Here is a 286,574-nt window from a genome sequence, read left to right on the forward strand (position 1 = left end):
AATAATAATAATAATAAAAGTATATATATATATTTAAAGTGCTGTAGTGCATTGCACATAGCCCTAATGTGATTTGTCTCTAATTTTTTATTTATTTAAAGTGCTATAGTGTATTGCACACAGCCCTAAGGTGCTTCTTTCTCTATTTTTTTTTTATTTAAAGTGCTACAGTTTATTGCACATAGCCCTAAGGTGCTTCTTTCTCTAAGATTTTTATTTAAAGTGCAACAGTGCATTGCACATAGCCCTAAGATGCATCATAAAAACATCAGTTCAAATCACTTGTGGTCACAAGTATTTGTCGCCATTGTAGTGTGATTCTAGAGTCATTTGTGTATTTTTTGTATGAATATTTACTCACATCAGGCCCAATGAGTGAGACTTGAGAGCTTTGCTAAGATAACCAGAGGCAGATGTGGTCAGTTAGTTTAAAAGCTGAGTAAATGCAGGTGTCTTGGTAGCACATCTTGTTTCTTCTGTTCCAAATATCTCATAAATTTAAAGTGTGGCAAAGCAAGGCAAGGCAAATGTATTTGTATAGCGCATTTTATACACAAGGCATTTCACTGTGCATGATCAAAAAGTGCAACAGAAAACATTCAAATGCTTAAAAATCAATAGGAGCATTAAAATCAGCAATAAAAACAGTTAATCAACAATGAAATGATGATAAATCTCCCTCTCAATAATACGCAGCAGAGAAAAAGAAGAGCTTTTAACTTTAATTGAAAAAATGTTCACATGTGATGCTGACTTCAGCTCGATTGCAGTTTGTTCCACTTCTTTGCAGCATAACAACTAAAAGCAGCATCACCATGTTTACTGTGAACTCTGGTCTCCACTATCTGACCTGTGTCCATAGATCTGAGACACCTGCTGGTTTCAGACCTGAGTAACATCTCACTGATGTATTCTGGACCAAACCATTCACAGATTTATACACCAGCAGCAGAACTTTAAAGTCTATTCTGAGGCTGATGGGAGCCAGTGTAAAACCTTTAAAACTGGAATAATGTGTTCTGACCTCTTTGTTCTGGTTAAGACCTGAGTTGCAGCGTTCTGAACCAGCTGTAGCTGTTTGATGCTCTTTTGGGGGATTCCTGTCAGATGACCATTACAATAGTCCAGTCTGCTGGAGATAAAAACATGGACCAGTACGCACAGAGTTTGATTTAATCCTATTGCGTTCTTTGACACAATGCCAAACTAATGCAATTCCTATGGTGCTCCTACAATACAGATCTGGTTCAACTGATTCGGGATGGTTCATTAAATTCCCCCAAGGAGCATATCTCCTAAAATCTGATTGGTCCTCTCAGCTGTCAGTTACCTGTAGATCATGAATCTTTGCCAAGCACCAGCACATGACTGAATGCAGTAATGAAATATCTTAAAATACCTGCTTATCTTCACGGGAATGTTAGAGCTCACTGTGACAGGAGCAAACACAAGGACAGGAAGTGAAGTCTGCACTAAGGCATCGACCTGAAAGGGATCCTCCACTATTTTTACCAGTTTGGCCATAAATGTTTGAAATGTAATTGATAGAAGTTCTATGCCAACTAAAATACAGTATTATGCACTATATTCATTGTATTGCCTTTTAAAAATGGGACTATTTTACAGTTTTAGAGTCTGTGTTCCGCCATCTTGAAATCACGTGATGGATGATGTCACACGGCCCCACTGCCTGTAAACATCCCATTGTTTCTATTGAAGTAAAACATTCAGCCTCCTTTTTAGATCATTTAGCCAACTTATTCGGTCAAAATGACAACTTGTGCTGCTTTTGTTTGCTCTAAAAAATCAGGAACTGGTAAATATGTCAATCTAAATCTCTTTTGTTTACTGTACTAAATGGAAAAAATAAATGGAAAAATAGAAGTCATTTTGGGTGGGAGTCCATCAACAGTCCAGGATTTACACATTTTTGGGCCAAACTTATTTCATTTTCATTAGCCTTTATTTAGTTAGGAAAAAACAGTGGAGGATCCCTTTAACTGTTGCACTTCCAAAACAAGTTAGCCTTGGTAGCCTTTCTGTTATTATCTTAGGTTTGTTTTGTCTTTTTTTTTTTTATTTGAACCATCACTGTAACCCATTCATTGTTAAACTCAAGGCCTGCAAGCCACCATTTGATGTCTTAGTTTATGTACGTTATGTGGTAAGTTCAGATATAGATTTCTACTAAATATCTAGACACATTTTCATTTTGAAATCTAACAACAAAATCCAGGTACATTAGAGATATCTGCTTCACCTGTCTGTGCAACTGACATGAGCTTGTTGAGATATAAAACTTGTGAAGATGGCTTGTAAATGCTCGCAAAGTAACCTTTCACTATTACTTTAATTTAATGTGATGCCTGAAACTGTAAAGTTTGGAAGTAGTGGTGAATCTGCATCCTGACGGAAAGGAAGACCATAGGCTTTAAACAAAGGAAAAGCCATCCACACTCAAGAAAGGCTTAACTAATGGTGAACTATGGTTAAGTAATGCTTATGAGGAACTCCTCCTATACATTTATTAAGGTTTATGTATGGTTACTAATGTTATGCAATACCATACTTAAGGTTAAGTAAGGGATACCTGGTGATGACATTGGCATACGCACTCCAAATAAACTCTGTAAATAAATGATTATGAGGGACATTACATTTTACTACTATAATAAGTGATGCATCCATAAGGAAAACTAATTATATTATATAACATTTATTAATGCTTAAAAATGTTTGAATTACTAAGCATTAAATAACTGCTTATGAATACATTAACTGGCATGTTAGTTAATGTTAGCTAAAACATTATAATGATTATTATAACATTATTAAACTGTTAATTAATGTTACATAAGGATAGCTGTTTACATTAATGCAATGTTTGAGATAATAAGCATTAATTAACTTCTTTTTAATGCATTTACTGTTATGTTAGTTAATGTAAGGTAATACATTATAATTATTAATAAACTCTTTATTAATGTCTTAACTAATGTTAAATAAGGGATTATTATTACAAAGTGTTACCCTAGAGACTTACAATTTCATTTATTGTGTCCAAAATCAAGGATAACTCTGTGGATCTTTGCAAAGTTGTGATATATACCTTGCTCTCACTAATAAATATAGGCATGTGAAATGTCTGCAATTAAAGAGAAGCCACACAGTCGTATTCATGCTACAGCTGTCGTAAAGAACACCTAATAAACGTATCTGTGGGTTTATTGACTAAGGCACACGGAGAAACTTGCTTTAAGGATCCTGATCCTCTGGGGATTCTGTTCTGGCACCACCTAATCAGAATCAGAAATGTTTTTAATGGCCATGTACAGTTTTAAGGACAGTACAAGGAATTTGTCTTGGTAGTTGGTGCACAAAAAAAAAAAAACAAAGAACAACCCAGCAACAATAATAATAATAATAATAATAATAATAATAATAATAATAATAATGATAAATATAAAGGATGAGGGATAAATAAAGGATAGATAGAGAATAAAGGATAAATAGGATAAATATAAATATATATACAGTGCAGCAGATAATGTCATCATGGAGGTGGTGATCGGGTGGGGGGGGGGGGGTTCAGTGGGTGACTTGGGGTGTATGATGTAACATGAGCCATGAGGTAACTGTGAGAAGAGAAGCCCTGCACACAACAATGATTCTGACTTTGCAGAGCTGTAAACAGAGGCAACTTGGAACGTCCCTGAGGGCCCATTATACCCTATGAGGGGGTCAAAACAACACAAAATACAGGTACAGGTACTCTCATTCTAAAGACATCCCATAACTTTAGGGAGAGTGAAAAAAGAAGAGAGCCAGGAGTCAACAGTGGTGGGATAGGGATGACAACAGCTTAAATGATGCAGAGTTCATTAAAATTTGAATTGTTGTGTTGTTCAGAGTGTCTTCAACAGATCAGATACACATCGCATATGGGCAAAAACATCGGATTTGGGTCGCATTTGCCTACAGTGTGAACGTAGCCTCAAACCTCAAAGCGCTTAACAAAATATAAAGTCCATAGTAAGAAAGAAAGAACCCAAAAAGATCCACATGAACAAGCATTTAGCGACAGTGGGAAGAAAAATATCCCTCTTTTTTATAGGAAGAAATCTTCAGCGGAATCAGTTGTGGAACTGTTTTTATTAGCGGAACCAAAAAAGGAAAAAAAATAATCTCTTGTCACTTGTCAGTATGTTAACTAATAAAATGTGCTCGTAGAACTGTTGTATAAAAGCCATACCAAACTCGAGGTTATGCTGTTGCGTGAAATATCAGCACTGGTGTGATTATCTACAGCCAAATCACACCAGTGCTGATATTTCAGTACATCAGCACAACCTCGAGTGTCATATTGCTTAACTGGCACAAACTTGGACCAAAGTAAAACTTGAGAAAACTCGTTAATAAATGAGCCTATTGCTAAAAACCCTTAAACTAAGCTGTCCTTCACATGTAAACACAAACTTACTTCACCTTCCCATCTCCAACCAATGCTTACATTTATAGCCACTTGCATAACCAGAGAGACAGAAAAAGGCCTGAATCTAGATCATAAGATAGTGAGTGAAGCGGGGGGAAAAGGAAAAGATAACTTAAATCCTCTTTGACGTCAGCAGTGACTTAAGCGTGTGTCATTGTCTACGTATGTCCTTTAAAATCAAGTCAGACACCACATCTGTCTCTCCTTTGCCTACGCCCTTATTGTGGTGACAAGTCTGCTCCCACCTGCCCATCACACAATATCAGACCTGTAGGGTTCAAATATGTATTTAGACATCAAGTAGGCTGTAAGTAGCCAATGTGGAGAGGTAAAGACATTTAGTGTGCTCTGTCTGAATGTATCACGGATGACTGATGATGAAGTTCTTAGACTTTGATATCCAGATGTCATTCTCCCTAATGTGGCACACATCTTGTTGTAGGGCGCCCTCTGGTGGCTGTTCCATCCTTTCATTCATTTTTTTACCAAAAACCAACAAAATCACACAAACATGCACCTCTATCATGTGGGTCTACAGTAAGGACCACTGTGATTGATCCATAACTGAGATTTGTATGAGAAACTGTCCTTTGTTTAGACATATAATATTTCTGCAGTATAATTGCAGAAGTGAAAGTAATGGATTAAAAGTGACTCACGTTACTGTAATTGAGTTGGTTTTGTGGGTACTCATATTTTTTTTGAGTATATTTCTAAATCAGTAGATTTACTTGTGCCTAAGTACATTTTAAAAGAAGTAAAGTAATTTGTTACATTTCTACACCCAACTGTTACTGAGTAAATTATTGTTTTTGGTTTTAAAATAATTAATGGTCATAGTGAAACTACAAAAATTTAAATGAGCAGACAACAATCAAATACATCACATCATACATGGAATAGATCAGAATCCTTTTATTGTCATTGCAGAGTACAATAAATTGCACATGCCCCTCCCGACAACATTCAAGTCAAACAGACACAGTTATCATAAAAACAACATAAGGTACGGTAAAAGTCTGTTGGAATAAAAGGTTAATCAGTATGAAAGTTCTTCCGAATAAAAGTGCATGGTATACAACATTATAAAAGAAAAAAATTTGAAAAGAGACAGTATATCATCATAGCTGAGCAACCAGATTAAACGTAATGCACAGCGCCAAAACGGCATTGACTGAAGGTGATTTTCTCTGTTTTAGAGTTCATACATTTAGCTATACAGTACTTGAACTGAATTCATTGGTGTGATTTTATTAAAAAAGAATTCTACATTTTGACAAACCTTTTATTTTATTCAGATTTTAAAATTAAAGGTAGGGTAGGTATTTTTTTCCAGATAAATTTTTTAAGTTTTTGGTTGAAATGACCAATGAGAAAAGACGGTTCGGTTTTTTTAACCAATCACGTCTCCCCGTCTCCCTGCTCGTTCTCGACCCCTCGCGTGCACGAGCCCACACTAAAAGCGCATCACCGGTGACAGCGTTAAAACAGAGTTTTTAATCACGTTTTTTGAACATATATAATGATAAAGTTTAGTATTTACTTACCGCTGAATGAGACATGAGGTGACGTCGGAGCCCTCGGATTACCTACCCTGTCTTTAACTAAGTTCCAATTGTGCAAGATTTTGTTGCTTCCATTATACATGAGACATTCACTGTAAGCAATGGGAACCGTGGCAAGATTTATTACCAAAAATGAAAGTGGGGGTGAAAGTAACTAGTAACTTTTACTTTGAGTACTATTTAATTGAGCTACTTTTTACTTGTACTTGCGTGTTTTATGTATGACCTACGTGGACTTGTACTTGAGTAGAATTTCAATCAAGTAACAGTACTTCTACTTGAGTAGGATATATGAGTACTCTATACACCTCTGTATACAGTAATTGTAACTGGACTAGGTTAAAGTCCCTTTGGGAGCTCTAATCAAACTAAGTTGTAGAACATATGCATCCAACATTCAAATCAATATCACGATCTTTATCTGTTGCAATGGCAGGTAGGTTAAAACGAATTATAAAAAACCTATTATCATTCCATCCATCCAACCGTCTCATAGTAGCTTCCCCTCCCTGGACAGGTCACCTTCCCTACACAGGGCCAGATATTCACAGGAGCCGTCACAGAGTTCTGCATGCTTCAGAGGACTCTAAAATATTAAAGAATGCATCGTCATGCAGCTCAGTAGTAGATCTGCCAACAAGCCTCCATTTATCATTCAGGTGTGTTGGACCAGGATGCAGACACATAAAACAGGAAGGATTCTTAGCTTTCTAGAACTGTATTCATAATAGACTTTGATTAAACTATCAGAATCCTCAAAAGGATGGCAGTGTGGGACCTACCCAAATACATATAGGGTGGCTATGTCCATAACAGCCAGAAAAGAGGACAATTTTAAGGACTCCACAAAGCCAGGGCACTGACAGAAAAATAAAAGCAAACCCATAACATTATACAACTCTCTATACGGTTTTGTAAAACCGATGAAAGAAGCACTATTAAAGTGACAGACCTTCTCTGCTCCACTCCTTCTCCCATGCTTTTAACTTATGAAAGTAATGTATTTTTCTGTATTTACCTTTATTGTTGTTACTTTCTTTTTTTGACTTGTGTAGTTGATTTAACAACTGTAAAGTGTCTTTGAGTGTTTGAAAAGCGCTTATAATTAAAATGTATTAATATTATTATTATTGATGGGACAAGTGAGATTTCCTTGTGTGAAAAGGACAGTATGAGTTCTCACTTTGAAAAGGTAAATTTACGAGGTCCACCATTCATTTAACCAGGTCCATGATTATTTTTTATTAAGCTATCATTTTTAATTCAATTGAAGAATTTAAAGGAAGTGCACAAGATGGACACTAGACAGGCTGATAAGTGAAACTGCACTGATTGGTCACCGTTTGAAAAGGGAGGCTAACTCGGCCTTGCTGCCTTGGAGACCGAGACCGCAAGAAATCAGGGAATCAGCGCTCCAACGGGAAAAATAATCTAAATCTCTGTCAGACGCGCTGCCTGCCTTGTCAGCCATGGTGTGTTTATACCTCTTGACCTTTGACCTCGTGCAAGAACTGAAGGAGTGTGAAAAGGCTTAGAGTGTTTATCTGAACAAACGTTGACATCTTTTTATTGAGCTAATGATCTTGGATTTATGGACCTATGAGTCCTACACTATGTTTATCATGATGCTCCAACCACCGTGAATCAAAGTAAGCAATCACCTTTGAGGAAGACTGACAGTTGGCAGTCGAAACATGTCATATTATAACATAAATAATAACTTAAGCAGGTTCACAGTGAAGGCAGGTCAGGCTATACCTGCTGTAAGAAAATTGTTACTCATCTGCTCTACTAGAAAAAAGGACAAACCAGCCCTATTAATACAATTTGTTAATAGGAAGCATAAGATGGATCTATTGAGACAAGGGGAGGAAACTGACGGGAAAATACGTGTATTTAAATGAACACTTAATAGAAACAAAAAAAATAAAAATGCAGATATTGCCAAAAAAGCAAGATTCCTGAGGAAACAGAAGAAGTCAATCCACATGGACTGCCAAATGTAATGTATATTTAGAAAGTTGAACGGGACACCTGAAGAAGCCAGAGTGCCCACTGTGTCTGTTCATTAACTGTATTTTTCCAACTCTAACATGTGATAAACAACAAATCACATGTTTAACATTAAACAAGATTCTGGCACGAACTTTTTTAACAAAACTAATAATAATTGCAGATATTATACAGATGAACAGTTTAACTCTAATTTTACCACAAGTGGGTGTTTATCAGTTTTACACATAAATAGTAGGAGTTTATACACAAACCATCAAAATATCAAAGAATATATTAGTCAGTTTAAAAAACCATAATGTGATTGCCATGTCAGAAGCTTGGCTGGACTCTGAGAAAGGAATGGATTTTGAGTTAAAAGGGTGAAATGAACCAAAACAACAGGCGGAATAAATGAAAATTAACTATAAAGTATTGTAAAATATGACAAGAACTGTTGATGATCTGATGGAGTGTATTACTATTAAAATTATCATGGAAAGCAGTAAAAATATTTTGGTCAGTTGTGTATACAGAACACCTGGCTCTAGTGTTGACATATGTAAGAGTATCGTGGAAGAAATGATTGTGGGGTCGAGTCAGAAGGTCACATTCATCTGTGGGGTTATCAATATAGACCTGCTTAATGATAATAATATAAAAAAAAAACATATGAGCACAAGGGAATTTTTTGCATCTATGTCAAGTATGAGTCTGTATCCATTGGTTACCAAACCAACTAGAATAACATCTCACAGTAAAACATTATTAGATAATATATTTACCAACGATATAGAAAACAACTTAGTCAGTGGACTGTTGTTGAGTGATATAAGTGACACACAATGTATGGCCGAGACTGTAGACAGAAAAATAAAGAAAAGATCACTAGAGTCAAGAGGGTGAGAACAAAAAAACATAAATGCATTCAGAGATGAACTTCTATCAAAAATTGGAAGGATATGTATGAATATGATAACATCGACTGGATGGTAAAAGCACAATGTAGTGATTATTAAAAATCAGTACTAGGAGTTGGACATGAAAAGCCTTTGCTTCTTCTTACTCCTTTTCAGGGAGTTTAGGGATTATTTTTTGCACTATTGTATATTTTAGTTATTATGGTATTACATTGTTGTTTGTCTGAAATAAATAAATAACATTTAAAAAAAATAAAATAAAACAATATATATAATCAAAATCTGCTTCTATTTAGTTTTCTTATCTAGAGAGTGAAACTGAGCGCTCTATGATGTCCTTTTATAATTATATGTATTTATAATGCAATTCCACTTACTACCAGTAGAGGCCAAGATCGATCCAGTAAACGCAAAAACAAGCGCTCCAAATTATTAATTTATTTTAATCACAGATGTTCACAGTACTTTCCCATAAATTGTGCCAAAACGATAGTTTTACATGAAAAAAAAATAATTAAAAAAGCCAATTGAAGCCAATTTTTTTTAAAAAAGTTTAATTGGCTATTCAGAATTAAATGCATGCTAATTATTTTGTTTATGTCTTTACATGTAGTTTGATGTTTAAAAAATAAACCAAAAAAGTCATTATATTAAAACTCAGTAGTGATCTGCCTAACAGTTACATGTACTTGTCAAATAACTACTGGTATTATATGTTGTGGAAAAACAAATTTAACTCGTTAACAAATAATATTAGCAATTGACAAAATAATTCACTATTATTTATCGATTATTGAAATAATGATGTGATATTAATTCTTTATCATTCAATAAAAAAAATAAAAAACAAAGACATTTATTGAAGTCATATTTTGTTGCATCTGGGCCGTATTTGGGGTAGTACATTATTTAATTATTATTATTATTATTATTATTATTATTATTATTATTATTATTATTATTATTATTATTCAATTAAAAAACACAACATTTCAATCAAAGAACAAAAAATAAATCTAAAAAATAATTTCAATCAAATAAAAAAAGTCTTATTTGGGTCTCAAATATTTTTTTTCTTTGATTGAAAATATTTATTTTGGATTGAAGTAAACGTTTTTGATTGAAGTGATTTATTTATTCATTTTATTATTATTATTATAATATTTTTTTTCTTTTTTCATTGAAAAGTGTTTGAATAAAAAAGACACAAATCTACCTCCATGCATTGTGTGTCTGCATAAGTCCCACTGCCTTCAGGAAATACTGGTTTCATGAAAATGCGTACATGATGCGCAACAATGTGGGAAAGCAACAAAAGTGTTCATTCGGGTTGCCACCTTCTTCCTTTGGTTTGTGAGCCCAGTTTGTGCTTTTGTTTTGAAAAATGACAGGAAGCGTTTACGCCTCTTTTTCTACTCCTAGATTTAACGGAAGGGAAGCATGACTCAGAGGTGTCTCTGAAACACATCTGGTACGACCACTTGTTCCCACTTTTAGTTTCACCTTTAAAGTTATTGCCACCGTTTTAAAACTCTTTCGGTTTCCACTTGCAGTTATAGTTTAGTTTCAGTCCTGTCACCACCATGACTGAACGCTAGCAGCTGATGTTATGGAACAGCTGGTTCAGCGAACTAAACACTGACTTCAGCATCAGTGCTGCAGATGTGGAGAAAACTAGAAACAACCGCTGATTCAACAACAACACTAAACTCCAGTAACTTGCAATTTAATCTTGAATTATATTATGTAGTTTAGAGACAGACAACTTTTATCACAGCGGAGCCACAAAAATGCGATTGATCGGCATTGCAGCCAATCTGAGCATGAACTCATTGAAGAACAAAGTTTTATTTATTTATTTATTTATTTATTTATTTATTTTTTATTGTCGTCTAGTATATTTATCTCTAATTGTATGTGTGGTCAAAAGTTTGTATTACAGTTTTCCCAAATTTAATCTAAAAAATAAAACTTTTAATATATTGTACACAATAAACAAATATTTTTAGTGCCATAAAACACAGTGACTGTTCAAAATACATATGAATTAATTTGTTGTTCGTTTAAAAATACAAATTAGAGTATAAGATTTCAGTGAAATTTTAGAGACTTTAGGTTGGTTCTTCTTCTGTTGAGCAATTCTTCTTCATAATGTAAAAGGTGAAGTGTTATGGTACTGCAGTAAAAATGAAGCCGCCGGCCTAGTTTTATCATGAATTTACAACATTAAACAACGCGTCGACGCAAATTTTTTGTAGTCAGCATTATCAATTGTGTTAGTAATCATTTTTGCATTCTTGTAGTATTACACACAGGGGCGCAAGGTGGCTTAGTGGTTAGCAGAAAGAAGGTCTTGGGTTCAAGCCCTGGGGTGGTGGACACTTGGGTCCTTTCTGTGTGGAGTTTGCATGTTCTCCCTGTGCTCCAGCTTCCTCTCACAATCCAAAAACATGATTGTTAGGTTGATTGGAGTCTCTAAATAGCCCGTAGGACTGAATGTGAGTGGTGCCCTGTCCAGGGTGTACCCCCGCATAACGGCCTGTGTGAGTCGGAGATAGCCACCGGCAGACCCCCGTGACCCTAAAATAGGACAAAGCATTCTGAAAATGAATGAATGAATGTTACACACTTTGTGGTTGGCCCAAATATTGAGAATCTCAAATTCCACCTAATTACAAAGTGAATTATCTGAACTAAATTACAATTCAATTACAACAGCAAAAAAAAAAAAAAATCCAGTTACAGATAAAATTATGTAATAATTGTAGTTAATTATCAATTACGCAATTACAAATATAATTGACCTCAACCCGAATGACAGATGCTTTATTTTGAAAGGCGCTTGGTGGGGGCGGAAGGGCGGCTGCTGCTCGTTGTTTGTAGCTTGACTCTCTCCCGTTGGGAGGCTGCAGCGGATCATCGCTCAGACTCTCTTCTCCGTTGGGCTCGTGGGTTAACGGAGGTTAACGGTGTCCAGCACCGGTAACGGGGCTCAGAGACACGGTGTGTCCCAGGGCTGTGAGGCGGTCAGATGGAAGAAAGTGTCATAAATCAAGCTGCCTTTTCCTGTCGCTGCCTTCCGTTATTTTGCCTGGAAAATTAGCTGCTAGCTCGGTTTTTTTTTTTTTTTTTTTTTTTTTTCGCGTAAAGCGCAATTTTACTGAACCAGCGGCTGGAAAATGAGCAGAAGAAGAAAATAGAGGCAGCTGTGGCTTCCTGTGGGATTTTAGCCAGGCTTTCCTTCAGTGTGTGTGTTTTCCTGTGGACATGCTGAGAGCAGCTAGCTGACTGTGAGTCCAGCTAGCGCCACATTTCCAGGATTGTGGATGATTTTTCTGCTGCTGAGAAGCTGACCTATAGTGGGTGAAGTGTCAGCATGGGGGAATCCACCCAATCCAGCCTGGATGACTCTAATGTCAAGGTGGCGGTTCGAGTCCGACCCATGAACAGAAGAGGTGAGGCTCACTAACACACATAATACACACTGACTGACATCACAGCACTTTGATTTCCAGATCACAGTTTGCATTTTCTGAATTAGAATTATATTTCGTCAGTCTTTAGAAGAAGAAGAAAAAAAAAACCCAGAACAAACAACACTCAAAAGTAAGGTTGGGCGATATATCGTGGTTCAAGATGTATAGAGTTGGCAGTGGCTATCCGTACGGTTGCCGTATCAATATGCCGAATTTGGCCAGTTTAGGTCACGTGATAGGTCAGTCATTGGTCAGTTTAGGTCGCTTGACCAAGACTAAACCTAACCCTAACAATTGTTGTAATATTGGGTTATAACCTAAACCTAACGATAAAACGCTACGTACATGTATTTCGGTAACTGTACCAGTTGCACCGGGGGTTGTCCGTACGGACACCATATAAATAGACATTTTCTACAGAGTTTCCAATTTCTAAGTGTCTAGTGATTTGGGAACGTATCAGTAGCCTCTGGGACTATGGCTACGTTTTCCTCGTTTATGTGTATTAATGTGTTAATGTGCCTGTGTGTTCTCACCGTATCATGATGGCCAAGGGTCTAAGGCACTGTACTCAAGGATCCTTCCTTCCGCTGCCGTGGGTTCGAATCCCACTTTTGTCACATATATTTTTTTATTTTAACATATTTGACACGGCAAATTCCACTTTTGAAAATACATATATGGAAAAAATAAACATTTTAGGGTGTTTCCTGGGTTAGCGAGGTATTTAAAAATAAATGAGCTAAAATAAAATTGATGGAATTTTAAGTCACGTGGTGCACCTATCACGTCACCTAAACTGGCCAGTGAGGGGTGCTCCGTTTCCGTAGCCACGGCCTTCTATTTTTGGTGATATAGAAAATATATCTAATATATATTTTCTATAGTTTATTTTGATTTGTGCAAATCCCATCATCCAAATATTTAATATTATTCATTTAGTTCAATCAAACAGTGTTCTTTGAGACATATATTTTATAGCTAATTTTGTATTAAAATACTTGTTTTAGGAGTCGCTGCTTTATCTACGTCTTGGAACATGTAAAGCACAGTTAACTGATCACCTAGACCTTCATCTAAACACACTACAGAACTCACTCACACGTGCTGTCCCTTATAGGAGAAATGGCCTAAAGTGGTACATATTGTGCAGCAGTTTGATAATAAATGTGCCCGTGTGGCATTTTGCATCAGCAAATTTAACCCAGAATTGTCTCTTTGGTAAGACTTCATTGAGTTTAAAAATTTCAATATTTATTATCGGATATCACCATTTTGAGAAAAAATATTCAGATATGAGTTTTGGTCCATTTCGCCCAGCCCTACTCAAAAGTGTAACACTCAATTGACGAACTCAGTGTTTCTCAAATGGGTGTACGTGATGACACTACAGGGGCTACTTGAGCGAGAGAGTGGACCATTAAAAAATGAAAGCATTAAACGATTAGATATTTATAATGTATATTTTTAGTGAAAAATGAGTATTATAATAATGATGATGGAAATTGGCTTGATTAGAACATGAGCTTAAAAAACAAAGGTCAGTCACCCTACCATCAAAATAATCTCGACAATGGACATGCGCACCTGGCGAACTGCGCATGCGCATCTGTCATGTTGGATACCGCTTTAAAAAAAACAGGTGTCAGAGATGGATTCTGAATGTCCTGTCATTACTGATGGTACATTAGCTGAAGAAGGGTTAGGGTTGGAGTAGCAAAATATTGTACGTATACGTGTAAATATTTACTACGCTATATTTACTGCGCATGCAACCTTAGAAAAATTTCACTCGTAGGATTATTTTACACTACACCGGCAACACAAGTTTCATGTACCTTGATGAAGAAAACTGCCTTTGATGTTGTTTTGGACCATAATCCTATAGTAATCATTAGCTGGAACCCTTAAGTAGCCTACAGTAATATAATTACAGGAGTATAGTCATTTTACAGCATGTAGTGATATTAATGCAAACAGGTCATTGATGCATTAACATGTGGCTGACCCTCCACCCCAACAAAGCTCCAGTATCACTTATAACTAATCTGATCTAAAATATCCACTTCTCAACCACTGACTAAATACAGTTATGTGATTAGAGTCTGGTAGGTTTTCTCTAAATGGTGACACTGTATACAATATGAATTTTGATAATTTTATTTCAAATGAAATCTGACCGGAAAGACAATTCTGGGTTAAATGTGCTCATGCAAAATGCCACACAGGCACATTTATTAACAAACCGCTTCACAATAAGTGCCACTATTGGCTTTTTCTCCTCTAAGGGACAGCATGTGTGAGTGAGTTCTGTTGTGTGGCGAGTTATGGGGAAGGTCTGGGTTAGGACGCACTCATTAATCTATCTAACTGTGCTTTACATTCTGTTCTGAGAAATAAAAGCAGCCACTCCTGAAACTAGTATTTTTATACAAAATACGATATATGCGATATTGCAGTTTTAGATATCACCAAAATACAAAACTCGATGTATCTTGAATCTCGATATATCGCCCAGCCCTAATTACTAAATTATAAAACAGCCTAAATGAAAACATACTGTAAATGTGTATATGAAGCACGTGTTTATTTAATATACTTACAGTTCTTATACAAGTCAACATATTACATATTTACTGTTAATTTCACTATGCCTGTCTTTAAGTTAGAAATTAACATTTTTTTATTACATAATTTCTCATGCTCACTCATGTGGTTCTCTGGCATTCACTAATGACTTATTAGACACATTTGTTGCAGACTTTACATTCTTTAACACTTTTTTGAAAGCAGTGTATATTTGTGGCGCTTGTGATTGGCTGATTTTTCATGGTGACTTGCATCGTTCCTTCCCCCGTGGAGATGCTAAAATCTCAGTTACTAATTTTACAGAACGTGTAACTGTGTCCCATCCTGCTGCTCTTTAGGAAGGTAAACTCTCTGTCACATTTTACCATGTATTTACATGAGTTCTATGTTTTCTTCACCAGACGTCTTCATTCATCATCTCTCTTCTGAGTTGTTTACGGGTTTGTTGCCGCTGACGGCACTAATCTCACGAGAAATGCCACCCAGGCCATTTCAGGTGGCAGCTCTCGCAAGGCTAGTGATAGCGTTCAGTTTAGAGAGACAGAGAAATGTTTTTATTTATTTATCTTTTAGTTATTATTACATTAAAATACTGGTTATTTATGGGAAAAGAGGGGTAAAATACAAGAGTTTTCCGGCCAAAACGCGATACTTAACAGGTTAATTTATTCCACCTTTCCTTTTCTCTTTCTCATGGCCCGACCCAGAGGCCCACAGGTGTCCCTGGTGTCCCCGTACGCCAGTCCGCCCTTTGTGCTTGGTGTGGGTTGAAGCAAAGGCTTATACACACCTACCCCATTACAAAAACAAAACAGCCCTCTCTAGATAATATCACAAAAATAATTAGCATCTAGACAAAGTCTTTTAATATACAGATTTATACTATAAAAGCTAAAGACCAAGTCTCAAACCTTGGTTTTCTGATTGACTCAGATGTTACATTCAGCAGTCAGATCAAATCTATCACAAAAACAGCTTCTACCACCTAAAGAACATTTCCAGAGTGAAAGGTTTAATGACTCAGAAATATCAGGAGAAACTGGTCCATGCCTTTATCTCGAGCAGACTGGACTATTGTAATGGTCTTCTGACAGGAAAGAGCATCAAACAGCTACAGTTGGTTCAGAACGCTGCAGCTCAGGTCTTCACCAGAACAAAGAGGTCAGAACACATTACTTCAGTTTTAAAGTCTTTACACTGGCTCCCAGTCAGCCTCAGAATAGATTTTGAAGTTCTGCTGCTGGTGTATAAATCTGTGAATGGGTTTGGTCAATCAGTGAGATGTCACTCAGGTCTGAAACCAGCAGGTATCTCAGATCTATGGACACATGTCAGATAGTAGAGCCCAGAGCTTACAGCAAACATGGTGATGCTGCTTTTTGTTGCTATGCTGCAAAGAAGTAGAACAAGCAGAGCTGAAGTGAGCATCACGGTAGGGCTGCACAATTATGGCCAAAATTATTATCACGATTATTTGATCAATATTTAATCACAAATATTTTCATTTTCATTTTTATTTAACTAATTTTAAACAAACAATCTGTGAACAGTTTAGAGTGAAAAAGAAAAGCTTGAAACAAAAATATTGATGAATACTAAAATGTACCCAAAAATTTGCCAACATTTACAACTAGCTAACTATAAATACACTGTTAGTGTAACTCCTTGAAAACAATTACAGCATATAAAGAAAAGGTTACAACGTTAGGCTTAAACCTACAGGTTTTGAGCAAGAAACACCAGTCTGTCAACATTTTCTGGCTTGAATTAATACTAATTAATTAGGCACTTATGTCAATCAACTCATGGGGGCGTGTCGACACGTTCAACCTGAGGGCCCCACCTAAAAAAAACCTTAAAACTCCAGTTTTATATTCATCAGTGGCCGTATTGTAAATGTAAAAATGACCAACGATCAGGTTAATGTCATCGTGGAGGCCAAAATTGTAGTCACGATTAAAATTGGATTATTTGTGCAGCCAAGCTATATTTTTTTTTCTCTGCTTTGTAAATTTGAGAGGGAGATGGATTTATAATCATATTATTGTAGATTTTTAATGTTTATACTGTTGATGTGTGTAAAGCACATTGCATTGCCTATGCAATAAATTTGATTATTTTTTCAAGGGCCTCTTGCAATGAACACAAGCAATAAATCAATCTGTTACATAATAAACAATTTCAGATTTATTTAAACTTTAAATAAATATAAATTATCACATTTAAAGCACAGTATACAACAATAAAGCAAACAAACCTGTGGCTTTACCTCTTCAACATTAGGGATTGGTATCGTTAAGGATTTATCGATACTACTACTCTTATCGATACTCCTTATCGATCCGGTACTTCATCGATACCCTTATCATTACCTTCCTTTTTTCAATGGAAAAACACAAAATAACAACAAAAAAAAACAAATAATGTACATCAATCTGTTTATTTTTGAACATTCTGAACAATATGGCACACAAAATAAATAAAAAAATACAAAATAGATAGTTCTAAATAAAACACTATAAATGTATAAATAAAACAATAAAAAAATACCGTATAAATAACTTTTTAATATTAACAAAACACTAAAAACACTAAACCAACTATCTAAACAATGCAAATATTCAAATCAAGTATATCAAACATAACTTAACAATTAAACATTGTGCAGAAGGAGAATTAGTGAGCTGCGCCATTAATGGCTGCTGCTACACTGGCTCGTGACAACAAGGCTAACTATGTTGATTTAGTCCTGTTTTGCTATAGTAACTTGCAACGTTTTAGTTGTAAGATGTAAGATATAATCGCAAGTCAGTACTCGAACTAAACGTTGCTGGCAGCCGAGGCACGGTAGCGGCCGATGTGTGGAGAAACCTACGCAGCCTAGGACTGCTACGCTGAGACAACCCAGCGGCCCACGAAGCAGCAGGCTGAACGCTAAGCTGTGGAGAACCCCACACGGCGCACACACACAACTCATCTGCTTTTGCTGCTCTGGTTCTGCAGTGGCACACACTTTTCTGACTCAAAATCACAATAGCCGCTTTAATAGCCATGTGTTTTACTGTAGTGTGCAGTTTTTTGGCTGAAAACAATAACAAGTGTGTGTGGATAGCGTCTACAGACACGCATACTCGAGGCGAAGAGGCGAGCACTGTCTACAGTAGCCCCTCCCATCAGTCAGCTACGCTAGCGGGTTGTTAAGGAGGACTTACAGGCACGGCGTTATCAATGCTTGTCTGAGGCTTGAGGATTCACGCGACCTTTAAAACACCGTTAACAGGACCGATACAGATGTAATAAAAAATTTGCAGCCTTTGCAATTAGAAAATATTGTGATAATATTGCAAATGCAATTAATCGTTCAGCCTTAGTATTGAGTATTACTATACTTTATACCATTATATACAAATTACATATTGCCATTGCTGTCCTAAGTAAAATTGTTGCTCTTTATTTTAATTACTAACGATATCTGATTTAAAAAGCTTTTTAAACTGGTTTCTGTTGCTGCTTTGTTTTATTTCATCCTTAGGCATAGTTTAACCCCTGCTATTGTTGTACTCATCTTTTTCAGTCTTGTTCTGGTATAATATAGTTTTCCTCTTAAATTATATTCCCCTTTCTCTTTGTATGAGGTCTGGGAGTTTTAAATCTGGTGATTTTAAGAATAATCCTTTTGGCATTAGTGATAAATGTATAGACCTATAAGAGTTATTTCAGTAATCTACTTTACATTTACATTACAATCTAAATGTGTACCCCTTGAAATCAGTAGAGTGTAATACAGAGTTGGCTAATCCTTTGCACCCTGTACAGCCTAATTTACCTCAACAAAGCTTTCCACATGATCTGTTCATTAATTTTATTCACCTTTTTTCTATAAATATATTAAATCCAGTCTGAAACTGGTGTTGGATCACAATTTATTACACAGATGAACAGCAACTGATCATAGAAAGCATTAGGAGATCTTTTTCCAGCAGAATGCACAGTCAGGTAGATTTTATTCCACTTTGGTAATAATGGGGTAGATTAAAGGTTTAAAACATCTGAATTCAGTTATTTGCAGGTCTGTCCCAATACTTGTGGCATCATTGTGTACACCCTGTAATCACATTGTTCTGGAGAGGATGCTCTGTCAGGTGTCCTCGGTGTAATTTCCTCAGGAACGGGAAGGCGGTAAGAAATCACCATCTCATTAGTGAAATGAACAGATTGAAAGAGAAGCTGTTGCTGTTGCCTAGCTGCTTTGGATCCACATGTTTGTACAGTGCTATCATAGGGCTTCCCTGTTGGCAGCCTGCCATCCACCCACATTTAAAACCTAGCCGCTCTGTCAGACGCCACCTATGAAAGTCTTGAAGACCAAAGGTTGGAAACCTTTAGCATCATAAGAGCCACCTAAACTCTGCCCACCAAGCAAACATGAGGCTGATAGACACAGATAAATCACTATTCATATCCGATAATAAAACACACGTAAACACAAGGTGTTTTGATTAAACTGTGACCTTTCCTACTAATGACTGCTGTGGACAACTGTTAACCCTGAGGCTGCTTTCACATGTTCTGTTTCTGAGCTCAACCCCAATTTCCACTGGATGTGTATTTGCTGCTAACAGCAACGGAGCTGATTGTTTTAACTCTTTTTAATTTGAATAACCAAGAAACACATACATCACCCACACTTAACTATTTAATACAGGCGATTTGAGGACCCCTGCCACCCTTTAGCTGCCCCCAATGCTGCCTGTCTGCATTCTCCGCTTACATAACCGTAATCACCATCCACATTTGTAAGCTCCTCGGAGAGCCTCGGTGTGCTTCAGGTTTTTGTTGTGTGTTCCAAATGCCTCTTTGGAAACTATGAAGTATACTTACGTGAGAACGGTCATCATCCCTGTCATCCTAACCAGACTTAATAGTGTATAGTTGACAGTATATACTCATTGAGTTTGTAGTGTATAGCAGTTTTTCTCAAATAGGGGTACATGTTCCCCTAGGGGTACGCAATGGCACTACAGGGAGTACTTTAGAGAGGGAGAGAGTGGAAAATTAACAAATAAAATGTCAGTCTTAGTCCCACCCCAGGCAAGAGTTGACCGGAAATTATAAAAACTATAGAAATCTATTCAGAAGCCACTAAATCAGTGTTTTTCAACCTTGGGATCGCCTGAAATTTCTGAAAAATGAAAATAGATTTTTTTGAAATCATTATTTATTTTAGATTAAAACAACACACATTCTTAAACAACTGTATTTCTATACGTTCACTTTGTGAATCTAGTTCAACTAAAATGCAGTAAAATTTGGTCATGACCAAAAATAGGTTGGGAACCACTGCACTAAATTAATACTGTTTCAATCACTTATTTACAAAATGAGATTCTTTAAAATGTGTGCATCACTCATTCATCCCATCAATATGCTCTATTGTTGTTTTTAAATAGTTTGCTAAGCAAAATGTTGTAGTCGGACAAAGGGGGGGACTTGGATTCAGAAATAAGAGAAAGGGGTACTTGATCCAAAAAAGTTTGAGAACCACTGGTGTTTCAAAGACAGCTACTGTCTCATAATGAGTGAGTGTTACTCTGTGAACAACTTAAAAAAAAATGTCCCACTGTGCTCTCACTCTCTGTCACTGAGGGGGGCGGGGCTTCGCTCCAGCACTGCCAAAGATCTTATACTGAGTTAGGTGGAGCAAAGATGTCTACTCGTTAGGTGCTTTCAGTAAATGTGCATCATTTTTGCTGATTGACAAGAAATGAGCCTGATGATGTACCTGATAGTCAGAAGGTGGTGGTGATTGGTTACTGAGCCACAAATGGCTCCGAAGCCAGAGGTTGCTGACCCTGGTCTAGACGCTGGTCTCTTTTACTGGCTGATCGGCACGAGGAGTTCCAGTAAAGATATTGATGACTGACTCATCATAAAAGTATTTTTGGATGCTGAGGAATTTTTAGACCAGGAAAAGTAACACCATGATAATTTTGGAAATGCAAATTAGCTTTCAGAGTGCTGAGTTCTTTTCTTTCAACTGTCACCATGTCTGAAGAACAACTCTGGTCTATAGCTGCACATCCTTATCATCTAAATTTGGAAAAGCTTGGATAACAAAGGCACAGTGTCACACGAGTCTGCCTGCATGCTCCGATGCACCAGACAATTATAACGCAGAATCTCTCGAGCTGCACACAGAGAGGCACAGATGAGATTCTCTGGTCAATTGCCAAGTGTGTTTGTTTAATGGGATAGCATGTGTCCCATGAAAAGAGGAGGAGGAGGAGGAATCATGTCTGTCACTCTGTCCTTCCCCCTTCCAGCTTCTGAACTGTAGATGTTGGTCAAAAGACTGAGGCAGCGGCTGTTTGCAAAAAGCTTGGCTTAGTAGAAACTTTGCAGTCGGGAAAACTTTTCTGGAGAATACACAGATTTACACAGAATACACAGACTGTATGTTTTATCAGGACAGGTATGGGTCTTAAGACATAAGAACAATAATAATAATAATCATAATAGCAAATTATTGCTTTATCGATGTTGACACTAAAACCATTGCTAGTCATTGACTAACAATGACTGAACTAAAAAGGAAGTGCAGACTTCATACTACACTGACACTCAACTTGCTAATTGCTTTGGCCATGTTTGGTACTAAAGCAGTGGTTCCTAACCTTTTTAGGAGCGTGACAAGAATTTCTGGCGACTCTAATAACATTTTTTTTCGAGAATTAGTTTTTGATCATGTTTGTTATACTGTGTTAAAAATACAGAGTTGCCAGTATTAGTAACAAGTTGGCTTGCTCAGATATTTTTATACTGCATTTTATTATGAAATTCATTTATATTTGACGAAGTGAAAGTACAGAATACAGTTGTTTAAGATTGTGTTGTTTTATTTATTTTATTATTTTATTTATTAATAATTTAAACATTTCTAAAATAAATTTCAAACCAGAAATTTTATTTTTAATCAATTAATAGACATTTCGGGCGACCCCATTTAAACTCCAGGTGACCCGACATGGGTTCCCAACCCAAGGTTGGAAAACTCTGTACTAAAGAGAAAAGGTGACTTTTTTGAAGTCATGAAAAAAGAAGCATCGATCGATCACCGTTTTTTTCCATGTAATGATGATGACAGTTTGTGACGTAGTAGTGTCAGTGTCTGTGCAGGCCAGACGTATGGCTCCACTGGTCTGGGGGCTGCTAATTGGGGTTGACTGCTGTAACGCAACATAAAAACCAACAACAATAAAATACACATAAATTTAACATGATAGACACAGAATAACTAATTTTGTCACTTTGGGAACTTATCGAGTTTTGACCAATGTTCCCCCTAATTTTTTGTGAGTGTGAGCATACACACAAACCTCCTGAGAATTCCATAGACCACTGTGAGCAACTTTAGATGCGCAAAACCTGCGATCATAACATAAAAGAATCAAATTACAGTAGTATTTCCATTAGATTACTTTTAATAGAATAATATGAACCACTTACAATGAAAAAACAAAAAACGAAACTGTGTAAATTCCTGTAACTCAGTCATTATATATATATATATATATATATATATATATATATATACACACACACACTTCTTAATAAAGTCAATTGGGTGAGCTGCAGGATTTCCCAGCCGTCATCATCGACCAGAGGTGGGCCACATCCTGGATGGACTGTTAGTCCATCACAGTTGCTGTAACTCTGGAAAATACACAATTGCAGTTTTTATTAGAATTTCTACAACACAAACTAGTAACAGTATTAAATGAATAATATTAATGAAAATTCTTAATAAATGACCTAAAATAATTAGAAATCTGACCGGAACCTTGAGTTTACCTTATTCTTCCCATCTGTCCTCTCATTTCTCTAGTGGTTGTAGACTTAGGTTGATGGCTCCATCTGCTTTTTGCCTTGACTTTATGCGCTGAATGTGTTGATCATTTTAATGGCGCGTAGAATATTGTCAATGAGATTTTTAACTTGCTCGGGGTCAGATTTCTTTTTGTGTGACAGCTCGTTCCTCTTCTCTCGATCTTTTGTACTCTCTTGCAATAATGATTCTATCCCCATCCCCATCTTGCATCATTGTACGATTCCGACACCAATCAAATGACTTTTCTGTTGAATGTCACACTTAAGGTAGTCCAACTTCCATTCTTTCCACACTTTTCCCTGTGAAAACTCGCTCGCTACTTCACAGCCAGTTTTGCAGAGAAGCCCTTTCTCACTTGAAAAAGAAAAAATCTCACCCAGTTTCACCTCCTTTTCCTCTGTTCGCGTATACTCCAACCTTGAAAGAGCCGCATTTCTTTTTTTACTTTTTCTTGGTGAGTGGATGCAACACTGCCCGTTCTTTTCGCCATGGTAATCAGAGGTTAGCAACCTTTACCTTCCGTATTACATCCTGTTTTTAGCTATTCGCTAACTTGGAAGCAGAGCAGGTTAGCGTACACTTGAAGTGCAGTTGATAACATTGATTGGCTAGGTAACGAAACACGTTAAAATAGTGTAGTTTTCACCTGTCACTCACTGAGTTGCATCGTAAATTGATCGTACAGAATAAATTGTAATTTGTTTATGTCAATTGCAGTTACATTTATTTAAATTTTAATTTAAAAATAAAATAAAAATAAAAGTAAAATAAAAAATAATTTTGGGAGCTGCTTATTTTCCAACTGCTGTCATTCAAAGTCAATGGGAAACACAATCTGTTTGTCAAACTCTGGAGTCGGAAATCTCAGTTCAATAATCAGTGTATGCACAGATTGTAATTATTTTATGAAAAAGTCCATTGTAGGCAGAATTTAAAAAAAAAGTCCTCCATGTCACTAGGTGGCGGTAAGTAGCACAATAAGGATATAAATTGTTTAAGGGTGTGCCACAAATATTTTTTTTAGTGCATGAGGTGTGCCATGACTCACAAAAGGTAGATATTAGGAGAATGACTACTTTAGGGCTCATCAGCCTTAAATTATTTTTGGCTTATAAACAAAAGTGTGAATCATCCCAAAGGGCAGGGATGCATCTAATGTAGCAACGCTGGATTTCTCCCTTCTCTTATTGTTAAAGTTTGATTTTTAATCATCTTTATCTGCTGGTAACGAAAAGATTAACAAAGAAAGACAAAGAACAGATCATTTTGAGCAGGTCGAGTTCTGCAATCTAATCTGTTTGTCTTAAAGGCTCATGCAGAGTTTTATGATGACAATAATGTTTTATGGTTTTATATGGCACCTAAAACATACACCGCTTGATATTTCAGCCTGCTAAAATTAATCTTTTTGAGCAGCACAGCTTACAGTTTTCCCTTTATTTGCTTCAGGATGTGGTGATGGTGGTAGTTAGGATAGCATAGGAAAATTTTTACTGACTCAAACCTGGGACTTGGGATAATGGTCAGGGTTCTTTCCACTTGGCCAACATCTTGTAAGGAGGAGCGGTGGTATAGCTGGACAAAGGCAGGAAGGGAGTGAGTGAATGAGTATGTGCTAACATTGCATAATGCTCCATGTTCCCATGGCTGTGCAGCCATCGAAGAACAGAGCAACCTTAGGCGTAGGCAATGGCAACACTTTGGGCAAATCGGCTTCTCTGGATCATGTCAGAACTGCTTTGCCAAACCTCAGCCTTAGATGGTCTGCAAGGAAGGCAGTTGGAAAGTGGGAACTGGTTATGGTGTAAGGATAAACGAGTAAGAATGGGTACATTCATCCTGTCGTCCATAACGCATCACATTTTCCCTACTGCTCTGGAGAAAGCTGGGCAGGAGCACCAGGGCCACGTGGGTAATGTAGGCTGCAAAGCAGGAGGAACTCAAGGATTTCTCTGTAAAGTCTGCATCACTTTATTCACATTCCCTACTCTCACACTTACTGTCTTTTTGTCAAGACATCTGTCTCTTTTTGCTACTCTTACAGTTAAACATTCAGAGGCTGGTTCAGGTTTCCATGACTCTGTCCCCAGACTTCTAACAGAATAGCTAAAGCTCACAAAATGGGAAGTTTAACTTGATTATTAACAGTTTCTGTTTTGCACACACACCCTTTAATGGGTATAATTTACTCACCCTATCGCGACAAGAACACCCGTGATACCTTTGCTAAGGTATACGTTTCTCACTGTATGAAGGAGCTTTTGTGCCATTCTGACTCATTCTGACTGCCTTTCATTCCAAATCCAAAACTTTATTCGTCCCCCTGGGCAATTTTGTTTATCCCATTGTGTAGTTCTGATTAGCCTTGAGCTAAAAAAGCAACACAACCCCTCCTAAGAAAACACCAATGGTGGTGATGAGTTGAAGCAGCTCTTGCAGAAGAAAGGAACTGAAACCACCCTGTTTTCCTGCCCTGACACATTTGTTAATAATTGACATCCTTGCATGTCCGTGCAAGCTTAATACACAAAGGAGAAAATAATTAGCTAGTAATTGCTCACCTGCATGGTTTTTGTTGAGAAGCTTCTTATCCTCTATTAGTTGAGGATAGTACAGGATAAACCTTTCAGCCAGGTTTATTGAAGGAACCTGGCCACTGACAGCATAGTAAATTGAATTAATGTAATTACTTGCAAGTATTAAAAATATATACAAAACTTTTATTTCACTTGCAAACATTAAACAAATTCTTACTCATTCTGGACTTGCATCATGAATGTATTAATATAATAAAGAGTAGCAGCTGTTTCCATTTTCTATTTTTCCTTTTAGACAGTGGAGCCTTATCAGTCCTGGTTTTAATTCAACTTTTTTTGCCAGTGGGAATGACAACATAAGGCTCATGCTTCCCACGTTTTGGTGCAATTCTATTGAAAGGAACTTTATGGTGATTCTTCCAACAAACTGTCCTGCTGCCTCACGTTTTAACAGTCTTTGAACCACCGAGCTACACTTCACTTTAAAATTTGTTCAACGGAAATGTGCTTGGATTCATGCATTCTCACACCTCTGAATTCTTCGGTGTGTATAAAAACCTTCAAAGTCTTTGTACGCGAGGTCATATGCATTAAAAAAATTACCTGTGAACAGCCGTTCTGAAGGGTTTTAATTTTTATTTGAAGTAGCGTACACTTTGCTTGGTTAGAAAGTCCTGGTTCTTGAGAAGGATAGTTAACTCATTCACTGCTAGCCCTTTCCAGAGCAGCCAACCCCATATTGCCATATTGGGGTTATATTGTACAATATTTTGTACTATGACAATCTGAAATCTGAAACTCTCTAGTTTCATCAGAAAAAATTATTTTGTTTCTAGCTTGTTTTGTTCTTCCATAATCAACAGTTGAATAGAGGCAAGTTTCACACAAATCTCCAGTTTGACAAAAAGGTGAGAAAAATGTCCTTTTCTGTAAAAACCTGTTAGTGACTTTGAAGCAATTTTTTTGTTTTCGTTTTAGTGACACCTCAACATTAGTTTCCTGCTTTAAAACTCCAAAAACAATTTTTTTTATTATTTTGCTATCTAGGTCAGAATTGAATGGATTTCTTACTGTATTTTGGCTTTCTGTCCCCCCATCAGTCTCCCCACACACAACTTCCTCCTCATCCTGGCAATACCGAGTCTCACCACTTGCCCCGTTTTTTTGATCGTTTTCCCTCACCATCACGCACTCTCAATAGTCCACATAGTTTCACACATGCTCTGGTTGAGTGTGCGCTGCTGTGAACTGCTGGGAGCTTCAGCATCAACTCTCGTAGTACAATTTTCTGTCTTGCAAACTCCTTTCCTCTCCCTCTGAGCTCTGCCCATCATGGGTGATCTCTCATCCACCTTCAAGGCACCAGTTGGTCACTACATCATGGTACAAGCTCGATATTCACAGGAGAGCTTCGTCACACTGTCTCCTTCAGACGTCTTTGGCAGTCAACGTTACTAAACCAAAAAATGTCTTTAGACGTCTTTGGCAGTCAATGAGTTAAGTAGGATGGATCCTTATGCACACAGGGGGCCCTGAACACGGTTCCACAGCTGAAGGGCAGTACTCATTATCAGTGGCCTTGAGCAAATACTGATTTGTAGCTCAGGATCACTGTTGTGGCACTAACTGCTCACCTCCCTTTGGAGTAGTACTGAAGCGAAAGACTATGCTTCAAGAAGTTCCTCCATTACAAGGGGAACATGTGCAACAGACCCTGGTAATTTTTTTATTTTACCATCCAGGTAAAAAATAAGTGCGGCCTCTAACCGATGAGAACGTTACTTTCACTAAGACAAGGATGGCTCAGCTTGGAACAGCTTTTGTTTTTCAGCTCCAGGTTTTTAATGCTCATCTACGTCAGTTCTGACAACCATCCCTTTTCTCAGATGAGGTTTTTCTTACAGACAAGTGTAAGTGACGACCATTACACAGGGGTCCCTGAACACGGTTCCACAGTTGAAGGGCAGTACTCATCAGTGACAGAAATGTGTTAGAGCACAAAATAAAAATAGAAATTCAGAGGAGATTTAATCCTTTTTATTATATTATTTTATCAATTAGATCAAACATTCTTGGTGTTCTTCTAAGGCAGTTGTGCTAAGAAAAAAGTGACCATTGAAAGTTAATGTAGAACCCTGGAATAGAGGTTTAAGCATGTCATTGAGTAACAGGTAATGGTAAACGGGGATCTTTCCAGGAGGTTGTTAAAAGTTCAAATACATGTCAGTTCTGTGACCTTTACCGTCACATATGCTGTGTTCTAAAAAACTGCCGTTTTTAAAAAATCGAAGATTGCAATCTCACTTTTTTGTAGACCATCATCGTCAGGTCTCACCCCATAGATAGAGACAATTAATATAATGTGGTTTTCATTCTCATGGTGGTTGAATGACTTTCACTGCTGTATGTGATACATACTACTTCTAAAAATTGTAAAGCTGTGAGTCTATTTTTAGACTCTTCAATTTATTTTTGTTACTGTCTACTGAACCTGAAGATATGCTGACTGCTGCAGCCTCTCGTAACAAATACCCAAAAGAACAAAAGCCAAGGACATGGAACAGTTTGTGTTGCATCATGATGTAACCACGTCAGGGTCAGAATGGGCATTTATTTGCTTATTTGATTGATTAGGGATGGTAACCATCTGATTGAAATCACTTTTTCTTGTTTTCTCAAGTGTGGAAAAGTCTTTCCCAGAGTCAGTTTCCCAGTTTGTTCACATTTCTTTCCTTCTTAAAACTCCTTTGATTCCTTCCTGGAAAAATGCAACTGTCTGGTTTTTGCTGAACATTTAAATGGATTCTCATTATGTTTGTTTGGTCTCATCAACAGAAAAGGAATTAAACACTAAATGTGTGGTGGAAATGGTGAAGAACCAGACGATTCTCCATCCTTCGTGTGCAAACCTTGGAAAGGCAGACCCCAGGTAAATCTGAATGTTGTGGTTGCTGAAGCATTTCATATCTCCTTATTTATTAAATAAAATAATGCTACACAATATAAATCTCAACATTTATTCCTCTACAAAATATTACCAGAAAGATAAGTCTTGGTCAAATGTACTAATGCGTTGGGCATTTTGTGCAGAGCGGAGTTTGTGTGAGAGGCAGACAGAAGGAAAGTAGCAAAAGCAGCAACTCCTAAAAATATTATTTTTACACAAAATAAGCTTTAGAATAAGAATATATTATCATAGACGATATTGTTGTTTTCCGTATCACGTAAAATAGAAATCTCCATATATCGACTTTCTTTCCAGCTGTTCTGATGAGGTGCATCATAGGCCACAGAATTATCATAGTTGTTGCTAAAACGTATCTAATTATTCACCTTTTTTACACAAGGGCACAGATGGGATGAATTTCACCTGCACAGTTACATTTACCTCCATCAAACTCATATTGTTGGAACATGAGCTTTGCCAGTTTAAGAAAAAATGGATGGAAATATCAGATCCATAGAAGTACATTTTACAATGTTAGTCGGTGTTAAATTTCAGCCCAGTCATGCTCATCACTTTACCCTTAGCACTATGCATTTATGCATTCACTGCAGTGGTATCCTGTATACCTCCAAACATAGTCATTATCATTATTATTGGTTTATATTGCGTGTTTTTTGTTATTAACTAAAAAAAATCCATTTGATTATTGTGTTCAGTGCATTTTCCCCATAAAAATGTCTATATAAACTAAAAGGATATTTGCATTGCTAACTACATTTAGTTAAATAGATGATTGCCATAGGATGTTTCACATTACACAGCCAGAAAAATAATAATAAAGATTAAGGGCCTTATTTCTCTTTATAAATTAGTTGTTTTTTTTTGCCATAGACATTTTCAGATTTTTGATGTACGCTCAGTTTTAGTATGGATTCTACTTAATGTTTTATAAATGAAGTCCTAGAATATTAACTCATTCAGTGCCAGCCATTTTCAGAATTTCTACCCCCCTCAGTGCCAGCTGTTTTAGAGCATTTTGAATGATTTTTAAAGACCCACAGAATGTTTTGTACTATGACTATCTGGAATCTGACATCAGATTCTGAAATATTAAAGTCTCTTATTTTATCAGATAAAAATGTTTTTGTAGCTTGTTTAGTTATTCCGTAATCAGCAGTTGAATAGAACAAGTTTTACACAAATCGCCAGTTTCAGAGCAAAAAGCTGAGAAAACAGGCTTTTTCTAAATAAAAATCTGTCAGCCTTTGAAGCAATTTTTGCTTTATTGAAAACTGTAATATCTGTAAATTGGTTTCCTTGCTGTATTGCTTACCCCCCACCCCCCGTCAATCACACAGACGTAACTTCCTCTTCCTCCCGACACGCAGAGACGACCCGTTTGGCTCGGTTAGTTGATGGTTTTATCCCACGATTGCAGCATAATCAATAATCCACTCTGGTCCACACATGTTCTGTGTTATTATGTGGTGCTGTGAGCTGCTGGATACTTTACAATATCACTTTGTAGTGCCGTAATCTCCCTCGTCCCTGCTTCTACCTCCTTAGCTAATGGTAGCATCAGTGGCTAATCTCTCATCCAAAGGTGCTGCTGCCACCTTCAGGGCACCATTTGGTCACTACATCACATTACAGCTTAGATATTGATGAGGGACCTCCGCCAGGGTGTTTTCTAGTAAGTACCATTGACGAGTTTTCTCGTCAATGGTACTGAGCGTTTGGATTTGAAATGACGAATTATCTCGTCAATGGCACTGTGTGAGTTAAGAACAATGATTAGTACCTTGTCTTATTTTTGCTTCTCAACAGAGGGGAGGGGGACCTTAGGACTGTCTCCCTACCCTCTGCCTCATTGTTTTTACCCCAGGCTGGTGTGGTTAACTTGTGCTGTGTAAACCTGTCCAATATGATGCAAATCACTGTAATTATATTGCTGTTTCTACATAATGGCTCTCTACATTAATTATACAATGCTTCATGTTATTTGTAGCAGTATGTTGTGATAGTTCATGTTGTGCTGGAGAACTTTTTTTTAATATAGCTCACTGTGCAGTTTCTCTAAGAACTATTGCAGGCGAGAGCAGGGATGTCCACACCTGGTCCTCAAGGGCCACTTATCGATGTGTCCCTGCTCCAACCCAGTGAGAGGCTAATTAGTAATTATTGTACTACACAATTCACAAAACATTATTGGCCATTTCTTGTTAGCGTCTTTGATATTTTCTATACCTTTTCCTTTGCTATTCTTTTCCAGTAGGGATGAACCGAAACACAACCGTGGCCGAATTTTTGAGGCATCACTATTTTCCAGTTTTATGTATGAATACTGCCCAATATGGAATAATTGTCCACAGCCTTCACTGTGGGAGCTCTTATTCATTCCGCTGCCTTTATTCAGGCACACCATCTCTTGGTAGATTTATAGTTGTGCTGTATTTCCCTCTGCCTGCCTGTGCTCTCAGAGATTGACCTTACCCTGGGAATTCTCTCTCTGTAAGTCCTCTGCTAGCTGTTGACTCTCAAAACGTCATGTTTTAGATTTGTTTGGAATGTTCCTCTGACATCATGATGTCATATTTGGCAGGAGGCAGACCAACCACCTGTTGGCTCGCTTCAAGGAAGGTCGATTTAGGGTCGAATCCTTTGAGACTTGTTTGCCTCTTTTATGTCATTGGATTAAGCAGCAGCGCTGACTGAGCTGAGGGGTTTGAATGTACTCATGAGCCTCAAATGTTGAGTAATGCAGTGTCTGCATAAACAGATTGTGTTGCATTGGGCTGAGCAGGAATTTATTGGCTATAATGGAGGTCAACCTCAACATGAGAGTGAAGTTTTTTGTTTCATTGAGAATTCATTGGTTCCGAATCAGCTGTGACATAATGATTCAAATCCTCATCCGCCATCTTGGAGGAAGCCAGCTGCGTTTGGTGAAAGCTCTGTGTGTGTGTGTGTGAGCTGTAAAGCATGCTAAACTGCCTGATCAGAAGCAGTGAATACTGCTGCCCTAAGAGCAACAGCAGTGTCGGTTTCAGTAAGAAAGACAGCAGTAGCATCAAGACGGGGACAATCGCACATTAAAAGACGAACTCCTCTTTTCCTTCCCTCTGTCGGGTCATAACTCCCCACCGCCTGGCATCCTCCCCTTTTTTCACAACTCTTCTGTTTCTGTGGCAACACGGGGGGGAGGTTAACTCTAGTTCGCTGCAAGTGACCGGGAAGCCCCGTCTCCGGCTGAGGAAAAGATGGAAGAGGGGGAAGAAGGCAAATTTAGTTGAGCATCTGCCGGCCATAAACTTATCTTGGTGACTTTTATGGACGAGCAAACAAGAGTGTAGTAGCAGTTTCTCTCTCACTGTCTGTTCCTGACAAAAGAGCGAGGAAACGACAGGAGGACGGGCCGACTGACTGCTGCCCTCAGCGTGCAGATGCTGTCCTCATTTTGTTTGTTTGGGTCCAATTTACATTGACGTAGTGTTGACACTGAAGGGCCATCTTTTACTTAGTATTTTACTTCCTCATTAGCTTAATGCTTAGACTAGAGTCTGTGCATAGAGGTAGCGTGCAATTGTGAGTTTGTTGCAGGCACATGTTGTCAATTAAAACTCTATTAGAAAAGAGTAAGACATGATGGCCAGTATAGTGAAGCATCCTTTATGTAGCAAATAGTTTTCCATTGAGCAATTTTATTTTTAGATTTTCAAATCATTACTTTTTTTTTTTTAAAGATGAGCCTTCATAGTCAACCAGTGAGTCTGACAATATTATAGCCAGTACTCTACACCAGGGGTTCTCAACTGGTCTCACATTAAATCATGACCCACAGCATGCCTGTCAAAAGACAAGTTTTTTTCAAAATCAAAAGACGAGTCCAACATGAGAGACATTAGGTATTTGTTTTGACCAACTTTCCACGACCCACCTAATACAGATCAGCGACCCACTTTTGGGTCCTGACCCACCAAATCATTGCTCTACACTATTGTGAATAAAGGCTGGCCTCTAAATTGGGTAGGATTTCTACCTGTAGAGGTGTAATGATCCACCAATCTGGATCAATATATCGATTGGTTAGGAAATGATCCATTCAAATTGATGGAAGCTCAAACTATTGATCGCAGGTCTTTTTTTCTTTTTGATAAAAATAATGAATTTAGTTTAAATGTCTGAAACATTTAGCAATAAAGTTGTTTGCTTTAGGTGAAATTTAGTTGTTAAATGAGTATATATAATTTTGTCTGAAATTGATCGAAGGCCCCCGAATCGAATCAAGATTGAATTATGGCAGACTTTGTCATATCAACAAACATTGTATGTATTGTTGTCCAAATAATAAATATCATATTGTCATGAAACTGGTGATTTACGACCAAATCGACTTGTTTCAGGTTCATAGTTTTTTGTAACATCAGGGCTCTACACTAACTTTTCCAGTGGTGGCACAAGTTGATGGTCTTTAGATGTTGCAGGAGGTGAAGTAGGAAGGTGCTGAGTCATTGGACAACGTGATTTATTTTTAGGTTAACAAATTGTTATAGCTTGATTTTATTTGTCATTAATCATTAATAGCCTCTGTAAAAAAAAAAAAAACTATTTATTTCAATAGTTTTTTTTAAAGCTATAGGGAGCCATTGCAAAAGAGTCAAAGGGCCACATTAGGCCCCAGAACCACAGGTTGCAGACCCCTGGTCTGAGACAACCACAGCTTCAGTCCCAGTTCTGGTCCCTCCATGCTGGTTCTGATGAGCATGTACATTCTATCGCTGCGCTTGGCACGTTTTTCCTTTTTACTGCTGCATCAATGTGAGCGTACACTCACTGAAGGGCTCATTATGCCTGGCATCGTTCGCGGACCGCGCCCTCTCCAAAGGATCACATTGGTGTTTATATTCACCGTTGCATTACCCGCAGCAAAGTTGCGTAAGTGTGCACGTCTCCTCACCTGCTGGGGGATGAGGGGGTTGGGGGGAGGCACTCTGTGGGACGTTACGAGGCGCTCAGCTGCTCCGTCCAAAATAAGGTCATCTATGCACACTCGCGCGGATGCGACCAGTTCAAATTTTCACTCGCACACACTGAAAATATACTCGCATGTGCAACCATTTTGGTCGCAGTCTCGAGCCCTGAACATGTAACCCTAAGAAATGATCAAAGTGGGGAAAATGAAAAGTAGCAGTTGTTTATAACTTGGTGTTTGAAAAACATATTACAACTCAGATCATTGTTTTCAGTCAATTAAATTAAGAGAGCACAACTTTATTGGTAATGCTAAGTTTAGGCATCTATCATTCCAGTGCAGCTTCATACACCGCTTCTAGAATTTTAACTTGCTGTAGTTGCAGTAATTTCCTTATGGTGTTAAAGGTCCTGTAATCTGAGCTTTTGACATTTGCTTATCCATTAACAAGAATATTTTGTTGTTGTGGTTTAACACATTGTTTTATCTGTCTGTAATAGCACAATAAAACCTCTACCCATTATCTGTCTTGTGCCCTTCAGTTACACAAAACATTTCAACTGATGTGAGACATCGTTTCCCCAAAGATCTAAGCAAACTTGTCCTGGGTTGCTCTTTGCCCCAGATTAAGCCTGAGTACAAATAATCATAGCCTGTCCAAGAGGACATATTATTTATTTTTTAGGCAGTCCGTCAGGTACTGCGAGATCTTGCCTATTGTAACCAAAGTCTGCTTTAATACAAATTTGATGCCTTGGATATGTTTTTACTATCTAATTTGTTTCTACAGCAAATGAAACAAGAACACGACTAATCATAAAAACAACAGCCAAAAGAGTAGTAATGTCAGTAAGTGAAAACAGGACTCGAAAGACCATTAGACCATTAACATAAATGAGTCTGCATTTCTCCGTGGTTAGGAGACCGATTCCTGACAAAGCTCAGTCATGATGTGTGGGAAGAAGCTATGGCTGCGTTTTCCAAACACAACTGTCCATTGTGACACACTGAGCTGGCCTCCATTTTCCTCATATTCACTTAGTTGTTCAGCAAACATTTATCCATTATCTAGTCAAGTGATAAAGTAGGTTTTAGCCAGTCAGTTCAATCTGCCAAGAGATGATGCGCCTGAATAAAGGCAACGGAATGAATAAGAGCTCCCACAGTGAAGGCTGTGGAGCAGAGGTCCAGTGTCGTTTCAGAACACTTTAAATTATAATATGTTCAAAGCTTAATATAGATTTTTGACCAAATGACGCCAAAAAAAGTACATACTGCAGCTTTAATCTTAGTTTGTGATTTTTCTAGGTATTCACTATCTTAAAGACTTTTCAGCAAGCTTATTTACCTGACCACATGCATTAAGATGCAACTTATAGATAGAAAACGTTTTTATGACTACTATGGTAAAATGGACAATAAACAGTCAGATAAATACAGATTATATTAAAATGTCATTTTACCGAAGCTAATTTGTTATATTTAGCCCCTTCAATTGAAATTAAATGGCAAGCAAACGATGTTGTGTAACTGTTAATGATCTCAGCAGAGTCCTTGTAACCAGCACATTGGCACTGTGTAAGCACAGGTTTAAAGGAGATGCATTTCGTACAGTGTGTATTTTTGTGCCACAGTGTTTCATGTGAGTTGTGAGGCGCTGGAGCCAGCGGACTGTGAGGCAAAGCAGCATTCTCCATGAACAGTTCAAAGTTCACTGTGGGATTTACTTACACAAACACCTCCTCTTTATGGCAGTTTAGACTCTCCAATACACCTAATGTAAATGTCATGGGTATTCAATACCACTTTGAGTTTGGCTGAATTTTAAGACCAACAACTGCCGATGGACTCAATGTTTTCGAAGTTCTTTAAGCTATTAACACTAATGTATAAAGAGAAAAAAAAAAACAAGGCATAAGAATGATTTGATTTGTTTATTACATGTAACAACATTTCAACAGCTAGACATACAGGAAAGGAGATGAACAAAAAAAAAACTGTACCAAGCAAATATCACAGTCAAGGTTTTTTTAAAAGAAATTGGAAAAGGTATATAAACATGTAATAGGTTTAGAACGCTTGATGTGGGATTGTATTGAGTGTTGCCAGAATCAGCGGATAATTTAGACATAAGGCCTCAATCTTGATCTGGATTCCACCCAAGGTTACATTACTCTATGATAATTTTAGCACTGGGGAAAAACTAGTTAACACTGGAAATGAAGTGAAAATAAAATCCACCAGCTGTTAAATTCATGATTGATGCAGTTTTAGGTAAATGCAAAACCTTGAACAATCCCAACTCATTCAAAGGATTGGCGGCCTTTCTGTCCTTACCAGAGTTCTTCACGACCACTGTCTTGCATGTTTTAGAGCTTTACCTCTTCAACACTTCTAATGGAGATCTTCTAGTTTAAGGATGATAAAGCTTGCCCTACATGAAACTCTTTCTCCAAGAACCTTACAAAAGCTAAATTGTTTGTCAATTGAACATTCTTTGCTCTCTGTTAAAGATGAGGTATTTCCCTAAGACGACTAAATGTGATCAAACACGTTGGAATATTGACAAATTCTGTCAGAAAGGTAATCCCCCTAGTACTAGGAGTTTGACTTGGTTTTTCCACCAGCGACTCAAAGCAGACCAAACTTAAGCTGCTCACATTGCGACTTCTTTTTAGTACAGTGACTTTAATTATATGTTACTGTGCACCATTTCTCTCTTCTATATGTTTTTCTCTTAGAGATCTATCTAACACGACTAGTAACTTGTAATCGGGGCACTTTGTCCTTGTCTGCCTGATAACTATGCAGTTAATCTCCCTGCTGCTGTTCACACACTGCAGTTTGCATGATGGCCTTAAGCTGTTTGCATTGGAATGGAGAAGCTGGATGTTGACACACGTCTACAAAGATCTGTACTTCTGTGTCAGTAAAGCAAACACAAGCTGCTTAGATTTTAAGACACTAACTACAAACTGGGTTGTCTTGAATCAAAGTAGGCTTCTTTGTATGTTTCTATGTATTTGGGTTTGGTATTATGTGCGAAATGTTGATATACAAGTAGTAGGGATGCAAAGACCATTTGGGGGGCATTGGTCATGGTCTGGCTTTTTTAGCTAGTAAAAAAACCATATGGCATTGTTTGATTTTGAGTAATGTAATAAACCTAACAGCAGCATGAGTTTAAATATATGTAATTGCAATTTATATAATCTATTCTAGAAATTAAAAACACACCCACAACAGGAAGGTGTTTAAATGACCAATGTTTGGGAACTACTGCAGAATGAAATGCAGAGTGTAGCACCATCTGGAATAACTTTTTACTTGAAAAAGTCAGATATCTGGGAACTGCGCAACAAGAAACTAACTAACGCTAACTAAATGCTAAACTAGAGTTGACTGAGACAAGTCACGTGGTTTATTTCTCTTGGTAAGTCTAAGACCTTTTGATGCTTAATGTGAGACTTGTAAATGGTATTATTGAGAGCAGTGGTGTAACATCAAGGTCATAGGTTCCGGTGCAAACATCTTTTTTTTAAATACAAGTACTCGCTTGGACACACATAGGCACTGCGAGTGAAACTTCAAACAGACGCTGTACTCACTCATTAAAAGTTCATCTTATGGCTATTATATAGTTTTTTTTTCTTGGCATGAGGAGGCAGATTGAGGTACAGTCAAATTAGGGAGCCAAATAATCCCTGCAACAGGTCCACTGGTGCCGGGCGCCACCAAATCTGCCAAGTCCAACCTCTGAGGCTGCGGTGGCGGGTCAGTCTCTCCTTCTGGCCGCTTGGAGAAGCGGGACGCGGCTGTAGTGTTGATGATGCCCCTGGTGCGCTTCAGTGTAGCTAACTGGCAAGCTAGCGCCAGCTAGTAAAGAACCTGTCTAAGTTGTTTTTTTTTAGCTTCACTCTCATCCTGCTCCTTACTTTCCTCTTTTGCACGCCACTTTTTTTCTTGCTGAATGAGTCATCGTGACTCATTGTGACTGACAGGTGTCAAGGTGATAGGAAAAATTTTATTTCTTCCTCCCGTACCAGCCACTAAGCGTTACCTTACCGACCCGCCCTGAGCAGTTTCATTCACAAAAACAGGAGTATCTGGACAGCGCTGCTTTTTTATGGGCCCATTATGGTGCCTGGGCCCCGGTGCACTGTCGATAATTACGCCAATCTACTGATCAATGGTTCGCGGCTCAACTAGTCTGGGACATTCGGATGGTCTATCCTTCTGTTCACTAACTCCAACCAGTCAAAGCAGATGGCTGCCACCTCTGAACCTGGTTCCACTGGAGATTACTTCCTATAAAAAAAGAGGGAGTTTTTTGTTCCCACTGTCGCAAAATGCTTGTTCATGTGGATCTTGTTGGGTTCTTTCTTTCTTACTATGGAGTTTGTTTTTTTGTTAAGCGCTTTGAGATAACTTTGTTGTAATTTACGCTATATAAATAAAGTTGAATTGAACTGCATTGATTGAGAGCTAAATACATTTTTTTTTTAAACTGTGTGTATATATATATGTATGTATTTATATGCTTTTTTTAAAGAGAATGTTTTACTCCCGTAGATTATTGAATGAAAAAACCTTATGTAAACATACTCCCTTCTGGTAGGAGGTTTCGGTCCATCAGGACCAGAACCTCCAGACACAAAAACAGCTTCTTTCCCTCTGCCACCATCCACATGAACACACCCCAAGTCACCCACTGAACCCCCCCCCGATCACCACCTCCACCAGCTTGATACCTGCTGCACTGTATATATATATATTTATATTTATCCTATTTATCCTTCATTCTCTATCTATCCTTTATTTATCCCTCATCCTTTATATTTATCATTATTATTATTATTATTGTTGCTGGGTTGTTCTTTGTTGTTTTGTTTTTATTTCTTTTATTTCTTTTTGTTGCTTGTTTTGTGCACCAACCACCAAGTCAAATTCCTTGTACTGTCCTTAAAACTGTACATGGCAAATAAAACATTTCTGATTCTGATTCTGATAAGAAAATATTAGTGTTGTCAACAAGGAAAATCATCCCTGCTTTAAACACTTCCCTTTGACACATATATTTTTTCTGAGCAGGAATGAAGACACGAAGGCTAGAATTACTGTTTTCCTTCGTAGCCTGATAATAGAGAGCAGTTATCAAAATGTTTCTACCACATGATTATTCCTTCTTTATTATATTTGAATGCCACAGAATGCCTCAGATTCTCAAATTAGCTCAGTGTAAATCTAATCAGCACATATCAGAAATTATTTCATTAAAAAAGTAAAGTCATGTAGGTTACTACTTTTAAAATCAGATATATTTGCAACTTTTGCACCACCTGCAAAAATCAAAAATGGATTTTGTGAAAAGAAAAAAAACTGAATCTGAATCTGCTTGACGCTTTGTTTTATTGCCTTCCCATTAGATTATTGCATCAGACACCACACATCATGTTTTGTAGTTCCTGCTCACCTGCTGTTGAATGTTCCACACTGCTATCTTTAGCAGTTTTTGGCTCAAACCGCCTTCAAAAAGATTATTAATTTTCACTAAGAATTAACAGTGAGCATGCTGCTTCCTCGATTTGGACAGTTGATTTTTCATTTGTGTCTTTGTTCTTAGTTATGACACAACATTGCTTGTGTCCCTAAAGTATTTATAACTGTGGTTAACAGTCCTATTGGTTCTCTGTCAACCCATTTATTATTTAGTCATTGTGTATCAGGCTGCTTTAGCTCTGTCTTCAATCATATCATGTTGCAGACTTCAGTCCGCAAACTGGTGCGTCTTAGACTGCCAGCTTCCATGTGTAACTGGGTACTGGACCTACTGACACACAAACCACAGACTGTGAGGATACACGTCTCCTTCTCAACACTGGTTTCCACCAGGGCTGCATCCCCAGCCTTCTGTTCACATTAGATTGTTCCGCTAAACAGCCGGGCAATCTTAATGCAACGTTTGCAGACGACAAGGTGGTAGTGGGAGGGATGTCCCATAGCGATGAGTCAGCCTACAGACGGGAAGTGGAGGAGCTGGTGAACTGGTACAGGGACAACCAACTCTACCCCAATGTGTGGAAAACAAAGGAGATGGTTGTGGACTTCAGAAGGGGAGACCATCACGTCCCCCTCCCCCCTATACATCAGGGCAGAAGCTGTGGAGATGGTCCACAGCATGAAGTATCTGGGGGTTCAGACTAACAACGGTCAGTGCGGTCTAGTAAATAAGTAATTTATTCATAAAGCACTTTTCGCAGATAAAATCACAAAGTGCTGTACAGAGCTGTGGGGAAATTAATACAATTGATAACGTCCATGGGTCTATAAGGCCCATAGACTCCTCTTCACACTGATCTCCTCCATCACCTCGTGGTACGAGAACTACTCGGCTGTTGACGGGAATACTGATCACCCATTGGAGCCTGCCAAGCACAGACCTACACCATGGGTGACCCCACCTTCCCTGCACATGGACTGTTCACCCTTCTGCCCTTAGAAAAAAAGACTTTGCAGCTTCAAAGCCAAAACAACAAAGCTCCAGGCTTCTTCCTAGAAGCAGTGAGATTGACGAACACTAAGCCTGTGTCCCGATGCTGTTACACATCTTCATTGTCCTGTGTGTCTTCTACCCCATTTTGTATTATACTTATTTATACTTTCCTTTTATTATTTATTTATGTATTAATCAAAGCTGGCTCTGAATCACTTTTTGTTTTTCTTACGTTCTCACATAGAAAATGAGAATAAAAACCAGTAATGCACCGAAAATTCAACCACCGAAAATGTTTAGGTTGGAAATGGCCGTAAAGTCCATTTTCACCTTTGACTGAAACCCTTTTTTCACTGAAATAACACGGCAGAAACAGGATGTTGTGATGACGTGCTGTGAGCAGCACGTCTGTATATTAGCCATTGTGTCCGGAGCAGTCGTATTTATGTTTATTCATGTGTATTCATCCCTATGGGGAAATTAAGTTTTCCATACATGAACAAAAAGGAACAGAGGGAAGATAAATGTTGTATTATTTGTTCCTAATAACAACTTAAATAAATTAGATTCCCCAACATTCCACCCCAACGGCATAATTTGTCTTACAGTTCTGCAGTAATATTCAGGTGTTTTCCATTTTTTTTCGTCAACATATGATCACTAAAGCAAAGACGCTTTAGTGATCAGATGTTGACGAAAAAAAAGGTTGAGATGGACCACAGAGTGAAAACAACAAGTTCACTCTTAAGTGTGATTTATGTTTCTGTGTCATGTTGGCACTGTAGCTACGTGTAGCGCTCTGCTACTTCACCAAAGCCTGACGTGTGGCTCCAAAAAATCCAAACTACACCTCAGCAGCATAAATTCGGCTTTAGAGTCTGTCAGCAAACGTTTCACCGAGATCCTCTGCACTTTATTGCGACTGTACTTGATCCACGTTGTAAAGATCATTACTTGATGTGTACTGGACTGAATGTGAGAGTAAGCAGCTCGCACAATAAATAATCCACACCATGATGGATGAGGAAACATGCTTGGAGATAGAGTTGCACACAGCGCAGGAGATGGAGATCAGAGTTGAAAGTGAGACTGTCAGGAACAGACTGACTGTGATAAAGCAGGAACGCTGCTCTTCACCAAGAACTTAAATGCACTTTGAGCTTTAATTAGAGTAAATATTTAATTTGATTCTCTTATGCAGCCCAGTCACTTATAGGCTTGTACAATATTGTTCAATCTATACATAAGTGCGGTCAAGTTTACCTTACATTTTTTAAATTGTGCATTGTTGGAACATCTGAAAAATATATATTTTCAATTGATTTATTCTTTGAAGCATTGATATTAATTCATACAATTGCAATGCTTTAATTTTAGTGAGGTTAGACACATTCATAGCCATAAATGCAATGGGACTAATAACTGACATAATAATTTCTTTCGATTTTCGGCCTTGGTCTTCCAATTTTCCGTTTCCGCCAAGAATTTTCATTTTGATTGCATTCCTAATAAAAACCTTGAATCCTAATTCCTTCACTAAAACTTTCAGTTCTTAAAAATAACAAAACCACTCCATAGTAAAACCAGATAACATGAAAAGTGTCCTGAGATCACGGGTTAATAAAACTTAATAAAGTTAATAGCACTGGAAATGACTTCATGTGGGTGTAGAGGCTTTTGAAGGGAATGGTTTTATTTCCTTGTATTCTCAAGTATCTTCAACACGTGTTGGTTATTGCTTACTTCAGCACAAAATAAATACTATTGGCCAATGTTGATGCTGACATTAAGTGTCTTTTTAACAATCTCTGACCATGTGCGAGCCACATTATGTAGCGTGTTGAGAAGCACGGTATGAGCAGGCTTTCTTCCATAAATTTACTTTCACTGTATGTATGGGCCTAATGTCCTGCAGCATAACTGTCAGCGTGCTCCACTCATCCATTAGCTCTTTCCATATCCTGTTGTGTTGTGCCATCAGTATGTACTGTGTGACTCCCTTTGTGCCTCAGCTTAAAATTCCAGTCTCCGTCTCTTTCCTCCTTTAACCCCCTGGCTACCTTCAGCCTTCTTTCCATCCTTCGCTCCTTATTCCTCTTACACAGCTGTGGATGGTTCAATCATGGAGAGCAATTGAGAGAAGAGGGAGATAAAAAGAACACGGCAATGGTCAGACAGCCAGCCCAAAGGAGAGAGGCGGGGGAGGCACCCATGCATTAAGTTATTTTTTTAAATGACGGCAAATCGCGTCTGAGAAGCAGGCCGATGAGAGGAAGGACTAATAATCTTTTTGGACTAAGAGAGGTGGGTTCATAACTCTCCTGACCAGCTCATTCTACACTCTCATTGGCCGGCCCCTTGCTTGGTTAATGAGCATTTGAGTATTATACATGAAGCCTCTGACAGCTGTCATCGCTACGTATGTCAAAACCTGCCACACGGGTCAGACCCCTACAGTAAAAATGAGGCCTCAGGGAGACTGAGCGCATGGGAGATGCCCTGAAGCTGTCGGAACATAAGACCATCACATCTGGGTATTGGATAAACCTTTAAAATCTGTCTGCATTTGTTGATTAGAAACTCAATAGTAATCTTTTTACCTTTGCTTCATTTTCTGTATTTATGAATGGCGTGTACACTATTTAGTCAACCGTTAGCTGTGGAAAAACTCTGTTGGCTCTTCTAAAGTGCTAAACTGAACATCTAATGGTATGAATTAGATCTTGGATAGTACCACTGTATATCAGTGAAATGTCATTGGCATTTCGGGTATTACAAAATGTTGCCGCGGGTTAAAACTTTGTTTCTGGTGGTTTATGAAGACTATAGTGCTGTAAAAACAATCAGGTGTGGCTTCTTCTTGTAATATGGTCCTCACAGAACTTGTATGAGGGATTGTTTGGAAGTATTTCATGAAAAATGGCATGACAGGAGACAATTAAAAGTGCATCTGGTTTGTTACTGGTGTTTTTGGGGATTTAGGTAGAAGATAAACAAAAGATAAATGATAAATTATTAATAATAGACTCTAAGACTGTTTGTTGGTAATATATGGTAAAAGCACCAGCTGTGTTGACTTTATTGGCTTTGTTGTCTTTATTTTCAGACTTCACACGTTTGTTTGACTGACAGCTACCCTAACATACAGTGGCACCAGCGCTGTGTTGATAGAAAAAGGTCCCGGGGCCAAATCAGAAAGATTAGAAAATGACAGAGAAAAACTTTTGTTTGATTTGCAAGTCTTATTAGAATCTATAGAAAATGTTTGTCATTATGAGTTCAGGTTTTTTGAATCATCATTGTTTATATTTTCATCCAGTGGGCCTCAATTAGTTTAGTCTATGACTTTATCCAGCCATGCGTCCAATTAATTAAAACCCAATAAATCAGAAATAATGAAAAAACATGTGCCTAATAATGCGGGAATCAAACTTCTCCCTTCCCATAAAAAAGGGAACGGATTACTTCTGAACTTACAGTTGTCATCAGAATATTGTAAGAAAAAAAATCAAACAAGAACCTGAAACTTTAGGCCAGCAACAACATTTTTTAATTGTAGAATAATACACACGTCCTTTGATTGTTCCTATTCCTGAAGGCCTGTGGAAGGGTTTTGTAGTTGCCTGTTTATAACAACAGAATTTACCTAAACAAACACATGGAAAAGAATAACAATAAAATGTCTGGACATAATAATTTTGTAGAACTGATATTAATTTGCTGTAAAAATTAAAAAAAAAACTCTGGTGTCAAAATGTATAATGACACACCTAGAATTAGACTGAATACAGTATACTTGTTTGTTTTTGTACACTGATCTATTATTTTTTTTTCATATATTAAAATTTTTTATTACCGATATATAAAACAGAAAGTGTGTGGATTTCTTAAAGTTCACTGAAACATATAAATAAAATGGCTCCCTGAATTTTTATATAATATATAATTGGCTATCGTGGAAAAAACGAACAATACCGATTATTCCAAAAATGCTGAATTTTGGTCGATATTATTGGTCGTATCGATAATTGGTCGATTCTTAATTTTTTATTAGAATTATTTACTATTCAAAAGAGGATGTGTACATCTTTTTAAATGAAAATATTTTTTTCCTTTCTGAAATGGCTCCACTAGTCTGGAACACTCGGATGGTCTATCCTTCTATCCTGTTCTGTTTGTCCTTCTGTCCACTAACCCCAACCAGTCAAAGCAGATGGCTGCCACCTCTGAACCTGGTTCCGCTGGAAATTTCTTCCTATAAAAAAGAGGGAGTTTTTTTTTTCCCACTGTCGCTAAATGCTTGTTCATGTGGATCTTGTTGGGTTCTTTCTTTCTTACTATGGACTCTGTTTTTTTGTTAAGCGCTTTGAGATGACTTTGTTGTAATTTGCGCTATATAAATAAAGTTGAATTGAATTGAAATTGAAAGCACCCATTTATTCAATATTAAGGTAACTTGGATAATTTAAAACTTGCATGTTTTAACCAGTTAGCAACAAACTAAATAAAGTGTCAGCTTGTTTCGGATCAGCTGATCACAGATTTAGAGGAGAAGGAAAACTGTTTATCTAGATTACACAGTTTATTCCATTAAAGAGAATGAAAGAGGTAAACTATATTTTGGGAAACAAAAGTTTTAATTATCGCTCTCTGACTGGCTGAAGTCAAGTAATGTTTACCTTTTTTCCATTAATGTGTATACTTAATGTATTTTTTAGGCAGCCAGTGTGACCAAGCTTCTTTTCAACACCAGTTAGATTATATTACAGGGCATATAGCTAATTAGTATGATGGCATCCTCTCAATCACTGACCCTTTGGTGTGTCTACATGTGTGACAGGTTGCTGCTGTTGGAAAAAATATTAGTGGTCTATTAATAAACTGAAGTTTTTCTTTGGCAGTTCTTCCTGTTTTTATTGGTCATTTAGGGTGTGTCTGTGTGCATTTCTGAGTTGGGTGTGTTCTGGTGTTCATTTATTTCAGATCTTATTCACCATCTAATAGTTGATAATGTTGATAAATACAGTATTATGTTTGTCACAGTTATTATGTAAACAAAGTATCTCCAAGTATGATGATTTCATAAGCGGATCCGTTTGCATTCAGCAATGGATCAGAAGCAGATTGGAAAGCACCAATGCTTTATCATGATTTTGCAGGGAAAAAATTCTGCTCTACCGAGTGATAAAGGTATTGCCAGTGAAGGAGTAGATTGTAGGTCTTTACCATGTTGGATGTGTTGAGAGATCTGTTTTACAAAACTAATATTATCACAATGAATCTGTGGATGACGCATTACTTTTAGGTGTGATTTGTGTGTGGCTTGGATCACTTAAACATCACTTCCTAAGTACATTTAGTAGAACATTAGAAAATACCTTGTTTCTTTTTTTTTCTTCATTTTTTAACATCTGTTTGCAGATTGTATTTAAAAGGCAACGTTTTTGTTACAAGGCCAAGATTTAATGATGATTTCTTTTATCAGATGAAGACATAGGCTGTGTTCGAAATGTCATGCTAACGTATTACTCATACTACGTCTGACGTCAAAATGAGTATTTAGTGCTTTCACATTAGATAGTATGAAGAGATTTAGTATGTGAGAAATACCGGGATGTATTCTATATCGGGAGTCCGGACATTTCCTAAGTATGCACGGTGAGCACACTATTCTCAACCGCCCCATGATGTATTGTGAGCGGAATATAAAATCGTCCTGGAAATAGCTTCAGGCTAAAAATTAAACACCCCTTTATGGCTCCTGTTTTTTAAGTTAACTTGATGTTAACTTACGAAAATCTCCAGAATGTCAGAATGAAATGTGTTTTCCGCCAGTTTTATGAATCGAATGTGCACATGTTGATATTTTACTTGATCACTTTCTCACTTAAAATGCTTTCAGAACTGTCAAAGGTAGAGACTTAACTGAGATATTTATCCTCAGCGTGCTTCATGTTTTTTGTCGTTGGAGGTTCCAAATGCATCTTGGGAAACATCGAAGTATACTTCAGTGGGAAAGCTCATCTACTGCCATGATCCTAATCATACTAATGGTATATAGTACAGTATATACACATTGAGTTTGTAGTGTGTAGAGCAGAGTTTGCCATTTCGAACATAGCCATAGTTTGTAGGCCTCATAGATCAATAAGTTAAAAATAATTTGCTTAAAAAAGATGTAAATGGTTGAAATTGCTTTTCGAAAAGTTTGTTTTGATCTTTACTGTAAACACTCTTATTGAAACTTTTAGAAAACTTTCATGCATTGCATTGTGGGATGAGAAGTCCTGTAGACAGAAGTGTTTTTACTTTATTCTTACCATGATTTTTTTGTGTTTGCTACAAACACTCTGCTAAAGTGATTTCTAGTGTTGTAGTAGTCGAGACCAAATTTTAAAGGTCTCAGTCTCGTCTCGAACCCGGAAGCATTTTGACTCGGTCTTGTCTTGGACTCGGGATTTTCCCTCAAGACCTTTCAAGACCAGCACTAATTCCTGCTATTTTTAAACTTTTTTATAATGTGATAATAACAGGGAGAAGAACTGGATAAAACAATCCTTTATTCATTCGTGTGTGTGTGAAAAAAATAAATACCTATAGATATATGCCTAGATGCCACACAACAGATATTTTGTTTTATTTGGTCCATTCTCTGTAAACTCTAGTGTGTAAAACTCCAGAAAACACTCACCATGAATAAATATTATCTCCCTGGTAAAGATAGTAGCTCTAACAACTGGTAAAATAATAAACTGGTGATATTACAGCCTGTGATTACTCCGCCTCTGCGTCCTAGTGCTAGCCATCCGGTAAAGCCTGTTCCGATTACCGAGGTCCGTGTGTGTTTAATAAGTACGTGTGTGTCCGTGTGAAAGTCTGCATGTTTATGCCTTTGTCCATCCACTCTTTTCATTATATCCATGTCATTTAAGGCTCTTATTACATAGTGTCGGCTGTAGTCCGGGCCGCCGCCATCTTGGATTATGTCGTCACCAGCGCGTCATCGCCGCAAGTCGTGCAAGCGCAGAATGACTCAAATAACTGTAAAGAGGTCTTATATCAGTCTATTTTCTTTTTAAAGTGGTGTTTTTTGTGGCTTTAGACTCCAATTACACATTTGTATATAATATCTTCCCTTACAATATAAATAGGTTCACAATATAACTATTTTTTATAGTCTCTGTTTCCACTGTATCCAGAATAATAATAATCTTTCTCAACAAGAACTGTTGATTGATTTGTCACATGACTGTTCCAGGGTTTGAGTTTGTTTTATTTAGTTTCACCATGTTATTTCTTGGTAGAAATGCTTTTAAACACTTGCTGTACATTCAGCTGACATAAAAATCTTGTTTTCAAACATGTACAATAATTGTGAATTTATCAGTAGCAGTAGTAGTTTTAATATTTTAGTAAATTTTTTGCAGGCACCTTTTTTCTCCGTCAAATGTATTTAAAAGAAACTAAAATTAAAGAGAGAATGTTATTTAACTGTCGAACCTTGTCATAAATTTATTTATTTATATATTTTTTTAAATTTAAAAAAAATATATTTATGGTCTTGGTCTTGGTCTCGGCCTCGGCTTGTCTCGGTCTTGGTCTTGACTCGGTCTCAGGTTGTCTCGGTCTGGGTCTTGTCTTGATGCATTCTGGTCTCGGGCAAGTCTTGGTCTCGGATAGTGTGGTGTTGAACACAAAACTAGTGATTTCCCAACACATTTCTGGTGTTTTCACTGAAAGTTGGAGCAAGACGATGGCAGATGATGAGCATTTCAGCATCCTTCACGCAGTGCTATGTATGTATTTTTTACAGTCTATGTATATACCAGCAAATGCCCCGCCCCCACACACTGTCTCGTGTTTATAAAGCAGCATGAGCTCCGCTACGGAGTGGGTGGGTGGAGGACGGGCCGTCCTCTGACTCTATTTCACCGTGCGGGGAGGAGGAAGTCAGTGTCTTGTCTATAGACACGCCCACTCATGAATATGCATGAGTAGGCCGCTATCAGCCTGTTTGTGTCGAGTTGCTCAGAAAGTGACTTTTCAGAGGCTAAAACTCTGGAAAACAGGCGAGTTTGGGAAAATAAACCTCAAACACTATGTTTTAGGGGTTCTTAGAACAAATGGCGTTGGGTGAAAAATAGCATGATATGGACCTTTAATGCTCCATTCAGATATTTTTGTGTATGTGTTCATATTACACAATAGATTCTTCTATCTATCAGTATGAAAGGAATGCAACCCTGAAGTGACCCTCAAGCGCAAAAGAGGTGATGAGGTATTTTGTGGCACTGATAATATGTATAATATAAAGTATTTATTAACTTTAACAACTCACTCTCTCTACTTTTCTACTTTTTCACCACGATGGAGAATTGCGACACTATCACATTTTGAAGACGTATAAATTGCATACAATTACATCATATTAGGAAATATCAGATTTATATCCACATATGAAAATGGCCTCGGTCGGATTTGAAAAAATCTTAATTGTTCTGTTTACATAGTTAAATAGACATGAAAAAATCAGATACACATCACATATGGGGAAAAAATTCAGACTTGATCGGCAGTGTGAACCTTTGTCTTTATTTGATGAAACAAAATATCCCTAGCAACTCTAAATAGTCATTCCACCACAATACAGTGGCATTTATTTGCCATTCCTGTAGATTTAACGTTTGTAGCTTTTCCCCATGTCTTCTTGCTTTTTTGCGTCACCTTTTCAAAGCCATCATCGACCATCTGCCAGCTTCAGAACCAGACATGCACTGAGTAGGGCTGCTCGATTATAGAAAAAATGATAATCACGATTATTTTAGTCATAATTGAAATAACCATTATTTGTCAACCAAAAAGTTATTTATTTTTTGTACATCCTAAAATATTATCTTCAAACATAAATAAAATACTTCAAACACCAAAATCAAGTATGTTCACTTTTGCACAAAACACTTCTTGCACGTGATGTGTCTTTGCTCCAGGTCTTCATCATCAAAACCAAAGTGTTCCCATAGAAGAGAGTTTGACTTGCCATTTGTTTACCAAGTGTTTTTGGTGCATTTCTCCTGCCATGTTTCAACATCTTTCCTCGTGTTGGCTTACTGGCTAGCTTTAGCTTTGAGAGGGGCGGGGTGGAGGGGAGGAGCTTGCATGTGTATGGATTAAACAACTCAGTTAGTATTAATAACATGTGTGTGCCAAGCTTTATGATTTATAGATGTCCAAAAGTGTGGGTTTGTTTTATTTAGCAAATAAAACATATAAATTTTTTTTTTTTTTTTCTTTTTCCCCATTGTTATTTTTGTAATCGTTGGATGTAATAATCAAACTCGTAATCAAATTTTGATTAATTGAGCAGCCCTAGCATTAAGGCACATATTGAGTAGAGAGTGTGTGCAAACAGATGCAGGCACACTGTAAAACAAAGCAGATGCAAATACTGATGCAAAAAAAGACATAGACATGCCTAAATTGTACAAGCACACACACACTATTGACGCAAATATCAATTCATTCACACAGAGCCAATTGCATGTATGTGTACACGTGTGTACTGTTGCAAAAACAAACCCACACACACACACACACACACACAGTGATCATCGGTCAGTTAAGCCTTAAAGCAGCTGGTTAAAGCCAGGACGCGCCTGAAGCCATTGGCGTTATACGACTGAAATCCTCCCTTCATATTTGTGTTGGGTCTATTTGAGAACAAGTTCACTCCCAGCAACACTCACATGCTCTGATCTGTTCTTTATTTGTCTCTTTCCTCATGCTCCTGTGAACATTTTCCCTCGTACCGTCATCAGGAATCAATCCAAGGTAACACCACACACACACACACACACTTTCTCTCTCTCTCTCTCTCTCTCCCCCCCTCCCTTTCAGGACTGAAGTAAATCCAGAGTATGAATCACTTTTATTCAAACAAAGATGCTGTTGTCATTTGCACAAGCAACAATGTTGATTTTTAAGTTTTGTTTTTTGTTTTGTTTTTAACTATTGTAAGCAAAGGAGATTTGATTCTAGTGCTGAATGATATGATATGAAAACTCACATCTCAATATTTTTAATTCAAATAAGGTCTGACCACAAAGACAATTCTTGGTTAAATTTGCTCATACAAAATGCCACACTGGCACATTTATTAACAAATAGCTGCACAATATGTGCCACTTTTGGCTTTTTCTCCTATGAGGGACAGCATGTGTGAGTGAGTTTTTTTTTTTATTGTGGCCTGTTTTTGTCTGGGTTAGGACACACTCAGTAATCAATGTAACTGTGCTTTTCATGCTGTTATGAGTAGGGAAAGCATCGACTCCTGAAACAAGGATTTTTATACAAAATAAGCTATAAAATAAAAATATATTGATATAAGCAATATTGTAATTTTCTTTATCACCAAAATAGAAAACTCAGTATATCTTAAATCTTGATTTATTGCCCATCCCTACTTGATTAATTTGCTAATGTCTTTGCCTTCCAAACTCTACTGTGTTTATGAAATTTTTAATCTTTTAAAGCTATCGATATTGCCAGTGTTATCTTCTTATTAGCTATTAAATGCCATGTCATTTTAACTAGTGATACACTGTATGTTCCCTGCATTTATCATGTTTATGCTACATTTTCTATTTGAATAAGAAATAATAATGATCATAGGTTGTTGCTGATTAAAATCTTATTTTAGAAATGATCATTTTTGAAAAATGTAAAAGCTTTGTAGTGCATTGTGTGCAGTTGTTTCCCTCTGTGTTCTATCAGGTCTTTGCCTACGATTATTGTTTCTGGTCAATGGATGAAACGGATAAGGAAAACTTTGCAGGTTTGTGAACGATCATTTGTGGATTTTAATAAACATTTCACTCTACAAATAAGAGAGACACGTGACTTCCTTTCACTCCAGGTCAGGAGGTCGTGTTCCAGTGCCTTGGGGAAAGTCTTCTTCACAACGCCTTCCAGGGCTACAATGCCTGTATCTTTGCCTATGGACAAACTGGTAACATACTACAAAACGTCATAAATGTGCATGTCGGGTCCATACATATTAGAGAATGATGTGATTTTCGATTACGCAATTATTGCAGGAGAAACTGTTTATCAGGTTATTATTTGAACGATCAGAATTTTTCTGTCAGTGAGATTAAAAAAAAAAAAACGATCCCGATCCGATCATATGAGGAGGGAGGGGTGCCCAATTTAGTACTTGTACTTTTTTTTACTACCTGGTACCAATTTACGTCAAATCAAACGATTCCATGTTTCGGCATTTATAGACGCATCCTTGTGACTGTGAGGGAGTGGAGGAGTAGGTGATTTCCCTCTTGACAGGTGCATAGCGGAGGTGGCGGCCGCACGCGCACACACACATCTGTGTTCACCAACCTGCTGAAACGGACAGAAATGTCCGATATTAAAGAGAAAGTATATGAGAGCGTGTCGCTCTGCTGTCTTTAATCAGACTCTCCTTCACCCCACGGCTGCACTGGTTGAATAAACTAAACTAGCTCCGACACACACGGGCGCATATGTGCGTGCACTCAGAGACGCTAACAGCAGATGCTGACTGCTTTCAGAGCCGGTAGACCCAGACTGGACCCAGCGCTCCGCTCCGATCGACAGATGCAAGTGAAATACTAAAGAGCAGTGTCACGTAGAGCAAACATATTGGTGGTGTGGAATGTTTTTGGTGTAAATGAGACTTTAAAACAATGCAATGGGAGCATCTACAAAAAGTTTCATCACAACAATGACGTCATTGTTCGGATCAGCAAATTAAGACATTACAGCCAATCACAGTAATTGCATAAAATTCCACATCGGCGGATCCGATATAGCCAATCAGATTGGTGCAAAACCTACTTTTAATTGAGGATTTACCGATCCTCAACACAATAAATAACAACAACAGTCACCTGGAGCGCGGTCAACCTAGCATGTGGACAGTTAGACAGTGTTACACGAAAAAAGAGAGCAAAGAATCGCTATTTGTAATTTGTGTAACGAGGAAATAAGTTGTGGTGGAACTACGAACAAAGCTGTTCCTCATTCACCCTTTAAGATACCACCATATAGCTGAATATGTATCATTTAAAGCTAGCAATCAAGCTAATGCTAAAGCTAGCAAGAGAAAAGAGCCAAGTGACTGTAATAAGTCTGTGAGAACAACTTACCACTCTCCTAGTGGGTCTTCCAATAACTGAAGGGTTGGGGGTTCGAATCCTGCTCTATCCAAGTCATTGTGGTTGTGTCCTTGGGCATGGCACTTTACCCACATTGACTCGTATGAATGTTGGTGGTGGTCAGATGGGCCGTAGGCGCAAAAAGGCAGCCACACTTCTGTCAGTATTCCCCAGGGCAGCTGTGGCTACATTGTAGCTTACCACCACTAGTATGACTGATGTGAGTGACTGTTGTGAATGAATAATGGTTTATGTGAGAGCGCTTTGAGTCTCTTTGAAAAAAGTGCTGTATGAATCCAAGCCATTGTTATACCTGTGCCATGTTAAATCATTACCTGTTTATGATACACATGCTGCACTTCAGGCGCATTTATCCTGTAAACTGTTGCAAGTTATTTTTAGATTGGTATTTTTATACTTAATTATCCACAAAGCTGCTGCATTTGGACATTTTTTCTTTTTGCACAACAAGGAAACTTAAAACTCAGGACACTTTATTGGTGGTTTAAAATTTAGTTTGTCCTGTAGATTATGATTTTATCATCTACCTCAATCCTTGTGATTTTCTTTATTTGTAAAACCAAAATACTGCTATAAGCAAAGAGCTCCAAACAGGTCTGCAGTTTAACCTGTTTGCTTTTAAAAAGTGAAAAATGAAAGATTAAAGGAAATTATATAATTTAGTATTTTGGGCAGCAATGCTCTAATTTTATCAATTATATTAGAGATAACTACCTCATGTGCAGTTAAAACAACAGGTTTTTATTGTTTCATGGATAATGTTCAATGTTTTATAACAAAATAACAGTGGAACATTTAAGGTGTATAATGTCAGTTATTAAAAAAATGGGATTGGCCAAAATCAGAATCGGCAGGTCAGACTTTTTAAAGATTAGTGATCGGAATTTGCATATTCTCTTCTTTTCAAAGTTACAAAAGTAATGATAATACTAATAAATCTGCCACTTTTATTATTTGGCTGTCATTGCAATTAGTGACTGGCCGAAGTCTTACCCATAGTTATCTTTGCTACACTAAATTTTTTGCTTGGCGACTTTAACATAAGCTCAGATGGATTCAGGTCCACTAACTGATTTTCTTTTTTGTTGCTTTCGCAGTGTGGTTTTTTAGGTTCTAAAGCATTATGCTGCGTATGAGCAGGGCCTCCAGGGGACCGGTGTGGGGGGTGGGAGTGCTGGGGGGGGCGCTGGCGTCGGTGCTTGGGTCGTGGCGGAGCTGCGTGGCACTTTGGGACGATGCTGTTTGGGGGGGGGGGGCGCTAGTTGTTCCAGTGATTAAGGTTGCTGTCGATTGCCTGGCGGGTTTGTTCTGCTATCTGCGGTCCGGTCGTCTTTGGCTGGGGGCTGTTGTAGTGCAGCGGGTGCCGTTGGTGTGCCTCCCTCTCGCGGTGGCGGCGGCTGAATGGATTTCGCAACACAATAAGCAACTATAACATCACATCTCACTCTCACTTTAAAGCAGTCACTTTTCCCCACCCTTTACATTTTCTACCTACTCCCTCTTCCCTGTTCCTTTCCCCCTCACCCAGGTGTAACACTGCCCTCTCTTTTTATATCCTCCCAATAATAAAGTGTTTCTTACCCTTCCTTGGGGAGGGCTGATGATGGTCACAATTATGCAATCAAATAATTTCATTTATTTAATTGCAGTAACCAAACATGCATTGCTCTCTATAAAAGATTGCACTTCTTGCAGTGTTAACCTTTGCTAGCATGTGCAGACAAAGAAAAAGAAAAAAAAAGGGAGCTACATAGTCAAAGAATAAATGTGAATGAGTTCGAGTGGCAGCCACACATAAACACAGAGTTACACTTTACTCATGCTTTGGCTCTTGATTCCTACACTTGATTACACTTCTTCTTGCTTAAAAAGCCTAAAGTCACCTGAAGTCTATCCTGATTGGTCATTTTCAACTTTTGTGCTGAAAATTGTTTCACAGTCTGATTTATTGCACTACATCTGCTGATCACAGGCACAAAAAGCTACAGTTAAAAATGTTTCCAGCTTTTTATAGCCAATTGCCTCACAGCTGTGAAATAATTCTGGAAGGAGTGTCGTCATGGATTTGTTGTGACAGGATGCCTGGAAAAACTGGAAAGCTTCTCTGTCGCACATAATGTGTGATGTAAAAAAACATGTCAGGTCAGACTGAATGTGAAAGAACATGGCATGAACATGCTCTTGCCACTTTTTCTAGAGGCTGTTTTAAAGCAGAGCATCAGCAGGGGAGGTATTTTTTTTATAGTAGGGGTGAGCATTCCCATGAATCTGACAATACGATACAATTCCAGATTTGTATGTCACAATGTGATATATCCCAATACTACAGTATATACATTGTGATATATCACAATATGAATAATTACAAATTTCCCCTTTACATGTAAAAAATGGTATGAAATAGAATATATTTCATTTTTTTTTTCCACTTGCAAGAATGAGTAAATGGTAATCTGTGCTCCAAGAATGAATGGAGAGTAAAATGAACTGATCATACTTGGACTAGCATTGCCATGAATCTGACTATACGATTTGCATGTCACAATACGATACGATTTCACCTTTACAAGTACAAAATGGTATGAAATACAATGTATTTAATTTTTTTTAATCTTGTGAGAACAAGTAAATGATAACAAACTGTAATTCAATTATTCATATAAAAAACAAGTGGTATGTTTATCAAACTTTCAAATTACATTTTTCAAAAAAGTTAAACTTTTGCTTCTACAACAACAAAAAAAGAAGGAAAAACAAGTAAGTAATTTATAAAAGTGCCGAGTATGTTTTATGATAATAAAGTCCAATCACCGTCCAAGCTAAAATGCATTGAGGAGTGAGGTAGTTTAACAAGGTGATGTGGTTCACTGACACCTAGTGACTGCGAGTTTTTGTGCTATGCATATGTTAGTGCAATTCAATTTTTTTTGTTAAGAAAACATGATTAAAAAATGTATTTGAGTTTTTTTGGAAAGATCTGTTAATCACGCTGTGAAATAACCTGAGATATCGCCAGATAAATTTTAAATATACAGTACATTTTTAATACATTTTACTTACACCCGTATTTTAGAGTGAGCCCGTTTTCTAGATAAAATAGTGTGCGATTGATTGTGTCTCTGTGTGCCTTTGCAGGTTCGGGGAAGTCGTACACCATGATGGGTTCAGGAGACCAGCCTGGTCTGATTCCTCGCCTGTGCAGTGCACTGTTCAGTCGCACCCAGATAGAGCAGCGGGAACAGGAGAGCTTCACTGTTGAGGTCTCCTTCATGGAGATCTACAATGAGAAGGTCCGAGATCTGCTCGACCCCAAAGGGTACGACCTCAACATAAACCTTGCCGTCGTTGTGCTGTGGATTAGATGGTCATGCAAATTGGACGTTTTTCTATAGAAGCAGCTGAAAGGGTTGGGCCTTTAAACGTTTGGCTCATTTTCAATGCAAATCTAGTTTAATCTGATCTGGGCCGACCTTAAACTGACACACCAGCAAATCAGACATGGGTACTGGTTTTAGTGTTGGTGTTAGCATCTCAGACATTTTGTTATGGCAATTTCTTGTGTCAAGTTCTTCTAAGTGTAAACTGAAGTTTTTAGAAACAGCCAGAATACAATACAATACAAATCACTCTATATGTTTTTTGTTGTTTTTTTTTTCAGAAGTTTTTAGAAACAGCCAGAATACAATACAATACAAATCACTCTATATGTTTTTTGTTGTTGTTTTTTTCAATGAATGATTTATTGCAAATATGGGCAAATTCTAAATGCAAAAATGTGGTTGTCTGATCCAAGGGCCACATTATCAACATTCATGTCAGCATTTAGAATATTGATCAATCTGAGCATTAATACAAGCTTTGAAACACAAATTTTGTGTGTTTTTAATTTCATTTTGTAGATTTTTTTGTTAATATGGCAATTTTTTGTTTGTTTTTCATGTCATTGTGTGTTTTTGTTGTATTTTTTTCCTGTTCTTGTTGTCATTTTGTGTATGTTTTTTGTCATTTTGTGTAATTCCATGTGTCTTTGTAGTTCTTTTGTATATATTGTTGTTTTTATAAGTGGTTGGTTAATGTGTCTTTGTTGTCGTTTTATGTTTTTTATAAATTATTTTTGTATTGTTTTTTATCTTTTTGTTATTGCTTTTTGTAATTTTCTTGACTAATTGTGCATTTTGCTGTTGTTTTCTGGAGTTTTGTGTTTTATGTTTTTCTTCATATAACTTCCAACTTCATGAATTTCAATTTTGTTTTGGGGGCCACACAAAATCAGACCGAGAGCCGCATGTGGCCCCCGGGCCGCCAGTTGCCTGTGTCTGGTTTACTGGCAGTTTATTTTATGCAAAGTCATGTAGGCTCGTAAACGAAAGAAAGTGAGTCTGTGGCGTGGCGGTCTAGCTGTTGTGGTCAGTGGTGTTGAGCCTGCAGTGGTTTATAAAGGCCAGTTTATGTCCAGCAGGTCAGCAGTAAATCAGCCTCACCAGCCTGTGTCTGATGCCTCAGACTGTGTGACCTCTGACCTCAGTCACTGCACGACCTCTAACCACAGTAAAGGACAGAACATCTGACTGCCATATGGGCTTTGCTGCAGATCAGGGAATAATGAGGTTCTGTGGTCTACCGCAGGTTGGAGTCAGGGTCAGAGTGCCAGTCTGTTTAAATGGAAGCTGGACTGCCTGCCGAAACATGCTATGCACATTGTGACTCAGCAGAAATGATCATTATGATGGAGGAAACCTGAGCATACAGTAATGTTGTTCAGTGTTAAATTAGTAGAATTTTATTTCTGTTTAGGGGCCGACAAACTCTGAGGGTGAGGGAGCACAAAGTTTTGGGTCCTTACGTGGATGGCCTCTCTCGACTAGCAGTGGCCTGCTACAAGGTAAAAATACTATTTACTATCTACTCCTACTCCCTGACATGTATCTACAGTGTATTTACAGAGCAATAACCATCAGTAGTGTAATGCTTCATACTACAAGTCATTAGTTCCCCTTGGGGTAATTAAACACCTTTCAGGATGTACACAGATTCTTTATTTTTATTTTTTAACTTTATATATGTTTTTTACATGCACACAGACTTTTTCTTAAACATCAATAATAATTTGTGGCACAACTCTTTAAAATACACCAAAACGTGAAGTTCAAATTCTAAAACAAGCAAAACATCAAAAACTAGAAAAGCACTCTGAGAGCGCAGACCTCTGCCAAGCAGCTCATTTCCACCCTTTCTGTGATTTTTGCCCTATGTTGTAGTCCTCCATTGATTTTATATACACTGTTAGATTCATTGATCATCAAAACATACCTTAGCATTTGAATTATTAATTGTAAAATAGTTATTAAAATAATGCAACCTTGTTACAAATCATGATCTGAGGGCCACAACAAGAAGGGAAAATGAATGGGATATATATAGCTATATATTTTCTTTTAGTTGCCAGAACATCACCAAAATGTAATCACTTGTTCCTTGTCCCATTTATCATTTTTTCTGAAAATTTCATCCAAATCTGTTCATAACTTTTCAAGGTATCTTGCTAACTGACAGACAGATAAGCGGAAGCTAAAACATGATGTTGCTTCTCGCCACTTCGTGCTTGGCAGAGGTAATAAATGAATAAAAAGGCCTAAATTCAAGGTTTATGTTGGACGAGACACAGGAAGTAGTTTAGATAAGCCTACAGACACAAATAAATAATGTAAAACATGAGCTAAGTGTCACTTACGATAGGAAATAAAGGCTAAGGGGTACATGGAGCAATAAAGTTTGGGAAACAGTTCCATAAGTGACTCAACACATTTTGATAGAATATTGGGAGAATCTAAACTTAAACAGAGCAAAGAAAATAAAATCACAATCACTCAAATTATCTTACGGCGTATTAGGGCCACATTAGAAAAAATATATAATAATTTGTATCTTGATAATAATTTTGTCGTTTTTTCAGGAAATTTACTTTGATCTCTTTGATGAGTACACATCAAAGCGATCAGTCGAAACATGTCAGGAGATCAAAGTACATTTTCTGAATAAATGAAAACCCAAAATATTTTAATAAAATCGTAATTTTATGATATTAAGGTCATATTTAAAGATTAAACTTGTAATTATTCGAAATAAAGTTGTCATTTTATTTTTATTTTAACTTTATTCACGAAATATTACGACTTCAAGCTGATACATTTACGACTTTAAGCTGATAAATTTACGACATTAATCTGATAAATTTACAACTTTAATCTGATAAATTTACAACTTTAATCTGATAAATTTACAACTTAATTCTCATAAAATGAATATTAAGTTTTTTTTAATCTCGTATTGCTCAGATTTCTTTTTATTTTAATGTGGCCCTAATACGCTGTCACATAAACACTATTAATTCAATAGGATAATACACAATCCCTGCAGGAAGCTTTCTATCTCATGCAGGCACACAAGGAGTGTAATCTGCAAACTTAAGACAAAACAGTGTTCATTTGTATTTGAAGTAACATGCCTAACCACTTCCCTACCAAATAGCAAGAAAAAATATTTGGATTATGTTTAGTGTTGGCCACCATTAAAATGTTTGTGTCCAGTTCAAAGAAAAATGAGGTGAAGTATCCTTGGCAGGTTTTAGAAGTGATTTCTTTATGTTGTGCCATCAGGACATCGAGTCTCTGATGTCTGAAGGAAACAAATCTCGAACCGTTGCTGCTACAAACATGAATGAGGAGAGCAGTCGATCTCACGCCGTGTTTAACATCATCCTCACACACACACTGAAAGACTTGCAGTCTGGGGTAAGTCTACATGTGCAAACACAGTCACCGCAATGACTCTTAGTCAGTTGTTTTCATGTTATTTAAATGTCGCACAATAAAGAAAGGAAATATATTCACATGGAGCTTTGTTGAATATTCAGATTATTAGAAATGTCTCAGAGTTTATGCCTACACTTAATTCATCTTATTACTTGTACTACGTACAACGGAGATAAATGCCATAAATGGTTTCATTTGGTTGCAGGAGGAGCAAGTCCAGCCTGTCCTGTTGGGTTGATTTTTAACAAGGTCATTTAGAGTTAAGTAATAGTGAAAGAAAAAGCAATCCGACCCGTTTTACTTATATTTCTCTTTAAAAAAAACAAAAAAAAAATTGGGCCCCTAACATGCCTAACATGTATTTTTTTTGGACAATATCAGGCATTTACACATTTTTTTTTTTACAAGAAAACGAGTGACTGATTGTCTAGAAAGTGTGACAAACAAACCAATACGTCTAATACCTCTGATAATCTCGTTCAAAAGCTCGAGCTACGTGATAAGGTTTGTTATCCTGTGATTTAAAGTGACTGCAGAGCTTCATCTGCAGTGGGTTTATAAACATGTTGTGCTATGACTGCATTCAAATGTGGAAAGGCTCTGGTACAAAGACAGGTTTAGCTGTTGGTTTATTAATTGAACTGGTCATCATTTTACCTGATGACATGTAACAGCAAAGGTGTTAAAAGTACGGATATATCCTACTCAAGTAGAAGTACTGTTAATTGTTTGAAATTGTACTTGAGTATACAGTAAGTGAGTCGTAGATAAAATACTGAAATACAAGTAAAAAGTAGCTCAATTAAATGGTACTCAAAGTAAAAGTTACTAGTTACCTCCACCCCCTACATTTATTTTTGGTAATGAATCTTGCCACGGTTCCCTTGCATACAGTAAACAGCTCATGTATAAACTTAAAAAGGAAGAGACCAAATCTTGCAATATTTTTTGTTCCACAAAGGCATCTGTATAAAATAAAAGGTTTGTCAAAATGTACAATTCTTTTTTCAAGAAAATAACACCAATGAATTCAATTAGAAATAAAAATAAAAGATCTTTAAGTATAGCTACATTTATGAACTCTAAAACAGTGCCATGACAAAATATGCCATGTAGGTAACAACATAATTTTAGTGGTAAAATAACTGGCATTCAATGCGGTTTTGGCGCCGTGCATTACGTTTAATCTGATTGATTGACTATGATGTGATGCATTTGATTGTTGTCTGGTCATTTCATTTTTTGTAGTTTGACAATGTCCATTTATCATTTTAAAACAAAAAAATAATAATTTACTCAGTGACTGAATGAGTGAAATGTAATTAATTACTTCACTTATTTTAAAATGTACTTAAGTACAAATGAAATTACTGATTTAGAAGTACCCATAAAAACAGCGTTCACCTCTGTGTAATGGTAGGAGCAGCTAAAGTCTCACGGAGTTTTTTGCAAAACTTGACAGTGATTTTAATGTTAATAAAACAATTTTAGGACCATTAGCTTCATGGTGGCCTCGTGGTTAAGGACGCTAAGGGTTGCCGGTTCAAGCCTCACGTGGGCCGTCACTGTGGGATGTTGAGCAAGTCCCTTAACCCCGAACTGCTCCCCAGGCGCCGCAAAATGGCTGCCCACTGCTCCTCAGGGATGGGTTAAATGCAGAGGACGAATTCCATTAATGTACTAACATTACATGGCCAATTAAAGGCGAAAGCCCCGATTTAATCTTTAATTTTTCATATTAAACCTTTGGCTGAGGGTTAAAAGTGTCCCGAACGGACATTGTGAAGCTCTCACAACGTAATCTTGTATTCCAAAAGCCCATCTGAAGCATGTAAATGTAAAATTAATAACAGTTGTTGACTCAATTATTATTATTTGGCATGTTTGGTACAATTTCAGGAAGTTTTATAGCCAGTAAAGTCATCTTAAAGGTATTGTGGACAATGTTATTTTGGCTTCAACTTCCAGGTGGATCATCTTAACTATTGGCCCTCCTAATTGTCAATCATTCTGATGATATGTTTAAGTAAGGCCATCGATGCACACCGGGTCCTTTGAAAATGGATTTTCATTTACCGGTGGCGAGTCTGACACAGTGGGAAAAGTGCAAATCTTCTTTTGGAAGGTAAGCTTGTATGACCAATGTCAACTCCAACTTGTAAACAGAGCTGTGCACGAGGAAAACTGGGCTCGTACATGCTCTCTCGCACACGTAGGCGTTCCTTCTTGAGCAGGTAGAGCGTTGCGCATGTGCAGAGGGCGTTTCTTCTCTAAACTTTGGGAAAAGTCTACCTTTAATGGGGAAGACAAAAAAGAAACAAAACAGAAATGGGTGAAATGATGCAGCAATGGGTATACCCTCTTCACTATTTGTCTGGTTTCAAGCTTTGTGTGTGTTATTAAGGTGAGCTGCTACTGTGGTCATGTTAGTTTCTACCAGACAAAACATTTTATAGTGTGTATATATTTCCATTTGGTCAATGACACTGATTCTTCCCCCCAACCTAATGTAAATGGTAAATGGACTTGATTTATATAGGGCTTTATCCCCACACTGAAGCAGTCCCAAAGCGCTTTACATATCAGCTCATTCCTCCAATCACTCTCACATTCACACACCAATGGCACAGGACTGCCATGCAAGGCGCTAGTAGACCACTGGGAGCAACTTAGGGTTCAGTGTCTTGCCCAAGGACACTTCGACACATAGTCAGGTACTGGGATCGAACCCCCAACCTCCCGATCAGAAGACGACCCTCTACCACCTGAGCCGCGGTCGCCCTAATGTCTTGGTAACCTTTCCTGTATGTGTTGGTTTTATACTTTACCTATTTAGTCACTGTTTGTCTGTTGTAAGGATTTCATGATCAGGAATCAACAGTGCTGGTTGATTACTTATTGGTGTTCTATCGAAACCCACCGTCTACTGTTCTCTTATATTTTACACTGTCAGCTTTGCAATATTAACATGTTTTAAATTAAAATCCTGAGAAAAGACTGGCCAGTCATTTGATGTCACCTCTGCTTATCAGGAACTCGTTCCGTTCAGTTTATTATAGATTGGCTCCCAAATGCACTTTGACCAACTTTCTGTTCAGTCGCCCGGTAAAAGGTCACTGACTGAAGTGGATGGTGTCATCTCAGCACTGCGCTGTGAAAAAGGAGACAATCGTGCGTTTCCACTGAGACACGTCACCCCTCAGCTTCATGATCCTTTTTCCTGATGGACTGGCTACCAGTGAATGGTGTTAATAATTGACAGGCGTGACTCTGAGCTCGTCAGCTGATACTGCCTGCTCTGTTTTCAAGGCACACTCACAGTAGTTACTATGTCACAGACACAGTTGGTGTGTTCCTCAGTGTGCTAAACAAACACAAGAACATGACATTTGGTCATTTTGTGGGCCTCTGCCTTGTTGAGATGCTCTTTGAGGCAAATGTGTTGATGAATGGTGTACTTAGTGTTTTTTGTTCATAGGAGAGTGTTTTACTATAGGGAATAATAGGGATGTGTTTTCATCATATCTCAGACACGTCATTCTAAGGTCAATCTCTTTGCTCTTTGACCTCATTTTGCTAAACTTAAAGGCAATTTTTTGTTTTGCTTTGTTTTTATGAGTTTTTTCCTTAATTTTTATTTACAAAAAGCCACACACAAAGCACTACAGCTTAACATGTGCTTGTATCAGTTGAATTTCTGACATATCTGTGCTGTACCCTTGAAGACTAAATTAATGGCTTCATAGCTTTCTTGCTTATTTGGTTACTGAGCCAAGTATCAACACTCCAGGCTATGGAGAAACTGGAGTTTCCTCTTTCTTAAAGGCTCAATGTATTGAGGAGGCAAGAAGAAAACAAAAGAAGCATGTTACGACTACTGTAGATGAATGTAAATGAACAATGAAATGAAGCCTTAACTTTTGTTCACATCACAGTAAAAAAAAAAAATTAAAAAAATTCTCTATCAACTTTACAGGAAGCCAGCAAGTGTGTCATGTCTCTTTCTGCAGGTGGGGGAGAATCCTACATTATTAATGATTCCATATACATTAATTAGATCAGGCTTTTGTTTACACTTGTTAGCCAGTGTAGCCTGTACTATGAAGCTGGATAAGAATATTCGGGATATCTCCCAGTTAACGTCATCTTTCTTCGTCACAGACCATCTGTACTATGAAGTGGGATATAAATACGTTCACTTAACCCAGGTGATTTCAGCCAGTCTTCATGAGCGCTCCAGTAAAACGGGTGGAGATTGCAGCGTCGGACCAATCACAAACACGGAGAAACTGAGTAGAGCATTTTACGTCACAATTGAGGAATAATTCTTTTAAAATATGAAGAATTAAAAATCCATAATTCAGACCAAAAACTACACTGTTGCTGCAGAAAAAGCTGTAAAGAAAGAACGCAGACAGGAAGCTGCAGAGACTGTTAAAAGTAAAAGCGTGAGATTATACAATATTAACCCATGGGATGATAAACAGACAGTGCTTTGATCACTTTATTACAGCACAGACGTGTTTCTATTCAGGTAGTGCTGAACGATCACACACATTGGGATGAGAGCACATTATTTCACTGTAGTATGTTCCTGCTGATGCAGTGTTTCTCAAATGCAGGTACGTGTACCCCAGGGATAGGCGATAGCACTACAGGGTGTACTTCAGAGAGAAAGTGTGGAACATTAACAAAACAAAATCATTAAATATATGAAGCTTTATGATGTTTATTTTTAGTTAAAATTTTGAATCATAAAAATAATGATGGAAATTATCTTGATTAGAACATATAAAGGTCAGTCTTGGTCCCACACCAGGTGTGAAATGACCAGAGAATATAAAAACTATAGAAATAAATATATTCAGGAGGCACTAAATACTGTTTCATTCCACCTTTTTACAAAATGTATTGTGTTTATTTATTTATTTATTTATTGGAGGATTAGCCCCTTGAGATGGAACATCTCATATTCGAGGGGGTCCTCAACTTACATAAGATGACAGATACAGCAGAGCAGACAATACAGGAATTCAGTATTTCAAAAATAATAAATACAACAAAGTATAGATAGACACACACACATACACACCCACACACACACATCATCAGATGACTGTAGATCAGTCCATCAGATGTAAATCTATATCTCTCCTAAAGAATGTCATCGGTAAATTAAAGGATTACATTAATCCATTAATAATCTTTATTTCCTAAACTCAGCTATCAGATCTGCACCAATCAGGATCCTCTAACAATGGGCAGCTCATTTTAAAAGAGAACTGATTGGTCAGGAGGAGGGGCTTTAGTACTGTCTCAGATCTTATCCACTTTGTAATCTGGTCCAGACCAGGTTAGGGGTTCAGCCATGGTGATTTAGCGCGATAAGGGGAAATCCAGCTACGTAGTTCAGGCCCAAAATTATACATTGACAGCGTGTGCTAATCCTAGCTGCACCAACGTTATCCAGTGATGTGTGAGCGGTCAGTTTCCTCATTAAACAGCTATAGTGAGATTTGAACACACCGTTACCAGATCAGGGGCTTTAGCTCTTTAATTACATCTCTGTGGTGGCTGTTGTTAAAATAAGCACTCAGCGATTCCCTGGCCTGACTGATCCATTGCGTCTGCTGACATTCAGCTGATTCACTGCTTCAACCAGGACAGCAGATGGAGATCAGGTGTTACATTCACCCCTGTCAGCTGCTGACTGGTCGTTCTGGGCAGGTTGTGAACAGATAGTAATCTATTCCTTTCTCACACAGTAAAGGAAGTGACTGAATTTTTTTTAGATCTGATTAGCTTTGCATAATCACCAGGAAATGTGATGATTGGGATTCATTTTTAGTCAAAAAGTCTATTTTTGATTCTCTGCTACTTTGATGACTGGAAAGCTGATACAGGGTTTGATTGACAGCTCCTCTGTTGATGACTGTGTGGGACAGGTTTGGGGTCAGTTACAATCGCAATTGCGTGATTGATAATTAATTACAATCACAATGAAATTGTAATTGAAATATTTTGTTGCTGTTGTAATCATAATTTAATTGTAATTGAGTTCAGATAATTGCCTTTGTAATTGTAATTGGAAATGAAAATTCTGTAAAAACTACACTTGCAAATTAATTAAACACAAAACTGGGGAAACATGTTACAGTTCTATGGCTTACACATATGTAGTTAGCATTCAATAAAATAAGTTTCATAACAAGTTTACCTGTCAGTTCTCTTTAGGGTCATTTCACCATTTAAAAAAAAAAACAAAACATTAAATTGAAGGGTTTATTGACAGAAAAAATACTTAGAAACCCTCATCAAAAGTATAAATACAAATGTTTTCATGGGATAAGGAAGCCTAACAAGGTAACCAAGAGATGAAAAAGAAATGAGATTATATATAATTGTTTGTAGTGTATTTTATAGTCGATTTAAAACATTGGTCAAAACTGACCATTATCATAAGAGATGCTAACAGAAAGCTAACACAAGAGGAAGGTTAAGTTTAATGGGGTTATAAGTGATTGTAATCATTGAATCTGAACTTTAGTAATCGAGAACGTAATTCTAATTGTCTTTCAGAGGGGAAAATAAATAATAATACCTGTCACCGTAGTTGTAATTGAACATGGATAATTGAAGATGTAATTATAATTTAAAAATGTAATTGACCCCAACCCTGCTATATCTTTTGTGATATATTGAGTTTCAGGACTGATGTTGAAAAACACCAAGAAATGCTCCTAAATACTCATCATAAACACCTCATTTCTTTTAGAAATATTTTCACACATTTTGACATATTTATATATATATATATATATATTCTGCTTTTACCAAAATAAACTAAACTCCTGTAGGTGCTGCCGCACTCTACAGCACTTGTATGTTTACCTTCAGCTACATAAACCAACCAGCTGAGATATTATCAGGCTTATTGTCATCATGGTCATCAAAAACTGAATTCACTAATATAGTAAAGAATTGTTTTTCTTTTTTTTCTTTCCTCTGCAGACGAGCGGGGAGAAGGTGAGTCGTCTGAGCCTCGTAGACTTGGCAGGAAGTGAAAGAGCAGCAAAAACAGGAGCTGCTGGGGAACGACTCAAGGAAGGAAGCAACATTAACAAGTAAGGAAAAACCATTCCAGTTTCACACTGGAATCTCTTTTTGTAACAGGATGGCTGCTCCTCACACTCGCTCATTGTTATTTTTGCCAGATTTTTTTTTTGGGACTGCAGGGCATGGTGTCTGAAGGAATCTTTAGGTGACACATGTTGACAGTAATGTGCCAAATGCAGTGGTTTTTGTTCTGGCCGTCTCCTTTTTGTTGACAGGAACACCCAGATAGAATTTCTAAAAATGACCCCCTTTCACACTGAGAGTAGACATTTTTAATTTCATTTTCATTTCACATTGGTTTGAACCAAAGAATCTAATTTGTGCTTCAGAAAAGGAGCAAGAGAAAGGGCACAGCGCAGCTCCTGGAGCTCAGCGTAGTCGGAGATCTACCAAGTGCTGTATAAAAGTAGGAAGTAGTGCTACACGGGTTTTTTAATTATTCATTATACCTAAGGCCAGAACGGACACAGCGCACCATACCGGAGCATCCAAGCAGCACAATCGTGTCCATCTCCAACCATCAATCCATCAACCCGCTAAGCTGATATAGACATACCTCTGTTTTAATTATTTCTGATCAATTATTTTTGATGCTAAAAAAAGGCCAACAAACGTCCATTCTCTCTGTTTCTATTTGTTCCTCCTAAGGCTGTGCAATTAATCGAAATTTGATAACGATTTCGATTATTACACTCAACGATTACAAAAATAACAATCAACAGCAACAAAAAATGTTGAATTATAATTCTGTTTTATTTGCAAAATAAAACAAACTTTCATGATTTAGCATATCTACAAAAAATAAAGCTTGGCACACACGAGAAAAAAAATATTATTAATAGTAACTTTGAGTTGTTTAATGCGTGCACGCTCCTCTGCCCCGTCCCTCTCAAAGCTGAAGCTATTGTTGCAGACCAACACAAAGAAAGTTGTTATTAACGTCCTTGAAACAATGCAGGAAAAAAATTTAACTTTTTGGTTGGCAAATAATTGTTTGAATAATGATTTAAATTATGACTAAAATCATTGTGATTATTATTTTTGCTATAATCGAGCAGCCCTAGTTTCACTGCACATCACTGCTTACATCACTCTGTGTAACACTGTGAGAAACACCAGATTGCATGGGGTTTGCATTTTTTATCAGCAGACAAAAGAAGATACAATGCAGAGATGGGCAACTTTAATCACAGCGGCGCCACAAAAATGTGTTTGTCTAATCCGAGGGTCAACATTCATGTCAGCGTTTAGAACAATAACCAATCCAGAAAATATTTTTTGTGTGTGTTTTTGCTGTCATTTTTTATATTCTCCTGTAAATGTTTTCCTCATTTTAGGTTTTTGTTGTTTTTTTGCGTGCTTTGGAATCATTTTCTTTTTTGTTGTCATTTTGTGTTTTTGCAGTAATTTGGTATATTTTTGTTGTTGTTTTGTATATTTTTTAGTTTTTTTTGTGTATTTTTCTGTTTTTTGTGTGTTCTTGTGTGCTTTTGGTGTAATTAAGTGTATTTTTGTAGTCATTTAGTGTATTTTTTGTAAGTTTTTTGTCATCTTTTTTCTGTAATAGCGCTTTCCTCTCATACTAGAACTGCAGTAGTGACTGAAGCCTACTCTTGTTAGTCTACAGGAAAGGAAGACAAACTTTAGTTATAGGCTCATGACAGCATGAAAAGTATTACTTGTTTTGACTGTGTATTGTTTTTTTCCACAGGTCCCTCACTACGCTGGGTCTGGTCATTTCTGCGCTGGCAGAACAGGGAACAGCCAAGAACAAGACTAAGTTTGTTCCTTACAGAGATTCTGTTCTGACGTGGCTACTGAAGGTACACAAACTGTTTGACTGTTCACCGCCGATTGTTTAGTTTACTTCAATGTTGATATACTTCCTTGTATTGTGTCACTTATTTTCCATATTTCTCTGCCTTTAGGACTGTCTGGGAGGCAACAGCCGAACAGCAATGGTTGCCACTATAAGTCCAGCAGCAGATAACTATGAGGAGACGCTGTCCACGCTGCGCTATGCTGACCGAGCAAAGAACATCGTCAACCACGCCGTTGTTAACGAAGACCCGAATGCTCGCATCATCAGGGAGCTCCGGGAGGAAGTAGAGAAGCTGCGTGTGCAACTAACGCAGGCTGAGGTGACTGGTCCTGTCTAATTCGTGTGTCATTCGTTCATTTGTTTTTCATTATGTAACAAAAAAGTAATTCATGCACATTAGCTTTGATACAAAAATCGGGCACCTTTATGCAATGCTTCCATTCCCAACTGACCCAAGTAGGTGACCCGAAAGTGGAGTGGTACTCGTGTCCCGTACCTGCTCTACAGAAACCTCGTCATCAATGGATAACATTTTAAATAATTTAACATTCACATTAGCGCTAAAATTATTATTATTATTATTATTACAGACTTAGTGATATTGGGTCAAAAAGAATGTGTTTTAAGATTTGCCAATAGATAGCATCAAAATTATATTACATTTTAAGACTCCTGTAACATTTTATCTTTCAAATATATTTCAGTTCTATTTCATCCCTGCTGACCGCCAGAGGCGGTGCTATAAGCACTGAATATTCTCCTTCGCGCATGCGCAGTGCGAGTATGTATACCAACAATGTCACCCGTGACCCCTGGATGACCCGGAGGAAGTTTATATCTTCAGGTATCACTCCAGGGTACTTTCCTTTTTTTCGTCTCGCGTGCAGTTGCTGGAATACTGTGCATACAAGCTGCCGTCGCTAGTAGCTCCGTGACCGTGGTAGGTCGGAGCAGCGTGCATTCGCTCTCCAGGAGCTGCGACGATGAGTGTTTGGGAAGCGGTAGCTTTACCCATTAGCAACCTCTGTTGGCACAGGCCACGTTAGTGCCCCCTCGCACAGCATATGGTTTGTGTTTGGTCCCGACGACACACGCTGACAGGGTAAGTAGCCGCTTATTTGGCAGATCAACGGTTGTCTTTACAAAATAAGAATGAAAGAGATTGTCGGTGATGGCTGCATTTGAGCTGCCTACTCCTGAAATTTAAGTTAGCCGACTTTATTTGTTTGCCGGTGGGTCGTGTGCGCACGCCCAGAGCCTTGCGTAGATTTGTTTACATTAGTTTCACCGGCTGAGCTAGTGTCATCTTCTGTTAAAGAGCCCAGTTCGAGTGAGGACCACAGTACGGTGTCTTTTTTTTTTTTAAGTATATTTGGGCCTCTACTGTGCAGGCAGCGTGCGCGCTCCCTTCCCCAGTATACGGTCCCTATACTCGCCCAGTCTACGGCGTCCGCCCTCAGGCTAAGCCGAGGAGTGCACGGTGATACCGGACAGGCGGCATACACGCCCCCTCCCTTTGTTGACCTAGAATACCTGTGTTGAAATCAGTGCAGCTGCGATGGATGGCTCTCATATCGCACATCCTGTGGGGCTTCTTTACAGCCAGAGGATGGCCACGACCTATGCCCTGCGTGCCTTGGTTCTGAGCACCTGCGGGAGGCGCTGTCAGGCAATCCCTGCATGAACTGCAGCTACTTGCCTCGGGCGGCCAGGGTTGACAGGTTAGCGGGGGTGAAAGGCTCAGTAGCTGTAGTCGACCTCCCCCAGGCCAGCCACCTCCGACCCGTCAGACACGCTCCAAGAGGCGGGCAGAGGCTACTGCAGCTGCCCCTTCCAGGAAGAGAAAGAAGTCTGACCATAGTGGGTTATCATCTAAAGTCGAGCAGCTGTCTGCTGAATTGGTTCAGATGAGGTCCCTGCTGGCCGACAGCCAGCCGGTTATTCCCCTGGTGGCTGATGCAGCACTCTCTCCCACAATGCCAGCGCTGCAGCCCGAGGAGGATAAAGTTTGTTTGGCTGCTTCGGCTAGCCATTTCTGTGATTATGGGGAGAATTTGGATGTCGGATCCCAGGTGTCTGAGCAGGGCTCCCACTCCTCGGATCAGAGTTCAGGGGCCGAGGTGGAAGACAACTCCATTCGTGCTGTCATGCGCCTGGCTCTACAGCGGCTGCACACAGCTGTCCCACAGCAGGCGGAGGCAGCATCTGCAAGCGCCTTATTCAGGCGAAGGCCTGCCTACACAGCTTTCGCCATTCCACATTCTGTAAGGCTTGCACCCGTCTCTCTGCAGATGGGCGGACCCTGGCAGCCATGCATGATGCAGTGGGAGCTGGCCTGGATCGCACTCCGCCCATCGAGTCTAACATCACTTCTCTTATTGTGTCCCCAGATGAAGCACTTCGAAGGAATGCTAAGTGTCCTCGACCCCAGTGTCGAATAAACGATGACCTTCTCAGGAGGGGTTATGATGCTGGAGCACGTGCTGGTCGCATGGGAAACTCCCTATCACACCTCATGTTGGCCCTCTCAGCCTCACTGCAGGAGGGTGGTGCACATGCCGATGCGGTTACCTTTTGTGATGCCTCATTGGAGGCTTTTGGGCTTATGTCTAGAGAGCTTGGGCAAATAATGTTCATCTTAGTCCAAGCTCGTCGTCAGGTTTGGCTGTCCCAGTCGAACTTAACGGAGGCAGCCAGGAGAATGCTGCGCAGCCACCCGGTCGAACCGATTTGGTCCAGCAGCACAGGAAGCGCTGGAACGAACCATCCAGGTGGGGCAAACCAGGCAGCAGCTTGCTGAGCTTAGCCGGATGCCTCCTCCTGACAGACCCCCGGCCGGCAGGCTGAGGGGCCCCCCGGCTGTTTTTCGCACCCACGTGCCGCCGACAACTCACTCCACTGGTTGTCGTGATGCACACCGTCCCGCACGGAGACCAGTCCGGGATTTTCGGGGCTCTACTCGCCTGTCCCCCAGTTGATTTCGAGCTCCAGAGCCTTTCCGCCCTCCCACTAGGGCCCCGAGGGGCCGGGGGGGCAGAGATTGAGCCCTTGGGGCCGGCGGTTGGATATTTTCGCATCAGCAGCTCCAACAGTGGGCTATTCATGCTTCAGACCCGTGGGTGGTTGCCACCCTAACCTACGGGTACAAACTTCAATTCCACCGCCGGCCCCCCCACGTTAGGCCGGGTCAGAATGACATCCATCAGCGACCCGGAAAAGGCTCTCACATTAGACCAGGAGCTGTCCGCCCTCCTGGCCAAGGGCGCCATCGAGTCCGTAGACCCCTGGTCAAGTCACAGAGGATTCTACTCAACATACTTTTTAGTGGCAAAAAAGACAGGCGGATTCCGCCCAATCCTAGACCTCAGAGGGTTGAACAAATTTCTGAAGGTCATACCTTTTCACATGCTGACCACAGCACGGTGGCTCATGGGGACTGGTTCACATCGATAGACCTCAAGGATGCATACTTTCACGTCCCAATTGCTCAGCAGCAAAGGCAGTTTCTGCGCTTCGCATACCGCGGCCGCTGCTGGCAGTTCAGGGTGCTGCCCTTTGGCCTCTCTCTCTCCCCAAGGGTCTTCAGAAGGTGTGTGTCTGCGGCCCTAGCACCTCTACAGTCTCGGGGCTTGAAGGTTCTTCTATACCTGGACGACTGGCTGATCTGTGCTCCATCCCGGGTCCAGGCGTCACAAGACACAGAGCGTCTCCTGTCCCATGTGGCTCGACTTGGACTCAAGGTGAATGTGGAAAAAAGTTGCCTGGTGCCATCCCGGGTCACAGTTTTCATTGGGGTTTTACTGAACAGTTTAACTATGACACCGTGTGGACGTATTTTTCGCCAGCTTGCCTTATTCAGGGAGGGCCGCTGGCAGACCTATGTCTCTTTCCTTCATCTTTTGGGCAAGCTAATGTCTGTCTCGGGGGTAGTTCCTCTGTGCTTGCTGTCGCTGCGCCCGCTGCAGAGGTGGCTGAACAGCTTTCACATGGAGGCCAAGCAGCACAGCAGCAGGAAGCTCAAGGTCTCACAGCAGTGTCTTTGTGCCCTGGCTTCGTGGAGGGACAGGGCTTACTTGCTCAGAGGCGTCCCTATAGGCTCCGTTCCATCTCGCAGGGAGACCGTTACCACATACACATGCCTCTCAGGATGGGGTGCCGGGTGGCAGAGCAGGACGGCCCAGGGGTGTTGGCCTGTGGAAGACCAAGGTGCACACATCAATGTTTTGGAGCTGCGTGCGGTTCACCTAGCTCTCAAGCACTTCTTGCCACATCTGAGGGACAAGAATGTCCTTGTGTGGTCAGACAACACGATCTGCAGTGTATCACATAAACCATCAGGGCGGTACCAAGTCTGCAAGGCTGCTGGAAGTGGCAAGGGAGTTCCTCACATGGGCAGCCCCCCGCTTGATCAGTATACGAGCAATGCATATACCGGGAGAACAGAACCACCTCTGTCACGGCGCACCGTGGCGCCTTCCTGACAGGAGGGATCTCCTTTCCCAACTGGCCAGGCGGATACGGCACCCCAATCAGCAACTCCTTCAACTGTGCGTTTGGCCACTGGAGGGCCCGAGACGCTCTTGAGCGTCTGTACCGACCCAGTTAGATATACTATAATGAACGCAAGAGCGCCGTCTACTCGCCTCCAGTATGAGAACAGATGGAAACTGTTTTCCGACTGGTATACAATGCAGGAGGTGGACCCTGTGCACTGCCCTGTGCCAACTATCCTGGACTTCCTCCAGTCCCTTCTGGACAAAGGGCTTTCTCATTCAACGCTGAGAGTCTATGTCGCAGCAATATCTTGCCGACATGTAATGGTCGACAATGGCACGATTGGTCACCACAAGCTGGTGTCCCTTTTCTTGAGAAGAGCTTGGAGGTTGCATCCTCCTTCCACCATCTGAGCCCTTGGCACAAGCAGCGCTGAAGTGGGTTACCCTTAAGACTGCGTTCCTTCTGGCCATTTCCTCTGCAAAGCGTGTCAGTGAGCAACACGCCCTGTCAATCAGCGACACATGTCTGAGGTGGAATTCGGACGGCTCGGGAGTCACTCTGTGGCCGAACACAGCTTTTCTCCCTAAAGTGCTGTCCCGCGCTTACCTCAACCAGCCCATTCGGCTGGCACAGTTCAACCCTTCTTCCGTGGGGCCAGAGGTCCAGTCTGGCCTGTTGTGCCCAGTGTGCACCCTGGAAGCCTACATTGCAGCTACTGTAGGTTTTCGGGGGTCTGATCAGCTCTTTCTCTGTTATGGTGGCCCTAACAGTGATGGTGCTGTCTCCAAGCAGCGCCTGTCCAACTGGATTGTCGATGTGATTGCCCATGCATATCGGGCAAGTAACTGTCTCATCCCATCTGGTGTGCGGTGCCACTCTACCAGGAGTGTTGCTAAGTCATGGGCTGCCCTGAGCGGAGTGCCCCTGGAGGACATCTGTGCTGCGGCCTCATGGGAATCGCCGGGCACTTTCTCCAGATTCTACAGGGTGAATGTAGCCGCACCCCATCCAGTAGCCATGGTCCTTCAGCCAGAGTCCTCTGATCCTACTCACTGAAGGGTGGTAAGCAGGATTCTTCGTGACTTTCTGGTATAAGTCATTCAGTGCTTAAAGCACCGCTTCTGGCAGTCAGCAAGGATGAAATAGAACGAATAGTTACGAATGTAACTATGGTTCTATGAATCCCGAATGACCGTCAGAGCTCTTTGTCACTCAGAACCCTTGTGTGCTCGCGAGAAGATTCTGTAGGAAAGTACCCTGGAGTGATACCTGAAGATATATACTTCCTCCGGGTCATCCAGGGGTCACGGGTTACATTGTTGGTATACATACTCGCACTGCGCATGTGCGAAGGGCAATATTCAGTGCTTAAAGCACCCCCTCTGGCGGTCATTCGGGATTCATAGAACCATAGTTACATTCGTAACTCTTCGTTTCGAAGGGTTATTCACAAAATTAATGAAATCAGTGGCAGCGATCATTATAAGTTGCATTAATGATAAAAAAGTGAATAGTTTAATCTATAAAAGAATAATGGAAAGCATAAAAATCAAGTAATTGTTTTCCTCTAAAAGATGCAATTACTTTCTTATGCAATGTCTGACAAGAAATTCAGATTATTGATCTTAAGCACTAAAAAATGGGAACCGCTACTTCTGCTGTAGCCCCATTTTCAGGTCAAAAGCCCATGCATACTGTATATTTGTGTTATTATTTATTTAAACTGAATACAAAAACTGAGTGCTTGTGAGTACATAAATTCATTGATTTGGAAAATTATTTGTTTTTCGTTTTTTCATTTTGGTTTTTTTGAAACAGATATAAAAAACTAAGTAGTTTTCTTGTTTTTTTTTCATTTTTTGTTACATAATGAAAAATAAATGAACGAATGGTACACGGACTATGTCTAAATGACAATGTACTTGTGTGTTCACGGTATGTATCCATTTCTGAAATTTTGTCTGTGTGATTTTCTAAAGTCCCTGAAAGCCCCTGAACTGAAGGACCGCCTGGAGGAGTCTGAGAAGCTCATTCAAGAGATGACCATCACCTGGGAGGAAAAGCTTCGCAAAACGGAGGAGATCGCACAGGTGTGACACACGAGACGTAGAGAGATTTACATCAGCTACATCAGTTTGGCTGTCCAACACTCATTCCTCTTGTCTTTCTGGTCAACCAACACTTGTTTATGCTTGTGTGTTTTTCTGTAGGAGCGTCAGAAGCAGTTGGAGAGTTTGGGTATTTCTCTGCAGTCTTCAGGGATTAAAGTCGGAGATGATAAGAGTTTTCTCGTCAACCTCAATGCTGACCCTGCCCTTAATGAACTGCTTGTGTACTACTTGAAGGTATGCCATCACATGTAAACTCACGCAAGCACACACATAAACTGCTCTTATTACGCTTATCTAAAGGAAATATAATTTTTGCATTATAACTCACGCTGAGTCTCATTTTTCCCTGACTGGCCGGAATCATATCTTAGTCAGAATACACTGATTGTTTATAATATTAAAATGAAGCTGTCATTGTATTGCTTCTCGGCTTAGCCAGACATATTTGCATATTTGGGACTTTTTTCTTAAATGGCCTAAATTACTAATAAGTATCTCAAAGTTTTTTGTCGAATTTCCTATTTTGTTTTACAGCATTTTAACAAGAAAATACTATGGTGTGCAATCTTTTGTATGTTTTTTCAACATTTTTGGTAGGGTGACCATCATTTTATTTCCAAAAAAAGGGGACATGGGCCAACTTGGCATACTCGAAGGTACTCCACATTTTCTTGAATCTACCTTGTAACGACAAAATACAGTATAGTAGATAAATAATTTGTCGTTGTCCGTAAGGTTTAAAAAGCATAAAAATGAATATACACAAGTAAAGACTAGCTACTGAAAAGCAGAACAACATTCATTCATCCAGAAATGTAACTTATTTTACCCTTAATTTCCTATATTGTAAGTTTCATTTTCAAAACTCTTATCCTCCATGGAGGTTTTATCATTCAGGTAAAAATACCATAATTACATAATTCTCCGAATTTCTCCAATAGAGCAAATATTAGCGAACTTATGGTCTTTTAATTTAACTGTTCCCAAGATGAGTTCAAGGTCCCTGGGAAACCTGAACATTTTTACAAGTTTTATAATCCTGCTGGACGGTCTGGAAAAGACGTGAAAAGAGGACATGTCCGGGTAAATCCAGACATATGGTCACCCTATATCTGGCATGTTTTAAAGTTCTAAATGTGGCTCTATCAAATGTAACTCACGTGGTTCTAAAATGTTAAATGTTTTGACCAAGCTGTAACAAAAGGTCGTCACATTCTGCAGTTTGGAGAGTAAGATAACATCTGGAACCGTATGGGTTTGTAAAATAGATGATTGTAATTGCGTCTTGTCTAAGTATAAAGCAGTTGCATGGAAATAGTGAAACAGCTACTGTTTGTTGGGTTTGATCTGGACCAATAACATAGATTGAGGCCAGCTGCAGAATTGTGCGTGCTTTTTCCTGGAATGTCCTTTCCCAGGCTGCTGCTGCTGACTGACGACTGATGGGAGCATTGTGTTTCAGGATCACACTAAAGTGGGCTCAGCAGACTCCCAGGACATCCAGCTGTGTGGGATGGGCATCCAGGCAGAGCATTGCATCATCGATATCACACCAGAGGCCGGAGTCATGCTGAACCCCTATCGTAACGCTCGGTGAGAAAATGCACATTCCTTTGTTTCAAAGCATCTCAATGGGAACCTGCAAACGCCAGCACTCATTTTTTAACAAAAATATCATCCAGATCATCCTTTACATGCAGCTCCTTAAAGGTGGCGTCTCACTTTACTAATCACACCACTCTGTTTCTTAAAGGACATGTGTTAATGGTTCTTCAGTGACAAACGCTTTGCAGCTTCACCACGGTGATCGAATCCTCTGGGGAAACAATCACTTCTTCAGGTAATCCACATCTGCTTTTAGTAGTCAGTGTATATACAGTATGGTCCATGTGTTTGGCCCCTAAAAACGTTGATTTGTTGTACTCGTATGTTACTTTCTTTCTAGTGTTTAATTCCACATTTTACACCTATTTTGCAACTCAGTAAAATTTGAGATATCATAGCTGGTGTCTATTTGAAACATCATCATCTATCAACACACAATATATTTCATTTTGTCTGTTTAATGTAATTATTCTGCTGTCGTTTTATTTAAAGATGTCAACAAATTTTACCTTTAAATTAGCAAAACTTTTTGAAATAAGTCACAATAATGAAGAAGCAAAGCATATTGTCTTTATATATAAAGCACTATAGCATTTCCTTCGTATTGAATTTTGAATGTTTTGGAAAAAAAATCTGCCACATGCTTTGTGTGTACTGACGTAGGACTGCATGGGTTTGATTGTTGCCCTGACAAAGTAAATTCTATTCTATCACGCTGGTCTTTTGAGGTCTAAAAGTTAAATATAATAATGTATTGTTAACAATGACAGTGCATGCCCATCCATTTCTTTGTAAATATATGTATTTATTGATTGATTGATTGATAAATTCTAGGATCAACCTACCCAAGCGTCGCTTTCGAACCACAGAGGATGAGGAAGGGGAGGGTGGTGTGATGAAGAGCAGTGGTAGCAGTGAGCAGCTGGATGCAGACGGAGACACAGGCAGTGAAGTGTCCAGTGAGGTCAGCTTCTCCTACGAGTTTGCACAAACGGAGGTCATGATGAAGGCACTGGGCAACAATGGTGAGATGTGTTGGGATCAGGGTTGGGGTCAGTTATAAATGTAGAATTGTAGTTGCTTAATTGATAATTCATTACAATTATGCTGTAATTATTACTGTAATAAATATGTTGCTGTTGTAATCATTGTTTAATTATAATTTAGTTCAGATAATTGCTGTAATTTTTATTGGTTTGGAAATTCTGTTAAAATTGTCAATTACAATTTAATTAAATGCAAAACTGGTAAGCCATGTTACAGTTCTATGGCTTCCACCAGAGTTTCTCAAATGGGGGTACGATGGCACTACAGGGGTTACTTGAGAGAGGAAAATGTATCAATTCGACAAATGAAACCATAAAAAATATGGGGTAATAATGTTTTGGTTTTTTTAGTTAAAAGTGATAATCTTTATAATGATGTTATAAAAGGAGAGAGAAGGAGGGAGATGACCAGAAATGATGCAAACTATGGAGATAAATCTATTCAGGAGGCATAAAATACTGTTTCATTCCACTTATTTACAAAATAACCTTATTTAAAATGTGTGTTATCTCCCATTCATTTCATCATTATGCTCTATATTTGTTTTTTCATAGTATTCTGAGCCAAATGTTGTAGTCGGGCAAACTGGGTACCGGTACTTAACCCAAAAAGTTTGAGAACCACTGGCTTGCACATATGTAGTTAACAATTATGGAAAAATGTTTCATATCAAGCTTGAGTGTCCACCGGCACACAAAATGTGAAATAAACCCACCCAGTCCTTTGTTTGTGGTCTGTGTAAGTCTTACATCACAGAGAATTTAGATTTAGACCACAGGGAATTGTTGAAAAATGGGTATAATATGTCCCCTTTAAATAGGGACCATACACATTTACATAGATTACTGTGAATGTAACTGGTTTTGTAAAAAGAGTTTAGAGCTATTGCTAAATTCCAACATAGAATCATCACAACGGGCCTATAAATGACAAACATACAAGGCAAATCAAAATACATACCACAGAGATACTACATGAGATCATTAGTAAATATCTTTCAAAGAATCAAAGTGTTTATCATCATGTGTACAGTAAGGAAACCTGTTTCCCTGTATAATTGTCTTACTTTGCTGTTCACACTGGATACCACAAAGATTAAAAACAATAAAAATAAATGTATAATGATAATTTTAAAAGTACTTTAAAATATATATGTACAACATTAGTAACTGTACTTGAGTGCAAGGTAAAAATGTGCAATGGGAGTGTGAATGGAGCTGAAGGTGAAGCATACACACTTTGGTCCCCTGTGGACTGTTTTATGTGCTACATCCGTTAGTGAAATTGCAATTAAACTTTAGTAATTGAGAACATAATATACACACTAATTATAATTTATTGTAATTGAGGTTAAAATGTCAGTCATCATGACCGTAATTGAATTGTATTTGAACAGGGTACATTATTGTAATTGAAAAATGTAATTGACCCCAACCCTGGTTAGGAAAATAGAATAAGAAATAATAATCCCAAACTGAACGCCACCTTTAAATGTTAAATGCCAACTGTTAAATGCTGTGTGTGTGTCAGACCCCATGCAGGCGGTGCTGCAGTCCCTGGAGAGGCAGCACGAGGAGGAGAAGCGCTCGGCTCTAGAGCGACAGCGGCAGATGTACGAGCAGGAGCTCCAGCAGCTCAGAAAGAAGCTCAATCCAGACCGGCTGTCCAGTGCTCAGTCAGCCGGGCCCGGCTCGGCCCAGCAGGGCCCGGGCCAGCAGTCGCACTACCGCAGCATGGAGAGACTGAGCATGGGCGGAATGAGCCACTCAACCAGTGCTCAGAGCAGACTGAAGCAGTGGAGTGAGGACCGGTAAGTTTCATGTTTCCATCTAAAATCGTAAAACAACTCAGTCAAAGAACAGTTGAATGGAGTGCTGCATGGGTTTCTTAAAGGTTAAAGATGCTTGGAAAAATGTTGTTTCTTTGCTGCTCTTCAGTTTGGGGATCCAACTTAAAGTTTTGATAAGATTTGAGGCACTCAGAGGGACTGTTGATAAAAAGCCTTTATCCATGTTCAGCAGGGCAGTTACAAAATGGCTACCTTCAAACTCATTGCCCGAGGGCCAAAGCCAACCCTTTGGAGCATCCAATTCAGCCTGTAGGAGAAAATCAAAATGGCAGAGAAAACATGATTCATTGTTTAAATGAAAGTCAACAATATTTGCAGGGACTCACACTTTTCCTGCATGATTGCAGTCATTTTTAATGTTAAACAGTTGAAAAAAAACTCAAAATTCTTACAAAATCAATACATTTTCCTCAATTTATGACAATATTACCCTTTATAACCCAATTAAATTGAAATTGGTCACACAATCTAGGAAATTTAAAGTGAAGATCCTGTTGGGACTGATATCTATCAGTTATTGTTTGGATATGGTCATTATGTATTTTATTTTTATGTACAAGTGTAAACTAGGGAACAAAATGTGTTCGACACCCCTGCTTTAAAGGTTCTCAACAGGTCACATGATTAATAGTCACATGATAAAGTGAAAGGTTACACAATTAAAAAATGTAAAATAGTCCATTCAGTTAGGTTTGAATACATGAAACACATCTGTATTAAAAATCACTTTAGACTGAATGGACACACTGAGAATTTCTTTCTAAAAAATTATTAATTTTAGGAAAGCTACAAAAAAGGAGAAAAGTCCAGAGCCTCAGATCTTCTTAAAACTAGTAAAACAACTTCTTCAACTACTTGTTTGTTCTTCTGTTGCCTTACTGCAGAGAGGCTGTGTTGGTGAGGAGTCTGCGGCGATTAAGGGACCAAATAGTGAGGGCTAACACACTAGTGCAGGAAGCTTGTTTCATCGCGGAGGAGCTGGAGCGACATACAGAGTACAGAGTCACGCTGCAGATCCCATCGGACAACCTCAATGCTAACCGCAAGGTCTAAAAAACACGAAACAAAAAAAAAAACAGAACATTTCCATAAGAGTTCTGCCTTGAGTCAATAACTGTGAGTGTGTCCGTGGTGTGTGCAGAGGGATGCTGTGCTCAGTGAACCAGCGATTCAGGTTCGCCGTCGGTGTCGAGGGAAGCAGATCTGGAGTTTGGAAAAAATGGAAAATCGTCTGGTGGACATGAGAGAGTTGTACCAGGAGTGGCAGGACTACCACATGCATCACCAAGACAACCCTGTGAGTTCTTTGAAAGGACTTCATTACACGCACATGCTTGTTTTGGAGTGTTTTGATACCGAATGGATGATGTGATTATGACTTAGTGGCTTCAACATAGTAAAAATGATGGGCAAAACATAAAACATTTTGTAAAGTAAAAGCTAATTCAGCTGTAGATATCTCAGCCTCTTCAAATACAAAAAAAATAATTAAAATCAACAATTTTTCAGTGCTTATATCACATGACGGCAGTCATTTTTAATCTCAAATTTTCCTCAACTTATTCCATTAAATTTCCTCAAATTCCCATAATCAGGGAAATTGAAGTGAAGATCTTGCAGGGACTGATATACCCACATACTTAATCATTTATATATCATTTGTACATGGAGTGCAAACTAGGGCATATTAATGTTGAATTTTCTCTTTTTTCCACCTAAAATCCATGGCCCACTTCAGCTCCAACTGCTCCGTATTTGGCTCCTGAACTAAAATGAATTTGACACCCCTGATTTATAGAGTCAAAAATCTAAACTACTGCTGCTCATTCACCCATTGTTGGAGTGAAACTCTCCTGTTTTCTCCTTCCAGGTCATGCGCTCATATTTCCGTCGAGCCGATCCATTCTTTGATGAGCAGGAAAACCACAGTCTGATTGGCGTCGCCAATGTTTTCCTGTCCTGTCTTTTTTATGACGTCAAGCTGCAATACGCCGTCCCCATCATCAACCAGAAAGGAGAGGTACAGTCGCAGTGTTTTTTTTATTTAAACTTTCATACATATTTTATTGAAGTAGCTCATTCTAACAAACTGAACATAAAATAAAATGCTTGGGATGCTACATTTGTGAAAGTTGTTTAAAATTATGTTTCTGTTGATCTTTTATTAAATAATTATTAACTTCAGTCCCCAGTGTACACATGAGCCAGCACTGCAGTAGCATGTTCAAATTTAAACTAATGGAATATTTTGTGAATTAAAGATTGTTTTGCTTAATGAACCAATAAATTTGGTCTCAAAGAAATCATTTGAACTCCAGTTTGGGAATGAGTCGTGATGACGTAGAGTAGAGAATTCCTGGCTCCTGCAGGGCATGTTCTCAAAGCAGCACAGATCATATGTTGTCAGTTGAAAAGTGCATAGACTCCCAAGTCTGTGTGTGCATTTTTTATTAGGCCATGAACATTTGGGACGATGGATGGAGGGATCCAACAGCATTTCATTGTTTTTAATCTTCAATGGTTGTGAGCGTGCTCAGATGAAAAAATAGATAATTGTATCACTCACCATCCTTTAGAAAGTTCTTTCATAGATTACAATTTTCTGCAGATTTCCAGATATCTGTTTATTGCGATGACTTGATTCACTCTGTTCCCGTGGATGTGTTGCATTGTTGAATCGAGCTTTTAAAGTGAAAAAAACTTGACACTCATTGGGGTCTGCATTTGCAAAGCAATCGTCAACACCAGGGTTGGAGTCAATTATAATTGTAAATGCATAATTGGTCAATACTTACAATTATGACATAATTACAATTGTAATCTTAATTGAAAAAAAATGTTGCTGTTTTAATCATAATTTAATTGTAAGCATACGCGGCCTATTGTAATCGTAAGGATTTTTATTATTATTATATTTATTATGTTTCCCCCTGCTCAGTGGGTGACTTGGGGTGTGTTCATGTGGATGGTGGCAGAGGGAAAGAAGCTGTTTTTGTGTCTGGAGGTTCTGGTCCTGATGGACCGAAACCTTCTTCCAGAAGGGAGAGATTGAAACAGTTTGTGACTGGGGTGGGAGGGGTCGGCCACAATCTTTCCTCCTGCACGCCTCAAAATCCTGGAGGCGTACAGGTCCTGGAGGGAGGGCAGATTGCAGCCGATGACCTTCTCTGCAGAGTGGATGATACGCTGCAGTCTGGCCTTGTCCTTGGCTGTAGCTGCAGCGTACCAGATGGTGATGGAGGAGCAGAGGATGGACTGGATGATGGAGCTGTAGAAGTTCACCATCATCTTTGTTGGCAGACTGAACTTCTTCAGCTGCCGCAGGAAGTACATCCTCTGCTGAGCTTTTTTGATAAGGGAGCTGATGTTCAGCTCCCACTTGAGGTCCTGAGTGATGATGGTCCCCAGGAAGCAGAAGTACTCCACAGACCTTACTGTAGAATCTCCCAGGGTGAGGGGCGTGAGGGGGGCTGGGTTCTTCCTGAAGTCTGCTATCATCTCCACTGTCTTTAAAGCGTTGAGCTCCAGGTTGTTCTGGCTGCACCAGGACACCAGCCGGTCTGTCTCCCACCTGTAGTCAGACTCATCTCCATCAGAGATAAGACCGATGATGGTCGTGTCGTCTGCAAACTTCAGGAGTTTGACCAACTGGTGAGAGGAGGTGCAGCTGTTGGTGTACAGGGAGAAGAGCAGAGGAGAAAGAACACAGCCCTGAGGAGATCCAGTGCTGATGGTCCGGGGAGCAGAGATGGTTTTTCCCAGCTTCACGTGCTTCTTCCTGTCAGACAGGAAGTCTGTGATCCACTTGCAGGTGGAGTCTGGCACGTTCAGCTGGGAAAGCTTGTCCTGAAGGAGAGCTGGGATTATAGTGTTGAAAGCAGAGTTGAAGTCCACAAACAGGATCCTGGCGTAGGAGCCTGGGGAGTCCAGGTGCTGGAGGATGAAGTGGAGAGCCAGGCTTACAGCATCGTCTACAGACCTGTTGGATCTATAGGCAAACTGCAGGGGGTCCAGGTGGGGGTCGGTGATGTCCTTGATGTGGGAGAGCATGAGGTGTTCAAAGGACTTCATGACCACAGATGTCAGAGCGACGGGTCTGTAGTCATTAAGTCCTGTGATCCTCAGCTTTTTAGGGACAGGAACGATGGTGGAGGCCTTAAAACAGGCTGGTACGGTACATGTCTCCAGTGAGGTGTTAAAAATGTCTGTGAACACTGGAGACAGCTGATCAGCACAGTGCTTTAAGGTGGAAGGAGAGACAGAGTCCGGTCCACAAGCCTTACGGGGGTTTTGTCTCCTGAAAAGTCTATTTACATCTCTCTCTTTGATGGAGAAAGGTGTCTCTGTGGGAGGGGCGGAGGAGGGGGGGAACATAGGGGAGAGAGCCTCTGTAAGCAGCTGTGGTGAGACTGTAGCTTTGATGTGGGGGGTGAAGGTGTTGGAGTGAGGCTGGTCAGAGGTGTGAGGGGGGTTGGAGTCAGGTCTGTCCCATTGTCTGTCAAATCTACAATAGAAGTTATTCAGACTGTTGGCCAGGCAGAGGTCGTTAGCAGCAGCAGGGGCTCTGGGCTTGTAGTTTGTAATTTGCCTGAGCCCTCTCCAGACAGAAGCCGAGTCATTCCCAGAGAACTGATGTTGTAGCTTCTCTGAGTACAAACGTTTGGCTTTTCTCACCTCCTTTCCAAACGTGTACTTCGACTCTCTGTACCTGGCTCTGTCTCCACCCCTGAAAGCAACCTCTTTGTCTGCCCTCAGCCCTCTGAGCTTAGCTGTGAACCAGGGTTTGTCATTGTTATAACTCACCCTGGTCTTTGATGGAATGCAGCTATCCTCACAGAAGCTGATGTAGGACGTCACAGCTTCTGTAAACTCATCCAGAGAACTGTTCGCAGACCTGAAAACATCCCAGTCAATCCAGTCCAAACACTCCTGGAGTTTCTCCACTGCTTCACTGGTCCACTGTTTAGATTCCTTCACCACAGGTTTACAGAGCTTCAGCCTCTGTCTGTATGAAGGAATCAGGTGGACCATCACATGGTCCGATCGGCCCAGTGCAGCACGGGAAACGGCGTGAAAAGCACTGCTTAGTGTGGTGTAACAGTGATCCAGTGTCTTCTCCTCTCTGGTCGGACATTTAATTAATTGTCTATATTTGGGGAGCTGGTGTGAGAGGTCCCCTTTATTAAAGTCACCAAGCACAATGATAAAAGAGTCCGGGTAGGTCCGCTCCATGCACAGGATCTGGTCAGCGAGTGTGCGCTGTGCCTCGCGCACATCAGCTGACGGTGGGATGTACACACCAACCAGGCTGAATGAAGCGAACTCACGGGGGCTGTGAAATTTACAGGGTAACTATAGAAGAGCACACAGATCACCCATACCAAAATGTGCGCCGCTAGGTGGCGCCATAATGGGTGCAAACACATTTTGTCCTGTAACTTTCACGTTTTAAATGACATCTTCCAAAACTTCATATCCACCTGTTCACAGCAAATGGCACGTTGGCCTGTGTCTTGACGCTCGCCACAAGCCCATCATCCTTTGTGACGTACTTCTACGGGCTCCGCGAAACCTGGCATGGAAATTCTATAAAGTATAATTTACAATTTAATTAAATGCATAACTGGGGAACCATTTTACAGTTATATCTTTCGCGTATGTAGTTAATTATTAAAATATGTTTCAGATCCACATTATACTGACACAAAAAAGGCTGAAACGCCCAAATATTAATACCAATAATTTCCTGGATGAGGAAGTCTAATGAGGTATATTTTACAGAACAGAAAGCTAACACAAGAGGAAGGTTACATTTAGTAGGTTTATTTATTAAAGGCTCAGTAATTGTGATTAACTGAAATTTAACTTTAGTAATTGAGAATGTAATTGTAATTGACTTAAAAGAGGAAAATAATTGGAAAAGTTTCCGGTCAATGTATTCATTATTGAGTTGTGGTTGAATATGGATAATTGAAGACGTAATTGTATAGAATACAGGAATTGAGCCCAACCCTGAAACATTTTCCGAATTCTAAAGGTGTTAACACCGAAAGCTACTTCAGCGACTCTGGTGATTAGATTACATTCAAAATCAATGTAAATGACGCAACTTCAAGTGACCTCCCTTCAAGTGACACGACTCACACAATTCTAGAAACTCAATCACACAACCTGAGTTGCTGGAAGTCGCTCAAAGTAAAAAAATTAACTTATCAAGCCACTTCAAGTGACGCTGTGTCACGACATCCATTCGGCATTGAGTTTCTCCCTACGTCACATTCCCCGGTCGTCACATCACTGAAGAAACATGAAGGAAAAAGTCATTGTGGCTACCCTATCTAGTACAACACCTGAGTTTCTTTTTAGCGGGACCGCAAAAATATAAAATATCGCATCTAGCCTTCTGGCGTTTCTAGATTTTGTACAAATAATGTCACAGTGATGGTGGGATCAGCCATGTTTTATGTGAAAATAAAAATTGAGCCAGAAACAGGCTTTGAAATTGGCGGGGTAAAAAGCGCGACTATGTTCAAGCGACTCATCACGCTAAAGTGGCATTCAGTGTGAACGCATCTTAAGACGCGACTCACTGGGGATACAATAAGCAACTGAATGGTTAAGAAGAGAGAGATACTGCACAACAAACACACAAGAAGGAATTAAAGAGGAAAGAAGTGCAAAAGATGATAGAACTTCAAACAAGCTTTCAAACTTGTAGAAGTACAAATGAGGAAGTGTAAATAGTTAGATATTAATAAGCTATAGCTAGAAAATATTTGTTGAGGTCAAGAAGGATGATTATGAGAACCAGTGTTGAAGAAAACAGGGGCCAAGTATCATCTTATTTTCAAAATGGCATGTTGACTTTTCATCAAATATTTTGGCTTATTTTAAGTCGGTGGTTCCCAAACAGGGGTACGCGTACCCATGGGAGTACAGGAGCACTATTGCTGGGGGTACTCTGAAAGACTTAACAATTCATTTAAAAATAATCAATAAATGTTCCTAGTTCCTTTTAGGATATTTTGGGACAAATTCACCACAAACTAACAGTACTATTGCTCAATAAAATACTATATTTTCTTGTAATTTATTGAAACAGGATTATTTTATGTGTAGAGGCCATTTTATCACACTTCTGACAATAGGAGACAAGAATTAGCTACATTTTACAAAGGAGATCATATTTACCTAATATTGAAGTAATTACTTGAAAGTTGTATGGTATTTAAAAAAAAAAAAAAATCCACTTTTAATGCCACTCATTGTTTTGAACTTGTAGATTAAGCCTTAGGGAACCAATGTTTGAGACAGTTATGGGGTTTAGGAAAACTTGCTGTTCCACAAATGAAAAATAATATGAAATTATGGAGAAGGTATGAAGGGAGGTACACGGGACAAAAAAGATTGGAACCACTGTTTTAAGTTTATGTTGTTTTTTTTTGTATCCATTGTATCACTCTAAATAGGGGGTAAATTACTGAAAAGCTCTCGGCTTCAGGCTAACAACGTTGCAGCAAACACATTTTAGCTGAAAATAGATTTCACTGTTTCTATCTCTGCTCTTTGGTTCTAAATGTTGGCGACTCCTGTCATAGAACAATGATCAGACTTTGTGGTCTCTCTGTGACCAGGTGGCAGGGCGCCTTCATGTGGAGGTTGTGAGGGTCGGAGGTGGTATAGAGGACAACATCGCTGGTGGAGAAGAATATGATAACGGCCAAGACACTGAACTTCAGGACCGCAAACTAGTCTGCATGGTAAGGACTAGTGATGCACCCAAATTCTGGCCACTGAAAGTCTTCAGCTGAAAATGGCCCAAAAGTGTATTTTCGGTTTTTGGCCGAAACACTTTTCCCACCGAATGAAACAGGATGTTGTAAAGACGCAAGCTAAAGAGGCGGTCAGTGCACAATCAATGATGCACGCCGCAATCAAAGCACACAGAGCGCGTTTAATGTATGAGTGGGTCATGTTAAACATTTTATATTTTTATTTTATTTTGTGCATTGTTGGAATGTCAGTGCTAAATATTTCAATATTTTAATTGATTTATACTTTGAAGCATTAATATTAATTTATACAATTGCAATGTTTTAACTTTAGTGAGGTTAGTACACATTCACAGCCAGAAATGCAATGGGAATAATAATTTGCATAATAATTTATTTCAGTGTTTCGGTTTTCAACCTTGGGTTTCTCATTTTCTGTTTTCGGTTTCAGCCAAGAATTTTCATTGTTCAGTGCATCGGTATTAAGGATCATTTAACTATTACCACAAATTGAACTGCTTTTCTCTTTCTTCTTCATCTGTAGATTAAGATCCTGCAAGCTACCGGACTTCCACAGTACTTGTCCAACTTTGTGTTCTGTCAGTATTCTTTCTGGGACCAGCCGGAGCCCATCATTGTGGCTCCTGAGGTCGATCCGTCGTCCTCGTCGCCGACCACCAAGGACCCACACTGCATGGTGGTTTTCGACAGCTGTAGGGTGAGCAGGCGGGAGGGTGAAGGTAACAACAAAGCTCACTTGTTTTTAATATGATACTGATGTGTTTGGGTGTTGCAGGAGCTGGCTGTGTCTGTATCTGAGGACTTCATTGAGTACCTGACAGAAGGGGCTGTAGCTATTGAGGTCTATGGACACAGGCAGGCTGATGCAGGAAGGAACCCTGCTTTGTGGGACCTGAGCATCATCCAGGCCAAGACACGCACTCTACGAGACCGGTACACACACACACACACACACACACACACACACACACCACAGCACCTACAGAAGACTACTAATCGATAGCAGCCACAATGTGCTGAGGATAGGGGTGTATCAATTTGTTTTAGCAACAATTTGATTCGAATCACGATTCGTTGTTGCCGATTCCATTCATGGACAATATTGGTTCATTTACAACAATTTGATCTGAGACGATTCTGTGACTTGATATCGATTCATTAACTTTTTAGCCAAAATAAAAATTCAACCAGTGTGAGTGAAGTAAATACCTGAATACTGTACAAGTGCAGGTATGGTTTCAAAGATTCCTAATGTTTCTTATTTGGGAATCTTCCTTCCATCCATTTTCTGACCCGCTTGTTCCTGTTTTCAGGGTCGTGGGGGAATCATCTATAAATTATTCATGTACATAAACAAGTAAACAACATTTAATGGCAAATGTATTCACATTTTACTTGAATAAAGTCCAACCAACACTTCAGTTTAAATGAACAGGATCAACATAAAAATAATACAATTAATATAAAAAATGAAGTGCAACCAAGATCTGTTCAGGTTAAATATGCAGTGGTTGAACCTTCTACTTTTCACTTTAACTTAATGTGAAGCCTTAGCTTGTTAGCGTTAGCTCTGCAGAAACACTACCACTGCTGCTGCTGCTGCTGCTGCAGTGAACGCTGGTCGACCCAGCGAGCGACTCCTTTAGAAAATCTCAATTTGTGTTTTAACTAAAGTGTTTCCACACACTGGACCCCAAAGGTGGTTCCATCAATTTCTCGTTTGCTGGCTTCTCCATTTTGTTTGTTTGTCTGCTGCCGCGCGCCGTCAGCTGTAACATCTTTATTATTAAAAGCATTTTGAAAACACATCCATATAAAGGCTGCCGTGCTTAAATCAAATGTGTTATTTTGTTGTATTGATACAATCGATTGATTACCTTTTAAAATGATCTTAGATTGATTAATGTCATCCGAAGGCCAACTTAGCGAGTGCAGATCGATCGTAGGACTATAAATCTATTCATCGATCTAATGGATAAATCGTTACACCCTTAGCTGAGGACATTGTTTTTGTAGGTGGAGCGAGGTGACACGTCGTCTGGAACTTTGGATTCAAATCCTGGAGATAAATGAGAATGGGGACTTTGTTCCTGTTGAGGTGGTTCCTGCTAAAGACATTAGGACAGGGGGCATCTTCCAGCTTCGGCAGGTAAGGCTCCCAGACCCATAGTTCACTAAGCAGGTACTGCTCATACTCAGGTTTTTTTAGTTTAATATTCTAAAAAAGAACTATTTTTTTCAGGGTTAGTGATTATTATCTGAATTTAGGGAAAGGAGGGAAAAAGAAAAGCACAATCCTTCCCCTCGAACCAACTCAAATGTGTGTAATCTAACTTTGTGTTTCCTCTCTCGAACATAAGGGTCAATCGAGGCGAATCCAAGTTGAGGTGCATTCAGTTCAGGACTCCGGGACAATGCCTCTGATCTCAGAGATTGTTCTTGCAGTGTCAGTGGGCTGTGTGGAGATCACTAACACGACTCAGAATGTGGAGGGAGATGAGATGGACAGCTACCAGGTGCATTTCTTTTTCCTTCTGTGTCCGTTCAGCTGGAGCAGGAGATGGAGTCACTGAATGCTTTTTTGTTTTGTTTTAATAGGAACGAGACCTGGAATGCCTGCGGGGTCAGTGGCTGGCTGCTCTCACCAAGAGACAGGAATACCTGGACCAACACTTACAGAGCCTGGTTAGCAAGACAGGTAAGTCACAAACACACACGTAAGTTGTGTCCATTTTGTTGTGTGTATGTCAGTGTCTTGTTTTTTGCATCGGGTCTTTATTATTTTTTTATTTTTGTGCAGAAAAGACAGAGGATGACATGGAGAGGGAAGCACAGTTGCTGGAGTGGCGCCTCACTCTGACGGAGGAGAGAAATGCGGTCATGGTGCCTTCGGCCGGCAGTGGCATTCCTGGAGCACCAGCTGAGTGGTACGTCTCGTTAAAGATCAGGAAGATATTCTTTGCACTTCATTCTTATCTCCTAATATTTCTTATATAAAAGAAAAATAAGAGCATTGTAGCTTAAATTAAAATCCTCGTTTCCACAAAATTAAACACACTGCAACTACTCAGAAGACATCTCAAAGATGTCCTCTGGTCCAAAGCTAGATGTAATTACCTACTTTTCCTGCATTGTGTAATAAATGTCAATAAACAGTGGCATGATTCATGTTTACATTGGAGACCAAACAAAGTAGTAATTTATTTTAAGTGAGCAAATTATCTTTGATTTATTGATCTTTATACAATAGTTAGTTCCGACTCAGTAATGAGATTGGACAAGAGACATTCCATGAGTGCTGATATAGAGTAATAACAGCACTGGGACTTTTTACAGACATTATCACTGTTACTAATAACCATTAGAATATAGGGAAGGGACAATAGCCTTGTCTCATTTCCAGTTGTGGACCAATTTGTTTTGGCGGAGCCAAAATAAATGATTGTCGTCAACTAATTAAATGTGCATGTTGAACTGTTGTATAAAAGCAATATCACACTTTAGGTTGTGCTGAATATCAGCTCTGGTATGATTATCTACGGCCTCATGCCTATGACCGAATCAATCAATCAAACTTTATTTAAATAGCATCCTTCTTACAAATTCAATTATAGGTCAAAGTGCTTCACAAAAATGTGATATGAAAATGATTTTAAAGGAAAGGTTTAGAGACTAATGCACACAGAAGCAATTTAATAAAATAATTACCCCAACCCTGACAAATAAGAGTCGGAGGTAAAAGCAAAGCAGAAAAGAGATCTTTTGTTTTTTTATGTAAAACATAAAAATTACTATAAAAACATATAAAGTTAAGAACCCTAAAATTTAGAAAAGTCATAAAGCATTACATAAAAGCCTGATTGAATAAATATGTTTTTAGCTTGTTTTTAAAAATCGCGATACTCTCGGCTCCTCTCTGATCTCCCGGCAGACTGTTCCACCATCTTGGAGAAGAAACACTGAAGGAGGAGTCTCCAAACATTTTAGTTTTGCTCTTTGGAACAGTTAAAAGTGTAGTACCAGAGGATCTGAGGGTCCGACTGGGTTCATAAACTAAAACCATCTTTGATAGGTAGTCGGTAGACACTATGTCTTTATCAGCAGCTTTAAGTAATGAGTGATCTATCCCTCTTTTTGTTGTTTAATTATTTTTTCTTAGAATAAAATGTAGCTTCATTCTGACTTTTCTTCCGTTGGCAGGGTTCCTCTGCCAGGCATGGAAACTCACATTCCCGTCCTGTTCCTCAACCTGAAACGTGCGTATGCTCAACAAAACGTGCACTCTGTGGTGTTCTTCCTTTCACACTCATCACACTGGTTTTTATCTGTTTGTGCAGCTGATGACCTCAGCTCTCAAGACCAGTTTGCGGTCGCAGAGGCTGGAGGGTGGGAGGCCACTCTGACTGGTGAAGACGAGGACGACTTCTTTGACCTCCAGATCGTCAAACACTATGATGGAGAGGTAGGGATGAGAGAACAACAGAATTCTGGGCCATCCTTCCTAAGTTATTGTGGTATTTATCTGAGTTTGTTGGCCCACAGGTGAAAGCAGAGGCATCCTGGGACTCCACAGTCCATGAATGTCCCCAGCTGAGCCGTGGGGGATTGTGGCCCGAGCAGCGGGTCTACCTGACGGTGCGGGTGGTGGTGCAGCTCAGCCACCCTGCAGACATGCAGCTGGTGCTAAGAAAGAGGATCTGTGTTAATGTAAATCCCGGTCGTCAGGGTTTCGCCCACAACTTTCTCAGAAGAATGTCCACCAGGAGCACCATACCAGGATGTGGGGTCACCTTCGAGGTGGTGTCTAACATCCCCGGGGTACGGCTGCACCAAGGAAACAGAATTATGTTTTCAGCTGAGCACCTTGTCAGTCAGTCCTATATCTACATGTTACTTGTTGTTTGCAGGATGCTCCGGGTTCAGAGGACAGGGAGATGCTGGCCCACCTCGCTGCTAATGCACCCAACAGCCAATCAGCAGAGGACGACGCAGCTATTGAAAAGTACCTCCGCAGTGTATTGAGTCTGGAAAACATCCTGACACTGGACAGACTAAGACAGGTTTGTGCTGCTTGTTGTAGAGTTAATGTTCGTTCAGTAAGTGCAGTTGTGCTGTGTAAAATTGGTGAATTATTTCTATCAACATTCCAGTATTTTTCTTAATTATTACGTTATACGTCATATTAAGGTCTGAATCACTTTCAATATGAATCAAAATAAGTTTGGTCACAGATTCTGCTAGACTAAGGCAGAAGTTCTCAACCTTGGGGTCAGGACCTGATATGTGGTCTCGAGACACTGGAAGGGGGTCGCCAGATTCCTTCAAGAAACTAAGAATATTTTTTTAACAACCATTTTTGCTTATTTTTACAATTTTTCTGCAACTACACCAAACTTGCCATATTTAAACCTAAATTCATCACTTTTTCTTCCCATATTTTTTTTCCTTTTCACGCATTTTGCTGCATTACTCCCATTTCTGCCACTTCCCTATCAAATTTCAATGCCTTTTCTGCACATTTTTTTAATTTTCAAGACATTTTTGTGCACCTTTAAACCCTCACTTTTCCATCTAATGTCACGTATGTTTACACATTATTGTCATTTTTAACCTATTTTCATCATATTACATGCTTATTTTTGCCAATTTTACCACATTCACGATGTGTCACGCACATTTTTTTGTGAGTTTTAACTAATTGTTCCATTATTGACACTTTGAACCCTTTTTGCCACTTTTCTTTGTCTGTTTTTGGCCACTCTAACCACCTTTTCCACCATTATTGGTCACTTTTAACCAATTTTCTTTGTGATTAAAACAATAATTTACATCTTTAAGATGACTATATACTATGGCCCAAAAAATAATAAACTTTCTGTATAACAGATAAATAAATACATGTGGTTATCACAGATTCATAGAATAATAGATCATCATTTTGCATGTTCAGTTAAAAGGTCTTCCCTCCTCTGAAAGCACAACAAATTTGGTTAAAAATATTTCTTACGAAAAAGAAGCTTTTTTCATGAATAAAAAGTTTGTGTTTTGAAACGGTTTGAATGTCAATATTTCCATTTTGTTGGTTTCCCTGAAATAAAATGCTGATTTCTTAGATTTTAATCTCAATTTTAGTGTAGCACCTGTTCTAAAATCAGCTGCAGGATGAACACCTTTTATTTTTAAATCAATGCATCTTCTTACAATCTATTTGTTGACTTATAGCCAACATGCTTGCATGGAGGACGAGTTGAGTTCACCTTCTATTTTGTGTCTTTTTCACGATGTTCTTCATACATTGAAATTCAATTCTGGGTGTGTTCTAGGAAGTTGCTGTGAAGGAGCAGCTGGCCGGCAGAGGGAGGAGTAGCAGAAGGAGTGTCAGCTCTCCGTCTGTCCACAGGGTGAGATACACTCACTACTTTTCTCCTGTACCATCTAGTGATGCTTGTGTTTTTTTGCTGAAGCTGCAGTTTATTCCTTCCCTTAGCTCTCTGGAAGCAGGCAAGATCTGTCCACCACCTGCCTATTGGATGATAAGGTAACTTTACAATCTGCATTTTGGGGCCTTTTTCTATGTTGTCATTCAGTGACTTCTGGTTACTGTAAGCATGTCTATTCTAACCAAGAGCTGGATCTGTAGAGCTGATAAGTCTCAGATCCTTTAGAATGATTATTTCTACCTTTGTTACAACATTAAGTACAACATTTAAACTTACTACTAATTCATATTTTAAAGGGATCCTCCATTTTTTTTTTACAAATGTGGCTTAAAATCTTTGAAATGTCCTTATTAGAAGATCTATGTCTCACATAGATCTTAAAATTGGGACTACAGTTTTAGAGCCTGTGTTCCGCCATCTTGAAATCATGTGATTGATGATGTCACATGGCCCCATTGCCTGTAAACATCCCATTGTTTTCTATTGGAATGAAATATTCAGTCTGTCTTTTTAGATAATTTTGCAGCTTTTTCAGTCAAAATGCCAACTTGTGCTGCTTTTGGTTGCTCTAAAAAATCCGTAAAAGTTAAAGATGTTGGGGCGGTGTGTAGCTCAGTGGGTTGAGCGCCCGCCCCATGTACGGAGGCTGCAGTTCCTCACCTGCAGCGGGTCCAGGTTCGATTCCCGGCCTGGGACCCTTTCCTGCGTGTCATTCTCTGCTCTCTCTAACCCCCTTCCTGTCAAGCAACTGTCATATAAAGGCCACTAGAGCCAAAAAAATCCTTAAAAAAAAGAAAAGAAAAAAAAAAAAAGTTAAAGATGTTGTTGGTTTTCTCAAAAGAGTTAATTTGAAAGGTTTTAGGCCAAACTTGTAAAAACTGGAGAGGATCCCTTAAATGGGTGGCTCCTCTTGACACTCATAATAAACCCCATACATATAAAACTGGGTAAAGATACAATAAAATTCATTCATTTCATACACAATAAGTACATGTAGGGCAGGAGACTGACTGTGAGTGACTGTCACCCACTAACTGATGATCGTGTCATGTGTTCAGGTCAACTGTAAGTATTTTAACCCCACTGTTTGTCTCCCTCTCAGGGTCGATGGGAGAGCCAGCAGGACATCTTCATGCCCTCTCAGTTCCAGAAGACCCTCCCCCGCCCAGCCTCTTCCCCCTCCACCTATTCCACCTCACTCTCTTCAAACCCAACTCCACTTTCCACCACACCCCCACAGAACCAGGAGCCAGAGCAAGGTAAACTGCTGTCAGAAATAAATCCTTTTGACTCCACAAAGCTCTGCACAAGCTAACTCTCTTAGCCTTCCTCTTTTTTGTTGTTATAAAGTTCTTTATAGACATCCTAACACAGTCTCCTCTGATTTCTACAACACTGATATTATACAACTCTAACCCTACACATACTATAAACAATGATTCTTCATTTTATTTTAATGGAGCCTCGTGGCGTAGGAATTTAGTTTCCAAATTAACACTTATTTTCAAGTCAACCTAAGAGTGAGTTGGACTTTTTTGATGTTGTAAAATGTATCTAGGTTTGGTATTCACTGGTTATTTAGAAATGTGAATGAGATATCATGGTTCTCTTCTATTATCTCTTCTACTAGCAAAAACACAATTTTTATATGCATGTTTAATTCACTGTTCAATCCTGTTTGGCCTGCACGGTTTACTGGACACAGGAATCTGTCTCAGCTGTTGACTGTATCAAGTTCTATTTTCACCCATTAGAATGCATTCATTATTGTTCAGAAGCTGCACTTACAGTATGCTTAAAAAAAAAAAAGAAAAGAAACAAGGACATTTTCAAACTATTGAACAAATCCAAAAAACAACAAATTCATCAAGTATATTAATTATCTTAAGGCTGAGTTTTGTGTGTGTGATGTTTGAACTTGCATTCTATTTACAACCAAATTTGTTAGATATATGTATAATAGAAACCTATTAGTTTAAAACAATGTTAAAGAAAATGTTTTAATTCATACACAACATGTTTGGAAGTTTCTATATTTAGGAAATATCAGTTCTATTATGTTCAGAAATTATGGGCCAATAACCCTTCATTTCTTAGTCCTCATTTATGATGGAATCCTATAGATCTTTTCGTGTGTTTCTTCTTCTATTAATGAACAGATTAGATATTTCTGTTTATTAATTATTGCTTTGAGGGGGTGTTGATCATATTTCTGAGGGTAAATCCATCGTCTCTGTGGTTATGTGGTGATAAATCAGCTCTTCCTGTCAGCTTTTCACTCTGTTTTTATTTTTGCCATATTCTGGACCCGCTTTCAACTTTCTCTTGTGATTGTTTCACCACCTTCTCTACCTCCCGGACCTCCTCTGGTTTTCTTGCCTCCCTCTCCTCTCTTCTTCTCTTCTCTCACCCCCCTCCTCCAGGTCGTTCAGGACTTGCTGCCTCTTATTTTTCAGTTAAAGCGCTGGTTCCTCAGATGCCCAAACTGCTCAAGTCTCTGTTCCCTGCACGGGACGACAAGAAGGAATTGAGACCTTCGCCACAAAACCAACAGGTTGGTTCACTTCTATGACACAGGAGCTGCAGCTGTTGTGCCTTTGAGCAAAATGACTTTAGTTTTGTAATTGCTTTGTGATTTGGAGAGAAATATAGAAGCAAGTTGAGCTGTATTCAAAGTGCACTTGTTTTCCAGCTCAGTTTTTAGGGTTGGGATTGTTTTTTTTTTTTTACTCTATTTCTAAGTGTTAATGCAAAGTGCTTTACTGTGAAATTTCATCTTCTGCATCCACAATACGAAAACAGCGGCTCATCGTGCTGCCTTTAATATACTAAATGTTTAGGAGGGTTCACCAGGAGTTTTTCAGTGTAGGGGGATCGCTTGGAGCGTGAGGAACGATTCCCCCTGAAACACTATTTCCTGACTTTTGCGGGCCAAATTTTGTGAAGTAAAGCTAAAGTTTCATTAATTTACATGTTTCTACTGTTTAATTTAGTTGATTGTTTTTAGATTTGAAGTACACTGTTTATATTGGACGGTGATTATGGGTTAATCTTTTAACACCTGTAATATTAACATTTCCGCCTTTTTTTTGTGCTTATTTTGTTCTCATAAAATGGTCAGTAAATGTCCTATGAGGAAGTGCTTTTACCCTGTTTTCATAAAATTTCAGATTTTCCGTAATTAGCAGTTTTTTTTACCATTATTACATGTTCTATCAGTGTAATATCATTTTAAAATGAAGAAAATTATAAAAACTAAATAGATTTGTTTAGATTTAGTAGGACAAAACAATGAAAGCTCACATAAATAGATTTTTCAACAAATCACCGTCGACCCAGGCCTGCTTTTTGGGATTTTGACTCGGTGACGCTCCTGGTCGAGACAGGCAAGTGTTGAGGTGTTGCAGGAAAGAGCTGAGGTTTACTCTGAGAGCCCTCCACCAAGTTAACCCCAAGGAGATGTGCATCCAGCTCCTCGTGGAACTACTGCTGCTGCTCATGGGCTTCATCTGCAGCCTGGCACAGGACACTTAAAAAAGAAGACATACTCAAAAACATACTCTGGTGGAACATATGTGGAGTGGCACCGACTATCCTCACTCCTTAGAGCTTTCATACTCGAGTGCACCGCCACATAGTAGTTTACAGTAAAATCCTACATTTCCCACAACCCTTATTCTTTCTGGGACATGTTTTAAAGGTGTCTGACAGTTTGACCTCGAAACTTGTCTCCATCTCTCCTGCTATGTTTCACTAGGTGGTGAAATGCAGCTCGGTGTTAGATCTGATGCGGGTGGATTTGTCAAAAATAAATGCCAAGCATGTTGTGTGTGGTACAGCGAACTCTGCAGGGTTGTAAAATCTGAGCTTTGCACTTGATTGGCCTGGCGGTATCCGTGCTCTGCGGATGTCCGCTCGAGTATGTTTGAGCCTTTAGAAAGCGAAGGATGCACACAGGCAACATCGGGGCAGCTAAGTAGCTCAGTTCTTGGTTATGCAGATTAAAAAGAGTTAAACTCACCCATTCACGCATGGAAGTCCCTTTTGTGTCCAAGTGTCTTACAATTATTACAACGATACAGATTAAAAAAGGAAAAACTACAGAAACACAGCGTAAGGGATAAAAATCAGAGCATCTGGGACCCCGACACTATACTGCGCTGGTGAGAACCCTGGTTTAGGTTAGGAAACCCCAAACATTTATGATGGGATTAACAAGACTCATTAAAGTGTCTGTAGGAGTGAATGTGTGCATGTGTCAGTGATTGATTGTGTTTGCTGTGATCATGATAAGTGGGTATAGTTAGACGGACTTGTCCCATACAATGAAACTACCAGGTGTTTCTGACTGTGATGTGTTCATCTCTTTGCAGCATGTGCCTCGCATCATGACATCACCAGGAGGGGACGATAACAGAGTCAAGACTGAGACGGTGAGACTGTGCAATGTCCTCATCCTCTGTACTATTAAAACCATAAGGGTGTGTGTTTGTACCAATACTTGGAATGTCAGGAATATTGGTTTTACTTAACGATGATTTGATAAGTTTATGTTTTTCTTCTCTCTTCAGTCCAGCTTTTCTAGCTCAGTTCTTTCTCATCTTCATCTTAATGATGGCTTCAATTGAAAGATTTTAGCTCAGGCAGCTCCATCGGCTTTTACGTTGGTCAGGAAAGCATTTGACACTTTTTTTATTTCATGTATGAGGGTTCAATCTGCAAATGATGATGACATTGCAGGGTTCTCTCCACCAGTTTAAGTCTTATCCCATAATCACCATCCAATATAAACAAAAACCATCAACTAAATAAGACAATAGTGAAATAAAAATGAATGAGTCACAGTTTTTGTGAGACTTCATATCTGGGTATTTTTAGTGTCCCTTTGGACACACACAGGCATGTGTTTGGAGCCATACAGGGAAAAAGAGAAGTGGACTAAGCTGATGAACTGTTTGGACTTTAAGAAAAGAAAGCTCTGTGCAACTTTGGATTCTGTCTTCTAAAATGAAATAATTTGCCTTGTCAGTGTAGAATGAGTTGTTGTTTTTTTTAATCTGTGGGATGTAGTGGAGTCCATGCTTTAATGGGTAAATATTATAGTGTATATGACAGCTGGTCATAATATTTTAAGTGATCACTTCACTTAGAACGGAGTGAAATGTGGAGAGGTTGTTTTAAATTACTGATATATAAACATGGGAGAATGAAATCTTTTTGCTCACTTTGGAGAATATCCTTAACCTTCCTATTATCTGTGGGGTCAATTTGACCCCATTCAATGTTAATTTCTTGACTTTTCCTAATTTGATGGTGACAATTGATTAAGCATAAAAAGATCATGATAATATTTTTTCATTGAACACATATTGCATGCATTGGTGTTCCTCTGTGGTCAATTTGACCCCAAGCTGTTTGAGCTGTGTAAAACTTGTCTGTCTGTCTGTCTGTGTGTGTGTGTGTGTGTGTGTGTGTGTGTGTGTGTGTGTGTGTGTGTGTGTGCGTGACCTCACACCCCTATTGACCTGATGGTGGCGCTGCAACCAATAGGGTTCATACTCATGTTGTCAATAAATTTGATTAGATTTGGATGAAAATGATCAAGATGATGTAATTCTAATTTAAAAGTTTGGCCTGATGGTGGCGCTAGAGCAGTGGTTCTTAAACTTTAGCTCAAGTCCCCTCTTTGACCCACTGCAACATTTTGCTCAGAATACTGTGAAAAAACAACTGTAGAGCATAATTATGGAATGAATTGAGTGATAACACACATTTAGAAAAATCTCATTTTGTAAATAAGTGAAACAAAACAGTATTTAGTGCCTCCTGAATAGATTTATTTCTATAGTTTTTATTATTTCCGGTTATTTCTCCCGCCTGGTGTAGGACGAAGATGGTCGGACAAATTTGATTTGATTTTTGCATCCATTACAATGTGAACTCTTGTGTTTCTACTTCTACAATAGACAGAGACTTTATGATTTTATGCTGATTGATTGTTATTATTGATTTTTGCTTTGTCGTCCTGCCCTCTTTGCATGTTCTTGTTCGTCTCCTCCTGCAAAAACCATGGGCATCCTGTAGACTCCCGTTCTCCGCTCTGCACCCAAAGACAGACGGGCGGAGCTTCCAGAAGTCCCTCCTCTTCCTGTGCATGACCCGCATGACATCACCCCCCTCAGCCCCCTGAGCCAGTCATCCAGTGGCTACTTTTCTGCTAGCGTTTCCACGGTTACTCTGTCTGACGTCCTCCAGCCCTCTACCTCTTCCTCCTCCCTCCTGGCTGCTGAGACCTCACAGCTGCAGCCAACGCCCACTGACAACAGCAATATTGTGACCTCTCCTCCTCAGTGCGGCGCCAAACTAACTCCGCCCACCTCCAACACCTCAGCCAATCACAACAACATCCAGAGGGAAACGTCCTGCCCACAACAGAGGCTGATAGACTCGGGAGGGGAAGGCTTTGAGAGGCTTGAGATTTTAGTGGATGAAGAGGAGCGCAGTCCTAAGGAGTTGCCTGATTGGTTGACAGAGGGGGCGTGTGTTACAGTGGGAAGCAATAAGGCAGGAACGGTCCGCTACATAGGAACAACGCGGTTTGCTGAAGGATTGTGGGTAGGGGTGGAGCTGGACACTGCTGTGGGTAAGTGTACACTTCAGATAATGTGTGCACAGTAGAGCTGGGTGATATGGACCAAAACTCACATCTCAATATTTTTTTATCAAGATGGCGATATATACAAAATAAATCTAGATCATTTAGATTTAAATAATGACTGACCAGAAAGACAATTAAGGGTTAAATTTACTGATGCAAAATGCCACACAAAGACATTTATTAACAAAAAGCTGCACAATATGTTTCTTTTAGCTTTTTCTCCTCTAAGGGACAGCACGTGTGAGTGAGTTTTATAGTGTGGCTTATTTAGGGGAAGGTCTGGGTTAGGACGCACTCAGTAATTCATCTAACTGCAAAGTAGCAAAAGTAGCGACTCCTAAAAAGAATAATTTCATACAAAATAAGCTGTAAAAATACTTGTAATTTTCTAAATCTCCAAAATAGGAAACATGATATATTTTGAATCTTGATCTATCTCCCAGCCCTACTACATCAGTGTTTTTCAACCTTGGGTTCCCCTGGAATTTAAATGGAAATGTGTAGTAATTGATTTAAAAATATGTTTTATTATTAAACTCTTATTATATGTTTTGTTTTATTAATACACACACACAATCTTAAACACTGTATTCTATGCTTTTACCGTATAAATACAAATACACTGTGGGACGTTTGTGTCAAAATGATTCAATCAGCAAAAAAAGACTTTTTTCACTTCAAAGAAAAAACATGTTTTTCTTTGGTAGAATGGTTTTTTATATTGAAAATATTTGTTTTGATTGAAATTTTTCATTATATTATTGAATTATAGACACAAATGTACGACCAATAATATGGCCCAAATACAAAAAAGATGACAAATTATTCGGGTCTCAGATATTTTATTTTGCATTTGAACAGTTTTTTTTTTCTAATTGAAGATGTTTATTTTTGATTAAAAAAATTTTTTTATTATACAAAATATATATTTTTATTGATATAATAAATAATAATAATAATAATAAAGACACAATTATACCTCCATACAAATACACATTTAAATCTAGTTCAAATCAAATGCAGTATAAAACAGTGCAAAGTGATCATAATGATCTGTGACACACACAGACAGACACACAGACAGAGTATTTGGTCAGTTTATAGAATGTTACTTGTGTTATTAAGAAACAATGTATTCATGATTTTTATATAATAACTAGGCAAGACCTGTATCTGTATCTGAGAACTGTATCTCAATTTGTGGCCAAGTTATGGGGAAATGTTTATTTTATTTTATTTTTTGTGATGTTATGAACTTTGATCCCTACCAATCTTTTTACTGGTATGTCTTACAGCTTTGGTCTAATGAAATAAAATACTCCACTTGAGATGAGCTTTTCAGAAATGTAAACATCAAATACGATAAATATTTGTAGACCTTTTTTTTAGGACCTTTTGGCTCCTGAAAAGGTTGACAGTTTTCATTTGCCAAATACAACTAATGTTTGAGTGTTCCATCAGTGCCTTTGATCAAAGGATTTTGCTTTGGTGCTCATCACTTGTTTTTACGCCCACAGGTAAGAATGACGGCTCCGTGGGAGGTCAGCGATATTTCACCTGTAAACCTGGTTATGGGGTCCTGGTCCGCCCAGACCGGCTGACGCGTCGGGAAAGGAGCAGCAGACGCACAACAACAACAGAGCTCAGCCACCACGTTCCCGTCCTGAGAGCAGAGGGCGTGGTCACACGGCGAGGAGAAAACAGGAAGTCCTGGTCCAGCTGAGACCGGAGTTTGTTTGTAGAGAGATGAACTCCTCCTCTTCCTCACTGTGGAGCTATGCAACAGGTTCATACATCAGAGCTGAGACGACTGCCTAACCACCACTCCTAGTGTGTCCAGTCACAGGAAAACACGTGGAGAGAACAGACTTTAAAGGACGGCTTTTACTGATGAAGACTGCAGAGATTATAGGATGAAGCTAAATCGAAGCCACTCAGTATGAGCTGAGGGTGGATGGAGGGTAGCCATGGGAACATGTTTGGACCTGGGCTGTGGATTTCAGGCTGTAGCATAGATTCTTCTTCTCCTCACAAATATTAAGGGATTCAAACCAGCCTCGCGTTATAACGGTTTTTACCAAAAGCTCTGTTTTACTTTTTAGAATTTATTTATTTGTTCAAGGTTACAATTTATTTAATTCCATGTTCATGTATTTATGTGTTGTACACAGTGCTCAGTGATTAACTGAATGTTTATCTGAGGTGTGATGCCATTAAAAAGGCAACCTGAAATATTGGTAAAAATGAGAAGAATATGATGAAAATGAAATTCATGCCAATTATACAGAGACTAAAATAACAATTAGTCAATGCAAAATGCATTTATTCCCCTTTTATTAGCCCTCAAACAAAAAACTGAACAGATTTTATTCACTACTAGGTTTTTAAAACAAATTTTATTTTAAATTTGATCATGTGCTCCTATGTTAGAATAATTTAGAAGTTATTCTGTGAGGAACACGTGTCAAACTCAAGGCCAAATCCGGCCCTTTGGAGCATCCAATTTTTAATGTTAAACTGTTGAAAAAAAAAAACTAACATTTCTTACAAAATCCTTCAATTTTCCTTAAATTATACTGTAACATTTCCCTTCATTAAATAGAAATTGGTCACAAGATCATTTATTGCTTGGCTATCATCTGTTTCTTACATCTTTTATATACGTAGCAGTGTAAACTAGGGAACAATAATGTTGAAATTACTCGTTTTCCTGCATAAAATCTGTGGCCCACTTGAGAACAAACTGCTCCGTGTTTGGCCCCTGAACTAAAATGAGTTTAACACTCCTGAACTAGAACAAACTGTGCTCTATCAGCTGTAGTAGAAACCATTAACCAAGACATACGAAGCATACTGGTAAAGACATGGAGATTTTTGCTAACCAGCTTATTGTGTCACAACCTTAGCTCGATTATTTAGCATCTCTTTACAGTACTTCATGTTTTTTTCCTGCTTGGCCTGATAATCCATATCCCAGGATTCACAGTTCTATAGCTGCCACCCTCCTGAACTCTTTCACCAAGTTTGCAGGTCAGTTTTCTGCTGACTCGTCATGGGAGAAGCCTCTTTCCAACCTGGACTGCTCACAGAATGTGCCTTCACCTTGGATTGCTTTGATTTCTGTGTGTATTTAAGTTCTAAGAGCTGTTAGCGTTTATAAGAGAAAGCCTTGTGCTAAGTGTGAGGTGATCTCAGGGACTGCAGGGGGTCAACAACAATGTTTGGTGTGTGTTGCGTGTGCGTGTTTGTTAATGTACAGCGTCGGTCTTTGTGCACATTTGGGTTCTTTTTGTCATCAATGTGCTGGTGATGAAGATGAGTTGGTGCAGCAGGAACAGTTACTGTACGTCCTTGTGATGGAGCCAAAGCTGGGAGATGTTTGTTCAGGTGGACTTTAAACGTCAATTTTGCACTGGAGACGTAGGACGACAGGCTTTTGTGCACGTGGTAGGAGAGAGAGCTGTGCTTTAAAGCAGGGGTTCTCAACCTTGGGGTCACGAGACACTGGGAGGGGGTCGCCACTTCCGTCAAGAAACTAAAAATATTTTTTAACAATTTGAGCCAATTTTTGCTTTCTTTTATTCTTTTTCAGTAACTCCACCAAACCCGCCATATTGTAATTTATTTTAATCACTTTTTCTTCTCATATTTTTGCTCCTATGCATTTTTGCTATTTTACTCCCATTTCTGCCACTTCTCCTTTAAATTTCAATGGTCTCTCAGCACGTTTTTGTCCCATTTGACCCATTATTTTCACTTTTAACCGCTTTTTAACATATCTCATGTTTATTTTTACCAATTTAACCACATTCACTATTTGTCATGCCTCTATTTTGCCAGTTTAAACTAATTGTTCCAATGTTGACACTTTGAACCCTTTTTACCACTTTTTTTTGTCTGTCTTTGGCCATTCTAATTTGCGACTTTTAAACAATTTCTGTGGATTTTAAAATCCCATTTCACCACCTTTTCCACCATTTTTTTGTTCCTTTCAAACAATTTTATTTCTGATTAAAACAAGGATTTACATCTTTCAGATGACTTTATGCTATGTCCCAAATATTTTTAAACTTCCTGGACAACAGTGGATATTATAGAACATAGATCCATCATTTTACTGACTTCATGGACGGACCCCAAAAATCTCTCCCCTTTATTCCCCCTTATAGATGGCCCTGTCTCCACATGACTGTTCTTCAATGTTCATGTCTGTGTTCAACCACCTTCAGCTACAGTGGGGGTCCCCGTTCTCTGGAACCTTTATTTTGGGGGTTGTGGGTTGAACAGGTTGAGAACCACTGATTTAAAGAGTGAGTTTCAGTAATGTTTGATGTTTTTGGAAGAGGTTATGGAGATGACTTTATTTTAACAGTAGTAACATGTTTGAGTTGAGGTCAGTAGAGCGGAGGTCAGAGTATGTGTTGAGAAAAAGTAGGAACAGCTGATGATCTCAGGAGTTAGAGAGGGAAGACACTGGTATGCATCGTTTGATTTAAAGCTGCTGGAGACAAAAACGTAACAGTTTAAGACATAGTGTAGGACTCATGGATCAGTAAATAGTCACTCGGTTCATTGACATGAAAACAAGTTTAGCGCGTTGTAAGCTTTTTCATAGCTGACATTTTCAACATTTAGCTCATCTTTTTTTGCATTTGAGACAGAAATTCACGTGTAACAGCATGTTCTAAATCACTGTTAAAAATGTGTACAAATGTAAATTAAGTGTAAATGTTAAATCTTAACCCAGGGATGCATGTTTGTTTAATATCTAAACATTTAGCTTTACACTTGGTGACCAATTTAACATTTAGATTTACATTAAACATTCAGATTTATTTTTCATTTTTACACATTTTAACAACGATATAGAACATGCTGTTTTACATGAATTTGTCTCAAATGAAAGGAAAATGAGCTAAATGTTGAAAATACGTTGGCAATGAAATGGTGACCGAGTTTTTACATTCAGCACCCCATAGATATGGAGTTCCATAGACCCCGATTGTCAAACTCAAGGCCCGGGGGCCAAATCTGGCCCTTTTACAGCATCCAATGTGGCCCGCAAGACATAGTAAAACCAACAGAAAAAAATAATCATTGCATAAACTACCAAATAATTGAGTTATAGATCGCTCAGTCCCTCCAAAGTCACAAATTAAATAAAACTCAATATTTGCAGTATCTCACAAATTTTCTGTAGTTATTTTTACCTGAAAATTGACTAACAAACAATATCACTAAATTACACAATCATTTGTTCACAAAACTAAGGAATTTTGAAGAGAAGATCCTGCAGGGACTGAAATCTGTCATTTATTGCTTAGATATTGTTGGTGCTTTACATACTTTACATATTTATTTATACATGAAGTGAAATCTAGGTCACGTTAATGTTAATTTGCTTTTTTCTTGTTCAAAAATCTGTGGCCCCCTTGAAATCAAACTGCTCAGTATTTGGCCCCTGAAGGGAGATGAGTTTGACACCCCGGACATAGACGGATGCTGAGAAGTGTTTTTACTTGATTCTTACTGTGATTTCTTGCCAATTTCAACCTTTTACATCTTTTTTCGAGCAAACAATCTTCAGTTTATTGATCTACGAGGCCATCCTTGTGTCTTCTTTTGATAATGTGTTTTTCCTCCAGCAGCTTTAAGCGACACTTTTGAGAGAGTCATAGACATTTGGGGCCACAAGTAAACCCAGATCCATTTTTTAAGGGTCAGAAATAGTTGCAGGTATTTCAACATTCCAGTGACTGCAACAATCCACCTTGCAGGACATGCAGTGGCTTTTCAAAAGTAATCTGTAAATCAATTGTAATGTGCTTTGGAGTAAATCCAGGAGCAAATTAATCATTTTCAGATTTGACGGGAAATACTTTCAAACGCAGAGTTTCTAAAGTGTATTTTTAAAAGCCGTTAGACAATATCTTAAATGTTGCATGATGCCATTGAAGTTGCTAAGCTAAACACCTAGAGCTAGCCTCACGTCACTTATGCATTTTAACACCAGGTTTGTACTCAGCAGACAGAGTTTAACCCTCCTTTAACACATTTTACTTGACAGCTAAAACAGCTTGGGGTCAAAATGACCCCTGAGGATCACCAATAAGTGCAATATGTGTTCAGCACATAGAAAAACAAAAATCATGATACTTTTTTTTTACCCATCAAATTAGGAAAAGGCATGGTATATGAAGCAAAGAGAAGAAGTCAGCTATTATTTTTTGATTGATAAACATTGAATGGGGTCAAATTGACCCCAAGGATAATAGGAGGGTTAAGGATCAGGATGAATGGAGGACTGATGTAACACTCGTGACTCATCACTGCCACTTTGAGCTTCAGTCTGAAGTGTTTGGTTTGCATGTTGGAACTAAGCAATGGAAGGTTTTTATTAAAGGTGGAAATATGTGGTTGCATGACTACTTGGGATCATTTCTTCATATATCTCTTAACATTTCTGCACATGTTCAGATCGCTAGTGTTGAGTTGGACTTGACACTACTGAAGTTGTATTTTCTTCATCTCTGACCGTTTCCATCGTGAAAACGTAACAAGAAAATCTATAGATCGAACGCTGAGTATATAACATTGCTTCCAAGTACCGTACACAATGTGGAATGCTGTGTATAAATTCAGTATTTCCACACATTATCAGCTTGATTTTATTTCATTGTATCATGCAGTGTTTACCTATAGAGGCGTCATTTTACTATTTATATTTAAATGCTTGTATACATGCTTTTATCACATGAAAATTGATAAAGCCTTTTTATTTGTAAGAAATATTGCACAAATGATTTCATGAAAATTGCTGCTATTGTGCATTGTAAATTTACCTGTAAATGAGAGGAGGGGTGGGTGGGTGGGTGGGGAATTTATGAAGCGCTGTTTTCTCTTATTGTAAATCATTTTTTGATTTTGAAATTCAAAAAAAGGTAAAGTCGGTGCTTGTGAATCAGTTTGCCAATATGTATTTTAACGAAGAGATAAGTTGCTACAGATGAGGCACTTGGACAAGTGGGAGAAAATGAAATCTGAATTGTGTGCGATTGGGGGAAAAAAGAGAATTGAGAAATTCATTGTATCTGCAGAGTCACGTTTATATCACTGTATTTATCTATTATTAGCCTTAAAAAGCCCAGCACCCTGGAGTCAAAGGATTATTATTGGATGGCAGGATGTGACGTGCTTTGTTTGTTTTTCTTTGAAACTGTTGTGGTTGTAACAGAGTAGTAATGATGGAGGAAGATGTTTTGCTTGTGTGTGTTTGTTGTGTGTATTTGTGTGAAGGTTTGATGAACCTGCCTCAGATTTAGTCGTCTGTAAATCTTTACTAAGACGAGAAACGTCCACCAGCTGCCACTCGACTATAGACTATGGACTATAGACTACAGTCTACAGTCCATAGTGTACAGACTATGGACTACAGTCTAGAGTCCATAATATACAGACTATGGACTATAGACTATGGATTATAGACTAATATGGACTATGGATGACTATGGACTTTAGACTGTGGACTGTAGACTACTATGGACTATAGAATACTTTGGACTATAGACTTTAGATTACTATAGACTATAAACTACGGAGACAGCCTTCCCTCCTGGTCTCTACGGCTGGTGGACTACGTTCCTCTTGGTATCTTTCATCAAAGTCGTTGGAAATCACTTCCAGGCTTCTGGACGTTCTTTTATGTTATTGTGCCTCTTAAACCATGTGACCATGTATCTTCCACACACTGTGTTTCATATCAGTGCTTAAACTCATTTGCACAAACGTCTCAAGGGTCAAGGGACATTGTTTATGTAAGAAAATACAACTTGTTTTTATGAATCAATGAACTTTGTCATGTTTTTTTATCATTAAAAAAAAAATGTCAAAGCTATCATTTGTACCAGTGGAGGGCGACTGCTGGGATGACCTGGCATTGGCTAGCTTGAAATACTCCTCATTAAAACAGAAGTAACTTTTTAAAGGGATCCTCCACTGTTTTTACAAATCCAACCTAAAATCTTTGAAATGTACTTATTAGAAGATCTCTGCCTAACAACACACACTATTATGCACCACATTCATTTGATTAACTTCATAGTTTTAGAGCCTGTGTTCCACCATCTTGAATTCACATGATTGATGATGTCACACGGCCCCGCTGCCTGTAAACATCCCATTATTTTCTATTGGAGTGAAGCCATCAACCTGTTTTCTCGATCATTTAGCAGCTTTTTTAGTCAAAATGCCAACGTGTGGTGCTTTTGGTTCCTCCAAAAAAACAGGGAAAAGTTAAAGATGTCGATGCGACACGAGAAAAATCTGTGACCGCAGGGGACGACAGTTAGGTTTGGATTTTAAAAAATGACATTTATGAATATAGTGTTTTCTTAACAAAACAATAATATTCACACCAAAATCAATAATTTTATTTCTAATAAACAAGCCAAATTTTACATCTGATACAGTGACTATACATTAAGTTGAATCCCTTTCGATTGAAACCAATTCTGAACATTGCTGCAGAAACTCTGTCACACAAAAAGAAAAGATGATTTAAATCCTCAGTCCAGACGTCACAAAATACACAGTAACTGACATCCAAATTAAATCTCAATAATACCTTTGTATGGTAAACATTAATATTAATCTTAAACTGAAGTTCTTTTACGGTGAGCAAACCTGAATAAACTAAGTATTTGCATCTTATCTTCTTTCTTTCGGCCATTTTAAAATCTTTGCAGATGTAATGTCTTTTAACAGAGTTAGTGGAACAGGAAGTCAAAAAAAGTAAAAAGTGTTGTTGTATTTAAGGTTACAGAATTCTTTGGCATGTATTATATATCTTTTTTAAACATGTTCTTAAGTGACAGTGGACGAGCCTTTACAACCTGATAATATTTTTATTTGGCCGGGCTACTGGACTCAAAACGCTACTCGCTTTGGTCTTCTTCTTCTTCTTCTTCTTGTTGTGTACACTTGTTAAAATCACTACTCCTCTGTGTTTCGTGAATGGATGGGGCTGAAGTTTGGTAGGTATAATTTATGGATGTGTACGCATCAACGCTTGGAGCACGATTTAAATTAAAGTCGATTTCTCATTTATTTGCGAGTCAAATATTACAACGGTTGGTGGTACCAAATCATTAGCATATACCAATATATAAATGGGGCCCATTACCCCGTGTTTCCGGTAATTTCCAAATTTATGAGGACATAGTCATGTGATATATCATTTCAAAGGCAATTCAACGTAGATTACGGATATGCCTCACAAAATTCGATTAGGAACCCGAGGGGACCGTTTTTGGCAATTTCCATTAAAGTCTTTTTCTCATTTATTTGTGAGTCAAATATTGCGACAGTTGGTAGTACCGAAACATTGACACACATGGGGCCCATTACTTCGCATGTGCCATGGGGGTGCCATTTTTCAAATGACTACTCCTCCGTTAATGCTCGTTGAATCCGGCTGTAATTTGACGTGGATATTCTATGAGACATTTTTTTACTTGATGGCGCCGAGTCATTTGACTGAATTCTCTGGAACGTGGTACGTACTATTCGGCGCGGAGACTTTCCGCGGGCCCGGCCGTAGTTCATCTGAACTTGTTCCTGAGTACAATTGATCAGACATTTCTCACAGAAACCAGTGTATTATAGAACGTTAACATCATAATTCATTAAATGGGACACCTTTACTATACCACTCAAATTCATTCATAAAAACAGATCTTCTGAGAGATGTAAAGAGTAGGGGAGACTGGGGTAAGATGAACCACCCCTTGTTGCTCGTAAATGATAAAAAAAAAAAAACACATTGATCATGTGACCACATATTAAGGAGGAAGGCATTATTTTATTAGGTCTGTGAATAAGAACCACGAGTAAAGTAATTAGACATTTATTTGCAAAAAAACATTGTTCACTCTTGAAAGTGAATTTAGTTGATCATAACTTGAATTTTTTTTCGACCAAAATTGATCATTTTAAATTTGTTTTATACATCAATTATAGTATCTATGAGGTAAAAAAAAACCCTGCATAAAAGTGCAACATTTTAGCTGAGGCGACTGAGAAAGTCAAGCTGGGACAAGTTGAGCCATTTGGCCAGGGGTTAGTTTGTTTTTGCTTTGTCTGCACATGCTGTCAACACTACATGAAGTGCAATATTTTCACGACAGCAATGCATGTTTTATTATTGCAATTAAATAAATGAATTTATTTCATTGCATAACTGTGACCATCACCCGCCCTCCCTAAGGAAGGGTAAGAAACACTTTATTAAAGGGAGGACATGAAAATAGAGGGCAGTGTTATGCCTGGGTGAGGGGGGAAGGGAACAGGGAAGAGGGAGTCAGGGTAAGAAAATGGAAGGGGTGGGGAAGAGTGAAATGTGACGTTATCGTTGTGCTTATTGTGTTGTGTAACCAGTTCAGCCAGTCTGGTGACAAGTGTGGAGAAAATACGGCTGAATTTACCGCGCTCTTATGGTCAACTTACCCACACGTGGTGAGCACTTTTTTTGGACATGCTTTATCTTCCAGTTAGTTTACGCTCATTCTGAACATCCTGAAATGTATGCAGATATATTAGTTTACGACAAAACTATGATTGCATTGATGTAGTGATTCTACATATGGAAAATGGCTCATCTTACCCTACTCTCCCCTACTGATATATCCTCCTCAAGTAGAACTGCTGTTACTTGATTGAAATTATATTCTAGTAGAAGTAAATCATACATAAAATACTCAAGTACGAGTAAAAAATAGCTCAATTAAATAGTACCCAAAGTAAAAGTTACTTGTTACTTTCACCTCCTCGTCTCATGTATAAACTTAAAAAGGAAGAGACGAAATTTTGCACTATTGGAACTTAATTCACTTTCCACAAAGACATCTGTATAAAATAAAGGGTTTGTACAATTATTATTATTATTATTATGTTTAGTAAAACAACATCAACACATTTATTTCAAAATTTAAAAAAAAATAAATTATCAGGCTCTATGTATAGCTACATTTATGAACTGTAAAACTGTGCCATGTTGGTAACAACCTAATAAGTAGAAACCCCAACCTGAACTAGAAAATGGCTGGAAGTTTAACTAAGAACATATAGATAATGTTCAACAATGACCATGAAACGGAATAAAAACTAAAAAAATAATATAATAATTTACTCAGGAGTTGGATGTAAAAATTAAATATTACAAATGACTATCTCTTTTAAAACAAAGAAAAATTAGTGATTAGAAGTATACTCAAAAAAGTACAAGTACACATAAAAGCTACTCAGTTACAGTAAAATAAGTAACGCTGTAGCGGAATCCTCGGGGAGAGTTCAATGTTTCCAGTCGGAATTATTTTGCGGTTGCACCTACTGCAGGTTCGTGAAGCAGCTCAGACTCAACGTGTGGATCCTCATTGATCATTAATCATTGATTATTGATCAACCTACTGCTCACCAACCGAACCAGGTAACACATAATAACTCCTCAGCATGGAACACATTAACATTGCTCACATACAGCAGCTTTAATGCTGCTTTAGTTCATGATTTATTTGTTATTTTCGAACCGTAGATTGAGAATGAGGAGTTCTCGTCACGGCCCATAAATCCCGCCGCAAAACAGATTGTTTACATGTGTTTTTAACGCGGTAGTAGCGGAGGTACTTGCTATTCCGCACTGTTTGACCATGCCTGGAAGTCACTGCTGCGTTCAGAACTGCTCCAATACTTCCCACGATAGCCATGGAAGACGGAGGAACAACGGGATACAGTTTTTTAGGTTACCGAAATGGACACAACATCTAGGAGAGCAAGTGTCTGACCTGACGAGGAGACGTCGGATTGCTTGGTTGGCTGCAATTACAAGAAAGGACTTTACTTTCGATCGCACACCCCCGTGGATGAGAGTGTGTTCTCTGCATTTTCACTCTGGTACGTTCTCTTAAAATGTCTTTATGTAGTTGTCTCTTAAAGCTCGGAAGTGTAGGTTACCTTATGTGATTGTGGACAATGTAGTGCCTTTGTCTCTGTGTCTTTGTCTTTATTTAGCACGTGTTTTGGCTTTGCCAGTGTAAAGCATTGATTACATAGATGTTTTCATAATCTAATTGTTCTGTTGTAGGTAAACCTTCACATGAGATTATGAGATGACTAAAAAGTAGTTGAGATTCTGTTCGTGACATTGTTGCCAGTTTAAAGCATTGATTACATAGATTTAGCTCATTATTATATTAATTATATGTTGTTATTATTCTCTTGTAGGTAAACCATCATATGAGATGTTGGAGAACCACCCTGACTGGACACCATCCTTGTTGTTAGGCCACAATGATGTTAAAAATACAGATCAAGCAAGATATCAGCGGCAATTAAGGCGCAGGACCCAGCAACTGGAGCGGCCATCACCGCCAACCCAGGACCACCAGCTGCAGGCACAGGCGTCGCCGCCGCCACCAGCCCAAGACCAGCTGCAGGCGCCGCCGCCACCAGACCAAGACCAGGAGCAGGCACCGCCACCACCAGACCAAGACCAGCTGCAGGCGCCGCCAGGCCAGGACATGGAATGTGGACTCTGCACATCTAGACGAGATGTTATCAACAATCTTCTTGAAGAAAACAGAGAGCTGAAGCGTCAGCTTGATATGTACCGGATGAACGAGAACTTTCTGAGTGGTGATGATAACACAGTAAAGTATTACACGGGGCTTCCAAACTTTGCATTGTTCCAGACACTTCTACTCACCCTCACTCCATATCTGCCTCAAGGTAGAATGAAGAAGCTCTCACCCTTCCAGCTTGTCCTATTGACTTTAATGCGCCTCAGACTGGACCTTCCAATACAGCACCTCAGCCATCTGTTTAGAGTACATAGGACAACAGTCGCCGATGCCTTTCACCATACCCTTGGTGTGATGTACGCGCAGCTGTGTCCATTAGGGCACTGGCCAAGCAGGGAATGCTTATTGACCAGTATGCCACACCAGTTTGTGGAGTCATTTGGGAACAACGTGGCTGCCATTGGAATTGTGCGCAACAAATTCAAATTCTTACACTCAACTGTACCTGTGCACATGCTTGTCAAATGTGAGGGTGAGAACCTAATGCCTTTGGATAAGATAGTCACTGTTTGCTGTGCATTAACGAATATGTGCAAAAGTGTTGTTTGAGTGCCTTATTCATTACTTTTATCGTTTTACTATTATCTTTTGTTTGAAATAAAAGCTTGAAACAACTTTATATGGCTTACCAATATTTATTGAGAACGATACTTTTTTTTCTTTTGGTGCAAAGCATGTGTGTATTCAAAGTACTGTTTCCAGCATGTAAACATGCACAACATAGGTAATAATAATAACAATAATCATAATAAAACATTATGACTATTATTAGTGCAAAGGAACAAAAACACAGCAAAATAACGTGTGCATTCAAAGTATAAATATTTCTAGCATGTAAACATGCACAACTTTAGTAATAATAACAATAATTATAACAAAATCAATAATACTGTTAGTGCAAATGTGCAAAAGATTACTGCAATAATTATAATACAATAGTTACTAACAGGAAAAAACTATTCAGCACAAGAAGGGCAAAACCATGGAGTGTCAGCTGAGGGTTTGTCCACAAGCCCCACACAACTGAAGTGATACCACTGGACTGGGCAGTTCTGGTTGTCACAGGCCACCATTTCACCCTCCTCTGGTCCAGCACAGAGACACCACACTTCCTTTGCTTTCTGGGCATGCTGCTTTCTCTGCCTCTTCCCACCTATTTGTTGTGGCTTAGACTGCTGTAGTTCCCGTAGCACACTGTGACCAGATGATGGTTGAGAGGTAGGTGGGATAGTTAAGTATTGCACAGCAAGTTCGGGGAGAGCCACCTTCACAAAGTAGTCCTGTGCTTTCTGTAGTCGTGCCTTCCAAAAAGCAGTGTCTGGAGCTATGCGCAGGATCACTGTGTCCATCAAGGTCCACACTACAAAGTCGCAGTAGGAGCTCTCTGTCACAAACAGTTGTGTCTGGACTTGTGTGTAATACTGGTGATTCTTCTTAAGGTGCACCTGACCATTGACAACATATAAGCAGAAGTTGCGGTCTTCTGATGAGCAAGCTTGAAGGATTGTGCAGTCCTTGTATTTTTCTGGGCATTTCACCTCCACGCAGCCTTTCCCACAACAGGTGCAGGTGACAATGGCATCTGGTGAGGCTCCTACCTGTGGGAAGGCCGGGTTGACAAAAAACCCACAGGTTTGCACTTGTTGATCGGTGTGCTGGTGTGCAGTTTGGGCAGTGTATGCCTGCCTCGCTGCCTCCTCTTGTCTGATTCCCCAAATGGTGGCAGCTGTTCCTGGCCCACAAGCTGGGTAACACACCCTCTTTACGATGGAGAGTGCTGTAGAACTGAGGTCTGTTCCGTACACGCCATGCATCGAGGAGGCCGTGACTCTCCCTGCCCGTGCAGCAAACCAAAGGGATGATGTGTGCTGTCCCCTTGTTTGTCTCTCCATCTGCACTGCCTGTTCCTCAGACACATCTGCAACAATCTTTATAATCTGACAGTGCCGTTGCAGTGCAGGTAGGTCACGCCTATTAAGGCCAGTTCCAGTTACCAGAGACTGTAGGCTCCGAATGGGAAGAACAGGATCTCTGAACAGCTCACAGTAGTCAGGGAGCACACTCAAAATGGCAGATCCTGTGCTTGTCATGCTGAGTTGTCGGTAGAATATTGCCAGCTTGTCTGGTGTTGGTGGTGGTGGTGGTGTTGTTTTGGCCATACGTGTTCTCTGCGTTGAACTGGTGTTGGTCTCACCATCAATTTCTCTGTCCAGAGATCTGTGTGTGGCTGCTGCAGATATGAAATTGATCTGGTGACCAACCTCTGGCTGCACCTTGTTGATGCTGGTAGGGAGCTTCCAGTACGCTGGTTCAAATGTGACGCGACCTTCTCCTTTAGCCGGACACAATCTTCGACCATGAAGAGCAGGGCTCCAACGTGGGTGCATGACCCCGCTACACCGGCCATGCAAGTGCAGTGGGCCGAACACACCCTGATGGTGTCAAGATCACCCATGGAGTAAGAGGAGGCTCGCTGAGGCGCCGTGAATGCAGGACCTGTTAAAAAAATAAAGGTTAATAAATTAGGGAAACAGTCAAAAGCAAGACAGAAGGTGCCCATTATTATTTAAAGTTACAGTCTACACTTCACATTACCATCTCATTCACCTTGCATTCACACTGCGAATGGTTTTAATCTAACCAGGACATTTACATCTTGCATTCACATTTTTAAGTACCCTTGCCCATTGCCCATTGTGCCCAGAACTTTGTCCACTTTACAGCTCCAAACAAAAGCAAATTACAACTAAATAGCATACACAGCTTTAGCCTACATTGAAACATGTTGGAAACGTTTATGTACATTGAACATCTCATAGCAATGTGGTGTTTACTTACTTTGTCATTTTGGTCAAAAAGTGTCTGCTAAATGCAATGTAATTACAACACACTAAAACACATATGTGAAGAAACTTACTTTTGCCAGTACAACACTGTTTTCACCAGCTGGAGGCTTGTAGATGACCAAGTCCTGGACCCAGCTGCAGCAGAAAGTCTGTGTGACATGGTGCAAACACTCAAGGCATCAGAGGAGGCATTACCAACTACAGCTGAAAAACAGGCAAATCAAGTCTCTATTTCGCAATGCAAACGTCTTTCTGGAGTATTAATAGGTGTGTAATTTTCTCCATATGATAGATGTCTTGGGATTCAACCACCTTAAAGTTACACACTTGAGGGCTGCTGTGAGCAGTATATTCAGCAGATATTTCCTCGCTCTATCATTAATGCCGTTTGGTGTTAGACCTAGAAGCAACACTGGGGGGTCTTGTTTAATGGTCTGTTGGAAAACCACTTTCAATGCCTCAAATACTTTTCTCCAGAATACATTCAACAATCATCTTCCATTTGAAATCTCTCCATATATTTGCGTTTGTGACCGAGTGAGCTTAACCGTTACTTTTAAGTCGCAATACTTGTGGTATTGTAATAAATCAGAATCACAATATGTCTAATCGACACCAAAGTACTGTGATAAAATCAAATCAGGGCAAAAGCACACATCCCAGCTCTATTAGATATGCTTTTTGTAATACAACACTAAAGATCACATTTAAAAAAACGTAAGAAAACGAAAGAGTTAGATTACGAGCCATGCTTAAACTGAGAGAAAAAAAATATTTCAAAGATTGTAAAGTTTGTTGTAGAATCGAATGAAACACATTGCACTCTGTCTATGCTGTTCAGGAATGTCTCAGGACAGTCAACACGGCAAGTGGAGTGTTTCCAGCAGTGATGATGATGATGATGACCGTCTTCCTCCATCAGGAACAAAGACACCAGCACAGTCCAATCACAGAGTTACCACTCTACCGTCAGTACCCACCTCTGTAGAGGTCAAATCAGAACCAAGCAAGCCCCCCGTGTCGTCGGTGGTCATTGTTGGCTCTGAGGCCCGACAGTCGGCTGTCAAGAACCAGTCCAACCCAGTCAAGTATGAGACGAATCCTTCCTCGAAAAAGAAAAAGGAGGCGACGTCGGAGGGATCTGGCTGGGCTCTGTCAGACAGTGATGATGATGATGTGAAGGTAGAGACTGTGGATGATTTACCAAAACAAGAACCTCAGAGATCTAGAGCCAAGAAGCCAAAGGTGCAGAACGAGCGCCCTCCCAGTCCTCATGGTCGCCTCTACTACATCGATGAGCCGGACGACTTCTTTGAGTCATGCGTTCCTCGTTTGAACGACACGTATCGGTTCTACCTCAACAAGGTCACAGGCCTGGACAGGAAGTACAACAGTGGAGCTCTGCACATCAGAGGTGAGGGTTCCACACTTTACCTTAGCCAATACAAACAGACCAGCTGTGCTCGTAGGATTTAGTACATTAACAGGTTGATATCTGAATACGCAGCTGGAATTATTTAGTCCCTAGGTTCCCAAAGTGGGGTACGCAGTTTATCATGGGGTACATGAATAAAAAAAAAAAAATTGGAAACAAGAATGTAAATCGACCAGCAGTCAGGAGCCTCCATGCATTGCCACAAATTACACATTAAGCGTTATACTATCTACCCATGGTTACAGAATATTATTCTTTCTCGAAATTATTATTATATATTGTTCCTCAACAGGATTGGTAAAATTCAGACAAATTTCACTGTAGGGCTACATTGTATGTGACATTACATCAGTGGTTCCCAACTTTTTGCGTCGTGACCCCATTTTATTATCACAAATGTTCGGCGTCTCCAGAGACTTTTTTCTTTTCTTTTAGAATTAGCTTTTGATAATGTTTATTGTTGCCAGGATTAATGCATAAAGTGACAAGATGTGCCAGCTCAGATATTTTTATACTGCATTTTATTAGAACTAGGTTCATACTGTATTTGAAAAAGTGAAAATATAGAATGCAGATGTTTAATATTTTTTGTGTGTGGTGTTAAACCTTGAAAAAGAATAATAATTAGAACATTTTTAATCAGCATTTTTTATTATTATTACAAATCATTAGACATTTCAGGGGACCCGACTTGAATTCTGGGCAACCCCTCATAGGGTCACGTGCCCGAGGTTGAAAAACACTGCATTACATTATTTTGCTTTTTAAGTGTGCAGAAGTAGGGGGTACATGGCTTCAGGTTAAATGTCTGAAGGGGTACGGGCCTGTAAAAGGTTTAGGAACCACTGATTTAGTCCATGTTATGCTGTTCTTTTTGATTTGTTATTCTTTAATGATATTGTGTGTGTTTTACTGAATGAGTTTTAATGAGCTGTGTTAAAAGACAAATTTCTGCTCTTTTGAACAGACATTAAAACTCTATTCTATTCATTTTAATAACTTCTGCCTTTTATTTAGACGTCCTTTCTCCATTATTCGGGACCTTAAAAGAATCTGCTCAGGTAAGTAAAACCCTGTCAGCAGTGTTGGGCAAGCTAAGCTAAGCCTCGATAATAGGACCAGAGTAGCTTAAATACCTCAAACCTAATTTTTTTTTTTTTTTGTGAACATTGAACAAACTTAATACTAAGTAATTTCTATTTAGTGATCCATGAAACTGTGAGACAAACAGATCAGTTTTTTATGGAATTCTTCTTTCTCAACAAAAGCAACAAAAAACATACTCACACAATCGCCACAAAACACAACGTATGTGTGCGTGCGTGTGTATGTTTGTTTTCATTTATGATGATATCTGATCATTTGGGGCCTGTACTACAAAGCTGGATTTCATTTTATCGCGCCAACCTGCGGGATTTATTTTTTGTGTGCTGTACTACAACACTGGTTAACTTCTTAATGGGTTAAATCACCGTGGTAACTTAGGCTGAACGGCTAACCTCATCGGGAGTAGGTAAAATGCTGGTTATGATTCAAACCAGCATAAAGTCCTGCTGCAGCCCTGTAAGATAATATAGGCTGTATTAAATTTAAATGTTGTCCACCTTGTGATGTAGGCTGAGTTGTATGAACACAGCGTCAGAGCCACAGACAAGATCTGTGCCTAATAAAGTGAAACTGATCAGAGTGTCACTAATTTAAATATTAACAGTCATCAATTCTCTGAATTCCTTCCTTCCTGCTTTTTCTGCAGCAACAGTGTTGTTTTTGGTCTAAATTATGGATTTTAATTCACAGGAGCATGCACGTAGCCAGTCTGAAATTACCCGTGAACGTGTTTATACAGTATCCGGCTTCGTAGTACATCTTAGGTGACGCTAACGAAGAGATATCCTCTGAAATACTTATCCTGCTTTGTAGTACAGGCCCCATGTGTATAAATTATCTTTTATCTACCTCCTTGTTTTATGTTTTGATTTTTTATATGTTATGTGGCTGAAGTAACCCATTTATTTTCTTTTGGATTAATAAAGTATCCTTGCTATTGATCCGTCTGTGTTTAGTATTATATTTATTACCCCCATTCTGTACTACTGCCATCGACACAAATAGCCAAATATACATTTAAATTGACCACATTTTTCTTTGTAGTGTAAAACTAAAGTGCTGTTTTCTCATTTTTCCTTTCACAAGCACATGCACTCCCACGCACTTAAGAGCACACGTACACAAACACAGTTGTGTTGACTAGCTTAGCTGGCGATTGTGGTGTTAACTTTAATGTGTTTCCTTAAGTTTATGTTGGACATCTTGGACGTTGATAGTTTCATTTTGTCGTTGCACAGTAAACTTGTATCTGTTGTGTCAGGTCTCGATTAGTGGCATTAATTTGTTGAGGAATAAGACACATCGTCTCCAGATGTGTACTTTCCATCTTGGCTGCAGTCGAGGGCCGTGAGAGTAGCTTAACTTCTGAAAACGCTATGACCAAGCTATGGAGAAATGTAGTTAAGCTGCTACTACCCTACACTGCCCATCATTTTACAGTTCTGGTACTTTGGGATTAACTAGTTGACATCTTTTGATGTGAGGGATAACTTCGAAACAAGGTGTGTTTCCTTTAGTTAGATAGTCTTCAAAAACCAGTATGACCTGGATATAACTGAGACCTGTAGACTTTCCTTTGTGTCCTCACAACACTTCTGCTTTCTTCATCTTTCACACTGTGCTAGCTTTAAGGTCAATGTGATGAAATGTTTGTGTAACACTGTTAATCTGTGAACAGCTTTGCCCATTGCATCTCTTCAGGAATAAACCAGCCCTGTTTTTTTCCTTATAGTTTAACTACTGCTTTGATATAGCCTGGATGGTAAAGCAATACCCATCAGAGTTCAGGTACGTTGTCCTTTGTTTCTAGCAGGGTCATTTCAACACAATTTCAGGACATCCCACGCATTTTGGTCTAGTGAAAAACTAATAAACAATAAATTACACAGAGGCAAGCTACAATGGCCTCATGTACAGGATTTTCAATATTGGTGAGTGGTGACATCGCCCCAAAGTTGGGGTCCAAAATAAAAATAAAGAAGTTGTATAAAGAAAAATTATATAGATTTATGCACCAAGAAAGAGTAACCTTTATGCTATAAAGTAAAACTGAGACTCAGATTTTTTTTTTACATTCCCACTTGAAGTTATGGGCCAATGACAATAGTACAAAAAACTATTTTCTTGGATTTCAAAAGCTGTCAAGAAACAATGCTTATATGTGACAAATAATTAGTGATTTTAACAATCTATGTTCATAGCTCAAAGCTGACCAAAATACAGGGATCTGAGCCATATGCTAAGTTGTTTACTGAAGGCCCAAACATATTCCAGCCCCAAACCACAACAAACTTTTTTCCATATTTGAGGGGCTGGAATGTCCACCAGACAGGATATATAGCATATCTTTTTTGTTTATTCTGAGAGAGTATAGGAAGAGCTGTATTACTATACCAAATTTCAGTTTTCTATGTGATTTAGTTCTTGAGAAATTAGAAGCTGAAAATGGAAGAAAAATAAGGATGAGCGAAAATCGCCACATTCCCCCTCACTAAATTGGCCATATCTCGAAAAGTAAACTATTACCCAGTAACTATACATTTACAGTGGGCCTTTTGAATGATCACTGAAAAATTGGTCAACATTTTAGAATTTTTTGACGGAAGTGTGTGGACAATTTGTTGAAATTACATGAAATTTCTCTATGTTTCACCAAAGTACAAAATGAATCACTCTCAACTGTTGTAACATGGTAGAAGAAGAGAGATTTGTACTACTGCTGTATTTTTTTTTTTTTTTTTTAGGGATCGTCCTGTTCTTATCGTCCATGGAGATAAGAGAGAGGCCAAGGCACGGCTGCTCCAGCAGGCCCAGCCCTTTCCTCATGTCAGCTTCTGCCAGGTACAGCTTCAGCCTCACAGGATCACTGATGGAAGCCAAGTGTTAGCCCTGAAACACTCCCTCTTTAATTGTTGCTGTAATGTCTCTAATGGATAAATGCATCATCATTATGAATTGGACTGTTAAGGCATACGTACACAACCTGCATCTCTTGGATATTTTATGGAAAACAGGATGTGAACATGAATTAATGAAATGTTGTTCCGAATGAACTCGTGAGATCTAAACAGTGGATTATTGTTTCAGAGCAAGACAACTAATCAACATTACATTCCATTAAGCCAAATAAACCCCAGTGCTCGTATTCACAAAGCTTCAGTCTCTCAGAGAGCTCCTAACTTAGACTCAAAATTCCTAGCAAGGAATGTGAGTTTAAAAGTGATTCAGGAAGTTTCTGAGAGCAACTCTGAGCAACGAGGGACAGAAACTTTAATCTTACTCAGGAGGTGTGGTTGACCTGTTGCTACGTACGATGCAGTCTGCTAAAAGCTGTGATTGGTTGTGAATGTAGAGTAAAATTAACTGATCATTTGGACTGCATTAAGAAACGTGTAATCGTGAAATTAATTAAATTCAACAAAATTAGATTCATTTGTGCACAGCTTATAAATGTTTGAACCTCGTTCACATGCCAATTATTATGATTTACTTATTGTTGTTAACTGTCCACGTTGGTAATTTTACCGCTTTATGTATTTGATATTAACGGTGGACACAGACACAGCTGTCAGTGATTACTGTGATTGCTGGAGCTCTTTTAAAAAGTGAAATAAAAGAGTATTAATAGGGAAACTGGGTCCTGATCACAGCACAAAGGAAGAGACAGGCCTGGAAGAGCCTCGTTTCCTTTGTGTGTCTACAAGTGTGAGACGCTGTTACGTGCTGCAAGTCAAAGCGAGGACTGAGATTGCAGCACAATAATAAGGGCGCGAACAAATCGCGCAACAATACAAGGCTGTGAAAGCGCCGTAATGGACTGACTGAGTATTCTGCTATTACATTATTACGACGTGTGGGAGAAGTACATGTATCCCTGATAAAGTCAATCACAAACATTAACCCAGCACAGTCATTCAGAATTAGAATAGTTTTATTGCCAAGTAGAGTTTAAAACAATACAAGAAATGTGACTATGAAAACATAATAATAATAATAAATATAAGCCGGTAGTGTCTTATTAAATCACTGTCGTTATACAGAATATCTTGCCATCCTATTTGTCTTTCTGTCTGTTTAATTCCTTCTTGCTCCTCCTAACAGTTTTTCACCTGGGGCCTAAGATGCTTTGTGAATTACTTTTATCTTCACAAGGGAAAATTATAATAAAAACTTAAAAGTTAATGTCTCCATGATCAAACAATGTTCAAAAAGAGGTTTTCTCACTATGTTTGTCCTCCTCATGATTGATCTGGACAGGCCAAGCTGGACATTGCGTTTGGAACCCACCACACGTAAGGATTTCTACCTCTCAGTGGTCAAGGCAAAACCTATAGCCAGCAGATGCTCCAGTTTGTGGTGTTAAGTAGGTGTGGTTGTGTCTCATCAGGAAAATGATGCTGCTGTGGTATGAGGAAGGCTTCAGAGTCGTCATCCTCACCTCCAACCTCATCAGAGCGGACTGGTACCAGAAAACCCAAGGGTGAGCAACGCATTCCTGTTGGAAATCAGCTCATTTGTGATCTGTTGTCACATCCAGTCTGTGTTTCCCCATCCAGGATGTGGATGAGCCCTTTGTTTCCACGGTTACCAGAGGGTTGTAGTGCCAGCACAGGCGACTCCCCCACCCATTTTAAACGAGACCTGTTGGAGTACCTGTCTTCATACCGAGCAGCAGAGCTCGATGTTTGGATCCAGCGAATCAAAGAGCATGACCTGTCAGAGACCAGGTGACCATTCACAGCCCACAGACGACCTCCCACCAAGCAACACAGCATGTCCTCCTCACCCTGTTCTCTGCTCTTAGGGTGTATTTGATTGCCTCCACACCTGGCAGGTACGTGGGCTCTGATATGGAGCGGTGGGGCCACCTGAGGCTGAGGAAGGTAAGGTCCACAACACATGCTGCACGATACACAAGCCTCCTCTGAGCTTCAAAAACATGTAATAAAGTGTGTTTTCTAGATAAGTGCTTCCCAAACTTTTCCCCGTCCCGTACCCCTTCAGACATTTAACCTGAAGCCATGTACCTCCTACTCCTGCACACTTAAAAAACATAATAATGTAATGTCATATACGATGTAGCCATACAATGAAATTTGTCTCTATCCTTACCTCTCCAGTTGAGGAATAAAATAATATATAATAAAAAAGAATAATAGTCAAAACATCTTATACAGAATTATCACTCAGTTGTTTTAATTAATTCGCCTACTGGCATTTTTAGTGAGAAACAATCAGTTTTATTTTGGAAAAAGAAATCTATAAACATTTGTTGATTGAACGTATATTAGTAATACAACATATTAATCACCATGAAACTGAAAGACAACTCACTACAACTTCAATGAGAAGGGTGAGGTTTGTTTTATTTTATGTATTTGTTTATTTGGAGAGGACAGTGCACATTAATGAACACCAGTACAATACGTTGTGTAAATGTGCCAGATTTAGCCATGAGCTACTTTTGATCTGTAATCCTCATACATTTAAACTGGACATATCATGCTGTTTTTCACCCATCTCCATTTGTTCTAAGAACCCCAAAAACATAGTATTTAAGGTTTATTTTCCGAAACTTGCCTGTTTTCCAGAGTTTTAGCCTCTGAAAAGTGACTTTCTGAGCAGTTCTAAAATCGAGCTGTTTAGGGGCCTACTTATGCATATTCATGAGTGGGCGTGTCTATACACGCTGACTTCATGCCTCACTCTTTTACGAGGGGGATCAGTGATCACCAAAGCAATTTTATTTTTGCTATCCACACACTGTTGTTAATGTTTTTTTTAGCCAAAAAACTGCACATTACAGTAAAACACATGGATATTTAAGCGGCTATTGTTATTGCGAGTCCATCAGCGCTTCAGGGTCCATGTTCATCTCAGCAGCAGCAGCAGTCGTTCAAACTCTCACCAGATTGTTAAGCTGCTAAGTCACTTTCTCCTCCTCCTCTGCTCTTCTATCTACAGGAATAGTGCATTTAAGGTGATAATCATTTGTTTTGTCCAACCGCTGCGTCGCATTGTGTCACAAACACGTCAGATCAGTGATCCGAGGCGATAGAACAGGTACTAAAAATGTGTCTGCTCCCTGGTGCAACACTGTTGCTGCCCACTGCTCCTCAGGGAGGGGTTGAATGCAGAGAACACATTTTGTGTATGTAGCTTAACATATATGACAATAAAGTATAATATATATTTATTTTTACTTTTAAGTGCCTGAACACATATCATTGCGCCAATGTGCCGAACCACAAGATGCGCTGGAAACCACAAGAGTGGAGTACACCTCCGCATGAACAAATAGTGCTTACACTGCAGTGTATTTTAACTGTGGAGGAGCGGCACCGGCAGCAGGCAAGTTCTGTATTTAGTTTTACCGGTAGCCATCACTCCTTCGCTAGCGAGAAAAGCAATGGCGGACTTTCGCAAAAGTTTTCATCAGGTTGGGGGTGGAGTCCATGGGTGGAGATACCAGCGGAGGGGAGAGTGTTTTCTTTTTTAATTGCGCTTGTGATGTCACAAACTTAAACATTTTTTGAAACAGAGCACTTTTCTCTGTGTTGTAAGACTCACACAGACCACTCACCGAACTGTGCAATGTTTGGCTGATATTGAGAGTGTCTGAGTCAAATTGTTTTTCACGCAAAGTCATGTTCTGTATTGTGTTTCCATGTTTGTCAGAGGTGAAAATCCACTTGCACTCAAGTACGTGGTAGCAAAGGGCATCAAGCACGTTTGGCTAGCGCAAAGCAATATAGCTTTTGCTATATTTTAACTTTTTTGGCTTTTATTTATTTGTCACCATTAGTGGGCAGTCTTACAGAGACCAATGTGTAAGTTGTGGCGATGCTTGGAGGCTCCTGCCTGCTGCTCTATTTATATTTTAATTCCAAATGTTGTCACTGTTTTAAAATTTGTATTCACGTACCCCCTATGACCCTTTGCGTACCCCTTTTTGGGAACCTAGGTTCTAGACTCTATCTGCACTTTGGTTGACAAGTTGGGATTTTCCATTTCTTGTGTTTTTTCCTCATGTTTCCAAGCTGCTGTATGACCACACAAAACCCATTCCTGGTGATGAAAAATGGCCTGTGGTTGGCCAGTTCTCCAGCATCGGCTCCATGGGATTGGATAAGACTAAATGGTTGGAGGGGGAGTTTCAGCGGACCATGACCACACTTGGAAAAGCCTCTCATCGGCCCAGCCCCCCCATGCAGCTGGTACACTGCTCACTACCATTCAGGTCCCCCAGCATGTTTTTGTGTATTCTGATAGAAATCGGTAAATATCTAACCTTGCCTGCAAGATTCTGATTCTGATTCTGAAGATGGATTCTCCTGGCGTTCACAAACACCAGAATCCGAACCGAAACGTTTACAATCAATCATGAGGCAGTGTTGTGGTTTAGGGCGGGATATGCGGGTGTGACGAAGGCAAAAGTGACGAAGCAAAATGGGCACATCTGCAGTTGCAGGGAGAGGAACTAGCTGGGCTACCGCTATTAGCATAGAAAATAGAAAGATGTTGACACCAGAGGATGGTTAACGTGCCCTTAACTCGCATACTCGTGTTGCAAAAACGACAAAAGTCACTCAATGACACAATGACCGCAGCATTACTATCTCAAAAGAAAGTTTTCACCAGCGGAGCCTTGTTGATGTAGCGTCATTACGGCGCATGCCAATGACGACATCATCATTTGTTACCGTGTGATTGGCTAAAACAAATCATGGTGGACAGGAGCTAAATACTCAAGTACAAGTAAATCATACATAAAATACTCAAGTACAAGAAAGTGGTAGCTCAATTAAATAGTACTCAAATGAAAAGTTACTAGTTACTTTCACCCCCCATGTGTCTTTTTGGTAATAAATACAAGAAAGATTGATAATTGTTCTTAGCTGTCTTCAAACTTTTACAATGCAACACAAAGAATAAACGTTCATTTTAACAACCGAAAATGGAATGGCCTGAAGCAGGAACTGCTTATCTGAGTCCATCTTGCCACGGTGTATAAACTTTAAAAATAAGAGACCTAATCTTGAAGAATTGGAAGTTAATTTATTTTCCTAAGGCATCTGCATAAATTAAAAGGTTTTCTCAAATGTACAATTTTTTTTAAAACAAAACAAGACCAATGTACCGGTATTACCGGTAAATAAAAAGAATTATCAGGCTCTAAGTGTAGCAAAATTCATGAACTCCAGAACAGTGCCATGCCAAATGTGCCATGTGGGTAACAACATAACAGGTCGAAGTGTACCTAAGTACAAGTAAAATGACTAATATATAAAAGTACAAATACCCATGAAAGCAACTCAATCACAGTAATGTGAGTACTTGCAATCTATTACCTTCACCTCTGCGTTTCCTGCATTGCATTGTGGGATGGGCAAACACAAAAAATCACAGTATAAATGAAGAGAATACACTTCTATGCATCCATCTACGGGTCTCCACATCCCACAATGCAATGCACCAAACTTTTCTGACAATGTCAATAAAGCGAGTGTTCACACTAGAGATCAAAACCTTTGAGCGGCAATTTCAACCGTTTACATCTTTTTTGAGCAAATGTTCGATTTATTGATTTACGTATTCATCAATAATTTTGTCATCCAGCAGCTTTGAGATCCACCAATAAACAGGAAATGAGTTGTATTGGTTCTCAGTTGAATACACTCCTGGTTTGTGGCATCTAACCAGTGGCTGATGGAGTGTTCTTTTTCAGTTGTATCCATCAGTGGAGGACGTAAGGACCAGTTTGGAAGGATACCCAGGTGAGCATTTCTGTCCTCATGCTGGAAACATGTGCGTGTGTCATAATCTACATGTTTGCACTCTACAGCCGGAGGTTCTCTGCCATACAGCATTCAGACTGCTCAGAAACAGCTCTGGCTCCATTCATACTTCCAGTAAGTTGCACTGCTTTTTTGACAGCTTTTCTCATAAACTGAGGGCAGGGTTCTAAACTCTACACAGAAAACCAAATGAATACATACATTATCATTAACCACAAAACCTGCTAGTTAGTTAGTCTCTTGTTTCCTGTTAGATTGATTTATAATTCAATAATCATTTGTGTTTTTGTGTGAAGTCGATGGAAAGCTGATTCAACAGGGAGGAGTCACGCCATGCCACACATTAAGACATACATGAGGGCGTCGCCAGACTTCTCTGAGCTGGCCTGGTTTCTCGTCACAAGGTTTGTGTTTAGATATTAATGTCCATCCCTCTCAGAAACCACCATATCTCCTCAGGGATCTCCTTGTTATATCTGAAATGGTGGAAGCCATCAGGAACATCCATGTTCCAATTATGGGTAACACTTTACCTGAAGTTTGATACATAAGGCTGACATTGTGCTGTCATCATCTGTCATTAGCATGAATAACAGCTGTTATTAAGTGTTGTTCGTTAAATGATGACACTTTTGGAGATATGTTGGCATTTTTTGGGTTAGGAGGAGGGCTCTAGTGGGGTTAGGTAGGGTTGAGGTTAGGGATTCGGGTAACAAAGAGTTCAAAGGTCTTCAACCCATGGCTCCAGAGCCACATGTGGCTCTTTCATCCCTCTGCTGTCGCGCCCTGTGGCTTTGTGGGGAAAAGAATCAGGTGTGTGTATTTATCATGGACTGTAAAAAATATGGACGGGACAAGCCATTGCGAAAGTGAAGCTTTTGTTTTTAGAGCTCCCCCTGCTGACTGGCTGCAGTATAGGTCATAAACCCCACCTCCTCATTGATAACGGTTGGGATGTGGGTCAATCTGTAAAGTGAAAATACTCAATACATAATTTTTTTCCAGATCTAAACTCTGCTCTGATCATTAGTTATTATCACCCTACATTGTGTTCCAGTGCAAATTTTTCTGTGAAGTTCGTTTTAAATAATTTATTTGAGGTTGAAAAACGGGATTTGTCGTCATATATGACGATGATTGACAGCCGATGATTGGGCAGTAAGCTTAATGGGCGGGACGTGCTACGAGGGCTCCTCCCGCCGAACCCTGCTGTGCAGACTCTGGCTCCAAATGACATCAGATTTGCATGATGGCAGCGTCCCCAAGCGTTGTATTTTGGCTTCAAGAACATTGAGTGGAAACAGCTCCAGTGCACACCCACTGGTATTTATTCATCAAGGGGGATTCAGACTTTAACTTGGAGAGTAATCTATGTCGAGTAGCACTCGAACACTGTCCATATAATCTAAACCTCACTGAATCACCTTGTGGGGATTACCCTGGCCATACCCCATGAAGGAGCTTTGACTACTTTTTTCTACTCAAGCTAGAGTAGGTGTCATAACATTTTCAAGAAAAGTCCTTTTGCATGGTTCAAAATTTGTGGTCATAAAAGTCAAGTTCGACTAAATAGACATTTGGTATTTTATTTAAAGGCAACTTTCAACCCGAGTCTTTTTTTGGAGTTCAAAAAAATTTTTTACATGCACAAATATAGTTTTGTTTTCTCTGTAGCAGTTAACTGATTCCATAAATGCAACACACTATAGTTTGTTTCTGTACAGGATAAAGGTAAAAAACAACAGTGTTGTATGAAGTTTTATGTTCATTTTAAATGTCATAAGGGTTTGTGGCTCCTAATGCCTTCTTTTCTGTTGGAAACGAGTCCAAATGGCTCTTTGACTAATAAAGGTTGCCGACCTCTGGATTACGGTAACGAACAACACTTAACCACAGCCTTTTTGACACCTTTGTCATTCTAATGACAGGTGTCATGTCAGCATTATGTATAAAACTTTAGGTAAAGTGTTAATCATTTTTCTGTTCAGTGAGGAAGTTTTTTTCCACTTTTTAGTGTGTTTTTTAGTGTCCCGTGATCAGTGCTGTCTTATTAAGTAAATTGGTGGGGTCTGTTTGTTCTTCAGATACAACAAGTAACAAAAGTCAACGATCTGCCAGGTTTCTCCGGTTTAGTGCAGGGGACATTTCTTCAGACATTTCTTTAACGCTCAAGATCTTTAAAGAAATATAAAATAAATGTCTTACTGCATCAAAACCTCGGCAACAACAATCCTGCCCCAAACAAGGAGTGCAAGTTTCAGGGTGTAATAAAACCATGAGTGCCTGACAGATTATAGCATGAAAGACAGATTTCTGCAATTTTGAACTCCTTAAAATATGTTAGTTCTGTGTTTGAAAGCTTGACTTTCAGCCTAATTTGGATATACCGGCACAAAGGCTGAAAACTTGTGATGACCCCAAACGCGACCGCAGCGCTGCAGTAGCTCTCATTTCCCCTGATGTGTTGCTTGCACATAGCGGTGCTTTTTGGTCACTCCATCACTTTTTTAGTCACTCAATCACTTCACCGCTCCAGTGACCTGATCACCAGGGAATAATGTGTGTGTGTGTGTGTGTGTGTGGAGCTGGTGACTGGGTAGAGAGAGAGAGGGTTGATCACTTCTTTTCCTTCGTGTTCCACTTTTACTGTTTAAATGATCAACTTATGGAGATATTAAAGGATGAGTTCACTCAGAATGTGTTATGATTAGTAGTTACAGTGGTTTTCAAGAAGTTAACCGCTTTAATTTTGCCCCGATAAATTGAGGAAGTTGTACAACCCTCCGCTGCAGCCGTCTGCACTGAAGCGGGAGGGAGCAGGGAGGGGCTGCAGCCTCCGCTCTACAGACAGTGAAGCATGAGGGATTAGTTGCTTTAAGTTGCTTAAAAAGTTCTGATTTTTCAACTTTGAGTGACAAAGTCGAGCGCGACCTCATCACTCAAATTACACAGGTCGCGTCGCTTTAGGGGAGATAACTTGAGGTTGTGTCATTTACAATGATTTAGATATAATCAAGTTGCTTCAGTCGCGTTCGGTGTAAAAGCACCTTAAGTCTGGGGCAGAGAACTGAACTTTAACCTCTGATCCTGGCAGCACAGAGTGACATTAACAAGACATCGGCCAATCCACCAGAGAAACACGTTAACAAGTTAAAAAGCAGAAACTAAAATATACCATGTCCCAAATAATTGGGCAAACTTGAAGATAATGGGACTTCCAAGTTACAGGCAATGCTATTAGCAAAGTGTTGGTTCTCATTGTGTACGACTGCAATTAGGTTTTTTTTTTAATCCTAAAACATTATCGTTAAAATTAGAAAAATACTGGGTGATTTTAACTGATATACCCAATAAAAAGTACCCTGTCATCAAAATATGACCATATACATGACAAAGTAGAGGAGCACCCAATATAATGTACCCAATAAAAAGTACTGTATTTCAATTAGCAGTGTTTTTTATTTGTTATATATTTACTGGTAAAAATCACCCAGCATTAGTGATGGTGTTACTAATTTTAATCATGGGTCCCTGGGGTCAATTACTTGATTACGTCAATTATGATTACGTTGACCAGCATTTTTTCCAATTACAATTAAAATTACAATTTTCCCCTGAAAGTCAATTGCAATTACATTTTAGATTACAATTAATCACAATTACTGAACCTTTGATTAATAACCCCATAAAACTTTCTGTTACCATCTTCCATGATAACGGGCCAGTTCTGACACATCTTAGACTAGCTGTAAAATACAATAAAGAATTATCTATCATCTAATTTGTTTCGCAAATTTTGGTTATCTTGTTAGGCTTCCTTATTCATAAAAATATTGAAATATTTGGTGTGGCGTCTTAGTATTTTTTCTGTCAGTATACCCCTCGATTTAGATTTTTTTCTAAATGGTAAAATGATCCTTAAGAGAAGTGACACAGGTAGACTTGATATGAAACATATTTTAATGATTGTTTATTACATTTGTGTAAGCCATAGAATTGTAAAATGGTTCACCAGTTTTGTTTAATTAAATTGTAAATGACAGTTTTTATATGACAATTACAAAGTCAATTATCTGAACTAAATTACAATTCAATTACGATTACAATGGCAACATATTTTAACAATTATAATTACGTCATAATTGTAATTCATTACCAATTACGCGATTACATTTATAATTGACCCCAACCATGCTGGGTGGCTTCAACGATGTTTTGGGCGTTTGCTCTCTATCACTATTGAGACTAAAAATTAACCAAATTAACCATGCTAATAAATGGCTGTGGTGCACAGCCTTTTATTTGCATGGTTAATTTGGTGAAAAATGATGTATTTATTTATTTCACAGGGACAACGCAGTCAAACATAGTTACAAGTTTGCAGTTGTTAATGTGATGCTTTTGTCACCACTGGCACGATGCCTTTCTTTGAAACTCTGGATCTGCCACAAACATTCTTAATAATTCCTCCAGCAGATGTCAACAAAGCCATAGTTTCTAGCTGGACTTTGTAAGAGGAACATTTTTCTGCATGTTTTAGTTTGTTTTTGCAGAACAAAACCACTAATTATTCCAATAAGCCTTTTTTATTTTGCTCGCTATGTTATAGTATAGAGCATTTTTTATGTGTCTTGTGTGACCTCTAAATATTAATTAATTTGCATGAAATTTGGTCCCAAATAATTTGGCCGGATATGGAACAAAAATGCAGGGTTCTAATCTCAAGAATCTGAAAAAAAATATTTTGACCATCCTAGAGTTTATAGCTGGTGTTAATCCTTAACAGTATTCGGTTGGGCTCATCCATAACAGCAGTGCAATATAAAACATACATGAATTATAAAGATCGTACCATATAATGAAATAATCCAATATTACATTTTTATCAGGGGTCACCAGGTGGCCCGCATGGATCAGGAGCTCTATTTAAATGTGATTTACTCTCCTGGATTCAAACTCAAAGATAAATACAGATGAAGTTAGTCTTTGCTAAAGTTTAATACTACTCCACGTAATAAAGTTTTAGTATTAAATTAACCATTTTTAAATCTTTATTTTCACTGAAACATTGTGACAATTGTTTTTAAATGCTGCAGATTGATGTATGGGTTGTGGTATGTTATATAAATAAAATGTTTTTTTTTTTTTTTTTTTAAACACAAGGTGGATTTGACAAATTTGACGTGTTTTGAGATTAGTTAAAAGTTGTTTGTAGTTAGTAAAATAGCAACATTAAAAAGTGGAATAAATTAGGAGAAATAAAATGTTTCTTGTTGAAACTTAAACATTTCTGACCTTTTTAAGTGCCTGTTAGCCTCATAAACGTATCCTCTAAATTATACTTTATTGCATTAATTAACAAGCAAAATGTCAGTTTCACAGACAACTGTCATCAAAAGTACACTGCATTTTTTTGTATTTATAACACAAAACAGAACAAAAATAAATAAATAAATAGGGGATAAATAAAGTGAAAGTGCCTTTTTGTCACACATCCTTTGATGAAAATGTAGTATTTTAAAGCTTTTTTTTAAACTGGCAGCCCTTTGGATTGTACAGTAATTATGTAACTCAAAGTTTCAGAAAGGTTGGTGACTCCTGATTTATATAATATGAACCGGCGACCGTGGGTCGTCTTCTGATCGAGAGGTTGGGGGTTCGATCCCAGTACCTGACTATGTGTCGAAGTGTCCTTGGGCAAGACACTGAAACCTAAGTTGCTCCCAGTGGTCGACTAGCGCCTTGCATGGCAGTCCTGTCCCATTGGTGTGTGAATGTGAGAGTGATTGGGTGAATGAGCTGATATGTAAAGCGCTTTGGGACTGCTTCAGTGTGGTTATAAGGCGCTATATAAAATCAAGTCCATTTACCATTTACCATGAAACATTCTCTCACTTTCCCACACAATATAGAGATGAGCACAGTTTTTTCTTTAATCAGGTTGTAGTTGTGGTGCTGAACATTTTAAACTTCAGAGTTTACAGTTCTTACAGTAGAAAGATAATTTTATTTAGCATTCCCAAGCACGTGCAGGAGGAAAAACCGTGTTTTATAGAATGGTAACGCCCACTCCTGCAAAGCCCAATGACACTCAGACACATGCAAAGTTATGAAAATCATGTAAATACATTTGCTCGGGGTGAAAGTCACGATATGATATTGCATGTCACAATACAATATATTTCGGTACTAAACAATACGATAAATTGCAATATCAATAATTACAAATTTCACCTTTGCAAGTACAAAATGGTATGAAATACAGTTACTGCATTTTTTTTTAAACTTGCGAGAACAAGTAAATGGCAACTAACTGTAATTTAAGTATCAATATCAAAAAACGAGGTGTCAAGATTACTGATACTGTATATCCTACTCAAGTAGAAATACTGTTACTTGATTGAAATTGGACTCAAGTACAAGTAAAAAGTTACTTAATTAAACAGTACTTACAGTAAAAATTACTAGTTACTTTCACTCCTTACATTTATTTTTGGTAATAAATCTTGCCACGGTTCCCTTGCATACAGTAAACGACTCATGTATAAACTTAAAAAGGAAGAGACCAAATCTTGCTCACTTGGAACTTAATTTATTTTCCACAAAGGTGTCTGTATAAATTAAATGGTTTGTCAAAAATGTACATTTCTTTTTTTTAAACAAAATAACACCAATAAATTAAATCCACAATTTAAAAAATTCTCAGACTTTAAGTATAGCTACATATATGAACTCTAAACCAGTGCCATGACTAATGTCCCATGTGGGTAACTGTAAGATATGCTTCAGCTTGTGTCACTTGTTTTAACTAACTGTCACGTTATTATCTGATACACACCTGTTTTAACTAACTGTCACGTTATTATCAGTTTAGATGCACACTAGAAGAATGTGTGTTTGCAAAACATGTCTGTTTCACCCCACCCAGTCTGGCGTAAGATGATCTGGGTGCGGTTCACATCTGTCCTTGACTCTTATCTTTGTAACTAATAAAAACACCCAGCACTGAAGCATCTCTTCAGAGCTTACAAACTGAGTCCAGTGTCTGTGTCTCTTGTTTTGAATCTCTCCTAGCTGCAGCTAGTCTTACTCCACTCCTCCTTGGGGACTCTCATAGAAACCTTAGGGTGCCTAACCTGAGTGTTTTGTTAAACTATATTCAGTCGAGCAATCTCAGTGGTCTTAACGTATTTAGACCTGACAGTAACAACACAATAGGCAGTAACCCCAACCCAAGAAAAGTTGCTGGGCTTTGATCAGAAATGGTTCGACTAAGAACATGTAGATTATGTTCAATGTGCCTTTATAAACTGCTGACCAGCAATCAGTACAGTACTGTAGTTTAAGGTACCATTTTTTAAATAATTTACTCAGTAACGGTTGAGTGTACAAATGTAACAAATTACTTTCCTTCTTTTAAAACGTGCTTAAGTACAATTACAATTACTGATTTAGAAATGTACTCAATGAAGTACAAGTACCCATAAAAACAACTCAATTACAGTAACGTATTTGTAATCAATTTCTTTTCTATCAAATTCTGTTTTTCTAAAAAGTTTAACTTTTGCTTATACAACTGATTCTGATTCTTGAACTCTTTTTTAAAAAGTAACCACATACTGTACATCTATAAAAGTATGTTTCATGAAAATAAAGTGCGATCAACGTCCAAGTTAAAATGCATTGAGGAGTGAGGTAGTTTAACCAGTTCTGATGTGGTTCACTGACACCTAGTGACTTGGGCGTTTATGTGCTATGCATGTGTTGCACAAATAAATGTTTCTTTCTTTAAATAACATATTTAAAATGAATAGATTTGCACAGTTTTTGGAATGTTACGATTATCATGCAGTAAAATATCGCGATATATATTGCCAAATTGATTTTTTTTGTTACGCACTTAATAAATAATAAAGCAAAAATCTAAACTTGTGCTAGATAAATTTAAACTGAATAAGACACTGTTTGAGTCGTAGCTACGATACTATGTTACATTTATTTTCAGTGGCTTTTAACAGGTAGATTATGTATTTTTTTCTGTGAGGGTTAGTTTTCTTACTAAAAGTTTTCACAGAATCAGAAATACTTTATTTATCCCAGGGAGAAATTACTTTTTCACAGACGCTCGAGAAATATTACAAATGAAAAGAAGAAACACTCAGCAAAGAAAATAAAACGTACAAGTCAAAGACTGTTAATTAAATAAAGAAGTGCACACAGTACAGTAGAAATTAATAAATAAATTAACTATTATAATAATGCAAATGTACAAATATAATACAGATATATATTAAAAAAAAGTCAGGAAGCTGTCAGTGCGACTGATTTATTACTGCTACTGTATATTTTGTGTACAAATGTGTTCCAGTGCTAATCTGTCCAAGGCAGCGTGGGGCGCTCTGGAGAAGAACAATACGCAGATAATGGTGCGTTCATACGAGCTGGGAGTCCTCTTTGTGCCGTCAGCTTTTGTAAGAACACACACACACACACATGCACACACACACTGGAATCCACATGTCATAATTTGAGCTGTGTTTTTCATGTCCTGTCAGAACATGGAGACGTTCCCCGTGGATAAAAACCCCTTTCCCTGCTCCTCGTCTGTCTCGGGTTTCCCCGTGCCCTTTGACCTCCCCCCAACATGTTACTCTCCTAAAGGTACAGTGCCTTATAAACGGGTGTCATCATCATCAATCATCATCGTCACTCTCATTTTCACTGTCTTTCTCTATTTCAAATAGAAATGAAACATGAAAACAATATCAACAATAGATGGACATTAAAGCTGCAGTTTGTAAGGTTTTTTTTGGCATAATTTGGTCAAAAATCCAAAATCATCTTTGAGCATATTGTAATTCAAAGTGTTCTGAGTGGACAGTGAATCTCTTCTTCTTCTCCTGGCTCTGTAAATGAAGCTTTTAAATCCAGGAGCATGACGCTGGATGTCAGCCACTCAGAGCTCTTTCTACAAACACGTGCGCTCCATGAGCTGTTTTTGGTGTTACTATTGGCTGCTCGACTGAAGTCAGACGCGTTCAGGTACCCTCGGTAGTAAGAGTAATGACTGACGTCCCAGCAGAAGGACCAGGATTGGGGACACCTGTAATAAAGTGTTTATTACCCTTCCTTAGGGAGGGCTGGTGATGTTTTTTGATGATGGCTGATCTTGAAAAAAGTCCATATATTGGCCTGATATATCGACCAGCTGATATATATCAGTCAACCTCTACAACTTTCCTTCACCTGTGGCTAACCTTAAATTTTAAATATCTGGTAAGATAACTGAACCAACTAAAATACTATTCTGGAAGAAAATAAAGATTGTAATTGTGTGTGGGACAGATTAATTTAACTGCCAATGTTCCAAATAAATATACATGTTTGATATGTGGCAAGAACTGAGCAAACAGCGTGTGTTGACTGACTTGATTATGTGTTTTTTTTTTTTGGCTTCGGAAGAACTTTAATCTAGGAGAGATGAGGCAAAATGGCTCCTTTGAGAGTAAAGGTTGCAGACCGCTACCCTAACCCTACCTACCCCCATAATTTAGCAAACAACACTTAATGATAGCCTTCATGACACCTTATTTATGCTAATGACAGATAATGGTGTAAATCTGAGTACACATTTGGTTGTACGACAGGACCAACGTGGAATTCATGAAACATTGGTATCTGACCAGTCCAGCGTACAAATGATTGGGTGTTGATAAATCCGATGGCTGAATTTGATCTTCATTAACATGTTACGCCCTCCAATATTTCTGGTTTGGAGGCCCCGCCCACTGAGGTAAAACAAACACTGTTAAATTCCTTAAACAACTGTCAGTGCTGATAAAACAAGTAGAAACTAAAGGATTAGGAACAGGTTGTGGAAGAAGCACTTCCTGTTCCACAAAGCAACGTCCATACAAGGAAAAGTCCTGAGCTCATGCAAATCTAACACCTTTGGAACCATTTAACAGACTTTCTGTAGAACATGCTGTGCTCATACTGCTCTGTTAGTGTTGTAATAAACCTCCGACACAATAATTATTACTTCCTGTTGTCTTAAAGTGAGTTTATCCAAAATGGTAACAATAGAAGAGTATGTGTTATCAGCACAAAGTAGTCCTTTAATTTAGTTCATGTAAGTATTTGTTCATTTGGTCACTAACTTCTCTGTTATTTTCAGATCAGCCTTGGATCTGGAACATCCCGTACAACCAGGCTCCTGACACACACGGCAACATCTGGGTGCCTTCCTGAAACCACACACACACACACACACACACACACACACACACACACACACACACACACACACACACACACACACACACACACACACACACACACACACACACACACACACACACACACACACACACACACACACACACACACACAGTTTATAGTGGTCCGTAGCATTCATAGGCTTTGTTCTATACTGTTTTGTAGATTATTTTTTTTAACCTATAATTCATGTACTGTGATAAATATATATTTTTTACTCTGTAATAAATCTGATTTACTAACTCTCAATTGTTCTGACTTTTTGAAGTTACACCTCAGCTGCATTTAATGTCCGCTTAGTGCAGTGCTTCTCAAAGTGTGGGGCGCGCCCCCTGGTGGGGAATGACGGGATGGCAGGTGGGGTGCGACAAACAGGAGGAAATTTATAATTTTATGGCAATCTTCTTCAAAACCTTTCTTCACTGACACTAAAGATTATTTAACACTAAACAAAACACCAACACACAAAGAAAGTAATAATGAGAAGCCTAAAAATGTAGCACAAATTAAAAAAGCAATAAATGATTAGACTACATTAGATATGCGACCAGGAACAAAATGTAACGTGGAACTAAAGTGCAAAAATACTTGACATATACATATACAAACAAGTTTATCATGTGAAAATCTTTGAAATATGCATGCGCTGTGTGCAACACGTTATGGGGTAAATGCTCAAATTGTGCAGATGTAGATTGTTTTCCTACAAAACTGGCTCCAATTGGCTGCAATGTTAGGAGATAACCGTCAATCATTATTTAAGGAAGTGATGTTGATAAGTATATACTTTAATTATTATATAGTCATACAATACAATTATTCACTAATTTAGCCAATCAAAGCATTACATGAGTTTACATTCGTTTGGAAACAATACAGTTTAAAACTGTGTTGAAAAATGACTTAACTACTTTTAATCTTTAGGTTTTAAATTTAAAAAAAATGATAAGGATGCACAGAAATAGTAATATCACATTTTATTAGGCAATAAAAAATTATGAATTGCGTTGGGCCAAGTTAAAATAAAATAAAAATCTGGGCACTACAAGATTAAAGTCGTAATATTTCAAGAATAAAGTTGTAATTTTATGAGAAAGAAAGTTGTATTTTAATAAAATCATAATTTTATGAGAGCAAAGTCATAATTCAAGATTTTATTCTGATAAAATTACAACTTTAATCTAAAAATATTACAAATTTAATCTTAAAATGTTTTGACTTTCTTCTAATAAACGTACAACTTTATTCTCGAAATATTACAACTTTTATCTTGAAATATTATTACTTTAACATTAAGAGTATATTAAAATGTGACTTTGCCCTTATAAAATCACAACTTTATTCTGATAAAATTGCAACTTTATTCTCATGAAATTACAACTTTATTCTCGAAATATGACTTTAATCTCATAAAATTATGATTTATTAACATAACTTTATACTCATAAAATGACCACTTTATTCTCAAAATATATTTACTTTAATCTCATAAAATTAAGATGTTATTAACTTTATTCTCATGAAATTATAACTTTATTCTCGAAATATACCGGTAATGACTTTAATCTCATAAAATTACAATTTTTATTAAGATACGACTTTATACTCATTAAATTACAACTTGATTCTCGAATATTACGATTTTAATCTTTAAATGTTATTACTTTAATCTCATAAAATTACGATTTTATTGAAATGTGACCTTGTTCTCATAAAATCACGACTTTATTCTCGAAATATGACGACTTTAATTTCGTTATACCCAGATTTTTATTATTATTTATTTATTTTAATGTGGTACTCAATGAGTAGTATTAACTTTTAACTAATAATGAAGTAAGTCGAGTGTTTAAATGAGTGTTTTACTGTTTTCTGCCTCTTGTAGTTTTGCAGGGCTCTTCGCCTCTATTTACAGTGAACTCTGGAAACTGCATTTCCCATCATACCTTGTGTCAGTGTGTCAACATGGCGCCTGTCTGCCGGACAAAAGGCGAATGTGTCTGACGGCGAATTGAAGCCCAATTAGAGGCAGCGGAGACATTTTGGGCAGACAGTGGTCGTCCGTGTATGTGTGTGGAGGCTGTGAAGCTGGACGAAGCAGGTAATGTGAAGCCGCGATGTGTGTGTGTGTGTCTGTGCTTTCCTGCGTTCCCTCTTCTCTCTGCAAAACTCCTTCAAATGTCGTCAGTGTCGCGACGGGTTTTCATCACCGGAGAAGTTTCACAGCTCTGGTGCTCATGACCCTGTCCGCTCTGTGGAGGATTCTACAGTCGTTCCGTGTGTGTGCACAGTAGTTGAAAAAACGATTAAACCCTCCATGAAAGACAACTTTTCCACTTGGACCACACAGTGCTCTGTAATGCTGTGTATGAGGAGCTCAACAACAACAAGCCAAAGGTGTCTGCTTCAATTTCCTACAATGTTTCATTAAGACTTGTGTTAGAAATAAGCCGCATTGAGTTGTTGTGGCACATGATGAGAAATATGAGTTCGTACACTCTCCTGGTCCTACACTTACATGTTTCTGTGCTCCGCAAAAGTAAAAATCTTGTTTTTCCGAGTGAGATCTGGCGTTAATAAAGGGTTCAGTCGCCTTTAAACGTGTCATTATAACGTTTGTATTGTTGTTGTTGAGTACTCTGTCATCACTAGACAGCCTCAGGTCTTCCTGTGTCTGGCTGTGAGGGAATAACTAAACTAAACATGTGTGCAGAGTGAACGTGTCTGCGATCAGGATCCGGTTTATGTGCCACGTCTGGTGGGATCTCTGCCAGGGTCACGGAGTGCAGGCGGTGCAAGGCTGACAGACTCTGGGTTAATAAACACACAGTGACCGGTCAGTCCTACACATAGGAATAGTTAACAATAATAATAATAGGTAACTTTAACTGGGAGGAAGTTGGATAATATCTCTGTTAATTTAAACCGGAGCTCTAGGACTTGTTTGGACTGAATGTCTGACCTGATCTGTCAGAGCAGTGCGACCGTGTTACCCTTGGCTGGTTGACTTCTGACTTCAGAGTCTCGTTAAAAAGCTTTGCAAAGGCCACAGGGTCACTGAGTAGGACCTTGGATGTGACTGATTGTTGAGTTACACACACACACATATATATAAATAACTGAAAATTACAACCCAAAAGTCCATGTGCCATTATGTCCACATCCTTCCATTGGCTGCTGTAGAATATCCATCCATCTTATCCATAGTCGGGTTGCCGGGGCACCATCCTCAGCAGGGAAGCCCAGACGTCCCTCTCCCTGGTAGGGCTGGGCGTTATGGACCAAAACTCATATCTCAATATTTTTTTTCCTTTAAATTAGCCTGGAATCCATCCTAATCTCCTTGTATTATTCAGTGTTTAATACAGGCGATTAGTCTGGAAGCACTCACCTTCCAGAGTTCTGGGGGGCTGAGCGGGGCGGGACAGGACAAACATGTGCAGAGTAACCAATCAAACAATGAGCGGCCCTAACGACAATAGTGCGACAAGTGTAGATTGTTTTCCCTAAACGGTGCTGGCAGAGGAAAATGGGGTGTAGTACAGACTTAAAGCCTCTTCTTGTTGTGGTTTCTATGGTATATCCAGGTCTTTTAAAACATAGCAGAGCACAGTTCAGAACGTCTTCTCTGTGATGAGCGCCATGTTTGTTTTGACATTGCTTGGCGCTGGAGATATGACTTTCTTTCTTTATGGCTTTTTTGAGCTGAGGAAATTAGCAGAAACGGCCGCATTACTATATCCACTTATTTACTAAAAGTAAGGAAGTGGGTGTGGTTTATCGCCAGACTTTCTCTAAATGGCGATACACGATATACAGTAAGTCTCAATATTTGTAACTCAAAGTCTTACTAGAAAGACAATTCTGGGTTAAATTTGCTTATGCAAGATGGCACACAGACTCATTTATTAAACAGCTGCACAATATGTGCCACTTTTGAATTTTTCTCCTATAAGGGACAGTACGTGTGAGTGAGTTCTGTAGTGTGGCTTGTTTAGGGGAAGATTTGAGTTAGGACGCACTCAGAAGGCCATCTAACGGAGCTTTTCATGTTGTTCTGAGAAGTTACAAAAGCAGCGACCCCTGAAATTATTATTTGAAAATAAAAAGCCCTAAAATGAAAATATATCTATATAGGTGATATTGTAATTTTCTGTATCACCAAAACACAAATTGCAATATTTCTCGATTCTCAATATATTGCCGACGCCTACTCCACTGGCCACTTCGTACAGCTCTTCCAGGGGGATTCCGAGGCGTTCCCAGGACAGCTGGGAGACATAGTTTCTCCAGTGTGTCCCGGGTCATTGTCGGGGTCTCCTTCCAGAGGGACATGCCCTGAACACCTCACCAGGGACGCGTCCGGGGCATCCTAATTAGGTGCCCGAGCAACCTCATCTGGCTCATCACAATGTGGAGGAACAGTAGGTCTACTCTGAGCCCCTCATGGATGACTGAGCTTCTCACCCTATCTCTAAAGGAGAGCCCAGCCACCCTACGGAGGAAACTCATTTTGGCTGCAGTCATGACCCAAAGCTCATGACCATAGGCGAGGGTAGGAACCAAGATCGACTGGTAAATTGAGAGCTTTGCCTTTCGGTTCAGCTCCATCTTCACCGGTGCAGACTATGCACCAATTCGCCTGTTGATCACTCTTGTGAACAACACCCAGACGTACTTGAACTCCTCCACTTGGGGAAAGATCTCATCCCCAACCCAGAGAAGGCACTCCACCCTTTTCTGGTCGATAACCATGGACCTGGATTTGGAGATGCTGATCCTCATACTGGCTGCGAATCGATCCAGTGAGAGCTGAATGTCACGGCCTGATGGAGCCAACAGGATCACATCATCTGCAAAAAGCAGTGAGCCAATCCTGAGGCTGTACAGTTATTGCTTTTAAATAATGTCACAAAGTCAACAGTAGTTGCACTCAGACACATGCTCCTTACACAAACCAATCAAACCACAGTAGCATGGTTCCATTGTCCAGATCAGTGGTCCTAGCTATGGGGGTCCTTGACAAAATAATAATAATAATAAAACAATATTTATTTTGTATCATTACAAAAGTGCGTACAGTAACTACATACAGAGGCCAGTGCACCAATAAATCAAACATAGTTTTTAAATACATTTGCAGATTTTTGTTTAATTGTAATCCAACCCATTTTGTGTTACATACAAGGTACTCTTTGAGTTAATTTCTACTATCAAGATCTTAATTATTTATGTTTAAAGAAATTAGAATAGATCATTCCTATGGCTATTAGGGCCACAATTGGTGGTAAAATGAGTTTGATTGACGTGAGAACTTTGAGGGGGTCCTTGAAAAAATGTCTCACCTATCAGTAACTCCTGAATCCAAAAGGTTTGAGAACCTCTGATCTAAATGATTAGGTGTCACCCTGCTGTTTAAGTTAAGTTTGTAGAAAGTTGATGCAAATTATCCATCACAATAACCCTAATGTGGTCAATTGGACTTTAGTTATCAGTTTTTATGTTCTTCGATTACTGCATTATTTATTCTTGTCAATAATCAAGTAACTGAATGATAAATTGTTATGTAAATACAATGCACTGATTCCATTTATTCCATTGAGCTGTAGCTGTGCTTTATATCCTGTTGCTGTTAATCAGTTTCTGGCACTTTCAGCTTGACGTGTCAGCTAGGTAATCTTGCTAAACATAATAGTAGACAGCAGTGTTGCAACGCAAGCCAGCATTGGGACGCGCGTCACTTATGAGTGCTCATCAGGATCACTTGTGTCCGTCGTTTCCCATCAGTAGTGCCAGTACCCATCGTAGCATTGGCGTGACCACATTGTTGATCAGTCTGTGTGGATTTTGATCCTAATCGGCCAGCATAGCATTAAGGAGCTCCTGGTGAGTTGTGGGTGGGTGATTCCGCTGACGTACTCGTCCATCCAGAACATCCTAAAGATGTTGGATGGGGTTCATATCGGCTGGGTAAGAAGGTCAGTCTCTAACACTGTGATGTTGTTGATGGTCAGACAGTTGAGTTATTCTAGGTGTGTGGACGAGCTTCATCGTGCATGAAGATCACAAGACGATGTTGGTGGATGCTTGTACAAGTTTTGGCATTTTCGCTTTTGACAAACTTTAATTTACCAGGCTTTTTATAGCCAGGGATTCCACTTAAGAACAAGCAAACACGTTTTGATATCTCACAACGCTTTGTGGATTAATTAAGGAGTACCTAAGGCAACGCACTTGTGGTCGTGCCACGTGCACTTGCTAAATCATAGACTGTTGAAGGACTTCCACCCAAAAGGACTTCTATTCTCAGGGTTTGTGCGTCTTCAACAGTCTGTGATAATTGGCTAAATTCCATCAGTGCATTAGCTGCACATTCTTTAAGGAGTAAAGGTTCCTTAGGAGAGCTCCTCTTCTCTGCTTCATTGTCTACTACTAAATTGCAGAGTTGGAACTTTTGCCCCCTGCGGATCACAACTGTTTTCTATCGTCTTTCAATAAACAAGAGGTTTACATCAATATCTTTAACTTTTCCTGATTATTTAGACCAGTGTTTCTCAAATGGGGGTACGTGAGTTCCTAGGGGTACGTGATGGCACTACAAGGGGTACTTGAGAGAGAGTGGAAAATTAATAAACTAAATGCTTTCATTATTTAAATACGGGGTTTTATAATGTGCATTTTTGGTTAAATATGATGATGATGATGGAAATGATCTTGATTACAACATGAACTGAAAATACAAAGGTCAGTGTTTGTTCTACACTAGGTGGGAGATGACAGAAAATGATAAAAACTATGAAAATAAGGCACTCCACTTTTCATTCCACTTATTTACAAAATTAGATTATTTGAAATGTGTGTTATCACTCATTCATTCCATTGTTTACGCTCTATAGTGGTTTTGTTTATAGTATTCTGAGCAAAATGATGTAGTCGGACCAAAGGGGGTAATGGAATTCCAAATAAGAGAACGGGGGTACTTGAGCCAAAAAAAGTTTGAGAACCACTGGACAGTAAAAACTGCTAAATGGTCTAAAAATCAGGTTACATTTTTCGCTCCAATAGGAAACAATGAGATGTTTACAGGCAGTGAGGCCGTGTGACTTCATCAATCATGTGATTTCAAAATGGCAGAACACAGGCTCTTAAATTGTAGTCCCATTTTTAAAAGATAATTGAATGAATATGGTGCATATGCGTTTTGTTGGGCGTATATCTTCTCATAAATATTTTTCACAAATTTTAGGCCAAACATTTAAGAACAGTGGAGGATCCCTTTAATGCCTCTTGGTATTTTTGTTCGTTTGTCACACTTTGTAGACATTCAAATAATCACCCGTTTTCTGGTGAAAAATGGTGTGTAAATGTGGGATATTGTCCTAAAATATGCATGTGAGGGATTTTTGTGTCATACCGGGGCCCAATTTTAATTGTAGTTAAAAAAGAAATAAAAGGGTCGATTGCTTTTCCATTTCAGAATGTGAATTTTGTTTTTTTACAACCGTTTTATGTGATCACAGAAAATCTGCGGCCCTACTAAATTTGTAATACAAAACATGGTACCTTTATTACTAGTACATCACCATTAGAACATCTACATTACAGCACTGGTGCTTGCTATGAACATGGAAAATCACAGATTTGAATCTTACATACCATACTAGCCTGTCATTGCCCGATCTCGTTAGATCTCTGAAGCTAAGCAGGTTTGGGCCTGGTTAGTTGTTGGATGGGAGACCACTGAGAATTCCAGGTGCCACAGTGGGGGACAGACGCTCCAGTGGTTTTTGTCATTGTGTCCTTGGGCAAGGCACTTCACCCACATTTCCTAGTAGGAATGTCGTGTGTGAGTGAGTGTTGTTGGTGGTCGGAGGGGCCGATGGCGCACTATGGCAGTCTTGCTTCCATCAGTCTGCCCCAGGGCAGCTGTGACTACAATAGTAGCTTGCCACCACTAAGTGTGGAGTGAAAGAATAATCCCTTAATTCTGTAAAGCGTCTTTGACTGTTCAAAAAAGCACTATATAAAATTGATGTATTATTATTATTACAATAAAATTTTAATGAATTTGGTTTTTTTTTTTCTAACATTGAAAAGCTGAATATAAAGCTCCCTCCTAGAATAATGTAGCTCATCTGATATCAATTATAGCAATCTCCAACTGTATTTACCATTTTTGTGGTTATGTTTGTTATGCTGTAGGCCTCCTTTAGGGCCCCACATTGGATGGTGGATACTGGATCCCCAATCAGGTCAAAGAGTGCACATACGATGTTTACTGTTGTGTTGAAGTGCTCAAAGAAATAATTGTGGGTTTAAGGATGTTTTAAGTAAGACTGCAGTTGAGGTAAAAGTAGGCGATTTTTCACTCAGACCATGTGACCAAATGATCCACATTTACAATAACTATTGATCCAAGAATGAGAAATATTTGAGATATTCATGTCTATTACATTCTGTACATCAGTCGAACTTCACCCAGCATGAGTCATCCTCTGCAGCTTGGAGAGAAAGCATGAGGCTTGGCTGCTTGAAATGTAAATTTTTCTTGGCGTTCTTCCCAAAATGCTCTCTCATACACACACACACATTCCCCCGCCCCGCCCCTCTCCTTCGTCTCTTATATCTATAAGTGGTAAAATGTCTGCTGACTTTTATTTCCTGCTCTGCTCTGTTTTCCCTCTGTGAACCAGAGAAGAAAAAGCTCACGTTTTATCTCTTCTGTTTCTCGCCGTCGTCTTCTTTTTGTTCTGCCAGTGGCTCACCAACTGTTGTTGTAGCAATACAATACAGATGTGGCACCATCTCACTGTGCATTTCCAAAATATATTTTGAATTAGAAAACAGCCCTGAGCTCAACCTATATCCGAGTAGTACTGCATTAACTATGAAACAGCATTACGCAAAAGAGTGTAGTGTAGTCAGTGTGCAACAAATTTGCATTTCATTAAATGGAAACATGGGCTGAAAAATGTATTCACAGTGAGAAAGCCTTATTTAATCTGAAGGAATGCATTTCATAACTGTGCAGCAGCTGCTGAGTTTGATCTCTGCGTGTGCGCGCGCGCTGCAGGCAAGAATCTGCTGTTTTTGTTCTGTGATTGTTACTTAGGAAGTGTTTTTCCTGAGAGATAAATGCATTTGTGTATGAAGTAAGTAGTGCTGTTGGTCGATCCTGGTCCAACTCATAACACTTTAGTCAAAGTATTTCAATTTGGTGTATTTTGTTGTAAAATGTCAGAGTGACTGCCTCCTATGGGTTGAAACCCAGCTATTACAATTGATTTTTGCTATAGGCTGAGAACAGTTTCTGTGACATCATTGGACCATTGTGCGTCTAGCACCTGGGGACTCTACAATCTGTGGGAGTAGGTTGATATGCAACACTTGTAAATAGAGGTATAGTGAGTAATGAATAGCTAATTAGCATAGCATACATTTTTCTTTTTGAGATTTTATACAGTATAGACTCGGCGTGTCTTAACTGGTCCATGAGCCCCGCTCATAATCCAGACATTATTTGGCACGGCCCCAGGGCGCTGTTTGCTGGTGGAGCAGATGTGGGATGCCCCTCCGGCCCATTAGAGTTTGGGCTTCCTTGGGACCCCTCTGGGGCCTGCCTGGCTGGTCTCCAGGGTCCTGGGTGGCACGATGGCTTCCATCGGCTCATATGCGCACAACTGTTGTTTACCCACAGGCATGTCTGAGGCTATAGAACAGCTTTCTTAGTGACATAATGTAGAAGTATTTGCTTCCAACCAGAGTTGGGGTCAATTCCTTGTTCAATTACAACTCAATTATGATTACGGTGACCGGTATTTTTTTGCAATTATTATTTTCCCCCTAAAAGTCAATTAAATTATGTTCACAATTACTAACATTCAAATTCGATTAATCACAGTTACAGAGCCTCATACAAATAACCCCATAAAACGTATCCTTCCTCTTGTGTTCAGCTACCTGTTAGGTTACCTTGTTAGGCTTTCTTATCCATGAAAATGTTTGTTTTTTTTTTTTGTTTTTTTTAATGGTAAAATGATCCTCAAGAGAACTGAAAGGTAGTGGGAAAACTTGATATCAAACATATTTGAATAATTATTAACTACGTATGTGTAAGCCATAGAGCTGTAACATGGTTCCCCAGTTTCGTGTTTAATTAAATTGTAATTGAGAATTTTTATAGAATTTCCATGTCAATTACAATAAAAAAAAAAACCCAAATAGACTTTAGTTCTGATTACAACAGCAACAGATTATTGAAATTACAATTATAATTATGTGGTAATTGTAATTAATTATCAATTATGCAATTGCAATTGTAATTGACCCCAATCCTGCTACCGACAAACGGCCTTGTTACACTTGAAGGTACACATCTACTCCCTCTGTTCACTTTTCTCTTTACTCATATTATCTGAGCATTAGGATGTTTCCCTACATACAGTGTAGTGATATACAGTACTTCACTACATGAGTACAGCACAATTCACTCCACTGCACAATAGTAGCACAACATTACAACAGCTTAACAAAGAGGTCTCTCTATCATCCTCCTTTCCTGTCCTGCATGTCTCACATATGGCCCACGGGCCAAATCCGACTCTGCATCCAATTCAGCCCGCAGGAGAAAGTGAAAATTAATGTGTAAATTACCAATTTACATTTCAGCTGTAAATTGTTGTTGAAAGAACTCAAAATGTTTCCAAAATCCTGCAATGTTTCTCAAATGATTCCAAAATCTCCCCAAATTATATATATGGTCAAAAAATCGAACATTTAAGGACATTTCAGTATCTGTACAAATTTGGGCATATTAATGTAGGAATTGTTTGTTTTCCCGTCTCTAACCTGCAGCCCACTTGTGATCAAACTGGTCCGTATTTGGCCCTTGTACTAAATGAGTTTGACACCCCCATTTATTTCCCCCTCACTCAGGTAATTTTCCTCAATTAATGAGTTTTTATAGGAAATTCACAAAAAACTAAAAATATTTCCTATAAAAAATGATCTCATTAATTCTGAAAAAACTAAAAACATTTCCTATAAAAACGGAACCAAATTTTTTTTATTTACTTAGTTTCATCTCATAAACTCAGAAAAACTGAAAGTTTTTTCTTCTTCAGTGAATGCAATAAGCTTCTGTAGTAAGCCAATGAACTTTAGCATGGTTTCACAGATTTACATTTATTTACATTGAAAATGCCAGTTTTATAGATTATAATTTTTATAGAAGTTCGGACTAGATATAGTCGGTCTCACCTCGACACATAACAAGGGCTCTGGAACCAGCCTTCTCGACAGGGGTTGGACTCTCTTCTACTCTGGAGTCGCCAATGGTGAGAGGCGCCGGGCCGGGGTGGCTATACTTCTTGCCCCCCGACTTAGTGCCTGTACGTTGGAGTTTACCCCGGTAGACGAGAGGGTAGCCTCCCTCCGCCTTCGGGTGGGGGGACGGATCATGACTGTTGTTTGTGCCTATGGGCCAAACAGCAGCTCGGAGTATCCACCCTTCTTGGATTCCTTAGAGGGAGTACTGGAGAGTGCTCCTTCTGGGGATTCCCTTGTTCTGCTGGGGGACTTCAACGCTCACGTTGGCAGCGACAGTGAGACCTGGAGGGGCGTGATTGGGAGGAACGGCCCCCCTGATCGGAACCCGAGCGGTGTTTTGTTGTTGGACTTCTGTGCTCGTCACAGATTGTCCATAACAAACACCATGTTCAAGCATAAGGGTGTCCATATGTGCACTTGGCACCAGGACACCCTAGGCCGCAGTTCGATGATCGACTTCGTAGTCGTGTCATCGGACTTGCGGCCGCATGTCTTGGATACTCGGGTAAAGAGAGGGGCGGAGCTGTCAACTGATCACCACCTGGTGGTGAGTTGGCTCCGATGGCGGGGGAGGATGCCGGTTAGACCCGGCAGACCCAAACATATACGGAGGGTCTGCTGGGAACGCCTGGCAGAGTCTCCCGTCAGAAGGAGCTTCAACTCCCACCTCCGGGAAAACTTCAACCATGTCTCGGAGGAGGCGGGGGACATTGAGTCCGAGTGGGCCATGTTCCGTGCCTCTGTTGCTGAGGCGGCTGATCGGTGCTGTGGCCGCAAGGTAGTCGGTGCCTGTCGTGGCGGCAATACCCAAACCCGTTGGTGGACACCGGGGGTGAGGGATGCCGTCAAGCTGAAGAAGGAGTCCTACCGGGCCTTTTTGGCCTGTGGGACTCCGGAGGCAGCAGACAGGTACCGACGGGCCAAGCGGAGTGCAGCCACGGCGGTCGCCGTGGCAAAAGCCCGGACATGGGAGGAGTTTGGTGAGGCCATGGAGAACGACTTCCGGACGGCTTCGAAGAGATTCTGGACCACTCTCCGGCGTCTCAGGAGGGGGAAGCGGTGCACCGTCAACACTATGTATGGTGCGGATGGTGCGCTGCTGACCTCGACTCGAGACGTTGTGGATCGGTGGGGGGAATACTTCGAAGACCTCCTCAATCCCACCGACACGCCTTCCAATCAGGAAGCAGGGCCCAGGGACCCGAGAGTGGGATCTCCTATCTCTGGGGCTGAAGTTGCCGAGGTGGTTAAAAAGCTCCTCGGTGGCAGGGCTCCGGGGGTGGATGAGATCCGCCCGGAGTTCCTCAAGGCCCTGGATGTTGTGGGGCTGTCATGGCTGACACGACTCTGCAACATCGCGTGGACATCGGGGGCAGTGCCTCTGGATTGGCAGACAGGGGTGGTGGTCCCCCTTTTTAAGAAGGGGGACCGGAGGGTGTGTTCCAATTATATAGGGATCACACTCCTCAGCCTCCCCGGTAAGGTCTATTCAGGGGTACTGGAGAGGAGGGTCCGCCGGATAGTTGAACCTCGGATTCAGGAGGAGCAATGTGGTTTTCGTCCTGGCCGTGGAACTGTGGACCAGCTCTACACCCTCAGCAGGGTCCTTGAGGGGTCATGGGAATTTGCCCAACCAGTCCACATGTGTTTTGTGGACCTGGAAAAGGCATTTGACCGTGTCCCTCTGGGATTCCTGTGGGGGGTCCTCCGGGAGTATGGGGTATCGAACCTCCTGATAGGAGCTGTTCGTTCCCTGTATGACCGGAGTCAGAGTCTGGTCCGCATTGCCGGCAGTAAGTCGAAATCGTTTCCGGTGAGGGTTGGACTCCGCCAGGGCTGCCCTTTGTCACCGATTCTGTTCATAACTTTTATGGACAGAATTTCTAGGCGCAGTCAGGGCGTTGAGGGGGTCCGGTTCGGGGGCCTCAGTATTGCATCACTGCTTTTTGCAGATGATGTGGTCCTGTTGGCTCCAACATACCGTGACCTTCAACTCTCACTGGATCGGTTCGCAGCCGAGTGTGAAGCGGCCGGAATGAGAATCAGCACCTCCAAATCCGAGTCCATGGTTCTCGACCGGAAAAAGGTGGAGTGCCTTCTCCGGGTTGGAGATGAGGTTCTGCCCCAGGTGGAGGAGTTCAAGTACCTCGGGGTCTTGTTCACGAGTGAGGGAAGGATGGAGCGAGAGATTGACAGGCGGATTGGTGCGGCGTCTGCAGTGATGCAGAGTCTGCACCAGTCCGTCATTGTAAAGTGGGAGCTGAGCCAAAAAGCAAAGCTCTCGATTTACAGGTCGGTCTACGTTCCAACCCTCACCTATGGTCATGAACTTTGGGTCATGACCGAAAGAACAAGATCACGGGTACAAGCGGCCGAAATGAGTTTCCTCCGTAGGGTGGCTGGGCTCTCCCTTAGAGATAGGGTGAGAAGCTCAGTCATTCGGGAGGGGCTCAAAGTAGAGTCGCTGCTCCTCCGCATCGAGAAGAGCCAGATGAGGTGGCTCGGGCACCTAATTAGGATGCCCCTGAACGCCTCCCTAGTGAGGCGTTCAGGGCACGTCCCTCCGGAAGGAGGCCCCGGGGAAGGCCCAGGACACGCTGGAGAGACTATGTCTCTCGGCTGGCCTGGGAACGTCTCGGGGTCCCCCCGGAAGAGCTGGAGGAAGTGGCCGGGGAGAGGGAAGTCTGGGCCTCCCTACTGAGGATGCTGCCCCCGCGACCCGGAAACGGCTAAGCGGGAGAAGATGGATGGATAGAATTCCCAAGCCAATTATCTAAACTAATTTACAATTACAACAGCAACAGATTATTCCAATTAGAATTACAATGATAGTTAAAGCTGCAAGCTTTAAGGATTATATCACCAACTTTCCTGCAATATTTTGTGCAAATATAATGCCTATGATTTCCTTTTACCAATAGGTGGCGCTATGACTATGAATGACGGTTGGGTTAAACCATAACTGGAGGTGCTTGATTCTGTGTGGGTATAAAACAGATGTAAATCATTAGATAATAAGGTTATATTGTGTAATCTTGGGAATGTGTGTTTGTGGTAGAAAGAAATAACAGTACTTACCCAGATCAGGGAAATCCTCAGTGTACTGAAGTAATAGTTCTTCAGTACACTCAGGGCTCTACACTAACTTTTCCAGTGGTGGCACTGGTGCGACTAACTTTCTCAGTTGGTCGCACCCTTTTTTCCAGGTTACATGTATTATTATTTTTTATGTTGCAGTAATGCAGTACTTGAATTAACTTAACAGTAGCATGACCAACCATGGAATTAAATTCAGAGGGTCCAGCTCTTATAGTGGGGTCTCCTAACCCTCTTCCCCTGGTCAGGGGTCTGTAACCTTTACTCTACAAGGAGCCATTTAACCTCATCTCACCTGGATTAAAGTCCTCCTGGAGCCAAAAAAATACCTTCTCAATGAAGACAATACAGTCTATTAAATTCTATACAGTTAAAATGATATAGAATAATGTTTGATTTGATTTATATTGATCATGTAAATGGCAACTTAAAAACAGTTTAAAATAAAATAAAATAAATTGACATCAATAAATAAAACAGTATCTTGCATCTTCAAATTCTTACACATCTTCGTTTCCATGAACACAATGTTATATAAAGAAGATTTTTTTTTATTTAATGTATTTGAAATGCTACAAAAAGCAACTTGAATTTGATAACACATGATCATGTGGTCAACACATGCTAATTGCTCATTACTTGCCGCACATAAAGCATGCATATTTAACTGGCACAACGGTGGTTAAATGAATCTGTTCCCACACAATTAAAATCTGTATTTTCTTCCAGAATAATGTTTTTGTTGGTTTAGTTATTTTACCAGGGATTTAAAACTTAAGGTTAGCCACAGGTGTAGGACAGTTGATGATCTGTAGATGTTGCAGGAGGTGAAGTAGGAAGGTGCTGAGTCATTGCACAATGTGATTTATTTTAGTTTAACAAATTGTTATATCTTGTTTTTATTTGTCATTAATCATTAATAGCTTCTGTAATACAATTTTTCACAAGTTTTTGAACGTGTTTAGGCCCTCAAAAATGCGACCATTTCGCCGTAAATCAAACAATAATAAAAACGAGGTGCATTACAATAGGGTCCTACGCACCGTCAGACTCGGGCCCTAATTACATCATAATTATAATGAATTATTAATTGCTCGATTACAATTATAATTGACCCCAACCCTTGTTGGAAACAGGTTGACAGTTAAAAGAAGACATTAAAACGTGTGTATTTATGTGTTCTCTCCAGGATGTTCCAGCAGGAGCCTCGCTTCACCATTGAGCAGATCGACCTCCTCCAAAGGCTACGGAGGACAGGCATCACCCAGGCTGAAGTCCTCCATGCCTTGGACACGCTGGATCACTTGGATCGGCAACATGGACAACACAAGCAGAACTTTAAACCTTCCTACGCTCCACCTTTGTCCTCCTTGTCATCGGCCACCATCGCCTCTTCCTCCATGACTTCCACCGCATCTCAGACAAGTTTCCCCAACAATCGACTCTCATTGTTTCCTAGCAACAACAACTTTGACACAACCTCTCCACCTCTGCCAGTACCAGTAGCCTCACCTGTTGCCATGACACTGGTTGCACAGAATGGTCTTGTCTCCGTCACTAATGGGAAGCTTTCACCGCCCCGGTTTCCTCTCAGTGTGGTTAGTGGCAGTACGACCACACCAGGATATAGTTTTGAGGCAGGGGAGGAGGACATGGATGTGGATGATAAAGTGGAGGACTTGATGAGGTAAAAATAGACAAATCTTTTGCAACTGGAGACCAGTAATCAAAGCTGGTTGAACGGTACTGAAAGAGTTATTGAATGTTGATTGGGCTGCTTGATTCATGGGTTAATGTAAAATCAAAGCTATGTGGGACTGAAAGACTCACCACGTGCTCTGTGCATGCTGTAGGAGAAGCACATCTAACTCTAACATGCACACTGCATAATATGTTAAACACAGCCTAATCCTGTCACATTGTTGCACTCAGGTTAGCATTAGTTCATGGCTCTGCCCTCTATTACCAGTGCTCGTAAAGCTGCATTATGTAAGTTTTTATTGTGCTTCATTTGGTCGAAAATCCATAATCACCATTGAACACATTGTAGTTAGGTCTGGGTAATATGGACTGAAATTCATATCTTCATATTTTTTCTCAAAATGTTAATGTTCAATATAAATCTAGATATTTTTAACTCAAAGTCTGACCAGAAAGACAATTCTGAGTTAAATGTACTGATGAAAAATGCCACACATTTATTAACAAACAGCTGTACAATATGTTCCACTTATGGCTTTTTTCTCCTCTAAGGGACAGCACATGTGAGTGACTTCTGTAGTGTGGCTTCTTTAGGGAAAGGTCTGGGTTAGGACGCACTCAGTGATCATAAATGGACTGGGAAGTCCGTGTTCTGAGAAGTAGTGAAAGCAGCAACTCCTACAACGATTATTTTAATTAGGGATGTTCTCAATACAACTATTTCACTTCCAATACGATACCGATATTGCGGCCTTGAGTACTGGCCGATACTAATATTGATCCGATACCATATCAGCCTAATCATACATACTTTTATTACTGATTTTGTAGTGTGGAATGTTAGAAAAGGCTTGATCAAGTGATGTTACTCAAACAGAGAATAATAGTTATGGTTAAATTATTATGAACCAATTGGTTATGTACATTTTATATTCAACATAATATCTATAGTATTCTACAATTTAATAAATATAGTAAAATGTATATCAGAGATTTTAGATGCTGTCCGATTAAAATCCGATATTTGTTTTCTGGCAAATATCAGACCGATATCAATATCGGACCAGGACACCCCAAATTTTAATTCAAAGTAAGCAATTAAAAGAATACATTGTTAGAGTTGATATTGTAATTTTCCATATCGCCAAAATAGAAATCTTGTTATATCTTTATTCTCGATATCTTGCCCAAGCCTAATTGTAATTCAAAGTGTTCTGATAGGAAATGGGATCTCTGCAACAATGCTGCTGTTGACCACAGTAACTACAAAGTGATACGTGCCATCGTGTTAGTCTCTAAAACACCGTAAAACTCTCCAATAACCCAAGATAAAGTTCCTACATAATCCTACTAGTCGCGCAGAGCACTACAGTTGTGCGCGTTCACAGGAATACCGGTAAGGGACGATAGGTTCCAAAACAGAGAGAAGATGGGGGAGCGTGGTTGTTTCTATACAGGTCTCATGATTCTACATACTGCAGCTTTAAGGGTACACTTCATTGCACTAGTTGCTGAGGGAGCAGTTACTTTTTTGTTGCTTCCACCTAGATTTCTTTTTTGTTAGATGGTTTCCCTTTTTGCTTCTGATTGGATTATTATTTGTTTTCGTTATCTCCCTGTGCCTACCTGATACCTGCTGGTTCGTTTATCCATGATGATATAAATTCCTCAGTTAGGACACTAAATTTGAAGGTGCTGTAGTACTATTGCTTACAGGCCACCTGTAGAGGGAGCTGCTGACCTCACAGGAAGGGCCACACAATCGAAAGTCCTTGAATTTCCCTGACAGCCCTGACATGTTGACCTTTATGATCCAGTTACCAATCTTTTTTTTATTGTTTTGGTTTTTTTTTTGTAGATGCAGTGTTTTCACGACCACAGACAAAAATCTTGAATTGGTTGCTTTGTAAAGGATAGGGTGGTGGTTCCAGGGATTGATTATTTCTTTTCCATTTGGCTTTCTTTATCATGATAAACTAAGATTTAGTTAGTTTAAAACCCATGCTAGCATAGGTAATGAATTTTTCTTGTTTTTGAATGATCTACCGGGTCACCATGTAGATTATTCATTATAGGCTAGACTTGGCACCGAAGGGAAACAGGCTTTTCCGATGGCCTCCTAAAGCCTTTATATAAAAATCTAATGGAGGTTGGAGATCAGTAGTTGCTTGAATTTGAAGGTTGCAGTAGTTCACTTGTTGTTCCATGTTAGCTGTGCTGTATGAGCAGCGTAGCAGCAGTGCTGAATTCTTCCTCATTTTTGTTTAACATGAGGTTGAATGGTGAAGGTCTTTCCACTTCGTTACCTTTTTTGTGAAAACGGTGTGGAGTGGACAACACGAAAGTTGGTCACAGCCATCACACACTGAACTACAACTCAATGGTTCCTGTTGTAACACCAACTGTTTTTCATTGCCTTTTGAAAATTTTACATCAAACAGTTGTGTTTGAGTTTCCATGGATACGGTGATGATAACGAAGTGAAAAGAGAGAGTGCTAAAAATCATCAATCGATTACAAAAAAATCTATCAAAACTAGAAAGCTAGAATTTTTCTGCTTTTTTAAGCATTACACTTGATATTTCAGTGGGTACATTTTTTTCCTGAAAACAATCAGGCCCAGACATATTTTCCCCCATTTGTCCCTAATGAAAATTTCGCCCATCATTTAATGCTCAGTGAAATACGATGACTTCAAAAGATTTAACCATAAACACATTATCTCACAATGATAAAATGCAGTTCGTCCTGATGCATTTGTCACTCAGCCATGTATTTAAAGTCTGCTGCTGTGCTCGCCAGAGGGTAGGCATGGTTCACTGTGTGCTGCTTCCACTGATCTGTATACACCGCCCCTGACTGTGAAAATGACGTGAGGCTTACTGCCAAAAATGTTCACGTAGACATACAGGGCAAATACACAAAGACATACACACAATAGACAAAAGCACTCATGTGCCTTTCATCTGTAATCTCCTGCCAGACGGCAGCAATCAGAGCTGTATTGATTGGAGAATGTGTGAAGATGAAATCAAAGCAGCCAAAGAGCAGAGAATATTACTGCGGAATGACGGCTCTGGTTTTTTTACACATTCAGCTCCAGAAGCCTTTATCATGGCTACATCTTGTACAGTTTGCATGTGTCTACTGTTATTACACCATTGATGCAGGAGATGTAGATTTTGAGACAAGGGTGATTGGTGACCTCAGCTCTGCTTTTACATCCTAACGCACAGGAAAGATTGTTTTTCAAGTCTGATTGAGTGCTTTTGTTATTTCCCCTGTCGTTCAGTTCTTGATCAGATAAATTTCCCATTATACATGCTTCCTCAAGGTCAAAACACTTGTGCTATCACCTTTATTCTGAAGACATTGGAGCTGGAATTATTAAGTAATTTTTAGGTAAACAATACTGCCCTGCTAACAATTACATTTCTCAATTACAATTACTCATGTTCAATTACAACTCAATTATGATTGCGACAACTGACGTTTTTCCAATTAAAATTACAATTCATAATTTTCCCCGTGAGAGTCAATTACTAAAGTTCAAATTCAATTAATCAAAATTACTGAGCCTTTTAATAAATAACCTCATAAAACATCTCTAATGATAACGGGTTGGTTTGGACCCATGTCTTAAATCAGCTGTAAAATTAGGGTTGCACGATTATAGCCAAAATTATAATCACAATCGTTTCGATCAGTATTGTAATCACAATTATTTATCATGTTAGATAAAAATCTGTGTTTTTATCACACTGCTTTTGAACAAAGAATATGTGTACAATTTACAATGGAAAAATTAAGCTTCAAAACGGAATTAATATGACTACCTCCATCTAAAGACAAGATATAATTTGATGTAGTTTTACACTGATCACGTTTTCTTTAGAAACATGTAGGATTTAATTAGTAATAGTGATGACTGCGCACTGAAATATGAATGGTGAATGATACGTTATGTTCTCTGGTTGTAGGAAGGACAGTGCTTTGATCAAAGAGGAGATTAAGTCCTTTCTGGCCAACAGGCGGATATCACAGGCTGTGGTCGCTCAGGTAACAGGTGAGAATCACACACAGCTAGCACGCCCTCAAAGTTCCACCTCACGGAAACACTTTACTTGAAGTTTTATACATAAGGCTGACATGACACCTGTCATTAGCATGAATAAGGTGTCATGAAGGCTGTCATTAAGTATCATTTGTTACCCTAACCACTAACCCTTTCTTTTTAATAACCTAACCCTAACCCCACTAGATCCCTCCACCTAACCCAAAAATGCCAACATAGCTCCAAAGGTGTTTTAATTTAGCAAATGACACTTAATGACAGCCTCCATGACACCTTATTCATGCTAATAACAGGTAATGGCAGTGTAATGTCAGCCTTATGTATAACTGTTACCACTGTTGGGGTCAATTACATTTTTCAGTTACATATACGTTTTCAATTACCCATTTTCAATTACAATTCAGTTACGATTACAGTGGCCAGTATTTGTTTCCAATTACAATTATGTTTTATCCCCTGAAAGTCAATTGCAGTTATGTTCTCAATTACTGAAGTTCAATTGCAATTAATCACAATTACTAATAAAAGTTAACCTTCCTCTTGTGTTACTTATTGGTTAGCATCACTTATGACAACTGGTCCTAAATCAGCTCTAAAATGCACTAAAAAGAACTATCTATCATCTAATTTGTTTCATATCTATTGGTTACCTTGTTTTGCTTCCTAATCATTGAAAATATAGGTTTTCATATTTTTTTAAATGGTAGAATGTGGGAAAGATTGATATGACATTTTAATAATTAACTACATTTGTATAGAACTGTAACATGGTTCCCCAGTTTTGAGTAAAATTTTCATGGCAATTACAAAGTCAATTATCTGAACTCAATTACAATTTCATTTAATTAAATTTTGATTACGACAGTAAAACATTTTAATGATCAATTACGTGAACAATTATAATTGACCCCACCTTGAGTGTTACCCACCTCACTAAGTGTTTTGGGTCTGAATCAAGTCTTTATCGTTCAGGTATCAGCCAGAGTCGGATCTCACACTGGCTCCTGCAGCAGGGATCCGACCTCAGCGAGCAGAAGAAAAGAGCTTTTTTCCGCTGGTACCAACTGGAGAAGACAAATCCTGGTAATGTTTCTATCTGATCAATATTCACACATTGCTGCCACTTGTTAAAAAATGGTTCCTAAAAGCTCAGGAGTTGGAAAGTCATTTCAGTTCAGGGGTCAAATACGGAGCAGTTTTTATCCTGGAAAACGAGTAATTTCAACATTATTGTGCCATGGTTTTGCACTTCTACATGTACATAAAATACAAAATACGTAAGAAACCGACAATATCCAAGCAAAAAGTGACGGATATCAGTCCCAACAGGATTTTCACTTGAAATTTTCTAGATTTTCTGAACAATTTCTATATAATTAAAGGAAATATTGTGTAATAATTTGAGGAAATTTTAAGGACTTTCTAAGAATTTAGATTTTTTTTTCAACAGTTTAACAATAAAAATGACTACAATCATGCAGGAGTGTTGAGTTTCATTTACACAATAATTCATGTTTTCGCTGTAATTTTTTTTTTTTTTGTGGACCGAATTTGAAGCCCCAAAGGGCTGGATTTGGCCCCTGAGCCATGAGGTTGACACTTTCTTTTTGTGGTAAGAAGCTGTAACAGAGTGATGCTGTTTGTAACATAAGCCTGGGTGATATATCGAGAGTCAAGATATATCGAGATTAGTGTTTTGGTGATACAGAAAATTACGTTATGGCCTATGAAGGTATATTTTTATTTTATAGCTTATTTTGTATAAAAATTACTCACTTATGGAGTTGTTGCTTTTACTGTCTGGGCTCAATATTATTGGGTTGTGAACGCTTCATCAACCATTAGCATTAAAAGACCAAGTCCTCCTCTATGCTCCTTTTAATGTTTAACAATACAGAACAAGATTGATTTTAATAAATGTATTATACAATTTTATATTATTATTATTATTATTATTATTATTATTATTATTATTATTATTATTAATAATAATAATAATAATATAAAATTATATATTATTAAAAAATACATTATATAAAACAAAACAATATTTTAAGAATAAAGTTCAATTGTAGTTCGAGTGTGGTCATCTGAGCCTGAGTCAGTATACCCCTAGATTAAAAAAAAAAAAGTAATTAACAATTATAATTTACCCCAGCCCTGTTGTTAATATAGGCTACAAAGTTGGTGGTGTGCAATGGGATTTTTTTCAATCTAAAGATGTACCTTGGCTCAAAAAAGGTTGAAAAACACTGCCCTAGTATAACTTCTATGATGTATTTTTTCTGTGCATTATATTCTGTGATATTGTTTGATGGGATCAGATCTATGATTCAGTAATGATGGTTGTTAAAAAGTCTCAATAATGAATGTTTTGCTGTAAAACAGAGAGTGGAAATGTAAAAAAAAAAGTCCATGTGTGACTCCAGGTGCCACGCTGGCCATGAGGGCGGCCCCCTTGGCACTTGAGGATGTGATTGACTGGCATCAAACCCCACCCACATTTGGTTCAGCGCCAGGGGGCTTTCGCCTGCGACGCGGGAGCAGATTCACATGGAGGAAGGAGTGTCTGGCAGTCATGGAGAGGTAGGGAAAAGGATTGTTGAGTCAGCAGTGGTAGCAAAACAGATTTCAAACTAAAATGACTGTAATGTGTGTGTCTAGTTACTTCAGTGATAACCAGTATCCAGATGAAGCCAGGAGAGAAGAGATAGCCAACGCTTGCAACGCCGTTATTCAGAAACCAGGTGTGGGTTTCACTTTTTAACGCGTGTCCCTTAAGTATGAGCTGAGATTTGTGCCACTGGAAACTGATTTTCAATACTTGGTATTGAATTTTAAAAGCAACAACTTCATCATTTAGTTGCTGTTTTGAAACTGAGTTAGTAACTTGAAATTGTATTTTTCTTGTGGAAAAATTCCATTTCACTACACGGAGACACACTTCCGGTCCGCAAGGTTGAGCAATCAATCAAACAGTTTTTGCAGTGAATCTGAATTTTAGAAGCAGAAATATATACAAATTGTGGAATTTACTAAAATAAAAACAATTCAACAGGAAAAAATACAATTTCAAGTTACTAAATCATTAAATTCAATTTCAAGTTGTTACTTTAAAATTCAATACCAACTATTGAAATTCAGTTTCCAGTGGCACAAATCTCAGCCCATACTTATTATTGGGGTTGTGTTAATGAAGCAGACATTAGAGACACAGTTGTCAGGTTGTCTAAACTCAGTTATTGTTGCAGGGAAGAAGCTGTCGGACTTGGAACGAGTCACGTCTCTAAAGGTTTACAACTGGTTTGCAAATCGGCGCAAAGACATCAAGAGGCGCGCTAATATTGGTAATATCTACCTCTGTCTCTCTTTTACATTGAATTCACTCAATTGGGTTTTTTGTGTATGTATGTGCACTTTATCAATATAAAACTTCAGTGTTATTAGTGATTTACTGAGCTTTGGGTGCTCCTGAAATGTAAGCATATATACAGTAGTACCTCATTACAGCTATACTTGTTTTACAAACATGAAATTATATACTGTATATTCAGAGAGGCTTTTCTTAGAAACTGCTCCTTTCTTTTCTTAAATTGGCCAGTTGGGTGAAGTGGATTGTGTGTAGGAAAAGTGTTTAACCGCCCTGGGTTGATATGCTATGATGAAGTTTGTGTTTTTGAAGAAGCAGCCATTCTGGAGAGCCATGGCATCGAGGTTCAAAGTCCAGGAGGTCAGTCCAACAGTGATGAGGTGGATGGGAATGACTTCCCAGATCAGGTAAATGAGCATAACCTCATTATTTATTTAACTCTTTAGACTCAAGTAAGCCCATAGAACAGGGTTGAATTAATTTAGGTTATAGTGATGAAGTTACATAAAACCATTGACAATTCATGTAAAGAAAAAGCAAAAGTCTTTCTTTCACTGTGTAAGATGGAGTGGACTCAGTCTAACACAGTTACACAAGGGAAGACAGTGACTAATCTGAACAGTGAACCCAATGTAGCGCCCCCTAGCTTTACCTACTTGATAACAGCTATGATCGACAACGCTAACATTCAACTAGGTTCGTGAATGGATATCTTTAGTTTCCTGATCAAATAACAAGGACGAATGGACGTGAAGATGAACAATGACAATCTTTATTGCCTCATCGCTACCATGTGGCGATTCAAATGAATATCCCAAAATAAAAATATAAGTGTACAAAATAGAACTCTTCCAATGTACCAAAATACAAAATAAATTCAATAAACAAAGTTCAAATAAAAATGTCCTTTTGTGAAATCCTCCTTAGAGGAGATCCAACTTATTTCCCTTAGATTCACTTCTCCTTTATGGAAAAGACAGATGTTCTTGAATTGTTGGGTGCACCCTATTTAACACTACCCGGGTAGTTTTATTGTGTTGAGTCTTATCTGTTCCTGAATGAATGGATTGAGTCGATGATCCCGATGTCCACTGAGGGCGGCCCCACGGCTGGCCACACCGTGATTCCGGTCCGTCCACAGTCTATCGTCTCTTGGGTTGGCTCGCCACTGAACCCGAAAGGATTCAGGTTCTGGTTCTGAATGGTCCAATCCTAGTCAAAGTAAAACCAATCGGAGCTCACAGCGAGAGGGCCAACAAGACACATGCAGCGCCTCCCGTTCACTCTAACACAAGAATCAGTGCGGGGTATCCTTAGCTTGTGTGGGTGCGGCCGTCAGGTATAACGTCTCAACCGGAAAAGGAAGAAACCACAGAGTGCACACTAACATAAACACAGAGTAGGTGCGCCACCTTCTGTTCGGCGGCAAGACTACACCTCTAACCACACAGATTTATAACCCTATTATTCATGTGGGTTACACCCTCCCCTCTTGAATCTGCATGAGTCTCTTCATGCTGTAATGTAGCTCATAGGGGAATTATCATAGTCACTGATTGTGTCAAGAGCTTCGTTAAAGCTTTTAAAGAGACTTTGTGCAAAGGAGATTAAAGGTTTTCCTAACTGAATGTAGTGAAGGCGGTCAGGGGGTTGTCGTGGCCTCTCTGACTTTCGTGCAGTCTCACTTGTGTCTTCATTCGCAGGCTCCTCCAAATCACCAGAGGATTGATCATTTCCTTCATCAGCACAAGCTGGATTTTTATTTGACTTATCCATTTCATTCTCATTTTTCTCAATCTCATCTTCATTTCTCATGTCCAGTTGATTTATGTCTTTGTCTGCAGAGGACTGCTCACCCATGACTTCAGGCTCCTCACTTTCAACCATCTCAGAAGGTGTTCCAATGGTTTCAACAGGAAGACTGGTCTCATTAAGTTCATCCTGAGGACTGGAGGCTGAGGGGTTTGTTGGCATGAACGGCAAGCATTTATCCTCCGCTGCTCGATTTACACTGATGTGTTGTCTCTTGGGAACTTCGCACACCTGGACAAATCTTTTCTCAGGAATTTCAGATGATTGAATAGGATAGATAGGTGTATCGTCCTCAGACTCTGAGTGCACCTCTGAGAGCTGAGGGTGACTTTGTCTGGTTCTCGGTCTGCTGATTTTGGGTGTAGCTGGTTCAGTTTCCTCCACCTCAGTCAGGTCGCCACAAGGGAGTAAGAGATCCCTATGTAAAGTTCGAGCGGGTCCGTCCCCACTGATGGGCTGTACTTTATACACAGGTAAGTCTCCCATTCTTTGTAGAACTTTGTACACAGTTGACTCCCACTTATCTGCAAGCTTGTGTTTATTCCGCAGCCGTAGGTTCTTCACTAAAACTTGGTCACCTTGTTCTAGTGTGGACTCTCTTACGGTTTTGTCAAAACGGCGTTTGTTTCGATCAGCAACTTTTTGTGAATTCCTGGTGGCAATCTCATAACTCTCCTCTAGGCGTGCTTTCAAATTCTTGACATACTGGGAGTGGGATTTAGGAGAGCCATCTTTTACAGGTAAGCAGAATGCAATGTCCACTGGCAACAGTGGCTGGCGCCCAAACATTAGCTCATATGGGCTGAACCCTGTGACATCGTTTTTGGTGCAGTTATAAGCATGAGTTAGCGGTTTCACATAATCTCGCCAGTGACTTTTTTCTTTGCCCTTTAAGGTTCCCAACATGCCTAAAAGTGTTCGGTTAAACCGCTCTACAGGGTTTCCTCTTGGGTGATAGGGACTTGTGCGCACTTTAGTGATGCCTACCAGGGTGCAGAGTTCCTTGATGAGTTGAGACTCAAAATCTCTGCCCTGATCACTTAGCAGCCGTTCTGGAAACCCGTAATGCACCAAGAACTGTTCCCAAAGAGTCTTTGCAACTGTAGTAGCCTTCTGATCTTTTGTTGGTATGGCAACCGCATACTTAGTAAAATGATCAGTTATGACCAAGATGTCTTTAGTGTTGTGACTATCAGGTTCTAGAGATAAATAATCCATGCACACTAGCTCCATGGGACGTGTTGTTTGGATATTCACCAAGGGTGCCGATTTTTCTGGTTGTGTCTTCCTTCTGACACAACGTCCACATGACTTAAGCTTTTTCTCTACATCTCCAGCCATCTTTGGCCAGTAAAACCTTGCTCTAACCAAGTCCAGTGTTCTTTCTAAACCCATGTGCCCCATATCTTCATGTAGGCATGTGAGAATGGTGGGCCTAAGAGACTTGGGGGCAACGAACTGGTAACTCACGTTTTCTCCTGACCAACGAATTCTGTAGAGTATACCATCCTTCATCTCCAACCTTTTCCACTCCTTGAACATCAGCCTGAGCTCATCAGAGTCAGAGGCAAGGTTGGGTTTGACTTCACCTCCCGCTTCCAAGATATTGATGACCCGTCCAATGGCGGGGTCAGCCTTTTGATGTTGTTGGAGTTCTGCTGGGCTCCAAGTTGGTATGGTAGAACACCCGAGGACCTCCTCGCCGCCATAGATATCCGGTACTGCTTCAGGATGAATGGCAAGAGATTCCACTACGGTGATTGAAGATAGGTTGTCGTCATCTTTTCCTGAGAGATGGCGTTGACACAAAGCAGTAACCGTGTCTGCTGGTATGTCCTGTTGGTTAGGAGACGAAGAGAGATGATGCGAGGTGAACTGTTTGATTCGCGCTCTCTCCTCAAGGGAAGCTTGGTCATCGGCCAGGGTTTCATGAGGTCGACGGGAAAGGCCGTCTGCATCTTGGTTGCTTCTCCCAGCACGATACTTGATATTGAAATCGAAGGTGGAAAGAGCAGCCAACCACCGATAACTGGCAGCGTCAAGCTTAGCTGACTTCAAGACATAAGTCAATGGGTTGTTATCGGTAATGACCGTGAATGTGTTTCCATATAGATAGTCTTGAAATTTCTCTACAATGGACCACTTCATGGCTAGAAACTCCAGCTTGTGGGCTGGGTATCGCTTTTCACTGGATGAAAGCCCTCTGCTAGCGTAGGCAATCACACGCATTTCACCATCCTGCTCCTGGTACAGGGCAGCCCCTAGACCAGTAGTACTCGCATCGGTGTGGAGGATGTATGGTGATTTCGGGTCAGCAAAACCAAGTACAGGTGCAGAGGTAAGTTTTTCAATGATGACGTCAAAAGCTTTTTGACACTCATGGGTCCACCGTTCTTTAAAGGGTTCTTTGGGGTTGAAGTACCCCCCAGGACAAGATGTTTTTTGGCCCTTCTTGTAGGGTGGGTAGCCGCTGGTGAGGTCATTCAGAGGTCTGACTATCCTTGAATAGTCTTGAACAAAACGACGGTAGTACCCGGCAAAACCCAAAAATGACTTCAGCTCACCAAGGGTTTGAGGTCTGGGCCAAGTGCGGAGAGCACTAACTTTGTCAGGATCGGTCTCTACCCCTCTACTTGAGACAATGTGGCCCAAATACCGCACTGAGCTTTTGAAGAAGTGGCATTTTTTTTGGGGAAAGTTTCAGGCCATTTTCTCTCAGTTGCTGGAGGACATGCTTAAGCCTAATTTCATGTTCTTCTAATGTCTTTGAAAACACAATGATGTCGTCTAAGAACACTAGTACTTCCTTCAGATTGATGCTGCCCATGACTCTCTCCATTAATCGCTGGAAAGTACCAGGGGCGTTGGTAATACCCTGGGGCATGCGATTAAATTCGTAAAACCCCAAGGGGCATACAAAGGCGGTTTTAGGCTTATCACACTCCTCCATCTCAATCTGGTAATATCCAGACTTTAAATCCATGACCGAGAACCATCTGGATCCAGAAAGAGCTGAGAAAGCTTCTTCGAGGTTTGGAAGTGCATAGGCGTCTCTGATTGTCAGTGCATTTAATTTCCGGTAATCTATACAAAGACGGACCTCTCCATTTTTTTTACGAACCACCACAATTGGTGACGCATAAGGGGATTCTGATTCTCGGATCACACCTGCATCAAGGAGCGTCTGCAGATGTTTCCTCACAGCCTCGTAATCATTTGGATGGATTGGGCGGGACCTTTGCTTGAATGGGGTTCCGTCTTTTAGATTGATATGATGCTTTACTTTAGTGGCATGTCCAAAATCTAAGTCATTGGCGGCGAAAACATCACCATACTGATTTAAGCTCTTTGTTATTCTATCTTTCCACTCGTTTGGGAGAGGGGAATCGCCAAAGTCAAATTTAGGATTGGGCATGTCAGATCCATTGACTGGTTGAGGGATGACAGAACAACATTTCACTTTGTCAGTTCTTTTGTTTGGGCCTGGTGAATGGTCGTAAATCTTGTCGGGAGTATGGAGCTCAGCGATGACACAATTTGAGGGGAGTGTGACGTTATGATCATTTTCATTTCTCACCCACACAGACAATTTGTGAGGGCGCTGTTTGGTTAGGGTGATGAGGCAGCACTCTACAAATACTCCACCAGGTAAGGCAGAGGAGTCAGGTTGTTCAACGATTGCATGCTCGCTGGTGGTGTTAGCTCGGGCATAGCTTTCAAGGCAGACTCTCTCGTGGGCAGGTATCATTTGCTGCATTTTGCCTTTGAGGGTAGCTAACCCTACTTTTCCTGTAGAATTTGTTTTGTTCCTGAGCTTGAGTACACGAATGATCTGCCGGTAGCCATAAGCAGAGGACAACTTGTTTGGGTTTTTGTCACTGCAGTATTCCTCATACATGATATCGAGTGCATTTGTCCCAATTAGTACAGGTAGGTTGCAGTTACTGCGCCGGTCTGGGACCACTAAGGCCAAGGCAGAAACTTCGGGCTCAGTCTCGATGAATTCTTTTGGAAATTTGAGAGTGAGGGGGACATAACCTAAGTATGGAACGTTCTGGCCGTTGGCACCTTCAACATCCAAACTATCAAGTGATTGTATGGGATGCTCTGACAGATGGTTGTTGTAGAAAGATTGAGTTACTGTGGTCACTTGGGACCCAGAGTCAAGGAGACATGTAGCGTTGACTCCTGACACACCAACATTAACTGTACATTTCTGTCCTACAAGTTTCTTATGTAGCTGAATTTGGTGATCTACATTGTGGGATTGAATCAATGCTTTAGTCTTGGTTTTGGTTCTGGGACGTTCATTTCTAGCTCCAGTTCCTGGCAGTCCCTCCACAGGAACTGCATTCAGTTTAAACTCTCCTCCCAAGCTGCTTGTCTTTGTTTCAACTCTTTCCGTTTCTTTTCAACTAGCTCAGGGTTTGCTTCATTGCTGCAGGAAGGTACAATGTGGCCATCCTCCCCACACTTGAAACAGTACCATGGGCGGGGCTTCTTTGTGAATCTCGCCTCGGTGGAGGATGGGGTATTCTCTACAGTGGGCACTTTAGGGTTTGCATTTGTTTTCTTGCTTGGTTTTGCAGACACCTGGCTTGAACGTAGGGAGGCTTTAAGAGAAGCTATTTGGGCTTGTAGCTGAGCCATTTGCTTTCCTAGTTTTTGTGTGTCATAAGAGGCAGGTGTTGCTGCGTCGATGTCAGGGGCATGTTCTTCTACTGAGAGTGAATTTGACTGGGCTTTTGTTTTGGTAATCCCAAAGTGCTGTTTCATTCGGCTAGACTTGGCAGCTTGCCTATCTTCCTCGGAGCGTACCAAAAGGAGTAATTCAGAAAAGGGGGGTGGGTCATTTTTCTTCTGTTCAAGCTGGAGGCTGGTAATTAAGCCATTGTTCCAACAGCCTCTGCAGAATTGCTTAAGCAGCTGGCGATCCGAATCCTGAGCACCCAAACCACCTCGTTTGATAACTTTACTCAGGGTTGTCTGCAAGCGTTGCAAATATCCAGAAGGCTTTTCACCAGAGTCTTGGTTCATGTGTAGGAATTTTGCAAAGAGTTCATCTCCATCATCAATGATACCATACGCAGAGTCGAGAAGAGCAAGATATTCATGTGGAGGAGAGTTGGGCCCAAGATGCTTGACTATGGTGGTAGCAGGAGGAAGAAGGCCTTCCACCATTTTCCTGGTTGTATGTTTGTCAGACATGGAAGGATCTGCAAGGTAGAACTCAACATTGCTGCGCCATGTCTCATAATCAGTCTCTGAAGGTGGACATGGAATCTTCCCTGAGAAGGGTCTGAGTCTGGTATTGCCATGATAGTGAGAGGGCAGACTGCTATTCTTAATTACATGCTCAACCACTACTTTCTGCACCTCTGGGGTTGTGAGATGTTCAGAAGGTAAGTACAGGGTTGGTTTCCTCTGCAAGGTTGACGCCTCGGCACCTATGTCAAGTAAGGGTGAGCCACGTTCATGGGGGTGAATCAAGTCTGTAACTATTTTCAGGGGACTTGGATTAACTGCTGTGTCAGCCGCGTGTGGAGCAATTGTATGCTGAGATACCTGACTTTTTGATGTGTCAGGTTCGGTCATCTTAGGTTGGGTAGAGGCTTGAATTCTAGCTAGCTCATCTAGCAAAATCTTCTCAAAATCTGCCCCACTTAGTTTAGCAACACTTTTTAGTTCGTTTAAGTAAGTCTGAGTTAAAGTGGAACCTCTATCAGCAGTGTACAGTTCAGACAGAAGTTGTATGTGGTAAACAATATCTGGATTACTGGAAGGTCTGTCGCAAGGTAGGCTATCCTGGATATACTCAATAGCTTCACCTGATTGATATTCCACTATGACAGTGCCTTTAAACTTAGCCTCAGGGCTGGTAACCGGAATTACTCTTCGAATTTTACCATACTGTTCCAAATGCTCGAGGATTTCAACATCCGCTTCCTGGCTACCCATGCCACTTACTAAAAGAGAACTGGGCACTTTAACATTTTCAGATGTAATCGTATCCATGTTTGGATGCTACCAGTGCACACAGATGAAGTGCAATAAAATTGTCCACCGTTCAGCCTTCACGTCACGAAGAATTTAAACCACTCTCCTGGCTGGATCGCCAAGGTTTATGTAGCGCCCCCTAGCTTTACCTACTTGATAACAGCTATGATCGACAACGCTAACATTCAACTAGGTTCGTGAATGGATATCTTTAGTTTCCTGATCAAATAACAAGGACGAATGGACGTGAAGATGAACAATGACAATCTTTATTGCCTCATCGCTACCATGTGGCGATTCAAATGAATATCCCAAAATAAAAATATAAGTGTACAAAATAGAACTCTTCCAATGTACCAAAATACAAAATAAATTCAATAAACAAAGTTCAAATAAAAATGTCCTTTTGTGAAATCCTCCTTAGAGGAGATCCAACTTATTTCCCTTAGATTCACTTCTCCTTTATGGAAAAGACAGATGTTCTTGAATTGTTGGGTGCACCCTATTTAACACTACCCGGGTAGTTTTATTGTGTTGAGTCTTATCTGTTCCTGAATGAATGGATTGAGTCGATGATCCCGATGTCCACTGAGGGCGGCCCCACGGCTGGCCACACCGTGATTCCGGTCCGTCCACAGTCTATCGTCTCTTGGGTTGGCTCGCCACTGAACCCGAAAGGATTCAGGTTCTGGTTCTGAATGGTCCAATCCTAGTCAAAGTAAAACCAATCGGAGCTCACAGCGAGAGGGCCAACAAGACACATGCAGCGCCTCCCGTTCACTCTAACACAAGAATCAGTGCGGGGTATCCTTAGCTTGTGTGGGTGCGGCCGTCAGGTATAACGTCTCAACCGGAAAAGGAAGAAACCACAGAGTGCACACTAACATAAACACAGAGTAGGTGCGCCACCTTCTGTTCGGCGGCAAGACTACACCTCTAACCACACAGATTTATAACCCTATTATTCATGTGGGTTACACCAACAATTATGTTTTTAGAAATTGGAAGGAAATCCAAATTCTGGGAAAAATAAGAAGCAAATACCTCAGTTTGGTCGACAGTTTTTGCATCGATAAGCTGAGAGCAGGAATATTTATAACATTGATTTAATGTTTTATTGGTTTGTTACTCTCTTGTTTTATTCCGAGAAAAGTAAGTTGCTGTGATTTTACTGAAACTACTTCGGCCATTTTTAATTTATAGCATTATGTCTGAGGTGTAAATAATAATGCATCCAAAGACTCGGTGCCAAGTGTAGAGTAAACCCTGTTGGTCATTAGTTGTTTGTACGTGGTTAAAGCGAGGTGAAGGAAGAGGAAGTTACAGAATGTTAATGTGGTTATTTTTAACTGATTGTTGTGCTCTTGCAGTGTTGTGATACATCTTTGTTTGACAAGCGAGCCTCGGCCAAGCCGTTTGGTTTCAGCAGAGCCGACCTGTCCTCTCCCACCCAGGTGTAGCTCCACCTCCACAGTATTCCTAAAATCCTTAGAGAGCCTGAGACGTGCTAAGCTAACCCTCCTCTTTGTCTCCCTCAGGTTCCCACGCTTCTTCCCAGCTGGTTTTCTACCCTGAGTAGAGGAGGCATGTCTGGGCAGAGGAACGCGTCTCTGATTGGACGCGCCTTGATGTCAGGGATTGTCCCTCAGGCAGAAGGCGTCCGGATAACAGGTATGTCCTGGTCTCCACCCTCCCCCACCCTCCAGGACGAGCCTGCCATTCACAGCCTCCTGCCTGACACCCAGGACCCCGTCTGTTTGGAGAAGGCTGCAGAGAGTGAGAGCAGCCCCCCCCCCACAGTCAGGCAGGGAGAACAGCCTGGCTGCAGCGTGGGGGGCGACATCAAGACGGAAATGCTGGAGGATGACTGACGCCCACAGCCACGTCCCATCTGATGTCATTATATGCAAGCAGATTTTATAGGAATGTAACAAGTGGGGGACAAAAAGACCAAAAGTCACGTAAAGTCCAACCCTGAAATACCTCCCAACCCTACCTCCAACCACCAACCTGCTCTGCTACGCTCCCATAGGCATTAATAGTGTACTATAATAGTTAGAACAACATGATGCATCATTTCTTCCTAAAAACTGCCTATTTCAGAGTGACAACACTGTATAGGAGGCCGGGGTTTACCAGTTACTGTGACCACAACACAACCGGACAGCCTCAGAAGATAAACACACAGGTTTGTTTTTAGCTCACTGTTTTCAAAAAGAAGACAGACGTCACCATGTGGATGAAAATCCACTCTCAGACTGTTGATTTTTTTTTTTTTTTCCTGAAAAAATAAGCTAATGGAAGCAATGGAATGACAGTAAAAAAAAAAAAAGATAGTAAAAAAAATAACACTTTACAAGAGAGTTTCAATCCTATTTCACAATATTGATTTACTGCTCAATAGCTACATACTCTGAGTAAGTATGTATAGCTATTATCTTGTACCCGTACCTATGAAGTTCTGTTTTTAAAGGGTTTCTTATTGTGGGTTAAAAGATAACTAAATAATATTTGCCTTCAAAACAACATTTGAACTATCTGGGAGTAAAATTGGAGTTCTAAATCAATAATATATAATCTAAATGAATAAGGAAAACATTTTGTACTTATTAGAGGTTAAAATCAGGTGTGATTTTTACTGAAGATGAATATTTCAGGATTCAATGGATCCACTGTGCTTCCATTTGAAATAAAAGAGCTACAAAACTATCAAAGTTTAAAGAAAAAGAAAAAAGAAATCAGGACCTTCCTGTACCAGGGTTATCATGTATTCATCTAACCTCAGTGTGGAGTCATTGATCACTGTGAGATCAGTTTTTATACTGGTTAACAAAATGTCCCTGCAACACACACACACAATCACCCACTGTGGTCTAGAATCAGGATCCTCACTTGCTGTTGGAAAACTAGGAAGGAATAAAACAGGAATAGATCGTACCACTGGCTTTGATTCTGGAACTATCTTTTATTTTGAAAGATAAAGTATCTGTGTCAAACGCAAGTCCCGGGGGCCAAATCCGGCCCTTTAGAGCATCAAGTTCGGCCTGCTCAAGAAAGTAAAAATGACAGACAAAACACAAGACGTTTTGTAAATGTAAAAACCGATTAGGTTGTAGATAGCTCAGCTTTTTCAAATGCAAAAAAATAATTATAATCCACAATATTTGCAGAGCTCAGTTTTCTAGTCCTTATATCACAAAACAGCAGTCCTTTTTAATCTCAAATTGTTGAAAGAACTACATTTTTCAAATTACAAATTTCCCAAAATCAGGGAAATTGAAGTGAAGATCCTGCAGGAACTGCTATACTTTATCATTTATTTACTATTTATACGTGAAAGTGCCAACCGGGGCACATTATTGTTAAATTGGCTCTTTTTCTACTTAAAATCTGTGGCCCACTATGGGTCAATCTGCTCCGTATTTGGCCCCTCAGCTAAAATGAGTTTGACACCCCTGCACTAAAGGTTCCTTTGAATGCCCACCTGTGATGTGAGAAAACTACATTAACTAAATCAAACTTATCAATAATTGGGATTCATTTAACCTGGGACAATCTGATCTCTCAGTCCGAATTATTTTAACCTAAAAAAAAGAAATTGTGTTTTTATAATTCTCATTATTATGTGCACAGGACAAAGAAAAGGAAGCATTTTGTTGATAGTGCTTTAAATCCATGTCAGTCAGTTGGGAGAAAATCTGCCAATTCAATAAGCTCATTAGATGATACAGTGTAAAGTGAATACACACATGTACTAAAGGTGTGTATGTGTGTGCACACCCACCACCCTATAGTTAGCAAATGTACCCAAATCCATTTTATTACACAGTATGTATGTAGACATGGTGACTTCAAACATGAGACCCTATCAGTAGGAGTCTGTGTATGTTGGTGAGAGCGAGGCGAGTGAAATATTATCCAAAGTATTAAGTTTTAAAATGTGTGTAATTTTTAAGTGTATGCTTGTATTGAATGGAACTACATAGTAGAGATATGCTAATCAGAGACGCATCAAATGTGTCAGATTACTGCCAGTAAAAAGGCAGATTTATCTAATCTGCGTTTGTGCTCGGTATGCCTTGTGTTCTGAACACATACTGTTATGTTTGAGCTTCATTGACACTTTATTAGATCATACCGTGGTGCTAGGAGCCCCTGATGTATGTGCAGACTAGTGCATTATCACTTTGAGTGACAGGAGAAGCAAAGATGTGTTTTAGCTCCAAAGTAATTAATCAAGTAAAGTCAAGAGAATGAATGTCAGCACAGCCTTTGAAGAAGTCTGTCATTCCAGCAAGCTCATTTTACTATTTTTGTTTGTTTTTATCTCGACTTTTCAAGCTGATCCAGAATCAGTATATTGGTACGGATCTCCTCCAAAATTAAATGGAAACTTTCATGGCGTAAGATCTTCCGTTAGTTACATTTGTGTCAAAATCCATTAAGTACTTTGGATGTAATCCTGCTAACAAAGAAACAAATAACATCAGTGATAACATCCTACTATAATAATATAATTGTGATTGTGATTTATTTTCAAACACTGCAAGGAGGAGAAAGTTCTGCACATTTTCAGACCACTCCCTATAGTTTGTATTAGTGAAGTAAGGCGCTAACATCAGACCACACTGTGATCTTTCTGTTACTCATCAATGAATGATGGTCCAACAGAATCTTGGGTTTCATGTTGAAGTGCCTTATTTTTTGCAGCGTAGTAACACAGAAAGACTCTTCCAAAGGCTGTACATTGCTTTCATTCCAATACTCAAACAGCTTGTCAGATATGAGAAAATTGTCTTTTTAAACCCATTATTCACTGTAGTCCAACAACAGGCGCTTTACAGGTGAAGCTACGAGTTTAGATCTCAAAACTCAACACAAATACCTCACATCACACACACACACACACACACACACACACACACACACACACACACACACACACACACACACACACACACACACACACACACCCTGCTCCCATTCAATTATAAGCTACAGACAAAGGTTTCCTCCACAGCTGCTTCAATGTGAATCAAAAGTAAATACAGAGATTCAGGATAGACTAATGGAAAACTGTGACCAGATTGTCAATATGGTTGTTTTTTTTGTTTTATTTCTAAGGGAAATTCCACCAATAAATGTAGTATTGTAATGTGAAGGGAAATTCCAATCCAAAAGAAAAGAATCTATTCATAATTCATACATAAGCTCCTGCATTCGTCAGGGACCATAACATAGAAGACACGTGGGAGCTTTTTGTGCTGGAATGTCTCTGTGTGGCAGCAGAGCTGTCGGCATTGTGCTTTTCTTTTTATCTGCAAAAGCAGAAGCTGTTGTTTTTAATGTTTTGAGATCAAAAATCACTTTAAATGCCATGTTTGTTAAATAAATAAATGGAAAAAGAGAAATAAAACTACAAAATAAATGTGGAATTAGAAAACAAGGAAAATACAGAGAAATCTAAACAGGAAGATGAGCAGTGGTTGCTGTTGTTCCAGGTTCAAAACCAGCCCTTTTTTATTTGAGAAAATGAATCTATGTAATACATTTTACAAGCTCAAAAATGAAATATGTATATGCTATTGAAGATTAATTACTGAACGTGTGATAATCATAGTTAATTTTTAGTCCTTGTGTGGGTTTTTTTTTTTTAAATAGAAAATCAAGTTTTGGTGTTTGTGTGGGTTTGAAACTTTAAATAAAGTGTAAGTACACCTCCAAGAAATTTAAGAAATACCTTTGTTATGTGCGTTGTTCCTAGAGTATTTAAGACACGCCCAGTCACAGCAGCCCGCCCCCACAGTGCTGTACAATCAATGCTCACTGAGGACTGTGAGAGGAGGAAATCTAGTCCCTCCTCCCATATTTTATAAAAGGGGCGAGGCCAACAGTGACTATTAGTGACGTCACTGATCCAAAAAGATGTCACTGATCTGATTTCAGCAAATAGCAAAATTCAATTGCAATGGCCAGCGTTCCACCCATAGAGGGCCACATTTCAGTACTTTGACTAAAATATGAAGAGTGGGATAGGGTCAATAAACTACATTACTAATAATGCTAATCATATATGTATTCAGCAGAAAAAGTGGTTTGAGGGTCTACTTTACGACGGTATTTTAAGGCCACATTAAAATAAGATATCTGAGCACTACGAGATAAAGTCTTAATTTTATTAGATTAAAAACGGAATTTTTTGAGAATAGAGTCGTAATTTTAGAAGAATAAAGGTTTATCTTAAAAAACATATATATAGAGCTCAGAATTCTCTGTTGAAGTGAAGCCACTTCCTCCTCCACCAAAGAGGCTATTTGCCCCAAATCAGTCTGGTACTTTTGTCGGAACAAACGCAAACGTCTGCAAAGAGGCTTTAAAGTCCTTAAATTGATCACAATGTGGTGATGATGGGCCAAAAGGCTCAGTATTTCACCATGTGTGAAACGCATGAGTGATCCATTTGTCATAAAATTATGACTTTAATCTTGAAATATTACGACTTTAATCGTGGGATATTGTGACTTTAATTTTATAAAATTATGATTTTTGGAAGAGACGACTTCTTTCTCATACAATTACAACTTTATTCTCAAAATATTGTGACTTTAATCTTGTAGTGCCCAGATTTGGTTTTCTATTTCAATGTGACCCTAGTATGTTGTCGTAGTATGCACACCTTAAATCTTTTTGCCTATAATTTGTAATAATGTATTGAGATTTATTCCATGAGCTTGTGTCAAAATTTGCAATAATTTAAAAAATATATATTTTACGTTTGTGATCTGAAAATCTCTTTTATAATCAAATCAACTAATTTAATGGCAGCAACCACACTTGCTTTGGTTTCCTTTTCCCAGTTTCTACTGTGTTTTACCTTCATGTATTTCAATTTAAATAATGTATATATAGTTTGTTTTTTTTAACTCCCTTTTTTCTGCCAGAAAGTGTTTTCAGTCACCTGATAACTCCTCAAAGTTCTCCTAAGAACACAAATGTTAATTGTGTCATGACTACATCCATGTGCTTCATGTGGTTTTAGTGCAATTCAAGCATCTGCCTTTGACCCTCAGTTGCCTTGTTGTACGTGCTGTTGGTGTTTCATGCTGCCAAACTCAGCCGTTAGTTCGCTCTGCTTATACAGTTCACAGGGTCGTCATTGTGTGAACGGGAAGGCTCATCATACCTCACGACTGAAATGTTGCTTTTTTAAAGATTTAATTTGAAGACATGACTTGTATAATTCATGCAGTGTGAAAGTTCCAGTCTAAATGTTCCTATTTAATCTCCCAGGGACTGGAAATGCTACTAGAAATGAAATGAACAGCGTCTCTTCCAGCAGTTATTAAACTGTGGTGGTCATTTTCCTCCGACATTAATCTCTTCAGTATATCTCTGTATAATGAAATATATGAAACCTCAGCTCGATGTTTTGAACTCATTTTTTTTAATCCTCTGTTGTTTTTTTCAAGATTTAGTGCCTTTTTTTAGACAGTAGACTGTTCTGTAATCGCAATGTAGGAGAAACCTACACATGCCTTTTGTTACTTTTTCATCTGTTGGATAAACCTTATTTTTTATTTTTAAGGTGTGCTTTTATTAATATTATATTTACAAGGGAATAAAAACTGATCTGAGTCGAGAATATTGTCTGCTTTTTTTTTCCTCCACTGGATCTTGACATCAAACAGTCTGCAGAATATAAGAGGAATTAGCAGGGGTCATGCTTTTAGGAACTTGCATGTTCTTCCTGTCTGTGCAGTTTTTTTTTCTAGCATTCCTCCCAAATGATGATGATAATGTACAGTATGTAAGTGTAGGAGTGAAAGTTTATTAAAGAGTACAATTTTAAAATGTTAAAATAAATCTAAAGAATATATACATTATAAAGTACCAATGATTATACCATAAAACTCCACAGCGGTATGAATTACATATCCAGAATAAAAGCACCAGACTTGAAAAATTATGTAAAAACTGTTGATTTTAATTGGAGGACAACAGGTAGTAGACATTATTAGAATGGAGGAAAATTACTCTTTTTAAAATCAATAAATCTAGACCATGAATCTGAAAGTAATAATAGCCAACATAAATGAATGTATATATCTGGAACACTTCATTGAAGGGGAGATTTGCGACCCTGTGTAGGTGAACATTGTTGTGTGTGTGCTTTTGTCAGTCTGTATGTTTTCTGTTAAATACAGGAACAATGAATCCAGATTTCCATCCTGAGTTTTCTGGGACGAGCTTTGAAACATTTTGACCATATTGATAGTTTGCAGTTGAAGATTAATCAGTGGATCGATTTGCTAAATATTCATTGACAGGAAACTCCAGTCCTCGAGGGCGGATTCCTGAGCCTTTTAGATGTCTCCCTGCTCCAACACACCATGGTGGAAACCAATGCGTTGTCATCAAGCTCTGCAGAAGCATGATAACGAGCCATTCATTCGATTGAGGTGTGTTGGAGCAGGGACACATCTAAGGAATCTGGCCCTCGAGGACTGGATTTGTCCACCCCTGCTCTAGATTATCTAATGTTTTTGTTTTATCAGAAGCAGTATCCTTTTTGTCATTACACATACGCTTCCATATACACAACATGTTTGTAGTTAAAAGACTTAAAAATAAAATAAATATATATTATAATTGTATTTCTATTTATCATCTGACAAATGATAATGAGACAGGATTGTATCTAAGTGTGTATCTAGTCTGAAGCTAGGTCCACATGCTGGTATGAGCCTTGGCTCAAGACTCATAAAACTTTGGGAAAGTGTGACAGGAGAAGAGACAGAGACAACTCATGAAACACGAGGACAATTAAAAGGCAATAAAGGGGTTATGCAAAAGAAAATGAGTATAAAAACACTCAATGTGTTCATTTGTTTTAGTATGTGTACTGGTTATGAGATACTTTGAATGTTTTTACTGAATAACTTGGAATGTTTTTTACTATACAGTTGTGTGTGAAAGTCAGGGCATCCCTTTAAAAACAGCATATTTTATATATTTAAAAAGTTATATTCATATTTACTGTCTCTCTGGTATATGTGAAAAAAAGACAATATTGTCAGGAAACATTAATGCATAGTTACATTTTATTTTATAAATTGAACAAAATTACAAAAATGAAAAACATTATTTTGGCCTGTGCAAAAGTCGGGGCACCCTGAGAGTTTCAAAGTGTCAGATTCTTTTTACAAGCTCAGACCTCTACCAGCTCATTGGTCCTGAAGCATGTGTCAACAATTGTCATTAGGGAGTGCCAGTTGGTGCCAATTTGAGGGTTTCTTAAATACGGCGACTCCACAAACCTTGTACAAACACTCAGCAACCATGGGTTCCTCTAAGAAGCTGTGTAAGACAGAAAAAATGAAAGTAATTGATGTCCACAATGCCGGGGAGGGCTACAAGAAGATAGCAAAGCGTTTTCAGCTTGCAGTTTTCACAGTGCGAGGCATAATTAAGAGATGGCAGGTGAGGGGAACTGTGGAGGTCAAGAAGAGATCTGGAAGACCAAGGAAACTCTCGGAGAGAACAGCTCGTAGTCTGGTCAGAAAGGTAAACCAAAAGCCACATTTGACTTCAAAAGACCTCCAGGAAGATTTAGCAGACTCAGGAGTGGTGGTGCACCCTTCCACTGTGCGCCGATACTTGCACAAACAAGACCTTCATGGAAGAGTCTGTAGAAAAAAAACCTTATCTACGACCTCATCATAAAATACAACGTCAAAAATATGCAACAGAACATCTACAGAAGCCTGATGACTTTTGGAAACAAGTGCTGTGGACTGATGAAGTTAAAATAGAACTCTTTGGCCACAATAAGCAAAGGTATGTTTGGAGAAAAAAAGGAGCAGCATTTCATGAAAAGAACACCTTGCCAACTGTTAAATATGGGGGTGGATCCATCATGCTTTGGGGTTGTGTTGTATTTATAAAATAAAATGTAACTATGCATTAATGTTTCCTGACAATATTGTCTTTTTTTCACATATACCAGAGAGACAGTAAATATGAATATAACTTTTTAAATATATAAAATATGCTGTTTTTAAAGGGGTGCCCTGACTTTCACACACAACTGTATTTGAATTACTTGGAATTATTTGATATGCTTATTATGTATTTATATTCATAAAGTAACATTGAATAAGCCCTCAATATGAGTTGATATTGATAGTTTAACATCATGGTTAAATCAGTATACGTGGACTCTTCAATGCTCAGAGAATGAGCTGCATGCAGGAAAAAGTTCACCACAGTTTGAAGCAGAACTAACTTAATACAAGTGTTTATGGGGTGATTTTGGGGGGTCTTTCACCCCCATCTGCACAGTGGAAGACCTTAAATCTTATAAAAGTTTGGAGGCCTATAACCAGATGGTGGGTGAGACCATGAGGGAGATGCAGTATCAAGTCATCAATGACAGATGTGTTGTGAAGGCCAAAGTGCGTAATGCAATAATGGTAAAAGGTCAGCCCTTTAACCTGGAATATGAGAAATACAGCACATTTTAACAACTGTGATACTACTGTAGCAGGCTATTAAATGTGATTATATTACTTCAATAATGCCACATGCAGTTGCAGCTTGATATGAATTATATTATTATGACCACACTAGAAAATTGTTGCTCTCAACAATTCAGTTATCTGACAAGAAATGGTCAAACAAATTTGAATGTTTTTCAGATTTTTGCCTCGTAGGTCCTGGTTTAGCTTTGTTAGCAAGTTTTTCATGGACTGACCGATTGGTACAGCAATTGACAATAATTCACCAATTCCTCTCGAAATTTGGGAGTTGCTTGTGTGCGTGTGCTTTGTTTACCTGCTGAGTATCTCCAGGATTTGGGAATTCTAGTTTCTCTCATATTGGAGAGGAGAAACCCAGTGTTTGTTGTTTACTCTGCAATAAAACACTGTTGAGAGGCACAAGCTTTGATGGAAAAAGTGTGGTGGTGTAAAGCTTTTGACCGGTAGTGTATATATATCGGTTTTTATTATACACATCAGTATCTAGCTTTTTATTCAACGCAGTCATTGATCAAACTATTTTATTTAAAAATTACAAAGCTTGAAAAAATAGGAATAAGGTAGGTTAATCAGTGTTGAATACTGTGTGCACTTCTCCTTCTGTCCGCCTGGGGGAGTGCTGGTTTTCTGACTCGTTTAAACGGGCGGAAGTGATGTCACTCTGCGGCGTGCAGAACGGTGTTCTTTGAAGTGAAAAACAAGCTTCTTTGGTCTCTTTCTTCAGTTCTTCTTCAGAACTTGTGTCCAGAGGATTGAACATCATGGCTTTAAATCTCATCATCAACACCAGCAACCCGCCTCTAGGTGAGCTACTGTGAATGAATGTCATTACTTTGCTAGAGGAGCATTAAACCTCGTGACGTATATCCTTTAAAACTGTCCATCTATACTTACCACAGAGGAAATGTAATTAAAAACAAGTACATACTGTAGCTTACTATTCTAGACAACAAAGGTTGCAACTTATCCCACATTTTAAAGCAAATCGTTCAAGCAAGTTGACGGATACTGGTGTAATGGCAAATATGGTCACATGTAGAATATATCCGCGAGTGTTCGAAGAAGGAAAGTCGAAGCAGCATTAAAGACGTATAGCATCGGTTTTTAAAGATATGGATTTTATTTCTCGTTGAATAGGATTATTAACAGTCTACGTCTTAAACACGGTAACTTCATACATACAAGAAGGAACATGTGCTTAAGCTAAGCTAAGGCTAATTCTGCCTGTAGTCGTGGCAGTCACAAAACTATAATTATTATTAATTTTGAAGTAACAGTATAAAGTAACAGAATGTACTATTTTGATGACAATAGCAGAGTTTATCATTACTTTAATTAGCTTCGTGTATGAACTAAAGCGCATTTGTGATGGTGTGTTTTCCATACTTCACGTTGGTAGGATCGTGTGCGGTGTTTATTTTGGTGTTTAGCCTTAAAAGCTGTGCAGCTAATATGACAGCTAGCTTTGACAGGTGATGAACAGTGACCCCTGGCGCCTAAAAGGTGAATTACAGGCTGATGCAAACATCCTGCAACGTGGCTCTGTCTGTCTGCTCTTTCTTATTGGTTGCACTGTTTTATTATGTAGCCCCTGTTTCAACACAATAAAAACTAATAGTTTATGTTATTTGGAAACCAGAGGAAAAATATAGATATAAAAATAAATAGTCTGTTAACTAGGGATGAGCAGTATAGGGATGAGATATCCCTATAATTTCTGGTAACAATACAAACTACGATAAACAATATTTAAAAAGAAAACAATTCCCAACTTAAAGGGGGTATGCAACGAAGCTAGATAATTATATCCTGGATTTATCTCAGTTAGCGGGCTTCACCTAACCAAACATTGTCCGTCAGACAGAAGCTGTCCTACGAATCTGAATCACAACAAGCTAAGTGAAGTGTGTTGATTTCAGTTTGGTTACAGGCACGCTCTAGTGATGGAGGTGGATATTACACTGTCAGACCAATCACAATCACGGAGAAACTGAGCAACTTCCGTCATAATTGAGGAATATTTCTTTAAAAATATGAAGAATTAAAATGCATAAATCAGACCAAAATCAACAGTGTTGCTGCAGTAAAAGCAGAAAGTTATTCAACACACCCACTCATAAAGAGGACCCTGTGCTTCTGCTGAGTGGAAGGAAACATTCTTTAATTTCCAAAAATGCATTTCCCTTGTGGTATAACTTTTTTTTTATTTAATTTTTCCAAATGTTTTAGTACATACAACAGACAAGAAGCCAATAAAACAAAACAAGAAAAAGAAAGAGAAAAAAAACACACACACACACAAGGGCTAACAGTCAAGATGACAGAACTCTGCATCGCTAATACTTTATGTCCCAACAAGCATTAAAAAGAAAAAAGGTAGGCGGCACACATGTCTCACTGTCCAGAAATGTTATCAGCTCAGGCAAGATAGTCCAAGAAAGGTTGCCAGAAAAATTTATCAGGACAGCCCATCATGCCATATCAGATCCTCTCCATGTGCAGTACATTGATGAGGTCGGCAAGCCAGGTTTTAAACTGAGGTACAGTGTCCAATTTCCAAAGGGACTGTGATTTTGTAGAGATGAGGAATACCCAAACAATGCTATCTCTGGGTCAGGTTTGAAAACACAATCATACACTCTAGAAAACCACTTGAATATCTCACACCAAAAATGATATAGCTGTGGACATGCCCAAAAAAGGTGTGCCAATGAGCCCTCAGCAGACTTACAATGATCACATAAAGGAGAAGTAGAAGAAAAAACCTATTAAGTTTAGATTTAGAATAATGAAGTCTATGTAGTACTTTAACATAAATTAACTGATGCCTGGTATTAACTGAGCATGATCGGAGTCTGCTAAAGTTTTCCTCCCAAACGTCATCTGTAATACTTATTCCCAGATCCTCCTCCCAGGCCCCCTCAAATCAAAAGTGGTAAAATTCACTTGTTTAGAGAACACCTTTACAAAGCCTGAAATACATTTTTTTTGAAGCAGGCGGGCGCAGCAGAAGACTGTAAATCTTTTTTTCCTCAGGAAGAGTCTGAAAATTAGGCATAGATTGGCGGATGTAGTTTCTTTTTTGTTAATATCGGAAAAAGTGAGAAGAGGGAAGAGAGAATTTGTCCCGGAGCTGAGTAAATGAGGCAAATTGTTCACCAATATACAAACCCTTCAACGTGACTAAACCCTTTAGTCTCCAAGTCTCAAATGTAATATCTGACAGGGACGGAAGAAATGCATGGTTACGAGACACCAGGGCATGCACAGAGGTGTTTGGCAGTTTGCTGCTCTTCCTCATTTGCTCCCATATTTTCAGGCAATTCAGGACTATATGATTATTCACTTTTAGTATTGCAGGAGGGCTAGGTGATGAGAAAAGAAAAGCTGGAAGAGAACTGTTTTCAACACTAAACTTTTCAATGGCAACCCATGCAGGGGTTGTCCTTGAAAACCCCTGCATGGGTTAGTGTGTTAAGACTTCTTTTTTATAACCTTCCTGCCAGTAAGCAAGGGCCCTGAGTAGGGCTGGGCGATATGGCCTTTTATAAATACCGCGATATTTTTAGGCCATGTCACGATACACGATATATATCTCGATATTTTGCATTACCCTTGAATTAACACTTTGATGCACAAAATCACACCAGTATGATGATTCTATATGTCTACATTAAAACATTCTTGATCATACTGCATTAATATATGCCAATTTTAAACTTTCATGCAAAAAAGGGGATATCACAACTAAGTCAAAGTTGACATAACTGTATTTATTAAACAGTGAGTGGCTCAAACATAAAATTGTCAACAGAAAGTGCACGTTCTGTGCAAAATTGTCACAGAGACATTTCAAAACAAGACATTAGTGCAGGATGCAACTCACATGGCATTTCAAAACACAAAATTAAAGTGCACTTTTTGTACATAATGCCACTACAATATTTTAAAACAAATAGTGCCCTTTTGTGCATGTTGTCATTAAGATGACTGTAGTGGCAACACACAAAAATGAAATTTTACCACTTCCTTGCAGGACATGAAGTTTTCTGACTCGTCTGTTCCAAACATAATCCAATAAAAAATGAAGAAAAAAGAGGCAAGCGTAGGATGAATCAATCTGACTCTTTAATCCACAAAAAATAGAAAAACTAAAATAAAAGTTCCAAAATCAAAGTGTCCTTATATTTAAAGCTCAGTCTCAAAGTCCCAAAAATAATAAATCCTTACGTAAAGACCACACTGACGTCCAACCGCGACAATGACGTTTGCGATGACGTCATTGACGGTGATGACGACGATGACGTCACTGGCGCTGACAATGCTGACCACTTTGACTGTTTAGGTTGACGGTTTTTACGGTCAGAAACACTGTTGCTCCTCGTCCTGCTTCACTAAACTGCTGTCCTTTGACCGCATGGACTTCACCAGCCTGTGTTTTCCTTCACTTTTCGACACTAACCCACACTTTACGGTAGAAATCCAGGTTTACAGCAGCAAGTCAAAACCAATGGAGCACAGAAACTCTGGTCATTTAAAAACGTCAACATAAATCAATATTTAAACAATATTACCTTTAAAACTATTTCAAAATTACCTACTCCAAACATATTAATATTTAAACATAAAAAATACTGACATAATAATGATATGGCTCTAATGACATTTCAAAAAAAAAAAAAAAAAAAGTCCGCGAGTTTAACGGTATGGTCATTTTCAACACCGCACAGACTACAAGCTGCGATATATCGAGTATATTCGATATATCGCCCAGCCCTAGCCCTGAGATTGGGGGCCCAGTAATAGTGGAGGAAACATGGTAGTCCTAGCCCACCCCTCACTCTTGACTTCTGTACATGAATTTTGGAAATTCTATGTGCTTTGTAGTTCCAAATAAAAGGCATAATTATTAAATCTAATGATTTGAAAAATGATTTTGTTAAAAAATTTAGGGAGATTTTGAAAAAGATAGAAACCTCGGAAGAGAGACCATTTTGATAGCGTTTATGCGGCCCACCATAGAAAGAGGAAGGGTATGCCATTTTTTGACATTGATTTTTAATTTCTCTACCGCTTCAAGAAAATTATTTACATATTAATTTAGGATCTCCTGGAAGGAGTACTCCAAGATACTTTAATTTATCCGTAACTTTAAATGGAAGATTATGTAAAAACTCAGGGTCAAGTTCTGCACCAATGGCCATGAATTCAGACTTTTGCCAATTAATCGTGTATCCTGACACCTTGCAAAAAGGTCAAGTAAAACAGGGATGGACTGTTCAGGCTGTGAGAGCAAAATTACGTCGTCCGCGTATAAAGAAAGGTGATGATCTACAGTATATTCCCCAGGTCAATGGCTCTAAGAAGAGTGTGGTGTCTAATACTGATGGCAAGAGGTTCAATTGCAATTGCAAACAACAAGGGGCTGAGTGGACAGCCCTGCCGTGTACCACGGTGCAACAGAATGGGGGCCGACTTTTCTTGATTAGTTAAAATGGAAGAAGAGGTCTGGACATATAACAATTGAATCCAAGAGATAAACCGAGTGCCAAACCCAAACTCCTCCAAAGCTCTCAACATGTATCCCCACTCCAATTGGTCAAATGCCTTTTCCGCATCTAAGCAAAGGGCGGCCATTTTACTGCCTCTCATGTTTATGATATATTATGTTCATTAGCCTTCTTACATTAAAAAATGAGAACCTATTTGGGACAAAGCCAGTTTGATCAGCATGAATAATGGAGGTTTTATGTTTATTTACCCTGTTTGCCAGTATTTTTGTAAAAACCTTCATGTCGTAGTTTAAAAAAGCGATAGGTCAAAAAGATGAAGGCTCAGTCTCATCCCTGCCCTCCTTTGGTATCGGTGAAATATTGGCCTCATACAAAGGGCGAGGAAATTTACAAATTTCAAATGAGTGTGTAAACATTCTCTAAAGGAGGGGAGCCAACTTTTCAGAGTACTTTTTATATAGTTCAATGCTGAAGCCGTCCGGTCCTGCAGTCTTTCCATTAGGAAAAGATTTTATGGCATCCAAAATTTCCTGATTTGAGATGTTTTAATTTAAGGCATCTTGCGCAGTCTGGCTTAACTTAGGAAGAACTAGACCTCCAAACCAGTCAGAAAGATTCCCATTTGCTTTTGACATATAGAGTTGCTTGTAATACTCCTTAAAACAATCATCAATGCCTTTTGGGTTCCCCTGATTTTGACCTGATTTTATGAATAGTTCTGCTGGCCTGTTAGCCTCTTAGCTGCCTAGATAGAAGTTTATGGGGCTTATCCCTGAGCTCAAAATGTCTTTGTCTTAATTTAAGCAGCTGGTCCCGCACCTGATCAGACAATAGAGTATTATATTCATATTTCAGTTTCAGAATATTTTGTAGAGTAGGGGGACCGGGGGATGATCGATAAGCAGTTTCCAACTGCAGAAGTACATTTTCTATCTCTGCAAGACGCTTCCTCTTCTCCCTCCTCATAGAGGTCTCAAAAGAGATAATATGACCTCTGCTGACGACCTTAAAAGTTTCCCATAGGGTGGAGTCATTAACCTCAGAATTGTCATTAGTTTCCAGAAACTCAGAGATTTTTGCAGACATAAACTTGTCAAATAATGCCTCCAGAAGGAGTGAGGGATGAAATTACCAGTTATAATGTTGTCTCTTATGGTTAAGGTCAAGGACCAAGGATGTTGGAGAATGATCAGAAATTTAAATATTATCAGTTGAAGAGATCACATTAGAAATCAAACGAGAGTCCAATATAAAATAATCTATCCTAGAATATGATTTGTCTTGGTGAAAAGAAGGAATAATCTCTATTTGTGGGATACTGCAGTCTCCAAAGATCTATCAGATTCTTAGAAGACATTAAATTATTTAACAGTGTGGAGGATGCAGATAATTGGGTTGTATTGGCTGACCTGTCCAAAAAATTATCTAGCACACAATTGAAGTCTCTACCAATATGTGAGTCAGGGGAGTTAGGTAGTTTATTAAATATCTTAATGAAAAAGGCTGGATCATCAAAATTTGGAACGTAAACATTCAAAAGCGTAACGTGAAATGAATAAATATAGCCTGTTACCAAACTATATCTACCGTTTGGGTCATATGTCTAAAAGGGATAGTTTTACGAATCAAAATAGCAACTCCCTGGGCCTTACTGGAAAATTTGGTTAACCCAGGAACACCTTAGTAATTTTTCTTTGGCAGGTCTTATATGCATTTCCTGTAGAAAAATAATATCAGCAGACAGTGACTTTAAATGAGAGAAGACCGTAGCGCGTTTGAGTACATGACCCATTCCCCTAACATTCCAACTGGTAAAGGTGATACCACCACCTAGAGGGGGTGAACTAGGATGCATTTCTAATTAAAGTAGGTAAACATACGCTCCTTGAAAAACAAACACAATAATAATGAAAACAAAACCAAACCTGAAGAACATTGCCCCCCTCCCCCACCCCACTTTCGAAACAAAGTGAGAACAATAATCCTAAATAATCATACAGGGGTTGCCGGACCATATGAAGTCTTGAGCTACAGGTAGGCTCAACACTAAACTCTTGTGGCTCTCATTCTAGCAATGCAAAAGAGAAAAAAGTTCCAATGGTCATAAAAACGTCCTCGTTGGAATAATTGCACAGTAAAAGTCACATACCACGATGTGTGCCGGTTCGTATCTGGTCAATGTAAAGTTCCTGCAAAGTCCTCCGCCTCCCGTGGTGAGGAAAACACCTTCTCAGTTTTACCATGGGTAACCCGCAGCCGTGCTAGATAAATGAAGCCAGTCTGCACACCGGCATCCCGGAGCTTTTTACGGGCCAGCCGCTCCTTCATCACCTCCGCTGGATAATCTGGAAAAATGTGTATCGTCTTGCCGTTGTGACTCAGAGGAAACTGTTGACGGGCCAGCTGCAGTATCCTCTCCCTTGTCTGGAAATGATGAATCCGGGCAATCATTATGCACGGCCGCGCGTCATTGGCAGAGGGGTGCCCTCCAATGGTAAATGGTAAAAATGGACTTGATTTATATAGCGCTTTATCACCACACTGAAGCAGTCTCAAAGCGCTTTACATAACAGCTCATTCACCCAATCACTCTCACATTCACACACCAGTGGGACAGGATTGCCATGCAAGGCGCTAGTCGACCACTGGGAGCAACTTAGGGTTCAGTGTCTTGCCCAAGGACACTTCGACACATAGTCAGGTACTGGGATCGAACCCCCAACCTCTCGATCCTCGCGAGGGGCTCCCTCCAAGTTCTTTCCACGGTTAGCCTTGGGTCTCATCATGCTCACTGACTCAAAGATAGATAATGATGCAAAGAATCGACAAATTGTTGTAAAATATGGCAAAATGACCGAATAAATTATCTCGTGGTGAGCAGCCCAGGTAAAACACGTCTACTCCATACGATACTCACTAGCGCCCCTTCGATGACCCCTTGTGGTATAACTTATAATAACACTGTCACTGTGCTGGTAATGGAGAAACAAAGTAGTTCATATTGATTGAAACAGTTGGACGCTGCCTGTTCCCCCTCGAGATAAATGAACTGACAGGCAGCTGTTGTATGATTAACCAGTTCAACTAGTTTAAGATCAAGCACTCAACATGTTAAATGTTTTGCTTTTGTTTCTTAAATACATCAGTACTTCAGTCCATTCAAGGTATCAAAATAAAGTACCATTTTAAAATAGAATTTAGGCCATCTTTTATCAACCGTTTGTATGTTCAGATCTGAGCGTAAGACATGCGCTCGACCAAATTCACGCAAGCTTTATTTGTCAATTCCGACGTGAGCGTAAGCAAAAAATTTGAGCTATATTCATGCTTTTCTGGAGTTTTTGTGAAATTTATAAAATAAATGTTTTTATGTATTAAAATAAAAAACAGCACTTTCCAGAGAAATGGAATGTGAACAGAACAAAAATAGTTAGAATACCTGTGGTTTTATCAAAGAAACCCTGGATTTCTACCTGGCTCTGCCCACCCGAACACTGCTTCTTAAGGAACACTTTAATGTACCTTGATACTGTTCTCTGGCACACATTTAACATTACACACCACAGACGCGCTCAGATCATTACTAATGTTGTGCCGCTTTACGTTTCATTGTTTTTTTTTTTTTTTTTTTTGCAGTTTATTCTTTAACATTGTGGATGCAGAGCATTAAGTGAAAGACACTGAGGTTGATAAATGACGCAATGTCAAGCTGCCTTCAGTGTCGTTATAGCCACTGCATATTAAACGGTTGACACATCACTGGTGCGATGAAGCGACCAAAAAGCGTAACTGATCACGTGCGATTTAAAAGACTATAATCGCTGAAGTGTCGTTCTTAGTGAATGCACATTTAGAACAGGCTCATATTCCACAAACACCTTGCTTATTTCACCCATCGAGGTGAATGAATCACTCTCTGGTTGTCATGGCAGCTTGCGTAATCTCTGCTCCATTGATGAGGCTTTTTATTGTGCGCGTGCACGTAAGTAACCCAAGGTTTACATACTCAGGGTTGATTGACCCACTTCATACCAGCTGTAATGGAGTCAGATACCCAGCGTTTCCCATCGCGGTGTATGTTGACCCAGTGTTTAACTAGACTCAGAGGTTGTTGCTGCGAGTTGTTTGAAAACCTTGTACTTTGTGTTGTTTCCTGCAGAAGCTTTACTGGCTGCAGAGCACGTGAAGAGCAGTGTGCACGTGTCTGTGGAGGAAGGCAAAGACACCCGTCTCCACATCTCTGAGTAGGTCATGCAAATATTAACATGTTTTTAGGTGTTTCATTAAGCATCTGTTGTTTTTTTTAAGGTCTGTCCAGTTCAATGATCCTAATTCCATCTGTCGTTACCTGGCCCGAGTGGCTCCTGCTCTGGGCCTTTATGGTGCCACCTTGATGGAGCAGACTGAGGTAAATGCTTATTATGGTTCCTTATAGCTTTTTTGCACAACTGCTCAGGATAACTGGGCTAACCTGTGAATACCTTTGACATCATGCTTAGGTGGATCACTGGCTGGAGTTCAGTGCCCAGCGTCTGCAGAGCGATCAGCCCAGTATGACTGCAGCACTGGGTGAACTGGAAAAAGCCCTGTCCCTGAGGACCTTCCTGGTCGGACACGGCCTCACATTGGCCGACCTGTGTGTCTGGGCAGCCCTGAAAGGTTGGTAGCGTCCATTAAATCATGGAGTTTTGATTTGTACACAGGGTTCTCATCAGGAATTTTGTTTTATTTTTATCTTTTTTATCTTTATTTCTCATGCCCGGTATAGGTCCTCCTTTAATAAATACTCGCATGAAGAGACAAGGAATAACATTTTATTCAAACGACTGATTCAAAGACATGCTTTTTAAATTTAAATGAAGCATTATGTGGGACCCGCAGTGTTATTGGGACTGTTATGGACTGTCTCTTTAAGCCTGAACCAGTTTCAACCCAACAGTATTCACATCCGTGCGCACGCGTGCATGTAGAATGATCTGAGTTATAAACATGACAAGCAGCTTCGTGTGGTGCTACACGCTATGTCTGGTTAAAGCTCACATTGTATATTGGATGGTGATTATGGATTACCAAGTGGAGAATGCACACAGGCAGCATTGGGGGGATTTTTTGTAGCTGCAGGGGTCCACAAGCGAAGACGGGAGCATTTGAGCAAATCTTCTGTATTAAATGGTCGGTGCGGCTGAAGTATGTGTTTCTCAGCTATGCAGATTAAAAAGAGTTGGTACATGTGTTGTGGGTTTATGGATCAAAGCAATGCTCTTTGTTTCTCTGAAGGTCACGGTGACTGGACTGGTCAGAGCAAGTCCTTCCCCCACATCAGTCGCTGGTTTTCTTTCCTGAGCTCACAGGTTCCCTTTGCTGTTGTGGGCAGCAAGTACACCTGCAAGAAAACGGCTCCCAGCCAATCCAGAGTAAGTCTGACTTTACTCAACCAATAGCAAGCTTTAACAAACGTACGTAAACAAAGTTTAAGAAATCGTTTTTGTGCCCAACAGTCGGATGAGAAAAAGCAAGATGTGGGGAAGTTTGTGGATCTACCAGGTGCAGAGATGGGGAAGGTAGTGGTTCGATTTCCTCCCGAGGCCAGTGGGTAAGGCTTGATATGAAGCTAAGGATCAGCTCAATCAATTTTAATTCATTTTTTTTTTTACTTTTCTTTTTTTTCTTAAAGCAAAGTTTCTCTAGATTTATTTTACCTGCATCATTTTCTAGTTATTATTGCAAACTAAAAAATACAGAATTATGCTACAGAAATGTATTTCAAACTACAGAAATAAACAAGATGTGAAAATATAATAATAAAACCTAATAATGGGGTTAAGTGTGAGTCCAACCTGTTTGTGTTCAGGTACCTCCACATTGGCCATGCCAAGGCTGCCCTGCTCAACCAGCACTACCAGGTCACCTTCAAAGGAAAGCTCATCATGCGCTTTGATGATACCAACCCTGAGAAGGAGAAAGAAGACTTTGAGAAGGTGTGAATGTTATTAAAAAGCATGGTGGAATCATGACCCGTATGGACATTTTTATTTTCTTTTTCACAGGTGATTCTGGAGGATGTTTCCATGCTTCAGATCCATCCGGACCAGTTCACTTACACCAGCGATCATTTTCCTGTCATCATGAAATTTGCGGAGCAGCTGCTTTCTGAGGGGAAAGCCTACATCGACGACACTCCGCCCGAGCAGATGAAGCTGGAGAGAGAGCAGCGTGCTGAATCTAGATGCAGAAACAATAGTAAGGCTGCACTAACTCTATTAGTCAGTGAATACTGACGTAAACACAATGTGTGAGATCTCTCTTCCTCTCTGTCTGTGCTGCAGCTGTAGAGCAGAATATGAAGATGTGGGCAGAGATGAAAGCAGGAACACCTGATGGTCAGAGGTACTGCATGAGAGCTAAGATCGACATGAACTCCAACAACGGCTGCCTTAGAGACCCCACCCTCTATCGCTGCAAGAACACCCCCCACCCACGCACAGGAAGCACTTACAGGTAGTGATACGAGTCTATACACCTTCTTGTTCATAAGGACTCGAGTGGATCACATGTGAACAACAGAGGTTAACATTGATGTGCTTCAGTACCAGTACATGACCTGAGAGGATTTAAAAGACTGATCATCCCACTTCTGCTTTTTTATGATCTTTACACCTCCGCTAAAGTTAAGAGGTGCAAAATCACCAGAAGGTGGTGTGGTAGAACCAGCCAAATATCAACATTATGCTGCAAAACTTGTTTTGGATTCTGTATCCACAATACTTGCCAGATCATCTCCAAAGTTAATCTCATTCTTCCTTTTGACATTGTCTATCAGCTCACAATTTCATTTAAATCTGTTCAGAACTTTTTGAGCTATGCTGCTAACAAACATCCACAATAATAAACGGAGGTGAAAACATTTCCTCCTTGGTGGAGGTAATTAGAAAAAATATAAGTATTTCTTTACAGTAATGTACTTTATTAAAAAAATCAACATAACCGTGAAGCATAAAAGTACATCTGGGTTGAAGCTCACTGTAAAGTGTTTTTTTGTTTTTTAACACAGGGCTTTTGTTACGTGTTCTTTTAAAATTATATAGAATAAATTACCTGTTTTTTCAGCCACTACTTGTTGCAAAAAACATTTAGCAAATATATCGAGTCATTGTCAATCTTCATACAAAACTACGGTACACCAGTTAAGTCAACTATTCATCAGCGTGCGTGGCTATGTTGTACATTTCCTGAAAAACCTTGTCTGAATGGAATTAACTTGGCATAAGTTTCCGCGCCGTTTGGAGTGCAAAAAAAAAGCGATTAACCGCGTTAATTTGTTTTGGTGCATTATTTTTCCTGTAATTTTTAAATCACAATTAATGCATTAAAGTCCCAGCCCTATAAAGATGTATTGATTGTTTCTTATCCTTTCCCTTGCAGTGTTTACCCGACATACGACTTTGCCTGTCCCATTGTGGACAGCCTGGAGGGCGTCACGCATGCTCTCAGGACCACAGAGTACCACGACCGCGACGAGCAGTTCTACTGGATCATCAACGCCCTGCGCCTCAGGAAGCCCTACATCTGGGAGTACGCCCGACTCAACCTCAACAACACAGTGCTGTCCAAGAGGAAGCTCACCTGGTTTGTTGACCAGGGATACGTTGATGGATGGTACGTTTGTGTTCATGTCATGTGCAGCGTCGTACCTTCTTTCTGCCTCTCTCTAAACTACTGCCGCCATGTGTTTGTGCAGGGATGACCCTCGTTTCCCCACAGTCAGAGGAGTGCTCAGAAGAGGAATGACTGTCGAGGGTCTGAAACAGTTCATAGCCGCTCAGGTATGTCCGTTAGCCCATTGTGGTTGGATTAGACATGGACTCAAGGTCCACACACAGCTGTCGCCTCGAGCCAAATGCTGTCTTCGACGTCCTTCGATGCTCCAGCACGCTTTGCTCCGCACCCCTGCTAGCACCTGCTAGCTGCCCCGAGGTAGCTTCGGGCTAATCTACCTGTTTTTCCTGCCTGTGTCAATGCGGAAATGGAGGAAAAAGGCTCCTCTCACTAGGCTGACCTCCATCAATGTGGGATAAAATCTCCCAGCCTGACCTAGCTGCCATCCCTCCTAACCTCATCGTGTCAGGAGAGGAGGAGGAAGATGACACGTTCATCACTCCGGCCCAGGCTGCGCAGCCTGCGGTCTCCTCGGCCTGCCCCCTCGTCTCAACGTAGTTTGTTCGACCGGCTCGGGTAATCTTCGGCCTTGGCTGCAGCTTCTATAGGAGGAATGAGGGACTTATATACATTAATGTATATGAATGACCACCGGCAGTAGACTATAGTAAAAGACTAGTTAGGTATTTTTTCGCATTTCAAAAGAATCATACATAAACATACATTTCTCAGAAACTCCAGATATCCGCTTTAAGCACACCCAAGCTAAAACAAAGAGAAGGGAACGGCCTGATCACCCTCGTCTCCTCCTGTGAAGCTGCTGGATATTTCGTCCCCCAGCTACACCTGTTCGGCTTCATGCGTGCACTCCGAACCCCTCCTCTCCCACTGCCACGGCATGGTCCATTGGCGGCCAGGAGGGACAGACGTATTCTAGGAAAGTTTGGCTGTTGCCCCCTTCCTTTCTCTCATGTTCTCAAGCACTCGCATAACACACATGTATTCGGGGAATTGATGTGGTCAATGGTTGGAGGCCCGTTTCAGATGGGCACAAGGAGTGCGCAAGGTTTTGCTCCCTGCACAGCAGGGATGCTCCCTCAGCGTTGACGCACAGTTGATTGCGCGTTTCTTTACACATTCTACCGGTTGGCTCTGATACCCCCCACCCTGTCCAGGGTGAGGGAGCACGGCCACACACTGATCTTGGTGGCTCCTTATTGGCCGGCCATGCTTTGGCTGGTGGAGATTTATCAGTCGCTGTGCAGGGACCTGCTATCGCAGGTGAGGGGCACAATTTTCCACCCACACCCAGAGTGCCTGGTGCTGTGAGCTTGGCCCCTGAGTGGCTCAATCTGTCAGCCGTGGCACTCTCACAGAGAGTGATTTCCACCATACAGAGTGCTCGAGCCTCCTCCACTAGATCCCTTTATGATTGTGGGTGGAGGATATTTGAGGGATGGTGTCCCTAGAGGAGTCACATCCCCTTTCAGTGCCCGGTGGTGGTGATTCTGTCATTCCTGCAGGACCAGATTGACAAAAACAAAGCCAATGTAAACCTTTTATTTACTGAAAGAGAAAAAAAACTGTTGTGACTGGAGAAAATCTGCGATTGCATGGTACGACTGTTCCAACTCTGCGTTTTTGTAGTAGTCAATGAAGCAGAGAAGAAGTTGGCGAGTAAGCACAGACTGTTAAAGGACTACCACCCAAATGGACTTCTATCCTATGATCTAAAAAAAAAAGCAGGCTGAATGCTACTATATTGATGATGTAAAGTTTGGTTTTGCATGTCCTGTTTTTGTTCCAGGGTGGATCAAGGTCAGTGGTGAACATGGAGTGGGACAAGATCTGGGCCTTCAATAAGAAGGTATGTATTTAACATCAACATGCACTGAGGCAGGATAGTTGTAGAAGTATTAATTATGTGAAGCTGGTCCTGGGGACTGCAGCTAATCTCCTGCTTCTACTACATCAGGGCTTACTCACCTCCAGGATTGTCTACAGTTGAATCTTTTTCAAATTATAAACCCCAAGTTCATAAAGTTTAAAAATGTGTAAAATGACTGGAAAAAGCTTTAAAATAAATTTCTGAATCCTCAGATCCTTATATGCTTATAAGCTTTGCGCTACAGGGTTAGTTAGTTGCTTTTATCATTGGTTAATGACATTGGTTTACTGCCCCATCACAGCTTTTTTTTCTGTTCATTAAAGACACACCATTCCCCAAACCCTCCAAACTCCCCCAGGCTTTTCTATTTTTTACTTTTTATTATAATTCTTAAGTTTTCTCATTGCTCGCTTTCTTTGAAGTTTTACTTTTTGCCTTTAGCTGCTTTATGCTGAATCTGGGTAGAAATTAGGCTGATGTTGGTATAAAAAGGTGGAGTCACACTGTCTCCAGGATGTCTCCATCTAAGGCTAGGTTCACACTGCAAGCCTTAATGCTCAATTCCGATTTTTTTGCTTGGATCCAATTTTTTTTGTTCGTCTGTTCACAATACCATTTAAAATGTGACCTGTATCAGAGTGCAGTATGAACGGTTTGCGGCTTCAAACTCACCCGCATTTTAGCATTTGTCCCAAAGTTTTTGTGCGGCGGAGCCAGAGAATGAAAGAGCCGGTGAAGGACGAGGAAACGGAAAAAGAGAACCAAATATTTTGTTTTGGGTTTTTGTGGTGCTGTTTTGCTTTTATAAACTGACTTTTATTATATCAGTATATATGTATTATCTATAATAAATGAAATTTAATTTAATTGAATGAACCTTCAATCTTTGACCCGAACCCGACTGAGCAAAATCTAAACTGACAGGTCCAACAAAAATCCGGTATTTATATCCGTGCCCGACCCGAGAAAAACCTTTTTTTTTTTTCCTCATACAAATGTCATATTTACATTTGTTTTAGTGGTAAGCTTGCTTTTATTAACAAACAACTCTTTATGTCAACACAGGGCTCTACACTAACTTTTCCAGTGGTGGCACTGGTGTGACTAACTTTCTCAGTTGGTTGCACCAGCACAGAATTTGGTCGCACCTTTTTTCCTTTTTTTTGAGCGGGAGAGGGAAGAGTATACATGCATAGACATGCATGCTAATGAATAGTTGACTTAACTGGTGTACTGTAGTTTTGTGTGAAGTAAAAAATTTGCAATGACTCAAGATATATTTGCTAAATGTTTTAGTGACAATATTATAGTCCTACAGCTGTTACTATAAAGTGACGTCAACGTATAAAACGCACATTAAATCCTCCTTGTCTGTTCACAGAGGTTGCATTGAAAAAGATCCGATCTGTGTCTGATCACATATGTAAGTGGTCAAAATCTGATTTGAAAAGATCAGATATGGGTCTGATTTGAATGTTCACAATGCTTTTAAAAAATCAGATCTGGTCACTTGACTCCCCTAAAATCGTATTTGGGCCACATTTGCCTGCAGTGTAAACACAGCCTAAAATTTTATTTCAAACTACCTTCTGTTTAGTAAAGCAGTTTCATACATGCTGGATTTAAACTTTAAAACACAATTTGCTATTTAGAAAGATTTACAAACTAGATGCCAGTTGGACTTTAAATGTAGAATGATTATATTCTAAGATTATTAGATTGAGCATGAGTAGCCATATTGGCATGTAGAAATTATATAAATAGAACTATAATTTCTGATATTTGTTAATATCAATGGTTTTCACACATTGTATTTTGTCTACATCTACCTTTGATCACCCACATTCATGAAACTTGTCTTTTTGACGTTGTCAGGTCATGCCCTCCTTGTGTTTTAATCTTGCTGTTGGAAGGACTTTATAGCAGTTCATTACCAAGATTTAAGATATACCATCTGCAGGCTAAGCTCTGTCTCCTGACAGTCCAAACCCAACTTATTCTTAGTTAAAAAGCCAAGGCTGGATGAACTCTGCTTCAGTGATAGTGAAGAACTGATTACAAAGAATGAAAAAGTGATAATCTGCTTGTCTTGCCATCGGAAAGTGACAGGATTTGTCTTTATTATTAGAAAAAAAGTGTTTGAATGCAAAAAGAATTGAGCTCCCAAAAATTGCGTTTGGTTGAAGTAACCTTTTCAATCAAAAAAGTTTAAGTGATTTATTTTTATTGAATAATTAAGACACAAATCTACCTCCATAGGGTTGCCTTGATGTAATGAACTTCCAAAAGTAAAAAAAACAAGCTGTAATAAAAAAATGTTTATCAGACCAGCTCAAGATCATCTGCAACTTTGTAGTTTGTCACTTCTGATCCTTTTCTCCGTTGCTAGTTGTCAGAAAAGCCGTGCAGTAGTTGTGCTATTCTCCCCTGCACTCAAGTCTGTGACTGCTGGCCAGCGCCTTCTTCCCAGTTACGCACCCTGGGTGGAGGAGTGGCCCTGAAATATGGGTGTTCTCTGTCTAATCTGGCCTTAGGTGCATTCTCTCATCTGCTTAAGCTCTTTTCCTCGTACGCGCTTCTGAACCTGGACCAAAGAAGGCATTGAGACATGATCATTCGCTTCATTCTGTACAGTTCTGCCCAGGCGCAGATGACGTGAAACGACCTTGGGCTGAGTTCAGAAACAAAGTTCCTGGGGGTGGGGAGAGGAGGAGGAGGCGGGGGATGGAGCGTCAGTCGACGTAATATTCTGGTGAATAGATAAAGCGTCCTTCAACGACTGGCTAAGGGGAGACCGAATGTAGATAAGGAATTTAGTTTTCGACCGACTGGCACCTAAAATTTTCCGTGCAGCCTGCAGTTCATCTCTCAGCAGTAATCCAATACGGTGGCCTTATCGAAAGCTGAGCAGTTTAACTTCAGAAGAGGGACAAAAATGAATGCATTAAATTCCATTATATAACCTACAACCCGAGGTGATGCGTCGGCTCCCGCAGCTCAGTCAATGAAACACTGATGGAGCTCAGACTTCTGTCCATGCTGGTCACACTGTTGTTCAACTGTTTTTATTTTATGCACAACGTGAAGACAAAATCGCTGCTTCTGCTACTTCTCAGAAAAGCACAGTTAGATGGATTGCTGAGTGTGTCCTAACACAGATCTTCCCTTAACAAGCCACACTACAGAACTAACTCTCACGTGCTGTCCTTTAGAGGAGAAAAAGCCAAAAGTGACACATTGTGCAATTGTTTAATAAGTGTGCCTGTGTGGCATTTTGCATCAGCAAATTTAACCCAGAATTGTTTTTCTGGTCAGACTTAATTTGAGTTAAAATAATCAAGATTTATATTTGATATTGCCATTTTGAGAAAATATATTGAGATATAAGTTTTGGTCTACACTGGTTCTTTGCCCTTTGAACTTTTTTGTTCCTAGGAAGTGTCTGCTCTTTGATCTCATCCTTTGATGTTCAGATTACAGACAGAGCGGATAGTGATGAGACTGATGTGCTCATCTGTTGACATTTATGAATGTGGAAATGTTAAAAGTTCCTCGTAGCTTAATATGTAAATGTGAGTTAGTATGATACAAAAAAGAGATTATAATTGTCTGGCTCAGACATAAATTTGTTAATGGCTGTCTGGTTCGGGCCAGGCTCAGAGAGACCAATGTGGCCGATCCTCACTCTAATGCAGTGTTTCTCAAATGGGGGTACGTGACGGAACTATAGGTGGTACTTGAGAGACAGAAAGTGGAAAATCGACAAATGAAAGCGTTAAAAATATGGGGTTTTCATTTTATGTTTATTTTTAGGTAAAATGATAATCATAATAATGATCATAGAAATTATATTGATTAGAACATAAACTGAAATTACAAGGGTCAGTCCTGGTGCCACAACAGGCGGGAGATGACTGGAAATAATAAAAACTAGGAGGTACTAAATACCAATTTATTCCACTTATTTACAAAATGAAATTATTTAAATTGTGTGTTATCACTCATTCATCTATCATTATTCTCTTTAGCTGTTTTTTCATAGTATTTTGATCAAAATGTTGTCGCACTAACTGCTTGGATTCAGGAATAAGAGAAAGGGGTACTTGCCAAAAAAGTTTGAGAACCACTGCTCTAATGAACATATCTTATCAAATAAACCTGTTGTTGACCATCAATGAATATGACATGGCAAACTATGCCTCTTTGTAAATGAATCATTTACGAATGCCTTCATTCACAGCCTTATGAATGCTCTATTTACGCATAGAGGTCGTGTCATGAGTCTGAGTGCTAGAATACACCTAAGGAAAACATGTTTAAATTAATGCGCCTGAAAAAAGGCTTAAGCATAAATGGGAGAATAGGGCCCTTCATGCATAAAGTAGCTTTTGTTTTATATATTATTAATCATGAATTAGCATAAGTCATCAAGTATAGTTGAGTTAGGGTAAGTGTGGAGAAAAGCCCATTCTTTGTAAATGTGTCTTCCTTTTCTCACTCTTGTGTTTCCAAGCTGCCAATTAGCTGCCTGAAGGTACTCTCCCTCCTCTTCCTCCTCTTCCTTCTCATCCTTTGCACAATCCCTGCTGCCATCATGTGCATTTTTTTTTTTTTTATTGCTCAAATTATTTATCATTGTAGAAACAAACCCTCCCTATTCAGCCCTCGTTGTTTAAAGTGATACTGGACCCGATGACAAAGAGCTCAGCTGAAAGACTATTACATGCAATATTTCCTGGTAGGAATGAGGTGATTTAGAAGCTGCATATGTATTGGAAAAAGCACTGGGTCGGTGAGGTAAACAATGTTTGACAAACTGACATAGTACTAACTCCCACTGGTTGAGTTTAAAGGGATCCTTTACTGTTTTTACAAATTGGGCCTAAAATCTTGTAAATGTACAAACTAAACATTATTTACCATATTTGTTTAATTGCCTTTGAAAATGGGACTACTTTTCAAATTTTTTGGAGCCTTTGTTCCTCCATCTTAAAATCACGTGATTGATCATGTCACACGGCCCCACTGCCTGTAAACATCCTATTGTTTTCTATTGGACTGAAGCATTCAGCCTGCTTTTAGATCATTTAACAGCTTTTTCAGTCAAAATGACCACTTGTGCTGCTTTTGGTTGCTCTAAAAAAAAAAAAAAACAGGAAAAGTTAAAGATGTCGATGTAAACCTCTTGTGTTCATCCAAAGATGATAAAAACAGTTGTGACCCACAAAAGAATCTGTGACCGTATGGGGCGACAGTTCCAACTCTGAGGTTTGGTAATAGACAATGAAGCAGAGAATAAAAGCTCTCTTAAGGGACCTTTACGCTCTCTTACACAGTGTCATTTAGGCTTGGGTGGTAATACGGTAAAAACTGTATACCGCGGGGTCATAAAAATAGCAACGGTATCCGTGTCAGTACCATCATTTGGAAGAAAAAAATGCAAAGCTGTTATATAGTAGATGAGAATTAAATATTAAATCTAATTAATTTAATGCCTAAACATGATTCTATGTACAGGAGCACGTATGTGTTGAATGGGTTGTCGTTATGTGACACCACTGAAGCGACTAGATTACATACAAATCAATGTAAGCGACGTGACTTGTGTAATTTGAGCATCTAGGTCAAGCGTGACCTAGTCACTCAAAGTTGAAACATTTTAACTTTTCAAGTGACAACTCCCTTGTCCTTCACTGTTTGTAGAGCCGAGGCAGCAGTCCCTCCCTCCCACTATAATGAGATGGCTGCAGAGAGAGGCTTCCTCAACTTACCGGGGCAAAATTAAAGTGGTTAACTTCTTGAATAAGCCTAAAATCGGAGTGAACTCATCTTTTAGTAACTTCGTAAGTTGATAAGTACTGTAAACATACGGCCGGAGAAGAAGGAAAAGAAGTGATCATATCTCTCTGATCACTTCTAAAAACAGTGGAGGATCCCTTTCAAGACATCTGATGGTTTCTATGGTAGCGTAGACTTGCACGTTTTAAGGTGTCCTCCTTAAAGGCACCTTGTGTAGAAATATCTGCCACCTAATTTCAGTTATCCTAATTTTGACCCCGGAGCTCCACAGCCGTTGGTTGTGTAAATAATTGTGCTTTAATTGACCTCATTAAAAGAGCGTTGGAGATTGATGATGACTGAAATAAGCAGGTGGATCAATTCTCGTCCTCCAACCTGCCATAATGTCATTAAGCCTTCTTTAATGCAGCTTCTTCTCATGAAGCTTTTTTTACATACTTGCTCTCCCCTAGCCCACTTGGCTTTTTAATGCTTTATTCTGTTAGGAATGCCCTTTTTTTGCCTTTTTAATTCATCTTACCAAAAAAAAATCTGATTGAAAATCATAACCTACTATTGATCTATTTTTTTGTTGTTTCTTGCACATTTGTTGTAGGTTATTGACCCAGTGGCTCCCAGGTACACAGCCCTGTCCGACTCGTATGTGGTTCCAGTTTCTGTTCCAGAGGCCACAGAGGAGATGAAGGAAGTGGCCAAACATCCAAAGGTAAAGAATTATTTCTTAACAATTTTTACTTTAATTTGACCTGCACCCAATAGTTTAGCGTTTCACTTACATATAAGGGCCCAATGTATTCTTGAATGTCTTTGATCAGGTGAATAATTCATTCCAGGCGTTAAAGCTAAGTTGCTCTTGCTTAAAAAAAAAATTGATCTCTCATGACAGTAAATTTCCCCACTGCGGGATCAATAAAGATACTCTATCCATCTTAAGAAATATTTATCTGAGGTCCTTTTTTCCCCTCTTCAGAACACAGATGTGGGGATGAAGGAGGTCTGGTACGGAGCCAGAGTTTTGGTTGAAGGCGCTGATGCTGAGACCTTCACAGAGGGAGAAGTGGTCACTTTCATCAACTGGGGCAACCTTGTCATCACCAAGATCCAGAGGTGGGTTTTATTGGTGCTCCTGGTGCCATCACAAACAATTAACCAGCTCTGGAATGTCTTTTTTCCCACCTTTTAACGCTCTGTTTGTTCAATCAGAGGGGCTGATGGGAGAGTTGAGTCAATGGAAGCCCGACTAAACCTGGAGAACAAAGACTTCAAGAAGACGACCAAGATCACATGGCTGGCTGAGACCAACAGCGCCCCCTTGCTGCCAACTATCTGTATAAACTACCTGCCACTCATCTCCAAAGCTGTTATCAGTAAAGACGACGACTTCAAGGACTACATCAATAAAAACAGCAAAGTCAGTTTTTTCTCTCTTTGCTGCTTCAGAGAGAAGACATCCTCTGTTTATTTCTCTAATCTTTTCTGTTTTACTGTCAGCTGGAGGAGAAGATGCTCGGTGATCCTTGCCTGAAGAACCTAAAGAAGGGTGACATCATCCAGCTGCAGAGGCGGGGCTTCTACATTTGCGACCAGCCATATGAGCCAATTAGGTTAGTTGATCTTACCTGGATCTACTCTATAATTTCTCATTTTGTGCTGTCTGACCGCTCAAGTGTGTATGTATGTGTGTTTGTATGCAGTCCTAACAGCTGTAAAGAGAGTCCTTGCGTCCTGCTCTACATTCCTGATGGTCACACCAAAGAGATGCCCACTGCGGGATCCAAAGACAAGAACAAGAGCCAGGCCTCCAACAACACAGTCAGTTTTATCAGCAAACAATGTTGTTACTTGCAGGGTTGGGGTTAATTACATTTTTCAATTATAATTCTGTTTTTAATTACCAATGTTCCATTACAATTAAATTATGATTAGTGACCAGCATTTTTTTTCCATTTAAATTCCAATTATAATTTTTTCCCCCAAAAGTCAATTACAATTACATTCTCAATTACAATTTAAAGCACTTTAAAACAGCCCACATGGGACCAAAGTGCTTCATTAATGATCTCATGTAGTTAGTATTTTGTTGTACCGTGTATGCACATCTGGCATACCTGGCATCATCCCGGTGGCTCGTCGTAATGAAATCTGGCCAAAAAAATTAAATGAAGGACAAAAAGTTACAAAAATGTACAAAAAATTGGAAAATAGGGATATTTTTTTGGCAAAAGGTAGCTGAAGTCTGAAAAAAGTCAGAACTTTTTGAAAAAGGGAAAAATGGGACAAAGGAAGTTGCAAAATGGCCAAATGAAATGGGTAAAAAGGGGTTAAAAAGTTTCTCGTTTTTAAGGTTTTCTGGGGGAATAATATTAAAAATTAAGACATTACGAGCCACATGTTGGGCATCATGGACATGATGACGGCTTCTACATGGTGTTTCTGATAATGTAATGAGCCGGTCTGGACAGTGAAGGTCAGGGCGGAATTTTTGTCCCAGTCCACCCCTGCTTGTCATTTGTAGGCCTGTTGGGATGATTGTGTATGTTGTCGTTTTAGCATCTTTATGATTTGATTATTTATTTATTTTTCTTTCTTATTGATTATAGTATCTTATGCAAAAGCCCACCTAGGGACAAGAGTTGGAATTGAACAATAGCTATAAACTGTTTGTACTAAATGTCAGTTACATTCACATTATTGTTACTATGTAAAATTGTAAAATGATATCCTAACTCTAACCCAGAAACACAAGTTCCAATTTCAGTTATCTAAAATTAATTGAATTACAATGGCAACAGATTTTTTTTTATTATAATCACAATTTTAATTACATCATAATTGTAATTAATAATCAATCACGCGATTACAATTGACCTTTCACAAAACCCCGCCCACAAACAGTAATTGTTCAATCATACGTCCGTGCAACCGTTACTATGTAAACGGGGTCCGACATGCTCAGAGCAGGTACAATGTGAAGCGCTGTGCTCATGGCTTGTGCAGGTCGCATACCAGGTACCCCAAGAGTTTGGCTGGGGGAGTCGTGTTCTTTCTTTCTGGAGCAATGTCTACAATGGACTATAAAACTATAAAAACATTATAGGGATGTGTGTGTGTGTCAGTATGCGTGTATGTTTATTATAGGAGATGTGTATATTTTTAACGTAATCTCATCTAGTCTGCACTAATGCGTATGTTTAGCAAAATGACAAGAAAGCGCTGTGAGCCACGATGTAAACATCAGCTGGCTTGCCTCCCGGAAGTCTTACTCATGCCGGGTTAGCGCCGCTAGCTCGTCCATCTTATTGGAGATAGATCTAACATTCCCCGTGATGACGGACGGGAAGACAGGCTGATATCTTCTCCTCCTTGTTCGGCGCTTTGCCCCCGCGCGACATCCCCATTGTTTTCAACTCAGTTCACGGGGGATGTTTCGTCTGCATAAGCTGGTGTAGCATTAGCACGGTGCTGACAGCTGATGTCGGCTGTAAACAATCTGAGCAGTGTTTCCCGACATGATCGCAGAAATTGCAGACACAAGCAGCAGAAAAAATAATGCAGTTTGGGCGTCCATGTTTGAAAGAAATAAAGGAACACACTAAGAATAAACAATATAGGTAACGAAGGGAAAAGGTCAGTTGTGAGCTGGAGCTGCTGAAACAGGCTGCCAATTCGCTGAATCGCTTCGACAGTTGTAAAGTCCCCTTTGTTGTTTAATATGTTGAATACATCCCTCCACAGCATATTGTAACCCCTTTTGCCTGGATCTGGAGGATATCGTACAGTTATTGCTCCAAAAAGTAATTAATGCGCATCGGGGGACTTCTCCCAGCTATTCCATACGAGAGCAACTCAAGCAAAATGTCGGACATCTCAAAAGTAAACAAGGGGGGGCGGGGCTTTTGCGTAAGGCCAATTGACCCCAACCCTCGTTACATGCTAGTTGATAGCTTCTTTGTTTTTGCAGTTTAGGTACAGTATATTTAGTTTCACAGATATTTGTATTATTAATGAATTCTGTTGTTGCAGCCGGCTAAAGTAACCAAGGCTCCTGCAACAACTGCAGCAGCACCTCCATCAACTCCAGCTGCTGATCTGTTCTCAAGCATTGTTGCACAAGGTGAGGTTGTCCGCCAGCTGAAGACCTCCAAAGCATCTAAGGAGGAAGTGGACAAGGCTGTTAAGCAGCTGCTTTCTCTGAAGGTAAGTCGAACAATAAAAGCAAATAATCTACGTTTGAAAGACTCAGGGGAAAATAGTACTGATATATCTTACTCAAGTAGTAGCACTGTTTCTTGATTGAAATTGTACTCAAGTACAAGTGAATCATACATAAAATACTCAAGTACAAGTCAAAAGTAGCTCAATTAAATGGTACTAAAAGTAAAAATTTACTAGTTACTTTCACCCCCTATGTTTATGTTTGGTAATAAATCTTGCCACGTTTCCTTGCATACAGTAAACATCTCAAGTATAAACTTAAAAAAGAGACCAGATCTTGCACAAATGAAACTTAATGTATTTTCCACGAAGGCATCTGTATAAAATAAAAGGTTTGTTAAAATGTACACATTTTTAATACAATTACACTACTAATTTAAATTTAAACTAAAACAATTATCAGGCTTTAAGTATAGTTACATTTGTGAATTCCAAAACTGAGAAAATAACCTGCATTCAATGCTGTTTTTGTCGCAGTGCATTATGTTTAACCTGATTGGTCATGTGTGATGTGATGCGTTTGATTGTTGTTTGGTCATTTCATTTTTTGTCCGTTGATCATTTTAAAACAAAGCATAATAATTTATTCAGTAATGATTGGGTGTAGAAATGTAATGAATTACTTCTTTAAAAATGTACTTAAGTACAATTAAAATTACTGATATAGAAATTAACTCAAAAAAGTACAATTACCCTTAATAGCAACTCAGTTACAGTAACGTCAGTACTTGTAATCCATTACTTTCACCTCTGGAAATAACTTCTTTCTGCAGTCCCAGTTCAAGGAACAGACTGGCATGGACTACAAACCAGGCATGGCTCCTCCTACTTCAGCTGTAACCCCAACCCCCGCCTCATCAGGCCCCACCTCCTGCCCTTACACCCTAGTGGCAGAGCAAGGCGAGATGGTCAGGAAGCTGAAAGCAGAACAGGCACCGAAGGTATGAAACATTTTTTGAGATCCTGTTGTTGCATGTTTTTGTCTCAAAGTCACATCGACATCATAAGTCACATCCATTCAGTGCCTTTGCATCATTTCTGTCTCCTGTTGGTCAGATATACCTATTATTTAAGGGTGTAACGATTGATCCATTAGATCGATTAATCGGTTCATATTCATACAATCCAACTACCGTAATTTCCGGACTATAAGCTGCTACTTTTTTCTCACACTTTGAACCCTGCGGCTTAAACAATGACGCGGCTAAATTGTGGATTTTTCCCGGTTTGATCAGCTTCGTGCCGCCACAAAATTGAGCTCTGTTAAGTTAGACCTGGTGGAACAATGAAATTGTTAACATTAAATCATTTTTGCTCACAAATAATCATTCTGATCACTCATTTTGTCATGATGCACTCTGCAACGACGCGGAGAAATGTTGTCAGAGTGAGAGAGAGAGAGTCTGTATCCAGGCTGTTCTGATCTCCGTTGTGCTGTTACAACTTGTGCTGATTAAAATTAAAATAAACGTTTTGAAATGACCATATTACTCCAAAATAACGAATCTTGTGGTATTTGGATGCCATTGACAGTTTCAGGTCGTAGAGAGAGAGCGCTGGGGAGATATTCGCTCCACAAACACGCGCATACACACACACACACACGCATACCTGTATTATAGTATAGATACTGGATAATCTACAGTATATACTGAACGTATATATATCTGTGGATAAAGGGAGTAGTGGTTTAGGGAGCACGCCTGTAATCGTAGGTTCACTGGTTCTAATCTCACTGGTTCATCACAGTGGAATGTTGATCAGTCTCTATATTAACCCTAACTGCTCCCTGGATGCTACACTGTTGCTGCCCATTGCTCCCCAGGGAGGGATTACATGCAGAGAACATGTTTTGTATGTAGTTTTACATATATGACAATGAAGTATTTTGTATATTCTATATTAAATTGCAGTGTTAGTTTTACCTGTGAGGTAGTTTGAGAGGGAGGAGCTCACATTCTTTTGTAGGGTAGGAGGAGCCAGGATTGTCAGGAGGAAGAGTTTTTGTGTTGTGATGTCACAACTCGAGAAAAATCAAACTTGCCCGTTGTTTGGAGCTAAATTTTTACAAAATGTGGAATAACAAAGGAGGGAGGAAACGGAACTTTTTCAGCTTTGGCCCTCTGAATGAGACTAAAGGGATGTATATCACTGTAGCAAAACCATTATAAAGTGATTTTTTCATCAAACTTTCCCTTTAAGTCACTGAATTGTTTCAGATTGAATCGTTCTAAATAAGTTAATATCGCCCTTGAATCGGCAACAGCGAATCGTTGCTAAAACAAATCGTTACACCCCTACCGCTGTCTAGTGTTGCATCCCTGCCTGCATGTCCACTTGCCCTCATAGTCCATCCAACCTGCCCAGCCATTTTGCCAGCATGTCATTTGCATGTTGTGGCATCTTTTGATGTAAAAGCCCACAACTGGAATGTGATATGTTGACACTAGGACCAGATAGATGCTGCTGTGAAGCAGCTCCTGACACTCAAGGCGGAGTTCAAAAAGCTGACTGGTCAGGATTACAAACCAGGGTTGGTCACGCCCACAACCCCTGCTCCTCCCCTCATAACCTCCACCATGGCCCCCTCAGTGTCTACGTCAGCTCTGTACGAGCTTGTGGCGGAGCAAGGAGAGCTTGTGAGGAAACTGAAGTCTGAAAAGGCCCCCAAGGTATTCAATACAAAATATTTTATTAAGATAAAAAAGAGATTGAGCTATATACAACATAAAATCCCTCTTTTAAAAGCCTGTTTTAAATCATATCCCTTGATTTCGTCAGTGATCTTCAGTTATGGGGGAAAAAAAGAGTCATTTACACATTAATGGTGTCTCATCAATAATCGATCTGAAAAAAATCAGTCTAATAGTGTGTGCTCGCAAGCTACTTTTTACCACTGACGGCTCTTCACGATCTACAATAATTAGATTGCAATATTATTACTATTACAATTATTAAAGCATTTTTCAATATTTGTATAATAAAGCAAGGCACATTTTTTTGTATAGCGCATTTCATACACAAGGCAATTCAATGTGCTTTACATGATTAAGAATTGCATCAGAAAACATTCAACAGTTATTATAAAATAAATATGAATATTAAATCAGCAGTAAAAACATTTAAAATCTCCCTCTGTCATTCGCAGTGCAGAAAGAGTGCCTTTAACTTGGATTTAAAAATGTTTGCAGCAGAGCTGAAGTCAGCATCTAATGTAGTTTTTCAATATAATTTTTGTATTTTAATTTCAAAGAAGTAGAACACAGTAACACTTAAAAGCTCAGTTTGATTAAAATGATTTTTTTTTTTTTTTGTCAATACAATGAAGAAAAATATTTTGAAGACGCAAAGCAGTGCTTTGCGTCTTCAAATATACACAGCCAGCAAAGAAGGACCCACAATAAAAAACATTTTATTCTTTAGAAGAACTTCAAAAGCTTCCACATACGTAGGTTGTCTGAAGATGCTGATAATAAATATACTTGGTCGGGTGTGAGCATCTCTAGAGCTAGAGGAGGGTTTCATTTGTAGTATACGTTACTGTGCCGTTCTCATTCAAATGACGACGCATCATCTGTCGTGTTTTTAAATACGTTATTTCACGTGATCTCTGAGTCAATCCCTTCGAGAAATGGAAAACACTGCGGACATTCCTTAAATTTTCACTGGAAAATGGAATATATTAAGAGAGCTTATGGCTTTAGCTCCATTTTGATAACATTTCTCGTGAGAAATGCATCCTTTGACGGTATCCATTCGGTTTATGTACACAATCTATAGTTTCCACATGCATTCATCCAGATTTATCCTGTTGCTAAGGACACTATAAGAACACATCAGAAGCACTTGTTTCGTATTTAAAACCATACTATTATGTGATTTATTTATTAATATTTCTATTTATGTACATTTGAAGAGACAGTATTTCCACACCTCGAGACTAAGTTATTAAGTGTTGGAAATATTGTAATGATGTAAAAGTAAATAATGTTTAAAAAAAAAAGGTGACTTGTGTCCTTATAAACATGCCTTTACTTTTTCCAAAAAAAACAATGATTATTTTTTAAATAAAAAATGAGAGAAGAAAATACCAAACAAATTCATTGACTGGCATTAAACAAGATTTTTTTTTTCTCCTTAAAAGAAAATGTATTTTAAAAGATTTCACCTATTTGTTTGCTGATTGCTCCAAATACTAAAGAAAATCACTTCAAATGTTAAATAATATCTACCCGTGTGATGATTCCTTACATCAGTGGTTCTCAAACTTTTTTCACCAAGTACCACCTCAGAAAAAACTACCATCATAATGACCAACATTAAAATACAGTAGTGTAGTGGCCCTAAGTATTCATTAAAAATAAGGCAGAGGTTTTATTTAACAAGTATATTTAATATTGTTGTCTACTGTAACATTACACACAGTTTGAACAGTAACACTGTGTTTAAATATAGGAAATTAAAGCACTGTACTTAAATAATGAATCAAATAACATTTATTTGGCGTACCACAGTTTGAGAATCAGTGCCTTACATCAATTATTTCATATGGATTTGAGTTACTACTCATTTTGTGATTTTAATTGAGACCATTAAGCTTTTCTTTTTCATGTTTTTTTTTTAATGTAATAAATAAAAGTAAATATAGTCTGATCTAAACCTGCTATAAAAATGTACCACATTATTTGGTTTTTTTGAGTTAATTTAGTTTTAGTTTTTGATTCATTCTGTTTGGTTCTTGATGTTACCAACTGATTGTTTTGATTCAGTCAATACTTAATCAATATGTACTGTGGTCAGGATTGGTCAATTACATTTTTCAACTAGAATTATGATCCATGTTCAATTACAACTCAATTATGATTACATTTAATTATTTCAACTATAATTATGTCATAATTGTAATTCATTTTTGATTACACTACTACAATTATAATTGACCCTGACTGTGGTGATACTGTGTGACAACGTTAACATTGCTTGTATATTGCAAAGAATCCTGTTTGTTTTGTAAATGTACTATTGGACTGTCTGTTTCTGCAGGAGCAGGTTGATGCCGCTGTGAAGCAGCTGCTAGTCTTAAAGGCAGAATACAAACAAGCCACGGGTCAGGACTATAAGCCTGGAGCGGCTCCAGCTCAGAAAGCTTCTGCCCCGGTCCAGAGCAGCCCCCCCTCCACTGCCCCTCCTTCTTCTTCTGGCCTTCACGGGAAAATTGCTGCTCAGGGAGAAGTTGTCAGAAAACTCAAAACCGAGAAAGCACCGAAAGTGAGATTTAATTCAATGATGCTCTGTAGTCAATAGGCTGTCACTGCAGCTGTGGGCTAATCTGTCTTTCTGCTGGGTGTCATTAGGATCAGGTCGACGCTGCAGTAAAACAACTGTTGGCTCTGAAAGCAGACTACAAGAAACAGACTGGACAGGAATACAAACCAGGGGTGCAAACCCCAGCCAGCCCTGCTCAGACCCAGAGTCAGAGCAGCTCCTCTCCACAGGCCCAGGAACTGTTCTCACAGGTGTCCCAGCAGGGGGAGCTAGTGAGAAAGCTCAAGACTGAGAAAGCCCCAAAGGTAAGGGAACATTTAGGGTCTGTACTACAAAGTTGGGTTATCTCTTATCACACTAACTTCTGAGGTTTAATCGATATGTCCTATACTACGACGCTGGCTAACTTCTTCCCTGGCTAAATCACCATGGTAACTGATGCTGAACACCTAACCTGGTTGGGACCAGGTTATGAAGTGGATAAGATCTGAGCAAGTACAAAAGTCCCGCCTCCTGACCAATCAGTTTTCTTGAAAAATGAGCTGCCCATTGTTAGAAGATCCTGGTTGGTGCAGATCTGACGGCTGTGTTTAGGAAAGAATGATTATTAATGGATTAATGTAATCCTTTCATTTTCCGATGACGTCCTTTAGGAGAGATATAGATTTATCTAATGGACTGATCGACAGTCATCTGATGAATGAATGATCTGTCCGAATCACACCCTGATCATTCTTTCTTTCATTCATACATACATACGTGCAGCTATAGTGATGCTAACAATGTGCTCTCATCGCAGTGTGTGTGTGTGTGTGGTAAATTAAGGAGGACTACCTGAATAGAAACACGCCTGTGCTGTAAAAAAGTGAAACTGATCAGAGCTCTGTCTATCATCCCATGGATTAATATTGGATAATCTCGTGCTTTTATGCAATAACAGTGTCAGCAGCTTTCTATGTTCATTCCTTGCTGCTTTTTCTGCAGCAACCGTGTTGTTTTTGGCCTAAATTATGGATTTTAATTTTAATTTTTAAATAATTATTCCTTAATTGTGACATAAGTCTGCACAGTTTCCCCATGTTTGTAATTGATCTGACATGGCAGTCTCCACCCCTGTTAAAAGAACATGCACGTAGGCTGTCTGAAATCAGCTTGCTTAAGTGAACGTGTAGGGCTGGGCGGTATGACCAAAAATGTATGTCACGGTATTTTTTAATGGTTTCACTGTATATGACGGTATTTTTTTGTTTCATCCATAATCAGGTGTTCACAGCATTTTCTACTGGTTGAGGGAGAAATGACTGCAGTAAATTGATTAAGGATGGACTATTTTACTGTATGATGAACAAATAAGAATAATTCCACACTAGTAGTAATACAAGTTTGCAACAGCAGCCCAATAGCTCTTTTGCTGCGCTAGCTTAGCTTTAGCATTAGCTTAATTTCTATTTTTAAATGCTGCATACTCAGTGATGTGGTGGTTTCTTATAGTGAATAAGGTAGCGTTTTGTTTGCAGCTCCACCAGGACTTATTTCCACATAATAGGAATTACAAATTGCGATCCTTTATTCTCTTTGTGTATTACTGCTGAACTGCCGACATGCTAAGCTAACCGTGCTTCCGCGCCCGTAAGTGTTGTTCTCCTGTAGCGGTAAGAAGATTAATCTAAGGCTTGTGTTTACAGGACCAGGTGGACCAAGCTGTAAAAACTCTGCTGGACCTGAAGAGCAAGTACAAGACGCTCACCGGGAACGACTACAAACCAGTGGCTGCTGCTGGAGCTACAGGAGGGGAGGACAAGAACCGCAAGGAGAGGGAGAACAAGTCTGAAAAGCAGGGAGGAGGAGGAGGTGGTGGGAAGAAGGGGAAAGGAGAAAAGGCCGGACAGGGCAAGGAGTCATCGGGAGGAGCAGGGGGCGGAGGAGAGGGTCAAGGACCCAAGAAACAGACACGGTGAGATGCAGGAAACGGGAGGTACCGTAGTACAAAGAGTACTCAAGTCAATACCTTTCACATTATTAGTGACTCAGAGCTGCTGCCTGATAAGATAAGTCTTTATTTCTCTGAAGAACACATTAATGTTCTGTTTGCATCTACAAATCCAAATGTATCTCATTCTATCATGTTAAAGAGAGAATAAATATGATGATACACAGCAATAAATGATGTGCCCGAAAGCATTTTTAGTTTGACACAGCTTCAGTGGCATAGATGCTATGTTGGATTGGACGTGTTGACGAGTCATTAAAGGGTGGTTCACAAAATTAATTTTTACCAAATTTTTTCAGATTGTTTTTTGCCTCGTTCACATTGACATTGTAAACATCTGTTATCAAAAATGGAGTCGACGCTGACCATTTAGGAGTGGCACACTTTTTCACAATGTTGACTTTTTTTTCTATTTTCAGGAATAGTGTTTGAACTTTTGTAATGTTCTTACTCATTTAGTATAAATACAGGGATAAACTCAGTGACCATACTTAGCTTTATATTGTTAGTTTCTGATATCTGTGAAAGTGGTGCATTCTTTGGTTGTGTGCCACTATTTACGGACATCATATTGGCTGATTTTATGGTACATATGTTCAAAATATGAATGAGAACATGGCAAAATTTGGAGAATTTTTTTTCATACAATTATATTGTGAACCAGCCTAGTAATCATGTTAAGGTTTAATTTATTCAGACAACTGTTTGTGTTGAGTAGTCAGACTCCTTTTGACAGACCAAGCTTCGGTTTGGTTGAATCTTGCGTTCTGGTTCTTGGAAGTGTTAATTTGGAAGGAGGAATCCTCTGATGGGATTTAACTGGTAAGGAGAGTTAAATACACATCTGATGGGGTGAGTCTGAATGTTAATGTGCTTGTATGTGTGTTGCTGTTGCCTGCTTTATATTAGTGCACGCTGCTCATGGCAGACTTTTTGCTGAAACACTGGTGTGGCTAATGTGCTTAGATTATGTCTGGTTTAAGAGATTTTCAAGGTTTTTAGTCGGACAGTGTTAAGTGAAACCTTTTATTTAAGTGTGTAGCTTTTTCAGCATTGGTTGGGTAAAAATGTGGCTGAACATTGAAAAACAACAGTTTGACCTGTAACCTAGCTGAAGATCCAATGTTTGATTTGTAAGAGAACCTGCTGGACATTAGCAGGTTGATGGAATTGCATCAACCTTTACTTTTTTATTATTCACTTTTTTATTTTCAGGCAGCTGCTAAACTGGCGCTAGCTAATTTTGCGAGTTTGTTGCAACAAACAACAACAACTACACACACTTAAAAAAGTTGCACTCAAACCTCTTGCTCATCACTAGATAGCAGTCTTAGTAGAGGTTGGCTAAATATGACACATTTTGTGTTGTAAATTATACAATGTCGTTGTTTTCTTGGACCCAATTAGCTTCAAATAATGTGTAGTTTCATTTATTCAGACAGCATCAAGGAAAGCGATCAGTAGATGCTTTGACGCTTTCCTTATGAAAGAACTTATTTTCCACGCAGAATCTTGGATCAAAATTATTCTATACTTTCACTTTCTCAAAGATAATTCTAGGTAAAATAAAATGCAGTAAAAATATTTATATATATATATATCTGAAATAGCGAATCTTATCCCTTTGTGGACTATTTCCACAGATGTATAACAAACATGTTAAAAAAAAAATAATAGTTGTAGAGAAAAAAATAGTCTCTGGGGTCACAACCTGAAAAAAATTAGGAATCACTGGGTTAAACATTTAAATTTGTTGACAATGTTGATGCCACCTCACAAAAGCAGCTGTCAAATAGCAATTTTTAACATGTTAACACAGTGTACTTTTATTTTATGTTAATTACCTATACTGCTTAGCAATAGCATCAAAGTACAGCTGTTTTCTGTTTGTTAGCATGTCAGAGCTACTTGTAGCTAGGGCTGGGCAATTTTGCCTTAAAAAAAAAACTCGGATTCTTTAAAGAAAAATTTGAGTTAAGATTTGATTTTTTTTTTTTTTTTTTTTTTTTTCTTTTTTTCAATGCACTTAGAAATTACTTCAGACATCAGATATATTGTCAAAAGTGCAACTTTATTGCTGTGATTGTCCTCAAGAGTTAAGCATAGAACAATCCCAAAATAAAAAGTAAATGAGACTCTCTCATTCAACAATTTCAAGCTTTAACCCAGGTTTAAGCAAAAGTGCAACAACAACTTCATAGTAGCTTAAATTTTATGATTAATAAATCAGATAACTATATATTTTATAACAATACAATTCAAAAAATAAACTCTTCACTTAGCATCTCAGCATTAGTGAATAAAAAAGGAAACATGCCTGTGGCACACATATAGCCTACTCAAAGGGTAAACACATGTAAACAAAGAGGGGGCTGGCTCACATCGCCCTACAGTAACCCACAAGGACAGAATGCGAAAAAGTCAGAAAAACTGGTGGAGAAAAAAAATGAGATATATATATATATACTGGAGGAGTGGCTCCAGCAGATCCCAGGAAATACATCAGACATCTCGGTCCAGAAAAGTGCAGTTCTCGGAACAGCAAAGATACTGCGCAGAACCCTCAAGCTCCCAGGCCTCTGGTATATATATATTAGGGATGTAACGTAAGGCAGTTAAAAATCGATTCATAGGTATCACGGTTCACATTGATACTGTGAAAATTGAATCGCATTACTTTTTTTAAACAGCAGAGGGCGCTATATATATATATATATATATATATAATTTTTTCTTTTTTTACTTAAGAAAAAAAACTCGAATTTTCAAAATAAGACGAGCGTTAGATGTTTTTATTTTTTTAGTTTTGGTCAACCATAAAAACCCTTTAAAACATTTGTGTTTTTGTAGATGCACATGGTACTGAAATGTTGTTCCTCAAACTAAGGTTTATAATGACAATCATATGCACTTAGCATTACATGTCGATATCAAGTTGATATTGTCATTTGGCTCCTCATTTTGTGTCTGGTTTTTTTTTGTGCTTGCAGTGAGTTTCATGGCTGTTTGTGTTTGTCACTGAGTGCTCATAAAGCAGTGGTTCCCAACCTTTTTTTGGATCGTGACCCCATTTCAATGCCACACTTTTCTGATGGCTGCAAAGGTTTTGATCACGTTTGTTACAGCGTTACAAATACAAAGTTAGTGACCAGTTTGATTTTCAATCAAAAAATATTTTCAATTAAAAAAAATAAATAAATAATCACTTCAATCAAAAATAAACTTTTTCAATCAAAAATAAACTTTTTCAATCAAAAATAAGTGTTTTCTTTGTTTGAAGAGGGTTTTTGTATTTGGGCCATAATATTACTATTGAAACAACATATCATCAGTCGGGTAAAACTAAAACATTTAAATCCAAACAATTTTTTCAATTAATAGAAAAACATTATACCAAAGAAAGTGTTTGAATGCAAAAAAATGATTTAGCCCCCCAAAAATTGCGTTTAAACACATTTTTCTTTGAAGTAAAAATGTTTTGATTCTTCTTTGTTTATTGAATAATTTTGACACAAACGTTCTAACTTGTATTTGTATTTAAACAGTGAAAGCATAGAATACAGTAAGATTGTTTTGTTTTCATTTTTAAAATAATATAATAATGCAAATTTAATAATAAAAAACTTTTTAGGCAGTCTTTACAAAAAAAAAATAAAAAAAAATTCAATCACTAAAAAATTCAGGTGACCCTAAAAAGGTTGAAAAACACTGTACTAATGGTTTGTCCTGCATAATTTGGGTTTTGTGTTAAACAACAAACATGTAAGGCCTATTAAAAGGTACATGTAAACATGTGAGAGCATCTTGTTCATATGTAATCTTATTCTTTATTGTGATCAGGCCTGCTTGTAGCTGTAGCATCCCTTAACTCAGTGACCTCTTAATGTCAATATTTGCTTTACGTTCTCATGTTTTTCCCTTCAGGTTGGGCTTAGAAGCAAAGAAAGAGGAGAACCTGGCTGATTGGTATTCTCAGGTGAGTCCCCTGCTCATCCTTTCTTGCATAAAGCAAATCAACCCAACATTGTCCGCTTTCATTCAGATCTTCAAAAAGGAAAAGCTTTAAAGTGACGTCTTCTTCTTCTTACTGCAGGTCATCACCAAAGCAGAGATGATTGAGTACTACGACGTCAGTGGCTGCTACGTTCTGCGACCCTGGGCTTATTCCATATGGGAATCCATTAAAGATTTCTTTGACAGGGAAATTAAGAAACTGGGGGTGGAGAACTGCTATTTCCCCATGTTTGTTTCTCAGGCTGCTTTGGAGAAGGAAAAATCCCACATTGCCGACTTTGCTCCTGAGGTAAGACGTGTGAATGGGGCGGGGGGTGGTGGGGGGTTGATATGGAAAAAAATTCATGTCACAATTTATTTTTTGGAAGATCACGATTATTTTCATTTATATTCTTCAAACTATAATGGAAGTTAATAGGTTATTTTATCTTCTTTTTTTAAATATGTTAACGTTTCATTTATTTAGACAACTTTTTTTAAGGAATGGACTTTGAAATTTACTTTGATTTCCTAACATCTTTCAACTGCCAACTGTCAGTTTTCCTCAGAGGTATCTACTGATCGCTTTCATAAGGAACAAAAGAACGAACTCATAAGGACACATGAAAGTGATCACTTTCAAACTCTAGCTTTGAATCCAGATGAGTGAATCTCACGCTCAGTATCTGTAGCTCGTTCAAACATAGTCTTGTGGTCATCTGCATTGCGACAAGTCCCTGCAGGCATGAAATCTGAGCTTTGCACTTAATTGGCCTTGTGGACTCCGCTCCGGGGATATTTGCCCAAATACGTTTGAGCCTTTAAGAGTTAGTTGCCACTAGAGCTTAGTCAGAAGACAAAGCTCTGCTTAGTAAGACGCCCCAACTTAAGTCTGAAGTTTGGAACCATCTTAAAAATATGTATCACTGCTCATCCCAAATTACAGCTACAATATTGATGTAATCAGTAAAGTGTTATAATCCCAGGCTAGAATCAGAAGCTCTGATAAGTTCACTCATGGAGGTTGAGGACCAGTGTATTAATCACACAAGGCAAAACAAGTGTATGCAAGTGAAATATATTATACAGTGTTTAGTGCAACAATGAGTGAGCTGTACATTATTTGGTAATGACTGTGAAACTATTATATACATACAAAAATGTGAATGAAATTACTGTACATCAATAATTCTTAATTAATTGTTCGTAGTTTACAGTTCATTGTTCATAGTTCATTATTCATAATTCATAGTTCCCCAAAAGTTCATGTGATCGAAACATTCCTCATCTAGGAGGAACTAGAGAGGCTGAGGATCTTTTTAAAGTGTGGGCTGTGTATCTCACATAACGTTGTTCAGTTTGTGTGTGTGATTGGGGCAAGGGCTGTAAAGTCTCTTACCACACTACTCGAGTAGATCAGAAGCGAATCGTTTTTCAAATCCAGGTTCTGGGTAGCTCACCATCGAATATTCGATTCTAAGTGACTCGTTTGTGCATGTCACTCGCTTTGATCCAGTTCAACACTGATTGTCATCTGCTGCAGCCCGTTTGTAGGCTTCCCCAATGCTGTCCTGACTGGCTGATCCACCATGTTTAAATCACATGACGGCAACCTACAAAATCTATCGATACGGTGCCAAAATACCGCGAGAATTCAACAGTTGGCACTGATGTCTACCGGGGTTACAAGTATCCAAGTAAAATTTCAAAGATTAAGCGATCAATACTGAATTGAAATTAAATCGTGATTAATCGATTCAAAACCTTATTAATCATTGTCACAATCTAATACTTCACTGTCTAACACCGTCCTATTGCACGGCCTTAGCTCATCGTAACAGGATGAATTAGCACACTTGTCTTGATGCTGAGTGATGTTGGCTTTTCTTTCAGGTGGCTTGGGTGACCCGGTCCGGGAAGACGGAGCTAGCAGAACCCATTGCTGTTCGACCAACCAGTGAGACAGGTAAAACTGTCAATGCACATGCACATAGATAGCATGTAGCATGGGACTCTGTGGAGGTGTTAACATGCTACATGTACTTACAGTGATGTATCCTGCCTACGCCAAATGGGTCCAGTCCCACAGAGACCTGCCAATCAAACTCAACCAGTGGTGTAACGTTGTGGTCAGTGATCAATATTCCTAGCTCTTACATTCCCTGGTCCTGCTTTCCTTTTGAAATCTGGGAATTGTTGTGCATTGGCTTTCAGCGGTGGGAGTTCAAACACCCCCAGCCTTTCCTGAGGACCAGAGAGTTCCTGTGGCAGGAGGGACACACGGCCTTCGCCACCAAAGAGGAAGCAGCAGAGGAGGTATAGCACCTGAAATCATGGGTATCTAACCAACAACAGGGTTGGGGTCAATTATAATTGAAATTTCAAAATTGGTAATTAATTATAATCATGATGTAATTCAAATTGAAATCATGACTGAAAAATTGTGTTTTCTGTCATCGTAATTTAATTGAAATTGAATTCAGAGACTTGACTTTGTAATTACGATTGGCATGAACATTGAACATTTTATAAAAACCTTAACAATTTGATTAAATGCAAAACTGGGGAATGGTGTTATAGTTCTATGGTTCACACGTCGGCCTATGTAGTAAACAAATAATAAAATGTTTCATATCAACTTTACCCGTTAGTTCTCTTCAGGATCATTGTATCATTTTAAAAAAAATAAAAAGGTTTTTTAAAAATGTTGAAATCTAGGCGTATACTGACAGAAAATAGGCTCAGATGCCCACATCAAAAAAATATTAATACTAATATTTTCATGGATTAGGAAGCCTAACAAGGTAACCAAGAGATGAGAAACAAATTACATGATAGATAACGTTTTTTGTCTATTTTACAGCTGATTTAAGACATGGGTCAAACTGACCCATTATCATAACAGATGCTAACAGAAAGCTAACTCAAGAGGGAGGTTACGTTTTATGGGCTTTTTTATTAAAGGCTCTTTAAGTGTGATTAATTGTAATTGAAATTTAGTAATTTAGGATGTATTTGTAATTGAATTAAGAGGGAAAATAATAATTATAATGGGGGGAAAATGCAGTTCAACGTAATTGTAATTAAGTTGTAATCGAACATGGATAATTGAAGACATAAATGTAATTGACCCCAACCCTGAGGCACAACAAGGCTGCACTGAGACACTCAGAGCATGTTTTAATAAGTGTTAAATGTTGTATGTGTAGGTACTGCAGATCCTTGATCTGTATGCCAGGGTGTATGAGGAGCTGATGGCCATCCCAGTGGTGAAAGGAAGGAAGACAGAGAAGGAGAAGTTTGCTGGAGGAGATTACACAACAACCATCGAAGCATTCATTTCTGCCAGTGGGCGAGCCATTCAGGTAACCCACAGAAGGAGAGCAGATTACAACTTTCACACACTCTATTTATATTATATTTGCAAAGTGTCCCAAATTCTGAAGTTAATTGTATTTGCTGATGACGCAAACATATTTTGTTCTGAACAAGATATTAAACATTTAATTACATTAGTAGAAAATTAATTGACAAAATTAGAAAAATGGTTTAAGAAAAAAAAAAAATCCATAAATGAAAAGAAAACAAAATGGATATTATTTGGATCATGTAGGACAGATCATGCTTTAAAATTAGGTCTGAAATGGAACAGAAATTGATCGTCTCTATGAGACCAAGTTTGTCATCATAGATCATGAGTTTTGCTAGAAGCTACACATAGAACATATTAGAAAGAAAATATCTAACTATTGGCATTTTAGAACAAAAAGTACAGTATATTAGAGACTGTCTGAAGTTTATTTATCTCCTATATTGACTTACCTGGCCTATTGCTTAGAAAGCTGGGGATCCATTAATCAAATTACAAAAGAGAGCATTAAGAATAACTCAAAATGGAATTCCGGGCACCTACGAACAAACTATTTTTAAAATTTAGAATAATAAAACTTTTGGATATAATAAGGCTAAAATTGTTGGAGATTTTATTCCGAGTAGGAAATAAAAGCCTTCCTTTGGGTATTGTGTATATAACTTTTTAAACAAACTTTATATTTGGGGAAAAAAAAGTAAATTTAGAACAAATGTTAAAGGAAGATGCATTTCTGTTTAAAGTGTTGAAGTGATCATCAAGATCATTACAAACTTTAAGTTAATGATTTCACTTTCTGTTGAAATTCCTAAAAAAAACTAAATATTTCACTCCTACTAAAATAAGTTGATAAACTGATTAACAACACTGTTATTGAGTTGTTGCTATTGTGTTTTATATAATGCTGTTTGGGGATGGGCTCCAATAAGCAGTTACTGCTTTAGCCCATTCCATTTTTGGTTGTTAAAATAAACCTTTATTCTTTGTATTGTATTGTATATGTTTGAAGACAGCCAAGACCAAATATCTATATCCATCTATCACTCTAAGTAATTAGCTCATGTTGTGTGTCCTCAGGGTGCTACATCCCACCATCTGGGTCAGAACTTCTCCAAAATGTTTGAAATTATGTTCGAGGATCCCAAGAGGCCCGGAGAGAAACAGCTGGCTTTCCAGAACTCCTGGGGAATCACCACCAGGACCATTGGTGTCCTAGCTATGGTTCACGGGGACAACATGGGACTCGTGCTGCCACCCAGAGTGGCCTGCCTGCAGGTAGACACTTCTCAGCACATCAATGCTTAAAGAGCAACTGAACCACAACACTTTTTTCTGCTGAAAACAATTTTGTGTATGAAGTAGTGCTGTTGATTGATCGTAATCCAACTCTCAACATTTTAGTCAAAGTATTTCAATTTGGTTTATTTTGTTGTAAAATATCTGAGTGACTGCCCTCTATGGGTTGAAACCCGGCTATTTCAGTTGAATTTTTTATTGGCTGAGAACGAGATTCTGTGATTGGACCATCTTGCGTCACAAACAAGCACTGTTGGCTTCACCTCTTTTATAAGAACTGGTGAACAATAGTGATGAAACCAGTAATCAAAACAATGATAAGCCGGCAATAGTGGACTGTGTACTCACTGCCTGTAGTGGGAGCATCAGTGTGGTAATCCCCCTCGTGTCATTCCAGGTTGTTATCATCCCGTGTGGGATCACAGCATCCCTGCCTGAGCAGGAGAAGGAGGCTCTTCTGGCCCAATGCAACAAATACCTCCGCCGCCTGCTGGAGGTCGGCATCAGGGTGAAGTGTGACCTCAGAGACAATTACTCTCCAGGCTGGAAGTTCAACCACTGGGAGCTCAAGGTCATTGAAATCTGTCTAAAAACCAGTTGCGTGGACCCAATGCATTACTGACTGAATGTTTCTGATGAACCCATTCCCTCTGCAGGGTGTCCCTATTCGTCTGGAAGTCGGACCCAAAGACATGCAGCAGCGTCAGTGTGTGGCTGTGAGGAGAGACTCTAGTGCAAAGCTGATCATCCCTGAGGCAGAGGCTGAGAAGAGGCTCCTCAGCATATTGGACGACATCCAGACCTTCCTATTCAATAAGTACGATCTTGTTCCATGAGTGCGATCTCTAAAATGTTACTTTATCCAGGCTGCTGCATCTCTCTCTCTCTCTCTCTCTCTCTCTCTCTGAAAGCCTAATTTCTTCATTTCTTTGACATGATGATGGTGTGTGTGACAAAATGACTGATCAGAATAATTCAGTGGGAGTGCGAACAGTTAATGCGAGATAGCTAAAAGTTTTGGCAACACGAAGCTTAGAAAACTGGAAAAAATCCACAAATAAACCATTAGTTAAGCCACAGGGTTCAAAGCGTGGGTAAAAAGTAGCGGCTTCTAGTCCTAAAATTACGGTAATTGTATTATCTTTAACCTAAAACCTGATCATACTGTATCAACCAATGGAAAATGTGATGAAAGCTCTCATTATTTCTCAGAGCTTCTGAGGACCTGAAGACCCACATGGTGGCTGCTGACACAATGGAACAGTTCCAGAAAGAGCTGGATCAGGGCAAAGTGAGTAAATAAAAGCTACTGACTGTTTGTCTGCCTCTCGTCATCAGGCTGACACTTTAATGAAATGTGATATGTTTCCCCTGCAGATTGTCCAGATCCCTTTCTGTGGAGAAATCCAATGTGAGGACTGGATCAAGAAAATCACTGCCAAGTATGTCCAACATGTCTATCTGTGGTGATAATTTAATGTAGTTGATGACAAACCACTGGAGAAAGAAAAGCTATATCGTTTTCTGTTTGTGCTAAATATTTTCTCCAATATAATCTCCTCTTGACTAAGTTTAGTACTTTTCTATTTCATTTATTTATTTTTAACTTTTGTTTAAACTTTGGCTTTGAGTGTTGAATTGTAATTAGGCCTGGGCAATATATCAAAATTCAAGATATATCGAGGTTTCTATTTTGGCGATACAGAAAATTACAATATCACTTGTAACAAAATGTTTTTATTTTATAGCTTATTTTGTATTAAAATACTCATTTTCAGGAGTTGATGCTTTTGCTACTTCTCAGAACAGGAAAAGAACAATTAGATGGATTGCTGATTGCATCCTAACCCAGACCTTCCACTAAACAGCTACACTACAGAACTCACTCTAACGTGCTGTCACTTAGAGGAGAAAAAGCAGAAAGTGGCACATATTGTGCTGCTGTTTGTTAATAAATAGGCCTATATGGCATTTTGCATCAGCAAATTTAACCCAGTTTTTCTGGTAAAACTTTGAGTTAGAAATATCGATATATATACACAGTATCGTATATCGCCATTTTGAGGAAACATATGTAGATATTAATTTTGGTCCATATCGCCCAGCCTAATTTAATCCTTGTTGTTCTCTTACAGAGACCAGGACTTGGAGCCTGGAGCTCCATCCATGGGAGCCAAGAGCCTTTGTATCCCCTTCTCTCCCCTGAAGACCCTTGAGTCTGGGCAGTTGTGCGTTAGCGGCAAGGAGCCGGCTCAGTTCTACACCCTGTTTGGACGTAGCTACTGAAAAATAACGAGAACATCTCAGTAATAAAGGGCTTGACCACCACCCGATTCTGCTTATTTGGGGAGTCTAAAATCATGTTTCTAGGGATCCAGACTATGGTTGAGCTAATATTTTAAATCTTTTCCAATATTCACTACTTTGTTGCATCTTGTCCACCAGGAGGTAATATATCAATCATAAAACTCTTGGCTGTTTATTGTTTATTGGAGGAAACCACTTGAAATCCAGGAACGTTTACAGAATTGAGGGAAAAAGCAGTGTGGCTCAGTTTGTTGCATCTGATCATTCACAAGTTTGTGTGCAGTTACTTGTCATTTGAGTCGGCCTTTTTCAAATGTCTCTCTTCAAGTAAGAAACCCTGTTTTCTAATCAGACTCACTGTCAGCTCTTATCAGGCCTGTCCTCTGTTTGGTTTCTGTGTTCAGCTTCACTTATGTCTCAGCTCCACACAGTGATGCACAGCTCCTTTATGACACTGGAACATCATGAATTTCATGTGAAACATCTCCTGGGCTTGTCAATAAAAACATTTTTCATAGTATATTGTGCAAGTTTGACATTTTCATAATGATTGGTGAATACATATCTGGCTCAGTTAAGCCGGGTTTTAACTGGAATGGCCATTACATCAAAGTGAAAACACCTTAGTTGCCATGGAAACGGTATGTGGCACAAACCTGCTCCCGACCAGGTTTATGCAGCAGGCTTTTATTTACCTGCTGCCTCACACGAGAAACCAACACGCTACATAATGGGTGTTGTTATATTGACTCAGGCTCTGACATAGCACTCATTAGCAAAGCCTTTAGGGTGTCTGTTCCATCCCAGAGAAAAAAGCTAAGCAATGCTCTGACCTCTTTCCGAGGGCAGTGACTGGTGACTATTTGTACATTTTAGGCACACTTCCTATTACCATCAGGATAGGTAGCGAGGTTGACACCCAGTGTTTATGTAGTCAGGAATGTTACGGAACCAGTGATGATAGGTTGGGACTTCCTACTTGCACACCGCGCAGTTTTAAATATTGAAGAATAATACTTTAAAAGTTGGTACTGATGCTTCTGTTCCTTTCTTTTGTGCTGTCAGAATTGCTTGCTCATGTGATGCTGTCACCTTATAGTTCCTGCTATGTCACACACAGTATTTGGAATAATGGCTTTTAAAATAATGGTGTTAAGTAACAGTGTTTTTTTTTTCAGTAACAGGGTAATCTAACTAATTACTTTTTACGCCGTTGCAACGCCGTTAACGTTACTGAACGTTAAATGCGGTGCGTTGCATGCATTGATTGAATAAACTGATCCGAAAGCACCCCTGGCTTCATGCACAGCTGTAGTGAGGAGGTGGGTTAAAAACGAGGTGAGCGATTATGATTGGCTAAGGCAGCATCATGTTTCATGGTTACCATGACTTGGGGATGATGACGTCATCATCCCTAAGTCCAACTCAGGAGGTGGGGCGTGGGGGAGGGACGCCCAAACAACTTCAACGTTGCATACCCTTGAACCAAGCAGCAGCCATGTTGAAACTCTCAGGTTAGTTTGATCCTGATCCGCAGAGATATTTGAGGAACACACATAGAGACATACAGACAGACAGAGATTCCTTGCTTAAGAAACTAGTGCAGTGCCCATAGGAAGTATGTATTGCTATAGGTTGTGTTTGAAGGTGGGATGTCATCACTATAGAGGTATGGACTGATGACATCATTGTAGAGGTAGGACCAATGTTCCAATGTTCTAACTGATGACATAATCACTGTAGAGCAAGGACATTCCTAGACCATACCTGTCAAGTTTTGGATATGAAAATAAGGGAAATTTTCTGGCGCCCACTACCAGCCCGCTCACCCAAGCTCCAGTATTCCTTATATTTTAAATTAGGTGTACAAGAAATCTAAAATACCCACTTGTCAACCACTTACTAAATACAAATATATGATTAGAATCTGGTAGGTCGACCTTTATTAACATTAAAATGCTGTGAATATTCCTACTAGGTCTGGGTGATATGGACCAAAACTCATATCTCAATATATTTTCTCAAAATGGTGAAATATGATATGGACTTGATTTTATATAGCGCTTTATCACCACACTGAAGCAGTCTGAAAGCGCTTTACATATCAGCTCATTCACCCAATCACTCTCACATTCACACACACAACTGCCATGCAAGGCGCTAGTCGACCACTGGGAGCAACTTAGCGTTCAGTGTCTTGCCCAAGGACACTTCGACACATAGTCAGGCACTGGGATCGAACCCCCAACCTCTCGATCAGAAGACGACCCACTACCACCTGAGCCACGGTCAGGTGGTAGTCTTGATAATAAAATCTTGATAATTTTATTAAATAAAGTCTGACCAGAAAGACATTTCTGGGTTAAATTTGCTGATGCAATATGCCACACAGGGACATTTATTAACAAACAGATGCACAATATGTGCACTCAGAAATTAATCTAACTGAGCTTTACATGTTGTTCTGAGAAGTAAAAACAGCTACTCCTAAAACTAGTATTTATATATATATATATATATATATATATATATATATATATATATATATATATTTATTACATCGTTATTAACCGTGACATAGTTAGGAATACTTCCTACTCACAGTAACCTACAAGTGTTGTGTTGAGCTTGTAGTCATAATTTAAAAAGAGGCTCAGGGGCTACTGCTGAGTTAGCAACACGTTAACCAGGGGGTGGCGGTAATGCAACTTTTAATGATGTCAACCGCCATAAAATCCAGAAGAGGAAGAAGACAGCTGAGTTAGAGCAAGCGAAGAAGAAAGAGCGGAGGAAAACAGGAAGTAACTCTGTGAGTCTAATACATAGACGTAATAAGATAATAATAATCCTTTATTATATTATACCTATGGTCTCATAGGGAATGTTATTAATATCCAGCCTAAAGACGGAGTCAGGCCACACTTAAAGTTCCACTGTAAGAGAGCACAACACGGTGTCAGAAGACGGAGTTACAGAGACACAGAGAGGCTGGAGCAGAGTGCTAACCGAGCTAGCAGAGGAGCTAGCACCACCGAGACGCTACAGGATAGAAAAAGGGGAGGAAATGGAGCAGTTCAAAGCCTTATCACCGCTGTCTGAGAGTGAGAGGAACAATGTGGAGCAGCTGCTCCCAGAGGTTCTCCACATAAAGGAGGAACCAGAGATGATCAGTGAAGGTCAGGAGGAAAAGCAGCTTTGTGTGCAGCAGGAGACAAACAGTGCTGTTTGTCCTGTTAAATGTGAAGATGAAGAGGAGAAGCCTCAGACCTCCCAGCTACACTGGAGACAAATAACAGAAATGAACATGAAGGAGGAACCTTCGACCTGCAGTTTAAATGAATTCATGAAAAGACAAACTGTGGGAATTAACAGCAAAGAACCAGAAGCAGCCCAGAACCCAGATCCAAGCAGTTTAGTACTACAAGGTCCTGATGGAACAGAAACAGACTCGACTCAGACTGAATATAGTAGTGATGATGATGATGAAGATGATGATGAAGGCTGTTGGCAGAAACCTCTGTCAGAGTCTGAAACTGAAGCTGACTTTGACTCCACCAGGAAAAATGGTGAAATTGGATGTAAAGATTCCAAAACACGGATTTGCTCATTTCAACACATTTGTTCAAAGAAGAAGATTCAGCTAAAAATGACATCTGATTGTGTGGGTGGTAAGAAAGCGTCACTCAGTGCAATTTCAAAACTGAGAATCCACACAGGAGAGAAACCATTCAAATGTGATGTTTGTAGGAAATGTTTTCCACGTAAAGCTTCCCTGCAGGTACACACAAGAATCCACACAGGAGAAAAACCATTCAAATGTGATGTTTGTAGTAAATGTTTTATTCTAAAGCATCACCTGCAGTCACACATGAGAATCCACACAGGAGAGAAACAATTTAAATGTGATGTTTGTAGTAAATATTTTATCTATAAGGTAGACCTTAAGCGACATGTGAGAATCCACACAGGAGAGAAACCATTCAAATGTGATGTTTGTAGTAAATGTTTTATTCTAAAGCATCACCTGCAGTCACACATGAGAATCCACACAGGAGAAAAAACATTTAAATGTGATGTTTGTAGTAAATGTTTTAATGAGAAAGTCAACCTTAGGCGACACTTGAGAATCCACACAGGAGAAAAACCATTTAAATGTGATGTTTGATAAAGGAAAAGTTTTAAACAAAGGTTTGAACTGAAGGTCCATAAGAGATTCCACACATAAGAAACGACTTTCAAATGTGATGTGTTTAGTAAACATTTCCTTCATAGTTGTTCAATGTTTTTAGCTCCATAAGCTTAGGTATAGTTGAAGTTTGAAGCGTAGTTAGAGTTTTCTAAGTTATCTCTTTCAGTGTGTTATCAACAAATTTTGACAGTTTTAGAGTTGGGCATTTTGTATTTACAGTTGATTTCTTTTGTGTAATTATTTACTGTAAGTACAACTATTTTGTGTTTTATTTTTGAATATTAAAGCCTCATCTGTGTTAAATTAAAAAGTTTGATTTTCATTAACAATTTTCACTTCTGTAGTTTATTAAGTTTCTTTTTACAGATTGCACAAAACACATTTATTGAATTTGCATTTAATTTTTCATAGTAATTATTAGTAAGTGAACTAATTAATAACTAGAAGGGACCTTGGGATCTATTTAAAAGCAATCAGCAAACTCTACATATATGTGTGCCCAGTACGGCCATCCAAGGAACCTCACGATTCGATTAATCAACGATTATTACGATATTAACGATAATCACGATTTTCAATGCCTCCGCCCACATCTCTCTTGTGGATTTTGAGTTTTTAGATAAAAGGTGGATTGATAAAAGAACACAGTAATTATTTATAGGGTTATCAATTATTAAATCCTGCCAGGGACTCGTCATCAATGCTGTCTTTGCTATCACCATGGCTGTCATCATGCTTAAGATTTTAAACTGAGAAAAAGAGCTAGTCATTATGTTCTGAATAAGGTCAGCTCCGCTGTGTCCGTGTTTCAAGATGGGTCGGGTGGCTGACCAACATCGTTGCAGAGTGGAGAGGGCACAGCGATGTAACGTTGTCCACATCCCCGGGAAGCAATGAGTTGGGAGCAGGGCAGCGCTGAAAAGCTCGGGGCAGCGTTGAAAAGCTCGGGGCCGCTGAAGAAATGGGACCGGCAGCAGAAAAATAAATTTAGCAGCAGGACAACAGCTTTGAAAACCTTCTGGAAAAGGATGATGTCCAGACCAACACATCCAGGAAGCAAATAACCAGGAAGTAGTAGCAGTCACACTCTTCAGTGGCATTTAAGGGTTAGCTGAACAGCAGAAGTGTGTGAGGAAGCAGCGTGGGATTACACAGGATGGGCGAAAAGGATGAGGAACTTTCTAAACTTGCAGTTTACTGTCCTGACTCAAAAGAGGAATATAATTTGAAAGACCTTATTTCCTCCACAATGATGAAAATAAAGGGACACCTCCTTTGGAGGGTTTGCCATTCTGTTCTACCAAAAAACCTAAAATGGAGTAAATCTGAGCTCAAACATGATCGAAAACTAATTCTAGAAAAAAATGTCTGTGGTCAGCAGAAATTCTTGATATTAAAATGTTGTAGTTGGACAAAGGGGGTACTTGGATTCAGAAATAAAAGAAAGGGCCAAAAATATTTTTGCTAACCAGTGTCATAGAGGACACAGACAAGTCTGTCTCACTGAGGACACAGAGACACCTAAACACAATCCAAGATACAGACAGAGTCTCAGTGAAGGAGGTGTGGATGTGTCTCAGAGGAAACTTCATAGAAGGACAGACATTCAGCCGGACAGTCCACATACACGCCTACTCTACCAGAGAAAGGACAGGGACAGGAGGTAGGTGTATCATTGTTATTGGGTCTGAAGTCGTAAAAATCACTGAAGCAGTTCAGACTCCAGAGGGCTATTCCATAAAGGAGGTTTAACAAACTCTGAGTCTATCCATAAACTCTGGGTCAACATACCCCGCGATGGGAAACTCTGGGTATCTGATTCCATTACAGCTGATATGAAGTGGGTCAATCAACCCTGAGTATGCAAATGTTGGGTTACTTACGTGCACGCGCGATAAAAAGCCATCATCAATGGATCGACGATTACACAAACTACCATGGTAACCACCCGGAAGAGAGTGATTTATTTACCCTGATGGGTGAAATAAGCCGGTGTTTGAGGAATATGAGCCTGTTCTAAAGGTGCGTTCACAATGAACGCACCTTTAGTGACTATAGTGGCTTAAATCACCCGTGATTAGTCGCGCTTTTTGGTCCGACCATGACATTTACAACACGGCCATAGTGTACAATACATCCAGGTATTTCTTGTGCAATTTAATCTTTTCACATTATTGAATTGGACGCACAACATACTCGTTATGACGTCCGACTTAGTGCGAGTACTTCAAATAAATAAAGTTGAAAGTGCACAATTTGTGCATCACGGTGTTCTATGCAGTGGAGAAGCTTCTTGTCTTTCTTCAACACTTGTGCCTTAATAGTCGGAGAGCCAAAGTGGAAGCGTTGGCTGACATGCATTAGAATGTGATTGTGGATATGTATGTACAGTGGTATGCAAAAGTTTGGGCACCCTTGTAAATGTTCATGATTTTCCTTAATAAATAATTGGTTGTTTGGATAACAAATTCCAGTTAAATTTATCATATAGGAGACAAACACAGGGACCCTGGGAGATTCTACAGTGAGCTCTGTAGAGTACTTCTGCTTCCTGGGGACCATCATCACTCAGGACCTCAAGTGGGAGCTGAACATCAGCTCCCTTATCAAAAAAGCTCAGCAGAGGATGTACTTTCTGCGGCAGCTGAGGAAGTTCAGTCTGCCAACAAAGATGATGGTGAACTTCTACAGCTCCATCATCCAGTCCATCCTCTGCTCCTCCATCACCATCTGGTACGCTGCAGCTACGGCCAAGGACAAGGCCAGACTGCAGCGTATCATCCACTCTGCAGAGAAGGTCATCGGCTGCAATCTGCCCTCCCTCCAGGACCTGTACGCCTCCAGGATTTTGAGGCGTGCAGGAAAGATTGTGGCCGACCCCTCCCACCCCGGTCATAAACTGTTTCAATCTCTCCCTTCTGGTAGGAGGTTTCGGTCCATCAGGACCAGAACCTCCAGACACAAAAACAGCTTCTTTCCCTCTGCCACCATCCACATGAACACACCCCAAGTCCCCCACTGAACCCCCCCCCCCCCACCCGATCACCACCTCCACCAGCTTGATACCTGCTGCACTGTATATATATATTTATATTTATCCTATTTATCCTTTATTCTCTATCTATCCTTTATTTATCCCTCATCCTTTATATTTATCATTATTATTATTATTATTATTGTTGCTGGGTTGTTCTTTGTTGTGTTGTTTTTATTTCTTTTATTTCTTTTTGTTGCTTGTTTTTGTGCACCAACCACCAAGTCAAATTCCTTGTACTGTCCTCAAAACTGTACATGGCAAATAAAACATTTCTGATTCTGATTCTGATTCTGATTTGAGAAGTGAAATAAAGTTTATTCGATTTACAGAAAGTGTGCTAGAATTATTTAAACAGAATTAGGCATGTGCATAAGTTTAGGCACCCTTGCATCTTATTGATTTTAATACTCTTAGCACTAATTATTGGAACTCAAAATTGTTTTGGTAACCTCAGTGATCCTTGATCTTAGGGTCTGGATTCTGGTGGGAGATATTTTGGACCATTCTTCTCTGCAGATCATCTCTAGTTCAGTCAGGTTTGATGGTTTCCGAGCATGGACCGCCCGTTTTAAAGCACACCATACATTTTCAATAATATTCAGGTCTGGGGACTGAGACGGCCATTCCAGGATGTTGTACTTGTTCCTCTGCATGAATGCCTTAGTAGATTTTGAGCAGTGTTTAGGATCATTGTCTTGTTGAAAGATCCAGCCCCGGCGCAACTTCAACTTTGCCACTGATTCCTGGACATTGTTCTCCAGAATCTGCTGATATTGAGAGGAATCCATGCGCCCCTCAACTTTAACAAGATTCCCAGTGCCTGCACTGGACACACAGCCCCACAGCATGATGGAACCACCACCAAACTTTATTGTAGGTAGCAAGTGCTTTTCTTGGAATGCTGTGTTCTTTTTCCGCCATGCATAACGCCCCTGGTTATGTCCAAATAACTCTATTTTAGTTTCATCAGTCCACAGCACCTTGTTCCAAAATGAAGCTGGCTTGTCCAAATGTGCTTTAGCATACCTCAAGCGACCCCGTTTGTGGCGTGTGCAGAGAAAAGGCTTTTTCCGCATTACTCTTCCATACAGCATCTCCTTGTGTAAAGTGCGCTGAATAGTGGAACGATGCACAGTGACACCATCTGCAGCAAGCTGATGTTGTAGGTCTTTGGAGCTGGTCTGCGGGTTGACTGTGACTGTTCTCACCATCCTGCGCCGCTGCCTTTCGGAGATCTTTCTTGGTCTTCCACTTCGGGCCTTAACTAGAACTGTGCCTGTGGTCTTCCAATTCCTCACAATGTTCCTCACAGTTGAAACTGAAAGCTTAAATCGCTGGGATAGCTTTTTGTATCCCTCCCCTAAACCATGATGTTGAATTATCTTTGTTTTCAGGTCATTTGAGAGGTGTTTTGAGGCTCCCATGTTGCCACTAATCAGAGAAGATGCAAAGAGGAAACACCTAGAATTTTCCTACTTAAATACCCTGACTCATGATTGGATTCACCTGTGTATGGAGATCAAGGATCACTGAGGTTACCAAAACAATTTTGAGTTCCAATAATTAGTGCTAAGAGTATTAAAATCAATAAGATGCAAGGGTGCCTAAACTTGTGCACATGCCTAATTCTGTTTAAATAATTCTAGCACACTTTCTGTAAATCGAATAAACTTTATTTCACTTCTCAAATATCACTGTGTTTGTTTCCTATATGATAAATTTAACTGGAATTTGTTATCCAAACAACCAATTATTTATTAAGGAAAATCATGAACATTTACAAGGGTGCCCAAACTTTTGCATACCACTGTATATATACTGTATATGTGTGTGTGTGTGTGTGTGTATTAGGGTTGGGCGATATGGACCAAAATGCATATCTTAATGTTGTTTCTCAAATTGGCAATATACAATATACTGGTAAATGTTGATATACATATATATATATATATATATATATATATATTAATTCAAATAAAGTCTGACTAGAAAGACAATTCGGGGTTAACTTTCCTGATGCAAAATGCCACACAGGCTAAAATAACGTTACAGTGCTTTAAGATTAGTAAAAAAAAAAAAAAACTGAAAACTTATGCGTGTCACAAACATGGACAACTAGAGGACGCAAAAGTAAATGCACAAAATAACAGCAAAAAAATACACACAATTACTACAAAACACAAATTAACAGAGAAATATGCAAAAGAACAACATAAATAGTTAATAGGACAACAAAATATACAAAAGGAGAAATGAATACAAAAAACTAAAACTAAAAAAAATACACAAAAAACCCCTACCAAAACATACAAACGAAGAAATGCACAAAAGACCAACAAAAAGACATTGGCCAACAATAAACACAAAAAGAGTCAAACATGTATTCACAAACAGCTGCACAATATGTGCCACTTTTGGCTTTTTCTCCTATTAGGGACAGCACGTGTGAGTGAGTATGGTAGTGTGGATGGATTAGGGAAAGCCCGGCAAGGTCTGGATTAGGAATTTACAATGAAAAAATAAATGCAGATTCAATACATATATGTGTTGGTGCAATTTGTGAAAAAAAAACCAAAAAAACAAATATAGATATATATTATATTATATTATACTATAAAGAGCAAACGTTTCAATGTAACTCAGATGAGGCTTTAATGATAAAATATAAAACAAAAATATTTACAGTTATGCTTACAGAAAACTATCACAAAAAAGAAATCAACTATAAATACAAAGTGCCCAACTCTAAAACTGCCAAAATCTGTTATATTGACTCAGTGAAATAACTAACTTTGACAATTATCTAAACTTTAAACTTCAACTATACCTAAACCTATGTAGCTAAAACAAACTATGAACAACTAATAGGTAAATGCTTACTACACACATCACATTTGAAAGTATTTTCTTATGAGTGGACTCTCTTATGGATTTTCAGTTCATACTTTTTTTTAGGAAAAAAAAAACATTTTCTTTGTCAAACATCACATACGAATGGTTTCTCATTTTTGTGCATTCTCACATGTGACTGCAGGTGAGGCTTTCGAGTGAAACATTTACTACAAACATCACATTTGAATGGTCTCTCTCCTGTGTGGATTCTCATGTGTGATTTAAGGTTGACCTTATAGTTAAAACATTTAAAACAAACATCACATTTAAATGGTTTCTCTTCTGTGTGGATTCTCATGTGTGACTGCAGGTGAGGCTTTCCAACAAAACGTTTACTACAAACATCACATTTGAATGGTTTCTCTCCTGTGTGGATTCTCATGTGTAGCTGCAGATTACACTTTCGATTAAAATAATTACTACAAACATCACATTTAAATTGTTTCTTTCCCGTGTGGACTCCCATGTGTGACTGCAGGTGATCATTTTGAATAAAACATTTTCCACAAACATCACATGTGAATGGTTTCTCTCCTGTGTGGATTCTCATGTGTCGCTTAAGGTTGACCTTGTAGTTAAAACATTTCCTACAAACATCACATTCAAAGGGTTTCTCTCCAGTGTGGATTCTCATGTGTGACTGCAGGTGATCCTTTTGAATAAAACATTTACTACAAACATCACATTGAAATGTTTTCTCTCCTGTGTGAATTTTCATGTGTCGCTTAAGGCTGACCTTAAAGGTAAAACATTTCCTACAAACATCACATTCAAAGTGTTCCTCTTCAGTGTCGATCAGTGATGCTTTCTTACCACCCACACATTCAGATGACATTTCAGAATTTTTCCTGGTGGAGTCAAAGTCAGCTTCAGTTTCAGACTCTGACAGAGGTTTCTGCCAACAGCCTCCATCATCATCATCATCATCATCATCGCTACTATATTCAGTCTGAGTCGAGTCTGTTTCTGTTCCATCAGGACCTTGCAATACTAAACTGCTTGGATCTGGGTTCTGGGCTGCTTCTGGTTCTTTGCTGTTAATTCCCACAGTTTGTCTTTTCATGAATTCATTTAAACTGCAGGTCGAAGGTTCCTCCTTCATGTTCATTTCTGTTATATGTCTCCAGTGTAGCTGGGAGGTCTGAGGCTTCTCCTCTTCATCTTCACATTTAACAGGACAAACAGCACTGTTTGTCTCCTGCTGCACACAAAGCTGCTTTTCCTCCTGACCTTCACTGATCATCTCTGGTTCCTCCTTTATGTGGAGAACCTCTGGGAGCAGCTGCTCCACATTGTTCCTCTCACTCTCAGACAGTGGTGATAAGGCTTTGAACTGCTCCATTTCCTCCCCTTTTTCTATCCTGTAGCGTCTCGGTGGTGCTAGCTCCTCTGCTAGCTCGGTTAGCACTCTGCTCCAGCCTCTCTGTGTCTCTGTAACTCCGTCTTCTGACACTGTTCTGTGCTCTCTTTCTTTCTCCTGACTCCGTTTGTAGGCTGAATATTAATAACATTCACTTATAAGATTTACAAAGATACTTCTTGTTTTCCTCTGCTTTCTTCTTCTTCTTTGGTAATTTATGGCGGTTGACATCCTGAAAGTTGTATTACCGCCACCCACTGGATCATAAATGAACCACAACTAAGAGGACCAAATAATAATAATAATAATAATAATAATAATAATAATATAAGATAAAATTAAAAAACTAAAATAAATAATCCCCCCATTAGACTCCTGGAAATCCACCACAGACATGTAGTGAATCTCCAACAGTCCAACAAGGCTCTACATCTTCCCTCTACTAGCTTTGCAATTCCAATTATTACTCCTCGCGTTGTGTTATTTTCTCTAATCACAAACCATCCTTCCACACACACTCTTTATTTTCATTGCCTTCTCTTTTTGTTCTTTCGTTTTACAAACAACTAGCAAACTACCATCTCTCACAAACCTAGCCATCTCAATCTCTCCCACTTTACTTTTTAACTCTTTAGTTAACACAAATAGACTCAGTCCAACACCCTCTCTCTATCCTTCTCACCACTGCTTTCTTCTAAATCCCATTTATTCTTTATCCCTGCTGTGCTGTCATTTCTTCCTCGGTTGCTATTTCCTCTTTTCCTTTTCCCTACTTAAGATCATTGATCTATTATTGCTTCCTCTTCCTCTTGCGATTCAAGCTCTGATATGGACACCGCCTTCTCATTCCCAACTAATGCCCATCCCGCTTTTTTCCCCTCTTCACAGATCTGAATCCACTCAGGTGCAGACACTATGCCGTCCGCCAATGCCCCTCCCAAACCTCACGGATCCAGAAACCCCTAAAACCCTGGGGCAGCTCTGCCTCTGAAGCTGACGCCATCCTGCTACGCTTCTTCTTTTGGATTTTTATGGCGGTTGACATCCTGAAAGTTGTATTACCACACCCACTGGATTATGAGTGAACCATAAGAGTGCTTTCACACATATAATCTGGTGGACTCGGTGCAGTTCAGACGCTGAATCTGTTGCATTTTAATTTGGTCCGGTCCTCTTTCACACATTCTATTTGCCATGCGCACCATACTTTCTGAACATCACACAGGTCGGTTGCCTATTGGACAGAACACTTCAACCTCCAAAGATTTCTGTCAGAAAAATTCATTTTCCAAAGGAAATCCTGAACTGTTTGCGTGACTGCTTTGTGCTACTGCCCAGTCAATGACAGTTGCACCTATATATGGCCCCTCTTCCTATATTTTCCAAAGGAAATCCTAAAACAAATCCTGCAGAAACATCATCAATAATAATTCAAAATAACCCATAATCACACAATCCCACAACCTGCGCTAATGGGCTACATAAACAGCTGATGCCACTCCACCTCCCACCGGTCAGCGCTCAGAGCCGTCATGTCACCGGTAACTTACCGGTAAGGATGTATAATGTGTGAAGATGTGATAATGTCTGAGCAGGTGAAACATAGAGCAGTCAGGTGTGCAGCCATCACTAACAATGTGAACAGTTTGAGGAAGAGAGAGAAGTGAAACAAATGATGTGGGAGTAATACAGAAGGGAGTGAGGAAATGTTTGTGATGTGTTTGTTTGTGTGCTGACAAAGCGACTCTGAAAATGGATAGATGGATGGATGGACATTTGTGTGTGTGCTGCCTGCTGGAGAGCCGGGTTGTGAGTGAGTGCGTGTGCCTGCTGCCTCGACGACAGTGTGTTTGATTGCTGTGTGCCGCCGCTGTCCTGTCTCTGATTGAGTTGCTCCATTACATTTGTGCTTCAATGTTAAGTCCTGTATTTGGTCCTGGTTTGCTTTCTCACGTGATTAAAAACCACAACATGCTTCACTTGAAGCGAAACCAAGACCGACATTTTACAGAGGACCAGAGTTTGCTTGTTTGCTCCGCACCAGACTTTGAGTGAGCTTTCACATATCGCAAAAAGACCAGAGTATCCAAGGAAGCGAAGCATGGTGCGGATCAAAGACGTATGTGTGAAAGCACCCTAACTTGAAAAAAAAATTAAAATAACTAACGTAAATAATCTCCCCCCACTCCTGGAAATCCACTGCAGACATGCAATGAATCCCCAGGAGTCCAACCGGGCTCTACATCTTCCCTCCATTATCTTTGCTGTCACTCTCCAACATAGTTTTCACTTGCTCCTATGATAGCTCCTTCATATTCAAGAATTTCTCTGCCCCTTTCACGATTATTCTGCTACTCTTTCTTTTTTCTTCTTCTGGGTTTAATAGCAATTGACATCATTGAAAGTTGCATTACCACCACCCCCTGGTTAACATGTAGGCCCTGGGCTACTAACCCTTTCAAAGCTGTTGTCCTGCTGCTGAATTTATTTTTCTACTGCCAGGTTTTAGAAAGCCATGGTGGGACTAATGTACCGGGAAACAGCCTGGACACACGTGTAGACCACTGGACACGTTTCAAATAGATCCCAAGATGTCTACAAGTTAATAACTACTTCACTTACTAGTATTTACTAAGAAATGTTAAATACAAATTCATTAAATGTATGTTTTTGTGCTATCTGTGAAAAAAATAAAACTACAGAAGTGTAAATTATTTAATGAACAGTAAACTTTTTTTAATGCAACACAGATTAGACTTTGTTTAAAGAAAACACAAAAATATTTACAGTTGTACTTACAGTAAAGAAGAACACAAAAAAGGACTGTAAATACAAAGTGGCCAACTCTAAAACTGTCAAAATCCATTATGTTAACTTACTGAAAGAACTAACTTAGAAAACTCTAAGTAACTCCATTTCAAACCGTAACTATACCTATGTAGCTAAAAAAAACTATGAACAACTATTTAGAAAATGTTTACTACACATCACATTTGAAAGTCGTTTCTCATGCGTGGATTCTCTTATGGACCTTCAGTTCAGACTTGTTAGAAACTTTTTCTTTGTCAAACATTATATTTGAATGTTTTTTTCTCCTGTGTGGATTCTCATGTGTGACTGCAGGTGCTGCTTCTGAATAAAACATTTACTACAAACTTCACATTTGAATGGTTTCTCTCCTGTGTGGATTCTCACGTGTGCATTAAGGTGATGCTTTAAAATAAAACATTTACTACAAACATCACATTTAAATGGTTTCTGTCCTGTGTGGATTCTCATGTGTTCCTGCAGGGAAGCCTTACGGGTAAAACATTTCCTACAAACATCACATTTGAATGGTTTTTCTCCAGTGTGGATTCTCATGTGTCGCTTAAGGTCTACCTTATAGTAAAAATGTTTACTGCAAACATCACATTTGAATGGTTTCTCTCCAGTGTGGATTCTCATGTGTCGCTTAAGGTCTACCTTATTGTTAAAATATTTACTACAAACATCACATTTAAACGGTTTCTCTCCTGTGTGGATTCTCATGTGTGACTTAAGATGATGCTTCTCAATAAAACCTTTACTACAAACATCACATTTGAATCGTTTCTCTCCTGTGTGGATTCTCATGTGTACCTGCAGAGAACCCTTACGGGTGAAACATTTACGACAAACATCACATTTGAATGGTTTCTCTCCCGTGTGGATTCTCAGTTTTGAAGCCACACTGAGTGATGCTTTCTTACCACCCACACAATCAGATGTCATTTTTACCTGAATCTTGTTCTTTGAACAAATCTGTTGAAATGAACTAGTCCGTGTTTTTGAATCTTTACATCCAATTTCACCATTTTTCCTGGTGGAGTCAAAATCAGCTTCAGTTTCAGACTCTGACAGAGGTTTCTGCCAACAGCCTTCATCATCATCATCATCACTACTATATTCAGTCTGAGTCGAGTCTGTTTCTGTTCCATCAGGACCTTGCAGTACTAAACTGCTTGGATCTGGGTCCTGGGCTGCTTCTGGTTCTTTGCTGTTAATTCCCACAGTTTGTCTTTTCATGAATTCATTTAAACTGCAGGTTGAAGGTTCCTCCTTCATGTTCGTTTCTGTTATATGTCTCCAGTGTAGCTGGGAGGTCTGAGGCTTCTCCTCTTCATCTTCACATTTAACAGGACAAACAGCACTGTTTGTCTCCTGCTGCACACAAAGCTGCTTTTCCTCCTGACCTTCACTGATCATCTCTGGTTCCTCCTTTATGTGGAGAACCTCTGGGAGCAGCTGCTCCACATTGTTCCTCTCACTCTCAGACAGTGGTGATATGGCTTTGAACTGCTCCATTTCCTCCCCTTTTTCTATCCTGTAGCGTCTCGGTGGTGCTAGCTCCTCTGCTAGCTCGGTTAGCACTCTGCTCCAGCCTCTCTGTGTCTCTGTAACTCCGTCTTCTGACACCGTTCTGTGCTCTCTTTCTTTCCAGTGGAGCTTTAAGGCTCTATTGTAATGTGGCCTGACTCCGTCTGTAGGCTGGATATTAATATTATTCCCTTTTAGACTCACATAGAGGCACTTCCTGTTTTCCGTCGCTCTTTCTTCTTCTCTTGCTCTAATTCAGCAGTCTTCTTCTTCTTCTTTTGGGTTTTATGGTGGTTGACATCATTGAATATGGTTCATTATAGAACAGTTAGTTAAGACCAAGTATTTTGATTGGACAAGACATATTCTGTGAGTGCTTTGAGTAACAACAGCACTGGGACTTTTTACAAACACAATCACTCTGCTGTGCAGGTGTTTTAATAACCATTAATCAACTTTCACTTAGGAAATGTTTATTTGTTGCCTGGCAACAGCCATGTCTCCCTTCCAATTGTTGACCTATTTGTTTTGGCAGAGTTAAATAAATGATTTAATGAACAAATGAAATCATAATCTTGTTGCTAAATACTTTTGACTAATAAAAATGCGCTTGAACTGCTGTATAATAGTAATATAACACTCGAGGTTGTGCTTTTGTGTTGTTTGTTGTCTTTTCTTTTTCACCTGTGTGTTTGGAGTGTGTGTCTTTGACCTTTTCTACGTTTTTGACATTTTTTAGAAAAATAAATAAATCAATTTAAATTAGAGAGAAAATGTTCACATTGGTTTCAGCGTGAATCACGTGACATCCACAGACGCAGTTGGTGACGTCATCAAAATAATGTACACATCATTTTCGAAAAAAAGGAAATAGAAGGAAGCGCCGCTGCGTTCGAAAGGAGCTTCAAAGCAGATATAAAGAGACTCGACTCAGGCAAAGACCAAACATTTACTGTCAACACCAACAAATCGTAAGCAATAATGGCACTTAATACCAAGAGACTCAAGCGCACATGGGCTGAGCAGGATGGTCTGCAGCTGGACCCCTCTGAAAGCGGCCCGTCTGTGAGTTCTGCACATGCAGTGACAGAGACTGCTCAAGAGAAGCTCTGGAAACAACGTTGCATCATGCTGAACAACCAGGTGGATCAACTAAAAGCACTCAATGGAATTCTGGAGGAAAGGTATAACATGGCAAAGGCAATGATGCAGGAGCTGATAGAGAGGCACGTGCATGCATCAAAAGAGACCCAGGGGTTAGAAACACACAAAAAAGCAAAGAGGAAAGTTCATCATGATTATTATTCTGAAAGGATTTGTGAACTAGAAAATGAGAAAGAAGGCCTGCACCGGCAAATGATGGAGGAACTGGAGGAGAAGGATAACTATGCTTCAACGATGATCTATAGCCTCCAGATGCACATCAGTGAGCTGACTGAAGAACGTAACAGGTACATGATGATGGCTCACAACTGCTGTGCTGAGCTGGCTTTTTTATATGATCAGACAAGTGCAGCAGACCTCGATCACAAAGAGAAACCCTTTTGATGCAGTGGAAAACTCCTAACAGCATGTCAAGAATAGTGACTCTGACAAACCAAAACAAGTACATGAGATGGAAGTAGAACTCGAGAAGAATAAAGAAGAGAACAGCAGACGACCTTCAGAACGAGATGCATATGCCAACCAGTTGAATGTGTTCTATTCATACTGCTCCAAATTCCAATAATTAAAAAAGGAAAAAAAGTTTACCTCTCTTTTCATGTGAATGTAGTATCTACATGTGAGACTAGAAATCAAGTCTGAACATGCACAATCATGCACTTGAAAATGTTGATTCCAAAAATAAAACAAAACAACCAACATTGGATTTTCCCTCATAAAATTAGATTAGATTAGAATATCCTTTCTTTTATCCCACAGTGGGGAGATTCACGCTTTACAGCAGCCGAAGACACAAAAAGCAAGCAAAGAAGAAAGCTAAATACAAACACAGTAAGGAAAAATTAAGACAAAAATAAAATATACAATAAAAATACAATAGATTATAGATATCGGTCAAGATAACTGTACAGAAATATATATCTATATTAATATATATTATATATATGTAAAATGAGGATTGCAGCACATATATTCAGTAACCACGTATGGCAGAAAGAGAAATTAAATAGGCTGTTACATTTATTGACCAATACAAATTATTAAAGTTTGTAATGTCAGGGTTTTTATTGTATGTTTTTAGTCCACACAGCAGGAGAAAAAATCAGCTCTGGATCTGCTTTGTCTTTTCTTGCCTTGGATATTTTAAAAAGAGTGGCCCAGCGCCTTTGAGCTCTCATGTAAAAGTCACATCAGCTTAAATGAAATGGATATTTCTTCCTTGAATGAGTTTATGATTGCCAGTGGGCGCCACCTACTGGTGAGTAGGAACACTCTTCAACTCTCACAGAAAATACATTCTACAAACTTTGTTCTCACCTTCTCACATTCATCCTTTATTATTAAACATTAATCCCACCTCATACTCTGGCTCTAAAGTCTTCTCCAAGGGTCTACTCACCAGGATTTGGCAGCAGAAAACTGCCAACTCTGTTAATGTGTACATTTGCGAGATTATACAATATAAATGTCTTACATTTTTACATGTACATGTAAATATTTGCCTATAATGCTAAAAATTTAAATTTACATTTTTTAATGTACCCATCGAGATGTATTCAAGTGTCCCTAAGGGTACACGTGCCCCTGGTTGGAAACCACTCCTCCAGGGAACCCTGTGAAAGGGACATGGTAAGAACCTTTGCTCAGGATGTCATGAGGTGGCCATTATTTGTATTTTCATATGGCAGCATGAGTTCTTGCTGAATGTTTAAAGTTTCTGAATATTTAAATCTACGATTCTAATAAGAAGTCATAACAACAGTCTTCTTGAAGTAATTAATCCTCTTCTTCCATGTGAAGTTAAAAAACATTTTGCAGTCACCTTGAGCCAAAGCTGCATTTGATAGATAGAAATAGAACAAAAAGAAAATGTTCAGATGTGCTCTGGTTTTTATTGACAACATTGCATTTGACAATTATTATTGTTATTCTTATAATCATTATATTCTCATACTATTGAATTTTTTTATTATTCATATTTTATATCATAGTTACTGGTATTCTCATTGTATTATTATTATTGCTATGTTATTATATTAAATTCTTATATTACGTTATTATTAAATATTGATTATTATAAATATTGTTTTTATTATTGTATTATAGTTACTGGATTCATATTATTTAATTATTGCTATTATGATGACTGTCACTGTAACGGCTGTTAATATTATATCCCTATCATTAACAACAAGAGTATTTACTATTTGACTCCATGTCTCAGCCGGACAATTAGCCCTGTCCTGTCAAAGTAATCTGTGTTAAAGTGCTCACTGCAGAGCACGAACATCCCAGTTGCCACAAAACCTTCCCGCTTCACTGCCAGTTCCCATTGTCTCCTTAAACTGCTGTTTTTGGGAAACCTTAAACATTTGAGCAATGTAGCCAGAGACAAAGAAATGTCTACAACAAAAATAATTCCACCATTAATTAGGCCTATAAATAGCTCTATTAGTCTAGATGCTGTATTCTGTGTAACAGGCTGTTGGTAGGAACGCTAGATTCATAACACCAATGGTTCTGTCCGTCCTGTCGGCGTTTATATCACTATAGCTGTAACAAGTAACCTGCTACAACATACAGTATCAATCAATCAATCTTTATTTGTATAGCGCCAAATCATAACCAATGGTATCTCAAGGCACTTTACAGTAGCGCAGTCTTAAGGACGGACTCTTCATTTTATGGATACACACATATGCATATATACGTATATACACATACATATGTATCCCACACCCAACATGAATTCATCATGGCGGCAAGGAAAACCTTCTGTTAAGCAGCAGGAACCTTGTGTGGATCCCATTCCTATGATGAACAGCCATCCACGTTATGCTACAGTATCATCCTTTACATGTCCATGCACCGCTGGCTCCACCAGCACCTTTCCAAGATGGCGGTGCTGTAGTCCTTCGACAGTCGATGCGTCGTTTACGTATATAATGTCTTTGGTTACAGTCACCTTCATACAGAAAACACTATATTAACTAACCGTGACATAGTTAGGAATACTTCACATAAAGTATTCCGGTGAGCGGGTAGTCATAATTTAAAAAGAGGCTCAGGGGCTCCAGCTGAGTCAGCAACACGTTAACCAGGGGGTGGCGGTAATACAACTTTTAATGATGTCAACCGCCATAAAATCCAAAAGAAGAAGAAAAAGACCGCTGAATTTCTCAACTTGTTGCCGGGAGGCAGAATGGTTGTGTCGGCGAGTTTTGAGTCTTACTACTAGTCACTTGATTTGATCTTTGATTGTGTGGCAGGATCAACGCCACCAAGGAAATTTCACCCCTGGGAATTTAAGCATCAATATTCGCCCACAGGGTGCACAGGTTTAATAAAGACCCCACTAGGCAGAGAGCGTGTTTATGAATTGAATTTATTTAATAAAAGACAAAAAATGAAAGATCCAAAACCCAAAGAAATACTGCCAACTGATTTAAAAAAAAAAAAAATGAATTTAACAACAAAGTTATACAAAAAGAAAACAAAGTTGTCAGGTCTGGGACTTACCAAGGCAGCAGAAACAGAAATCGGGGAAGGGGAATCCACACAAACACAAAATCACCTGTGACACTGCAAATCATTAAGATTGGCACGGTGAGCATAAAACCACCACCAGGGGAAGTGAACTGCTGCCTGGTACCCAGCACCTGTAAAAAAGAAAAGGAAATTAACACAACCTTGGCATAACCGACAACAATGGTAACAAAAATATACAAAGGCAAATAAAACAAATCACATCATATAAGGAATTAAACAAATTGAAGTTCACAGAATGACAACACAAAAGGAAAGAAAAAAACTGTGTGGAGTCACATTTGTTTCATGAACAGTGCTTTAAAATAGAGTCCAATACTAAACCGGTCTTTATAAAAGGGATTACAGAACTACAGAACCGTCTGTAGTTCACATTTTAACCCATGTCTGCGTCATATGTCTGTGGTCCATACACAGCACATCCAAAGGTTTTTTTCTCTGCCAAATCACACCATTTGCTCATCAGCATGTTTGCGTTACAGACACCGAAGAATTATTAAGCGCTTAAACAGAAGTACCCCCCCTCCACGGACACACACAGTCAACTGTGTGAGCAACTGTCTGTCAGAGGCTCAGTGCAGATGTCTGTCTGTCCTGTAAAACTTTATCAGTTCTGAGTGTTGAAGCACTGAAATATGTTTGAGGAAACACTGCATGTGTTTCTCTTCTCTAACTACCTCTCTGTGGCTCCTCAGCAGAGATCTGCTACTGCTACTAACGGGACTGTTTCCACATTCTTAAAGAGACAGTGTCCTGACCGTCATTTACTTTAAAAACTACTTTCAGCAACTCAGAGCTGCCCTGAAAAAAGCAACACTACATAATTTAATCACATTTCAGCCTTAATGAAGGAATAACTCAAAAGTGACACAAAATGTTGTTATTGTGCTGCTATTGATTAATAAAAGGGTCTTTGTGGCTCCACTGACTTGACCCATTGTTGTTTTTCTTGTAGAACTATTGATAAAAAATTAATGGTTTATATCGCCCATTGCCATTTTGAGGAAAAATACTCTAAATGATTTGAATGAAAAAAAGCGTATTGTAGTTGTGATTTTACAAAGAAAAAATTGTGATGTGATTTTTTTTTCCACATATCACCCACTGCTTCGTCTGTGTGTCTGTGTCTGTGCTAGACATTAATTTAAATTAATTAAAACTCTTATTGAATTTACTTACTGAATTGCACTTGTAGGTTATTTCAACATAAATACATAATACATAATGAAACAAATGCCTTGTCTAATCTAATGTTCATTTGAACTGTTCTTATTTGATTATTTCTGTATGTAATAGTGTATTTCTATGGGCCTTGAGTCTGCTGCTAAGACATTCATTCAATGAAAAATCACTTGATGTTTGAATGTATTTTACATGATTTGCTTTTTAATGAGCTCCTTTCTGTTGCAGACAAGGAGAGCTGAGGTAAAGGTAGCACTGCCTTGGGCCACAGTGTTTTAAGTGGGAACCCCCTGCCTCTGTCATCAAGGCATCAAAATCTGCGACAAATGCCTACAACATGAGACATGTCCCCACCTAAATGATGGAGAGATGGTTGAAATGAAATATTAACAAATAAATGTATTTTGTCAAAATTCCTGTTAGTTTTCATTTCTAATTTCTGGTTGATTAAAACTAGCATTAGGAGGCCACAGTGCAGGAAGAGCTGCTGGCATGGAGGTGAGGACATCAGTCTTAAGGTAGAAATCAACATTAAAACAGGCCAAAGCCATGTTAAAAAGGCCATTTTTTTTTTCGCCGGAATGCATCAGGTCACTAAAGTCTCACTCTTGTCATTTTCTGAAACTTGGCAGCACTGTCAGTGTGGTCAGCTTGAGACTATTTCACATGTTTTATTGTCCTGTGTCCAGTACTCTGTTTAATAAGGAATGTTATTTAAATAACTTTCAACCCTTGGGCTTACAGTGTTCAATAAAATCGATGTTTCTCTCTACCAACATCCGTCTGAGAATCTAAAGTGGAGTTATTCTATTGAACGGAAGAGGGCAGCATTACGCTTATTTTAGTGTACAACCTGCTGGAAACCATTAGAAGAAGAAGTTAGAGCAAGAGAAGAAGAAAGAACGGAGGAAAACAGGAAGTGCCTCTATGTGAGTCTAAAAGGGAATAATATTAATATCCAGCCTACTGACGGAGTCAGGCCACATTACAATAGAGCCTTAAAGCTCCACTGGAAAGAAAGAGAGCACAGAACAGTGTCAGAAGACGGAGTTACAGAGACACAGAGAGGCTGGAGCAGAGTGCTAACCGAGCTAGCAGAGGAGCTAGCACCACCGAGACGCTACAGGATAAAAAAAGGGGAGGAAATGGAGCAGTTCAAAGCCTTATCACCACTGTCTGAGAGTGAGAGGAACAATGTGGAGCAGCTGCTCCCAGAGGTTCTCCACATAAAGGAGGAACCAGAGATGATCAGTGAAGGTCAGGAGGAAAAGCAGCTTTGTGTGCAGCAGGAGACAAACAGTGCTGTTTGTCCTGTTAAATGTGAAGATGAAGAGGAGAAGCCTCAGACCTCCCAGCTACACTGGAGACATATAGCAGAAATGAACATGAAGGAGGAACCTTCGACCTGCAGTTTAAATGAATTCATGAAAAGACAAACTGTGGGAATTAACAACAAAGAACCAGAAGCAGCCCAGGACCCAGATCCAAGCAGTTTAGTATTGCAAGGTCCTGATGGAACAGAAACAGACTCGACTCAGACTGAATATAGTAGTGATGATGATGATGATGAAGGCTGTTGGCAGAAACCTCTGTCAGAGTCTGAAGCTGAAGCTGACTTTGACTCCACCAGGAAAAATGGTGAAATGGGATGTAAAGATTCCAAAACACGGACTAATTCATTTCAACACATTTGTTCAAAGAAGAAGATTCAGGTAAAAATGACATCTGATTGTGTGGGTGGTAAGAAAGCATCACTCAGTGCAACTTCAAAACTGAGAATCCACACAGGAGAGAAACCATTCAAATGTGATGTTTGTAGTAAACATTTTTACAATAAGGTAGACCTTAAGCGGCACATGAGGATCCACACAGGAGAGAAACCATTCAAATGTGATGTTTGTAGTAAACATTTTTACAACAAGGTAGATCTTAATCGACACATGAGAATCCACACTGGAGAGAAACCATTCAAATGTGATGTTTGTAGTAGGTGTTTCACCCGTAGTGATTCCCTGCAGTCACACTTGAGAATCCACACAGGAGAGAAGCCATTCAAATGTGGTGTTTGTAATAAATGTTTTAACCACAAGGCCAACCTGCAGTCACACAGGAGAATCCACACTGGAGAGAAACCATTCAAATGTGGTGTTTGTAGTAAATGTTATATTGATAAGGCCCACCTTAAGCGACACATGAGAAGCCACACTGACAAAAAAAAATTCAAATGTGATGTTTCTCCGAAATCTTTTTAACAGAAATCTGAACTCAATGTCCACAAGAGAGTCCACACATAAGATATATCTAAATGTGATATTTGGAGTAAATGTTTCCAGAAAAATTTTCACCTTGATAAACATAACAATCTACTCGTGAGAGATACCTCGTTGATGTGATGTTTGCTCCAATTTAATAAGAATATGAAAAGTGATACATTTGTTTAAAACAAATAAAGGATTGTTTTCTTACTGTGGGAAATACTTATTTTGCATTCTGTATTTCTTTTTTCTTGATCTATGTATGTCTTTAGCTTAAAGGGCCTATGCTACGAATCTAGATAATTCTATCCTGGATTAATCTCTGTTAGCGGGCTTCAACTAACCAAGCTGTCTTACGACGGCCGAGCACAACACACTAATTTTAGCCAAGTGTTTTCAGCCTCGGTACTTGCACGTTCACATAAAAGGGGTGGAGATTGCAACGTCTGAGCAATCAATGGAGAACCTGGCAGAGTGACTGAGGAGCAGTTTATGATCTTAAACAAATATGAATTTAAATCCATGATGACATCAAAAAGCAACAGTGTTAGTGCAGCGCACCAGGAAGCGGAGCTTTTATACTCACTCAGACTTGATCCACTTCATAACTTGGTCCCAACGTGCTTTGGTGTTGCTTAAGTTTAAAATGATAAATAATTAAAATCCATAGTTTAGACCAAAAACAACATTGTTATTACAGAAAAGGCAGGAATTAAAAGAACCCAGGCAGGAAGCTGCTGACACTGTTAATGCGTAAAAGGGTGAGCACACTTATTTTTTTTATTCAAGTACACCTATTTATCACAGACACTGGGATGAGAGCACATTGCTTCACAGTCTGTAGTATGTTCCTGCTGATGTGGTCAGCCTCACTATAGCGTATGAAGTAATGAAATAATAACTTCACCCGTCCGCACATACGAAGACAGGCTTCATCAGCTGACTATAAATCAGTCCATCTGATATAAATCTATAGCTTTCCTAAAGGATGTCATCGATGTCTAAATATTCTCTCTCCTGTCAGCTGTCAGATCAGATCCACACAGTGACGTGTTCACACACAACCCTTTATTGGACAGCTCGCTTTCTAAGAGAACTGATCGCTTAGGAGGCGGGACTTGAGCACTCGCTCAAATCCTCGCCAGAGCAAAAACTACTCTCAATCAGGCTAGCCATTCAGCCTAAGTTAACATGATGATTTAGCTCTGTAAGACATTAGCCAGCTTCATAGTTCAGCACACACTGATTAAATCCTGGAAGTTAGCACGATAAAAGGTAATCTCGCTTTGTAACATAGGCCTTAAAAGTTTATGCAGTTGACGTTTAAAGTGTAGTTAGAGTTTTTTTTTGTATGTAGAGATTATAATCGTACAGATCATTTAGGGAAAGACACAGAGGTTGATCTGCATTAAAACGCCTACTGACATCTGTAGTAAAGTTCCCTGGATACCAACTTGTGGCAAATGTAAAGGGGGAGATGTCAATTTAAATGAATACACATACACGTTGTTTTATGCTGTAACACAAGTCAATGTATGGGCATCATTGTTTGAAAGCTACTGTGGAGCAGCGAGTTTAGCCAGTGTGGTACCAAAAAGTGATCGGCTGCCAGAAAGTGAATGCGGTCCGCGAGAGCGGCACCGGACATGTCTACTGCACGAAACATTCCGCAGGTTTTGCAGGATCAAAAAATGTCCCAATTTGCTTCTTATGCTCGTTTGAAGCAAAGCACCGCCCACCAGCGACACATCCAACTTAGTGAGTTTCACTGCCTGCTGAAGGGAGGAGCTGTGCTCCTTTTTCTCTTCTCATAAACATAAACCCCCAGTGAAAAAAGCCGATATGATTAGCGACTAATGCTATCCTAGCTCAGCACCAACTTTCAAAGATGAAAACTACAGAGAAAGCTTTTACCTGCTACTACCACCTCCTCAGCCTTAACTGGCTGTGCATGCTTCCGTGGTCTGCATTCACTTTCTGGCAGGAGATCACTTTTCAGCTGACAGAAACACACGAACAGCCAATCAAGCTAACAGACGAGTGGAAGCAGCGTGCGGAAACAGCCTATCATATCCCCGGACGTCGCCAGTGACAGGCAATCACTAATCATTCAGCAGCTGTGTCGTTTGGTTGCTATGTTGGTTTGTTTTCAAGTAAGTAGCATGCAGTGAGTGTAGACTGTGCAGTAAGAATCCAGGAGGACAGTATGACGAGGACGACTGGGATTGGTTGTCTCGGTCAGTCAATCAGAGTTACTCTAACTACGGCAAGCAGTGAGGACCAAAGTTTATTATGATGAAAAAAATAGTAGTAGAGTATTGAATGGGTAAATATTAGTGTGAGAAATGTCAAGTGTGCCGTGTGGTGTGAGAATGGGTCAAATTGTGACTGCCACACTCAAAGTGTGAGGCTTGGCAGCTCTGTGGTTTTAGGTAGAATAGAAGGCATGGTTGTAAGTCTTCTGAACGTGTATGCTCCTCCGAGCAGTGACTGGTCCTTCTACAAATACATCACTGATTTAATGGTAACACAAAGTCAAGGGATTTTAATATGTGGTGGAGATTTTAATAGTCAATTAAGTTCTAAAGTTGACTCATCAAACGGGAAATCTGATGCTAAAAACGGACATAAAAAATGCAGGAAATGGGAATTGTGGACGTGTGGTGAGAAATAAATCCAACGAGCAGAGACAACTCACATTATTCATCCACTCACAATGTCTACTCGCACATTGACTACTTTTTTATGCTTAAAGCCAATCTTTTTAGGGTGGATAACTGTGAAATAGGACCCAGTACTATTTCAGTATGTATGTCACTAAAATTGAATAATAATAATAATAATAATAATAATAATAATAAAACTCTCTGGAGACTAAACTCAAACATTCTTAACAACCCAGTTATTAAAGATAAATTGAAAAATTTATTATTTATTTATTATATTATTTATTATTATTCACCTCTATATTATCAAAACGAATAGGACCAATACTTCTCATATTAATAAATACGGACCAGACAGGAACAGGAAAACGCTGCACGTTATGGAGCACGTTTGGAAGCAATGATATTAAGTTAGAATTAAAGTTCTTTTAAAATGTGGCTTTCATAAAACTATAACTGACACTTTTGCAGCACTTTACAACAAACCAACAGCTAGAACTAAAATCAATGGTGATTTAACCAACTCATTCACTGTGGAAAGAAGAACAAGACAAGGGTGTTGTGTGTCGCCGCTCCTCTTTGCCCTGTTTATGGAACCTGTGAGTCAGCTGATTAGACAGAGGTCAGATATAAAAGGGGTAACAATGGCATTCGGGGAACAAAAACTTTCCCTATTTGCTGACAATTTATTGATTAGCATCACCCAACCTACACAGACACTCCCAAAGCTGATGGAACTGCTTGAAGAATTTGGTTCAATTTGGAGTTACAAAATGAATATCAACAAAACTCAAACAATAAAATGTAATTGTGCTCCTTCATCAACAATTACAACTGTATACAATTGGAAATGGGACTCTGAGTCCATTAAATATTTGGGAGCCTTCTTACCTAAAGACATCTTGAAACTATATGACATCAATTATGCCCCGTTAAATTCAAGGATAAAGTCTGACACAAATCGATGGAATGTTATTCCCATGTTAAGTTTAAGCTCCCGAATAGAGTCAGTCAGGATGAATATCCTTCCACGGATGTTGTACCTCTTTTAGTGTTTACCAGTTCTAATACCATCAAAGCAGTTTATAGAGTGGGAAAGATTAATAGCGAGGTATCAGTGGCAGGGAGAAAGGGCGAGAATTAAATTTAAGATGCTGCAGTTAAGAGAAGAAAAGGGTGGAATGGGTCTCCCCTGCTTCCAGAAATACTACCATGTAGCCCAACTTAGAGCGTTAGTGTCTGTGTTCACCAACATACACTTCAGCATGGAAGGATTTAGTAGGCACTATGATCAAAAGGATCCCCATAACTGCATTATTGTGTGACACCAAACTACAGTCAGAATAGGAAATCACATCAAACTCAATAACAGGTAGTTTTCTGAAATCCTGGCAGGAAATAGTTAAATGGTGTGAGGTAGAAGCATCCAAAATGATGAGGTGGTGAGCCACCGACTCAGACTTATTCCAAATAAAAACGATGGCAGATTTAAGACAAGAACTACCAAAGGTTTAACTACTTATCATTCATTTGTCCACAAGGGGGCACTTAAGAGCTTTGAAACCCTACAGAAGCAACAACAACAACAAAAGAAATATATAAAACGTGTCCAGTTTCGCTTCACAAATAAGGAATGAAAACAAATGTAACTTATTATTATTATTATTTCTCATTTCTGTAACATAAGTTTCTAAAGCTGTATCATGGGCCTGTCAAAATAATACCAGCTTGAAATATTCAGCACCCTCTTGTGACCTAAAGAATTAGAGAGTAAAGTTGCTCAAATTAAGCAGTGTTATTATTTATTATGTTCTACATGATATATCATACAACACTCGATACAAGTGCTTTAGATATACACTTTAACATGGAGGGAGAGACTTGCTGGCAGTTGTAAATCACTAAGTTAAACAAGAGGTAAAATAGAATATAAGGATCCATATGGATTATGGCAAGAATAACAAGGATCACTATTGCAACAACACATCACTAGTAGGGTAAAATTAACCTGTCTCACATTTACAAGTCCAACAACGTAGATTATGGCATTTAAAGTATCTAACAACATAACTCCACCTTTGTTGATTGTCTATGTGCTCCCGCAGCCGGTGGATGCCAATTTTGTCGCGGGGAGGAGGGCGAGTAGATTATCACAACAACCGCTCAATCCACCGCTTTATACCCAGACAAGTGCGCACTGAGCGCAGGGTTTTCTCGTTCTCTTCCTCTTCTTGTTCTTTGTGTTTTTTGGCAAGTGGCACCTTGTGTTGCAGGTGCATATTTCGCCACCTACTGTTTCTAGTGTACCTAATCTAAGAGGACCCATTTTACCTGACATAAAAAACAAATTATCTTTTAATTGTCACGTCTTCACTACATTCCTCCATCCTGTGATTGCTCGTTGTCTGTTCCAATTGGCTTGTTTTCTCGTTGCATCTCCATAAACAACATACTTGTGTGACTACTGAGTGCCCGCGGTGTCCGCCATGTTGTAAACAAACGAAGCTCTGAGCTGCTACAGGAAGCAGAAGGGTCAAACGTCATCGGCTGCTGGTCCTTTAAAGCTTTTTTTTTTTTTTTTTTCTTGTCTGCACATGCTGTCAAAGGTCAACACTACAAGAAGTGCAATCATTATGAGACAGCAATGCATATTTTGCTTAATTGTGACCATCACCACCCCTCCCTAAGGAAGGGTAAGAAATCTTTTATTATAGTGAGGATATAAAAAGGGAGAGCAGTGTTACACCTAGGTGGAGGGGGAGGGGGAGGGTAAAGGGATCAGGGAGGATGCCAGTGCATCGTATACCAGTATATGTGCAAAAACCACTACCGCAAACCCAGGAACTGCCCCGGGCCCACAGATGCAGCCAGGCTAGCAGAAAGAGCGGGGGCCAAGGAGCCCCAGGCCACCCCCCCATGGCCGAGCAGCCCCCCAGATGCCCCCGAGATCCCAGGCCGAGAGGCAGCCACCGCCCCCCACACACACATCCGAAGAAGCCCCAAGCAGCCGAGCACCCAGCGCATCCCGCCACCAACCCCAACCCCCCGAGAGCCCCCCGCCCGAGACCCCAGCAAAGGCCCACGCCCAGCAGACGGCCAGAGCCGCGCCGAATGGGCAGCCGGCGGGCCCAGAGCCAGCAGGGACCGGACCCCAGGCCAGAAAACTTTTTTTTTAACTTGATTTTATTTTGTGAATCTTTGAATTTTTTATCACAAGTTTTATCATTTCCTAGTCACTGTGTTTTTGGCACTTAAAATATTTGAATATTATGTAAATTATATTAAGAATTACATTTTCTAGAATTAATTTGGAAAAACTTAAATGAAAACTTTTGATCACTGGAGGTGCAATGCCCCCCTGCCCCCGAAAACTCCACGTATGAATCTCAATTTTTCATCACACCCATTCAGAAGAGATATCAAGGTAACGGAGATGCTTGTTGGAGTCTCTGTGGGTCTGACGGGGCCACAACCATCTCCATATATTTTGAGACTGCCAGGTAATAAGACCTTTTTGGACTGAGATCCAAACATTACCAATGTGTTTAATGTGAACATTCCATTTGAATGTGTGAACATGTTTTTGGGATCTATGTTTGATACATGGAACATGAGGGATAAAAAGCTGCTGGTGGTATTGTTGGCAGCCAGCAAGAAAGCCATCACCAGGAAATGGTTAAGAGAAGATTGCCTCTTCCCTCAGAGTTGAAAAAGACAAATTTTACCAGGTCTGGAGCAAATGGACGGTGTACGTGAAACCAATCAGATCAGATTTAATTTGATTCAACTTGTGCTTTTTGTAAAACATCCCTGTTTTTGTGTGAGCGAATGTGTTGGTAAGAGTGGGTGCGCTCCCTAGTTATTTAGTTTTTTGTTGTGTTCAACTGTAATATTGCACAATATGTATAAAAAAAACAAAACAAAAAAACACGGAAGGGCAGTATGGACAGAATTGCCAGAACGTAACTATAATCATCCTCTTCTATATTTTGGAGTCAATGTTGTTGTGAATAATGTTTATGATGGAAAATTGCCTTTCTAAAAAAAGAGAGAATAAAAAAAGATATATTAGTATGACAAAAAGGTTAAGAAAAACAGAAATATTTGTACATCACACAAACTATTTGATCCCCTACACACTTGTATATTTCAGATGTTGTATACTATTTACTGATTGTATCTTGTTCATTTGAGCACACACAAAAATGTTTCCGGAAATGCAACGTACAAATTAGATACATATCGTCAGATTGCACACCCATAATTTGTCCCTATGTTTGTACCAGTGGCGTGCTGTGACCACTAGGGTTGGGTAGTCACGTTGCAAATCGAGACCATCCAACCATCCATCCATCTTCTTCCACTTTATCCGGGGCCGGGTCGCGGAGGCAGCAGTCTCAGCAGAGATGCCCAGACCTCCCGATCCACGCACACCTCCTCCAGCCGTTCTGGGGGGACCCCGAGGCGACACCAGGCCAGCTCAGAGACATAGTCCCTCCAGCGTGTCCTGGGCCTTCCACGAGGCCTCTTCCCAATAGGACATGCCTGAAACACCTCCCGAGGGTGGCGACCAGGAGGCATCCAAAACAGATGCCCGAGCCACCTCAGCTGGCTCCTTTCGACGTGAAGGAGCAGCGACTCTACTCCGAGCTCCTCCCGGGTGACTGAGCTTCTCACCCTATCTCGAAGGGTGCGCCCAGCCACTCTGCGAAGGAAATTAATTTCGGCCGCCTGTATCCGAGATCTTGTCCTTTCGGTCATTACCCAAATCTCATGACCATAGGTGACGGTAGGAACGTAGATCGATTGGTAAATTGAGAGCTTTGCCCCCCGACTCAGCTCCCTCTTCACCACAACAGTCCGATACAGCGACCGCATCACTGCTGACGCCGCACCGATCCGTCTATCGATCTCACACTTCATCCTACCCTCACTCGTGAACAAGACCCCGAGATACTTGAACTCCTCCACTTGAGGCAAGGATTTTCCACCGACCCAGAGAGGGGAAGCCAAATCAAGACCACCAGTGACAATTTCATATGTTTCTGCTGGCAAGTGTTAATTCAATTCAAATCAACTTTATTTGTATAAAGCAGTTTACAACAATCTCAATGCGCTTATCAAAACATAAAATTCATAATAAGAAAGAAAAAACCCAACAAGATCCACATGAACAAGCATTTAGCCATCTAACAAAATCAACATCGTAAAACACCATTAAAGAAACATAAACAATTATTTAATATAGCCTCCATACTCTCCCAACAAGATATATGTCATGACACGGCAGCACATCTGTTGTTTGTGTTGGAAACAGAAATACGGAGAAAATGACAACAACAACTCAGAACAGCCTCAGTGAGGCGCATCCACAAAGCCAATCCTTCCTTGTGTTCCATTCACTGTAGAAATGTATGAAACATTTTCTGACCTTACCTTTGCTGAAGCTCTGGTAGCTCAGGTGTTGGTCTCCCATCTTTTAAAAGCTGTCGTTTTTCTTAAAAAAAAGTTTCTCTATTGTCTTTGGTTGTCATCTTGGGGATCTGACTGCGCATAACATAAAAACACGATATGGGAACAGAGGCAGAGCAGCCGTGTGCTTTTGGGAGAGGGCGTGGCCTCCTCCTGCCTTACAGCGGAGCGAGACTCTGCAGCGTCTCTGCCGTACTAGGAAATAGCGATGTTTAGTCATTTGGGCTATGAAAAGCACAAAATGCTGACACTTTCAAACTTATAGGTACTGTAGGCTATCGGAAATTGAAAAATAAATCATTTTTAACTATATTATAATTATACTATAATTAAAACAAATAATCAAAATATCAATTCACCCTTGGGTAGGCACTGCCTACCTTGCCTACCCTGATGGCACGTCACTGGTTTGTACTCATCAATTTGAGCTAATGTGCTTTGGCTGGTAAAAAAAAAAAAAAAATTAAGGGAATGTAGGCTGCAGTGAAGAACACTTGCAAACTCACTTTTCTGTCATTGTCTGAAATTATGTTTATGATGTAAACAGAAAATAAGTGTGTGTGAGTGTGTGTTCTACAGTGTATACTGACTAAGACATGTTTTTATTCAAGATAAAACAATCTGCAGATGTTCTTTGAACTGCAGAGATGAGGGACACTATCATTGTCCTGGGTTCAGTAGAACTGTGTTGAGAAGGGTGGACATGATAAGACACTTGGAGGTTTGCCAAGGTGCCATGACTTCTCCACGACAGACCTCTCCTCCTCCCATCCACAAAACTGCAGTGTCCTCCTCAGTTTCACCATTAATGGAGCAACAAACCATAAGTACCTTCATGCAGACCTCTGCCAGCTACAGTCCCCACCTCATTAGATTGCACTATTTCAGAGCAAGATACAGCTGCAGTCTCCTCCTTGGTTTTACCTGTTGCCACAGAGAGTAGAGATGCAAGACTAATCCTGAAAAAAGAAAAATGCCCTCATTGCAAACTATGGTGAAACACATCCAGAGGAAACATAGTGGAAACTCTAAGGATGTTACACTTAAGGATCACTTCACAAGTGTCTGCTTAGATGCTACAAATGGCATTTCTGCAGTGCAGAAAACAAAGCATGGGTTTTCTGTGTCCATCCATGTGCAGAACAAAACCTGGGGGGAAATTTTTGTAAGAAGAAATTTTATGTTTTTCAAAATAACTTATTTTATTCTTTAGACCCCAACAGTGAACTCATACATTGAGGACACCAAATGACCAGCAGAATGGTTGATGGACAACGTGATGTAAAAATAAAAAGTCATTGTTGAAAGTTTTTGTTGTTTTTTTGTAACAAAGGTTATTGCCATCTGGTAACTAGTTACTCAGTAATCTGAGTCAAATACAGGTGGTCTGCCAACATACAGTAAGAATGAAATTAGTACAAGCAATATTAAGCAATTAATAGATAGAATTACAACATGTAAGTAAAATAATTGCAAACACACTCAAGATATGCCTACATAAAAGTAAATAATTATGTAAATTATACATATGAAATCATAACGAAGAAAAAAACAGAAATAGGTTTGAGTGTATAAGCATTATTCTGTTACGTATTAAGTAAGTTAACTTTATTTATAGAGCGCTTTTCACAGACAAAGGTCAAAAAGTGCTTAACGACAAAAGAGGTGAAAAACAATGATCAGATAAAATTTCTATCATGTGTACATAACAAAACAAAAAAGGCATATATACAGTATAATTATCCATAAGCCTGTTTTAGCATGTTTTTAATAGGTTTTTTTCAGGTGTTTTATTACAAGATTTGTAGAGCAAATCGATTAGCTGTCCATTTTGCTAATTAAATGATAAGAATTAAGTTTTTAGGAGAGAATTAAAAAAAAAATTCCAGAATCGCTTTAAGTGTTCATCGTGTGTTGTACACAATAAACAAATCCTTAAGTGTACCCTGCGACTCTGGAAACAGGAAGAAGTGGGTCTGAAAAGGATGGAATTAAAGTGTATTCACATAGGAAGCAAAAGCTACGTACTGTCCGATGCATTCCCATTCCCATAGTTTCAATCGAGTTCCATGAAGGTCTGCAGACACATAAATAATAAAACATTCCAGAGAAATGAAGTCTATCCACATAGGAAACAAAAAATACGTAATTTCTGATGCAGTCGCTTTTATTTTGAAAGGCAACAAAAACTATGTACTCTCTGTTGCAGTCTCTTTTGTTTTGAAAGGCAACAAGAACTACGAGAACACCTAATATTTTTTTTTCAGTAACTCATTTACTTTTAGGTGTTTTGATAAAATTTTGAAGTATCATATTTGGACAGCTGTGTCTTTTATTGAGTTGAAATAACTGGAAATGTCATTGTACACACAAAAAAATGTGAAAACTAAGCATGAGTGAGAAAGAGAGGGCAAAGTCAGGCAACACGCACGCTACGTCTAAAGTGTGATTTTGCGCAAAAATTGTTTCTCTGTCAGCTTGGAAGACAGTAGAAAATAACGACAAAAAGGCAGTTGGATTCAAAGAGCTTTTTTTAGCCAATAAGTGATGTTAAGCGTAAGGTAAAGAAGTCCAAGGTTCTTTCTGTGGAAATCTTGGAAAAGAGCAGCAGCAGTTAGCGTAGCTAGTAGCAGCACCTGTAGCGAAGATGCTAATGCAGGAGAACCTGCTTCCAACAGACAGGACACAGGAGGGGGACATGAGGAGGACATGAGGAGGACTCAGGGACAGAGAGAAATAAGAGAAGGAGATGATGGTAAATGTTCTGCTATGGACAATGAGACAAGAGGCTCAATTCAAAGCCAAGTTAAGCTGCTACTCTTGGCTTATGAAAGACAAGCCAGGCCTCGGCTGTGGAATATGTAAAATAGGATACAAAGGGCTCCATGGCTGTTTTTTTTTGGCTGTTTTGGACAAATAGGTAAGCACACATTTTATTTTCATTTTTTCTGCTGTTCTGCTGATTCATCAGAGGAGTTATGGCCTTATTGGTGTAATGAGAGTGGCTACATTAGTCGTGATTTTGTGCTGTCCTTTGTGCTGAAACATGACAGATTTTGACAGCTGTCGCTCAGAGTGAGAGACTGAAGTGTTCCTTAAAGGGCGATTGACCATGCTTTTTTAAAGCTGATTCATCATTCTTTTATTAAACATTTAGGTTAAGTGTTTGTTTGTGTTGACCTGATATTATTGACCCATTGAGTTTGAAAAAGGCACTTTTAAACAATGTATTCCGTGACATTTTTGTCTCTCTCTTAGTGCCAGAACAACACCCAGCCTGTGTTCCGGGACCTGATGATTTACAAATTAAGCACTGAGCGTGACTGACACCTTTAACATAATATATTGAATGATTTTATTTCAATCATAATGCTTGCTTCATTATTTTAATGCAATTCCTTGTTGAGTTCCTTAGCTCAGTGGCTCTACTCCTGGCAGACAGTCAGAACAGTCCGGATGCTGCAGAGAAAAAGCAGTGAAAGCAGTGAGAAACGTTGCATTTGTTTCTGACTATTTTTTTCTGCTTGTGACCAGTGCGCTATTATCACCTTACCATTTGCACTGCTTCATCAGGTCAATGGCGTCGTTGACTTGGTCTAAAGTCATCTTGTGCGTGATGAACTCATCAAGCTTCAGCTTCTTGTCCTGGTAGGCCTTAACCATCCCAGGCACGCCATGTTTACCTTTGAACCCTTAAGAACAAACAGCACTCAAATAGAAAGAGATACCGTAACACAGATAATGTGACACATCTATTCATATCATCTTACCTCCAAACAAAGAGCCTTTCCATGTCCGTCCAGTAACAAGCTGACTCGATCGAAAAGCTACGTCATACAGGTCCGTCCAGCCGACAATCACACTGACTCCCCAACTACCGACACAAGACTCCAAGGCACTTCTCTAAATACAGAAGTTAACATTACTGCAAAATGTTCATGGACATAATATTTTCATTTAAATGTTCACCTGCACTACTCATCAATGCACTACTGCACTATTATCTTATTATTATTATTGTATTTTTATTTTATTTCGTTATTATTATTATTATTATTATTATTATTATTATTATTATTATTATTATCTTGTTATTTTATTTAGTTTGCACATATTAGTCTAACTAACTAACTACTTTTTTATTTATTTTTCTTTATTCTAGTTGATTTTTATTATTTAATGTTACACTATCTGAGAGAGCACAGGTCATCAAGACAAATTCCTCGTGTGTATTCATACACTCTTGGTCAATAGAGTTGATTGTGATTGTGATTCTGATTCTGATTATGTAGCGTTTAATAGAACACTAGTGCTGAACATATTTAAACATTTTAATACAGGATATCTTTTTCTAAAGAAGAATACACTTTATTGCAGACAAGGTCCATAAAAAACAAGAGCATATAAGCAGAATTGAGGTCAATTATAATTGTAATTGTGTAATTGATAATTAATTACAATTGCGGTGTATTTATAATTGTAATTGTGAATTTAAAAATCAGTTGCTGTCGTAATCGTAATTGACCTTTTGCAAAAGGCTCGCCCCCTTTATTTACTTTTGGGATTTCCGTCAACATATTAAAATAAACAACAAAGGGGACATTACAACTATTGAAGCAAAAGCATACCGGACCAGTCATGCTCCTGAAGTGCTGGACTTGTGAATATCTTTCTAATTTAACAGTCACTGCTGGGTAAGTTTTTCTATATTATATTATTTGTATCCTCCTTAAGCTATAAGAACATTACCACAGCTAATGGGGATCCTAATAAAACAAACTGTTACATCAGCGAGTTAGCTGAGCCTAAGGCTAATAAGATAGCAGCTATTAAAGCTGCTAAGTGGTAACAAAGCCTGTTAATATAGATTGGGAGACTTGTATGCTTCAGGATGTCGACTGAAATTTTGATAGTAATATGATAATATGATAGTTGCTAATAACTGTATACCCCAGTCGTCACCGTCGTCATCATTGCCCCCCCCGCCCCTTCCTCCCTTTTTTTTTACTAGGTACTGTAGTGATATACATCCAAATGTATAGGAACCATATGAGCTGACAGTGCACAACACGGACCTGTATTCGTGTTATGCACGTCAGTGTATCATGTTATGTAGTCCTCAGTGAGATGTCAATAAAGATTGGTTCATTCTCACATAACGTGTCTTCTATATGTCTTCATCCCATTACCATAACACTACAGTCCATGTTATTGTCATGTAGACAATAACATGGACAATACTGCCAAAGAACTGTATGCTTTAATGAATACTTTTGGTCTTACACAACATGTGACTGGTCCGACACACACTCAAGGTCACACTTTGGATCTGGTTATCTCTAAAGGTGTTGATATCTCTGCTGTTACTGTAAGAGACTTAGCTCTATCTGATCATTTCTGTGTCTTTTTTGACCTAGAGACTGTAACATCTGTTCCCCCTAGTTATGTGTGTTTAAAGAAAAGGTACATAAATGAGAACACAAGTGCACAGTTTATGGAAGCCATAGCAATGACACCAACATTGAGTGCTGAGACAGTTGATGATCTTCTGGATGAGTATAATAGAAACGTCTGTAATGTCATAGATGTGGTGGCTCCAATCAAAACTAAGAGAAAACCAAACACACAGAAAACACCTTGGAGGAGGACTGAGATAATGCAGAATTTGAAATCTGACTGTAGAAGAGCTGAGGGTAAATGGAGATCAACAAAACTCCAAATTCATCTAGAACTGTACAAAATAAGTCTGCGAAAATTCAATGATGGCTTGTTCAAAGCAAGGCAGCAATACTTTTCTGAAATTATTGCCAAAAATGTCAACAACTCTCGCACGTTGTTTTCTGTAATTGAAAAGCTCACAACCCCCCCAGATCAGATAGCCCCTGAATTACTGTCAGCTGGAAAATGCAATGAATTTGCTGTATATTTCAATGAAAAAATACAATCAATAAGATCAAACATCAGAACAAACCAGCAAAATCACAAAAAGCTTGAACAGCTTCAACCACTGAGGGATGAGTCAACTACAATGTCAGAGTTTATTACAGTGAACCCAAAAACAATAGAGGAGACTGTTCAGCAGCTGAATCCATCAACGTGTTGCCTTGACACAATACCCTCAAACTTCTTTAAAACTGTTGTAAAGTCAATTGTCACTGATTTGTGTCAGATAATTAACTGCTCATTCCAATCAGGCACCGTACCAAAATCCCTGAAAGTAGCTGCTGTGAAACCGCTGTTAAAAAAGAGAACACTGGATGCCTCTATACTGGCTAACTATAGACCAATCAGCAACCTTCCATTAATGGCCAAGATCATTGAGAAGGTGGTCTTCAACCAACTGAGTCAATTCTTAACATTCAACAAAATATTTGATAAATTTCACTCAGGTTTTCGTTCTCATCACAGCACTGAAACTGCTCTTATCAAAGTGATCAATGACATAAGGTTGAACACTGATTCAGGAAAAGTATCTGTTCTCATTCTGTTGGATCTAAGTGCTGCATTTGACACTGTAGATCATACAATATTGTTAATTAAATTAAATTAAATTAAATTAAATTAAATTAATTAAATTAAATTAAATTAAATTAAATTAAATTAATTTAGTTTAATTAATTTAATTTAATTCTTGGACCCCTTCTGTTTAGCCTATATATGCTTCCTTTAGGACAAATTTTACAGAACTGTAAGGTTGATTATCAGAGCTATGCAGATGACACACAACTATATCTATCACTGAACCCAGATGACCATGGTCCCATTGAGGTGTTGTGTGACTGTTTAGAAAAAATAAACTGCTGGATGAGTGAAAACTTCCTTCAACTAAACCATGACAAGACGGAGGTGATTGTCTTTGGTAACAAGGAAAAGAGGACTGCTGTCAGCAATTATCTTGAGTCTCGATCTTTAAAAGCTAAAGACCAAGTCAAAAACCTTGGTGTTCTGATTGACTCAGATCTTACATTCAGCAGTCAGATCAAATCTATCACAAAAACAGCCTTCTACCACCTAAAGAACATCTCCAGAGTGAAAGGTTTAATGGCTCAGAAAGACCAGGAGAAACTGGTCCATGCTTTTATCTCCAGCAGACTGGACTATTGTAATGGTCTTCTGACAGGAATCCCCCAAAAGAGCATCAAACAGCTACAGCTGGTTCAAAACGCTGCAGCTCGGGTCTTAACCAGAACAAAGAGGTCAGAGCACATTACTCCAGTTTTAAAGTCTTTACACTGGCTCCCAGTCAGCCTCAGAATAGACTTTAAAGTTCTGCTGCTGGTGTATAAATCTGTGAATGGGTTTGGTCCAGAATACATCAGTGACATGTTAGTCAGGTATGAACCCAGCAGGTCTCTCAGATCTATGGACACAGATCAGATAGTGGAGCCCAGAGTTCACAGTAAACATGGTGATGCTGCTTTTAGTTGTTATGCTGCAAAGAAGTGGAACAAACTGCCAGCAGAGCTGAAGTCAGCATCCAATGTGAACATTTTTAAATCAAAGTTAAAGGCACTTTTTTTCTCTACTGCATATGATTGAGAGAGAGATTTTTTTGTCATGTTGTTGATGTAATGATGATTTTACTGATGATTTTAAATGTTCTTATTGATTTTAAACAATTGAATGTTTTATCATGTAAAGCACATTGAGTTGCCTTGAGTATGAAATGCGCTATATAAATAAATTTGCCTTGCCTTGCCTTGCCTTACAGGTTCGTGAATGTATAGTTATGTCAAGGCTGTATTATCTTTCGACACCTTATTTAATCAAATTAAAATCAAATCAAGCATTATTGTCATTTTGCTGAATATACACATTAGTGCAGACAAGATGGGATAAAGTTAAAAACAAACACATCTCCCATACTACAAAATACATACCCGCATACTGACACATACATCCCTGAGATGTTTTTATAGTTTTATAGCTCATTGTAGACATTGCGCCAGTTGTGTTTTGGGCTTTGGGAACAGAAAGAACAAGACTCCCCCAGCCAAACTCTTACCTAGTATCCAGCTTACACAAGCCATGAGCACACCTCTTCACCATTGTGCCTGCTCTGAGCATGTCGGACCTTGTTTACATAGTAACAGTTGCTCTTACTTGTGATTGGACAATGACTGTTTGCGGGCGGGGTTTTGCAAAAGGTCAGTTAAATTATAATTGTGTTTGAATAATTGACTTTGTTATTGTAATTGTAACCAGCCTATTAAGTGAAGCTAATGCGGTGACAGGATGTCGTACCATTCCTGTATATTTCACAATAAAAGCAGCCTGCTGCTTTCAGCAGTTAAGGGATTTATATATTGGCCAACGTTGTGTGATAATGATAAAAATAAGGTTAATTTATTATCCTAAGCCAATAGCCACTTGGCTTGTAGACTCATTTTACTCATTTGAGTATTGTTTATTTGTTTATTGAGGACTCATTTAGGTATTGTTTATTCTCAGCTGTGAATAATTAGGATTTTTATTAATATTATTTTAAAAACGCAGGCTGTATTCTTTTCTGTACTCATGTGTTACTTGTTTTTCAGCCTATTTGGGAATCGATATGAGAATTGATTAAAAAGAAAAAAAAACGGATCGATAAGCAGGAATCGATAAAGCATTGGTATCGCAAAATCTTTATCAATATACATGCCAATCATGTTCCCCAGTTTTTTTCCCTCATGTCTACTCTTTTCAATCATTTGTTCATTCCTAATGTCTACCTGTGAACCCTCTAGTGGCTGAAGAGTCCTTGCTTTGAATGTCATATTCAACCACAAACATCACAGGATGTCCCTTTTGGAATTGGTTCTTGTGCTCTTTGTGAATTTCTGAAGTAGATGTTTTTCTTGTGCAACCTGGATGCATTTACCTTCAAATTGGCTGACACCCTCGTAATAAATGAATGTCCATTATTTAGTGTTTTTAGCAAGTTCTTCCAAACAGCTATCATCTATGAGACACTTACTGTGGTTGGCTTTAAGTATATCTTTGTCTTTTGGAGACAACTGTGAAGGAAGCGCTCCAGCTTCTTTACACAAGGTCTATTGGTGGTTTGAGTTTCACAGTCATAGGAGTGGTGGTATGACGGTTTCCTTTGATGTGCCCAAAAGCACTGTTTGCTTTTGTAGATCAATGGGTCACAGTAAAAACGAATGCAGGTATGAGAATCAACCTACAACCTGACTAAGTTTGTTGATTAACACATGATTCATTTATCCAGACACACAGTGAACCAGGTGCATGTGCTTTAATGTGCCACACCAGTGCGTGCTCTGTTGTGGACCTTCACGTTCCAGGCAGGTACAGGAATAGCACATCCAAAATATTTGAGATCATAGTAAATCTGACCCTCGAGGTTTTACTTTTCATTCAAACTGTTGGTACGGAGTTCGTAATTAGCACATTGGGGCTGGATAATTATTATTTTGTTGTGTAGTGTTATCTTTAAATATTAAAGAACTTTCAGTTTGGCATCTCTTTTTTGCTGTGTTTTGTCCCATTGTCTGTCAGACCAGGAGGTAGAGGTTACATTTAATATGTACTGTATTTCAATAAGTAATGCACGTTTGCTAAAAAAAAAATACTCCAGTAGGTTGCTGTGGCAACCACAACTGGCACCTATACCGGAGCCTAAATCCCCTAGCTTTGATTAAAACAGTAAAAGTAAATAAAAATGGTTTAGTGCTGTTGGGATGGTCAACCATCTTCAGAGGTGAGTTTATCTACCAACACCATAAAACACTACCTGTTACACGAGCAGGAAAAAAACAATTGAAGAAAAATCCCTACCATAACTTCCACTTTCCCAGTGCACTCTATGGAGTAGTCCACGCCTCCGTTGGTCATGTCAGCCAACACCTGGTTGATGGGTTTATTGTGATCTTTTGGATTGACAAAGTCAGTGGCACCGAACACTTTGGCCTTTTCAAACTTGTCAGCGTTGATGTCCACAGCAATGATCCTCTCAGCTCCTGCATTTTTGCAACCCATGACTGCAGCCAAACCCACAGCTCCCAGTCCAAACACAGCACAGGTGGAGCCTGGCTCTACCTGCAAAGACATCCATTTAGTTATCAGGATACTTTGGGTACTTGATTTTTTTCTAATATCTTTAACCATATTAACCTTAGCAGTATTAACTGCTGCTCCATATCCGGTGCTAATTCCACAGCCAATGAGGCAGACCTTGTCCAGTGGAGCAGTCGGGTCAATCTTAGCCAAAGCGGTCTGATGAACCACAGTGTATTCAGAGAAGGTGCTGGTTCCCGCGAACTGATGCAGCCTTTTACCATTACAGCTGAGCCTGGACTGCACTGATACCATCAGGTCTCGACGAATCAGAGTCCTGAAATAGAATATGAAACATATTTGTAATTTTCAGTGTTTTTGTAATTTTCTCTCCACCATATGGGATGCCAATTGTAAAGTTGTGCATACTAAAATAAACAGCAACAAACAGTTGGGACAATATTTACTGCAATACTGTTTTTCTCTAAAAATATAATGTAAATTTAAAATGTTAAATATTTAATCTGATTATAAACGTTAAACATTTAGATTTAACATTGCCATTTTATTTTTACAAGAAAATATTGCTGTAAATCAGGGAAACTTTACAATCAGCGCCCCATACCACCATTGGGTTGTTCTAATTTTAAGTAAAGAATGCACAATCTTGTGCGTGCATGTTTGAATGACACTATTTCTTTATGCACAAATCAGTGCAAGAGCAGACGTGGTTAAGGAGAGTATTTAAATGACAATTTTGTTAGTGTAAAATGTGGAGAAATGGATAAAGTAAGAGAGCTGAGAGGGCTAAAGTGCAAAATTAAATTTGAATTGGAGGTGACATGCAGATGCAGGTGCTCTCTGTTCTGAGAAGATAACCGCACAAACACTTATTTATGTTATTAAATACACTGAATTGATTTAATTATGTATGCTATAAAATAAATATAAATGAAGGTGCTGTTACTTAAATGAACTTAAAAACATAAGGTTTTATTTTGATGTCTATGAGTATTTTAAAGGACACCTTCAGTCAATTTTAATTTGGAGCTTTATCAATAGAACATATATATTACTAGAGGTTTTGTTAGGTTGTTTTCTTTAGAAGTCATTTGATCCCCAACTTCCACTTTTCACTGATACATTTCCAGAGGTGTAAAGGGTACTAATATTTCCTACTTAAGTAAAGGTACTGTTACTTGATAGAAATTGTATTCAAGTACAAGTAAAATGTGGCTCAATTAAATAGTACTCAAAGTAAAAGTTTGAGAATACAATCTATTGTTGATTCAGAAAGTTTGACTAACTCCAACAGTTCTCCGCTATCTCAGTGATGTGTCGACTCTGTTCAAAGTCTGATCAAATATTGAAGAGGAATACACATATGATGGTTGTAAGCTTCAGAGCAGATGGCAAAGGGATGGAGCTTGCTTGTTGCAGGTCACTTCGACATCATTATTGTAAACAAAAACTTTAGTCAGTATTAATGCATTGTGACATTAGGGCTGGTCGATACAGTATGCCTGAAAAATGTATCACGATATAAGTGTTTCATATCAGTCAATATTGATAATTATTCATTAGTTTTTTAACCTTTTCAAAATAAGGACCAGAAGAAAAAAGGCTAAATTTAAATACCTTTATTTTAAACATAATCTTTAAAATTTAAAAAGAGATCAACAAAACTACGGAAAAAGCTAAAACACCTCAATTAAGATTTACAATGTACAAATAGACATAAAATAAATGCTTAATCAAACAAAATGTGCAACGCATCTTGTAAACAATAAATCACTTGCACACCTGAGGTAGAACTATCATCTCTAACATGAAACGAACAGCAGGGTATGTATTAAGAAAATATTATGGGGGGAATTTTGGCTTTTATTTCCTCAATTAGAATGAAATTATTTCCTTAAAAATGCAAATGAAAAGCAAAAATAATAGTTCCTCTGCCTACATCCCCCAGAATGCCTTCCGGTTCTGGCTCAGGGGTTATTTTGGGTTTTTTTTCTAATGGAGTTCAGTGAAATTATTGAACATTCAATCACACATTTTCTATTGATACATAATTACATCTCTATTGCAATATATATCATTATCATTTTATCACCCAGGCCTATGTGACATACAGGTGATGGTTTTCCTGTTTGGTATCTCTGCCCGCCACGCCTCCTCCAGCGCACTTTTGAGCAGCTGTAGGGTCATCAGCTGGTACCACCTTTCACGGACATTTCATCTCCTTGCCAGTACATCTCCCAGTGGGGGGGCAGTGGCTTGTTGGGGACATATCCCCACCACCCCCAGCAGCTGTCATCATTGGGGTGTTGCACCCCAACTCCAATCCTTCCTCCAAAGCCATAATCAGTCCCTCGCCTTCTCTCCCTCATCCGCCAGCTTCTCTATTGCTCTCTTCAGACTTGTTCCTGACATTCCTACACACTGGAGAAGCTGGATTACTGACTTCCCATAAAGTCCCTGCTTCCAACTTCCACGTAGTGGATGGTTGCGGTGTAAGCATTAGGGTTGCTGGTCAGATGTGGACACAGAGTTTATTTGATCAAAGGGTTTTGGGGAACAGACCGGTCAGGGATGTTAGAGGTTAACAAGCCTTCAGCATGTGTGCCTAAGTACATCTGTATTCATAAAATAACGGAGCCTCCTCAGGCATAGGTCTTGGTGTGTGCTATCAGTGTACAAAGGTATCTGTCCTGCTTAGAGCAGTCTGACCAGAATTGACCAGGAGAGGGTTCTGTAAATACATATCATATCCAAAGAGAAACAGGTAGATAAAGTCAATCAAAGAAGCTCACCATGCTGTTTCACACTGATTGGTCTTTGGACTCTTACAGAAGCGACACTCTCCGCACTGGGGCAGGAACACAGGAATCACCTTGTCCCCTGTCAGACAAAACAAACGTATACAGATGTAAACAAAAACAAGTTAACTAGTTTAACACCACCATGTATGCTTCCCATCTGACCGGGCTGAAATTCAGTGACTCCCTCTCCAACACTCTCAACAATGCCTGCAGCTTCATGGCCAAGAACAGTTGGGAATCCGTCTTTGTTCATGCTCTCCAGGAGATAGTACAAGTCACTGTGGCAGACTGCAGTTGCCACAATCTGTATCACAGACAATTAAAATAAATAATGTGAATAAATGCTTTCATTGATTTCTATAAGATTTGATGGTCATTAACTCTTACCTTGATGCGGACCTCATCCGCCTGAGGGGGAGCCACCTCGATCTCCTCGATCTTCACAGGCTTATTTGGCTCCCAGGCTACAGCTGCCTTACACACAATGACCTGCAGGGAGCCAGTAACAACCCATTTACCTCTGTTGCCGTCTAATTGTGTACATTGTGCACTACTCTTCCTTTTCCCAGCTTTCAATAAAGGTGTGCATTGATGCTAAGGTATTGTATTTACATCAAATGTCAAAGAGAATACTTTGGTCAAGGTCTTAGCAGCAAAACAGTTTAGTACATACGCTGAAAACAACAACAACAACAACAACAACAACAACAACAACAACAACAACAGGGTTTGTTACGACCCAAGTCTAGATTGTAGATTTTATGTATTAAAACCTTTCAGAACAATAAAAAATATGACTTGTTTGCTGAACGGAATAAAATAGTTTAATGCTGCTATCAGTGTTAAACTCCGGGGTGACCGAGATGAGGCTCAGTGGTAGAGTGGGTTGTCTAATAACCGAATGGCTGGGGGTTCAAATCCCGCTCTATTGATGTCAGTATCGTTGTGTCGTTGGGCAAGGCACTTTACACACATTGCCTTGTATAAATGGGTATGAATGTCAGTGGTGTTCAGAGGGGCCATAGGCGCAAAATGGTAGCCACGCTTCTGTTAGTCTGTCCCAGGGCAGCTGTGGCTACAATGTAGCTTTCCTGAGTGGCTCAGGTCAACCCAGACTTGTGACCACAAGTGATTTGAACTGATATTTTTATGGTGCATCTTAGGGCTACGTGCAATGCACTGTTACACTTTAAATACAAACATTAGAGAAAGAAGCACCTTAGGGCTATGTGCACTACACTATAGCACTTTAAATTAAAAAAAAAATAAATAAATAAAATAAATAAATAAAAAATAATTAGAGAAAGAAGCAAATTAGGGCTGTGTGCAATGCACTATAGCACTTTAAGTAAATAAAAAATTAGAGACAAAGCACACTAGGGCTATGTGCAATGCACTACAACACTTTAAATATATATACACTTTTATTATTATTATTTTTTTATTAAAAGACAATTCAGGGCTATTTGCAATGCACAGTGGCAATTTAAATAAATTATTATGATAATGTAAATTTATTGTTGCACTCCTGTGATTGACCAACCCTGACTATGTGGAAGTGAACTGCTTTTCTTTCCCCTGTACATTTCTTGGCCCTACAGCATCCTGTCTTTTCTCTTGAGTGTAGTTGTTCTGGTCCCAGTGTTCCATTTATATGATATGTTACTGTATTTTATGATCCCTATGTTTTTTTTGTCCTGTATGTAATCTTTTTATATATTTTGTGTCTCGCCATGTCTTATTGTTAAGCGTAACATTTTATTACATCAGCCTGTCTAGGGACAACAGATGGAAATTAGCCGTTGGCTACAATCTGGCATATTTACATTTATTTTTTTGAATGTTCATTAATATGTATTGTCCCTACTTAAATAAAGAAAATAAACCACCGGTATGACTGATGTGACTGATGTGAATGAATAATGGTTTCTGTACGTGCTTTGAGTGTCCTTGAAAAATATAATATAAATCCAAGCCAATAATAGAATTGGGCTAGGCCTGATCCTACCTGGGGTATATTATGAACTTTGTTCTGTTACAACACCTTAGGTCAAACTACACCCCAGATATAAAACAGCCTTGGCCAGACTATGCATATTACTTTTTATTGAAGACAACTCATTATTTTAGGGTTCATAAAGGAGCTTAAAAAGTTGGGGTTAAAGTGATGAACTCAGCTTTAGTAACACAGGACTGATGAAACGAGCCTCACATGAAGGATAGAGTGACTGTAGAAGTTAAACATCAGTTATATGTTTGTTTTGATTCTCTATGGCAGCAAAAAGTGACCATGAAAAGCTATGAGATTCAAAGGTTTATTATCATGTGCACATTAAGGAAACATGGTTCCCTGTACAATGAAATTCCTACTTTGCTGTTCAAACTAGGAGTGTGACGATATCTCGATACGGCAATCTATCACAATATTTTTTCTACTATCGATTATCAATATGCTCGCACAAAGTATCGATTATATTTTATTTTTTTTCAAAACCTTTTCTGCTTTTTTGCTAAAATGTGCGGGTACGTCTTCACAGAGAATTTGTCACTGTTTGCTATAGGAACCAATACTTTGTTTACTGAAATATTGCACTATAATGATGTCACTTATTCGTTTACATTGGTATGTTGACACTTATTTACAAAAATGTTGCACTCCAATAGTGTCACTGTTCATAGGACACCTTTTCAATTTATTGTCTTTCAGAGATATAAAATAAAAAATTGTATTTTTTCACTTAATCTTTTTTTTTTCTTAAACTGTTGATCAACTCTGCGGTGGACAAATAGTGGTTACCAAGCTGGGTTGTAATCAGAGGGTCAGTGGTTTGAATCCAGTCTACCCCTACTGCTCCTGTATTAACACTGCTTTGGATAAAAGCCTCTGCTCAATGAAATTGTATTGTATACAACCCTACAGTTTTTAATCATTTGCATTCACAGTACTAAACTCTTGAGAACAGCAGAAACTGAAAATGTTAAAAGGAATCCTGGAACAAATAACACAAAACAACCTGAATATTAATCAGAATTAAAAATCAAAAATTAAAGTGGCTTCAGCATCATAAAAACAGTTCAGTCAGGACCGCTTTAGTCAAAATAAATGTGCATTAGGATTTATATAGCGCCTTTGAGCACTTTACAAGGATATGCATGCAATAGTATATTAGGCGGTATGGGTCTGTTCAGGGACCTCCTTGCCCTTTCCGCGAGCTTACGTGAAAAGCCGTAGGTAGGGAGAGGACTCCTCCATTACCTTCACTGAGCCCTAGCTAAAGGCTAAAGCAAGGAGAGCAGTTAGCAGAAACCCCCTGGAACAGATCAGAGCACATGTTAATGACAAAAAAATGACACCCAGTTAGTTGGATACACACTGACCTGGAAGAGTTGGGGCGGAGGTGTGTTGCAAGGTGCTTGCTGAGAAGTGACAGCCGTTAGCACGGCAAATGGTAGCAGTTAGCATGGCAAGTAGCAGCAGCTAGCATAATGAGTAGCAGCCAATAACGTAACAAGTAACAGCCGTTAGCATAACGAGTAGGAGCACCTGTAGTGCCAATGCAAGAGCACCGACCTCCAACAGAGAGGACACGGGACCTGGTGATTTACAATTTAAGCACTGAGCAAAACTGAAATGTCTCTATAGTGGACTGTATATATATATATGTTCAAACAGAGCGAAGCCAGGGGAAAATACAAGACAGTTTTATTGCATTCCTAAAATAATAACTAGTCACGGAGAACAAACAGAACGTCTGTCCACGGAAAAGAGAAACAAATGGCTAGCCATCATCAACGGGAAAGCTTTCCGACCTGACCCAGAAAAGCAACACTATAAAGTCTGTAGCAATCATTTCATCACAGGCAAGTGTATATATTATAGATGCATCTCTTGTAGGCCCACCGAGATGTTATGATGTTTTCATATGAATACAATACAATAACGTGTTACCTCCCAACACTGAAAAAGAGCATCCTGATGTAGGAGTCTTTACAGGGCTGCAGGGCTTGAGTCTGCAACCAAAATGGTTGCATATGCGAGTATATTTCCAGTGTGTGCAAGTGAAAATTTTATCTTGTCGCATCCGTGCGAGTGCATAAGGATAACCTTATTTTGGATGGAGCGGCTGAGCACTTTGTCACGTCACAAGAGTGCACTTCTCTCTCTTTATCTCGCTCCGCACTGCGGGTGAGGAGACGGTGCGCGCTCACGCAACTTGGCTGTGGGTATTGCAACGGTGAATGCGCCAAGTATAAACACCAATGCGCTTCTTTGGAGTACGCGTGATCCGCGAACGGGGCCAGGCATAACGAGCCCTTCACTGAGTGCGCGCTCACATTGAGGGCAGCATTAAAAAGAAAGAATGTGCCGAGCGCAGCGATAGAGCGTACACGCTCATTAGAATCAGCATCGAGTGACCAGAACTGATGGACTATGATGCCAGGCCAGATGTTCAGCTGTGGTTCTCCCAGGGCAGGGGTCTGCAGCTCTGGAAACTCATGAGGCCCTTTGACTCTTTTGCAATGGCTTAATATGGCTTCAAAAAATATTGAAATAAGGAGTTGTTTTTTTTTTACAGAGGTTATTAATGATTAATGACAAAATCAAGATATAACAATTTGTTAACCTAAAATAAATCACGTTGTGCAATGACTCAGCACCTTCCTACTTCACGTACACCTACAGACACCAACATTCCTACACCTGTGGCTAACCTTAAGTTTTAAATCCCTGGTAAAATAACTAAACCAACAAAAACACTATTCTGGAAGAATATAGTGATTTTAATTGTGTGGGAACAGATTCATTTAACCACCATTGTGCCGGTTAAATATGCATGCTTTATGTGTGGCAAGAAATGAGCAATTAGCATGTGTTGACCACATGATCATGTGTTATCAAATTCAAGTTACTTTTTGTAGCCTTCCAAATACATTAAATAAAAGAAAACTTTATATCTTTATATAACATTGTGTTCATGTAAATTGAGATGCGTAAGAATTTGAAGATGCAAGATACTGTTTTATTTCTTGATGTCAATTTGTTTTATTTTATTTTAAACTGTTTTTAAGCTTCCATTTACATGATCAACATAAATCAAATCAAATTAAATCAAACATTATTCTATATCATTTTAACTGTATAGAATTTAATACACTGTATTGTCTTTATTAAGAAGGTATTTTTTTGGCTCCAGGAGGACTTTAATCCAGGTGAGATGAGGTTAAATGGTTCCTTGTAGAGTAAAGGTTACAGACCCCTGACCAGGGGAAGAGGGTTAGGAGACCCCACTATAAGAGCTGGACCCTCTGATTTTAATCCCATGGGGTGAAGTAATGCTTTTATCAAATAAATTACTCGTTATTTTAGTGATGAGATCGTCTGTCAGCTCATTCACACATGCTCTGAGGGCCCGCCCAGAAATGAGGTGAGGTGCCAGTGACACATTATTATGTAATGCTATTATGAACTTGCACAAACATCATTCGTTGGTTCTTTCTTTAAAACTTCCATGAAGACAGTTTTATATTTAAAAATGCAGATAAAAATAATATTGGTGCAAAGTTTTGCCAATTAAGAAAACATTGTCAAATTAAACAATACATTTAAAATACATCAAATTAACTAATATTGTAACAGTAGTTAAAATCTCATCTTATCAAGACCGAAATGTGTTAACCCCTCCTTGGGGAGCATTTGTCACGAACATGCTGAAGTTCGGGGGAAAAACACAAGAAGTTATCTGTACTGCTTGAAGTTGGTATTTAAGTCTTCCTAAAGCCTGCAAACTGGCAGCATGGAGAGCAGCATGCTTTCCTCAGCCCAGAATTCTCCCAGCTTCCAACCACCTGCTTGTGTGTAGGGGCTGGTTGGTTGTAAGATTTTACTTGTGACTAATGTTAGAATGGATTATTATTTTCTTTTTGTGTGTAATACTATAATTTTATATCTTTATGCTCAATAATCCTGTTAATATAATACATTCTCTGTCAGGCTAACTTTTTTTAAAAGCCCCACAGGAGGAGGACAAACAGTTTTTGAACATCTAATTTCTACTTAATCTAAATTTAACAACAACAACAATGGATGTAAGCGATGATACAAATCAGATATAAATAACTAGGACACTCAGATTAACACTATAATATCCATTTGATCCAAAAAGCACAAAATCTAAATCATAAACAAATAAGAATAATTCTATTGTAAATACTGAACTTAATACAAATTAAACAACTCATGTTCATATACCTAAATAAATCAAATAAACAGACACCATTGGCCCCTACATGATAAATAATAATAAGGAATACATCAATAATCTTGTACATAATTTGTAATGCTTTAAATCAACAGTAAAATGTCCTTTTTAACTAACTATAATAACTGATCCTTTGATTTGTAAATGTGAAACATCTTCTAGTTAAAAAACTACTGTTAGATATAAACTTTAACTTTTGAAAATCTATGCTTTAACCTGTATTCTTTGTGCATGTCTTTATCTTTGATGAGCTCATGTTTGACCCTGACAATCACAAATATCTTACGTATCATAACAAAAAAAGACGCATGCAGCCTGTATGTTCCAGCCGAAGGAGGAGAAACACAATAACAACATAGAATAAAAATAATGAGAAATCTCAGGAGTGAGCGGACCCTGACTCTAACACTAAGTTAGAATAAAAGATAATTAGAAATACCCTTGTCATCTTTCCTTGAAGCTGATCATCAAAAAACTGGGAAGGTAGAGGTAACAAAAACCTCACAATATCTATAATTGTTATTCCCACAAGTAGAAAATGAATGACTGTTGTTAACAATGAATTTGAAGATATCTGTAATTCAGTTTTGACTAATTAAAATGTAATATATTTGTCACATATCTTAAATTAACATTTGTGAACTAAATTACATAAAGTATGAATTACTGATTAAATGTTTTTACCTTTCCAGCTGTGGTCATTTCTGCAGCAGAGATCAGGTCAGTCACAGATGAGTTTATCAGCTCAGAGTGAAGCAGTAACACACTGAATTAATCAGCTCAGAGTGAAGCAGTAACATGGGCGTCGTCTGTTATTCCTCACTGTCCTTAAACCAACCCTCGGCTTTTCCACTGTTACCCTGAAAACTCCTTTAAAAGGTAACTTGGTTACTTTTCTGATCACTTCACTCTAAAAGTAACTACGTTAGAATACAAGTTACTTCATTAGTTACATTCGGCAGCTGCCAACAACACTGCCTCAACATAAAGATAACATAACTAACTTTAATGGAAATTCATTTTCAACAGTGACATCAAAAAAGTTTCTGATTAGCTGAAAATAGAAAAGGTATTTAAATAGGGATGAGTTGATTACTGGTTTTACAGAGAGCTGAATTTCAGTTATAAACAAGGGAAAGAAAGGGAACTATTTACTCTAAGACAGAGTAATGAGATGTTTCATTTTCCTTTCCAATTTTTTTGTAATGTATAATATGTCTGTATTCTTCAAAGAGTCTGTTCATGTTAAACTATGCAAGATGTAATATTTGCCTGACTGGTTTGAATATTTTGTTTGCAATAAAGAGAGAGAGAGGGAGAGAGAGAGAGAGAGAGAGAGAGAGAGAGAGAGAGAGAGAGAGAGAGAGAGAGAGAGAGAGAGAGAAAACTCCCAGAGCCAGATGTGGACCTATTGATTTTAGATCAGGGTTCAATTCCGTACAATGTTTTTGCTAAAAGCCACATTATATGAAAACACAATAGTTATCACTACTTATTTCACAACAAACCTAAATGTCCCTCACGTCCCACCTTCAAACATAACCTCATTTGGCCATCCATGAAAAAGCTACTTAACCTCCCATTTTTCTATAGCAATACATACTTTCTACGGGCACTAGTAAAATACAAAATATGTAAGAAACAGACAATATCCAAGCAAGAAGAGGCAGATATCAGTCACAACAGGATCGTCACTTTAAATTTCCTAGATGTTGTGACCAATTTCTATTTAAGTAAGGGAAATATTATGTTGTAGTTAGAGGAAAATTGAAGGATTTTGTAAGAACTGTTTAAACTGTTTACCATGACTGCATTCATGTGATATAAGCACTGGGAGAACTGTGAGCACCTACAAATATTGCATTTACACAATGATTCATGTTTTCTCTGTGATTTATACTGTCTCATGTGAGCCGGATTGGAGGCTCCAAAGGGGCGGATTTGGTCCCTGGGCCATGAGTTTGTACATTTGTTTTAGATAAAGTGTTCAGGAATCTGGCAGCGTTTACAGCCAAACATCTGGAGGACAAATGGGCAGGCTTCCTGCAGATTGATAGGGATGGCTCAAAAAATGAGAGCAGTGAGAGGGCGTCAATAGGGGGAGAATTCCACTTTTGCAAAAATAGTATAAAAAACAGGTTTCAGATTGGTCAACAGTTTTTACTACAGAATTAGTGGCTATGATATGGACACTTTGATGGGTGGAGGAAGTCAAGCCAGAGCATGCAGTCATATGTTCGGACAGAATAGAAACATAGGGATGCGTTGTTGGTTTTGTCTGGGTCCCCCAGCACATGTGAAAGTGACAAGGAATGAGAAGGCTGACAAGGCAGCAAAAACAGTGTTAAATAACAAAGAGGTCGCAGTGCAAGTGCATTGTGGAAGAGCAGAGTACAAACAGTTAATTCAACATGAAGTATCAAAATTCTGGAAAAAACTGTAGGAGTATTGGAAGGTTTAATTTTACAGTACAACCAAACATCAGAGTCACGCAGTGTATTAAAATGAAAAAAAAAAAAAGAGAGAGATTCTGTGGTTTTTACAAGACTGGGGCTAACTGCTTGTTTCATCTCAGGAAAATCTCTAAACTCGGGAAAATGGTGTCACAGAAGGATTTGGAGTTTATCATTCCTGCTTTTGTCTTTACGTTTAGACTAATAGTTTGTTTTCATGTCTGAAGAAGAAGGAGCTGTCTCAAATGCAATTAGTGCAAAACTCTTTGCGAGAATTTTGACCCATACAAATAAGAGGACTCACATATCGCCTATTCTAAAAGAACTTCATTGGCAGCCAGTGTCTTTTAGGATCAGTTTTGAAATTCTGGTTCCAGCTTTCAGAGCCTTGCATGGTGAAGTTCCTAACCCAGGTCTGTGGATCAGAATCTGCTGATGGTTCCTCACACCATAGGCAGAGTTTGAGATTCTTGCAGGAGGGCAGCAAAAAAAAAAAATTAATAATAATAACATATACTGTATGAATATATATATATATATATATATATATATATATATATATATATATATACCTGTATATATATATGAGAGAGAGAGCGTCTCCAGTTTCGCTTCACAAATAAGGAATGAAGACCCAATTACCAATCTAACAATTTTTATTATTATAATTTCTGTAACATAAGTTTTTAAAGCTGTATTTTGGACCTGCCAAAATAAATCCAAGATGCAGCTTGAAATGCGCAGCACCCAATGTAACTTAAAGAAGGAGAGAGCAAAGTTGCTCAAATTAAGTAGCGTTATTTTTTATTATGTTCTACATGATATATCGTACAACACTTGATACATGTGCTTTTTATGGGAGATACACTTTAACATGAAGGGATAGACATGCTGGTAGTTGTAAATGAGTAAGGTAAACAACAGGTAGGAGAGGTTCGGTGTGGTGCCGCGCTGCCTTGGGCGGGGTGAGGCTGGTGGCCTGGGGACCACTGTCTTCCGGGCTGTGCTGGCGTTGGGAGAGTGTCTCGTGTCGGCGCGTGGGTGATTGGGGTGGCCTCCGTGGGGTGTTGGTGCCTGGCTGGGGGTATTTGAGTTCGCCTACTTTTCAGTCCGTGGCTGGCGTGGTGGCCCTGCTTGGGCGGTGGATTGCATCCTTTCTCACCGGGGGGGCCGGGGCCGCCTCCCTGTGGACAGTGTTGGATCGTGGCGTCATGCGGGCCTGTGCTGGTCCTGGTGCAGGTGTGGGCTTCTCTCCTGCATGGCCGCTCTGGGCCAGCGTGCGGAAAGGGGGTTGCCCCCTGGACTGCTGGGGAATGTGGCTGGTGCCCGGCTGCGCCTGGGGGTGGGGGGTGCCGCTGTGCACTGTGGGGCCGGCATGGTTCGGGGGGTACCACTAGGTGGGTCTCGAGCTGTGCTGCTTTGCGCGTCCCTGGGGCCCGCGGTGCCGCTTGCCTGTCTGCGCATCCACCCTCTCTGGTAGCCCGCCCTGTGGATGGGCCGGGCTCACACCAGACAGGCATCCTACATGAACACTTCACTTCACTCCCAGCTGGTCTGGCTCAGACGGGGGGCTCTCTGGGCCCTCCCCTTAGGGGGCTGGGTGCGAGGGTGGGGGTGGCGGGGGTGGATGTTGGCGGGGGCCTTGGGGTTGGGAGTTGGGGTTGGTGTCGGGATGTGCTGGGTCCTCAGGCTTTCTCGGATGTGTATGTAGGGGGCAGTGGCTGCCTCTCAGCTTGGGATCTTGGGGACGTCTGGGGGGCTACTCGGCCGTGGGGGAGTGGCCTGGGGCTCCTTGGCCCCCACTCTTTCTGCTGGTCTGGCTGCATCTTCTGGCCTTTATTTATCACCAAATGTTTTATTGGTTTACAAATTGACATCTACTCAATGATGCATATTATTTTCTTTGATGTTTACAGTGGAGCGCCCCAGGCGACCAGCCCCACCCCGCCCAAGGCAGCGCGGCGCCACACCGAACCACAGCCAGTCCCCGAGCAGACGGCAGGAGAGCGTGCCCTGAGACGCCAAACCTAAAGACACAACAACACATCCCAATGTCTCTATTCTGTTCAGTGTTTAATTCCATTGTTTAGATGGATCTTTATTCACTCTTCCAACTCTTCAATGCTGTTAGTGCTGCTGCTGAGTCTGAACATATGACTGCACGCTGTGGCTTGACTTTCTACACCCATCAAAGTGTCCATATCATAGCCACTGATCCTGCAGTAAAAACTGTTGACCAATCTGAAACCTGTTTTCTATACTGCTTTTGCAAACGTGGAATTCTCACCCCTATTGACGCCCTCTCACTGCTCTCATTTTTTGAGCCATCCCTATCAATCTGCAGGAAGCCTGCTCATTTGTCCTCCAGATGTTTGGCTGTAAACGCTACCGGATGCCTGAACACTTTATCTAAAACAAATGTGTCAAACTCATGGCCCAGGGGCCCTTTGGAGCATCAAATCTGGCTTGCGTGAGAGAAGAAAAATGTGTAAAGGCAATATTTGTAGGTGCTCACAGTTCTCCCAGTGCTTATAACACATAATTGAAGGCATGGTAACAGTTGAAAAAGCTCAAAATTCCTACAAAATCCTTAAATTTTCCTCAAACTACTACATAATATTTCCCTTACTTAAAGGAGACATATCATGCTTTTAAATCCTTCCTTTTTTTACATATAAATCATACAGTTGTGGTCTATATAAAGCGGAACTGCAATGCTTGGGTCTGAATTCCTCATTATTTTAGCTCCTCAGGCCCCTTTTCTACCCCTTTTCTGATGTGCTTCTGAGAGCAACTCGTTTTGGTGCGGTCTCTTTAAATGCAAATGAGACACTTCATACCCTGCCCCCTCTCCAGGTTGCAGAGGTGACACTCGGTTCAACTCCACCCTGTTCGGCCATTTTTGTAGTTTGATAGAAGAGATACGATTATGTAGCGGTGCAGAAACTTTTTATTCACACGTTATTTACAAAATGTCAACAACAGAAGACTTGTCCATCCAGCCTTACACGTTCGAGCCAGAGTCAGACCCAGCGGAGCGAGATGAAAATGAAGATGAACCTGCAGAACAACGTCTTCATATGGATGTTAACAAGTGAGCAAACACAAGCGCCGAGCTAATGCTAGCTCCAGCTAATGTCATGAAATGCATTTTAATACAGTCTTTTTTGGAGACAAAAACAGCAAAATGAAATGACTAATGAAAACTTTAGACTTAAATTAAATCACGTAGGCCATATCATCAAGGATCTAAAACGAGCACACTGTGCTAACATATTGTTACGGTGAAATTTACGGTTACCTCGTCTTTGACTTGAAAACACACTCTGTGGTGATAAATGATGAAGACCAGTCAGGAGAGATGATGAAGTAATAAAAAATGATTTAATCTAAACTAAATAAAAAGGTACAAAGCGGGATAGACAAAGCAGTGGTCTCCTCTGGCCAAAGGAGAGGGCGCGAAGAAGAAGAAGAAGGAGAAGGGCCCAAAAGTTCCTTTCACACACATTTATACCCCACTGTCCCACCTCCCCCCTTCCACAAACAACAAAGGGGGGTGGAGGTCAGTCTGCCGGAGGTGACACCTCCAATGTCGGGGTGAAAGTTAGATGTGTGTGGGTGTGTGAGTGAGTGTGTGTGTAGGTGAGTGAGTGTGTGTGTATGTGTATATGATGTGTGTGTGTGTGTATGTGATGTCTGGGGTGGGTTTGGACGTGCTCTGGCCTTCGAGATTAAACTGAGGCCAACTGACATTCCTTTAGAGAAGCTGTATCATGGGAGTATGGGTCCACAGACTTTGCAGGAGGAGGAAAAGACATCAGACTGGCGTGGAAAGTTACAAATTGGGGTATCAAGTTGAATGAGATCAAAAAGCAAATATATGAGTATACATAATTAATCAATTTTTCCACCACAATATGAAGATGGTGCAACTGCTAATGCTAACAAAACAATGACAGGGACGCCTTATCAACACACTTTTTAGCGTTATTTACAGCTTACCGAAGTGCTCTATTCGTCGTCTCCAAAGATAGAAGGAATTGAACCCTCAATCAGACGAAGTCTTTCGGCAAATCCTTCTTTATACTGGCGGAGGTTGCTGAAGCAGTCATCCTTGAAGTGCTTCGCGCACACAAAATTGACCTTACGCACAGATGTGGGTACATTTCTATAAAAAATAAAACTCAACCAGGCACTTTGAAAAGCACAATGAAGCAATAAAATAAATGATTAATTTTGTTTAATTGCAATAATAAAACATGCAAAGCTGTTGTAAAAAGGTTGTACTACATGTAGTGTTGACCATCAACAGCATGTGCGGATGAGGTTAAAAAATAAAAAAAGGAAAGAATTGTGACTAGTGGAAATTTTCATTTTCTCATTTTGGATATCAACAATTGCTCCCCAGGGAGGGGTTAACACATTTTGAATAGGATAAGATGAGTTTTTTAATACTGTTTAATATTAGTTAATAATAACGGCGCAAAGTTTTACCAATTAAGAAAAGATTATCAAATTAAACAATACATATAAAATACATCAAAATAACTAATATTTAATTAAAGTACAGCATTTCTGCAAAATAAAAACACAGAATACATGACCATTTTGCAAATATCTCAAGTCATTGTCAATCTTTACTTCATACGAAACTACGGTACGCCAGTTAAGTCAATTATTCATCAGCATGCATGGCTATGCTGTACACCCCCCCACCCCTTAAAAAAAGGGTGCGACCAAATTCTGTGCCGGTGCCACCACTGGAAAAGTTAGTGTAGAGTCCTGCAGAGCATGTGGGTATGAGCTGATAGACGTCCTGATCTCCCTTTTCAACCTCTCTTTGAGACAGCGAACCGTCCCCTGCTTCTTAAAATCACAACTATTGCCCTCTCCCAAAGAAGACCCCCCCCCCCCCCCCCGCTTGAATAACGACAGGCCAGTAGCACTCACTCCAATCATTATGAAGTGCTTCAAAAGAGTGGTGCTGACCCTAGGTGGAGTTTGACATTCTTGCCAGGGGGAGCAGCAGTGGCGTGCACAAACATAAGGGTACTTTATGTGGCATGTAGAACTGATAGCTTCCTTATTATAGCAGTGTGAGGCAGCAACAGGCACATGTTGAATGTAATTGCATATTTATTTATGTTTTAATAAAATTACTTGACCTTTGTTTTATTTCTTTGGAATGAACTCACATAGAGAGGTTTTATGCAAGTTACAAGCTACAATGATAGATTAGTGTACCATTTCCCCCCTCTTTTTCACAACAAAAGAAGTGTACAAAGTGTCATTTTCAAATTCTTTGCTGGTATACGGCCTACTGCTTCCCTGCTGTAGCTGCCTAAAGGTAAATACAAGATTACTGCAAGTCTTGTAACAGAAATAACTTGTTAGTACAAAATAATATAATTAGCTAAAATAGCTTAATGCTTAATTTAGTACAGCCAAACCACTTTGTGTAGTTAAAATAAAATGTAGACAACTTTTAAGATATTTCAGTAAAATTAGAAGAACAGTTGAACTTTAAAATGCCCTAAACAGTGAACATGACTCTTGACTCTGACCTTTCATCGTCAGCTTCCTTCTTTCTGCTAGTGGATGCTTTTATCCAGGAGAGCAGAGAGCTCTGCTGTAGCTCCCTTTTTTATCCTCTCTATTCTAGACGTTATACTGCAATTGGTAAATAAAAAGAGACCAACAATATAAATAACACTGTTTGGTTATATTTGACCAAGGCACAGTGCTACTGTACTTTTTCTGCAGGCAATTGGGAATTGCCTGTTTGTCATTTAGCAAATAAATTACTGCAAGTGTTAACTATGTAGCCTAATGTAAACCTACACAATAGCCTACTAAATATTAATCTTAAGGAAGTATACTGATAGATTCACATGCTGTCATGAGTCTGCTTATTTAGTCATGGTTTACCTCCTTAGTCACTCCCTGTTCCTTGATTTTGCCTGTTCCTGTCCATGTTTTCCTGCCTGCCCAGTTTTCCTGCTCTCCACAGCTGCTCCTCATTCCCTCGTCAAGTCGGAGGAGGATATATATACTCCCTCAGTTCAGTCAGTCTCTTGCTAGATTGTCAACCTGTGAAGAGAGACTTTCAAGCTCTTTGAAATTTTTGAGAGTTCCTGATTCTGATTGTAAAGTGTGGAATCTGTGTTCCTTTTTAATAAACAAATCCGAATGGGGAATATTTCAGTTATCCTCCTTGTTTTGTTTGGGGCCCGTTTATTCAATCTTTTAGATATTTCAGTTTCCTCCTACTCCTTGCTGCGTTGCATTTGAGTTCTTCTGTATACCCGTGATACATGCTGTAGGATACCAAGGACAAACTACCCGTGTCATCATCACGTCATATCTATTATTGGTTTTGGGTAGCGTCTAGCTTGTTAAGCAGGTGAGCAGTTGGCTTATTTATTCCCAGCTGTGTGGCGTTGAGACAGGCTACTTCACAACAGAGACAAATAAATGCAAGTATAGCTTGGCAACTGAGGCTTAGGGGGCAAACAACACACGCAACTCGATTCATTTATGTGTTACCTGGCTGGTGGGCAGGGGAGGTGGTGTGTTTCGGGCTGCAGCTGTGCTGCTACAAAGCACCTGTGTCCGCTCTACGTATTCACGTTGATAAAGGTGTGTGCAGGTGGGGTGGGGTGGGGGAGGAGGAAATATTAATTGGGGCGTTATCACACGCTTTTAATCGATGAGCACTTACAGATGATCATGTTAGCATGCGCCACAAAAAAAAAAAAAAAAATTCAAAAGGGCACTCGCTTGGTCCAGAGGGCAAAGGGCTGGTGCTTTAGCACCACCTGGTGTCTACCTGTGCACGCCACTGGGGTGCAGCCAACAAAATGTTACGTGAATAAAAAGAACACCACGTAAGAGTCACAAAAATATAGTGAGAATATGCTTCCTGGTTGAAAATTGCTTGATTTTAATGCAAAAAATCAAGGAGACATTCCATGTACAAAAGACATAGCATTCAAGTGTGGCATCAGCTGAAATGTCTAACAGGATTACAGAGTGAACTCTTTTTGTACTTAGAAAGGGGTGTTGTTGTATATCATTTACTAACAAGACCTTTGATTCAGAGAGCTAAAGGGGAAACCTTATTTAAGGATGTTAATCATCTACTACCTTGACAATGAGTGAAAAGGCAAATGTGAAAACCACTAGAAAGATTACCTAAAACTGTTAATTCAAAGAAACCAACTAATAATCATAATAAAGTAATTATATATATGAATACAATTTTCGTAACATTTTCCCCGTTTACGATTATTAGGAGTATGGAAAGGTCACCACCGCCAAGAGCAGCAACGCCACACCTGCGGAGAATAACAGAGAATACCCAAATGAATACCAGCTTTCATACATTGGATTGAACCAACCAGAAATAGGAGTGTGAATGGTGATGACAAAAAAGGTGGTGTAGAAAAAGTCTTTGGGACAAGTGATTTGTAAATAATAGGCAGTTTATTAATAGAATCAATGTCCTAAAGAAGTAACAAAAAATGAGACCTGCGGCCCGATCGATGCAAACTCTGAGCTGGTCACCATATAAGGAATCAACTTAGTTTCTGGGCACCAGTGTGAGGTAAACAGTCTATTAATCAAATAGAAACTTGGACTGGAATACAAGCTGTAAAGCAACAGCAGATACAGTTATACAAACTTTATGAATGCACGTCATCCATCTGGTATCAATCCACAAAATCATTATCCATGTTACTGACCCACCGATTGAGTAACAAGCTGAATAAACATTATTTTTCCCAAAGAGAGCTACACACCAAGTTAGTGTCAACTTTTTAAAATCCAGACCATTAAGATTTATTACACAAAGTAGAATTTGTAGACACAAAGTCTGAAGATAATGTTGTTCCAACATTTCAACATTATCATAACACTCCCAAATTCTTGTTGAAAACCACATGGTATTATTGCTTAAATCAGGGCCTCTTATTTAAACATAAGTCACTCATACGCATTTTGGCTAAAGGCAATTCTTTATTCAAAAAGAGAAATGAACCTTTAATATCAAACGTCATGCTTTAATACACTTCACATGCAAACGAATCAATAGACTGCCAGTCTATTCATACGCAGCGCCCCTCTTTGGCCAGTTTAATGTGACGTGATAGGTGCACCACATAACTTAAAGTTCTGTCTGTTTTATTTAAGTTTATATTCATTTTTAGCTACCCTGCTAACCCTTTTATTTTAGCCCTATCCCTAAACCTATCCCTAACCCTGGAAATACTCTAAAATCTTTCTTTTTTTGTATATGTATTTTTAAAGGTGGAAATTGCCATGTTAAATATGTTAAAATGAAAAAATATATATGACAAAAGCTGGACTCAAACCCATGGCAGCAGAAGGACATATTCTTGCGTCAGGCACCTTAGACCACTCAGCCATCCTGACAGTGAAAAACTAAAAGCACATTACACTTATGTAGAAAAGGTCTGGAAAACGTACCCATAGTCCCGGGGTCTATTGATAAGTTTCTGTATGTGGCAAAAGCAATAGTGAGACTGTCCTATGAGCTAGATTTAGCTTTAACACTATCGTTATTTTTTTTAACTGAGACAGCCCTTAAAGATGACAACGCTACCCCAACCTGGGGAACTAAGTACCAACTTGATGGCACACAGGTAGGTTTTACCAAAGAGGCCAAGGAGACACTGTTCCAAAATTACAGCACATGTCGCACTCGACACACACACAGGTCAAGCTGGAGGGAGGGGGAGAAAACCAAAAAAATTAGGTAAACATCACACAAATCACTTCACACACAACCACGAAAACGAGTGCACTGCAAATATATACAGAGATTACCACCACTAAAGGAGACCACCACTATCAACAAAGAGGACCGTCAGTTCCTGTAACAACAAAGAACACATTAAAACACTATCGAGCTCAAGCTCAGAGCCCCGTAGCTCTCAACTATCCTGCCAAAGTTCCAGTAAGCTGGATGCAGTGTGGCAGCTTTGTTTTAAAAGCCGCAGAAACAGCTGTGCCAGCCGGCATCTGAGTTGTGTATGCCCATCTAAGCCCAGACCTATCGGGTGGAAGACGGCTCGAAGTAGGCTACACCGTAGCAGCACACACAGGCTGCTTTAAGTCGGGCAGAACAGCAGCATCTACACAAGGTAGAAAGCATGCGTTACCCAATCGATCATGATTATGCACCAGAGACATAGGCAGACTTACCATTAATCGTCATAGGAGCAGCATGGGTCCCACAGTGGAATGACACCAACTTTACGCCGTCACCATCCATACTAGAAGTAAAATAGCCATTAAGCAAGGCTGCCAAGTTTCAGAAAATGACAAGAACGAGACTTTAGTGACATGATGAGTTCCGGCGAAAAAAAAGTGCCCTTTTTTAACATGGCTTTGGCCTGTTTTAACGTTGATTTATACCTTAAGACTGATGTCCTCACCTCCATGCCAGCGGATCTCCCTGCACTGTGGCCTCCTAATGCTAGTTTTAATCAACCATAAATTACAAATGAAAACTAACAAGAATTTGGACAAAATACATTTGTCAATATTTCATTTCAACCAACTCTCCCATCATTTAGCTGGGGGACATGTCTTGTTGTTTAGACCTAACTGAACTGTATAATAGGTTGGTTCTTTGTGTATTTAAGCTTCATTCGCCCCTGGGGCGTTGGTCAGGACACAATAACGAGAGCTTGAAGGGATGTAGTTTAGCTGTTTAGTCAATAGTTGCAGGCACAGGTGAATAACAGGCATGAGGATGGATGAAACAATGGGTACATCGCTGTACATTTGTATGCATGTGATTATCCAACAATGACGTGCACCAAAACTTGAACACTGCACAATAAACTTTAAAGAGGAAGAAACTAAACTTAACCGTAATTTACTCTCCACTGCAGCTGCTAATGATCAGTGCTCATGCTGTTAAGGTGAAACGGGTGAGTTAACATCAGCTCTTATGGTAGAACAGATGAATTAACGTCAACTCTTAAGGTGGACACATTAAATGCAAATAACAAGAAACAATGACTTAACTTAATAACTTTCTAACAGCCAACCCCGAATGTACAAAGTGTGCATTCGCTCCACAGAAAGGTGATAGAGGCGCTGGTGTCTCATTGAATGGTAGCATGGATGGTAGTCCTGTCTTCCTCTTCTCCAGTCGGGACAGCCGGCAGGATGACAAGCCTTGCCACTGGTCTGGTGTAGTCACGATCACCTACCAGGGCTGGGGTGGACTTTGGTGACACGGCCAATGGACCACAGGTTCCCGGGGAAGCTTAGGATCCACCAGCATCATTATGGAGTCCTTCACAAGGTTGGCTGGTGAAGATTGCCATTTCTGACGAATCTGTAAGTTGGGCAGATAGTTCCGCAGGAAGCTGGACCAGAAGCGATCTGCCAAAACTTGAGAGTGCCTCCAGCGACCGCGGCTCAAAAGCTCGGTCTCTGGATACACAATCTGGGGTAGGGATCCATCCGGCCGCCCCATCAAAAACACATTGGGCATCACAGGATCAAGGTCGGCAAGATTAGACGAGACGTACCTCAAAGTCTTGGAATTGAGGATCCCTTCGACTTCAAGTTGCACAGTTCATAGTACCTCCTCTGGGACTGGCTGGGATCCCACCTTAGTGCAGAGGGCTGTCTTCACAGAGCGGATCTCCCATTCTCAGACTCCTCCAAAGTGAGGTGCTGCAGGAGGGTTGAAGTGGAAAATTATTGCTTGTTTGGCGAGTCGCTGTTGCAGTTCTTGGGACATTGCAGCAAATGTCTC

The 286,574-nt window shown here is 39.3% G+C and overlaps 11 protein-coding genes across 17 annotated transcripts; 7 read left to right on the plus strand and 4 right to left on the minus strand.

Annotated features, from left to right (window-relative positions):
* Nucleotides 1-11,878: 11,878 nt before the first annotated feature.
* On the plus strand, nt 11,879-102,353 carry kif13ba (kinesin family member 13Ba). 2 transcript variants are annotated; one of them, XM_028443102.1, is made up of 38 exons: nt 11,879-12,424; nt 28,295-28,388; nt 49,687-49,699; nt 50,642-50,702; nt 50,784-50,876; nt 55,216-55,396; nt 56,875-56,962; nt 58,737-58,871; nt 65,904-66,016; nt 67,720-67,831; nt 67,937-68,149; nt 74,307-74,417; nt 74,538-74,672; nt 75,901-76,031; nt 76,192-76,278; nt 76,878-77,068; nt 78,621-78,900; nt 79,824-79,986; nt 80,081-80,236; nt 80,810-80,959; nt 86,574-86,699; nt 87,256-87,429; nt 87,508-87,665; nt 88,749-88,881; nt 89,093-89,248; nt 89,331-89,430; nt 89,533-89,659; nt 90,933-90,988; nt 91,070-91,194; nt 91,275-91,550; nt 91,640-91,792; nt 93,056-93,133; nt 93,220-93,270; nt 94,275-94,431; nt 95,596-95,726; nt 97,546-97,605; nt 99,257-99,815; nt 101,348-102,353. In XM_028443102.1, the coding sequence occupies exons 1-38, from the start codon at nt 12,346-12,348 to the stop codon at nt 101,551-101,553; spliced, it is 5,412 nt and encodes a 1,803-aa protein (XP_028298903.1). In that variant the 5' UTR covers nt 11,879-12,345; the 3' UTR covers nt 101,554-102,353. The 2 variants fall into 2 exon arrangements, with proteins under 2 accessions (XP_028298903.1, XP_028298904.1); XM_028443103.1 differs by having other exon boundaries at nt 95,629-95,726.
* Nucleotides 102,354-111,177: 8,824 nt separating this feature from the next.
* tdp1 (tyrosyl-DNA phosphodiesterase 1) lies at nt 111,178-137,175 on the plus strand. The gene is made up of 16 exons (XM_028443104.1): nt 111,178-111,312; nt 116,150-116,722; nt 117,761-117,804; nt 119,583-119,638; nt 120,595-120,691; nt 122,108-122,142; nt 122,238-122,330; nt 122,407-122,577; nt 122,655-122,733; nt 124,891-125,067; nt 126,579-126,627; nt 126,696-126,762; nt 126,945-127,052; nt 135,017-135,119; nt 135,204-135,309; nt 136,826-137,175. The coding sequence occupies exons 2-16, from the start codon at nt 116,152-116,154 to the stop codon at nt 136,897-136,899; spliced, it is 1,830 nt and encodes a 609-aa protein (XP_028298905.1). The 5' UTR covers nt 111,178-111,312; nt 116,150-116,151; the 3' UTR covers nt 136,900-137,175.
* Nucleotides 111,321-113,011, plus strand: LOC114459264 (uncharacterized). Its single transcript, XM_028441577.1, has 2 exons — nt 111,321-111,776; nt 112,107-113,011. The coding sequence occupies exons 1-2, from the start codon at nt 111,533-111,535 to the stop codon at nt 113,009-113,011; spliced, it is 1,149 nt and encodes a 382-aa protein (XP_028297378.1). The 5' UTR covers nt 111,321-111,532.
* On the minus strand, nt 113,419-115,457 carry LOC114459273 (uncharacterized). Its single transcript, XM_028441584.1, has 2 exons — nt 115,380-115,457; nt 113,419-114,958 (listed from the first exon to the last, which is right to left on the minus strand). The coding sequence occupies exon 2, from the start codon at nt 114,847-114,849 to the stop codon at nt 113,419-113,421; it is 1,431 nt and encodes a 476-aa protein (XP_028297385.1). The 5' UTR covers nt 114,850-114,958; nt 115,380-115,457.
* A 1,710-nt stretch (nt 137,176-138,885) lies between the features above and the next one.
* LOC114454816 (homeobox-containing protein 1-like) lies at nt 138,886-175,944 on the plus strand. Of its 4 annotated transcripts, XM_028435622.1 has the most exons (11): nt 138,886-139,027; nt 152,540-153,037; nt 157,032-157,117; nt 158,099-158,209; nt 159,556-159,712; nt 159,791-159,873; nt 160,378-160,473; nt 160,809-160,903; nt 169,676-169,759; nt 169,844-169,976; nt 170,051-175,944. In XM_028435622.1, the coding sequence occupies exons 2-11, from the start codon at nt 152,541-152,543 to the stop codon at nt 170,083-170,085; spliced, it is 1,377 nt and encodes a 458-aa protein (XP_028291423.1). In that variant the 5' UTR covers nt 138,886-139,027; nt 152,540; the 3' UTR covers nt 170,086-175,944. The 4 variants fall into 4 exon arrangements, with proteins under 4 accessions (XP_028291423.1, XP_028291398.1, XP_028291405.1 ...); XM_028435597.1 differs by having other exon boundaries at nt 169,844-175,944; XM_028435604.1 differs by having other exon boundaries at nt 160,812-160,903; nt 169,844-175,944.
* Nucleotides 175,945-179,491: 3,547 nt separating this feature from the next.
* Nucleotides 179,492-222,156, plus strand: eprs1 (glutamyl-prolyl-tRNA synthetase 1). Of its 3 annotated transcripts, XM_028434369.1 has the most exons (36): nt 179,492-179,647; nt 188,516-188,600; nt 188,665-188,764; nt 188,856-189,015; nt 189,634-189,770; nt 189,855-189,949; nt 190,208-190,334; nt 190,404-190,596; nt 190,683-190,854; nt 191,779-192,012; nt 192,095-192,179; nt 193,820-193,879; nt 198,414-198,434; nt 200,295-200,405; nt 200,670-200,806; nt 200,903-201,110; nt 201,191-201,303; nt 201,394-201,511; nt 203,723-203,896; nt 204,688-204,855; nt 206,365-206,586; nt 208,958-209,182; nt 209,269-209,484; nt 210,865-211,133; nt 215,094-215,145; nt 215,263-215,472; nt 217,056-217,128; nt 217,212-217,291; nt 217,377-217,478; nt 218,372-218,527; nt 219,610-219,807; nt 220,226-220,399; nt 220,485-220,645; nt 221,041-221,119; nt 221,206-221,270; nt 221,964-222,156. In XM_028434369.1, the coding sequence occupies exons 1-36, from the start codon at nt 179,605-179,607 to the stop codon at nt 222,112-222,114; spliced, it is 4,974 nt and encodes a 1,657-aa protein (XP_028290170.1). In that variant the 5' UTR covers nt 179,492-179,604; the 3' UTR covers nt 222,115-222,156. The 3 variants fall into 3 exon arrangements, with proteins under 3 accessions (XP_028290170.1, XP_028290186.1, XP_028290178.1); XM_028434385.1 differs by lacking the exon at nt 206,365-206,586; XM_028434377.1 differs by lacking the exon at nt 198,414-198,434.
* A 2,735-nt stretch (nt 222,157-224,891) lies between these two features.
* Nucleotides 224,892-226,653, plus strand: LOC114479869 (zinc finger protein 234-like). Its single transcript, XM_028473788.1, has one exon. It carries the CDS (start codon nt 225,200-225,202, stop codon nt 226,298-226,300), a length of 1,101 nt encoding a protein of 366 aa, XP_028329589.1. The 5' UTR covers nt 224,892-225,199; the 3' UTR covers nt 226,301-226,653.
* Nucleotides 226,654-232,301: 5,648 nt separating this feature from the next.
* LOC114479828 (zinc finger protein 235-like) lies at nt 232,302-233,829 on the minus strand. The gene has a single exon (XM_028473728.1). It carries the CDS (start codon nt 233,593-233,595, stop codon nt 232,339-232,341), a length of 1,257 nt encoding a protein of 418 aa, XP_028329529.1. The 5' UTR covers nt 233,596-233,829; the 3' UTR covers nt 232,302-232,338.
* A 2,658-nt stretch (nt 233,830-236,487) lies between these two features.
* On the minus strand, nt 236,488-238,222 carry LOC114479835 (zinc finger protein 233-like). Its single transcript, XM_028473741.1, has one exon. It carries the CDS (start codon nt 237,937-237,939, stop codon nt 236,686-236,688), a length of 1,254 nt encoding a protein of 417 aa, XP_028329542.1. The 5' UTR covers nt 237,940-238,222; the 3' UTR covers nt 236,488-236,685.
* Nucleotides 238,223-244,713: 6,491 nt separating this feature from the next.
* LOC114479860 (zinc finger protein 501-like) lies at nt 244,714-246,309 on the plus strand. The gene has a single exon (XM_028473776.1). The coding sequence runs from the start codon at nt 244,989-244,991 to the stop codon at nt 246,093-246,095; it is 1,107 nt and encodes a 368-aa protein (XP_028329577.1). The 5' UTR covers nt 244,714-244,988; the 3' UTR covers nt 246,096-246,309.
* A 9,957-nt stretch (nt 246,310-256,266) lies between these two features.
* Nucleotides 256,267-274,151, minus strand: LOC114479853 (alcohol dehydrogenase 1-like). Its single transcript, XM_028473762.1, has 9 exons — nt 274,005-274,151; nt 267,448-267,549; nt 267,223-267,364; nt 267,052-267,139; nt 264,356-264,575; nt 264,020-264,280; nt 258,007-258,139; nt 257,790-257,928; nt 256,267-257,695 (listed from the first exon to the last, which is right to left on the minus strand). Exons 1-9 carry the CDS (start codon nt 274,020-274,022, stop codon nt 257,662-257,664), a joined length of 1,137 nt encoding a protein of 378 aa, XP_028329563.1. The 5' UTR covers nt 274,023-274,151; the 3' UTR covers nt 256,267-257,661.
* Nucleotides 274,152-286,574: the final 12,423 nt, after the last annotated feature.

The sequence above is a fragment of the Gouania willdenowi genome, chromosome 3 (assembly GCF_900634775.1).
Source record: "Gouania willdenowi chromosome 3, fGouWil2.1, whole genome shotgun sequence".
NCBI classification, from domain to species: domain Eukaryota; kingdom Metazoa; phylum Chordata; class Actinopteri; order Blenniiformes; family Gobiesocidae; genus Gouania; species Gouania willdenowi.

Excerpts from the sequence above, each read along its gene's own strand:
- LOC114459273 (XM_028441584.1), bottom strand. The coding sequence starts at position 114,849 with ATGCACCCACGTTGGAGCCCTGCTCTTCATGGTCGAAGATTGTGTCCG.
- LOC114479828 (XM_028473728.1), bottom strand. The coding sequence starts at position 233,595 with ATGGAGCAGTTCAAAGCCTTATCACCACTGTCTGAGAGTGAGAGGAAC.
- LOC114479869 (XM_028473788.1), top strand. The coding sequence starts at position 225,200 with ATGGAGCAGTTCAAAGCCTTATCACCGCTGTCTGAGAGTGAGAGGAAC.
- kif13ba (XM_028443102.1), top strand. The coding sequence starts at position 12,346 with ATGGGGGAATCCACCCAATCCAGCCTGGATGACTCTAATGTCAAGGTG. Across the intron at positions 89,249-89,330 it reads ATGAGATGGACAGCTACCAG|GAACGAGACCTGGAATGCCT; the intron begins GTGCATTTCTTT and ends TTGTTTTAATAG. Across the intron at positions 95,727-97,545 it reads CTTCGCCACAAAACCAACAG|CATGTGCCTCGCATCATGAC; the intron begins GTTGGTTCACTT and ends ATCTCTTTGCAG.
- LOC114479853 (XM_028473762.1), bottom strand. Across the intron at positions 264,576-267,051 it reads AATCAGTGTGAAACAGCATG|GACTCTGATTCGTCGAGACC; the intron begins GTGAGCTTCTTT and ends ATTCTATTTCAG. Across the intron at positions 258,140-264,019 it reads CTGGGAAAGTGGAAGTTATG|AGAAGTGCCTTGGAGTCTTG; the intron begins GTAGGGATTTTT and ends TTCTGTATTTAG.
- LOC114454816 (XM_028435597.1), top strand. The coding sequence starts at position 152,541 with ATGTTCCAGCAGGAGCCTCGCTTCACCATTGAGCAGATCGACCTCCTC. Across the intron at positions 159,874-160,377 it reads CGCCGTTATTCAGAAACCAG|GGAAGAAGCTGTCGGACTTG; the intron begins GTGTGGGTTTCA and ends TTATTGTTGCAG. Across the intron at positions 160,474-160,808 it reads CAAGAGGCGCGCTAATATTG|AAGCAGCCATTCTGGAGAGC; the intron begins GTAATATCTACC and ends GTGTTTTTGAAG.
- LOC114479860 (XM_028473776.1), top strand. The coding sequence starts at position 244,989 with ATGGAGCAGTTCAAAGCCTTATCACCACTGTCTGAGAGTGAGAGGAAC.
- LOC114459264 (XM_028441577.1), top strand. The coding sequence starts at position 111,533 with ATGCCTGGAAGTCACTGCTGCGTTCAGAACTGCTCCAATACTTCCCAC. Across the intron at positions 111,777-112,106 it reads TTCTCTGCATTTTCACTCTG|GTAAACCATCATATGAGATG; the intron begins GTACGTTCTCTT and ends ATTCTCTTGTAG.
- eprs1 (XM_028434369.1), top strand. The coding sequence starts at position 179,605 with ATGGCTTTAAATCTCATCATCAACACCAGCAACCCGCCTCTAG. Across the intron at positions 190,597-190,682 it reads ATCTAGATGCAGAAACAATA|CTGTAGAGCAGAATATGAAG; the intron begins GTAAGGCTGCAC and ends TCTGTGCTGCAG. Across the intron at positions 215,473-217,055 it reads TTGCCGACTTTGCTCCTGAG|GTGGCTTGGGTGACCCGGTC; the intron begins GTAAGACGTGTG and ends CTTTTCTTTCAG.
- tdp1 (XM_028443104.1), top strand. The coding sequence starts at position 116,152 with ATGTCTCAGGACAGTCAACACGGCAAGTGGAGTGTTTCCAGCAGTGAT. Across the intron at positions 122,143-122,237 it reads GCGTTTGGAACCCACCACAC|GAAAATGATGCTGCTGTGGT; the intron begins GTAAGGATTTCT and ends GTGTCTCATCAG. Across the intron at positions 122,734-124,890 it reads GCCACCTGAGGCTGAGGAAG|CTGCTGTATGACCACACAAA; the intron begins GTAAGGTCCACA and ends CATGTTTCCAAG.
- LOC114479835 (XM_028473741.1), bottom strand. The coding sequence starts at position 237,939 with ATGGAGCAGTTCAAAGCCATATCACCACTGTCTGAGAGTGAGAGGAAC.